General features: G+C 46.4%; 3 protein-coding genes across 6 annotated transcripts; 1 reads left to right on the top strand and 2 right to left on the bottom strand.

Annotated features, from left to right (window-relative positions):
- The first annotated feature begins 1,655 nt into the window (after nucleotides 1–1,655).
- NDE1 (nudE neurodevelopment protein 1) lies at nucleotides 1,656–37,422 on the top strand. The gene is made up of 9 exons (XM_052663792.1): nucleotides 1,656–1,675; nucleotides 10,745–10,871; nucleotides 12,676–12,829; nucleotides 17,111–17,259; nucleotides 30,223–30,359; nucleotides 31,688–31,867; nucleotides 33,111–33,202; nucleotides 34,969–35,120; nucleotides 35,946–37,422. Exons 2-9 carry the CDS (start codon nucleotides 10,789–10,791, stop codon nucleotides 36,037–36,039), a joined length of 1,041 nt encoding a protein of 346 aa, XP_052519752.1. The 5' UTR covers nucleotides 1,656–1,675; nucleotides 10,745–10,788; the 3' UTR covers nucleotides 36,040–37,422.
- Nucleotides 37,423–38,562: 1,140 nt separating this feature from the next.
- Nucleotides 38,563–166,317, bottom strand: MYH11 (myosin heavy chain 11). 2 transcript variants are annotated; one of them, XM_052635854.1, is made up of 42 exons: nucleotides 166,253–166,317; nucleotides 148,382–148,743; nucleotides 138,595–138,751; nucleotides 116,920–116,947; nucleotides 105,755–105,857; nucleotides 101,866–101,958; nucleotides 100,851–100,914; nucleotides 97,735–97,833; nucleotides 94,051–94,194; nucleotides 85,118–85,213; nucleotides 83,121–83,239; nucleotides 80,906–81,058; nucleotides 79,724–79,897; nucleotides 78,415–78,588; nucleotides 76,774–76,888; nucleotides 74,040–74,233; nucleotides 72,567–72,688; nucleotides 72,379–72,448; nucleotides 72,055–72,215; nucleotides 70,571–70,679; nucleotides 68,350–68,481; nucleotides 68,051–68,257; nucleotides 66,615–66,752; nucleotides 65,284–65,407; nucleotides 64,681–64,852; nucleotides 63,040–63,252; nucleotides 60,927–61,071; nucleotides 57,263–57,469; nucleotides 55,625–55,729; nucleotides 55,384–55,536; nucleotides 54,879–55,127; nucleotides 52,704–52,916; nucleotides 52,141–52,353; nucleotides 51,746–51,907; nucleotides 50,788–50,916; nucleotides 50,397–50,485; nucleotides 49,868–49,991; nucleotides 49,224–49,432; nucleotides 47,820–47,928; nucleotides 47,567–47,739; nucleotides 42,472–42,510; nucleotides 39,172–39,268 (listed from the first exon to the last, which is right to left on the bottom strand). In XM_052635854.1, the coding sequence occupies exons 2-41, from the start codon at nucleotides 148,724–148,726 to the stop codon at nucleotides 42,480–42,482; spliced, it is 5,817 nt and encodes a 1,938-aa protein (XP_052491814.1). In that variant the 5' UTR covers nucleotides 148,727–148,743; nucleotides 166,253–166,317; the 3' UTR covers nucleotides 39,172–39,268; nucleotides 42,472–42,479. The 2 variants fall into 2 exon arrangements, with proteins under 2 accessions (XP_052491813.1, XP_052491814.1); XM_052635853.1 differs by lacking the exon at nucleotides 42,472–42,510 and having other exon boundaries at nucleotides 38,563–39,268.
- Nucleotides 166,318–173,618: 7,301 nt separating this feature from the next.
- Nucleotides 173,619–191,414, bottom strand: CEP20 (centrosomal protein 20). Of its 3 annotated transcripts, none has more exons than XM_052635670.1 (5): nucleotides 191,372–191,414; nucleotides 184,055–184,252; nucleotides 181,819–181,903; nucleotides 177,562–177,698; nucleotides 173,619–174,247 (listed from the first exon to the last, which is right to left on the bottom strand). In XM_052635670.1, exons 1-5 carry the CDS (start codon nucleotides 191,397–191,399, stop codon nucleotides 174,171–174,173), a joined length of 525 nt encoding a protein of 174 aa, XP_052491630.1. In that variant the 5' UTR covers nucleotides 191,400–191,414; the 3' UTR covers nucleotides 173,619–174,170. The 3 variants fall into 3 exon arrangements, with proteins under 3 accessions (XP_052491630.1, XP_052491631.1, XP_052491629.1); XM_052635669.1 differs by lacking the exon at nucleotides 173,619–174,247 and adding an exon at nucleotides 176,786–176,905; XM_052635671.1 differs by lacking the exons at nucleotides 177,562–177,698; nucleotides 181,819–181,903.
- Nucleotides 191,415–234,218: the final 42,804 nt, after the last annotated feature.

Raw genomic sequence — 234,218 nt, 5'->3', positions numbered from 1 at the left:
AATTAGCATCTGAAATTATTTCACATTTTCTGTTTGCTGATTTAGTGTCCTTTCTTACTACTACAAGCCCTTTGAAGATAGGTGTCTTGTCTGACATTTATTGTGCTATAAGTGAGTGCTCAGTAAAAATTTATAAACCTACTTGGTGAACAAGTAGGACTGCTATGAAACTCACATCAAGAAATTAGTATTATGCCTGACACAGACGGTGGTGGTTTAGTCACAAAGTCTCTTGCCACCCATGGACTGTAGCCCATCAGGCTTCTCCGCCCATTGGATTTCCCAGGCAAGAGTATGGAGCAGGTTGCCATTTCCTTCTTCAAGGGAACTTCCCCACCCAGGAATCGAACCAGGGTCTCCTGCATGGCAGACATTCTTTACTGAGCTACCAGGGACCACTAAAACAAAAAAAATCATGATCACTACCTACATTTTTTGTTGTTCAGTTACTCAGTTGTGTCCGACTCTTTGCCACCCCGTGGACTGCAGAATGCCAGACTTTCCTGTCCTGCACTATCTCCCAGAGTTTGCTCAACCTCATGTCCATTGAGTCGACAGTGCTCTCCAACCATCTCATCCTCTGTTGCCCCCTTCTACTCCTGCATAGATTGTACTCAACTGTGTGCTGAGACACTGTCCTAAACGTTTTACAAATGCTAAGTGAACTCATTTCATCTCTGCATAATCCTAGAGGTAAATCCTATCACAAATCCCATTTTATAGATGAGGAAAGTAAATCACAGAGCGTTAACTTGCCCTAACCAAATCAGTCAATCCTAAAGGAAATCAGTCCTGAATGTTCACTGGAAGGACTGATGCTGAAGCTGAAGCTTCAGTACTTTGGCCACCAGATGTGAAGAACTGATTCATTGAAAAAGACCCTGATGCTGGAAAAGACTGAAGGCAGGAGAAGGGGACGACAGAGGATGAGATGGTTGGATGGCATCACCGACTCAATGGACATGAGTTTGAGTAAACTCCAGGAGTTGGTGATGGACAGGAGGCCTGGCGTGCTGCAGTCCATGGGGTCGCATCATGACTGAGCGACTGAACTGACTGAACTTGCTCAAGATCATACAGCTGCTAAGGGGCAGAGCTAGGATTCAAGGCCAGGCTCCAAAACAAATCCCTATAAAAGAGCTTTGCTGCCTTCGCAGAAGATAATAATGTCGAAATTTTTATATTGGTTGTAAAGTTCTGGGAAGGACCTGGGACATTGCTTACTCTAAGCGGACGTAGATCTTTGTTCTTCTATCTGTTTCGGAGAAAATCCAAGAACAGGAAAACGCAATCGGGGTCAAGGGCAGGGAGTCATATTTTCTTGAGGTGGCCCGCAAGTCCAAGCCAGTTCCCCCCGGTGTCTAGAGAGCAGCCCGCAGCCTCCAAGCTCGGCCAGAACCCTGCCCAGCAGCGGGAGCCTCCCAGAACCCCTCCCGCCAGCCCGCCTAGGGCCGCCGCGTGGCCGCGCCGCGCCCGGGACCTAGGGAAAAAAGTTTCCAAAAGGCGCTGCTCGGCGCTGATTGGCCGCGGGGGACGCGGTCCCGGGGCGCGGCAGCCAATGGACAACGCCGGCCGCGGGCGCGGGGGCGGGGGCGGTGGCCGGAGGCCGCGGGCTGCACCGCCCCCCAGCCGCAGCAGCCGCCGCCGCCGCCGCTGGTCCGCAGAGCCGGAGCCGGTAAGTGCGGAGCTGCGGCCCCCGGGGTAAGGGTTGCTCGGAGGCTGCCATCGCCGCCGTCCTCATCATCGCCACGGCCGCGGGGAAACTCTTCTGCCCGCCCGGCGCCCGCCGCGCTCTCGGGACCACCGGCCGGCGCGGTGCAGGGAAGTTGGCGCGCCCCTCACTTGGGCGTCGCTTCCCGGGCGCTGGGCTCGAAAAATCTCCCTTCTCCGGAGCCTCCCTTCCTAACTTTGTGCCTTCCCACCCTTGTGTCCTGCACGCCCGGCTCTTCACCCTTTCGCCAACTTTCTTTCTCTTTCTGCGCTCGCCTCTCTCCGACCCCGCTGCCCTCCCCTCCCTGCTTGACTTCCTGGGCCCTTCTGCTCTGCTCGTCCCGGGTCCCCGGAGCCCGGTTGCTCTGCCCTGTTCCCTTCCACCCCCCGCCACCCCGACATCCTTCCTAGAGTCGCCTGGTCTCCCTTCTCGCTCAGTTTTCTGCCCCGCAGCCCTCGCCCTTTCCTCCTGCTGCCACCACCTCCCTTTCCGTCATCGTAGCCCCCCGCCGTCCCCATGCTTGCCCACGTCCCCACCCCGCTGCCACCCTCGGCGTAGTCCTCTTTCCAAAAACCGACCCCCTCCTTGGCACTCCCCTCCCTTTGGGAACGTGTTTGGAACGGTCTTGTTCCCTCCGCCTTTCTTAGATCTCTGCTGCAGGACGGCTCAGATTTCCCTTGACAGCACTTTGGGGAAGGGTTGGATAAAGGATGAAAACGCTTCTTCTAGAGCTTGAATGCGGTGACTGGGCTTACCTGCCTCTCTGAGGTCATAGGAAACCCCTCTGGGCACTGCTTTTTGGGGGGAACCTAAGGTTATCTTCTCCAGTCCTCTCAAGTTCATTGTCTCCTGAGGGCTTGACCTTCCCTGATTTCTTGGTCCAGGGTTTTGTACCTGGCTGTGACTCTCTCTACTTGTAGGTCCCTTTAAATTCCTTTCTAAAGAAATGGCCTATGCAGCCTGTGCTGTACAGAAATTTCAGATTTTCTCTGTGAGTTTTGTTGATGTATTCTAGGAAAGGATGGCATTGTAGGGTGTGGGGGGGTGTGTGTGTGTGTGTGTGTGTGTGTGTGTGTGTGTGAGTCGCTTGTGTATGCTGCGTGCTAAGGTCGCTTCGGTTGTGTCCACATCTTTGCGACCTGACGGACTGTAGCCCACCAGGCTCCTCTGTCCATGGGATTCTCCAGGCAAGAATACTGGAGTGGGTTGCCATTTCCTTCTCCAGGGGATTTTCCCAACCCAGGATCCACCCCGGCCAGGTCTCCCACATTGCAGGCAGATTCTTTACCATCTGAGGCACCGGGGAAGCATAGGATGTGGGTAGGGTCCTTTGAACTTCCCTTGTGGCTCAGACGGTAAAGCGTCTGTCTGCAATGCGGGAGACCTGGGTTCAATCCCTGGGTCGTAGTCCTGGGACTCTCAGAGCCACCTATTATCTAATCTCTGACCAGTCCTGACCTCCCCCCCTCCACCATGGGTATTTCACCACTTTTGAAACTTGAATTTTTCCTCTTGGTGTGTCTTTTGTGTCAGATTAGATGCAGATGATCCATGCTCCTAAAGTGTCGGAGGCCTCTCGTTAGTGTGTTCTCTCCCATCTTGAATAATAGTTTCTTAACTTCGCTTATTCTGTTAGGATGTTATTTTTGTTTCCGGAGTGTGTTCTTCTGGTTTAGAACGTGCAAGGCCAGAGAGATTGCACTCCCTTTGCTCACAAGATAATTCCCTAACAGGACCGTGCTGGTAGACAGACAGTTTGTGCCTGCAACTGGTTCAATGTTTGCACCTCGTCCTGATTTGGGTGCTTTGGGTCTGCCATGCTCAGCAGTGCCTAGTACTTCGTAGGTGTTGGAATGGAGGGGAATACACCACTGTAGGAAAAACTCACTCTCTGGCATCTTGGTTCAGTAGCATAAAATTCTCCTTGGACAGTAGCTTTCTGGGTTTTTTGTTGTTCACGTTTAAGCTCCTTAAGATTTCAAAAGCAATATATGCTTATTGTAAAAAACATTTATTGTAGTAGGTGTCAGGAACAAGTTCTCATCTTAGTGTCTGCCTTACTCCCATTCTGGTACCTCCTTCCAGACCCTTTCTGTTTATGTACACAGCGGAAGGTACATTTGCAAACAAAAATGGCACTTTTTTCCTTTTTTTAAACTTTAAACTTTTTTTTAAATTGGGCTACAGCCAATTAACAGCATGTGGTAGTCTCAGGTGAACAGCGAAGGGACTCAGCCACACATATACATGTGTCCATTCTCCCCAACCCCCCTTCTTATCCAGGCTGCCACATAACATTGAGTAGAGATCCCTGTGCTACACACTAGAAAAATGGCACTTTCTTAACAAACTTTCTTCCGTATCATTACTCTTAATTCTTAACTGCACAGTTTTCCAATCAGTCTTCAGTTAAGTTTCTCCAGCTCCCCCTCATCATTACCCTCAGTGATGGTGTACACCCTTGGGCATATGTCCTTGCATGCCTGCTGAGGTTTTTTTTTGTGGGTAGATCATTTCAGACTTTGAAAGCACTGAGACAGAAGTCAGACTTGCTGACTCTTGACTGATTTTGCCCCAGTGATGTCACTTATGCAAAATGTAAAGCCTGCGTCATAAAGTGGAAGCTGTGGGAACCTGTGCTGGCCTTTGGCAGCTTCTTTCTCCCCCTCTCCCATGTGTTTTGATTGGGAAGGAGTGTGCTTGGGGTGGAGGAAGTTAATCCCTGATGGTTTGTAGGTGTGGTTTGCTCCTGACCAGCTGTGCTGGCTTTCTTCACTCAGAGGAGAGCTGAGAAAGACTGCTTTGTCTTTTCTAGAGTTTTGAAATCAAAGGTGTGTGTCTCAAGTGTGTTTTCAGACTTTCTTAATAAGTTTGATCATGGAAAACATGCCGAAAAAAAAGCTTGCTGAAACGCTTTTGTAAGAGTAATAGATCTAAGCTATCCAGAACAGAAAATAAATACCTCTGGGACCACTAGATCCCAGGTTGTGCTTGCATGCTGTAGCACATACACTTGAGGTGCCAGCAGGTTTGCCCACAGAGCTACTGGGACAGGATGCGGCAGGATGGTGTATTGAGAATCCAAGTTAGCAAGCTCAGTCTCTTGACATAGATGCAATAAATGCATGCATTATCCAGCTTGAAGACAGTGGGTATAAAGTTGTGTATACTATGACTACGCACTGACGCCTGCCTGTCACCTTGCCTTTTAAAAGACTGCTTGGCCCCAAAACTGAATCTGATGTCTATGCAGTCTATCGGCAACCCCAAAGAGACCTTGAATTTGAATTCAAAGTCTCCCTTGCACTTGGGTCTGGTTTGCCTCTCTCACTCCTTTGCATCTATGGAGATGGGCAAGACATGTAATGTTTCTGCTCCAGCTTCCCAAGAAGCCCAGTGATTGCCTTACCAATCCCTGGGTCAGGAAGAGGCCCTGGAGGAGGGCATGGCAACCCACTCCAGTATTCTTGCCTGGAGAATCCCATGGACAGAGGAGCCTGGTGAGCTACAGTCCATAGGGTCAGAAAGAGTTAGACACAATTGAAGTGACTTAGCACGTGCACAGACACACACACACACACACACACTCTCTCCAGCATCTTAGAGGTAAACAAAGGGTCAAGTTGTTTGGAAATGATGTATTAAATGCCTAGCACCCCACAAACAGAAGGTGATGATAAACTCAAGTAAATAATGCTGGGAAAGGGGAACCTTTGCCAGTCATCTTGCCTGCTGTCTGTGGCAGACAAGAATGCCTTTTAGAACTTTTCTGAGATATTTTCAAGTGGAAAAAAATAAAGGTTTAGATTTTTAAGTGTGGTGTTTCAGAAGAAAATGAAGTTGAGCTGTTATTTCTTTCCTCTTAGCCCTGAGCATCGTCTTCTTCTTCCCTAAGGGGTGTTTTTAAAATGCAGGGGTTGTAATTAGAACCACAGTGGAAGCGCCTCCTAAAACAGCTCAATTTCATTTCTTTACTGAGGCTTAAGTCCTAAGCCTCGCTGGCCATGATAACAGTGCCCTTTTCTGAAACTCGTCTTTGGTAAGGCTGCAGGATGAAGGTTATTATCCAGTAACTGTACTGAATATTCCTTATCATGAAAACCTGGGAAATGGGTAGTTTCCAACATGACACCCTGTCCTTCAGCCCCTTCCCATCAATGAGATGCCACTCAGGTGCTGAGCGAGAAAGGTTTTTCCGCATCCTATTAAGTCCCTTTCTCAGCCATTTGGCTAAGTGGTGGTGGCTTCCCAGATGGCATAGTGGTAAAGAATCTGCCTGCTGATACAGAAGACGCAAGAGAGAATCAATCCCTGGGTCGGGAAGATCTCCTGGAGAAGGAAATGGGAAACCACTCAGTATTGTTGACTGGAGAATCCCATGGACAAAGGAGCCATAGTCCATGGGGTTGCAAAGAGTCAGACATGACTGAGTGACTGAGCATGCAGATACACATTAAGTATCCTAGGGATTTATAAAAACTAGCCTTCAGAGAGTCTCTTGCTTCTTTCCCTTAATGTCACATCCCCTTCCAGTGAGTGGTCAGCCTCTATGTTGCCCTGTGTTCTTTTCTTCTGCAAGCATTTATTGAATGCCTGTTATATGCCAGACACTGTTCATGGCATTGGGAATTTAGGGGGGAAAAAAAATGATGGTGAGGATCCCTGTGTTCAAAACTTATATTCCAGTTGTTGCTGTTCAGTCGTTCAGTTGTGTCTGACTCTTTGTGACCCCATGGACTGCAGCACGCCAGGCTTCCCTGTCCTTCACCATCTCCTGGAGCTTTTTCAAACTCATGTTCATTGAGTTGGTGATGCCATCCAACCATCTCATCCTCTGTCATCCCCTTCTGCTCCCGCCTTCAATCTTTCCCAGCATCAGGGTCTTTCCTAATGAGTCAGCTCTTTGCATCAGGTGGCCAAAGTATTGGAGCTTCAGCATCAGTCCTTCCAATGAGTATTCAGGACTGGTTTCCTTCAGGATTGACTGGTTTGATCTCCTTGCAATCCAAGGGACTCTTCTCCAACACCACAGTTGAAAAGCATCAATTCTTTGGCGCTCAGCCTTCTTGTCCGATTCTCACCTATGTACGTGACTATTGGAAAAACCATAGCTTTGACTAGACAGACCTTTGTCGGCAAAGTAGTGTTTCTGCTTTTTAATATGCTGTCTAGGTTTGTCATAGATTTTCTCCCAAGGAGCATCTTTTAATTTCATGTCTGCAGTCACCATCTGCAGTGATTTTGGAGCCCAAGAAAATAAAGTCTGTCATTGTTTCCATTGTTTCCCCTTCTATTTTTCATGAAGTGATGGAACCAGATGCCATGATCTGCGTTTTTTGAATGTTGAGTTTTAAGCCAACTTTTTCAGATAAAACAGAAACACAGCTCATAAAGTAATGAAATAAAATGAAGCAGGGATTAATGTGGCAGTGAAGGGCTGGAGGAGGTATTTGGTGGGATCTTCAGAGAAGGTTTCTTTAGGGAAGATGGTTCAGCTGAGGTCTGAATGGCAAGAAGGGACCCTGCGGGCAGAGATCTGAAGGAGGAGCATTCCAGGCAGAGAGAACAGCCAGTGCAAAGGCCCTGAAGCAGGAGCACGCTTGGTATGTTCAAGGAACAGAAAGAAGGCTGTGTGACTGCACATAAGCAGGTGAGGAGCAGGGCTGTGGGAAATGTTTGGAGAAGTAGGCAGGGACTCATGATGATGAACTTGAACATGAGCTTTTTCCAAGCAGCAGGAAAAGTCAGTGTACCTTCACTGTTCCTGGTTCCTGACTTTCTCACCCTCCTGTACGCAGAGTTCCCCCGATGCTGTGCGATTGAGCCTGTCCACACAGTCATCAGTGGCCACACAGCACTCAATCACGATTGCGTGGGCTCTAGGCTCTTAACACTGTAGACATTTGTCTGGTGACCTCATACTAGATGAGCTCTGGGCTCATTAGAGCTTGTGGCTTGAGCAGGGATTACCAGAATTAGGTTTGCCCTTGCCTGTCACCGTGGTAATTATTATTATCTATACTCTAGGTGCTCTTATCCTTTCTACTTTCAGCAAACAAGATCGTTCACTCCAGACATTCATTAGGCCTGTCTGGTAGCAGAAATCCAGGCCTAACTGGTACAACCAAGAAAGGAAGTTGATTACCCCTCCTCACCTTCAGTCAGGGATGACTGGACCCAGGTGTCCACCTCCTGGCCCTGCTTTTTTGTTTTGGCTTCATTCTCAGGCAGGCTCCTCCCTTGTGATAGAGAGATGACCACCATGAGCCCTGATGGAAAGAGAGTTTCTTCTCCACTACATCCCCCACGGATCCCGGCTTTACGGAGATATAATTGACATCTCACACAGTGTAAGTTTAAGGTGTAGCACATGGTGGTTTGGGACATGTATATATTGTGAAATTATCATTATACTAAGGTTAGTTACACCTTCAGAGAGTTTCTTTCTTGATAGCTCTTTGAAAGACCTGGGCCTGGACGCTCACTGTCTCAGCTTGGGTTAGGTCTACCCCGAACCAATGATTGGCTCAGCTTGGGTTAGGCCCATCCTTGTCACTGGCTCAGCTTGGGTTAGGCCCACCTCTGATCCAGTCATTGGCTCAGCTTGGGTTAGGCCCATTCTTGTCATTGGTTCAGCTTGGGTTAGCCCACCCTCGTCGCTGGGCTCAGCTTTGGGATAGGCGCACCTCTGAGCCTGTTACTGATGCTGGAGGCATGAGTAGTCACATGCCATCTCCTAGGTACAGTGGCTGATGACAAGTCCACCTGAAACCCATGGAAGGAGTGTAGAGCTGGTTTCCCCAAGAGAACGCTGGGGTGCTATTACAAAAAGATGGAAGAAGGGATGCCGGACTGGGGAAAAAAGTCAAGTTAACAACTTTCTACTCCCTCTAGCTTCTCTGCTTTGATCAAGCTTTCAGAGAAACTCTGTTCCCCAGAAGGGAGTGGGTGGGGACATGGCATGTTTTTTCTGAATCAGGGAAGGGCGAGAAATTTGAAGGGAGAGCTGTGAATCCAGGTCCTAACAGATGTAGAGCTGTCAGTAAGTGCTTTACTCAGAGGTAGGTATCGTTGTTCAGTTTCTAGCAGGGACCCACTTGGTTGGTGATCGTGTCTGTGTCAAAACTGACTTATTTAGTGGAATGATTTTTTTTTTTTTTTTTTTACTTTACAATATTGTATTGGTTTTGCCATACATCAATATGAATCCGCCACGGGTATACACGTGTTCCCAATCCTGAACCCCCCTCCCACCTCCCTCCCCACACCATCCCTCTGGGTCATCCCAGTGTACCAGCCCCAAGCATCCTGTATCCTGCATCGAACCTAGACTGGCGATTCATTTCTTATATGATATTATACATGTTTCAATGCCATTCTCCCAAATCATCTCACCCTCTCCCTCTCCCACAGAGTCCAAAAGACTGTTCTATACATCTGTGTCTCTTTTGCTGTCTCGCATACAGGGTATTTTTTACCTAAATATTCGGCTTGTTAGTTATATCTTGCAGGGTTGGGGGTTGTATTCCTTCTTTTGTCCCCAAAGATAGAACCGTGAGCTATCTTGAAGGGAAGAAAGGACTTTGGGGGAATCTCATTTGAATTCCTAATAACCTTTTGACAAACTCAGAGTCTTAAATTGAGAAAATAAGCTATTAACATTGAGAAGCGCTATCAGCAAGGAGTCCAAGGACTGAGAACTGTTAAATAGAAATCTGTTCCTGACCTCTGTCCTGGATAGCTCAGCATCCTCAGAGCCTATCGCCACTCCCCTCTGTTGTTCAGTCACTAAGGTTGAGTTCAGCTGTTTGCGACCCCATGGACTGTAGCACGCCAGGCTTCTCTGTCCTTCACTATCTCCCAGAGTTTGTCCAAACTCATGTCCATTGAGTCAGTGATGCCATCCAACCATCTCATCCTCTGCTGCCTGCCTCCTTCTCCTCCTGCCTTCAGTCTTTCCCAGCATCAGGGTCTTTTCCAATGAGTCTGCTCTTCACATCTGGAGGCCAAAGTATTAGAGCTTCATCTTTAGTCATTCCAGTGAATATTCAGGGTTGATTTCCTTTAGGATTGACTGATTTGATCTCCTTGCTGTCCAAGGGACTCTAATTTGTCTCCTTTCTTCTCACACCCAGTTCTCCAAAATCCTGTCTTACTTCCTCTTCCTCACCTCCTAGTCACTCCTCCACCTCCTCTATCCCTCCTCCTGGTGTTGAAACCATTCTTGCTTACATCACCAGTGACCAACATTTCACCAAGTCTCGTGGGTGGATATTTTCCAGAGCTCGTCTTACCAGCTTCTCTCTTGCTTCTCGGATACCATGGAACCTTCATTCCCCATTCTCCCCTTGAGACTGTCTCCTCCAGTGTAGTCACTTTCTGGTTCTCATCTCTCTCACTTGTCTCCCCTGTCTCCTTCCATCACCGTTTCTTTCTTTGCTCAGCTTTCAGATGCTGGCACTCCTCAGAGTTCCATAAATAATCCTCAGTTGATTCTTCGATGGTTCAGTCACAAGGAAAAGGGAAGAACCAGCTCCCAACTCATGACTCTTAAATTTGTGTTGTTAGCCTGGACTTCACCCCGAGTTTCAGATCCGGTGTTAAATCTTGATGGATCACAGGCAAATCCAACTAAAAGTGTCCGAAGCTGGTGTCAAGTATCCCCTCACCCTGCAGACTTTGCTTCTGACATTCTCCATCTGTGGTGATGGGGATGGTGGGAGCACCTGGTTGTCTAAAGGAGAACCCCTAAGCTGCCCTGCTTTCCTCTTCCCTCCAAGGTAGTAAAATCAGCAAATCCTGGTAGGTGTATCCATCCTTGGAATGTAACATATTGTAATATAATATAATGAATGTAATGTAAATAATGGACTGTAGTTTGTCTGGGTTTAGTTTTTAATTTTTTTGGCAATTTTTTTTTTTTTTTTTTTTGCCACATTTAATCCAACACAAAGTTGAGGAATTTTCCCCCCTCTATTAAAGATCAGCTGTTTAACCAGATGTGGGTAATAGCTTTAAAACTTTCTCTCCTAGACATTATGCACCAAGAAGAGTAAACTCTTCCCCTCCTTTCCACAATGGCGGATGCGGGCAAGACCTTCAGCTCCGAGGAGGAAGAAGCCAACTATTGGAAAGACCTGGCCATGACCTACAAGCAGAGGTCAGTTCCCTGAAGTTCACCTTGCGTTTTCTTCCCACGGTGATGGCAGCGAACATTTACTGTGGGCCTGCTATGTGCCAAGCCCTGTGAAGAACTGAACATACATCATCTCGATTAAATCTCCATGATGGCCTGTGGAGAAACCATTCTCACCCCATTTTACGAATGAGGTCTGAGCCTCAGTGACAGCAAGTACCTTGTTTGAGGGCACACAGCCGGGTTGGGTGGGGGCAGGGACAGCAGAGCTGGGATTTGAACCCCAGAGCCTAGGGGGTCCTAAGCAAAAGGCTGTGCTACTTCTCAGCTTATTTTCTGGCAGAGTTTTTTGTCTGTTTCCTTTTTTTTTTTTTTTTTAAGTGTAAACAGTTTCTTTTTATTGTCGCTATTTTGTAACATAGGCAAAATTATTTAAGTAAATAAATCTTTAAGGAATTTCTCATGTTCTGATTCTTTCCACTGCCAATCACCTTAGTTCCTCCAAAGTTATACTATTCAAGATAAGTAAGCTATGAAAAACTTAACATTCAGACTTTTTTTATCTTAGGTATTGGCATATCCCAGTGATCTGTACCACTCTATTAATAGGGTGTGACAGTTTAGGAATAACTATGATTTGAACTTAACACATTTTTAGAGAGTATCAAATTGTGGCAGTATTTTATCAAGTCCCAGATGCCTTATCTGGTCAGCCCTCAGGTGTGTGGGAAAGAACTCACTATAGCTAGCAGTCTAGGTTGTTACAAGTTTTTAACTTTGAAACCAGTGTTTCACTGCCCCTATCTGGGAGCTGTGGGTGTGTGTGTAACATTGTTTCTTTCATTGTTTCTCATGGATTCTTGTAATCTGCTCAGGCAGGTCTTATTTCAGCTCCTCTGAGGCTCCTCTCATGTCTTTATTCTTAGTTTGATTTAAAGTGAAAGTGAAGTCTCTCAGTCTTGGCCGACTCTTTACAAACCCATGGACTGTAGCCTACCCGGCTCCTTCATCCATGGGATTTTCCAGGCAAGGATACTGGAGTGGGTTGCCATTTCCTTCTCCAGGGGAATCTTCCTGACCCAGGGATCGAACCGAGGTCTCCTGCTTTGAAGGCAGACACTTTACCATCTGAGCCACCAGGGAAGGGCTTGTTAAAAAAAAAAAAAAAAAAGCCTTGAATTTTAAGGATTGAGAAGCCAGAATTGGGTGTTTGGGATATGGAGCAGGGACCCTAGATAGTGGTATGGTAAGTGAACCTTTGTATTATGTCCAGTTTCTGCTTATAAATAACTCTGCAGAGAGTATACAGTCTGAAGTATATTTACTATACCTTGGGTTCCAGAAACTACACATTAAATGAATGAGTGGACGGTGCATTGGTTAAGAAAGGGCTGTGGCGTCAGGCACACCCGGGGGCAGCTCTGCGCCCTGTTTCTGACTTGTTTGACCTTGAGACGTGCGTGCGTGTGCTCAGTTGCTCCAGTCGTGTCCGACTCTTTGTGAGCCTATGGACTGTGGCCCACCAGGCTCCTCTGTCCATGAGATTCTCTGGGTAAGAATACTGGCGTGGCTTGTCATACCCTCCTCCCGGGGATCTTTCTGACTCAGGGATCGAACCTTAGGTTCTTAGGTCTCCTGCATTGGTAGGTGGGTTCTTTACCACTAGCGCCTCCTGGCAGGACCTTGAGACAGATGACCTCATCATCTGTATAATGAGAGTAATGACAGTTCCTGCCTCAAAAGGCAGTTGAATAAAGAGCACATCCATGTCTAACACTCAGCAACGCATAAGCGCTCAGTGATGAGCTGACATCTGGGAATCCTGCAGGGCAGAGAACACGCAAGAGGAGCTCCAGGAATTTCAGGAGGAAAGCCGGGAATATGAGGCGGAACTGGAGACACAGCTGCAACAAACTGAGAGCAAAAACAGGGACCTGCTGATGGAAAACAACCACCTTCGCATGGAGCTGGAGACCATCAAGGTGAGGGGGTGAGGGGAGACATACCCAGGTGTGTGGGTGGGCGTCCAGCGCCCGTGACCAGAGAAGGGAACCTGTGGGTGTGGCCCCCTCCCACCCTTAGAACTGTGGGCATGTGGGGCGCTTGAGCTCCCAATGCCCCTGTAAGAGACAGAGGATGAGATGGTTGGATGGCATCACTGACTCCCATGGACGTGAGTTTGAGTGAACTCTGGGAGTTGGTGATGGACAGGGAGGCCTGGCGTGCTGCAGTCCATGGGGTCGCAAAGAGTTGGACATGACTGAGCGACTGAACTGAACTAAAGAGACAGGTCTCACACGTGTCCCATGGTCATGCTTAGCAATCCCACAGCACATGTGGAAGGTAGACTTTTCTAGAGTATGGATCATGGCTGGAATTGCTGATTGTTATAAGGCCCAGGGTTATGCTGTCCGGAATGGTAGCTCCTGTAGCTACACATCTCTAGTGGGCGTCAGTGTGAACACAGAGGCTGTAGAACGTCTCCATCATTATGGAAAGTTCTGCTGGACAGAACTCAGGCTCCTCAGCCTCTGTTGACATTTGATGTCACACGACTCTGTTGTCAGGGCTGAGTTTTACGTTGCAGGGTGTTCAACAGCATCCCTGGTCTGCACCCACCTGACGCCAGTAGCACCTCCTGCCCCAGGTGGTGACCACAGAGCTATCTGCGGACATTGCCGAGTATCTGGAGAACCACTGCTCTGAGGGGTAAAGACTGGACACTCTGTACGGGTTAGCAGACGATCACGAAGTGTTACATTGGCCTAAGAGACGGCTCTGGGCTCTCACTGCCAGGCAGGGTTACCTGGCCAGCTTTGTAAACATCAGACAGGCCTGGCCCCACCCCACCCTGAGAGTCTCGTTCTCAGGAAGTCTGGGTGGGGCCCCAGTGGGCCTGCGTGTTTTTTTTTTTTTTTCTTTCTTAATTTCTTTTCTTTTTTTTTAAAAACAGAGCTGCTCATATTTATTTTGATGAGCCACAGCAAGGAAAGAGCCAAGGTCCTGCAGTGTGAGCCCAGAGCTAGGTGTGACGCACAGGAAAGAGGTGTGCCCTTTGCCCTGGGAAGCCTCATGGGGAAGAGAAACCTGAGAGCCAGAAGCATTTAGCAAAAAGATGCTCAGACACAGGCAAGAGTGAACGTCAGGTGGACCTTAGGGATCTGGGTTTACCAGCACACAGGAGAAAGTGGGGCGAGCAGATGGATTGGGGAGTGAGGGATGAGGAGTAGCATAGGAAAGACTCCACAGACTTTGGAAGCTGAACGGTGGACTCTGAGCTTTAATGGTGTAGACCACAGAGCCCAGACTGGCCATCCACAGGTTAGTCTGGCCTATAGATGTTGTTTGCTTAAGCCTTTGGTGGGTTTCACTCAACATTTTATCATGAAAGCTTTCAAGCACACAGTCAGGTTGAAAGAATTTCCCAGTGAATACCTGTACATCCTAGGTTCTGCCCGTGACCTCTGCCACACTTGCTCCTTGTTATCTGTCCATCCATCAATCTGTCTTCCCAGTGCATTTCAAAGTGAATCGCCAACTTCTGCATGCTTCTCTGTAAATATTGCAGTAGGCTGTTAACTAGAGGTGAGGGTTTGCTTATGGTTCATTCTTTTGATAGCAACATTTATCTCTTTAGTGGTCTTTTAAAAAAATATTTAATATCTGCATTCAGAATTGTGAGGCTTTTTGTAAGAACTTGGATTTCCAGTTTCCTTTGATCGTCCTCTGGCGGCTCCTGCCACCCCAGCTTGGCCTTTGTCCATACCTGCAAAAGGCAGAGTCGTGGTTGCTTAGAGCAAGGTCACTCCAATCCCAGCTACTATCCCCCCGTCTCCCCAGCTCTGACATCAGGGGCTGAGTGTCTTTTGTGGGTTACACCTGGCCCACATCACTTACTTTGTTAACAGGCTGACTGCTGCCCTAGGCACTGGGGAACCATTACAGCTTTTACACTGAAGGGGGCCTAGGGCCTAAAGACTGGTGGTTTGAACCATGGTTTGGAGAGGGTAGGAGGACCCACGCAGATGCTGATAAATACGCATTTGCTAAGTAATTAGGCACTTCCAGACCAAGCTCTTGAACTGGCAGAAGACCTCTCTGTGAGGTTTGTGAGCCACAGGGTGAGGAAGGGGATGACCTCAGAGTGAAGAACGACCCCCGGCGCATATTTCTGTCACCTAAGAGAAAAGTCTTCAACTGAGTCGGACTCCTTGACAACTGGCTTATTCATCACCAGATGAATAAAAAAGCTTGTAAGGGATCCAACAGAGCGTCTATTGATGCCTCCATCAGCTGACAGTTTATTATAATTAGCCCCAGATGAAAGCCCAACAGCTTTTTCATGTCCCCAAGTTCAAAGGACATCATTTGAATCTGTGTGCTGGTGGACAAGCCCGTTCACCGCGTCCTCTGGGAACCCGTGTAGGAATTTAGGTTAATGGCCTTGGATCCTGTACTCTCCTGTTCTTCTTTTTGAGAGTGCACCCAGGCCAAGGGTGGGAGCGATCTGAGCCACGCCTGGGAATTCGCCCAGCCTGGGCCCGCTCAGCCCCTGCTTGTCTGAGCTGAGACGCTTCCTGTGCTCACGGCCAGGAAGCGGAGTATCTGAGGGGGCTGAGTGGCATGAGGAGGCGAGGTCCCGGCCCCGTCCTGGCCCTGTAACCGTCTGTCCTGAGGCCCTTCTCTTGCGATGGCTCTGGCCACGCCTTTCTGGCTCCGGGCACCATTACCTCACCCTCCCCAGAGCCTCCAGACTGTTTCTAGCAACAGCTTTGTGTACTGGGCTGGCTGAGTGAAGAAGAGCAGTGGGCTTGTTTTTTTTTCACTTTCACATTAGACTTCCTTTTGGAAGGCAGTGTCTTCGTTCCTGTTTGTGGATGAGGGAAAGGTGGTGAGATTGTTGGATGACAGAAAATAATTTGAAAGTGGAGCCAGACAGGGAGAGAATGGGAGTGTGTGAGTGTGTATGCACACGCGTGTGCTCAGTTCCTCTGTGAACCAAGGTGGAAGTGGTCCAGGGCCGTTGAGCGTCATTGTTCCAAGAGCGCGAGCCCGGGTCGCCCAGGATGGGTCTTTGCTCAGTTGTTTGGTCCTGGTTGACTCTGGACTGACGATGGGCCTGAGTCTCCGTTCTCAGACCTCGGAAATGGTGTTCAGTCAGGCAGCGGGAGGGGTGTCCTGCGCAGTGAATGCCTGCAGTAAATGCTGTTGTCATTGAGTTACTGAGACGCCATGGGCTGTAGCCCGCCAGGCTCCTCTGTCCATGAAATTCTTCAGGCAACAATACAGGAGTGGGTTGCCATTTCCTGCTCCAGGAGGTTTTCCTGACCCAGGGATCGAACCCCCATCTCCTGCTTGGTGCGGATTCTTTACCACTGAGCCGCCAGGGAAGTTCACAGTATACATTAGCTGCTGTCACTGGGGGGCAACAGATTCTTGAGACCTCATCTGGGCTGTTCCTTGCCTCGGGAAGCACTGGCCGGGTCACACTAAGCTTCTGGTGAAAACAACAGTTATGGTTTTTTCCTTCTTCTCTTCCCTTCCTCCTTCCTTCCCCTGCCTCCCCTTCTCTGCCTCCCTCCCCCAGAGGTGCCCAAGTTCCTTCTAAATATCCCATGCCACAGGGAGGGCATCCTGGGTCACAAAGTCAGAACAGGCGTTGAACTGAGTCAGCGATGTCCCACTCTGACTGTGAGGCATGAGCACCAAAGTCACTGTGATTCCTGCCCTTGTCCCTGTAACCCAGGGATGTCACGTGAAGTGCGTCAGTATGGCCCTTGTGGGTCAGGCTCGGAGAGGTTGATGGTGCTTTCTGTGGCTGTGGACAGAATGACTGCTTAAGATGGTTGGGGGCTTCTGGACACCAGAGGTGGTGAGGACCATTGTGGGAGGGGGCCAGGTACAGACAGATGCTTAGGAAGTACTCGAAACTGGACAGGTTGACAGCCCCTGGCTCCCCCCATCATCCCTCACTTGCTCAAGAGCCCATGTCTGTGGACAGAAGGTTCTCGTGACTGAGCTTAGGCTTGTCCCCTGGCTGTGGTGGAGGCTGCAAGAGGTCCTCAAGAAACTGGGGTGCCAGCAGGCTATGCAGAGGGGAGGAACGGATGCTTAGTGGCTAGGAACCACACACGTGCACTGCAATGGGAGAGAGTACGTCCTAGGATTGACCTTCAGCGTCCTAAGGAGACGACGGGGAAAGGAAATAAACATCCTTGTTGGGAGTCTTAAGTCATTCACTCAGTGTCGATTCTGTCCTTCAGGAGAAGTTTAAAACACAGCATTCTGAAGGCTACCGGCAGATCTCAGCCTTAGAGGATGACCTTGCCCAGACGAAAGCCATTAAAGATAAACTGCAGAAGTACATCAGAGAGCTGGAGCAAGCCAACGATGACCTGGAGAGAGCCAAACGGTATGTGGGGAAGGAGAAAGGAGGTCTGGGATCCTTTTGTCTCTGGGCACCAGGCACTGTGTCAAGGGTAGGGGATTCAGCGGAGAGCAGAGCCAGGGCCCTTGGGCTCTACAGCCTCATGGGAAATGGACAACAAGCAGAAAGTGCTGCAGGTCCAGGGTGCTGTGGGGGCATATGATCCGAGATATTCGTTTGTCCATTGCTGGGAGGATGCTGGGCCAGGCTTCTCAAAGGAAATGCCATTTAGGCTAAGACCGAGGGCTGCCTCAGCATTATCCAGGGGAAGAGTATGGGGTGAGAACATTCTGGGAGGAAGGACAAGCACGTGCTCGGTTGGCCCTGAGATAAGATGGTATTTCTTTCTTTGTTTTTTAACTTTTACAATATTGTGCTGGTTTCTGCTACACAATAACTCTAATCAGCCATAATTAATTATATATATGTATATATCCCCTCTCTTCCCTCGCCCCATCCCACCCCTCTAGGTCATCACAGAGCACCAGACTGGGCTCCCTGAGTTATATAGCGACTTCTCACCAGCTATCCATCTTACTCCTGATAGCGTATATGTGTTGATGCCACTTTCTCCATTCATCTCACTCTCTCCCTCCCACACTGTGTGCACAAGTCCATTCTCTTCATCTGCGTCTCCATTCCTTCCCTGCAAATAGGTTCATCAATACCATTTTTCTAGATTCCATATGTATGCATTAATACGCAATATTTGTTTTTCTCTTTCTGACTTACTTCACTCTGTATAAGAGGCTCTAGGTTCATCCACCTCGTTAGAACTGACTCAAACTCGTTCTTTTTTATGGCCGAGTAATATTCCATTGCACATATGCACCACATCTTTATCCATTCATCTGTTGATGGACATCTGCATTGCTTTCAGCAATAAGAAGACAATATTTCTTAAACCAATGTTCTATAGTTTAGCAGGCTGCTAACATTGGAAAAGACTCTGATGCTGGGAGGGATTGGGGGCAGGAGGAGAAGGGGACGACTGAGGATGAGATGGCTGGATAGCATCACCAACTCGATGGACGTGAGTCTGAGTGAACTGCGGGAGTTGGTGATGGACAGGGAGGCCTGGCGTGCTGCGATTCATGGGGTCGCAAAGAGTCGGACACGACTGAGCGACTGAACTGAACTGAACTGAACAATAATAAATAACAGTAATTGAATAACTACTGTGAGCCAGGTGCATTTTTTTTTTTAAGAAGGCACTTTAAAACATTTAGATGTAAATTACAACAGTATGCACCGATCATAAGGAGTGTACAATTCCATCAGTTTGGACAGTTTTTCAGTCCAAACGGAACCGAATGCATGACTTCTCCATCTACTTAGTTACCTGTGTACCAAATGTAACCATCTTGAAACCTTAGAGTTTCACTTATTGTCCTCAAACTTCATGCCGTAGCTTTAATGCATGAAAGTAAGAGATTAAAAAGATAGCCTTTTATATTTACCTGTATGTGTATGGTTTCTGGTTCATTCCTTCCTGAAGTTTCCCTCCAGTTATCATTTGCCTTTGGCTTGAAGAACTTCCTTTAGGGTTTCTTGTGGTGCAGGTCTGCTGATGATGAACTCTCTCTTTAGTTTTTCCAAAAATGTCTTTCTTTTGCCTTCATTCTTAAAGGAAATTTCCACTGGATATGGAATTCAGGTTGACAGGGTTTTGTTTTTCTTTTCTTTCAGCACATTAAAGATGTTCTGGTGTCTTCTGAACTCCTTACTGGGGGTTAGAAGCTAGTGGTAACCCAAGTAGTCACTCTCCTGTATATAATCTAGTGTTTTTCTCTGGCTGCTCTCAAGAGTTTCACTTTATTTTCAGTTTTTAGCAGTTTCATTGTGCTATTCCTAGATTTTGTATGTGTTTATCGTGATAGGGGGTTGCCGGGCTTCTTTGCTCTGTAAATTTATCTTTTGCCAAGTTTAACTTTGGTCATTATTTCCTCAAGTGTTTTTGCTGCCCCTTTTTTTCTCTCCTGTCCTTCTGGAACACCAGCTACACACATGTTGATATTGCCACGCAGGTCTCTGACACTCTGTTCATATCTTTTCCTAATTTTATTTTTCTTGGTTCCTCAAATTCGATCATTTCTATTGACCTAGTTTCAGGCCCACTGACTCCTTCTTCCCTCCTCCAGTTCTGGTGGAAGTCAGTTCCAGTACTGTTTTATTTTAGGTACGTTATCTTCAGATCTAAAACTTCCTATTCCTCCATTACTGAGCATAGTTATAATAGCTTCTTTAAGATCCTTTTCTGCTAATTATAACACCTGGGTTACCTCAGGGTTGATTTCTGATAATCACCTTTTCTCGTGAGTTTTGGGTCACATTTTCTTGCTCTTCGTTTGTCTAGTCATTTTGGATTATATTCTGGACATTATGAATGATGTGTTACAGAAGCTATGGATTCTGGTATATTTTTGTTTGTTTATTAACTATGCTGAACTCACACTCCAAACTCTGTCTCCCCTTGTTGGGAAGTAGCTGAAATCTGATTCTTTTTAATTAGGCTGCTTTGTGTCTGCATGGTTTGGGTCAGTCAGAGATGGGGGAAGAGTTTATATGCAGAACTGGGGACTCCCCCAAGGTGGTGGATTTTTATCACCCAAGCCATAGACACAAAGCTTGTAAAGATACAGGATTCGGTCACTGCTGTTCCTTCCACATGTTGGCTTCCTTCCAGCTTTTGCCAGGGCTGTCAGGTCATAGTTTTTCTTCTTTTACCCAGAGTTTATAGTTGTAATCGCTAGGATATGTGGTTTGATACAAGCTACCTTATCATGCGAAGAGTTGACTCATTGGAAAAGACTGATGCTGCGAGGGATTGGGGGCAGGAGGAGAAGGGGATGACAGAGGATGAGATGGTCCATCAATGACTCGAAGGACATGAGTTTGAGTGAACTCCGGGAGTTGGTGATGGACAGGGAGGCCTGGCGTGCTGCAGTTCATGGGGTCGCAAAGAGTCGGACATGACTGAGCAACTGAACTGAACTGACCTTATTATTAGCAGAAGTGGAAACTTTTTTTAAAAAATTAGTTTGTAAAAGTTCTTTATGTACTTTTGCTACTAATCTTTTGTCCTGTCTTGAAAACATATTTTGCAGAATAAACTTTTGTCTGTTGACTTTGTGGTATGATTTCCCATACAAATATTTTTCTTTCTTAGGTCATCAATTATGTCTCTTTTATTGCTTCTAGATTTCCAGACTTCACTATGGAGATCCCCTTGATTGTTTGTATTTATTTTTGGTTGCGCTGGGTCTTCACTGTGTACAGACTTTCTCTATTTGCCGCAAGTGACTGGGGGATGGAGGGGAGCTACTCTTCATCACAGTGCACAAGCTTCTCATCGCAATGGCTTCTCCTGTGGTGGAGCACGGGCTCTAGGCTCACAGGCTCAGTAGTTGCGGTGCACGGGCTTAGTTGCTCCCTAACATGCGAAAGATTCCCGGACCAGGAATCGAACCTCTGTCCCCTTCATTGGCCGGTGGATTCTTATCCATTGTACCACCAGGGAGGTCCATTGATCATTTGATTATATATGTATTCTGTTTAATTTTTTTGAAAGATTTTTTAAAAATATTAATTTATTTATTTTAATTGGAGGTTAATTACTTTATTGTATTGGTTTCGCCATACATTAATTGTTTTAACTTATGCTTTTAATCCACCTGGCATTTATTTTTGGATCTAGTATAAATTTGTGTGCTGTTTTATTTTCATTAGGTAGATAGCCACTTGTGCCAGTACTTTGTGTTAAACACTTCATCTCTTTTCCACTGAATTGAATGCATCTCTGTCACATGTGAACCTTTCATCCAGTTGTCCCTTGGTATCCATGGGGGAATTGGTTCCAGGACCCTTGAGGATACCAAACTTTGTGGATACTCAAATCCCTTGAATAAAATGGTATAGTATTTGCATATAACTTACGTATAGCCTCCCATATACTTTAAATTATGTCTAGGTTAATTATAATACCTAATATAATGCAAGACTGGTGATGGAGAAGTAAAGAATCTACCTGCAGTGCAGGAAACATGGGAGACACAGGTTTCATCCTGGATCGGGGAGATTCCTTGAACAAGGAAATGGCAACCCACTCCAGTGTTCTTCTCTGGAAAATCCCATGGACAGAGGAGCCTGGCAGGCTACAGTCCATGGGGTTGCAGAGTTGGACATGACTGAGCGATTAAGCACACGCACACAATACAAGCAATCAAAAGCTCCATAAACAGCTGCCAGTGAGCGGCAAATTCAAGTTTTGCATTTGGGAACTTTCTGGATTTTTTTTTTTTAATTTTTTTGATTTGCAGTTGCTTGAATCCAAGGATATGCCACCCACAGGTATGGAGAGCTGACTATATTCTGGAATCTAATGCAAGATTCTTTTCTCTTTTGATCCAGTGTGCAATTTATGAATTACTGCCAACACCATAATGACTAGAGATTCCCTGGTGGCTCAGACAGTAAAGGATCTGCCTGCAATGTGGGAAACCTGGGTTTGATCCCTGGGTTGGGAGGATCCCCTGGAGAAGGGAATAGCAACCCTCTCCAGTAATCTTGCCTGGAGAATTCCATGGACAGAGGAGCCTGGCGGGCTACAGTCCGTGGGGTTGCAAAAAGTCAGATGCAACTGAGTGACTAACACTTCCACTTTCCATAATGACTTGAGTACTGTGGCCTTTATAGTATATTCTGATTTCTGGCAAGCCCCTGGCTTACCACCATTTCCACTCATTGATGAAAACAAGTCACACGGCCAAGCCACATTAAGGGCTGGGAAAGTACATTCCACCCACAGTGAGGCTGAAGCAAGGGTGTGGATAGAGGGAGGGTGAAGAATTGGGAGCCATCCTGCAGCCTGTCACAAAGAGAGACTGCATTCATGTGATTCAAAAATACCATACAGAGGGCTAGCGTTCTTAAATTCAAATTCAAGCAAATAAAAACAGAAATTTGTATTATTCCCCCCACTCCCCCCTTTCTTTCTCCACAGAAGAGCATTCTGTACCCACTATTGTGCTTCTTGCCTTGTCACATAACAGATCTTGGAGGTCTTTCTGTAGTAGGACACAGAGCATTCTTTGTCATTGTTGGTTTCTTCCCAAGTGCATACTATTTTATTGTATGGTTGGTATTGTATGATACATAATAATTTATTTATCTATCCCCCTGCGGATGGATATTTGCTGCGTTTCCATTCTTTTGCAGTGACAAGCGTTGCTATAGTGAATGATACTCGTTGCTTGCACAGATGAATATCTGTAGAGTAAATTCCAGAAGTGGAATTCCCAGGTCAGAGGATATATACATGTGATTTTGATAGTTTTTACCTGGTTGTTCTCTGTCATGGTACTAGTTCACATCCCCAATACCTGTGTGAGTCTCTGTTTTCCAATAGTTTCACTAACAGCATTTTTTTAAGCTTTGGATTTCTGCCAGTGTAATAGGTGACAAATAGGTACGTTTCTGGATTATGAATGACCTTGAGTTCCTTTTCGTATGTTTAATAACTGTTTTATTTCTTTTTCTGTGAACTGTTTATCTTTGCCTGTTTTCAGATTGGGTTGCTAGTTGTTTCTTCTCATCAGTTTCAGGAGATGTTTATCTATTTGTCTGTGATGCGAATTTAAGCATTGGGGAGTTTGTCATTTGCCTTCCATCTTTGTCTGTTGCATACGTTACTGTTGAAAGTTACTTGGATTTCTATGTAGGCAAATTTATCTGCAATCCAAGGTACATATAGCAATTAGTTCTATCTTCTTCTAGTATTCTTCTCCCTTCCTTTCTCTCTCTCTCTTTCTCTCCTGAAGATGCATTGCAGTCATAGTTTAGCTGAATTTGAGTGATAGTCACTCAGTCATGTGCGACTCTTTGTGACCCCATGGACTGTAGTGTACCAGGCTCCCCTGTCCAAGGAATTCTCCAGGCAAAAATCCTGGAGTGGGTTGTCATTTCCTTCTCCAGAGGATCTTCCCAACGCAGGGGTCGAACGCAGGTCTCCTACATTGCAGGCAGATTCTTTACCATCTGAGCCACGAGGGAATCCTATTAAGAGGCATTTCTAAGTGTAAAGACAGGTCCTCTTAAAAAGTATCAGCAGATACGTTGCTTGACTTTATCTTATAATCTATAGACAGTACATTAGAGTATGTAAAGAACCCTTACACCTTTTCCAAAGGAATACCCGAATAGTTGAATGTTACCATCAGATGTGGTAGCGTTTTGCCAAAAGTTTTCACTTTTGTCTCAAGCTCGAAGATTTGGTAACAAAATAAGCCACTTGTTATATACAAATAAATGATACCAATATTTATTAAAGGTTATCTAGCTTACTTTCAATATACTAACATTAAGAGAAAAGAGAAATAGACACAGCAGAGGGTACTGTGCTGGGTTTTGACCAACATCCAGACTCATACAGCGCTGGGAATTCTCGTGACACCGCACATCTGGAGTCCCAGTTGGGTAAAGGGCCCAGGCAGTGCGTCCGCTCTGGGTGAGACTTCAAATATTGCAGTTTGGGGTTCCCGCTTTTAATCCTAGGACACAAACTGATGTCATCGTCAATCTGTGAGCAAATTGCAGCCCTGGTTTCATATTAATGCTATTTGTTTTCTCTTGTAAAGCTTGGAATGTTGTGTTGCTAAGCCTGGGGCTTGATTGGCCAAGGCCCCTCCAGAGGCTCAACAATTTCAAGATTTGTCCCCTGTCTTCTTGCACTTAGGTCAGTCAGTCAGGACAGTGTTCAGGCAGCTTAGAAGCAAGGTCAGAGGTCTGTTCTGCTTTGTCTTTGAAGCCTAAACAAAACTATTTATTTAAATTCCCTAACAGGTAGAGACCCAAATCATCATTTTAGAATGAATAAAGTTCTGGAATGCTGAAGTTTTTTTTTTAAAGAAAACTTTACAATTTCATTATACATTTTTAGTAATTATGTGTGAAAAATTTGACCGTGTACTGCAAGAACAGTAATTTCTCAGCACCATCAACTATTTGTTTATTTTGTTCCCTCCAGCTGTATGTCTGTAAAATTAAATAACACTTTCAACTGAGTAGAGGGTGACCTTGTGAAAGGGTAACCTTGAATGATTCAAGAAATTTTGTTGTTCAGTCGCTCATTCGTGTCCGACACTTTGCCACCCTATGGACTATAGCACGCGAGGCTTCCCTGTCCTTCACTGTCTCCCGCAGTTTGCTCAAATTCATGTCCATTGAGTCAGTGATCTGTCTAGCCATCTAAGCCTCTGCTGCCCTCTTCTCGTTTTGTCTTCAGTTTTTCCCAGCATCAGGGTCTTTTCAAAAGAGTCAGCTCTTCGTATCAAATGGCCAGAGTCCATCCAGTAAATATTCAGGATTGATTTTGTTTAGGATTGACTGGTTTGATCTCCTTGCAGTCCAAGGGACTCTCAAGAATCTTCTCCAACACCACAATTCAAAAGCATCAATTCTTCAGCGCTCAGCTTTCTTTATGGTCCAACTCTCACACCTGTACATGACCACTGGAAAAGCCGTAGCTTTGATTATATGGACCTTTGTTGGCAAAGTGATGTCTCTGCTTTTTAATACACTGTCTAGGTTCATCATAGCTTTCCTTTCAGGGAGCAAGCGTCTTTTAATTTCATGACTGCAGTCACCATCCGCAGTGATTTTGGAGCCAAGAAAACAAAGTCTGTCACTGCTTCTACTTTTTCCCCTTCTATTTGTCATGAAGAGACAGGACCGGATGCCAGGATCTTAAGTTTTTTGACTGTTGAGTTTTAAGCCAGCTTTTTCACTCTCATCAAGAGGCTCTTTAGCTCCTCTTCACTTTCTGCCATTAGAGTGGTATCATCTGCATATCTGAGATTGTTGGTATCTCTCTCAGCAGTCTTGATTTCAACCTGTGATTGATCCAGCCCAGTATTTCACATGATGTACTCTGCATAAGTTAAATAAACAGGGTGACAATATACAGCCTTATATTACTCCTTTCCCAAGTTTGAACCAGGCCTTTGTTCCATGTAAGATTCTAACTGCTGTTTCTTGACTCGCATACAGGTTTCTCACAAGCTAGGTAAGGAGGTCTGGTATTCCCATCTCTTTAAGAGTTTTCCACAGTTGTTGTGATCTACACAGTCAAAGGCTTTAGCATAGTCAATGAAGCAGAAGTAGATGTTTTTCTGGAATTCCCTTGCTTTCTCAGTGATCGAAACAATGTTGGCAATTTGGTCTCTGGTTTCTCTGCCTTTTCTGAATCCAGCTTGTATGTCTGGAAGAGCTTGTATGTCTGGAAGTTCTCAGTTCACGTACTGTTGAAGCCTACCCTGGAGAATTTTGAGCATTACCTTGCTAGCATGTGAAATGAGTGCAATTGTGCAGTAGTTTGAACGTTCTTTGGCATTGCCCTTCTTTGAGATTGGAATGAAAACTAACCTTTTCCAGTACTGGGACCACTGCTGAGTTTTCCAAATTTACTGACCTGTTGAGTGCAGCACTTTAACAGCATCAGCTCTTAGGATTTGGAATAGCTTAGCTGAAATTCTGTCACCTCCACTAGCTTTGTAGTAATGCTTCCTGAGACCCCACTTGTCTTCACATTTCAGGATGTCTGGCTCTAGGTAAGTGATCACACCTTCGTGGTTATCCAGGTCTTAAAACCTTATTTGTACAGTTCTCCTGTGTATTCTTGCCTCCTCTTCTTAATCTCCTCTATTGAAGAGAAGATGTATCTCTTAATATGAAAATTTACTGAAAATATATTTTTCCACTTGCCTGTTTTCAGTTTCTCATAGCTCTCTGTGAGGTTAGCAGCTTTCATATTATGTATTGCATCATTTTACTATAATAAATATGCTTTTTTTCATTTTATTCTTGTATATAGATATGCTTTTATATATCAGTTGACAGAATTTCAGCATATAAAGCACATAGAGCTATTTGTCACTCAGGTGACAACTAGGATACTTACCTTTAGTTGAAAGTAAATATTCACAAAGTAACAATAGACCCAAGTGCCATGCCCTACTGGTTATTACCCAGTCAAACTGTATACAGTCAGGTGGTTATTGATCCACATAAGTTCAGGAACGCCAGAAATGCCGCTGAAGTTGTTCTTCATTTCTCTGGCATTCCAGAAGCCAATAGTAGATTTTGACCAATTAGTGATTTTAAGTTTTTGACCCAATTGAAGTTAATCTTGGGGTGCAACATTAGATCCAACATTAATTTTTTTCCAGGTGGCTACCTGGTAGTTCCCAGACCTAAAATTGAACCAGGCGTCTTTTTCATTGATGATTTGTGATGCCACCTTTATCATAAATTAAATTCTCACATGCATTTGGATCTATTTCCAGACCTTTGGTTCTCTTTGACCTGTCTGCTCTTGTAACTTGCACACTGCAGCCCTCTACATTATTGAGGCTTCATAATAACATGTTCTTTGTTTCAGGTGGAACTAGCTCCCCTGACCTCTTCTCTTTCACAGTTTTCCTGGCCATTTTTTTCTTTCAGTTTTATTGAGATATAATTGACATACAGCGCTGTATAAGTGTGCATAGTGCAAGGAATTGACTTACATACATCATGAAATGACTATCGCAATATATTTAGTAGATACCCATCATCTCTTATAGATACAACATTTAAAAATTGGAAAAAAGTGGTCTTTTTCTGGTAAGAACGCTTTGGATTTAACCTCTTAACAACTTTTAACATACAGCGGTATTGATTATAATTATGTTGCATGTTGCCTCCTTAGTACTTATTTACCTTATAGCTAGAAGTTTGTACCTTTGACATCTTCATCCAGTTCCCTTGGCCCCTGAAACCACAAATCTGATCCCTGTTTTAAAATCTGTTTGTTTTGAAATATAATGGACCTGCTGTGTTAGTTCCTATTATATAACATAGTGATTCAGTATTTCTATACATTTCAAAATGATGGCCACAAGAAGTCTACTTTAAGATCTGCCACCAAGCAAAGAGGCTACATAGTTACGGACTGTATTCCCCGCCTTGTATGTTTCATGCCTATGACATTTATTTTGCTGCTGGAACTTTGTCCCTCTTAATCTAGCTTCCCTGATGGCTCACTTGGTAAAGAATTTGCCTGCAATGCAGGAGACCTGTGTTTGATCCCTTGGTCGGGAAGATCCCCTGGATATGGGAATGGCAACCCACTCCAGTATTCTTGCCTGGAGAATCCCATGGACAGAGGAGCCTGGTGGGCTACAGTCCTTGGGGTTGCAAAGAGTCAGACTTGACTGAGTGATGAACGCTTTCACTTTCAATCTATCGCACCTATTTTTCTCCTCCTCCAGCCTCCTCTTTGGCAACCACCTGTTTAATCTCTGTGTCTGTAACCCTGTTTTGTTGTGTTTGTTCATTTATTAATATTTTTTAGGTTCTAAATGTAACTGAAATATATGATACTGTCTGTCTCTGATTTAATACTCTCTAGGTCCATCCATGTTGTCACAAGCGGCAAGGTCTCATTCTTTTTTTTTACTATTAACGTTCTTCTCCTGACCATTCTTGTTTCATTATCTCATCATCTTTCAAATCAGTCCTCCTGTGCCTATACCTCAAATAAAAACCTGTTTGTATTTTTATTAAATGCTGAATGTGAGTGATAGTTGCTCAGTCATGTCCAACTCTGTGCGACCCTGTGGACTGTAGCCCTCCAGGCTCCTCTGTCCATGGGATTCTCCAGGCAAGAATACTGGAGTGGGTTGCCATGCCCTCCTCAAGCGGATCTTCCCAGCCCAGGGATCTAACTTGCATCTCTGATGTCTCCAGCATTGGCAGGCAGGTTCTTTATCACTAGCGCCACCTGGGAAGCCTGTATTTTTATTAGGATGGTGTTAAACTTATTAGATAACTTACAGATAATTGATTTCTTTATGATTTGGGGTCTGCCTCCTCATAAATAGCATATGTTTGCATTTCAGCAAGCCTCTGTGGCCTCAAATCTTAGATGTCTGTTGTTACATGAATTCCTAGCTACAGCATCTTTGTTGTTGTTTGACCTGCCAGCCTTAGGGTCATTTTAACTGATTCCAGTCTTGTATTCTTAAATATCATCCCTTTATTGTTTTTAATCAGGCATTTTTGGTAACTTTATCTTCTTTACTTCAAAAGACCCTTTGAGGTAGGAACATTAGTTCCTACATTAGGACTCAATCTGGTCTGAGAAGGCAGTGCTGAAGAAATGAATGATTTTTTAAATTTGTTTTTAATTGAAGCATAATTACAATATTGTGTTGGTTTCTGCCATACATCAGCATGGATCAGCCATAGGTATACATGTCCCCTCCCTCTGGAGCGTCCCTCCCCATCCCATCCCTCTGGGTTGTCACAGAGCCTGGTTTGAGTTCCCTGAGTCATACAGCAAATTCCCATTGGCTGTCTGTTTTACACATGTTAGTGTATATATTTCCACCCTATGGTCTCTCCACTCATCCCACCCTCTCCTTCCTACCCCATACCCCGTGTCCATAAGTCTGTTCTCTGTGTCTGCATCTCCATTGCTGCCTTGCCAATAGGCTCATCAGTATCGTCTTTATAGGTTCCATATATATGTGTTAATGTATGATGTTTATGTTTCTCTTTCTGATTTACTTCACTCTGTATAATAGGCTGCAGGTTCATCCACCTCATTAGAACCGACTCAAATGCATTCCTTTTTATGGCTGAGTAATATTCCATTGCATATATGTACCACAGCTTCTTTATCCATTCATCTGTGGATGGACGAGATAAACGATTGACTCTCACTTGGCTGTTGAAGGCCTGGAGGTCCAGAGAGGTCAAGTTCCTTAAGAACACTTAGATAGTGTTACGTATTAGAGCCAGGAGGGTTTCATTCCAGACGTTTTTAGTCACCATGAGATACAATTCAGGGGATGTTAAAGGTCCTCAGACATAAACATGGAATCAGCGAGGAGAATTGCTGACACTTGTCAAGCATCTGTGAAACACCTGTTCTGTGTTACTCCGCTTCCCCCACCCTGTGTGGAGGTCCTGTTACTACCCCTACACCTCTGCTTTGCATGTGAGGAAACAGTCCCAGAGAACGCAGCTTGTCCAAACAGAGTTAAAGATAATTTTCTTTTTTTTGGTTGTGCTAGGTGTTCGTTGCTGCGTGCAGGCTTTCTCTAGTTGCAGCGAGCAGAGGCTATTCTTCCTTATGGTGAAGATGCTCGTTGTGGTGGCTTCCCGTGTTGCATGGAGCACAGGCTCTGGGGCACACGGGCTTCACTAGTTGTAGCATGCAGATTCAGCAGTTGCGACGCGAGGGCTGTCGAGTGTGGGCTCAGTAGTTGTGGTGCTTGGGCTTAGTTGCTTTGCAGCATGTGGGATCTTCCAGGACCAGTGATTGAACCTGTGTGCCCTGCATTGGCAGGCAGATTCTTATCCACCAGGAACGTCCCAGACAGAGTTAAACAGACTTCCTTATTGCTGCACTTGTCAGTGCCTTTAACATGACATTCCAGTGACCCGTCTACACTCTCCAAAATACGTGGTGGTTAGGGCAGCTGGGCTGGGCGTTTGAAACTTTCTGAACTTGTTAAGGTGACTGAGGGATAATGCATGATTACTAGATCGCACGTGCACCTTAGTGGGGTGTTCTGAGTGCTGACTACACGCTGAGTTTCTGAGACAAGACAGAACGTGCTGCTCTTGGCATTTGAGCGGGGCCTGTCTGTGGCCCTAATTAGGTCCTGGCTCATGTTGTAAGTGCTGTATGGAGATGCTCTCAGTTAACCCGCGGGACAGCCTTGTGCGCCTCGTGAGCTGACTGGTTGTGCAGGTGAAGAGCCTGGTCCCGAAGTCGAGGGGCTGCTCATCTCTGGGATTAGGACATGCGGGAGCCGGGGCCCGCTCCCCAGGTGTCTCGTCTCTCTGGTGCATAACAGATGCGTTTGTTCCCTCGGGCAACCTTGCTGGTCTCTCACCCAGGGCCACGATCATGTCACTGGAGGACTTTGAACAGCGTTTGAATCAAGCCATAGAAAGAAATGCCTTCCTGGAGAGCGAATTGGATGAGAAGGAGAATCTCCTGGAATCTGTGCAGCGACTGAAGGATGAAGCCAGAGGTCAGGCGGCCAGGGCTTTGGTCTGTGGGTTTGACCAGTGTTGTGCCCTCTCCCGGCCGGAGGGTGTCCTGTCCCACAGCATCGCCTGGCTCACCCTTTGCTGGAAATCTGCAGCCTTCTCGGTGCTCTGGTCCAAGGGTGGGGATCACACCGGGCACGTTGAGGCTTGATTTCTACCCTGTGCTAGGAACTGTCAAATGTCCAACTCTGTAAAGACCCCTAGTGGGTATTTAAGTCCATCACCAGCTTTATGCTTAGCAGGAGCACAGGAGTTTTGTGGAGCGGGGGAAATGCCTGTTGATGGACTTGCTAGCCAGTCCATCTGGACTTGCTAGCCACGTCTTTACTTTTGAAACGTGATGGCTGCTAATGCAAGTGGCTTGGAACTCAGGAATCTCATCAGCACTTGCTCTTTGGAGCTCTTCTAGAGGTAGGGCTTTTTTTTTTTTTTCTTTCAATTTGGCCATGCCATGCAGCTTGTGGGCTTTTAATTCCCCAGCCAGGAATCGAACACACACCTTTGGCAGTGAAAGCGTGGAGTCCTAACCGCTGGATCACCAGGGAATTCCCCCAGCCTGCTACCACATTCGCAAGTCATCCTAGTTGGGTTCAGAAGAGACTTTGTTAAAGTCCCAGTTAATTGTTTATGACGTTCATTTGATTTCTAATGTGTAGCCAGTAGAAGAGGGATTAAAAAGTAAAATTCTCGAGTTTAAAATGTTCCTAAATGTTCGTCAATAATGATTTGCTTGTGTAAATTACATAGATTTATTTTGTGGAATGTTAAGTAGTTGAAACAAACGTGATACAGATATAAATGTCGTAGCTTGTTAGGACATAACATTTAAGGGGGAAAGTACAGAGATAGTAGATGTATGTTTCTAGTTATGCTTAATAAAAATTATATGCTTAAAAGATATGCACACACACACACACACACATATATAAACTGTATGTGTGAAAATGCAGAGCAAAAGGACTGAAATGCTCACCCCCATGTTACAGTGATCAGGCATGAGGCTGAACAATTGAGGGTGGATTGGAAAGGCATGTCTTCGCTTGGTACTCTGTATATCCTGATACACTGGAATTTTCCCGAAACAGTACAGTCATAATTTTAAAAGTTTTTTTTTTGTTTTAATCTTTTTGTTTTTACTCAAAAGAAAAACTGTGTGGTCTTGCAAGCCTGCGAGGCAAGGTCCCATGGGGTCTGCTTCATTCCGGGTTTCCACCGGGAGTTTCTCACTCTGGTGTGGTTGTTGCTCACCCTTGTCTGCTGCCCCATCACCCGCAACAAGGACTTAATCGGAATCCTTTTCCTCGCCTAGATTTGCGACAGGAATTAGCTGTGCAGCAAAAGCAGGAGAAACCCAGGACACCCATGCCCAGCTCGGTGGACGCTGAGAGGACAGACACAGCGGTGCAGGCCACTGGCTCTGTGCCGTCTACCCCCATAGCTCATCGAGGACCCAGCTCTAGTTTAAACACTCCTGGGACCTTCAGACGTGGTAAGGGGGATGGGAGCTGGGAGAGTTCTCTTGGCTTCACAAGGCTTTCCTGGGTGAGAGAGAAGTAGGGCCAGGCTGTACAGCAGGGAGCAGAGGCAGGGCTCACAGGGGCAGACTAATGCAGTAGGTGGGAGGAGCCTCTTGAACGTGAGGCGACAGGGAGCAGGGGAGTCTGCGGCAAACCGGAGAACAGAAGTCTCGTCCAGAGGGGCCGCTGCCTCTCTGCTTCAGCCACGAAAGGTGTGGGTCCTTTCGTAAGGACCAGAGGCCAGAAGTCCTCGTGTTGTATATGAAATCTCCCAAGTTAAATACTTCAGTAACGAGATAAAACATTTTGTGGGTCCAGCAATACATCCTGTAGAACTGATCCCAGCATAACCTGTGCTGAGTAGGGGAAAAAAACAAGAAATGGAGTGCTCACCCAGCCCCTCTGATGACTGATTAGCTGTGGGGCTCTGATTGGGCCACTTAATAACAAATAATAATAATAGACAATTGCTGAGCACTCAGGCGGTGCCAGCCTTTCTGCTTGCTGTGTTCTGTGGGTACGTATGACCTCCTTGGATTTGCAATGAGGCCCAAGAAGCAAGTGATGCCAGCCCTGCCCCCATGGATGAGGAGACTGGGACTCCCGGTTAAGGAGGTGGGCTGACATCACACAGCTGGCGGATGGCGGGCAGGCTCCGGGCTGACCCCACCACATACTGCCTGTCCCTCAGCTTGTGCCCAGCAGGCACAGAGTGTGCTGTTGCCAGAGTCCCAGGCTAGTCCCACTTTAAGCACGTGCCTCAGCTGGGCCTCAGCTGCAGCAGGTGTGGGCGGGACCTGAGATCCTGTGTTTCTGAGGAGCACCCGGGTGATGCTGAACTCCAAGCCCTGGCGCCCTGGTCAGCAGAGAGAGGGGACTCCAAGGGGTGGAACCGTGACCAGTGGGCCTTGTTCAGATGCTGGGAATGTTAATTCACTCTATGGCATTCCTCAGAATTTCAGAGGACTTGCTTTTTTTTTTTATTTCAAAGAATAGCATCTAAAGATAAATACTGAGTATAGTCATCATAAGGCTACGAGAAGTTGGTCATCAGGTACTCTCGTTATGTCGGGCAGCACCCTAGTGATTGAAACAGGGCAGCGTTGGGGGTCAGAGGGCACAGGGGCCCACCTCTGGATTCCGCACTCAGAGACATTCGTGCACAGACTTTTCCGTGTGTGTTGGTGTCACGTGTGCGTCCTTTTACACACACAGGCCTGGACGACTCCACTGGGGGGACCCCCCTCACGCCCGCAGCCCGGATATCAGCCCTCAACATCGTGGGAGACCTGCTGCGGAAAGTGGGGGTAAGATGGCATCGTGTGGCGTGGTGCCGGGCGTTCACGTGGCATCCTCTGTCTTCGGGAGGCTCGAGGCATGACCTTACTGGCCGCTCCCCCTCTGGCAGAGGCGTCATGAGTGCAGATGCAGGCCTGGCTCGTCTCGCATCCCTTAGAACTGCTGTGCATCTGTGGGTGGTGGTTCTGGTTTTTAAAGTTTCGTTTGGCTGGTCTTGGCTGCGTGGCTTGTGTCTTAGTTCTGCGACCAGGGATTGAACCCAGGCCCCGGGCAGTGAAAGCCCAGAGTCCTAACCACTGCGCCACCAGGGAAGGCCCTTGGGGAGCACTGTTTCTGACAAACCCAGGCTCTGACCCTGAGGCACCCTTAGATCCCCAGGTATACCATTCTTTCCCTGGGCCATCTTCCCTGGCGATTGGGGAAGTTTGAATGGTTTTAATGAAGAAACTGAGAAAAATTGAAAACTGCCTTCCCTTTTCACACTGTTCATGGAGTTCTTGAGGCAAGAATACTGAACTGGTTTGCCATTCCCTTCTCCAGGGGATCATATTTTGTCAGACATGGTTTTTATTTGCTCAGGGAGTTAAGGAGAAAATCTTGAAAGGTTGGACAGAGAACATGACCTTACAGGTTTTATGTTAATTACAGGGAAGGAGTCTTTGGTGCTTGAGAAATCACACAGCTATTCTCTGTAGTTGTTTCTCTTATTTTTAAAAATTATGCCTTTCTAAGTTTTTAAAAATGTAAAGCCACATACTTTGAATCCTGCCAGTCTGTCATTGACCAGAATGTGTGTATTCAGAGTTAATAGGAGCTTGTGACTCGTTTCCCGTGTTTTTCTTTTTGGCTTTTGGTTTCCTGGTTTGCCGTTTTACAGACAGATTTTAACAGTTAGATTATAGAGAAGCCCAGGGTGATCTCAGTGCCCATTTGGTTCTCAGATGGTCTGTTTACAGCAAGGCAAGTTCTTGTTCAAACCTCCTGCCACTTGGTGTGTGTTTACCTAGGTAACAGCGACAGTGAATGATTCCAAAAGTCCATTTCATTATTTCTTGTAGGCAGACTTGGGTCATAGGTAGGGTAAGTGACTTTTTAGGAGGCTCCTAGATATCATAGATATCTTAGTGGAGAAGGAAATGGCAACCTACTCCAGTGTTCTTGCCTGGAGAATCCCAGGGATGGAGGAGCCTGGTGGGCTGCTGTCCATGGGGTCGAATAGAGTCGGACATGACTTAAGGGACTTAGCATGCATGTATGCATTGGAGAAGGAAATGGTAACCCACTCCAGTGTTCTTGCCTGGAGATTCCCAGGGATGGAGGAGCCTGGTGGGCTGCCGTCTACGGGGTCACACAGAGTCGGACACGATTGAAGCGACTTAGCAGCAGCAGCAGCAGCAATCTTAGACCACCAGTTGTATGAATTAGATGTACACTGAATTTGATGGGGGGCAAGAAGGGCACACTTTGGGGTTCTAATACAATGGTTCTAAAACTAATGGTTCTAGTTTGAGAACCACTCTCTTAAGTGATTGTGATGTGAATAGGCTCTGATGGCCCATACACATAAAAACAGTGATGGCATCACTGATGCAATGGACATGAATTTGGGCAAACTCCAGGGGGTGGTGAGGGACAGGGAAGCCTGGTGTGCTACGGTCTAGGGGGTTGCAAAGAGTTGGACACAGCTCGGCGACCAAACAACAGTATGGGCTGTGATGAGAGGTGTAAGGGTTCTTGTCTTCAACTTGAGCAGTGAAAGCATCTCTCTCTCCAGGCCCTGGAGTCCAAACTCGCTTCCTGCCGGAACTTCGTGTACGATCAGTCCCCAAGCCGAGCCAGTGGCCCAGCCTCGGGGCGGGGGAGCAAAAACAGAGACAGCGTGGACAGGCGGCCCGGCGGCAGCAGCGTGCCTCTAGGCGACAAAGGGTCAGTGCCTTGCGCTGTTCCTCCTCGGTGTCGGGAGAACCTGTCCACTCCAGCCAGAAGCCTCTGACCCCCGACCGATAGCCGTGTTTTTGAAAGTTGCAGGAATTATGTCAGCATATCTCTCTATCCCTTAAGACCGAGTTAGTTGATATCTTCTGGTTTGCGCAAATGGCCAGGAAGAGGGTCGTTTTTATTGACTCTACAGCCCCAGCTCCCAGTCATGCTGTGAGAAGCCCTTTGTATAAATCACTTGTTTGCAACTCAGGCTTCAAATACTGCTCTGCTTCCCCCAGAAGAGGATTTTGATTTTTTTTTTTAAACCCTTTGGAACCTTCAGGAAACTAAATCAGCCAGACTGGATTCCTGAAGCCAATCACCGGATTGGAAAACACAAACCTGACCTCTAACAGCTTCATTTATTTTCTGGCCTGAAGAAAATCAGGGCGGCCTCCACATTCTAGAATTTTCTAAGATGTGCCACCATCTCACTGTTCCCTGGGCCACGTAGATTTGGGGTGGTCAGTGGCAGACGGAGGACAGGAGAGGAAGAATTTGTTTTCCCCAGCATGCACGTAACTTCTGGACCTTTAGCCGGGGGTGTTCTTTGGAGGGTCTTCTGCGACTGGGCTTTTTGTGTGGCTTTGGGGGAGGGCCATGAGCGCTAGATGGCCAGTGTCCTTTTCTTCATTTCACAGGAGAGAAAATTGAGACCCAGTGAGTCACTGCTCCCGACCTTGATATTCACCCTTGTAACTTGGTGGGCCCCGTGCTAGCCAGCCTAGAACAGCTGTAATGTCCGCTTAACTTGGTTTGCTCTGTCTGAAGGTTGGGAAAACGCCTGGAGTTTGGGAAGCCGTCATCGAATGTTTCCTCACCGTCGCTGCCGTCAGCCCAGGGTGTAGTCAAGATGTTGCTTTAGGAAAGCCATGGAAGCCGAGGCGAGCCCTTCCCCTCCTTCCCTCTTTAAACTAGGTTTTGGGTGTTTTTGGTTTTTTTTTTAAGTTGGTTTGAGAAATATGAGCAAGCAGTCACACAAAGCCAAGTGACCAAGGCCGTTGCCAGTGGCCCTGGGTCGTTGGCTGCAGGAAATGCAGTCCCTTAACCCCCAGCCTCCGTGTTGACGTGTACAGCCAGGGGTGGAACCAACCTGACCCTCTGGAAAGGGCAACTTGGGTGCCAAGGCCACCCCATCCTTGTCAGCTGAGCTGAGTCCCGATTGGTCTTGAGAGGTGTTTTTAATGATCGGAGACACCTATGAAGTGGAGTCTGAGCCCGTCCTAGGCGCACCCTGCCCCCCACAGCTGGCGCTTCTTCCAGAACAAAATCTCCAGTGCGCTATGGCACGACAGGGGCCAGTGCCCTGAAATCATGCCTGGGGTGAAGGATAGAACAGGCATGTACCTTTTATTTAAACTGTGGTGTGGTGTACCTCCGAGACTTTTTTTTTTCCCAAAGTGGAGTATAATTGCTTTACAATGTTGCTTAGTTTCTGCTGTACAGCAAAGTGAATCAGCTACATGTGTACGTATATCCCACCCCTCTGGGTCATCACAGAGCATCGAGCTGAGCTCCCTGGGCTATACAGCAGTTTCCCACTAGCTCTCTGTTTTATACACATGTACCTCCAAGACTTTTTAATCTGCCTGTCACTGAGGCTTTTAGAGGCATGCTTGAGTTTCAGTGTGAATTTTGTGGGGACCAGGTCAGTGGAAAATCTGTGTCCTCTTTAGACCTGTCCTTGTCCTGAGCCTCCTGCCCTGGTCTGGGAGTGACCTCTGCTTCTGAGGGTTTCTGGGGTGTGATGGCCTTAGCGATGCAGCCCCTGAGAACAGGACTTCATTCAAAGCCTGGATGAAATAATCAAGGTTACCATCGGATAAGATGAAGCCACCAGGTTGCATTGGGAGCGTCCTTATTAAAGAAGAAACGAACCCAGGATTTCCAGGCAGACGGCATGTGGCTCCTCCCTGCTGATCTGGAACAGCTGCCTCACACTGTGGACACAAGTAAAAAGAACATGTGAATTCAGGCCTATGCATGCAACTTAACAGCCTTCTAAGTCATTTTTCCAAAAGAACAGCAGAAGTATCCAGCTGAAACCAGAACTTTTCAAGTGCTACTGAAATTCAGCAGAGAATTAACTCCAGTGCCCACCTCATTACCGTGGCAACATTCTAACCTGTATCGGTAAAAGACGTACTTTTATTTTTTTAAAAGAACAATAAAATCAAGAGAAACTGATTTTCAGCTAGTTTGTGGCGGTCAGTAAATGCTGGTTAGTGCTTCTGTGTTTGCGCATCCGATGGTGAAAACCTTTTTTTTTTTTTAACCAAGTGACAGTGAAAAAAACCTGCTTTTTAAGGTTCCTTTCGGGTCAGCTTAGCATTGTGTTTGGAACACATGTATGTCCTATCCAAGTTGTATGGTCTTTCAGCGTGTCCTCGGGCTCTGTGAGTCCTTTCTTTTCAGTCTGTTTGTGCCCGCAGAGTCTGAGTATGGAGTCGTTGTGTTGAGTGGGAACCTTTGCCAGGCAGCTCGGTCTAGAGCACGCAGGTGAGGAAAAGGACAGGCCTAGACCCAGTGTTTATGGCCCTCATGCCAAGAACGGTTTATACCTTTTTAAAGGATAGTTTAATAATTTTTAAAAAAAAGACAAAAATGTGACAGAGACCATTTCTGGGCCTTTATAGAAAAAGTTTGTCAACCCCTGCTGGGTGAAGTCTTGTGTTTTAACTCAAACATTCAAGGAACGCTTAATGTTAATTCTTCACATTAACTATGTACCTGGTTTTTGTGTTTTGTTTTTTAAGAATTTTTTATGTGGATAGTTTTTAAAGTCTTCATTGAACTTGTTACAGTATTGCTTCTGTCTTATGTTTAGTTTTTTTGGCTGTAAGGCACGTGGGATCTCGCTTGACCAGGGTTCAAACCCATACCCCCTGCACTGGAAGGCAAAGTCTCAGCCACCAGACCGCCAGGGAAGTCCCCATCACTGCTGTTTTGATTGATGCACATGTTCTTCCTGAGACCCGTCCTGCTCCCTGGGCCTCGAGCAGCTCGCCTCCTGCGTGGAAGAGCCCCTCCCTCAGAATCACTCTGAGGTTCTGCTCTCCTCCTAGCCAGCTGTGGGGTGTCAAGACAATTCATCCCACCTCCCTAGACCTGTTTCCCCATTGAATGAATTAACAACCCTGACTTCATAAACGTTAGTCCCTTAGTCGTATCCGCCTCATTGCAACCCTATGGACTGGAACCCACCAGGTTCCTCTGTCTATGGGATTTTCCAGGCAAGAATACTGTTGCCAGTGGATTGCCAGTTCCTGCTCCACTGACTTCATAGGATCATCATAAATGAGGCCACTCTTCCCCCTCCCTCCCCTACCCATCCCATCCTGTCCTTTTTCTCTAGAAAGCAACAGAGAAGCCAACTCGGTTGTAGTGATTTATAACCTTTTATTAGTGAAGGTGTCCTTAAGTACAGTCAGTGCATATAAAACAGTGTGAATTTCCTGCTCTTAGCCTTTGAGCGGCGTCTCCTTTGTAACTCACGTGACTACAGGAGGCACTTGGTCTCAGTGAACTGTGTGCATCTGACGTGTGGGAACCGGAGGGAAGAGGAATTCTCAAACTGGCCCCCACCCCCAACCCCGGGAAGATGGAAGGGTCCACAGGGCAGGAAAGTTGGGGAGTGGGGGCAGGGGCACCTGTCTCGGTGGTGACTTTCTCCCCGTTTCATGTAAAGTTGCCAGTGATTAGTTATCGTGGATACATTTTTCTAAAAATTCAAAAAAATCTCTGCACAGGTCTTGGCAGAGAGGTTGGGTGTGTCTGTGTCTCCTGTTGGACTTTTTGCCTTTGGTACCTCGTTCCAAACTTAAGATGATGCCCCGAATGCAGGGCGGTGTTTATATTCGTCGTGAGGGGTGTCTGTGATGTTTGGAGTTTGAACATGGATTTAGACAGTGCTAAGCAGAGCCCACTGGGTTTGGTTCTGTCCCGTTTTTGAGCGAGTCATTCATTCACTGGCTTTGGTTCCATTGAAGTCGGCATCGCGAGCGTCCACTTCCTCCTCAGACCCGTCCGCGTTCTCAATAACTCTACGTCCTCCAGACCTTCTTGTGGGAACAAAAGTGGTCTCGTTCCCTCGCCTGTGGGTTTTTAAGAAGACACACATTTGCTTAGTACAGAAACCTTCCGCGAGGTTAGAGGAGGTTTTTAGACTGAGCAAAGAACAAACAGAGACTTGGAACAAATGAGACGCAAATATATTCAGGTGGAAGTGAACAAATCCTGACCCGTCTGGAGGTATGGGTGCATTTAATCAGCTGCAATGGAGGCAGAATAGGTTTTTCAAAGCAGGACCGTCTGCTTTAGAAAAATGTCTGGCTTGGTCAGTTGCTGACCCACCGGCTTCTGGTTGGCTGTGGATTTGTATTTAGAAAAGAAGGGGGAGAGGCAAGTGGGGTGATGGCCCCGCGTGGGATTATTCCTACCCTCTGGGGCCAGGATGAGGGGGAACTGTTGTGTCCGCAGCTCCTCTTTTGCAGAAGGAAAAGCGGGGAGGGGGTTAGATTTTGAATTGGAGGAAGGTGAGCATGACCACCAAGGGCAGCCTTGAGAGGGAAGGAGGTCCCTGTGTGGTCACCAGAAGAATGCTGTCTGGTTAAAGGCACCGACACACCCTGCTTCCGTGGAGCAGAATTCTTGGACTGAGTTCCCCCAAGGCAGGGATCTCATCTGTCTTGTGCTCACTATGGCAGGCACCGTGCAAGGCAGAGAACAGGTGCTCAGTGGATATTTGTCAGAAAAACATTAGACCCGTTAATCCAAGGTGTCTTTTAACTGTAACTGGTGGGACGCCCCTTTCTGTCTTTCCCACTCCCATCGCCTCGTCTCTGTCCTGCCAGGTGCCCTGTTCCCACCAGGGCCCGCCCTGGTCACTGGCAGGGAAGCTTTGTGTAAGAAGGCAGGGTGGGCACGCAGGAGGAAAAGTCAGACCTGCCTGCTCTTAACCTCCACCATTTGGAAGGAATGTTTGCCTTCTTTTCAGCGACCACAACAAATAATGTTATATGTTGAGCTCTGGCCATCTGACACCGTTTTACGGGTCTTAACTCATTTTAGGATGTCTAAGAAGAAAGCAGACTTTTGCAACAAAAAACGATCCACTTCACGACACAAAGGCAAGCCACGAGGGTGAGCCCAGCCCATCGATTCTTTAGTCACAGGGTTGACTCAGACAGGCAAGACAGGAGGCAGAAGCGAGGCCCAGAGATTCCTGATCGCTGACAGGCTTCCCAGCATGAGCCATTTGGGGTCCAAGGGTGGGAGGACCTGGGCTGGTAAAGCCCACTGGGTACGGCAGATGGTACTTCCCAAGGGGGCAGCGATCAGGAATAAATACTTAAAGTGGTAGACACTGCCAACTAAAGACTCAGGGCAGCCTTCCTCCCATCAGAGGAAGCTTCTAGGTCCCCAGCTCCTTTGAAAGTAACTTTATATCACTCCCTCCCTAGAGGTGACCTTTAAAAAATCTCCTCCTTCCTTAGCAGTGTGTTCTCTCGGCATGCAGGGCTCAGCAGTCGTCCACACAGCTTTTTCCTCCGTGTCTAACCTTCCAGGTTCAACACTGGATGGGATGGGCTGGGAAACAGTGCCTCGGTTTCCCTTTGCCTCTCAGAAGAGCCTGTACTTGCTAACTGCGTGTGTGCTAAACTGTTTTAGTCATGTCCAACTCTTGTGACCCCGTGAACTGTAGCCCTCCAGGCTCTTCAGACCATGGGGATTCTCCAGGCAAGAATACTAGAGTGGGTTGCCATGCCCTCCTCCAGGGGATCTTCCTGACCCAGGGATTGAACACGAGTCTGTCATGTCTCCTGCATTGGAATGTGGGTTCTTTACCACTCGCACCACCTGGGAAGCCCACATTTGCTAAGTAGAGGAGTTGAACTGATCAATATGCTCCTTTGACTTAAGAAGTAAATCAATCACTCCTGGGTCTCTGGAAGCCCCCCTGCATGGGCACCAGGCCTGAAGCTGGTCTGTTATGGTTCAGGAGCCTCACTTGAAGGAACAAGACTCATATGCTAGGCAAAAGTTAATAACTGGCTATCTCTGCCAAAGGAATTAAGGGACTCCTCTAAAAATTTGCTTGAAGTGTCTGATCCTGGAGAATCTGGGTTCTGTTCACGGACTCAGGAACATATCTCAGGCACTGCTGGCGTCCCAGGGATAAGCACGAGCATGTATGGCCTGCTACCCTACAAGGACTCAGGTTCCATCAACCAATGGGGCCTACACTCCAGCCAAGCCTGGAACCCAGCTTATGCTGCGATCTGGATGGGCTGGCAGGAGAGCTGCTCAAGAGCCGTGCCCCAGAGGCATGACGCTCCCGCCTAAAGCTCCTGCCGAGACCTCCTCCAGTTTTAAGTATTTTGGGTACAGCGACAGCAAAGCCAAGATTTCTCCAGGAGAGAAGACAGACAGAAGGCAGGGCTTGCTGGGCCTCAAAGAGGATGAGGGGGAAGCTGGGCCCCAGGGCCCAACTGCAGGTGTGAAGAAGTTGTTAGAATCCCAGAGAAGCCGAGGCCTCTGACCCCTGTCTTTGACGGCCCTGTGCACCCCCTGAGTCGTGGGTGTCCATCCCTGGTCTGTGAACACGTGCCTGTGAGGCCTCTGGGAAAGACTCAGCCTGACCCGGCCTTTGTGCGCTCAAGATGCGGTTAGCGGCCGGCCTTGCTGAAGCCCCACGCAGCCCTAGTGAGGGTGAGACGTCGGGATGAGAGCTCATTCGCTCGCACACATGTGTGGAAACCCCAGCCCAGGGGCCCTGTGGCTGGGGGCCACCACAACCCTGTGCCTGGCTCACTCCGAATTGTGAACCAGACCAGCCGATGGGAGCCATTCTCCAGGAAGGTACCCGGACAATGGTGCTGGTGCCTCTGCTCAGCAAGGTGCCTGAGCCGGATGAGGGGGCACACGCGGCCCAGCCGTGGCCTTATTGTGTACGAGGGGCCTGCCACCCAGGTAAGAACCCTCCAAGCCACGCAAAACAGCCTCTAAACTTGTCAGCACGCGGTGTGACAGGCCACATCAGTGCCACGTCAAACGCCCAAGCGAGAGGAAGGAAGGAGACTTTGTGAAGATGCATGTTTGGGTGCATGTTGGTTTTGATGAAAGACTGTTTTGAAGCTAAGATCCCTAAGCCTTTGGACTTTGTAGACATCTCAGAAGTTTGGGAGGGCCCACAAAGGGGGACAGGGAGACGGTGCGGGGGGGTGGCGCTGGCAGAAAGGAAATGGAAACCAGGAGCCACATACACACACGAGCCGCGAAGCTGCAGGCATGATACCTGGTGAGTCATTGCGGAGTTTCCTGGGGGAGGGGGCCTCTGAAACAGAGAGAGAGAGTCCCCGGTGGTTACCATCCTCCTGTTCAAGTGCGAGTTTAATCATTAAAGGCGTTTGCTTCAATCCAGTAGTTACAGCCACTTTTAAGGACCCTTACAGCGGAGCGCCTGCAGCCACCAAGCACTCAGGGAAGCTGGCACACAAAGGGACAAGTGGTTTGTTTTTTTCCAATTAAAAAGCACTTTCTGTCCTTCAGAGCTTAAAGAACGCAGGCTTAATGGCTTTCTCCCCTTCTGCATTTCTCTTCAGGAAGGTAAAGGAATCTGAGTAAGCTAGGCCAGAAGATCCTTGTGAGACCAGAACCTGAACAGCTCCAGGCAAGGAGCCTGCAGCAGCCTGTCGTTCCATTACCGTGACTGTCTCCACTGCCTCTCACACCCGTAGCCAGGAGGTAGAGGCGGGCACCTGGGCGGCTCACGTGGAGATGCCTGGCAGTCTGGGGAGGGATGGGTGCGTTGGTCAGGCTCTAATGAGGGCTCGCATTGCGATGTATCTGGCTGGTAAAATCTGTGAAACGTGCGTTGTAATTCCTTGCTCATGGAGAAGCTGGCTAGGCTTGCGAACCTCACTCACAGCTCTCATGCTTGATCTTGGGTTTTTGCACGTTTGGAGGACTCAGAGAAGGCAGCAAAGGTGGGAGCTGTCTTCCAACCATATGTACGTGTATGCTTATGTTAACTGCAAAAAATGTGTGGTCTAATATCAGCCCATATGGCCCCGTGAAGGGTCAGTTATCTGGGGCAGAATCCAAAAGGGATGGTCGACGTGTGCTGCACGAATGGCCAGTCCCAGGAGTTCCCTGGCGGTCTAGTGGTTGGCACTCTGAGCTCTCACTGCCGAGGACTGGGTTCAGTCTCTGTTCCGGGAACTGAGATCCCATAAGCCTTGAAGTGCAGCCTAAAGATTTTAAAAATTCAGAAATAAGAAAGAAAGACATCAGTCCCAAGATAGGGACAGTGACAACAAAATGGCAAGAGAGCTGGGGTGGCTGAGTGCGCCCCACTGCTTAGTGCATGTCCATGGAAGGGCAGCGTCCAGTCAGCAGCAGACGGCTCTGGGGGCTCCAGCAGTGGGGACACACCGCCCGCCCACCACCTCGCACGGGCAGGGGGCTCCTTCCTGAACGCCTGTGCTCGGAGCCAGCTGCTCACTCCTTCCTTGTGAAAGCGGTTCAGGCTTCCCCTCATCTCCTAGAGTGGGTCTCAGGGTCTGGAGCTGAGATGCCAGGTGATTTCAGAGGGTTCCCAGGCACGCCCTTGGATTGCTTAATTGCACCGTGAGAAAGGGGTTCCCCTTTCCACTCTTTAAATACATCTAATTATGTCAGAGAGTCTGTTTGGTGCTAATGTGTTTTTTTTGTTATTGCCTTTTTAGTGAGAAGTCAGCCTTCGGGTCACAGTCATCAGCTTGTGGCCATGATAGCTAGAACTCACTGTTGTTTTGTTTGTTTTCACTGTGTTTAACTTGATTGTGACTTGTTGATGCAAGGGACCCTGGTTTAACAATACAGGGGAGGTAGGTTTCATTTGTGAATAGAGACGTGTATGGTTTACACAGTAAATTTCAAATACTAGATACTTTCTGGTCGGCAAAAGTACAGGTGGTAGGGGACTAAGGCAAAATGGGGAAGGTGGTGTGAGAATGGCTGAGGTGGAAGAAACATCATCTTTGACTCAACGATTGAAGGTTTTATTTCGTGCCCAGACACTGGGGATGAATAAGCAGACACCGCCTCTGTGTTTATGGCCTTGCAGGCCAAGAGTGAGGACAGACTGTGTGAGATAAGCAAAAGAATAACAGGCTTCACGATGACAGGTAGGTAAGAGAGAGAATGGCAGGGAGTGAAGCAGGAAGTTCTGATCACATGGATGAGCAAACACCTGAAGGAAGGGAAGGAGGGGGCAGCTATTGCAATGAGCTGCGGGAAGAGCATTCCAGGCAGAGACAGCAGCCAGTGCAAGGGCCCTGAGTCAGAAGATGAAGAGGTGGAGGGGTAATTTAGGAGGCAGAGGACAGAGATCATGCAGGGCCTAGTGGAACTGACTGTCGTCAAGATGTTACTTTGAGTGAGATGGGAGCCCATGGAGGGCTCGAAACAAAGGAGGGGCATGATCCCACACCATTTCTGTGTTGAGAACAGACTATAAGAGGCCAGTATGGACATGAGAGGCCCACGAGGAGGCTGAGAAAGTCGTCTAGATGGGAGGAGAGGATAGGTTGGACCAGGTGGCAAGAAGTGGTTGGATTCTGGATGCAGAGTATTTTTTAAGGGAAAGTTGACCGGACTTCTCAACAGCTTGGATGCATGGTGTAATGGAGAGAAAAATAAGGCAGGCTTCTGGCCTAGGTTAACAGCAGCTTTGAACCAGGGAGGACTGTGCAAGGAGCTAGTTTGGGGATGAGGGGGTTCAGTCAGGCCTCAGGGCAGGGTGTGTTTGGGTGTGGGCTGCCTGTTAGGCACTGAATAGGAAGGTCGAGGAAGTCTGGAATCCCAGGAAGTCTGGGCAGAGATAAACTAGGAAGTCACTAGCTGTGGATGGAATTCCAAAGCCACCAGGCTGGTTGAGATTCACCTGAGGAGTGAGCAGAGGTGGAGATGGAGACAGGACCAGGACGGCAGTCTGGGCAGACCAGCAGCAATTGGCCTTTTAGATGCAGCACCAGCAGAAGAGGTGAAGGGCGGCCAGAAAAGCAGGAAGGGCAGCGGAGAGAGCGGGGCTGGGAGGCCCGCGAGGAGGCGCCACACAAGCTACCGAATGGGGAGTTTCATGGCAACAGGCCGCAGGGAAGTGGGGTTGGGTTTGTTCGGCTAATGGAGTGACTCAGCGAGAGAGAATATATCACAGGGAAGAAGAAGGGTGAGACTTTCAGGAGCAACGTCCTTGGTTAAACAAGAGGGTGAGGGGTCTAGTGGTGGGGTTGGCCTCAGTTGGTGCTGGACAGTTGAGCACAGAAATGGGGGGAAAAGTAGAGGAAATGAGCACAGATGTAGGGAGGTATGGAGAAGTGGGGGCTTGTTTATAGGTCACGATGGTTTCCTTTTTTCAGTTAAAGAGGAAGCGAAGTCATCAGCGGAGACTGAGGATGACAGAGGGAGTAAGTTCAGGGAGGGTGAAAAGCAGGTGCCTAAGTGGGTTGAGGTCCGTCTAGTCAAGGCTATGGTTTTTCCAGTGGTCATGTATGGATGTGAGAGTTGGACTATGAAGAAGGCTGAGCGCCAAAGAATTGATGCTTTTGAACTGTGGTGTCGGAGAAGACTCCTGAGAGTCCCTTGGACTGCAAGGAGATCCAACCAGTCCATTCTAAAGGAGATCAGCCCTGGGTGTTCTTTGGAAGGAATGATGCTGAGGCTGAAACTCCAGTACTTTGGCCACCTTATGCAAAGAGTTGACTCATTGGAAAAGACTCTGATGCTGGGAGGAATTGGGGGCAGAAGGAGAAGGGGACAACTGAGGATGAGATGGCTGGATGGCATCACTGACTCGATGGATGTGAGTTTCAGTGAATTCCGGGAGTTGGTGATGGACAGGGAGGCCTGGCATGCTGCGATTCATGGGGTCACAAAGAGTCGGACATGACTGAGTGACTGAACTGAACTGAAGTGGGTGAGGTGAGAGGATGAGGGAGGGGTGAGGGGAGAGGGGAAGGGTGAGAGGGTGGGGAAGGGGGAGGGGTGGGGGAGGCTGAGAGGAGGGGGGAGGGGTGGAGGGTGAGGGAGGGGAAAGTCCCGGCAGCACTAAGTGAGGTCAGCTTGGTGTCTCAACGGCACGTTTCTCAGTGAAGTGGCAGTGCTCCTGTTGGCTTTCTTGCATAGCTTTGAGCTGCAGAAGGTTGGCAGTTGGATTTCATTTGGGTTGTATTTTAACCAAGTGAGCCCAGCACAGCAGGAAGAGGGACCAGAGTGTGGAGGATGTGGGAGAGGCTGATTGTAACCGTGCAGTCAGTGGGGCTGTGACAGAATGAGCTGAGGGGTGCAAGACACCGGTGGAGACAGGGGAGAGCTGAAGAAAGGTGGTGGCGGGCTGATGATGTAATGCCTGAAGGTCAGGTTAGGGCTGAGAATTAGCGGGAGTGCGGGCAAGTGGCAGGGCCCTGGAGGAGAGAAGGTCATGGACTTGAAGCTGGATCACCCACCTGCAGGGTGTGGATGGATGACACGGAAAGCGTGGAGCTAGGCCTTTCAGAGAACTGGGTGGACCAGGGGCTGGAAGTTGCCCTGCGGAGCAGGAAGCACCTACTGCCTTCAGACCCAGTGGTTCAGGGGTAGGAGAGAAAACAACCCCGCCCACTTAGGGCAGAGGGGCTCAACTGTGGGCAACAGCACCCCCCAGGGACATCAGGGGACGTGCCATTGCATCTAGCTTGCGGAGGCCAGGAGTGCTGCTCAGTGTCCTGCAGGGCACAGGCCAGCCCATGACAGTTGCTCAGTCACGTCCGACTCTTTGAGACCCCCTGGACTGACGGTAGCCCACCAGGCTCCTCTGTCCATGGGATTCTCCAGGCAAGAATACTGGAGTGGGTTGCCAGTTCCTTCTCCAGGGGATCTTCCCAACCCAGGGATCGAGCCTGGGTCTTCTGAATTGCAAGCAGATTCTCTACCGTCTGAGCTACCAGGGAAGCCCACAATAAACAAAGAGTTGTTCAGCCCTGGATGGCGATCGGGCAGAGAAACCCTGAGTTAGGAAGAGCAAGGAAGAGAGAGTCCAGAAGAGAGGGGAAGAGAGAAGGGAGTCTGCCAATGTCCTGACACAGAGAAGAAGTACCTCAGGAGACAGGGAGACACCGCCTGGTTCTCCTGCTCCTCGCCAGGAGGACAGGAAGGGACTGGTTGTTGGAACAGAAGGGGAGCCGCTCAAAGGCAGGGCCCCCGTAACCTGAGCCCCCACCACATCCAGCACAGGCTGGTGCTGCATACAGCTGGTGCTGTACACACAGTGAGCGGCCCCGGGGAGAGGGTCTCTGAGCCACTGTGGGTGTTTCAGGCCACCCTGCATGCCCAGTGTGTGACCCGAGGCCCCCCGGAGGCTGGCGCCTCACCTGAGCTTGCTCTTGAGCGCCGTCACCTCGCGGCCCATGGCCTCGTTGCTCTCCGTGGCCTCATCCAGCTCGCGCTGCAGCTTCCTGCGGTTGGCGTTGATGCGCTGGGACTCCTCCTCTGCCTCCTCCAGCTGCCTCTTGAGTTGCTTGACCCTCAAGTTTCCTTTCTCGGCCTGGCAAGGGGCGGCCCCGAGGGTCAGGCGGGGGTGTGGCGGGGCCTGCAGGGCTGGGCGGGGGGCCGGGGCGTGGTTACCTGCTCCTTGTACTGCTCTGCCATCTTGCGCTCATCCTCCACCTGCAGCAGGGCCTCCTTCAGCTTCTTGTCCTTCTGCTTCAGTGACTTGGCGGTCGCCTGTTTCTCTCTGCGTACACGGGCAAGCAGCAAGGTTCAGATGGGGAGGGCCTCCCTGCAGCCAGTATGTGAACCCAACCAGCCTCACCCATGTGGGCACTTTCCTTTTTTTTTAATTAAATTATTTGGCTGCACTGGGTCTTAGCTGTGGCATGTGGGATCTAGTTCTCTGACCTGGGACTGAACCCTTGTCCCTTCTGCATTGGGAGCACAGAGTCTTAGCCATTAAGGGCCACCAGGGAAGTCCCCACATGGGCACTTTTCCTAAGCCCGAATCAGAGCTCATTCTGAGAAATCGTCCATGAAAAGGAATGCCGTGCTGACCCTGGCTACAGTGCGGGAGAACCTTGGAAGCATGCTCAGTGAAAGAAAGCCAGTCTTAACAAGCGGCCCTGTGTTGTATGCCCCCACTTTGCGAAATGTCCAGAATAGACAATAAAGGCAGGAAGTAGATGAGCAGTTGCCTGGAGCCGGGGATGCGAAATAGAGGGTGATGGCTAAGGACACAGGGCTTCTTACTGGTTCTTCTTAACGTGCCATGGTTGACTGTTGAGAAGGTGTGCCTGTGAGCTGTACACTGGGGGCCACTGAACTGCACTGGTGGCTCAGATGGTAAAGAATCCGCCTGCACTGTGGGAGACCCGGACTCGATCCCCGGGTCGGGAAGAGCCCTGGAGAAGGGAACAGCTACCCACTCCAGTATTCTTGTCTAGAGAATTCCATGGGCAGAGGAGCCTGGCAGGCTACAGTTCATGGGGTCGCAAAGGGTTGGACACGACTGAGTGACCGAGTACCCCCCCACACACTGAGCCGCATGCTTTAAATTGATGAACTGTTGTGGCACATGACTTTCCTATGAAGTAGCCACAAAAAAAGGCAAAAACAGTGTAAGGATCTAGACCCTGTCTGATGGTCAGCTCAGGGACCGCGTGTAAGCGAGCAGCCTGCCCATGACTGTGGGTGCCGAAGGGGCTGAGGACCTGAATGTTTGCTGTACCTGTTAGCATGACAGCCTGCAGACACGGGTTAGGCAAAGTCCCGGGAGCTCCCAGGAAGCCTGGCTGACGTCACTGAGGAGTCCGGCCGCTTAGAGCAGCTAGCATCTCAGAGGCTCACTCGGGGCACAGTGCCTGCCCATGTTCTCACTCAGTTCACCCAGCACAGCTGCCGCGCGGGCACCTCTGAGCCAATTCTTGGCCAGAGCTGATGTCCAGGAAGGCTGGCTGACCCCTCCACGCCCCCACCACTCGCTGGCAAGCAGGCGGTCTTCGGGGTGCTGCTCGACGGCCCCCCCAGCCCCCGTACCTGGCCTCCTGCTCCACCTGCTCCTCCAGCTGTGCGATCTTGGCCTCCAGGGCCGCAATGGTGGACTTGAACTTGGACTTGACTGCCCCCTCCATCTCCTGCAGCTTGCTCCGCAGCTCCTTGTTCTGCCGCTCAAGCTGCTGCCGCGCGTGCTCATTCTTCTGGGCTGCACTGCGCTCCGTGGCCAGCTCATTGCTGAGCTGCTCTGCCTGGGGAGGACAGTGGAGGTCACCAGGTGGAGGGCGCCCAGAAACCCCCTCCCTCCCCTCCGGCACCCAGCCCCTCCCTGGCCATCCTTCAAGGCTCAGCCAAGGGGCATCCCTTCCAGGCCACATCTCAGTGCCACGCCGGTTCCACAACGGGTCCCCAGTGACGATGGTGGAGGGGTGCTCACTGTCAGGAGGTGGGAGCTAAGGAAAATGCAGGAAGGAGACCGCCAAGCCCTTCTGGGTGAGCCTCGTCTGCTGGAGGGAGCCACCACGGGAGGCCCTGCAGGCCAGGTGCTGGGGTGACCGGAGAGGAGGGAGTGGGTGCTCCGGAGCGGATGAGCTGGGTCCCTACTCTCCGGTCTCGTCCTGCCCCCGGCCTGGGCCTGGCACACAGGAGCCTGTCCGAGGGCAGGTCCGGGCTGCCCCAGCCCCCACCTGCTGCGTGGCCTTCCGGACGCGGTCACTCATGGCCTCCATGTTGCCTTGCTCTTCCTCCAGCTCCTCCTCAAGCTGTGCGATCCGGGCCTCCAGGCGGCGCTTCTCGTCCTGCAGTGCGTTTCTAAGGGAAAGGCAGCCGCCCTGGGACCTCCAGCCTCCCCTGGCTTAGGCAGCTCCCTCCCTTGGAGGAGCAATGCCTCCAGGTCATCCTCTTTTACAATCAAGACTCAGAGAGGCTTAGAGGCTTGTGCAGACTCACACAGCTGGGAAGCAGGGAGCCAGCTGGTGTTAGAAAGCCAGGCCTGAGATAAGGACCAGCTCCCTCCTCCCCAACATCCCCAGATGCCCCGCCCCCACCAGACTACACCCCCAAATAGGGTGTGAAAAACACATGTCCCCTGTCATAAGCTCAGCTGAACATGCTATCACGTTCAGCCTTAACATACGGTCCAGGAGGCCTCCTCTGACTGAATGCTTCTCTCATCATGTGAGTCTAGGGACCCCTTTCTCCCCAGGCGGCTCCTACCTCCCTGACACACTGCTGGCCAGCTCCTCCGCCAGCTCGTCCTTCTCCAGGTCTGCCTGCTTGCGAGCCCTCTCAGCTGCTGCTAGATCCTGGATGGTGGGAGGCGGGGAGGAAGGAAACCAGTTGCCTGTCAGGAGGGTCTGCACCCCACCCAAGCATCTACCCCGCTCCCAGCAGCAGGCCCCCGGCCGCCTCCATGGCCATCCTTGAAAATGGCGTGGCCTCCTCCGAGCTTGGGGGGAGGCCTGCAGATCCGTCAGCAAGAAAACCCCGTGTTTTTCCATGCCCATGCTATGGGGCCCTCACTTGTGGGATGCTGAATGTGGGTGCCCGAGCTCAGGGTGCCCAGGGCCCCCCCGTCACGGCCCTCACAGTGTGGAGAAGGCTTTACCTCCTGTAGCTGCATGAGGTCTGCCTCCAGGCTCTTGGCTTTCTTCTCATTCTCTTTGGCCGTGGCAAAGATCTCGTCCCGGGAGGCGCGGGCGTCTTCCAGCTCTCTCTGGAAGTCTTTCATCTGAGCCTGCATGAGGACAGGCAGGACCAGCTAAGAAGTCCTTACTCACTGGGTCCTGTGGCCCAGATTACCTTTCTGTGCCAGCCTGAGTGTATGTGTCAGCTGCTCAGTCGTGTCCAACTCCTCGCAACCCTGTGGACTGTAGCCTGCCAGCTCCTTGTCCAGGGGATTCTCCAGGCAAGAATGCTGGAGTGGGTTGCCATTTCCTCCTCCAGAGGATCTTCCCAACCTAGGGATTGAACCTGGGTCTCCTGCATTGCAGGCAGATTCTTGACCATCGGAGCCACCAGGGAAGCCTAGGCTTTCCCACCATTTAACCACAAAGCCCTTGGCCACAGGTGGCTGCCTGGGGTCTCTGGACGGGCTCCACAGATCTAAGAAACAGTGCTGAGGTCTGAGTGTTAGCCTCTCAGTGGTGTCTGACTCTTCACAGCAACCCCATGCATGGTATAGCCCGCCAGGCTCCTCTGTCCATGGAATTCTCCAGGCAAGAATACTGATGTGGGTTGCTATTCCCTTCTCCAGGGAATCTTCCCAACCAGGGATAGAACCTGCATTACAGGCAGATTCTTTACCATCTGGGCCACCAGGGAACCCCAGAGCCAAACACCTAAGGATAGTGTTTGGCTGTTGCTCAGCTGCTCCGCCTGGGGAGGAGGGTGGAGGTCACCAGGTGGAGGGTGACCTCACCACCTCCGCCCCCAGGGCAGGAAACAGCTCCCAAAGCAAAAGCGTGATGGAAAAGCACCAGGTGACCAGGCACCAGCGACAGAAGGAGGCTGCGTCCAACCATGGCTGTGGACCCGACCTCCCTGGTCCTTGGGGCGTCACCCACCTGCAGTTTTCGCAGCTGCTTGATGGCTTCCTCCCTCCCCTTGACGGCCGAGTCTGCCTGCAGTTCCAGGTCCTTCAGATCCCCTTCCAGCTTCTTCTTGGCTGCCACCGCCAGGGCGCGTTGCTTCCTCTCGTCTTCCAGTTCCGTCTCGTATTCGTGGAGCTGGGAGAGGCCAGCAACATGTGCTGCAGGGCAGGGCCGCCCCTCGGATCCCTTCCCCCAGGGCCCAGGTTTGCACCACCACCGAAGGTGGGCTTCCCATCCCCAGGTTGCAGGGGAGAAATCAAAGTTTCCACGAAGCCAGGAAGTGGTGGCGGAAGGAAGGAATGCCGGCTGGCCCTGCTCCCCTGCCCTCTCTCCCCGCCCCCCTCCCCTCTCTCCCCGCCATGGGTTACCTGCCTCTGGAGTTGCCTCCGCTTTTCTTCATTCTGCTCGTCCCGTGCCTGGAGGTCCCGCTCAAACTGTACTTTAAGGGCCTGCATGTTGACCTCCAGCCTCAGCTTGGCATCTTCCGTTGCCTGCAGCTCGTCCTCGAGCTCTTCCAGCTGGGTCTTCATCTCCTCCATCTGGGTCTCCAGGGCCCGCTTGGACTTCTCCAGCTCATGGACCTTTGATGTGAGGGGTGATGTCATGAAGATGGTTGGGCAGCCCCCAGTGATGGGCAGCTCATCATGGTCCAGGAGGTGGCTTTTGATACCCCCAGGATGCAAGACCAGGAGTCCAGACCACAGCCTTCCTCTTGGAACCCTTGACTCGGACCTTACCTCCAAAGACTGTTCCCAACAGCCCAAGGCTGGCCCCCTCTTTGCATCAGCCCAAGGGACTCCCTTCAGTTCCTGATTATTGCTTACCATGAATGAGGCGTGGGGCCCCCTCCTTTACCTGTGGACTGATAACTAGCAGAGAGGGTCAGGGGCGGAGGGACATGGACAAGCAAAGACGATGAAGAGCCACTTACATTCTTGCCCACGTCGTCCTTGGAGCTAACCAGATCCTCCATCTCGGCTTTGAGCATCTTGTTGGTCCTCTCGAGCTCTTCTTTGGCTTCCAAGGCTTCCTCGAGGGCCCGCGCCAGTGACAAGGCTTTGGTTTCCTTTTCCCTGGCTTCTGCCTCGGCTCTGTCTCTTTCATCCGCATATTTGGAAGAGATGTTTTTCTCCTCGGCCAACAACTGCAACACAGCAAAAGACCCAGAGGTGAGCTCTAGGCATGCCCGAGGATCGGCGGCATTTAACTGCAAATATGGGGAAGAAGCCTTGTGTGCAGCTGAACTCATCCTGGTACAGCTGGGAGGAGGTCACATATCTATGCAAATAGTTTATAACAGTCCTGCTTGCCGACTTCCAGGTCAGCTTTGCAGAGCCAGCATTCGCCGTATTTGTGCTTAGAAATCACTAATGCTGCCCATGTTGTTCCACTCTGACCAAGGTCAGGGTGACACTTAATCCTGCCAGAGGCCAGTTATTCTTTTGTTTCAAGGCCACAGTCACTCCCTTACAGAAGTACCCTGTGAGCCACCCTATGAGTAGAGAAGTGGTGAATATGTGGATGGGTTTGCACACACCCTCTGCCTGGGGAAGCAGCTCCAAGAAAAGCCCATTCTGACGTTAACCTCATCTTTAGAAACAGACGGGCTTCCCTGGTGGCTCAGTGGAAAAGAATCCTTCTGCCAGTGCAGGAGACTTGGGTTGGATCCCTGGGACAGGGAGATCCCCTGGAGAAGGAACTGGCAACCCACTCCAGCATCCTTGCCTGGGAAATCCCATGGACAGAAAAGCCTGGTGGGCTACAGTGCAAGGGGTCGCAGAGAGCTGGACATGACTGAGCACCTAAACAACAACAACAGGAAAGAGCAGTATTCACTGTAGCGTCCAAAACCCAGACTTCCAGAGTCCAGCAAAGATGGGCACGCAACAGGGCCTCCCAGCAGCAGTCAACACAAAAACTCTCCGCTGTTTGTGACGGGAAAATAATAGAGCAGTCTCAGACCCTGGACCAGATAATGAACCAGCAGATAAGAAGCACTAAGAACAAGCTGTCAGCACAGAGAAGGGATGGCTGGAAGAAAAGAATCCCAAAATTCCATCCCCAAGTTGATTTTTGGAATAAGCCCTGAGTCACATGTAAACCAAAAAATATTTACTGACTCTGAGTAACACATATTGAAAGCTGGTATTTAGGGGTTTGGGTCATATAGGTGTGTGCATTTATCAGAACTCAGTGAGTGTATACTTAAGATTTATGTATTTCATTGTATGTAATTTTACTTCATGGGAAGAAAAAATATTTTGAAAAATGAACCCTAGTTTATATGCAGTGTGGAGGTATCTAGAGGGTGATGTACAGTTGTCTGTAATTTGCTTTTAAGTGCAACTAAAAGATAAGATACAAATGAGAGATGTAATACACTCATAAATAAGCATGTGATAAAGTCAGTGAAGTGTTAGTCATTCAGTCATGTCCAACCCTTTGCGACCCCATAGACTGTAGCCTGCCAGGCTCCTCTGTCCATGGAATTCTCCAGGCAAGAATGTTGGAGTGGGTTGCCATTTCCTTCTCCAGAGAATCTTCCTGACCCAGGCAGGGATCAAACCAGGGTCCCTGCATTCCAGGCAGATCCTTTACCATCTGAGCCACCAGGGAAGCCCCAAGTCAGGGTAAGGCCTTAATGATTGAATCAAGGTGGTGAGTGTCCAGGTGTTCACAGCACAAGGCTTTCCGCTTTGCTACGTGCTCAAGATTCTTTGTGATGAGATGTTAAGGAACAGTGGTATTTCAAGGATAGATACTTTAATTGGAATCCTCAGTAGGCGCCCAACAAATACTCACTGAGTGAGTAAAATCAGTAAACCTCATTCCTTATCAGGGCTAGAACCCAAGGCACGACTGGGTTTCTAGATGGCCTTTGTGGTGGTCGTGGAACCTGGGAAGTCACGGCCACTGAGGCTTCGCCACTGTCCTCACTGACCCCTCGAGGAGCCTCACCCAAGCTGGCCAGCCTTCCATCATGACCAGCAAAGCCAGGATGGGATGCTGCCAGACACACAGCAGCCACACTGGATGTTCTGCAGACCCGGACCCCCACCCCCCAGCCAGGGTCCGTGAGCAGAGGGGAGGGCCCTCCAGCCCCTACCTGATCAAACTTCTTCTGCTTCTTTTCCAGGTTGGACACCAGTTGTCGCTGGTTGTCCAAATCGACAACCAGGTCGTCCAGCTCCTGCTGAAGCCTGTTCTTGGTCTTTTCCAGTTTGTCATAAGCAGCTGCCTTCTCTTCGTACTGCTGGGTCAGGCCTTCGATTTCCTTCTGGAACTTCTTCTTGCCCTCTTCCAGCAATTCCACGGTGCTGGCAAAGTCCTGCAGCTTTTTCTTCGAGTCGGAGAGCTGAAAAGGCAGGGTCCAGGTTGGGATGAGAGGAGGTGGGGATAAGTGAGTCCCAGCCCTGCGCCCCTGAGAAGCCATGACCATCACTAAATAAAATCAACACCAGGGGGAGCTAGTGAGCCAAGCAAAATGGCACCATGGAAGAAACTCAACAGCAGGGGGAGCCAATGAGTCAAGCAAAACGGTGCCGCCGTTCTACCACAATCACATTCGAGCCATTGAGCTACCCTCCAGGGCAAAGACTCGCAGTGGGCACCTGGATGTTCAGGGTCGAGATGTGGCGCTCCAGGTTCTGCTTGGCTTCTATCTCCTCGTCCAGCTGTTCCTGCAGGCTGTTCCTCTCGTCTTCCAGCTGGCGCAGCTTGGTGGACACGTTGAGCTTCTGCCGGGTTTCTTCTTGAAGCAGCTCCTACAGAAAGGACATGCAGAAGTCCAGGAGCCCACCCCGAGGAAGGCCGTACCCCAGGTGCCTCTAGGTGACGTGGCCCGATACCCACCTGGGTGTCCTGGAGCTGGGACCCAAGGGATGCTACGTCCTTGGCCAGTTTGATGGCCTTGCCCTCTGCCTCGTTGAGCATCCCCGTGACACTCTCCACTTCATTCTGTGGGCGCCCGGAGACTGGTTAGTTGGATCATCCAGGACAGGACTGTCCTTAAGTAATAGGGGCTCTCTGTACTCGGTGATCGGCCTTGGGGTGTCGACTGATTGAGAGCTTCCAGTGAGCTAAGGAGCCTGGTCATGGTCCCTCCTGGGGGGGAGGGAAGGACATCCCTACAGGTTGCCATCTCTGGTAGCCTCTGGTTCCGAGAGCCTGTGAGAGCCCTGTTATACTGTGGTTAGACTGTACTCATTGGGCCCTGAGCCCTCCACATGGATCCTGGAGCCTTGCCAAGGTTGGCAAACATGAAGAGCAGGTTTGCAGGTCCAGACACTAAGCAGCGGTCTGGACTGACCCGATCCCTAAGTGAGGGAAGAGGCTGCGGGGGGCACCTCCATATCCAAGGGTCCTGTCCCTCCCACCCCTTCCTCACCCCTGCTCTTCGCCCTTTCACTCACCCTTACGGCAAAGCCATAGACGCAGGCACTGACGGTAGAAAGCTCTCTCTACCTTTCCTCTGCCTTTTACTCCAGGCCCTGGTATCTCTGAACAAGTCCTTTCAGAGACACCAGCCCACCATCCGTCCCCCTCCCATTTACAGTGAGGATATAAATGATCTTCATTCCTCCAGGATGTTGTTTGTGTTAGGATAGCAAAACCCTTGTGCTCAGCTGTGTGTGGAAAAACTCATACTTCATGCTGTCCTGTATCCTTGTCCCAGGCTCTAAGCACATTAAATATTTATCAAAAGGTAGGCCATATTCCATGAATGGAGAGTTAGTCCAAATGTCTGTTCAAAGCTAATCAAAACCAAAGACCAACAGACCATGTCACTCTTCAGCTTAAAACCCATCAGTGGTTTCCCATCACTCAGCGTGAAGGCCGAGATGCATATATAATAGGGCCTTGAAGGCCCTGTGTCTTCTGGCGCCAACCTGCTCCAGTCCCATTTCGTGCCACGTACCTTCCCCTTCCTGTTAACTCCCCTTGGCCCCAGTCTCCACCATCCCCTATAGTCCATCAGATTTATCATTCTAGCTCTACTGGCCTTACGTGATCTCTTCTGACTTCTCCCTTAGTCCTGGGCCTTTGCACATGCTATTCCCTGCCTGTAAGTAGACAGACTTGTCATCTGTCAGACTATACATCCTTCTTAGGGAAGCCTTCCTTGACTCCTCCGCCCACAGGCCCAGGCCCTTGTATTATTTATATTCATTGCAGTATGTGTCTCTGCTTCCCAGCATCATTTCATATTCATCTTCATTGTTATTAATGTCTTTCGTTGCACTGGGCTGGAGTTCTCTGGGGGCAGGGACAGTGTTTGTCTTCTTCCTTGCTGTTGTATCTCAGGATTAAACACAGCACCTGGCATACAGCAGGCACTCAGTAAATACTCATTTTGAATGAGCAGGTAGGAGTTTTTAGAGGTTAAATTGAATAAGGCAACCATGGAATGTAACTCAAGGAAATGAACAGAGGCTTCATTAGCTGGAAGAACCCCATCCTTCAGAGACAGTCCCAACGAAGTCGCCTCACCTGCAGCTTGTGGACCTTGTCGTTGAGCTCGGCCCGGACCCTCTCCCCGTCGCTGTACTTGGACTGCAACTCCTGCAGCTGCACCTCCAGCTTCTTCTTCTTGTGTTCCACCTCCTGCTTGGCCTGGCTCAGGACTCGCAGCTCTCCGGCCAGTTCCGCGTTCTCTTTCTCCAGTGCCTGCTTGTTCTTGTCCAGGTTGGCCTTGGCCTAGCCAGAGAAGCAGAGAGGAAAGAAGGTGCTAGGCCCAGGGCTGGCAGAGTGTTTTAAGATAAGGACCTGTGCTAGCGGGGGCCTTCCTCTTTGCTTCCCCTTCCCTTGGTAGGTCTGGGGACCTGTGCTCCCCAGCTCACGGGAGGGACTCGGGGCAGTGAGGAGCACACGATCACCAGTGAGGCCTTTTGGATTCTGTTTTCCTAAAGCTCAGAGGTTGCTAACTAGCATCCCCCGGGCTGCATCAACCCTGCTATCACATCCTGTTTGATTCATGTTATACCTTTTAACATTTTAATAAAGAAATATTACATAGGGACGTCCCTGGTGGTCCAGTGGCTAGGACTCGGCGCTCCCAATGCAGGCGGCCTGAGTTTGATCCCTGGTTGGGGAACTAGATCTCACGTGCCACAACTAAGACCTGGCACAGTCAGGTAAATAAAAAGAAATATCGCATAAAAATCTGGGCTCCCAGCTTCTCATTTGAAAAATCGAACGTTCTGTTTCATGACTGGGTGGTGGTTAAATCATTTGTCAAAATTCACCGAACTATATACACTTTAGGTTGGTGAATTTTGCTGCATACATCTCTATTTAAAGTCTGACTTCCAAAAAAAAAGTAAAGCTCTGGAAACAGAGGTCTTGCCTTCCTCTAAGAGAGCAATCAGCTGGATCTGAGTAGCAGCTGGCCCTGTAAACAGGGCAGTCACACTCCACTCAGCCCCAGTCCCCACCACTCCCTATCGTCCATTGATTTATCATTGGATGTACACTGTCATTTCTGTGAAAGTTTAGAGAAAGCTATTTTATCTAAACAGCTCTTGTAGGCATATGAGTTTCTCTCAGAAAAAAAGTGTTTGGGGGAAAAAGCAGAAGAAAGGAGGGACCTTCTCCTGGGTCTATAGGAGGCGGAAAGGAGCAAGAGAGAAAAGTGTGTGGGTCCCGAGAGTGGAGAAAGCAACAGTGGGCTCGCCCCTCAGCTCCTGGGCAGGTCTGTGCAGTGTCTAGGGACCCTCAGAAGCCAGTCCTCTGGTGATGAGTCCATTTAGTGCTCCCAGGACCCCAGACAGGGACAAAGTGCCTCTTAAGGCAACAGTGCAGGTTGATATCAAGGACCCTGGGGGACCTCACGGGACCTGGGCTCCCCTAAAACCTTTTTCCCAGAATGGTGGTGACTATACACATGTAAGAGGAGTTGCTCCTGAGATGGTGGGCAGGCGTTCTGAGGCCCCTCCTGCTCACACAGGTCAGGCATGGATGGCCAGAACAGCTGAGTCTCTGCAAAGAGGCCCCCCAGCGCCTGCTCATCTCGGATGAACACCTGGCTCAGCGCTGGTCAATTAGCTTTCCAAACTTACAGTAACCGTGACACATAATACCTTACTACTGTCTGGAGGACTCATTCCATCAGGTGGGAAGAGCCCATTTGGATTCAACTTCGATCACAATAAGACTTTCTCGGGGACTTCCTGGTGGTCCAGTGGTTAAGAGTCCACCGGCCAATGCAGGGGTCACTGGTCCTGTCCCTGGTCCGGGAAGACTCCGTGTGCGGTCCAGGCCAACCAAGCCCACGGGCCACAACCACTGAGGCTCGCACGCCCTAGAGCCTCTGCTTCACGACAAGAGAAGCCGTCACAAGGCAAAGCCCCCGCGCCGCAACCAGAGAGGAGCCCCCACGTGCCGCAGCTAGAGAAAGCCTGAGTGCGGCCGCAGAGACCCAGCGCAGCCAGGGGTAAACAATTCATTAATTGAAAAATAATTTCTGGGAGCTTCATGGCGATCCAGTGGCTAGGACTCCATGCTTCCAATGCAAGGAGCTCAGACTTGATCCCTGGTCAGGGAACTAAGATCCCTCATGTCACAGGGCATGGCCAAAAAGTGGGGGGAAAAAAAAGAAAAAAACCCTTCTGAACATAATAAAGAGAAGACAACTGAAAGGGGAAATACATGCTATAGATATTTGTCATATTCAGACCCCACGTGACGAGTGACAAGGCGGCACCTGGAGCGTGAGGGTGTTCAGTCAGGGACAGTGCATTTCAGTGTGGGGCCTGGAGATGTGCATTTTAGCAAAGGTCGCAGGTGGGATTAAATGAGTTGGTGCCCGTAAAACTTTGGAACAGTGGTATATACTCAATGCCATACAAGGGGTTGCCGGCGTTATTTAAATATATGGGAAAATTATGAGATTATGATCGAACTGGTGGTGAACCAGTTCATGGAAGAATATTTATCTTTTTTTTAATATTTATTGATTTGGCTGAACTGGGTCTTAGTTGGTATTCCCTGGTGAATTTGGCTGAGTCAGGGTCTTAGTTACAGCACCTGGGATCTTTCTGTGGTATGCGGGATCTTTTTGGTTGAGGCATGTGGGATCAAGTTCCTTGATCAGGGATCAAACCCAGGCCCCCAGCGCTGGGAGCACAGAGCCTTAGCCGCTGATCACCAGGGCAGTCCTGAAAAACATTCATCTTGACTGGCGGTAGAAACTAATGCCAACACCAACAATTCTTAGGGAACACAGCAGCCATTCAGTCTAGAAAGTTCTGGAGGAAAGCTGCAGCACTGACGGTGGTATAATTCAGACTTTTAGAGAAGCCACCTAGCAGGATGTCATAAGCTAAAAAAGCTCTTCCCTGGGCATGATACACAAGCACATTCTCCAAAGCGAGAGGAAGATCCGGATACACAGAATTTTAGTGCTAGTTAACTGCCTCAGCTCCTGTGCACCCCCAAATAGCCAAGCATCAGAGGAAGATTAGATCTAGCCATTCTCAAACTAACCAGGGAGCCCTGTCTTGCCACTCAAATGATGACAGTCTTGCTCCACTCTGCACAGAAATGAAGATGGCTAGACTGTCCTCAGTGTTCAGCTACCTTCCCAGAATTTTGCTGAACTCTGCTTATCCACAAGGGCCTACCTGGAGACCCTGCCCTGGAGAGGCTGAGAGATGAGCCCAGAGCCAGGGCTTCCCAGGTGGCTCTGGTGGTTAAGAACCTGCCTGCCAGTGCAGGAGACACGGGTTCAAACCCTTGGTTGGGAAGATCCTTTGGAGGAGGGCACAGCAGCCCACTCCGGTATTTCTGCCTGGAGAATTCCATGGACAGAGGAGCCTGGCGGACTACAGTCCACGGGGTTGCAAAGAGTCAGATGTGATTGAAGCGACTTGAGCACGCAGACTGCTGGGACTCTGTCAATAGCTGTGTGACCTTTAGGTACTCTGGACCTCAGTTCCTTCTTGTGTCAAAGGGGCTTCATTGTACCCATCCCAGAGGGTGGTGGAAAAGATCAATCAAGATAATACTCAGTAAACATAAATGCTGGGTGCCATCACTCTCATTAGAATCACCGTGGCTTGTTATTGGCCTTAGTGCAGACACTCGCATGTCGTTACCTGAAGCTGTTGACCTATTCTCTGAATTTTGTTGTCCCCAAAATACCATCGCGACTCACCCTCTTGAACTGCTCCAGTTGCTCAGTGAGCTCCTCCACCACCTGTGTGTGCTTCTGCCTCATCTCCTGCACCTGGGACTCGTGGGACCGCGTCTCCTCGTCCAGGGCTTTCTTCAGCATCGTCACCTCCTGCTCCCTCTTGGCCCTGGGCAGGAAGAACACAGAGGCTGGCAGTGGAGGAGACAGAGATTTGCCTCAGTGCAGAGGCACGAGGGGTCTCCCGGGACCTGGAACTGAAGTCTTCGTCGCCATCCCTCCCAAGCTGTGTGACCTCAGGTGAGTCACCTAACCTCTCTGGACCTGGAATTTCCTCAAAACAAGGAGGTAGCTATAAAAAAGAGGAGCATGCTACCTCCCAGAATCTCCCAGGGCCGACACACAAATACACAAAATAAAACACATGATATTGTTGGAAGAATGCAAAGTGAGTTGCAGACTGTTCTGTAAATACTAACATTAGCTCTATTTACTGAGGATACGCTATATGCCAAGCTCTGACCTAAGTTCTGGGTATATGTCATCTGACAGAATATTCAAGGTGACTTTTAGAGGCAAGTGTATCATTATTTCTGTTTTACAGATGAGGAAACAAAAGCTAAGAAAGAGTGAGCAGCTTGCCCAAGGTATTAAAACCATTGTGTGACTGACCAAGAATTTGAACCCAAACAGTCTGAGTTCACTGCTATGAGCCACTGCTCTGGGCCAGTGCAAAGGGGGCAGGAGGTTGTGCTGGCTTCTAGGCCCAGCTCAGTGATGTAGCACAAAACCCAAAACGTGGGAAGTAAATCTCCATGTTAGCACAGCACTTGACACAGGGTGCAATCAAAACACACTTGCGTGTTTGCTGAATAAATAAATGACCTAGTTTCACTGAAGTCGGCATTCATTATCCGGCAGGTGACCCGTTTTTGTTTCTGCTTTTTGGTTGGGTATTGTCAGTTAGCCAGCAGTGACACTTCAAGTGAGGCCAATCTGATAAATATTATTTTGAAAATTTAATGCAAAACTTATACACACTCAGGAAAAGACAGGAATGAATGAAATTCCCCAAAATGTCAACCGTGGTGGGACTGGGGTCGATGCTTTTGGTATCTAATTTTCCTACAGTTTTCAAGTCATTCTCTAGTTGAGTATATCCTCCTACTGTGATGTCAGTTCAGTTCAGTTCAGTCGCTCAGTTGTGTCTGACTCTTTGTGACCCCATGAATCGCAGCACGCTACTGTGATGTAAGCCAAGATTTAAAAATAAGCATGATTAGACATAGAGAACAGACTTACGGACACGGGAAGGGGTGAGGGAAGGAGAGGGTAGGACGAATGGAGAGAGTAACATGGAAACATATCCACTGCCATATGTCTAATAGAGAGCCAGCGGGAATTTGCTGTATGACTCATGGAACTCAAACTGGGGCTCTGTAACAACCTAGAGGGGTAGGATGGGGTGGGAGGGGGGAGGGAGGTTCAAGAGTGGGGGGACATATGCATACCTATGGCCGATTCATGCTGACGTATGGCAGAAGCCGATACAATATTGTAAAGCAACCATCTTTCAATTAAAAATAAATAAATTCAAAAATGAAGCATACTTAACTCACTGGTTGATTTTCATGGTTCAGACATATTAAAATGTTTTGTTATATTTAGACTTGATGTTAGTATTTATAACATCAAATATAATAAATTATTAGAATTTTTAAATAATTAAAAAATCCAGTTTTTCCAATTATCCTCTTTGGGTAACAGGAAACTCCCAAATGCCAAGTAGCTAATCATCTCCAGGGTAGGAAGATATGCGAGCCCTTTTAGGTATCCATGTGGCTTAATTAGACAGAAATATTTATTACTCATTTTTCTGAGATGGCCTTTTTGTTAAGAACAGAACTGAATCAGTTTGCTGTACACCTGAAACTAACATGACATTGTAAATCAACTATATTTCAACAAAATTTTCCAAAAAAAAATTAAGCATGCTTACATCCGTTAAAGCAAAATGTAATCAGCACAATAAACATAGGGCCTGAGGAGCCCCGTGACTCAGGATCTGTGTGGGTTTTCCCCTTTCCACCAGCCGTCCCGACCCATCAGAGTAGCCGGCCGGGTGGGGGTTCCTCACCTGAGCTCCTGCTGGGTGGCCGTGCTGTCCAGCGTGTCCTCCAGCTCTGTCTTCAGCGCCTCCAGCTCCTCCCCCAAGTCCCGCTTCTGCTTCTCCGCCTTGTTCCTTGCGGCCCGTTCTGAGTCCAGGTCCTCCTGGAGGTCTGAGATGTGACCTTCCAGCTCCCGGATCTTCTTCAGGGCATTGTTCTTCTGAGCCATTTCGTCATCCAGCCTGCCGGGGACAGATCACCAGAACTAAGACCCTGGGGTCCCGGGGCCCCTGCTGTCCATCCCATGAGGTGGCCAAAGATGGTTTTCTGGAAGCACTCGTTTGGGTTCCACAGATATCAGAACGTGTTCCATTCAGGTCCTGAGACACGCAAGGCCCCTTCTTGCCATGTTGGACTGCTTGGAGGTTCATGCAGGATGTAGTTTCCGAGGGCTGATGTAAGAAAACAGGTCATGCTGCACGTGTGTGTGCGTGTGTGTGTGTGCGTGTGTGTGTGTGTGTGTGAAAGTGAGGCAGAAACAGACAGACAGAGACACAGAGACAGAGAGTGCTTTGCACTGAATCAGCATGGTGCCTTGTCCACAGCAGGAGCCCAACAGATGCTTTCTGAGTGTCAGGCAAGTATTCCTCCCCAGTAACTACTGGTTGATTCTCCCTTCCACTTGCTCAGTGTCGTTCTGCTCCGTGCAAAGAGCTTGGCCAGGCCCTGCTTGTTGGGAATGGGAATGTTAACACCAGGGGAGACGGTGACTGCGGGTCAGGGTGGGAGGTGGGGAGCCTTGACCTGAAGGAATGGAAGGGAGCTCCCTCCTGACCACGGTGGGGCTGCTTCCGGTTTCATCTACAATGGATGGAAGGGGACCAGTGGAGGGAAGACACGAGGTGGCCCATCACCCTAGCGCTGTCGCCTGGCACAAACCGGCTGAGAGAGACCTGGCCAGGGGACCACCCAGAAAGCGACTCCCAGCCCGTCTTTCAAAAGCTGGGCGACTGGCCCAGCTTCCTCCTCAGTGACCGGAGGGACCGCAGCACACCTGGCCAGGTGTCGGTAAAGACACCGCTTGAGCAGAGCTCAGCACACGAAGAGCAGCTAAATAACTGTGAGTCGCCACTGTAATACCCCCGGGGAGGCTGTTAGAGCACCCCAGCTCCAAGCTGGGAGAAGGGGGCACAGAAAAGGGGTTGGGGGCACACCGCATGGAATGGGCCGAGTCTGCCGTACCCTGGGCGGGGAGAGAAGGGGGCAAAAGCTCGCGAGGAGACCGGTGTTCACATAAAGAGGGGCCTCAGAGGGAGACAGCTGCGGACAGGAGGGTCCTCTCAGCTCAGACACATGGTGTTTGTGGTGCTGATGGAACGGCTTCTTTGTGCAACCAGAAACCCAGGACTGGGGTGCAGATGACGAAGGATGGCACCCAAGAGGCGGGCACAGTGGCAGTAGAGAGGATGAGCTTGGTAGGGAGAGAAGGCCAAAGGCGAGGTTCTGGAGGTGCCAGCAGGACTGCAAGGCACCTGGGAGGCCGGGGCGGGGCCACTTCACGTGAGGTGGCGGCCTGCCTGGAGGAGAAGGAGGACCAGGCCCCCTCTGCAGACCGGCAGGGGCCCTCGGGGCACGCGCACACCCTGGACCTGCCCCCAGCGGCCTCGTACCTGCCCAGGGCCGCCTGCAGCTCCTCCTCCTTCTTGGCCAGCTGCATCTTGAGCTCGGCGATCTGCGCCTGCAGTTCAGCGATCTGCTCGTGCAAGTCGCTGGCTTCCCCGTCCAGCTTCCTCTTGAGCTTCTCCAACTCCTGCCGGCTCTTCTCCTCCTTCTTCAGCCGCACTGCAAAAAAGCCAGGGTGCTCCGGAGGGTGGACACTACCTGAGAAATCCCTGGAGGACGAGCCTTCCTGCTCAGGCACTTCACACACACACACACACACACACACACACACACACACACACACACAGAGGAACCATCCCACCCGCACCATGCTCTTGTGGAAGGAAAGTCAGCCCTGGTGACAAGCACCTTCTAGCATGAATGTGTGTGTTTCCTAAGGGTGCACAGGCAGCTGGGTAGGACTGTCCCTTTCCTGCCGTATCCACCATTCTCAAAAGTCCTGTCTTATTTTAAAATATCCCCTTTCACGGTTCACCTGAAACTATCACAACACTGTTAACTGGCTGTACCCCAATATAAAATGGTTTTGGTGTTACAAAATAAAATAAAGTAAAATACCCCCCTCAGAACCTCACTAGAAGCCATTTTACCTTCCAGTTCTGAAATCATAGATTCGTGCTTATTTTTCAATTTGGTAAGATTCTTGGCTTTTTCTTCCTCTTCTGCAAGGTTTGTTGTTAAGTCACTAATCCTCTCTTCAAGGAGTTTTCGCTCCTTTTAGGGGAAAAGAAAAAGAAATATTGGTTTTTTTCCTTTTCTCTCGGGACTATGTTTCACTGTTAGTAATTTCCAGATAAACAGTTGAAAGGATAATCCACACTATAACCAAATGCAACCTAGAGTTTTAAAGGGGGAAAAATAAGTTCCTCAACAATAATACTTTCCAAAGACTAGCCACTCCCCAACTCAGGCCCCTCAACCCCTCAACTTCATGTCCCAGCCAAGGGGCCCTCTTTCCTTTCTTACCACAGGCCTCAGGGCTCTTGCAAACAGGCGGGACCATCTGCCTGGGATGTGCCTCCACCCCCTCTCCCTCTAACTGCTCCTTATTCTTCAGGTTTCCACTGAAATGTCACCGCCTCCAGGAAGCCCTCCCTGAATGCCCCACCTCCATCCCCTAGTGCTCTTCTCTTAGAAGAGGGTGAACACCTCCTTCAGAACCCTGATCATGACAGCAATTAGCGATTGCTTGTATAATCATCTACTTGTTGTCTCTCTGGAACATATGCCCCTCGATGATTGGGTCCTACTCCACCGTGCACACCCTGCCCCGACACCAAGCCTGTCTCACAGTCGGTGCCCAGCTGGCATCCAGGACTAAAGGTAGTCCACTCACAGTGGGGCTGCTTAGTGGATACTGACTAGGGTGAGCTACTCATCTTGGGACTTTTCTGCTTTGGGGGCTGAAAGTCTCACATCCCAGAAGCCCCTCAATCCCAGGACAGCTGGTCCTCTGTTAGCAAGCGGAAGTGGGTGGTGAGAATGTGAGGGGGGCCCCCCTGGTCTCAGGCACATTACCCATCCTCCCTTGCACAACTCGGGGGCTGCACTGGTTGTGGCGTTCCCGACACTTGCTCCACAGTGGCCCTGGCACTGTTGGGACCACCGGGGACCCCATCCACGGCATGCCTGCATCCTGACAGTGGTCACAAGACTGTCACATCAGTGCCAGAGACAACTGCCTGTTTGGCCTTTAATTCCTAGTACCTGGCTTAAAAAGGGAAGGTATCTGAAGGTATCCATAGTCCTGAGGAGCCTGTCACTTTAATGCAGACACTCAACCCCACTCACTTTTTTTTTTTAATTTTTGGCCACATTACAGGGCATGTGGGATCTTAGTTCCCTGACTAGGGACTGAACCCACGCCCCGATGCAGTGGAGTCTAACCACTGGACCACCAGGGACATCCAACCCCACTCACTTTTGACAGTTTATTGTTCTGATCATCCATGACCAGAATATCATCCTCCAGTTTCTTGATCTTGGCCTCAGCTGTGACCTTCTCAAGCTGTAGCTTCTGCCTGGCAGCTTCCTCTTCCTCCAGCTGCTCCTCCAGGTCCTTTGTGGGGGAAGGAAAATAATGAAAATAATTACAGCCTTGCTTAACCGCAAATCTACTCTCCTGGAGCTCTGGGGACTCATGGACACAGAGGCTGGGCCTCATGGCTCCCTGCTGTGCTCTGCAGTCTCTTTTCATCAGAAAGAAAAGGTTTGTGTAAACTACTTTGCTTTGTGGGGCCTCAGTCTCCTCATCTGTAAAGTGGGGAGAATAGGTACCACGGTGGTTTTAAAAATATGTCCACAAATTCTTTGACACTCTTCCCTTCAAGAGGTGGAGCGTAATTCTTCTCCCCTTGAGTGTCAGCTGGGCTTAATGACTTGCTTCTAACAAAATCAAGAGGAAGTGATGGCGTGTGTAAGTCAGAGACCAGGCTATAAGAGGCATTGCAGCTTCCTCCCTGTTCTCCCTCCATTCACTCTGTCCAGGGAAAGCGAGCTGCCATATTGTGAGGACACTCAAGCAGCCCCGTGGAGAAGCGCACACAATGAGGAACTGAGGTCTCCTGCCCACATCCATGTGAGTGATGGCTCTCTCACCCATGGAAGGGGATCCTCAAGCCCCAGTCAAGCCTTCAGAGGACTGCAGCCCAGGCTGACATCACAGCTGCAGTCTCATGAGAAGCTCTAAGCCAGAATCACCAGCTAAGCCACTCTCAGAGTCACGACTATGGGAGATAAATGTTTAGTATTTCATTTACAAAAATAATTTTTTATTTAACTTCGAGTGTGCTGGGTCCAGCTTTCTCTGGTTGTGGTGTGTGGGCTTCTCACTACGTGGGTTCTCTTGTCACAGGGCACAGGCTCTAGGCACGGGGGCTTCAGCAGTTTTGGCACGTGGGCTCAGCAATTACAGCTTGTGGGCTCTGGAGTGCGGCTAAGGAGTTGTGGCACACAGGCCCCACAACACGTGGGATCTTCCTGGACCAGGGAGCGAACCCGTGTCCCCCCGCATTGGCAGGCAGATTCTTAACTACTGGTCCAGCAGAGAAGTCCTAAATGCTTCTTATTTCTAAGCTGCTGAGTCTTGGTGCTTTTTGCTCTGCAGCAGTAGCTTACTGATCAGTTACCCCTAACACAGGGCGGCTACTGGGAGAAAACGTGTTTGCGCATGGAAGACTGGGCAGTAGGACAGAGCAGGCTCCCGAGGAGACGTGTGTAGGCAGAGGGCTGCCCCTCTCCAAGCCTGAGTCTCCATTTCAGTCCAGTGGGGACACACAGCATCAGATGCACCTCACAGGTCTGCAGCGAGAGTCAAGGGACTCGGCACCACCGAGGGCAGCCCCCGCAGTGCCTTACCAGCATCTGCTGGGCCATCTTCTTCCGTTCTGCCTGCAGCTGCTGGCCCCGGTCTTCCTCCTCCTCCAGGCGGGCCTCCATCTCGTGCAGGATCTCCTCCAGCTCCTGCTTCTTGGCTGCCAGCCGGACCCGCATCTCCTCGGCCTCGGCGTACAGCTCCGTCTCCGCCTGCAGCTGCTCCTGCAGCAGGTTCTTCTCCTCGGTCAGCTGCAGGCAGGGGGCGGGGAGACGGGCAGTGAGCCCCACGGGGGGCAGGCGGCCCGCCCTCTGCAGCGCCAGCCAGGCTCCCGGGCCAGTACCTGCGCGTGTTTCTGCTCCAGCTCCTTGAGTTCACTCTCGGCCTTCTGCTGCCGCTCCTTGGTCTTCTGGAGCTCATCCTCCTTGGCCTGCATCTCTTCCTCCTGCCGAGTCACCTGCAGCAGGGGCTTCACCTGCACACAGAGGGTCAGCCCATCAGTTGTCTCCATGGCACAAGGGACACTCTCGTAAGGAAATCAATGGTTCTCAGCCAGGGACAGTTTTACTCCACCCGCAGCCCCTCAGGGGATATTTGGCAGTTTCTGGGGTGTTAGCTGTCACAACTAGGTGTGGGGGGGATGCTACTGGCATCTAGTGGGTAGAGGCCAGAGATGCTGCTCAGCATTCTAGAATTCTCAGGACAACCTCCGTGACACAGAATTACCCATCCCAAAGTATCAACATATGCCAATATCAACCAATATGCCGAGACTGAAAAACCCTAGAGAACAGGAAAAGGTGCAAAGTGAAAGGAGAAAGTCTCGCCTCCCCCCATTTAGTCCCATCCTGAGTGACGACTGCTGCTGACAAACTGCTGTGTTTCCTTCCAAAGAGAAAAGGAAAGAAAAGTCCCCCACATCCTACCTCCCATTACCAGCACTATCAGCATCTCCTTCTAGCCCTTTGTCCTGCACACTAAAAAAATACACCTGAGACCATACTGCCCAGCGTTACATGTACTTAAAGGAAATTTTTTTTTTAATTAAGAAAGTTTTTTTTTGCCGTGCCATGAGGCTTGAGGGATCTTAGTTCGCGGACCAGAGATCAAACCCAGACCCTCTGCAGTGAGAGCACGGAGTCCTAACCACTGGACCATCAGGGAATTCCCTACATGCTGCTTTTACTACTAAAAACGACAGGATAACTGTCACCCCTGCGGTCACATCAGCGTTACAACTTGATTTTTAAATATCATCATTTTTAGCGATCGAAAAGTATCCCATTGATGGGTAGCTGTTATGAGTCAGTCTGCCAGGGCTGGGCATTGAAATTTTGCTCTTGTAAATGAATGCCCTTCATTTTTTATTTTCTTTATTTCAGATGGATTTTTTAGGAGAGTTTTCCAGAAGTTGGGTCGGTGGGAATGAACATTACCAAAAAGCAGCTTCTCCTCACTGCTCGTCACCAGGCTGACTCCTAACTCCTTGTGTTCAAGCCCCATCTGGCACTACAGGAACCCGTGTCTGATACACTGCAGCTTCCTTCCTGCACTGACCCCAGTTTGCCATGGGCATCATTTCCTGCGCTTACCTATCACCTACTCCTCCACGCACCTAGAATATTCATGAAGCCAGGGTATCCCCAGCCCTTCACATGGACCTGGTTCACAGTGTCCATTCAATACATAGTCACTCAGTGAAAAAGCTTTGTGCCCATCAACAAACTCAAGGGCACCTAAGAGGAAGCTGTGTCCGTCCCCACAGAGCAAGTCTTTGCCCAATGGACTCGTAACAGCCAGCGATGCTGCAAGACCAAGCTGTACCCGGAGAAACAAACAGTGGATACACACAACACGCTGGATGGAGGGCTCTCCAGAGAGTGATGCTTTGTGACAAAGTGAAAGTTGCTGAGTGGTGTCCGACTCTTTGTGACCCCTCAGACTATACAGTCCATGGAATTCTCCAGGCCAGAATACTGGAGTGGGTAGCCGTTCCCTTCTCCAGGGGATCTTCCCAACCCAAGGATTGAACCCAGCTCTCCTGCATTGCAGGTGGATTCTTTATCAGCTGAGCCACAAGGGAAGCCAGCAACTGCAGTGGGCAGCCTATGCCTTCTCCAGCGGGTCTTCCTGACCCAGGAACTGAACCAGGGTCTCCCGCATTGCAGGCAGATTCTTTGCCAACTGAGCTATCAGGGAAGCCCCAGTGACATAACTACAGGACCCCGTTAACATAATATTCTTGAGATGACAAAAGTATAGAAATGGAGAACAGATTCGTGCTTGCTGGGGCTGTGGAGGGAAGTGGGTAGAGCTATAAATAGGCAATAGGAGGGATCCTTGTGGAAGTGCTCTGGGCCTGGGTTAAGGTCACGGCTTAACCCACATGCCAAAGAGGGAGCTCTTCTCAAGCCCAGAGAATCGCCAATGGGGAAGGTTTGGTGTTGAGCTCTCGGTTGCAAGCCTGCTATCCACCACCTGCAGTCCCACGTGGGCAGCGTCCCAGGGAAGACCCAGGACTTGGGGGAGGGGGGTGGGGGGCCTTGGGGTGAGGGTGCACTCACTTTGGTGAAGAGCCGCCACCACTGCCAGTTCCGCAGCTTGAGGTAGGCGGCGCAGTTCCTCTGGATCACCTTCATGGCGGTCAGCTGCTGCTGCCTCTTGGCAAAGGCCCTGGGGAGAGGGAAGTGGAGGTGTGAGAAGACCTGCTCGGCCCAACACACAACTCACTGCATTGTCACGGCATCCAGCCCCGCAGCACCCTGAGAGCAGGACGTGTCTGTTTGGCTTGTGATTTGGTGATGCGCACAAGAACATCCCCCCATTCTCTCTAGCCCAGATTCTCCAGCAAGCTCTGAGCATCAGTACAAGTATATCGTCTGGAGGCCAGAGCCTTTCTCAGTGGACAAGGAAGACCCGAGGCTCACAAAATTCCCTGAATTCAGATCTGTGGTCCCGGTAACACCTAGGAAATCAACCCACGCTCCACCGTTCCTGAGGGGCATCCAACACATCATCTGTACCACATCTTCCCCAAAGCTGAGTGTCTAAAAAACCTATCGTTTCCTCAGGTGTGTTTCAAACTCCCGGACCTGACACAGAACCAGCACCCCTCCTATTTAAGGGCTATTAGGTTTGAAAAACCACCCAAGAGTGAACACCATCCTCTTGTCTCTGAGTGGCTGCCATTGCGGCTGCCTTCTTGGACATGGGTGAACTTGAAGAATAAACTCTCCCCAGTCAGTCTGCAAGCGGGAGTGGTGACAACAGAGAATTCAGTTACGATACTTAACAGGTGAGGTGTGTCCCAGGAAAGCGCTCCCCAGATCTGGCCTTGACCATTCTGGGTCTACCTGGCAATGAATCAGCCTGACACGACCAGATGAGTGCGTGGTCTGTACCTCCTGCTGATATGTGCCCTGCACTAGAGCTACTCCAGCAGCCCCTGCAGTCCTGTTCGGGGTGTGAGTTTCATGGAGGAACCCTAGCCTTCACCCAGGCCCTGGTTTCCCAAAACAGAGGGAGCATCAGGGCAGGACCATGCCTTATGAATCCCATTCGGACATGGGGGTATAGATACCAATACACCTTCCTCAGGTACTTTATCATATTCTCACACTTCTTAAATGATAACCAGCTTTGTTCTCAACGGTTTATATGCAGCATTTCATTGACCCCCCCCCCCCTTATTAAAACAAGTTTACGAGGCAGGAATGATTATACTCATTTTCCTGAGGCTCAGAGAGGTAGAAAAACTTTCCCAAGGTTCTTCACCAAATAAGCAGGGAAGCCAGAATAGAACCCACGTCTAACTCTCCACAGCCCATGGTCTTAAGCCCTTCCTGCCCTGTCCTTGTAGCTAGCACATATTTTTAAAGTGGTAGCATTTCTTCCCTCTCAAGAAAAGGCTGCCATTCAATCAGTGACACATCTTAGAGCAGATGGCCTCTGCTCTAGAATCAGAATCAGGACATGAGGCCAGAAAACCCCCTGCAATTTGTGCTTCTGGTCTGTGTTTGCAAGGAGGCGACAGCATGCAGGTCTTTACTTTCTGGCCAGGTAGCCGCGACACATCGCCTGGAAGGCCATGATGACATCGGTGATCTTTAAGTCTCGCTCCTCTTCCAGGTGGGCCAGCACCCCGGTTCGGAAGAAGATTTTGCTCTGCCCGATCCTGTACAAGTTGGGGTCGAGTTCCAGGGCTTTGATCTGCGGAAGGAAGGAGGGGAGAGTTCCTGTTCTCGGCTCTGCCACTTGGCGGGGGTTAATTGTGTTTAAGGAGGGTCCTTCCCGGAGCAGCTGCGGGCAGTGCCACCTGAGGCCCGGAGGTCTGCAGGTGGATTTCTGGGGAGGGGCTGGGGACCGGGCTCACCATCAGGATGCAGGCCTGCTTCCCGTCCATGAAGCCTTTGGGAATGGCGTTGGCGGCCAGGATCTCGTACCTTGAGACACAGGGCAGGAGTCAGGACCGAGCGCATCTCCGCTGTCGTCAGTCTGTCCCTCCACCAAGCCTGCTCTCCGCACCCGCCCCCCCCGCCCCTCCCCACCCTGCAGGCTCACCGTTGGCGGAACTCCTGGAAGACGATCCTGTTGGGGAAGCCCTGGCGGCAGATTCGGATGCCTTCCAAGACCCCGTTGCACCGCAGCTGCTCCAGCACCAGGAAGGCGTCCAGCTTGCCTGACTGCAAAGATGCAAAGGGCAGTGGGCTGCCGGGGCCTCGGGGAGCAGCAAGCCCCGAATCTCAGGCCCAGTGACCCACCTCGCCAGGCCATGGGGGCGCTCACTGGGGGCACCAGGTGAGAGCTCAGCTGCGGGTCTGGTGCCATCTCTCATTCTTGTTGGCACCAGCACCACCTGGGGCTTCCTCGCTGACACCTCCCCCTCCCTCGCTCCCTGCCCATCGCCAGTTCTACGGCTCCTACTTCCCAAACATCTCCCCATCCGCCCACTTCTCTCACCACTGCCGTCCACTTGCCACCCTCTCCTCCTGCCCCGATGGCCAGGGTAGCCTTGCACTGTCTTCCCACCCCGTCCTGCCTCTCCCATCGCCTCAGCTGGTTTCTAGAATGCAGATCTGATCATGAGACGCCTCCTGATAACATCTTACAGGAGTGCCAAGCCCTGGTAACCCCCAGGAGCACCACAACCTAAGCCCCACCCAGCATTCCAGCCTCATCTCTCCCATCCCTGCTTCACACCATCACATGTCAGTACGGAACAACCCACCTGGAGTTTCTTCACCCAGACCCTTCATTTCTCACCTCCACGGCTTTGCTTATTCTGGTCCCTCTGCCTAGGATGCCCTCCCGACCCTGCCCTCTGAGTCACCGAGTTCACATCCTTTAAGAAGCTTTCTCTGAGCCCTGAGTGTTGAGTGGGACCCTTGGCTCTTTGGTAGTCTCATAATTTACCACGTCACCTCCTCAGCTGGTATGTCCATCTCTCCCACAGCTCAGCACTACTGACATCTCGGGCTGGATAATTCTCTGTGGCTGCAGGGGGAGCGGCTCTGTATGCTATGGGATGTTTAGCAGCATCCCTGGCTTCTGTGCACTGGATGCCAGTAATAGCCCCCTTCTCAGTTAAAAATGTCTCCAGACATGGCCAAATCTCCCCAGTGGAGGAAGGGAGGGCACACAATTGCCCCCTAGCTAAGCACCCCTGCCCTAGATTATGACACCTGCCGGCAAGGACTACAGTCTATCCAGCTCCGAATCCCCAGCACCTGGCATGGGGGGAGCTCAGCAAATATTAGCTGAGTAATGTTTACTGTAAATATTACAGTAAATATTAGTGAACGAGTGATCTGATACCATGTGCAGCCACTTCAGGGCTCACAGTCCCCAGGAGCATTCTCCCTTCCTCTCTTGCCTTCTTCTGCGTCTTGGATGAGAAAGGAGTGCCTCCCACTCGTGTCAGATGCAGCCCTCAGGGTGGGAGGTCTGGCTTTCCTCCTGCCCCTGTAGCCCAGCCTGCCTCCCCTTTCCCTGCAGACCCTGAGGACGTCCCGAGGAGGCGGGCGGCGGCCTCACCCTCTTCTCGTGATTGGGGATGATGCAGCGCACGAAGTTGGGCGTGGTGTTCCGCAGCGTGGTCATCAGCTTCCCCAGCTGCTCCTTGTACAGCTGCCCCACCGTGCGGAACATGCCCTTCTTGGTCTTGGAGGCGCTGGGCAGCGAGCTCTCCGTCATCTTGGCCATCTGGTCCAGCCCCACGATGCGGTCCACTGTGGGCACACAAGGGCGGCGTCAGCCCACCCAGGGGCTCTGCACCCCCACAGCAGGCCAGGGGCAGCCCGGAGCGTGGAGACTCCAGGTTCCCTGCTCATTCTCCTGGGGTTCTTTCCTCCACCCCCACCACCTTCCCTCTAGCGATAGGTAAAGGGAGGTGTCGGGGGTTGCTTTCCAAGTATTACATATTTCTGAGACCCTGAGAACTCCCGAATGACTAAAAGAACACATTCTCTCTGACACTGTCACAGAGACTTGGGAGTAAATCCTGTTCTTGCCACCGCCTTGGCCTGGTGCCATTTTGTGCCTCAGTTTCTCCTTCTGTGAAAGTGAAAGTCACTCAGTCGTGTCTGACTCTTTGAGACCCCATGGATGCAAAGAGTTCATGGAATTCTCCAGGCCAGAATACTGGAGTGGGTAGCCGTTGCCTTCTGCAGGGGATCTTCCCAACCCAGGGACTGAACCCAGGTCTCCTGCATTGCAGGCAGATTCTTTACCAGCTGAGACACCAGGGAAGTGGAGGTAATAACAGCATCTACCTCCTAGAGCAGGAATAATTGAATAAGGTCTGCAAAGGGCTTACCTCCCTGCCTGCCTTCAATCCTTCATCCACCAACAAATATTTATTGAGAGCCTTCTGTGTGCCAGGCCCTGGGCATACAGACATGAACAAAATCCAGACGCTGTGTACCCCCCTGACCCCAGCTCATATTCTATGGTTATTCCAACAGAAGGAGGCAGACAATGATCACACGTGCAAGTATACAATATTTTGAGTGGTGAGGTGAGCTTGGAAAGATAAAACAGGGATCCCTTAGGGGAGGAGATGGCAATCCACTCCAGTATTCTTGCCTGGAGAATCCCAGGGACAGAGGAGCCTGGTGGGCTACAGTCCACAGGGTCACAAAGAGTCAGATACGACTGAGCGACTAACACACACACACATAGTTGACTGTATCCAGCTGGTTGGCGGGTCGTGGAGTTCAACCCCACTGACATTAGACCCCAGCACTTCTGCTCCTGTGCTCAGGTAGGCTCCATGTAATAATGTCTCTGCTTGTCTGCCTCGCCTATAAGACTGTGGGCTCCTTGAAGGAAGGAGGTCCAGAGTTCATCGTGAGTCCCAGGTGTGAGATATAACCTGGGTTGAGATGCTGTTACCCCATCCCAAGCGCCTTGGCACTCAGTAAATGTCGGCAGAACTGACCCCTGTCCCTAAAGCAAGGGCAGCTAGTCCTGTAAGCCCTAGACCTACAGGGTCTGTGTTAAGAGTGAAATCTGCTGTAAGCACTGAGGCCCAGGAGCAAAAGCAGCAAAGCCCACCATCTAATAGTCATCACAGGGCCGAAGTGTACTAAGTCCCTACTGTGGGCCCAGCAGGTGTTAGACTTCACTTGGATTATCTGTTCTCTGGTTCTTAAGGGGAAAAAAGTGTGGTCCCCAGACCAGCAGCATCAGCGCCACCTAGGAACTTGTTGCTGCTGCTGCTAAGTCACTTCAGTCGTGTCCGACTCTGTGCCACCCCATAGACAGCAGCCCACCAGGCTCCCCCGTCCCTGGGATTCTCCAGGCAAGAACACTGAAGTGGGTTGCCATTTCCCTCTCCAATGCATGAAAGTGAAAAGTGAAAGGGAAGTCGCTCAGTCGTGTCCGACTCTTCGCGACCCCATGGACTGCAGGCCACCAGGCTCCTCCGTCCATGGGATTTTCCAAGCAAGAGTACTGGAGTGGGGTGCCACTGGAACTTGTTAGAAATACGAATTTTCAGGTTCCATCCAGACCTGCTGATGGGGTCCAGTGATCCTGAGCTTTAACAAGCGTTCCAGAGCTCTTGATCCATGCTCAAACTTGGCCCTACTGATTTAATTTCACCCTCACAGTAATCTTAGGGAAGATGGGAGATTAACTCAACTGGTAAAGAATCCGCCTGCAATGCAGAAGACCCCAGTTCAATTACTGGGTTGGGAAGATCCACTGGAGAAGGGATAGGCGACCCACTCCAGTATTCTTGGGCTTCCCTGGTGGCTCAGAGGGTGAAGAATCCGCCCGCAATTCAGGAGACCTGGGTTCAATCTCTGGGTTGGGAAGATCCTCTGGAGAAGGGAACGGCTACCCTCTCCAATATTATGGCCTGGAGAACTCCATGGACAGAGGAGCCTGGTGGGCTACAGTCCATGGGGTCACCAAGAGTCTGAAATGACTAAGTGACTTTCACTTTCACCAAAGACGACAGTGGCGCTTAAGGAAGTCAAGTGAATTGTCTGAGATCACACAGCCGGTACATGGCAGAGATGAGGGTGCAGTTAAGTCTCTCTGACTCCACAAGGGGGCGCTCTGACCCAACATACCTCCTCAGACATTTCCTCCATCGGCATCTGAGCCCTGACTCAGGACCTCCTCCGTGGGGTCCAGGTGCTGGATTGAGGGGCTCAGGAATTGGTGCCCCATCCCTCCTGGGAGCAGGTGTGGGAATAGGAACTGCTGGGAAGGGGCTGGAGGGAGTTCAGTCCTCCTGCTCCAGCAAGCAGGGCCTTACCATCCTTCCACAGGTCGGCCACAAACTTGTCTGAAGAGGCGTTGAGGAGGGAAGTCACATTGTCATTCAGCGGGTCCATGTTCTTGGTCAGCCAGGCGCTGGCATTGTAGTCCACCTGTCAAGGACCACCCCACCGGTCGGGTGCTTCTGCTTCAGTTATGAATTAAGGACAGGGCCCCAGACTTCTTCCCCCATTGCCCCGGATCTTCTGAAGTCAGAGAGGAAACATGAGTGGCTACCGTAATGGGAATCCACAAACACGAGTAAAGGAACCGACAAATCAGAACTTAAAGGGCCCTGCGCACAGTAGGCCTCAGCCATGACCTACTGGGAAAGCCTCGTCCCTATCCCTGCCTTCTCCTAGGAAACTTCCTTTGGCAGCCTCCTCCTTAAGAACCCAGCACGATGCCTGAGATTTCCCAAAGGTATGGAGCTTTGCTGGTGGTGAATACCCTCCCCTCACACTCAACATTCACCTCTCCTCCAGCAAAGGCTTGACAACAATCTGCTTTTAAATTAAATCTGGGACCTCTTTTTAATCTTACTATTTTGACTATGACTTGGAAGGAACTGATCAAATAGTTCTGGCGGGGTTTTACATTATATGGGTTGTTACGTTGATGGGCAGGTCTGTTCTTGGCTGTGTGTCAATGAAGCTTTATTTACAAAAACAGGCCGTGGACCAGGTTTGGTACCTGGGCTGTGGTTCACCAACCCCTGGTTTAGAGTATTGCCTGTTTCTATGATGTAGTGGATATACCGGGGAGTCAATAAACGTCTGCAAGCCAGACTGAGTTATGTCTTTTCTACATGATCCAGGACCCTCCGGAGCCATAGGGAAAGGTCCTGTAATATGATGATGATGGTGATGACAATGACGATGGAGGAGACGTGTATGGGAGAAGCGGGGAGGAAGGAGGAGAAGGAAGAAAAAGAAGACATCACAAATTCCCCTGAGTGGCACAAGCTGGCAATGGCAAACCCAAGGCCATGATAAAGGAGATTTCTGTTGGACTCAAAAGTGGGTTTATTGGTCACCCCATTCCAGCTGGCCCTTCCTGTTGGGTTTAACTGGTAGCAGGAAGGATTTAGGGTCTATACAGGAAAGAATTGCCTGGCTACCATGAAAGTGAAAGTTGCTCAGTACACCTGACTGACTCTTTGCAACCCCATGGACTGTCCATGGAATTCTCCGGGCCAGAATATTGGAGCGGGTAGCCTTTCCCTTCTCCAGGGAATCTTTCCAACCCAGGGATCGAACCCAGGTCTCCCGCATTGCAGGCAGATTCTTTACCAGCTGAGCCACAAGGGTAGCCTGGCCACCACAGTTGGAGCATATTAGTGGCCTCTCTAATACACATCTCATATATGTCTATAATATACAACACATATATTAGCCTATTATAGCATATATATTCTCTATCTTTAATATACAGGTATTATATATACATTAGCCCATTATATGTTATATCTCTAAATCTTGTCCCTTACTGATGCTTAGACAAATCATGTATAAGGCTTGGCTAGGGTCTGACTTACACCAGATGCCTCTGGGTCCTGCCACTCCCCAGCTGCTCCTACTTGGAGCATCCTGCCTGGGTGCCCTGGGATGAAGAGGCCCCTGGGACATTTGTCTGGTACCTTTCCGGCGTAGTGGATGATAGAGAATTCAGTTTTGTCCTTGAGCTGCTTGGGCTTCTGAAACTTGGGGTGGCTGCCCTGCTCTGAGCACAGCTTCTCCACAAAGGACTTGTCTGTGGCTTTGGGGAACCAACACTCCTCGTCCAGCAGGGCCAACACACCTGGAGGGTTGTTCTGTGGAAGACAAGCAGATCATAGCAAGGGCGCCCGAGCCTCAGGCTGGCCACCCAAACACATGCGTAGGCTCCATTACTGTATCTACTTACATATAAAGGTGGATTTACACGCTCCATCTCCACCCCCTCAATCTATCCTCAAAGTATTCTGTGCCCAATGGACCAGCACTAGGGATGCAAGTGCCGGGAAGCACACACAACATCACAAAGATTTCACACTTCTAGTAATAAATTGTGTTCCTTTACAAATAAATTCACCTAAGGGTTCCTTTGAGTACAGTGCTCCCCTATGGCTGAGACAGCTTAAACTAAGGTGTCAGGAGCACCATCAAATCTGCACATGCTATTTGCTCTGGCGGAATGTTCTTTACTTTTTGGACTCAGATCAGAGAAGTCTTTCCTGGCTATTCTGTCCAAAGCAGGCATCCCTACACCACTCTCTGCTTTGTCCTTATCAGGAGTTTCAGTTGCTTCTCTTGTTTGTCTAGTTTCATTGTCTGCTCCTCCAGGAGGGCAGGGACTGTGTCCATTTCATTCACTGTTACATCTCAGCCCCTAAAGAGAGGGCCCAGCATATAGCTGTTTAGTCGCTAAGTTGTGTCCAACTCTTTTGCAACCCCACGGACCACAGCCTGCCAGGCTCCTCGGTCTATGGGATTTCCCAGTCAAGGATACTGGAGCTGGCTGCCATTTCCTTCTCCAGGGGATCCCCCTGACCCAGGGATCAAACCTGCATCTCCTGCATTGGTGGGTGGATTCTTTACAGCTGACCATATAGTCGGTCATTCAATAATGTAGGTCAATCAATGGTCATTCAATAATGATCTCTTGTGCACCTACTATGCGCGTGGTTCCAGGAGTTCAGGATGGATCAGCGAACAAAAGCAAGACCCTTGCCTTTGGGAATGAATGACTGGAGAGAGGAGGGGAAGGAAGGGCACGGTGGGGAAGGGAAGAAAGGGGCGGGATAAAAAGAAGCAACACCTTCGATAGGAAAATGTGGGCTAAAGGACAGGGTAATTTAGTTCACGAAGATTCAGTTTACAGCCGTTCAGGACTTGGGGAAGCCGTGCCCGAGTGGAGACAGCACAGGGTCTGCGTGCTGGCCCCACGTGTGTGATGTGGGGCCTCACCGGCCGCTCGATGAGCTCAATGCAGGGCTGCAGGTCCAGCCCAAAGTCGATGAAATTCCACTCGATGCCCTCGCGCTGGTACTCCTCCTGCTCCAGGATGAACATGGTGTGGTTGAAGAGCTGCTGCAGCTTCTCGTTGGTGTAGTTGATACACAGCTGCTCGAATGAGTTCACCTAAGCACACAACCCCGGCGAGACCCATGAGCATCATGGTCCACGTTAGAGGACTCAGGGCCCCGAGGAGCTCTGTGCTGGAGAGACCCTACACCGGACACCCTTTCCACGAGCCTGTTCTGCCATTTCAGCACCCAGAGAGGGCTCAGGCCCCACCGAAGGCTTTCTGGGGCTCATGAGGGCTGGTAAGAGTTACTTATTCCCATGTCATGTCGTTTTAAGAATGCTGATCTCCATCAGCACAATGATTTATAGATAGAATAACTGTGTTAGGTATTTCAAAACCTCAGTTTGTTTTGGCCATACCCCATGGCATGGGATCTTAGCTCCCTGACCAGGGATCAAACCTGTGCCCCTGCAGTGGAAGTGTGGAGTCTTAACCCCTGGACTGCCAGGGAAGTCCCTCATTATCCCCATATTACAGATGTGGAAACTGAGGCTCAAAGGAGTAATTCCATAGTAGATACGTTTTGGAATATCTGTCAATCTTAACATATTCTCTTTCACTAAGAACTTCCCTCCAACTCATGGGAGTGGGATTTAGTAGCCATTTTATACTCTATGAAGTACTGAAAGACCCTAAAAACAGTGCTTGGCTCTGAGATGACCATGTGACCCAGCTCAGGTAAGATTCAATGACACTCAATTCCAAGATGTGGGATGGGACTACTGGAAAGAACTGAACTGGCTGGAACTAAGAGGCCATCTGGATCGATGGCAGCCACATTGCCACCATGAGGGCAGAGCCCGCTTGAGAGTGAGGCCAAAGTGGAGGGCAGCGGAGAGAGGGAAAGGCAGGAGCTCAGGTCCTGCCTGTCAGACCCAGCTGTACCTCTGGCCTCAGTTTACGAACCAGTACCTTCCCCACTGGATTTCTGTCTCTAAAACCCTCAGCTTCCCACCCTATAGTAGCTCCCTGCCTTTCTCCCAAAATAATGACTTTCTCTAAGTGGAAGCTAATTTCCAGAGAACCGGGACTATGTCTATTGCGATCCTGCCAAGTTGTACCTCAAAGATCTCAAATCCAGCGATGTCCAGGATCCCCAGGAACGAAGCCCCTTGCCGGTGGGTCTTGTCCAGGGCTTTGTTCACGCGGGTAAGTATCCAGCGGAAAAGGCGCTCATAAGTGGCCTTGGCCAAAGCTTCTACAGCAAAGTCTGCCTGCAGGGGGTAAGGGGACAGGGTTACTCCCAATCGGCTATGTTTTCACAAGAGCCTGACTGGTGGTCCTGGATTTTTATACTCCCTCTACCTACAATTACTCCTTAAAAGATAAACAAACATCTCTACAACTGGCAATAAGGGACATAATCGTTAGACCTAAGGAATGGCGATGTGGCTAAGTAGTCACTTTCTGTTAGAGGGACCTGGAACAGAGTGGAGCCTGCTCCATCCCAGGGTCACTTAGAGGCAGTCAGTCCTGCCTCTAGAAAGGGTCCAGAGACATGTCCAAAGGTTAACTCAGCCCTCATACCTTCAACTAAGAGATCAAGATGAGGTCAGGAGTGAGAGACTCTGATGCTCTTGCTCAGCCAGTGTTGTACCTCCAAAACCTGACATGGGACTTTGATTATTCTAGTACTGGATATACGGGGGATAAAAAAATGGATGGATGGGTGGGTGGGTGGATGGAAAAGTCCTTCCCTGAAAGCCACCAGGAAGTTTAGGTCTTTTTAGCATGAGCCATCCATTGTCCTTGTTGGGCATGTGCAGTAAACGGTGTACTTTCCTTCACCACAAATTGGCTTTGCTGCATGGTTGATTAACAGACCCAAGTTTGGTTAGTTAACAGATGCATGAATGGGTGGGTGGATGGATGGATGGATGGGTGGATGGATGGAAGGGTGGGTGGATGGAAGAATGGACGGATGGATGGATGGGTGGATGGAAGGGTGGATGGATGGATGGATGGATGGGTGGGTGGGTGGATGAATGGATGGGTGGATGGATGGAAGAGTGGATAGATGGATGGGTGGATGGATGGAAGGGTGTATGGATGGATGGGTGGATGGATGGAAGGGTGGGTAGATGGATGGATGGATGGGTAGGTGGATGGATGGAACGGTGGATGAATGGATGGGTGGATGGATGGATGGATGGATGGATGGATGGATGGATGGGTGGATGGATGGATGGAAGGGTGGATAGATGGATGGGTGGATGGATGGAAGGGTGGATGGATGGAAGGGTGTATGGATGGATGGGTGGATGGATGGAAGGGTGGGTAGATGGATGGATGGATGGGTAGGTGGATGGATGGAACGGTGGATGAATGGATGGGTGGATGGATGGATGGATGGATGGATGGATGGGTGGATGGATGGATGGATGGATGGATGGAAGGGTGGATGGATGGAAGGGTGGATGGATGGAAGGGTGGGTAGATGGATGGATGGATGGGTAGGTAGATGGATCAAAGGGTGGATGAATGGATGGGTGGATGGATGGATGGGTGGATGGATGGATGGAAGGGTGGATGGAGGGATGGGTGGATGGATGGATAGGTGGATGGGTGGATGGATGGGTGGATGGATGGGTGGATGGATGGATGGAAGGGTGGATAGATGGATGGGTGGATGGATGGAAGGGTGGATGGAGGGAACAGTGGATGGATGGATGGATGGATGGATGGAAGGGTGGATGGATGGACGGGTGGATGGATGGATGGGTGGACAGATGGAAGGGTGGACACATGGAAGGGTGGACACATGGAAGGGTGGATGGAGGGAACGGTGGATGGATGGTGGGTGGGTGGATGCATGGAAGGGTGGATGGATGGATGGTAGGGTGGATAGATGGATGGGTGGATGGATGGAAGGGTGGATGGAGGGAACGGTGGATGGATGGATGGGTGGATGGATGGAAGGGTGGATGGAGGGAACGGTGGATGGATGGATGGGTGGATGGATAGAAGGGTGGATGGAGGGATGGGTGGACGGATGGAAGGGTGGACAGATGGAAGGGTGGACACATGGAAGGGTGGATGGAGGGAACGGTGGATGGATGGTAGGTGGATGGATGCATGGAAGGGTGGATGGATGGATGGGTGGATGGATGGAAGGGTGGATGGTGGGAACGTGGATGGATGGGTGGGTGGATGGATGGAAGGGTGGATGGAGGGATGGGTGGACGGATGGAAGGGTGGACAGATGGAAGGGTGGACACATGGAAGGGTGGATGGATGGAAAAGCCTTCAGGAATAAATGGCAAATGCATCACGTACCTGTTCTTTGGTTTGAGCCTTCTGTACCACATCCCGCCCGACTTTGATACGTGGGGTCAAGATAGATCTGGTGAAATCTGTTACATTAATTCCCATGAGGTGGCAAACTTTCTGAGCCGCTGGATGGAGAAAAGAAGCATATTAAGTGCATCACAGAAGTGCAGGCTTGGAAAAGAAGGCAAATCACATGGGATCTCTGTGGTCTGTGGATACACTGTTTTTCCTTCGATGACATGGAACATGCCAGTGACCACAGCATGAAAGAGCCCTGAAAGCTGCTGTCATCAGTGGCCTCACCCCCAGCGTCTTACCAAGAGGCAGTGACGGGGCTGGGATGGAGGTGTGCCCCAACCGGGGGCTTCGGGCCAGAGCCAGGTTCAGCTCCTCGCTCTTTTCCCACTTCGTAGCCATGTGCTTTTTTTGGAAATCCTACTTAACTTCCCAAACTCTAGCTTGCAGAAATGGTCAGCTATTTGGTATGTTGTTTGATTGTCAATGGGATTAAATGAGGTAGGTATATACCTGACATATAGTTAAATTCAATAAGCATTGTTCTGCCATTCCAAGATATATGTGGCAATATATGCAGAGAGGAAAATATTGGAAACAACTTAAACGTTTGTTCACAAGGGAGCAAACAAATATATCACGATATTTTTGTAAGTATTTTTCTCTAGCAAAAAAGTTGCAAGATGATGCCTATAGTGTGATATCATCCATGTTAAAAAAAAAAACCACTCACAAAACACCACTGAATATTGTTCAGATATATGTATGTGAAAGTATAAACATAAGACCAGAAGGGTATATGGTAAAGTACAATTGTGGTTGTCAGGAGGTTTAGGGAGAAGAACGGGACCCAGTTGGGAGAATAAGAGATATCAGCCTCCTCTATACTGTGTCTTGTTTCATTCTAAAGATAAAGAAGCATTCAAAAATAGTCACAAATGTCCATTCTGAATGGTGGACACATGGGCTCTTGTGTTCATGTAGTTCTGCATTTAAAAAGGTTTTCTCAAAAAAAAAAAAAAAATCCAACATTAGCTGCTTCCTTAATGTGAGGACTAGTGACACACAGTGGTCTGGAATGGTGTGAGATAAATCGTGTAGTTTTAGGATTTCTTCCCCTCATCTTTCTGCAAAGGTGCTCTTTTCATTTCTGTTTCCCTGAGGGTCTCTCCTCAGAATGAGATTTTCTTTAACTTGCCATTTTGGGAGTGTAAGACATGAGAAACAATTGGCAGTTCCAAAGGGAGCTTGGAAAAGCAACCCAATATTGAGACAGGGGAGTTGAGGCCACAGGTGAGCAAGCTGGGAACCTAAGTCCTCCTTCTGGATCAGCTGCCAACAAGCATGGTGGTATCCAGGCCATCTTTTTGAAACACAAAACTGTTTATTTGCAGGTAGGGCTGTCAGATTTAGGAAAAACATACAGGACATCCAGTGAAACTTGAATTTCAGATAAGCGATGAACAATTTTTAGTATAATTATGTCCCTAGTATTGCCTAGGACATACTTACAATCAGAAGTGTTTGTCTGAAATTCAAATTCCACTGGGCATCCTGTGTTTTATCTGACAATCCCATTTCAGAGAAACATGAGGCCTGTCTCCCCAACAAGACCATACATGGCATAAGAAATGGGGCGGTTCCTTCTCGTTTCTCACTGTATCCTACTGCCCGGCATATAGCAGGTGTTCAAAAAGACTTTTTTAACAAAATAAATGAGTGTGGGGTTTTTGAAGAGATACTCCCTAAGGATCCTGTCTCATCCAAAACTTAGCTTCCCCCCTGCCCCCCCACACTCTGACTGGAGAATTTTCCACGTAGGCTCCTCAGCAGTGAAAAGTTTGAAAAAAGAGAAATTAAGCGATAGTAACCCAGCCTAGTTCTTATTAATGCCCCAGATATCCTCAGCCAGAAGAATAACCAAGACAATGTGACCTTTCCTCCCATCACCAAAGTCATCAGTTATCACAAAAAAAAGCAGCAAGCACCTGTGTTATCCGGCATGGAAGCCTGGTCTGTGTTTCTTTCCTTCTTGAAGACAATATTTCCAAGTTGCAGGACAGATGACACCACCCTCAATATGGCTGGAGTGAGGAGAGAAGACCAGATAAGACAGAAATGCCAACATCAAGATCCAGAGTCTCTGAGTCATTGAGGACCCAGAGCTGGCCCACAGCTTTCCCCCAGAGAGCCTCCGTTCTGAGCTTTTGTCTAGTCTTATTCAGCCACTAACCTGTGTCTAACTGGAAAAAGCCAAACCACCCCAATTCCCTGCTAAGAGGAGAGAAGACCAGCTAGGGCGGAGCAGAATATTTTTGGATTGTTGCTAAAAACCGTGCACTACAATGGAATTATGTGCAGGAGAGCATGAAAATCTATAGCCTGTGGACCAAATCCAGCTCATTACCTGCCCTTGAAAATAAAGTTTTATTGGAACCCAGCATACTCATTCACTTACATGCTGACTATAGCTATTTGCATGCTGAATGGCAGAGTTCAACAGTTGCCATGGAAATCGTATGGCCTGGTAAGGCTAAAATATTTACTACCTGGCACTTCTATACATCAAGGAGATTGAATGATTAACAATTACAAACAAACAAACAAAAAATCCTGCTGTATCTCACAAACATGAATGCTGAAGGAAGGACTCCAAATGCAAACAAGAATGTATCACATAAATCCATTTAACAGGCACATCTATGGCGCTGGAAGTCAGGACGGTGGTTATCCTTGACTGGGGAAGCTATGAGAAGAGGCATGAGGAGTTTCATGGGGGCTGGTGGTGTTTGTGTTCTCTTAGTTAAAATAGGCACCAGTTACGCAAGTGTGTTTAGTGTGTAAGAATTCATCAACTATACACACTAACACACAATGTTCTAAATGTAAATTTTACGTCAATAAACTGAATCTAAAGACAAAACAAAACCCTGTGCTTCTTAGCATGCTCTGGCTGTGTGTGTGAACGTTCATGTTAGGATGAAGAAGGGGGAGGCTTTCCCACTGGTTGTCGAGGCATCTCCAGACAAAATAGTGTGTTGCCAGACCCTGGGAACCCTTCTGACGCCATACTCAGTCCATGCCACTGTCAAAATGGTTTCTGAGCCTGAAATCCTCCCAAGACCATGAGTTTCTGGAGTGTAGGGGGCGGTCCTATCTTCTTTATATTCCCCTAACCTTCTCCAGGGTCCAGACACATATCGGGGAGGGAGGGTAGATGGATGGATGGAAAATGAAGTGATGGATGGATGGATGGATGGAAGGAAGATGGATGATGGATGGATCGATGAATGGATAGATAATAGATGGATGGATCAATTAATGGATTGATGAATATAGATAGATGGAGGATGGATGGATGGATGAACGGATGGATGGATGATGAAGAGATGGATGGATGGATGGAGGATTGATCAATGCAAATACTTGGCTTTAGATTACCTGAGGTGCTGATCACCCAGGATTTCCAAGAAGAAATCACAGTTTCAAGAACAAAACATAGAGATTCCAGCCTACTCTGATTCCTTAGGCCAAATTAGGGATGACAATCTTTTTGGGGGAGATTTTGGGGACCTTTCGGGCTTCCCTGATAGCTCAGTTGGTAAAGAATCAGCCTGCAATGTGGGAGACCCCGGTTTGGTTCCTGGGTTGGGAAGATCCACTGGAGAAGGGATGGGCTACCCACTCCAGTATTCTTGGACTTCCTTTGCGGCTCAGCTGGTAAAGAATCCGCCTGCTATGCGGGAGACCTGGGTTCGATCCCTGGGTTGGGAGGATCCCATGGAGAAGGCAACAGCTACCCACCCCAGTATTCTGGCCTGGAGCATCCCATGGACTGTGCAGTCCATGGGGTCGCGGTAAAGTTTTACTACGACTGCCCTCGCACGTTAGGGACCCTGGCCCAGCTCAGGAGGAGAAGGGCCGAGACCACCCACCCATATGCTCCCGCTCACCACTGCAGAAGCTTTCCTCTCAAGTGAACAAAGTTTCTGTCAAAAGGAAGCAGCTGAGGCAGTTTCTTTAATAACATCTATGAAGGGGCTCTATAAACCATCAGGTGCAATATGCACAGTTCTTAAACTGAAAGTCTAAATGAGGGATTGCTGAAATGCCTGCCTTATAAGTAGTGAAACTCAGGATTTCTCAGCCCCGGGCACTAGCGAATTTTTGGCCCAGATAGTTGATTGTGGGGGGTGCCCCATGTATCATCACAGGATGTTTAGCTGCATCCTTGCTGTCTAACCACTAGAAGTCAGTACTGCTCTCTCTGTGTTTGGTCGCTAAGTCATGTCCGACTCTGCGACCCCACGGACTGCAGCATCTCAGGCTTCTCTACTGCTAAGTCACTTCAGTCGTGTCCGACTCTGTGCGACCCCATAGACGGCAGCCTACCAGGCTCTCCCGTCCCTGGGATTCTCCAGGCAAGAACACTGGGAGTGGGTTGCCATTTCCCTCTCCAATGCATGAAAGTGAAAAGTGAAAGTGAAGTCGCTCAGTCGTGTCCGATTCTTAGCGACCCCATGGACTGCAGCCTACCAGGCTCCTCCGTCCATGGGATTTTCCAGGCAAGAGTACTGGAGTGGGGTGCCATCGCCTTCTCTGACAGGCTTGGCCCAGTGGGTACTAAACAGCAGTTGACTGGTGGCCATTAAAAAAGTGACCACCCAGAACCTGCGAATGTGACCTTATTTGAAAAAAGATCCCTGCAGAGGCAATTAAATGAAATCATCTTAGATTGGTCTGTGTGTGTGTGTGTGTGCACACATGCACACACGCATGCACATGCTCAGTCATGTCCCACTCTCTGCAACCCCATGGACTGCAGCCCTTCAGGCTCTTCTGTCCATGGGATTCTCCAGGCAAGAATTCTGGAGTGGGTTGTCATTTCTCCCTCCAGGGGATTGTCTCGACCCAGGGATCAAACTCAAGTCTCCTGTGTCTCCTGCATTGGCAGCTGGATTCTTTACCATCAGCACCACCTGAGAAGTCCCTAGATTAAACTGGCGGGCCTTAAATGCAGGAGACCTGAGTTCAATCCCTGGAGAAGGGGATGGCAACCCACCCCAGTATTCTTGCCTGGGAAATCCCATGGACAGAGGAGCCTGGAAGGTTATAGTCCATGGGGTCACAAAGAGTTGGAAATGACTGACAGAATAACACTAAATTAAACTGGTCCTAAATCCAACCACAAGTGAGCTGATAACAGAGAGAAGAGAAGTCACACAGAGCAGAAGAAACATGAAGGAGGCGGCCTGGGGTGATGCGTCTACAAGCAAGGACTGCTGGCAGCCACAGAAGAGAGGCAACTGACCTGAGGTGGATTCTCCCTCAGAACCCCTGGAAGGAGCCACCCCTGGCCACACCTTGGTTCCAGACTCCTGGCCTCTAGAACCATGAGCGAATAAATGCCTGCTGTTTTAAGCCACCAAGCAGGGGGTCACTTGTTACAACGACAGGAGACTAATATGCCACCCTTACTACTGAGAAGCAGGAAACAGGTTTCTCAACATGTAACAGAGCCACCACTTGCATCTGTAGAGTGACCCACCTGCCAAAGCAGGAGACATTAACAGACATGGGTTCAATCCCTGGATTGGGAAGATCCCTTGCAGTAGGAAATGGCAACCTACTCCAGTATCCTTGCCTGGGAAATCCCATGGACCAAGGAGCCTGGCAGGCTACAGTCCACGGAGTTGCAAAGAGTTGGACATGAATGAAGCAACTTAGCGCACAGGAAACTTTTAAAAACATTTCAATAGTTAGGGACTTCTACTAATTTATTTGAAATAGTATAACCAGGACATACACTTAGTGATTTTACAGAAATGGTTGTTTAGGACAAAGTCCAGAGTGGATGGAATTGTGGAAATCTACTCTCTGCATAAAAGTATTCAGTCAATGATGATATAGGTGGAACCCAGAAGCGGCATCAACTGTGAATGACTGACATCTGAAAATGGACCTAGATAGCCTCGGGGAGGATCTGAGGGCAGAAATGCTGGAGTTAGCTGCTGGGAGTTCACATCCTGGCTGTGTTATTAGTAGCTGTGTGACTTGGAGTCGGGTATTAGCCTCTCTGGGCCCCCACTTTGCCATCTGAAGGCCCATAAGAACACCTACTTCATAGGACTGTCATGAGGGTTAAATGCATAGAACCTAAACCCAGGGGTTTCCCTGGTGGCTCAGCTGGTCAAGAATTTGCCTGCAATGCGGGAGACCTGGGTTCTATCCCCGGGTTGGGAAGATCCCCTGGAGGAGGGCATGGCAACCCACTCCAGTATTCTTGCCTGGAGAATCCCCGTGGGCAGAGGAGCCTGGCGGGCTGCAGTCCTCGGGGTTGCAAAGAGTTGGACATGACTGAGTGACTAACAGCACAGCACACAGCACCTAAACCCAGACAGTGCTCAACAAACAGCAGTGCTGTGATGCCATCACGATTATGACGGTCTTACACTGCTGCTAGCTCTCTGTGCAACCTGGGGCAAGTACTTCTCTCTTGCTAAGGTCCAGGAGCCAGAGGAGACTGGTCACTTGGGCCCTCATGCAGCTCCAGGGCTCAAGCCTGACAGCACCCTCAGCTCCCCATTTTCCTTTGACCTTTTTGGGGAGAGTTGGGAACAGCCCTAGATTTATAATCAGGGTTGGTATACACAATGGTCTAAGTCCATATCCCATGGGTATCAGTCATTTGTCCACTCTCATCTTTTAAAAAAATATTTATTTATTTTAATTCATTTACTTATTTGGCTGTACTGGGTCTTAGTTGCAGAATGCGGGATCTTCAGTCTTCATTGCAGCATGCTGGATTTTTTTCTTTTTCAGTTATGACATGAAGGATCTTTAGCTGAGGCATGCAGAAGCAGCATGCAAAGTCTTAGCTGCAGCATGTGGGAACTAGTTCCTTGACGAGGGATCAAACTCAGTCCCCCTGCATTGAGAGTGTGGACTCTTAGCCACTGAACCACCAGAGAAGTCCCTGAACACCCTCATTTTTTTCTTTTTAATTCTTAAATTATATTTATATATTTTTAATTATTTATTTTGGCCGTCCAGGTCTGAGTTGTGGCACACAGGACCTTCACTCTGTGTTGCAGCGTGCAGGATCTTTAGTTGTGGTATGCAAACTCCTAGTTGCAGCATGTGGCTTTAGTTCCTGGATCAGGGATCGAACCCTGGCCCCCTGCACTGGGCGCATGGAGTCTTAGCCCCTGGACCACCAGGGAAGTCCTCACCCTCATCTTAATGCTTGCTCTATAGGCATACCAGGGCTTCCCAGGCGGCACTAATGGTAAAGAACCCGCCTGCCAATGCAGGCAGGTGGAGACGTACGTCTCCTACATTGGGGCTATGGGAATCTACCCTTTGTGTAAAAATATTCAATCAGTGATGACATAGATGAGACCTGAAGCGGCATCAATTATAAATGGCTGACACTGGAAATGGATCTAGACAGTCTCTGGGAGGATCCGGGGGCAGGGGCACTGGAGTTAGATGCTGGGAGTTCACACAGCTGCTAATAACCCAGCCAGGGCATGAACTCCCAGCAGCTGACTCTAGCGCCCCTGCCCCAAGACCCTCCCAGAGACTGTCTAGATCTGATTCCAGGTGTCAGTCATTTACCGTTGATGCCGCTTCAGGTTTCATCAGTATCGTCACTGACTGACTATTTTTATGCAGAGGGTTGATTTCCACAGTCCCATTGTCGGAGATGTACGAGAGGCGGGTTCGATCCTTGGGTCGGGAAGATCCCCTGGAGAAGGAAATGGCAACCCACTCTAGTATTCTTGCCTGGAGAATCCCATGGACAGAGGGGCCTGGCGGGCTACATGGGGTCTCAAGAGCCACACGGGACTGGAGTGGCTCAGTGTGCACACAGCATGCTGCAGACATGCCACTGCTTGATTATTTATTTATTTGCTTTCACGTGACTAGGTAGGTTGTCTGCACGTGTGCTCAGGTGCCCAGTCGTGTCCCAGGCTTTTGTGGCCCCACGGACTGTAGCCAGCCAGGCTCCTCTGTCCATGGAATTCTCCAGATAAGAATACTGGAATGGGTTGCCATTTCCTTCTCCAGTACTCTACTGATACTCAGCACTTTCCTTTACAATCACTTCTCTTTCCTATGATTTACTTTAGTAGGAAACTTTATCTTAAGTGAAAAAATCAGCTTTCCTTGCCATAAAGAGATGGCCACGATAAAAATAAATACATGGAAAATGAATCATACTATCAAATGCTAGCAAGAGGCTGGGACCTGCCCAGCGTGCTCAACCTGGGGTCTGCTCTCCAAGGTTAAAAGGGTGATGAGCAAGTGCCAGGGAGGGGCTGAAGACTGTATAGATGCCAAACTGCTCCTCTCTGTGAAAGTCATCAGACAGACTGAAAAGGACTAGAGAAGGGACCGCCACCTCATGGTGGGTTTCTGCATCACTTATCGTCTAAAAAATGAGTCCACATCGTAGAACATTCTGGGTTCCTTCTAACCTTGGTTTCCATACCTTGGTTCTGACATACACATTTTTTTAAATTTATAGAACAAAACCCACCTTCCCACATACAAAAACAGAGCACAGCACATCATAAAGTGGGGTTTGGGATTCCATGAGACCCAAGAATGAGTCCCAGCCCCATCAGTGACTTGCTGTGTGTCTCTTCTGTGTGTGTCTTTGTTTCTCTGTGCCTCAGTTTCTTCATTTGCAAACTGCGGTAACAACAGTCATCTCCTAGGGTTGTTGCAATATTAAATAATGTGCATAAAGCACTTAGCAGATGGTTTTGTCCCCTGATGTCTTCACTTTAAATATATTAGGAGCATTTTCACATAAGGCAATGTCTGAAAGGACCCATTGTTTTCTTTCATAAGGTCAAACAATAACTGAATAAATCTTCTATCAATATTTTAGTTTGTTCCAGTTTTTTATTATGTACATAAAACTGAACATTCTGGTATATTTTTGGTACATTTTTTAAAAAGGAAAGTTTACCAAATACCTGGCCCAAAGCAAGTACTTAGTCATCAGTTGTATCTTTCTAAAAGCAAAGATTACAAGCAAAATTAACTCATGTTCCAAATAAAATGAATCATTCTTGGAGAGCCAATGTCATTCAGGAAGGGATGCTGTTAGCACTGGATTCTGAAGTGGGATCCCAGCCAAAAGCCACAAAGGCCTACCATCTGGTATCTGACTCATGGAATCTTCTTTTTTTCAGCCCCATGAAGGGGGTTATCTCTGGAGGAGTTGCCCATCCTGTAAAATGCAGCTGCCCTGCATTTTGGCAACTGTAGCCCTCATTCTGGGGCTTCAAAGGGGGTGCGAACACGGAAAGCAAGGGAAAATTTCCACAGTCTTGTCCTGGTGTTTCCCAAAGAGATTAATCTTAAATATTGAGGCATATCTAATTCAGAAGTGTTTCTCGCACAGTATGGAAACCAGGAATGTCTCTATGAGCTTTCCTAGTCTGAGGACCAAATGTGCTTCTTGGTCATTGGTATGATGATATTGACCAATACTGACCCATCGCCAGAACAGCCTTTCCAGGAAGAACCCAAGTACACCCACTGCCACAATTATTTTCCCTCCCCTCCACCTACATATTCTTGATGAGGCCAATAACCTCTCTACCTCCAGCTTCAAGAATGGAATAGAGACCATAACAAAGAGATGTAATAGAGCTTTCTACAACCCTGGCTCATTGTGAGTAGTTCAGGATTATGCATGTCAACCTAGGCAATGAGACTTCATTAAGGGACTCAGGCAAGGAATCCACTCTGCTCATTTCTGCTGGATATAAACCCAGTGGATGTAAGGGCTGGAGCTGCAACAAGCCATTTCATTGCCCAGAAACTATCACCTACTTAAAGACAAGGTTAGTGAGATACCAAGTTCCAAAGACCTTCTTAGAGTCCCAAGAATTTGCTGTTCATGAAGCCAGTGTCCCTGAATTTTCCAGCTACATGAATGAATCATTTTACTTTTTGCTTAAGCCAAGTTGGTCAGTTATGGCCAAAAGAGGCCTAATGTAGCCACTTTTCTAAGACAGCAAAAAGCCACCTAAAGTAATATTAATTTTCCTTCTTTTCCTTTTTTTTTTTTTTTTTGAGTGGGGAATTCAGAGAGCAGAAATCTGTCCCGACCAAAGAAAAGTCCCTAACGTATTCCAGTGGTACTGAGGCAGGAAAGGCAGGGCTGGGCCCGAGGATGGTCTCCTCATACACAGACATCAGGTGGAAGGCAAAGCCACCTCCCTGTTTTGCACTTAATCAGGCCATGATTCATGGAGGAGTGGCATCAGCACAGAAACTCTGGAACCATGAGCAAGAAACCCTGACCAAGAAAACCGTGGAACAAACGCAGTGAAAGCGCAGGGGTTGCCAGTGACCCTGTATGACCTTCCATGTGTGGAGCCTGACTAGTAAAGGAAAACTTAAGGGAATACCGCTCTTAGAGTCATGAACAGGGGCTTCAAACGCTCAAGACCAGGGACAGATGCTACTGGATGCAGTCCAAGCCACACTCCAACCCTCCCCTCAATGAATACCCCACCCCTAATCAAAAAGACCCACCTATTTAAAGGGCTAAAAATAAAAGGGGGACCAAAAAACCCCTGCAGGGCACCCCTCATCTGCGAGGACACCTACACTCTGTGTTGAGTGTGTAGCTTTCAATTCTGCCCTAAATAAACTACTTCGCTGCTCCCTTAGCTCCTCAGCCCCAGTGTGTGTGTGTGTGTGTGTGTGTGTGTGTGTGTGTGTGTTCATTTCCTTTTTCCCTTAGTACCTCATGTTTTTTTTGCCCAAATTCTTCTGGACAAGTTGAACAAGAGCCTGGACATTTGCTAAAGCGTTTTTGGGGTCAGTACCCAGAGCAGGAGCCCAGAGCGGGTCTCCTGACCAGCATCCTGCCCAAGGTGAAAAGACTTACACAGCTGCTCCTCCTCAGTGAAGCCCATGATGGCCATGGCTTCCACGGTCTCATTGAACATCTCGTCATCCTGGGCGGCCGGGATGGGCACAAAGCCGTTGGAGAGGAATGTGTAGTTGTTGAAGCCTTCCAAAAGCAAGTCATCTAGAAGGAGAGGAAGATGGGGCGGTGGTCAGGAAAGACACTTCCACTTTGAACAGGAGACAGGAGCCCGATAAAGGGTCTGATCCAGCAGAATTTCTTTCCCTTTCCTGAGACTTGGACAGTGCAAAGCGTCCCTCTGTTTCACTGCATAGAAATGATCACTAGCCATCACCCGCCTCATACAGTGGTGAAGCTCGTGCACTGCCCCGGGGTGCCTGGCAACTGAAATCCAGCCTTGGGCCCACTTCCTTAGCCAGGATGGTGGCATCTACTCAGAGGAAGGGACATCTTTAGCTCAGTCTCCCAAAGGCATCTTGCCTTTAGGAACAAAGCTGTCTGAAAAGTTAGATTAATCTTTATCCATCCATTTATTAAACTTTTATCAAAATTAAACATGCACACAGATTGTATTTTATTTTTCACACAGATTTTAAATATCAGTGACTGAGCTACAGATCCATATGAAGCTGGTACTAACAGCCTGAGAAACGCAACTTGCAGCTTCTAGTCATCACTGGTCGAAGAGAATTTGACAGGAACTCCATGAGCATCCCAAGGAAGGAGAAAGGCACCCTTGTTTTGCAGCCTTCATCAGCATTTGTTCCTGAACCACCCCAGTTTTCCTTCTCTAATAATCAAATAATTCTCTAGCCATGTATGATTTTACCATATCTTTTTGGATATCTAGTTAGCACTGTGATTTTTGTTCTACGTACGCTGTGTAATAGTTGATTCTGTCCTATCCTTATAAAACACGTTAAACTTAAATACTTTATGAGAAAAAAAATCAATTACTATCAAAAGGTTTATAATAAAAACACCATCACTTGTCTGATCGTTTATCCAGCTCCTACCTATAGTAGTTACCTACAGTAACTGCTTTTTATCTCTCTTAACTGTTTCTTTCCTGGTAGTTATCACTACTTCTCTATATAATAGGCTTACTATATATTATACTTACAAATCATATTAATGACTACTTCTGGATGTGGGTTAGATACTGCCCATTCACTTCCTGCTATGATAGAAAAAGATTTAGTGCTCTTACATCCTCTCTCTTCTCAAACTATTTCTAGCAACCAGTGCATGCTAGGTTACTTCAGTCATGTCCAGCTCTTTGCGACCGCATGGACTGTAGCCCTCCAAGCTTCTCTGTCCATGGGCTTCTCCACCAAAGAATACTGGAGTGGGTTGCTATTTCCTGCTCCAGGGGATCTTCCTGACCCAGGGATTGAACCCGTGTCTCTTATGCTTCCTGCACGGGCAGGCGAGTTCTTTACCACTAGTGCCACGCGGAAGCCCATGTAATAATAGATAAGGCATATCTGGGCTGCTGGTTGTCTTTAAGAATAAAGTTTTATTGAAACACAGGCACCCCCATTGCCTTGTCTGTTGTCTATGGCTGCTGTCATGCTACAATGGCGGCCAGAGTGGAGCAGCTGCAACAAAAACCATGTGATTCTCAAAACCTATATGGACTATTTGGCCCTTTAGTAGAAACATTTGCCAACTCTGTGTTTATGACATTCATTAAATATTGTTCTCTATAAAGCTGTATTCTGTAGCTACATTCCTTTGTTGTTATTCACCCCTTTCTCCCTCAAATTTATAATTTATTATCTTTTTTTCTTACACCATTTGCATTTATGACAAACTCCAATATATCAAGTGTCCTCTTCCAGATCAATCGTTAATTAGGCTGGATTTGATTATACTTTTGGAGGGAATTCAGCAAGACGCTTTACTTTTTAAGCGAAGGGCTTTCATGGGTCAAGTCACTTGGAAGCTACTTGATAAAGTCGAGGTTAAATTGACCCAAGATGCCAGTTAACTCAAGCCTTCGGATTAACTGAAATGCTTGATTAAAGTCACAAGGATCTGAGTCTTTGCCAAGATTTCATTATCCAGACCGAGGATATCTTTAAAAATATTCAATTCTCTGTAAAACCCTAACCTCTTCCCAAACCTATCATCAAGTATACAAGTGGTTCCTAGGAATTTTAGTTAGCCTTATCCCTGCTCGATTTCTGGAAGACTGGAGGCAGAGCACAAAACTTGAACCCGTTTCCAAGCCACCAGACTGTTGACTTTGGTGGCACAGAGATGGGAGAAAAATATAAACACTTCTCTCTGGACCACCCCAGCCTCTGTGCTATAACAGCTAGTTTTCCTATTTGCCACTGTGTAACATCCATTCCACTCCCCACTTTTATCCAAAATTGCTCCGGATGCCCAGTATCAAGATCAAATCATGAACGCTGCTCCCTCTAGTGGTGAAATGTTGCAATACACCTCATCACAGCAAAGGTACCAGTCCACGCATACTTCTGGTAATTTTCTAAGCCAAATAACTAACCCCAGGTCACAAAACGGATGGGAAGCGAAACTTGTACTGTTCTCCTAAAATTTTGGATTTAAACTTATTACTATAATGTAGAGCATACTATGTACCTATATTGACAGGTATATTCCTTTTTTCAGAATTTTATATGTTCTTTTAAGTTAGTAAAGATTAATTCTTCTGCATGCCTAGATCATATTATATAATTTCCTACTGGAGTCTGGCATACAGTATAGTATAGTATTCATATGTGAAAAATATTTTTCCTACAACAGAGAACAGCAAACTATAGCACAATGCGTATTCCTATTTTTGTAAGAAAATTCTACTGTAATATAGCTATGCCCACTGGTTTAGCATTGCCTATGGCTGCTTCTGCATTTACAAAGACAGAGCTCAGTGGCTGTGACAAAAACCATGTGGCCTACAGAGCCTAAGAGATTTACTGTCTGGTTCGTTACAGAAAAATATAGTTGACCCTGCCCTACGAAAAGGCCACTTCAAAGTTACTTTCAAAACAGGTATAACGAAAAGTGCTTGGAGCCACTACAAAATTCCTTATGAAATCAGAATGCATCTTAAATACCTGCAAGTTTTATAAACTTGCAAATACGGCCACTGTCTTTTAAAAATTATTGAATCTACTTTTGGCTGTACTGGGTCTTGGCTGCTGTGTGTGGGCTTTCTCTAGTTGCAGGAGCGGGGGCTACTCTTTGTTGCAATCCTCCAGCTTCTCCCTGCGGTGGCTTCTCGTTGCGGAGCACTGGTTTAGTTGCTCCAGGGCATATGGGATCTTCCCAGATCAGGGAGCAAACCTGTGCCCCCTGCACTGGCAGGCAGATTCTTATCCACTGCGCCACCAGGCAAGTACCCGGCAATTGTCTTTCCCCCCTCCTAGAAGACACAGATTGCGTCTATTTGGACTTGATGTCATCTGTCTAATTATTAATTAATTAATCATTTAATGCCTAACTGAAACTGCCATCTGCTATGCCGCATAGTAGATGCTCAGTAAATGAAGGTGACTGACAGAAGCCACATTCACTCACTCCAAGGAGATGAGGAGATGCTGCCCAGAGATGTGTAACTCTTTCCCTCGCGGGATCTCAGACTCTGTTTTAATAGCTATCAATTAACCCTGGAAAACGACGGAAGGGAGGGCTGAGGTCTCCCAGCACACATCCTTGCTCATCACTTACTTCGCATCTTCTCCTTGGCTCCAGCAATCAGATAGTAAAAGATGTGGAAGGTCCTCTCGTCTCTGGCTTGGCGAATCGCACGTGACTTTTCCAGCAGATCTGGTTTGGGAGGAGTTAAGAATTCTAGAACTGCCGTGCTGGAGAAGATTCTTGAGAGTCCTTTGGACAGCAAGATCAAACCAGTCAATCTCAAAGGAAATCAACCCTGAATATTCATTGGAAGGACAGATGCTGAAGCTGGAGCTCCAATACTTTGGCCACCTGATGTGAAGAGTCGATTCATTGGAAAAGACCCTGATATTGGGAAAGATTGAGGGCAGGAGAAGAAGGGGGCAACAGAGGATAAGATGGTTAGATGGCACCACCATCTAATTCAATGGACATGAGTTTGAGCAAGCTCCAGGAGATAGTGAAGGACAGGGGAGCCTGGAGTGCTACAGTCTATAGGGTCACAAAGAGTTGGACATGACTGAGCTACTGAACAACAACACAGAATTAATTCCAGGGATACCACATGTGCTTCTCTTGCAGGGAGCTGACCTTCCTCCCCAAGCTCTGGCACATCAGCTGCTGGAGGGGAAATCTCCAGAACACGGGAGAAGCTCCCTGGAGAGTTTTGAGGACTCTGATTGCTGAGGCAGATCAAGCCATTGGTTCACATGAGCTGACCTTCCAGTTCTGGCTCCTAGATTCAAAATGAGACCGCTAGGTGCTGCTGGCTGGCCCCAGTGCCAGAGAAAAGTGAGGGGAACAAAGGGGGTTAAAAAAGCATAAAAAGACAGGACTCAAGAGACTCCAGGATGGAAGACTTCTGGGAGGGGCATGAAATGAGACGTTTCCCCAACAACCATCACCAACTTCTCTTCTGTAGAGTGTACTGTCTTTAGATATTACAGAGTAAAAATAATTACACCCTCTACGGTCTGTTGATCCCTGTGCTAAATGTTGACGTGCATTTTCTCATTTGCTTTTCTTTCTTGGAATACAACTGCTTTACAATATTGAGTAGTTTCTGCTATACAAGGAAGCGAATCAGCTATGAGTACACATATATCCGTTCTCTCTTGGACCTGCCTCCCACCCACCTCGGTTCTTCACAGGGCACCGAGCTGAGCTCCCTGTGCTTTCCAGCAGGTTCCCATTAGCTACCTATTTCACACGTGGTGGTGTGTATGCATCAATCCCAGTCTCCCAGTTTGTCCCACCCTCTCTTTTCCCCGCTGTGTCCACGTGTCCATTCTTTATGCCTGCATCTCTAGTCCTGCCCTGGTTCATCTGTACCATTTTTCCATTGTCTCATTTAAACCTCACAAACTATCCTAGGAACTAAGAGTGAATATTGTTGGCATTTTCAATACAGGGGAAACCGAGGCCCAGGGAAGCTCGAGGAAGGCTCATTTCCCAGGAGGACACAATTAGGAAGCAGCGAAGCCAAGTGTTTGCAGTGGCCGAAACTACCTCAGCCAAGGGTCTGGGCTTCAGAGAGCTGGGTGCCAGTTCTGGATGGCTGAGTGACCCTGACTCAGCTGACTAGCAACCGAGCCTCAGGATATTGTAAAAACGCCCACTGATTAATCTAAAGCCATTCTGCTGTGGGGGGAGGGGTGGAGACCATGGGGGCATGGGGATGGTGGGAGCCACACGGGGGGCTGGGCTGTCATACCAGGTAGATTTACTGCACATAAGAACCAGGTTCTACTTGACTAAAGATCTGCCAAGATGCTAACCATCGAAGAATGAATAATCATTTCTTCTCTGTGTTCCCAGATCCACTGGTTAGACTGTGCCCTCCCTGCTCTGTTATGTCAGGTCATAGGCACTAATTTCTCCTCTCAAGGCCTCATAACTGTGGGCTTCCCTGGTGGCTCAGATGGTTAGGAATCTGCTTGCAATGCAGGAGACCAGGGTTCAATCCCTGGGTCGGGAAGATCCCCGGAAGAAGGGAGTGGCTAGGGCCACAAACTCATCTGTAATCCCCGAATCCAGAAACTTCAGAAAACTGAACTCAGCTGGTGGCCATGCCTGTTCTGAGCCTACACAAGGCTCTTCATGGTCTCTGTATCCCCCACTGGAGACTAGTATGTGTTCTGCTGTATCTCATTTAGTCCTGGCCCAACTCTGGGGAGGTGCGGATGGCGCATGGTCAGGCGACCCCAGCCATACACTGAGCCCCCACTGGGATGCATGAGTGGGTATTGGTGGGCTGGCGGAATTCTGGTTTCTTAGATTTACAGAAATAGCTTTCAGTTTGCTTGGCCAGAAGCAGGCTGTTCCTCTGGGAAAGTTCTATTTCCACTGACATAATATTTGTGGGCTGGAGCTGCTTGTTCCTAAGAAGGACAAGGGGTCTGGGCTTGGCCTTGAATCCTGGCTTGTTAAGGATGAACTGAAGTACTTGTGGATGAGTGGGTTGTCATTTCCTTCTCCAGGGGATCTTTCCAACACAGAAATCAAACCCAGGTCTCTTGCATTGCAGGCAAAATTCTTTACCATCTGAGCCACCAAGGAAGCTGTAGCCAATACTTAACTAGCCCTTATTCTGTCATGATTCTAAAAGCTTTAGTGTCTTAGCTGCTCAGTTTTGTCCAACTCTTTGGCAAACCCATGGACTGTAGCCCGCCAGGCTCCTCTGTGCATGGGATTCTCCAGGCAAGAAGACTGGAGTGCGTTGCCATTCCCTTCTCCAGGGGATCTTCCTGACCCAGGGATCAAACCTATGTCTCCTGCCTTGCAGGTGGATTCTTTACTATTGAGGCACCAGGGAAGTCCTCTAAAAGCATTACATGAATCAGTTGACTTGAGGCAGGTATTATTAGCATCTCCATTTCACTGATGAGGCACAGAGAGGTTGAGTAACTAGCCCAAGATCACTCAGCTAGGGAGAGGTCCACCCAGAATCAAATACAGGCTGCTTGAGGCCCCCAAACCAAGGGACCACCACACTACAAGGCTTGCTCTTAAGCAAAAACAACCCCAGGGAAGAGTTGTTCTGGATGGCACCCAGGTGCTGGAGAGAGAGGTGGCTCTTGTGCCTTTCAGACCCCCTGGGGCTCTGGCAGGAGGTAGGTGGTGCCAGGGATGGGGATCCCAGGTGGCCCAGGCTCAGCAAAGGATACACGTCTCAATGTTGGCTCCCACGATGTAACCCGTGACATCGAAGTTGATGCGGATGAACTTGCCCTGCCAACAGGAAAACACAGTTCTCAGTGGGGTCCCCAGCCTCGTCCCTCAGCCCCATGCTACAGGCAAGTAGGGCGAGAGAAGTTAGGGAGCATTCAGAGGGGCACCCACAAATCAGTATAATCTCCCTCATTAATAGAATTCAGATACAATCTTTCCTATAAATTTCTTCATGAAATTATCTTTCTGAGTCTCCTGGGGAGGTCCCACTTCTTCTGTACAACAAAATGATTATTGTCTAAGTATCACCAACCAGCCAAGTTCAGGGTTCCCCTGACCCCGTTAGTCTCAAGTGAGAAAGGGGAGGGGTCCATGAAGCCTGGGAAAGCCAGTGTGGGAAGTTCTGCATCACTGACCACTGGCCTTTGTGAAGGCTGGAACCACATCTGAATTGTTTGCTGTGATTCTGAGTCTAGTTCAAGGTCTGGTATACAGTAGGTACTTAATAAAAATGATCCAAATACATGAAGAGAGAGAATGATGTGTGTAAAAATGCCTGCATGGATGTATACAGCGAGTGCTTAATAAATGTGTTGAAACTTGCATGTTCTTGGTATACAGTAGGTGCTCAATGCATGTTTTGCTGAATAAATGAACGAGTATTGTATACAATTGTCTAGCACTTGTATACTAGGTGCTCAATGCTCAGTACATGTTTATTAAATGAATTATGAATGTCAAATTCTAACAGGGAGCTGAGTATACAGCAGGTGCTCAATGAATATTTGTTGCACAAATAGTGAATAAATGAATGAGGGAGTGAGTGGCTGGAACACTCACAGGGTGGTAAGTTTAAGACAGCACTGGAGTCACAGAGCAAAATGCAACGCACACCTTCATCCCTTAAGCCTCAGATGCCCCAGGCACACACATGCACTCTGCGTTCAGGCAGGAGGGGACACCAGGAGACCCGAGCCTTCTCCAGAAAACTCATGTAGCTTCACAACTTACGAATCGGGAGGAGTTGTCATTCTTGACCGTTTTGGCATTGCCAAAAGCCTCCAGGATGGGGTTTGCTTGTAGAAGCTGTTTCTCCAGCTCACCCTAAAATTCATTCACATACGGTTATTAGAGAAAGTGATGCAGGCAGTGACAGTTCTGCCCTGGACAGAGGTTGTCAAAAAACTCTGCCCTTAACCCACAGGTTCTCTCCTGTCCTATTACCTATCCATTCTGAGACCCCAATGCTAATGTCCAGATTTACTTGAGGATTTCAGAAGAGAAACAAATGGATGAGCTCTGTTACAGCCGCGACATCTGTTCCCTAGAAGACAGGGCCTGCTCATCTATGGGACACGCTGAACTCTGGCACTGACAACACTGGGGTGTCATTGACATCATAGTGAATCCATGGAACTGTGCAGTACACAATCTGCCCCACTGTATATGGCAGTCCTGCTGCTGCTGATGTTTGACAAGCAGCCTTCTTCAAGCTAGACTGCTGTAACACTTATGAAGGCTTTAGCGCATTTTTTAAAGTTGCAACTTTTCCTTTCTCAGGACCAGTTTTCTGAAGTCTCCTAGGGAAGACAAATAAGGAATGCACAAAACCCACCAGGAATACTTTGAACCAACTGCAGAACAAAGCCTCAAAGCGGGTTGCCTGAGCTCCAGGTTAAATGCAGCTGAGACTGTACACAGCCCACTGGCCCCCTCTGAGGGGGCTCCTGTGCACAAACGCGGTCACGTGATTAATTGTGGCAGGAAAGGGCCAACGAGGTAAATCATGCCAGGAAGCAATGAGCTGCTCTTTGCCTAGCCCCGCAACACGGCAGCTGCAGACTGGCCCAGCGGCTCTCCCAACAGCTCCTCCTACAGGCCAGGCTGGGAAGTGTGGGTCCTAGGGGTTTTCTCCTGTTTTCTCTGCTGGTTCCCCTGTCTTTTTTATTTTTTATTTTCAAGACAGCTGGACTAGGCTAAAAAGAACCTGGGAAACATTCTAGAAAGAGAAGGTGAGTGCATGGCTTTCTGCCCTCCGCTGTGCACCAGGGGGGCACCGTGGGTGACTGTCCCTAGAGGAACAGAACAAGAAGCCACTATTTATTTCTGGGTTTATTAGTCACACAAGCCCTCCTCCTTTGCAGATTCCAAAGAAGACGGACAGGAAGTGTCATCTCTATGAAAATCGCAGCCACACTGGAATTCCCATAATTGGGAATGGTGAAGTTTACAAGGAGGGCTTTGCTTGACTAGTAGGGAGAAGACTAAAGGGGTCACTTTTGTCAACACAAACTTGTGGTCTCAGTATCCCCCAAGAAAGTCCCCTTTCTAGAACGAGAGTTCCAGATGGTGGGGCCAAAAGATCCTTCTCAGGAGATCTGATCCAAACCACTCATTTTATGGATGATGAGACAGTGACCCAGAGAAGTTAAGCGATTTGGCCAAAGTCACACAGGAGCAAATCCCAAAGCAGCAGCCTGATTCTCCTTCTGATGCACTAGTGATGCTGCTGCCCAGGTCTGACTAAGATGGACTGAGGGTGACCCTAGGACACGCTAGGACCTCTTGATCTGAGGGTCTCTTCCAGGCTGGGACCCGTACACCAGCCCCCCAAGCTCTGTGTTAAGAGATGAGTTTGTATATGCAGAGGTTTGAGCAGGGCCTGGTTGGGTGTTGCATAGCTGGGGCCTTACCATGCCACCGAAGCTAGTGCATCATGAACCCCAAGACTTCCGTTCCTGGAGCCTTGGGTCAAGCAACCGGCATGCAAAGACAGACACGCACTGCACACACATGCAGAGGAAGACACACCAGTGCACAGGCAACAGGCCTCGGGGGAGGAATTCAGGGATGATGGCAGGGAGAGGAGACAAAGGCATGCCACAGCAGTGCCATTAATTGACTGTCAACCAAGCCAGGAAAGCTTCAGGGCCAGAAGGTCCTCAAAAGCTCAACCAGACGCGACAGACATCTCCAGGGCCTTCCATTCAGGGGTACCCCGGTGGTGGACACCTTGGTGGGAAGGATAAGGTGACGTTCGTTCTGAACTGGGGAAAATCCATTCCAGGCTAGAGGACAACCCTGGGGATTCCGGTGGGAGTCCTGCGGGTGGCGATGCGCCCACACACCCCACCCCGCCGGGTGGCATCGGACACCCGCAGGACGGTATTTCAGTGCGTTTGTAGGTTTGGGGATCTAGCCCAGTCTACCATCGGCTACCGGGCTCAGTGGGTGCAACAGGGGCATGCACATCTAAATACACTCCGTGCCTCCCGTCCACACCAGGAAAACACTCTCAGTTACTCACGTAGGCAAAAGATGGGCCTTGCTGTGGTTGAACAATACAGTATAAAACAAACGTCAGTGTTATTTCCATCACATGTACATCAGGGTCTGGAGAATATACGATTTCAATCCCCACCCTGCCCAAGACAGCCCGGATTTTCCAAAATCCTCCAACTGAGGAAAGCAGCAGCTTTTCTTGGATTCAATTTTCTTTCTGCTTTACTTGCTTTCTTTTCTGATTTCTTAAGAGATTCAGACATTTTCAAAGGTTTTTAAAAATTGCTGGGACCAAAGCGCGCTCTTTAAACTGTATCCGACGAGACGCTGTCTGAGATACCTTCTCACACGCAGAGAAAAAAAGTGTTTGGCACATAGTAGGCACTTGATAAAGATCTGTCATTAGTATTATTTCTTCCTTTTACTATTCTAGGAAAAGGAAAGGCAGTGGGAGGCAGTGTTTGGCTACATAAACTCTGGGGCTCTTTGCTCCTTACACCTTGCCAGAGGCAGTGTAGATGCTGGATCTCAGGCTTCCTGCACCTGTTGGAGGGAGGAAAGTTCCCCAAGCTACAACCGGGGCTCGCCCCAGATCCCCAAGGGCCTCCAAACAGGCTGGTCTCTGTGGCTTCTCCAGTGTCACCTCTGAGCCCCAGAAGCTAGATCCAGAGCGGCAGGAACTGGTGACACCCCGAGCCTGCTTCACGCCTCCTTTGCCCATCACCCCCCCAGCCCCAAACCTTCGGAGGGAGGCGCTGGCAGGTCCTTCCAGCAGCCCCATTGCTTGTCGCCTCCACTGGGATAGATGAGGCAAGGCTAAGCCCGAGGAGGAAAAGAGGGATGGACCCAGGGAGGGATGATTCTAGAAACCTGCTCTTCTTTTCCTTAATCGACTGTGTCCTTATTTGATGATTTACACTCTCTCTTTCTCATGAGTCCAGAAGCTCAGTGTTTAGAATAACTCAGACTCATCGATGGGCCCCATACTAGCAGTGCCTAGCACACAGTAGATGTTCAATCAAGGGCACTGGACCAAAGCTCATATGCTGAGTGACACCCATATTCCCACCCCCTGGGGTTCCCATTGGAGGCACACATGGAGGAATGACAGGTATGCCTCAACACTAGGGAATTTACAGTGATTCAGTTCAGGCAGTGGCTCTCAATCAGGGGTGAACGCACCCGCCAGAGGGCACCTGACAGTCTTGATTGTCATAACTGAGGGGAGGGGCTGCTACCAGCCTCCAGTGAGGAGTGACCAGAGATGCTGCTAAAAATCCTCCAGGGCATAAGACAGCCCCACCATAGAGAATTATCCAGTCCAAAATGACAGTGATGCCACAAGCGAGAAGCTTTGATGTCAGTCAAAACTCCTCCTCCTGGTTCACAAAACAGGAGATGATCCTGGCCAAAGTGAGGAATTGCCTAGATCCAACAGGACCACCCAGGATGAAGAAAAATCCCTCCAGTGAGCTGTCCGGGAAGGACAGGGAAACAGTCCTGAGTCCTTATAACGCGGAGTCCTGGCCTTCCCAATGGTGCTCTCTCTACCTGGTGAGCCCTCAAGCCCAAGGCCCATCTGCCAAGTTGCGGCCAGAGGACAGGAGCGGCCACTCACCGTGATGCTTGTATCCTTCTTGCCCTTGTGGGAGGAGGCCACCATGGCCAGGTACTGGATGACTTTCTTGGTGTTTTCTGTTTTCCCGGCTCCAGATTCGCCTCTAAAAGACACGAGAGCAGTGACCCACCGGAACAGTAACACACTAGTGGCTGACAGGATAACCAGCTGGCTGTTGTTTATCTTATCAGGTGCTCTGTGGGCATCTTTCCGCAGCTCCGTGTCGTTTGCAGACGGGGAAACTGAGGCTCCCAGAGGGGAGGAGACTTGTGCACCACTGGCAGGGAGCTGGACTGGGCTTCAAACCCTGCTCCTTATCTCAATCTACTCCTCCCAATGGGAGGCAGGAAAGGATGTAGATGAAAAGAGTAAAAGAAAACCTGAATTTCCTACCAAGGTCTAAACAGGTTTATTTGGAACTGTCTACTTAAAAAAAAAATCACTTTATTTTTTAGAGAAGTTTTAGGTTCACAGCAAAATTGAGCAAGAGGTACACAGAGTTCTTAGATCTCCCTGCCCCTTGACAACCTCCCCCACCATCCACATCCTCCACCAGAGTGGTATACTTGTTACAATCGATGGACCCATATTGGCAGGTCATCACCCAAAGCCCACAGTTTACATCAGGGTTCACTCTTGCTGTTGCACATTCTACGGGTTTGACAGCTGTATAATGATACGTATCCATTATTATAGTATCTACAGAATAGCTTTATTAAAAATTATCTACTTTAAAGACATCATTACTCTTGTTAGAGACGAGAAGATCGGGCCAGAGACTGCCTTACAGGATGGATGTAAGTACCTCTCAGAGTACCAAGACATAAGGTAGAAGTTTTAGAAATGCCTCTTACAAAAAAGAAGAAGGAAGAGGAAAAGAACAAGGAGAAAAAGAAGGAGCAGGAGGGGAAGGAGAAAGAAGACAAAGAGGGACAGAAAAGTGGTTATTCCGTCAGCCACTGGACCCACATTAAGCCCCTTCATCCTCTAGAGAACTCACTCGAAGGGTCAGGTGGCTAGCTAATGATTTCAGCTAAATATCAAAGGATAAACCTAGTTGGAGTGAGTTATGCTGAAATGTAAATGGCTGATAAATTTAGATCAGCGGGGTGTTGTTTGTCTTATCAAAATACTAGAATATGAACAGTGGTTTTATTTTTATTTTTTTTAATGAAAACGGCTTCTTGAACCAGCTACACCTGTCCTGGGCACCTGAGGTCACGGTGATGGAATTGTTTCATCAAAGGATCCTGGACTGCCTCTGACTCCCACCCTTCTTAGTAAAAGGGAAAGACGACCTCAACTAAATCTTTCCTCCTGTCTTGTCCTCCCCTCTGATTTTCTTTTTTTGTTTGTTTTTCATTTTTCCTTCCTTTGCCTAGACTCACATTTGCTGAGCTCACTGAATATTCTGAAACGCGCTAATTTTTTTAAAAGTCTGAGTTCATCTACCCTGAGGGCAGGTCAAGGTTCTCCAAGCTGAGCCAGTGCCACCAGTGCCAGTGTGGTGCTTGTCCTTTTTACCTAATTAGGAAATAAAAGAAATTAACTTGCCTTGCTAAAGGCCCATTAATAACTTTGTTTACGGCAAAACAGAAGGAAGGAAGGAAGGAAGGAAAGAAGGGAGGGTGGGGGGCGGAGAAAGGCAGGAAAAAAGAAGGAAAGAGAAAGAGAAAGGGAGGGACAAAGGGAGGGAAGTAAGAAGGTGGGGGAAAGGAAGGGAGAGAGAGAAGGGAGGGAGGCGGGGAGGGAGGGAGGAAAAGATATATATGCCCCGAATTGTCAGACCCAATGCCGTGGGCCACCATCCAGGAATCAAGAGTCAGGTCTCCAGGAACATTGCACCACGTCTCATGACAGTATTAACACTGTCCTCGATCCAATTCCTAATGGTCTTTATTCCCAATGGTCACATTATTTCATGTGGCCTCAGGGGCACTTTTTAAGATGGGAGCTACGGAGGCATTATCCTCATTTTCTTGAGGAGGAAAACTGAGTCCAAATTTTTTTTTTTTAATTTTAAAGACAGAACTGATTTTTGGGGGGAGTGGAGGCCCTGTGTTAATTGTCCGCTCCCCCAATCCTGAAGGTAGGACATATCACTTTCGTGTTATTACAGGATAGGAACTTGGGACCAGGGTGAGTAAGCAACTTGCCCAAGGTCACACAGCAAGGCAAGAGCACACTCAGCATTGAAATCAGGTCTCTGGTTCCAATGTAATCAGGATTCTTTCTATGACATTTCGCCAAGTCTGTCCATGACACAGACCCAACCCTCTAAGAACATGCTTTCTAAGGTCAGAGGAAAGGAATAGGGAATAGGAATTGATATTTGTTGAAGACCTACTCTAGGCTACTGGGCTCAGAAATCTTTTTATTTAAACAACCTAATGAAGGAGTCATTGATTAATGCTGTCACCCACCTGGGGGAAATGAGGCTCAGAGAAGTTGAAGTGTTCTAGGTCACAATTTCTGTTTTCACACGGATCAGGAATAGGGGAGTAAGATTTGTACATGGGCCAGGTTGATGCCAGAGCCCATGTTCTGCCCCCTACCCTTTTATTTTTAAAAGTGAGAAAAGGGGATAGGATGTAGGAATACTGAGCGAAGCCCTGAGCCATCAAGGAGTTATTCCATATATTCTGGGAGACTTCACTTGCCTTATAGGCTCTTTTTGAAAATCTGAGCAGGTACCAATGAACCAAGCCACTCAGTCATTTACACTTTCCCACTCCAGTACTCTTGCCTGGAAAATCCCATGGACGGAGGAGGCTGGAGGGCTGCAGTCCATGGGGTCGCTAGGAGCCGGACATGACTGAGCAACTTCACTTTCCCTTTTCACTTTCATGCACTGGAGAAGGAAACGGCAGCCCACTCCAGTGCTCTTGCCTGGAGAATCCCAGGGACAGGGGAGCCTGGTGGGCTGCCGCCTATGGGGTCGCACAGAGTCGGACACGACTGAAGCGACTTAGCAGCAGCAGCATGAATTACTTCTATTAGGATAATGTCAGAACCCTTGATAGACATCACCCCAAACTGAGGGGGCTAGGTTCTGATCAGAGCAAGAAGAAGGAGAGAAAATCTGAGTGTGGGAAACCACCTATGTAGCTGGTCCTGAGTCCATTCATATCCAAGACAAGAGTCAGGACAGCTGTGCACACACTGACCCTGGATCACTACAGCCCCTCCTTTTCCCGCCATGATTTCCTGGTCTTTCACCTCACAAGGGCGAGGAAGTGAGACACAGACTCTGGGAACCTGCTTCTCCCCACGTGGCTGCTTGGCTCATCAGTCTCCAAGTTTTATTGATAAAAATAAATTGTCCTGGGAGGTTCTGCCAAAGTAAACAACCCAAGCTCCAGGCTCATGGGCGTCTGAAGATTGATGTGCTCAGGGTGCTTCAGAAACATCAATATCTTTGCTTTTCTGACCCCAGACTCTAAGAATAAAGATGCCTTCTCGGTCAGTGCACCCTAAACTTCAGTCCTACTTTTTTATTTTATTTTTAATTTTAGGCTGCACTGGGTCTTCATTGCTGCAGGCAAGCTTCAGTTGCTGTGGTGCATGGGCTTAACTGCCCTGAGGCATGTGGGATCTTCCCAGACCAGGGATTAAACCTGTGTCCCCTGCCTTGGCAGACAGATTCTCAACCACTGGACCACTAGGGAAGTCTCTCAGTCCTGTTTCTTAGGGGACTTTGTGTCCAGCTCCCTCATCCTTGAGGAAGATGTAGCCTCATGACCATATATGGCCTCCTGGCCTTGTAATTACCTTACTGCCAAGTCCTTTTAATCAGTCCAGGCTCAGCAGTTGGAAGGAGGCTACCCAATGGCTGCTTAATCCCTCAGCCCCCAGCTGGGCGGGGTTCATGGGTGTGTGACCTGTCCAGTTCCATGGGGACTACCCTAAGGAGGGTCCTGTGCTTGATTTAATGCTCTGATGCTGTGATCTTGAATTGCTTAACAATTTTTGAACAAGGGCCTTAGCGTTCTCATTTTGCAAAATGTAACAAACCAGGTAGCTGGTCCTAGCTGCCAGGGTGAAACACCATTTCTGAGTCATGTCAGCCGTGGTCTGCCCTTGGGAGCGAGGCTAAACTGTCTCTGAATCCGTCAGCCCCTAGGCCTCATGCAGCTCCCACCGCTGTAACCAGCAAAGGCCTCTGGGGTTTGTGCTGTCCAACTCCTACACATCCTGCAAAGCTCAGGTAGTCAATGCCTTTATTTTGAGTACTGCCTCGAGCTCCCCAAGCAAAAGCAGTGCCTCTTTCCCCTGCAGCATCAATCAGCAGAGCAACACAATGGGCTCCAGGGCCAGACTTCCTGAGTTCAAATCCCTGCTCTGCCACTTTAACCTCTGAGCCACCGGGGAAGCCCTATGTGATTATGGGCAAGTCATTTAACCACTCCCATGGACAGTACGAAAAGGCAAAAAAGATATGACACTGGAAGATGAGCCCCCCAGGTTGGTAGGTGGCCAATATGTTACTGAGGAAGAATGGAGAAATAGCTCCAGAAAGAATTAAGAGGCTGAGCCAAAGCAGAAACACTGTTCAGTTGTGGATGTGCCTGGTGGTGAAAGTAAAGTCCGATGCCATAAGGAACCTGGAAGGTTCAGGATATTGGATGTGGTCAGGCAGGAGATGACAAGACTGAACATTGACATTTTACGAATCAGTGAACTAAAATGGATGGGAATGGGCAAATTTGATTCAGATGACCATTATATCTACTATTATGGGCAAGAATTCCTTAGAAGAAATGGAGTAAACTTCATAGTCAACAAAAGAGTCTGAAATTCAGTACTTGGATCCAATATCAAGAACAATGAATGATCTTGGTTCGTTTCCAAGGCAAATCATTCAATATCACAGTAATCCAAGTCTATGCCCCAACCAGTAATGCCAAAGAAGCTTAAGTTGAATAGTTTCATGAAGCCCTACAAGATCTTCTAGAACTAACACCAAAAAAAAAAAAAAAAAAAAAAGATGTCCTTTTCATTACAGGGGACTTGAATGCAAAAGTAGGAAGTCAAGAGATACCTGGAGTAACAGGCAAATTTGGCCTTGGAGTACAAAATGAAGCAAGGCAAAGGCCATCAGGGTTTTGCCAAGAGAACACACTGGTCATAGCAAACATCCTCTTCCGATAACACAAGAGATGACTCTACACATGGACACCACCAAATGATCAATACTGAAATTAGATTGGTTACATTATTTGCAGCCAAAGATGGAGAAGCTCTATACAGTCAGCAAAAACAAGCCCTGGAGTTGATTGTAGCTCAGATCATGAGCTCCTTGTTGCAAAATTCAAGCTTAAATTGAAGAAAGTAGGGAAAAAACACTAGATCATTCCAGTATGACCTAAATCAAATCCCTTATGACTATACCAGCTTCTCTGGTGGCTCAGATGGTAAAGAATTTATCTGCAATGTGGGAGACCCAGGTTCAATCTGTGGGTCAAGAAAATCCCCTGGAGAAGGAAATGGCAACCCGCTGTAGTATTCTTGCCTGGAAAATCCCATGGACAGAGGAGCCTGGTGGGCTACAGTTCCAATGGGTTGCAAAGAGTCAGACATGACTGAGCAAGTAACACTTTCACTTTATGATTATACAGTGGAGGTAACAAACAGATTCAAGGGTTAGATCTGATAGAGTGCCTGAAGAACTACGGATGGAGGTTCATATCATTGTATAGGAGGAGATGACCAAAGCCATCCCCAAGAAAAAGAAATGCAAGAAGGCAAAATGGTTATCTGAAGAGGCCTTACAAATAACTGAGAAAGTAAGAGAAGTGAAAGGGGAAAGACAAAGGGAAAAATGTACACAACTGAATGCAGAGCTCCAAAGAACAGCAAGGAGAGATGGGAAAGCCTTTGTTAAGTGAACAATGCAAAGAACTAGAGGGAAACAATAGAATGGGAAAGACTAAATATCTCTTCAGAAAAAATTAGAGACCAAGGGAGTATTTCAAGCAAATATGGGCACAATAAAGGACAGAAATGGTATGGACTTAACAGAAGCAGAACATATTAAGAAGAGGTGGCAAGAATACACAGAAGAACTATACAAAAAAAGGTCTTAACGATTTGGACAACCACAATGGTGTGATCATTCACCTAGAGCCAGACATCCTGGAATGTGAAGTCAAGTAGGCTTTAGGAAGCATTACTATGAACAAAGCTAGTGGAGGTGATGAAATTCCAGCTGAGCTATTTCAAATCCTAAAAGATGATACTGTTAAAGTGCTGCACTCAACATGGCAGCAAATTTGGAAAACTCAGCAGTGGCCACAGGACTGGAAAAGGTCAGTTTTCATTCCAATCCCAAAGAAGGGCAATGCCAAAGAATGCTCAAACTACCACACAATTGTGCTCATTTCACATGCTAGCAATGTAATGCTCAAAATCCTTCAAGCTAGGCTTCAACGGTATGTGAACCAAAAACTTCCAGATGTACAAGCTGGATTTAGAAAAGGCAGAGGAACCAGAGATCAAATTGCCAACATCCGCTGGATCATAAAAAAGTAAGGGGATTCCAGAAAAACATCTACTTCTGCTTCATTGACTATGCTAAAATCTTTGACTGTGTGGATCACAACAAACTGCAGAAAATTCTCAAAGAGATGGGAATACCAGACCTCCTTACGTGCCTCCTGAGAAACCTGTATGCAGGTCAAGAAGCAACAGTTAGAACTGGACATGGAACAAGGGACTGGTTCAAAATTGGGAAAAGAGTAAGTCAAAGCTGTATATTGTCACCCTGCTTACTTAACTAATATGCAGAGTACATCATGAGAAATGCTGGGCTGGAAGAATCACAAACTGGAATCAAGACTGCTGGGAGAAATATCAATAACCTCAGATATGCAGATGACACCACCCTAGTGGCAGAAAGCAAAGAGGAACTAAAGAGCCTCTTGAGGAAGGTGAAAAAGGAGAGTAGAAGAGCTGGCTTAAAGCTCAGCATTCAGAAAACTAAGGTTATGGCATCCAGTTCCATTACTTCATGGCAAATAGATGGAGGAAAAATGTAAACAGTGACAGACTTTATTTTCTTGGGCTCCACAATCACTGTGGATGGTGACTGCAGCCATGAAATTAAAAGATGCTTGCTCCTTGGAAGAAAAGCTATGACAAACCTAGACAGTATATTAAAAAGCAGAGACATCACTTTGCAACAAAGGTCGGTCTAGTCAAAGCTGTGCTTTTTCCAGTAGTCATGTATGGTTATAAGAGTTGGACCATAAAGAAGGCTGAGAGCCAAAGAATTTATGCTTTTGAACTGTGCTGTTGGAGAAGACTCTGGAGAGTCCCTCGGACAGCAGGGTTATCCAACCAGTCAATCCTAAAGGAAATCAACCCTGAATATTCATTGGAAGGATTGATGCTGAAGCTGAAGATCCAATACTTTGACCACCTGATGGGAAGAGCCAACTCACTGGATAAGACCTTGATGCTGGGAAAGACTGAAGGCAGGAGAAGGGGACGACAGAGGATGAGATGGTTGAATGGCAACACTGACGTGAGTTTGAGCAAGCTTCGGGAGTTGGTGATGGACAGGGAAGCCTGGTGTGCTGCAGTCCAGAGGGTCACAAGGAGTCAGACATAAGTGGGCGACTGAACAACAATAATTATTATTATTGAGGTCAACTTGAATCTACTTTCATATTAAATAATACGAATTATTCCAGATTTTGATGCTGTATGAAAATTTCTTGCAATTCTTGTAACTGACCAGTGTGTGTGTATGGTAGGAACTGAGGGCTGTCATCTATGAGAAACTTTCCAGGCCCACAGTTCTGGGATAGAGGTTGTAAACAGGTAGCCCCACTGGCAAAGCCAGCCCACCAATGGATTTTATTTGGCTGATGCTCTGTGTATGTATGTTCATGTAAATTAAGTGCAAATATTTAAACACTGAATATTTCACATAAAAACCTAAATTTGCAGCTTCTGTTGCAATGTAGAAGAGTCTGGCAACACTGGACCTGTGTTCTCCCCTGGAAACAATGGACAGAAGAGGGATAGCAACTCGCCCCCACCCCTCAGATGGGTCATTTTCTCCAGGTCACCACACTCCCCACCATCCCCTACTGTCTTACACCCAGGCCTTCTCACACATTAACAGTACTTGGTTGGCTTTGATTGGCCCTTGGGTTTGCAACCACAGTCCTAGACATCCCACAGTGGCTCTTCTCAGACAGAGGGCTTCTGCTGGGAGACATACTCTGGCCAAATTGATGTCTCCGTTTTTCAAATAAAACACACTCTATCTGACCCCAGTGCCTTTCCATATGGTGTAAACTCTTCCCCTCTTTTCTTCATTGTCTCCGCTGAAATAGCACTTCTTCCAAGAAGCTCTTTCCATTCTCCCAGTTAGAATCTCTCTGATTTACACATTCTCCTAGTTCCAAACATGTCTCATTCTTTGTCATTTTCAGTCTGTAATTACGCATTTACTTGAGTGATTTGCTGGGAAAGACTGAAGACAAAAGGAGAAGAGGGTGAAAGAGGTTGAGATGGTTGGATAGCATCACCAACTCAATGAACATGAGTTTGAACAAACTCTGGGAGATAGGGAAGGACAGGGAAGCCTGGTGTGCTGCAGTCCATGGGGCCACAAAGAGCTGGACACAACTTAGTGACTGAACAACAATAATTTTTTTTAAAGTTTCTGAAAAGGTAATTCCTTCACAGAATCAAACATCAAATTCAAGCAGTACCAAAGGGAAGAAAGTAATTATTGTTCTAGTGGCTGTCTTCCCTCTTGAGAGAGGGGTCATGTTTACTTTGGATTATTTCCTATATGCCAAGTATCACCAGTGGAACTGGCTCATTCAATCTGTTGAATAGTGAGTGAGGACAGGAGTGAGTGTAGGGGGACAAAGGAAGGAGGATGTATTTGTTTCCCATTGCTGCTTTAACAAACTACACAAACAGTGGCTTAAAACAACACAAATTGATTATCCTGCAGTTCTGGAGGGCAGAAGTCTGACATGGATTGTACTGAGCTAATACCAAGATGTCAGCAGGGTTGTGTTTCTTTCCAGGAACACCAGGGGAGAGTCTGTTTCCTTGCCTTTTGAGGCGTCTAGAAGCTGTTTTTATCTTTGGCTTCCTTCATCTTTAACGCCACCAATGGTGGGTGAAGTTCTTCTCACATTGCATCTCCCTCTGACTCCCCAGATTTCTCCCTCTCCCACTTGTAAGGACCCTGCGATTACACTGGACTTGCCTGGCCCCCCTATTGGAAGACCAGCTGATTAGCAACCTCAATGCCATGGCAGCCTCCATTCCCCTCTGCCTCATCACCTGACACACTCACAAGCTCTGGTGACTAGGAGGTGGCAATCTTTGCGGGGCCACTACAGGTACACATTGCTTTATTGCAGTTCACAGATATCATGTTTTTCACAAATTAAAGATTTGTGGCAACCCTGCATCAAGCATTTCTCCAACAGTGTTTGGTCACTCCATACCTTTGTGCCACCTTTTGGTAATTCCTATAATATGTCAAACTGCTTCCTTTTCTATTTGTCATAGTGATCTGTGATCAGTGGTCTTTCATCTCATCTACTGCAAAAAGATTACAACTCCCTGAAGGCTCAGATGATAGCTAAGATTTTTTTAGCACTGGGTATTTTTTTTTTTAATTAGGGGACAGTTACTTTACAATATTGTGATGGTTTTTGCCATACATTAACATGAATCAGCATTAGGTATACATATGTCCCTTCTCTCTTGAACCCTTTCTAACCTCCCTGCCCATCCCACCTCTCTAGGTTGTCACAGAGCACTGGCTTTGTGCTGCCTGCAGCATACAGCAAACCCCCACTGGCTACCTATTTCACAGATGGTGATGTATATGTTTCAATGCTGGCTGTCTATTTTACATACGGTGATGCATATGTTTCAGTGCTATCTATTTTACATATGGTGATATATATGTTTCAGTTCTGGCTATCTATTTTACATATGGTGATGCATATGTTTCAGTGCTATCTATTTCACATATGGTGATGCATATGTTTCAGTGCTGGCTATCTATTTTACATATGGTGATGTATATGTTTCAGTGCTGGCTATCTATTATACATATGGTGATGTATATGTTTCAGTGCTGGCTATCTATTATACATATGGTAATGTATATGTTTCAGTGCTATTCTCTCGTATCGTTCCATCCTCTCCTTCCCTCACTGTGTCCAAAATGTCAGTGTCTCCTTTGCTGACCTGCAAGTAGGATCATCAGTACGGTCTTTCTAGATTCCATATATATGCATTACTATATGATATTTGACTTTCCCTTTCTTACTTTTTTTCTGTTACTTACACTACTCTGTATAATGGGCTCTAGGTTCATCCACCTCATTAGAACTGACTCAAATGCTTTCCTTTTTATAGATGAGTAATATTCCAAGCAATGGGTATTTTTAAATCAAGGTGTATACACTGTTGTTCTTAGATATAACACTGTTGCACACTTAGTAGACTACAGTATAGTGTCAACATAACTTTGATATGTACTGAGAAACCAAAAAATTTGCGTGACTTGCCTTACTCTGATATTTGCTTTATTGCAACAGTCTGGACTAAGTCCATGCTATCTCTGAGGAACACCTGTATTCTGCCCACCCCAGGAGAGATTTTCCTGAATACTGAAAGTCCTCCGAGTGATTCTAAACTGAATATCTTCTGACAATTTATCCAGGTCTTCAAAGAAATTATGATACCGACCACCAAATATGGCACAATGTGGCTACCTGTGAAATTTTAGGGTAACAGTTTAACACAAGCCAAGACTTCCTCACTAATGGATATGCCTTCTATTTTCATAGAGCTATTACAGAATTACATGCAATTCTGTCTGCAAATTATTTAGTTCAGGGCCTGGCACACAGTGAACACTCAATAAATGCTAGTTTTAAAGAGGAGGGCAGCGCAGAACAAAATGGCACCAGGTATCACCTGCAGTTTAGGGGTGCTGGCCTCAGCATCAAAGCGTTTGTACAACAAATGTTTCATGACCATCTGTGCTATGCTGGGGATAGGGTGGTGCATGGAATATCAAACAAATCAAAGAGCCCTGTTCTCATGGACCTTTTTCTTTAATAGGTTGGATCTTAACTCAGAAAAGCAGAAAAAAAAGCAGCTCCACTTACGTGCAGAGAATGGACTGGTCCTCCCGATCTGAGAACAAAAAGAAAAAAAGAGCCACGAGTTAGAATCACCTCTGAGTTGAGGGTCTGGACATGCTGCCGCCCAGGGCTCCCATTTAAGCTCATACACCCCGGCCCCTCTGGGGGCGACAAGGGGCCAGCTGAGCTCATTGCCCAGGGCATAGGGGAGAAGACCAAAGACAAGAGGGCAACAAAGCCCTGGAGGCAGCCCCAGAAAGATGTTGGAATCTGACCCATTCCGGAGGCAGTGAGCATCCCAGCCCCACCCGCTCAGAGTGGAGGGGGGTTCCCAGGAGACCCACTCTGTACAGATGAAGTCACAGACAGAACACCGACTTTGGATCCAGACAGACTGGGTTTCCTCTTGGCCACTTCCCAGCTCTGTGGCCTTGGGTGAATATTCTTAACCTCTCCAAGCCTCAGTTTCTTTATCTGGCAGTGGACATTTTTGGCTTGAAAATCCAGTATGCTTTCCCTCTTCTTCTGGTAAGAGCATCCTATGTTCCTTAAGGAGACATGTCCAGGGGACTTCCCTGGTAGTCCAGTGGTTAAGACTCTGAGCTTTCAATGCAAGGGGTGCAGGTTTGAGCCCTGATCAGGGAACTATGATCCCACGTGCCGACAGAACAACAACAACAACAAAGGAGTCACGTCCCCTGCGCCACTCCACTCCCATCGTCATGCACTGTCTTGGTGGGACTGACCCACAAGCCCTCCCAGCCAAGAGGCAACAGTGTTCCCCAGGCTGCATCAATCAGAGTCTCTGAGCTAAAACTCCAACCTGGATCAAGGACTGAGAAGCTCAGTGGGTGGGCAGAGCCCTGAGGGGGCCTCACTTCCTGCCCCCAGAGCCCAAGCAGCCCCAAGTTTCTGACATTTTCTGAGGCTGGCTCCTCACTCTTTCCACACATCTTTGAGCTCCCCAACGCTCCTCCAGAAATTCCTTTCCTAGATAAGGTCTCTGTCGCTTACCACCGGAGAACCCTGGTGGACGCAGAGGGCATCGTGAGACTACACGTGATTAAGCAGATGTTACTGATCACCTTTCACTCTTAAAGTGACCTCAGGAGGTGGAGCCAAGGTCCCCTACGAGGGTCATGGGTAAGGTGACACACTTCAACCGTTGGTCAGTTAACCATAACCGAGAAAGCACATCCTCTGCTGGGCAATGCTGATGCAGCTTTTCTTAAGTTCATTCCTGGCTCCAACTCCACCTTCACATCGCTCAGCCTCTCCTGATTAAATGTCTCCCCAGATCTAGGGATGTCTTCCTCCAGATCCTTTCTCAGAGTGATCTTTCTGACACACTGAGCTACCTGATAGCTCTGCTCCTCAACACTCTTCCACTTTGAAAGTGTCTTAAAATGTCAAACATAAATTTATCATATGACCCAGCTATTCCACTCCTAGAAATCTACCCAAGAGAATAGAAACATGTGTCCCTATAAGACTAACACATGAATGCTCACAGTGGAGTTATCATACCAACTAAAAAGTGGAAACAACCCAACTGTCCATCTGCTGGTGGATGGATAAATAAGATTTGTCTATCCACCCAGTGAAATATTATTCAGTCAAAAAAACAATGAAGTACTGATACAGATTACACCATGGGTGACTCTCAAAAACGTGATGTTAAGTAAGTCTGACACAGAAGGCTACGTACGTATTGTCTTATTCCAGTTAAATGAAATGAGCAGAAGAGGTAAACGCATAGAGATAGGAAGTAGATAAATTAGTGGTTGCTGAGGGCTGGAGTGGGGTGACTGCAAACAGGTATGAAAGATCATTTGGAGGCTTGGAAACTGGACTGTGGTGATGCTTACATAAGCCAATTTGCTAAAACTCACTGCATTTTACACTTACAGTGGATGAATCTGGAGTATCCAAGTTTTATCTTCAGTTGTTTTTAAACATGTGCATGTCCCCAGGGCCCTTACGTGAGGCCCAGACTTCTGAACATGACATCCAAGACCTCCCATGACCGGCCCTGCCCACCTCTCCAGCTTCGGCATCTCTATGCCCTTCACTCTCAATTTCCAGCAATCCCATCCAGATCAACCCCCAATCACACTCCGTGCCTTTGTTCAGGCCGTTCCTGCTGCCTAGCAGGTCTTTCTCTTCTTCTTTCCTGGCTACTTCCCTCAGTCTCAAAGATAATACCTCTTTCAAGAAGTCTTCCCCGTAGTGATGAATCCAGGAGGCAGCTTGGCTATAAGTCTCTGACAACACTCCTAAGCTATCACAGTAGTCGGCCTTGCTAGAGAGAAGAGGCCCCAGGAAGAGCCCCTAGTCTCCATGAAATAATCCGACTGCTGCCTCCAAGCCCCCCTTGATAGGAATCCTAGAGCTGTCACTGGTTCCTGCCCATCACCAAGACACACCTCCACTTCCACAGCCCCTATGCTGCCTGAGCACCCTGTCCCAGGCTGGCACTTTTGCTCCTTGTGTCTCTTCCCCACAGAATTATGAATTCCTCATAAGCAGAAACATCCATATCTGGACCCCACTCCCCTCAGTTTCCAGGAAACTGAGGTCATGTCCTCAATCCCTAAGCCCCTGACATAGAGAAGGTACAGTTAGGCGAGCACTGAAAAAAGCCAGCCAACATACATGTAAGAACCAGTGGTTAAGAACCCACCTCCCAATGCAGGTGACTTGGGTTTGATCCCTGGTTGGGGAACTAAGATCCCCCATGTCACAGGGCAACTCAGCCTGGACACTGAGGCTAAAGAGGCCAAGTGCTACAATAAAGTGCTCTCATGGGCCACAGTTGCCTGTAGGGGTTAGATTTAGGGGGCCAGGGGAGGTTCCACTCAGGCAAGTTTGACCTCTGAGCCGAGGGCCAACGGGAGGTCCTTGCAGGGAGAAAGGCCACAGGAAGGAGGCAGCTCAGCCTTTGAGAACTTTCCATCACCACAAAGTCCCATTTCTGGTCCAGCTGGACTGATCCCCATCAGGCCAACACGCTCTGCCTCCTGCCTCTGCCTCTGACCTTGGGCTGATCCACAAATTTCAAGAAACAGCCATATCAGAAACCCGAATGTGTGTGCCCAAGGACAAATGCTTAAATTGGTCACTGCAGCAGTATCAGTGAAAGCAAAAGACCAGAAAGGAGTGATATTGAGGTGGACAGACAATGGACTGTCTCCACCCATCTGCTGTCAGGACAGAGGTGGCCTTTCCAGCAGCCTTGGGAAACCTGAGCCCAGAAGACAAGAGATTGACAGGGTCCATGCCTGTCTGGAGGCTTTTCCTCCCAGGTCCCCAGGAGAGGAAGTGGCTCCAAGGGGAAGGCTTGGCAGCTGCTGGGGCAGCTCCATGCTGGGCGCTGCCAGGGGACCTCCGGCCTGAGACATTCCCATCGGAAACGCACCGCTCCAAGCGTGGGAAGCTAATTGTGTTGTGGTTAGTTAGGGGCAGGAGGGTTCGGTATGCATATTGCTTGCTGACCTGTGCGGAGCCCAGGAGACCAACTTCCCCAGGCTTTCTAGCTGACTCCTTCCCTGAGCCTGAGCTCATGTCTGACACGAGAGAGCAGAGTTCTAAGAATGTGCAAAGGAGTCCCCCAACCCAAGCTTTGCACATGCTGTTTCTTCTTCCCAGAGCACCATCTGTATTGCTTTTGTACCTGCCTTATCCATTCTCTCTTTTTTATTTTACTCCAATGAGGTGAAAACCACATAAACATAAATTAAACCATGTAGAAGCGAACAACACAGTGGGAGGTAGTACCTTCACAAAGCCGTGCAACTCACACCTCTGTCTCGCTCCCAGACCTTCTCATCAACCCCCAACAAAACCCCACACCCACTAAAGAGTCACTCTCCACCCCTCGGAGAAGGCAACGGAACCCCACTCCAGTGTTCTTGCCTGGAAAATCCCAGGGACGGGGGAGCCTGGTGGGCTGCCGTCTAGGGGTCGCACAGAGTTGGACACAACTGAAGCGACTTAACAGCAGCAGCAGCAGCAGCAGCTCCATCCCCTGCTCCCATTAACCCCTGGCCCCACTGATCTGCTCTCTGTTTCTATGGATTTACCTATTCTGGACATTTAACACAAACACAAGTGGTCTTTTGGGTCTGGCTCCTTTCACTTAGCATGCTGTTTCTGAGGTTCATCCCTATTGTAACATGCATCTGAACTTCATTCCTTCTTATGGCTGAATAGTCCTCCATGGTGGGCAGATCTCATTTTGTGGTTCTACTCATCCATTGATGGGCATCTGGGTTGTTTCTAGCTTTTGGCTATTGTGAACAGTGCTGCTATGAATATTCAAGTACAAGTTTTGTTTGAGCACCCGTTTTCAATTCTTTGGGTATATATTCTAATTGATTCTTGAAATGTCACCCTGACAGTCACCTCCTCTATAATATTTTCTTTGACCCCATACCTCCCTAGAGCTAAGCTGGGGGCCTTTCTAATGTATGTCCCCTCCAGAGCTTCCATGGACAGTGGTGCAAGTCAGACACTGCATAACTCTAAGGAGGAACCATTTACACTGGTCACTATAGATCTGTATATTTATTACAACCATCTTTCAACAGATGGAAGAAAACTGCCTTGAGAAAGGGGTAAAAGTAAAAGTGTTAGTCACTCAGTCATGTCCAACTCTTTGCGACCCCATGGACTGTAGCCCACCAGGCTCCTCTGTCCATGGAATTCTCCAGGCAAGAACACTGGAGTGGGTTGTCATTCCCTTCTCCAGGGGATCTTGCTGACCAGGGGATCAAGCCTGGATCTCCTGCATTGCAGATGGATTCTTTACCATCTGAGCCAAAACAGGGGGTACCTTTGTCTAATTCTATAAAGGTACCAACCAGTCTAGTGGTGACCCTAGCTCCATTAGTCCAAAGATTCCCTGCCTTGCAGCGTTTAACCTGATCATTGTTTCCCCTCAATACCTTTTAGAAGAAAGGGATTACTCAGAATGGTAATGGACCATTTCCCTATGATACAACAGGCAGAATTTTTCTTTTTCATCTTAGTAAAAATTATGCTACTTTATATTATAAATAATATATACAAATGATACAAATGTCCGTCAGTTGGTAAATGGATAAACAAAATGTGGTCTATTTGTACAATGGAATATTACTCAGCCATAAAAAGGAATGGCACACTGATACAGGCTAAAACATGGATGAACCTTGAAGATACTATGCTAGGTGAAAGAAGCCAGTCACAAAGGACTACATATTGTATCATTCATTCCATTTATTCTAAATGTGCCGAAGAGGCACACATATGTCCCTATAGATTTCCATAGGGACGGACAGTAGACTAGTGATAGTGTCGAACTAGGAGTGGGGAAGGGAATGACTACAAGAGGGCACAAGATTTCCTTTGTGGATGATAGGAAGATACACTTAGACTGTGGTGATGGCTGTGTAACCTTGTAAATTGACCAATAACCAGTGAGTAGTATTCTTAAAATGGATTGATTTATGGTGTATAAATTACACCAGAATAAAACTTTTAAAAAAATACAATATTACTTTTCTGCCATCTCTGAATCAAGGATCTGATTGCTCAGTTATCACACGGAATCTATTCACTTTTCAAGTTATGAAACTGTTTTTTTTTCCCTTAAATAAACCACAAATTCTTTTTACTTAGATTACAAAGTTAGTACACAATCACTGAAGAAAGCTTGGCAAATACAAAATCCCCCTAACCCGTGATGGTTAACATTTGGATATATCTTCTTTTCATTGTTTTTTATAGGAGTTTAGAGTGACTTGCACAATTGACACCATACTATGGCATGGTTTTTTAGTTCTTTTCATTAACAGTGTTTCCTTCTTGGGCTTCCCTGGTGGCTCAGGTAGTAAAGAATCTGTCTGCAATGCAGGAGACCCAGGTTTGACCCTTGGGTCGGGAGGATCCGCTAGAGAAGGGAATGGCCACTCACTCCAGTATTCTTGCCTGGGAAATCATATGGACAGAGGAGCCTGTGGTCTACAGTCCGCAGGGTCACCTAGAGTCAGAAATGACTGAGTGACTAGCTTTATACGCATTGACCATGTTGTACAGTCTTTGCTACTGACTTTAAATGGCCTTATAATAGTCCTCAGAGAGGTTCCTGCTCTTTCTCCAACCTCCTCTGGTTACTCCTCTCCCCCACTTACATCCCAGCCATACTGGCCTTCTTGGCACTTTCGTAATACATCATACTCATTCCTGCCACAGGGCCTTTGCACTGTCTCCTCCTTTTGTCTCTAAATCTCCTTCCCTTTTCTTGATGTGACCAGATCCTTCTCACCTTTTATTTGTTGTGTAGTCACTCAGACATGTCTGACTCTGTGACTCCATGGACTGTAGCCCACCAGGCTCCTCTGTCCATGGAATTCTCCAGGCAAGAAAACTGGAGTGGGTTGCCAATTCCTTCTCCAGGGGCTCTTCCCGACCCGGAAGTCAAACCTGGGTCTCCTGCACTGGCAGGCAGATTCTCTACTACTGAGCCACCGGAGAAGCCCTTCACTTTTCACATCCCAGTCCAAATACAGCCTCAGATGGAGCCACTTTTGACCACTGCACACCCATAGCCGTTCCCCTCAGTTTCTCTTCATCCCATCTTCCTGTTTTATCTTCTCCTTAGGTGGGAAATAACTTTATAATTTTGCCACGTGGAATTATTTCTTTGCTTACTCAACAAAACTGCTTTTAAAGTTTCTCCTATTAACCCCTGAGCTCCTGAGGGTCAAAGGCTGTGCCTGATCCCAGGTGGCAGGGACAATGTGTGACACACAGTAGGTACTCAGGAAATGCTTAATGATTTGAATCAATCTCAATCTTTTCTTCTCTCTCTCTCAATCTCTCCAGAAAGGCAATTCCGATTGAAGCCACGGTGAGTGCTTCTTCCTATATTCACATACTCACTCAGCAAACAAGTCCAGAGCCCCTACTCTGTGCCAAGCACTGGAAACACAGTTTACTAAACCCACCTAGTCTTTGCTTTTGAAAGGCTTATGATCTGGTGTGAAGGTCAGACAGGCAAAGAACTGACTGCAAGATGTGGGCAAATGCCACAATGCATATGTGCCCAAAGTGCTGCTGAAGGTATTGCTGTTTTACCTTATTAAAAAATAATTTTTTAATATTTATTTGGCTGCACCAGGTCTTAGTTGCGGCATGCAGGCTCTTACTTGTGGAATGTGGGATCTAGTTTTCCTGAGGGAGCCAGTTTCCCTGACCAGGGATGGAACCTGGGCCCCCTGCATTGGGAGCTCCTAGTCTTAGCCACTGGACCAGCAGGGACATCAGTGTAGCTGTTTTAACATACCCTGAGAGGCACGATATCCCAGCAGCTGTGGTGGCCACTGAGCTGCATGGAGAAGGATGTGTAGGAATCCCCAGGGGAGAAGCCACCAAGGAGGCGGAGCGTCCCATCAGGAGGGCCTGGACCTCGGCAACTCAGGGCCGGGAAAGGGCACAGCAGCAGAGAGGAGAAGGCCAGCGGACCCGCATCCCAGCATCCCGCGCGCGGGTTAAGCCCCGCCCCCCGCCCCGAGCCTGGAGACCACCCGGGTCACACTCCCGCTGCGGACACGGCGGTGTCCCCTCCGTCCCCTGGGCCTCGGGGTCTGGCCTTGGATGAGCAGGTGTGCGGGGGAGTTCTCCAAGGACCGAGAGGGCTCTCCGCCGCCTCCCCCGCAGCAGGCCTGAGACTCCCAGGAGACTCCCAGCTCCCCGCAGACCATCTATTTCGGCCTGATCCCAGCACCACCTATTGATTTCTGGCTGGGGAAGCCAGAGGCCCGCGGGCTGACCATAAAAGGAGAAAACCCAGCTGGGTCTAAGCGAGGCCTGGGCTGGCTGGTTCCCTCCAGCCTTCTCGTGCCAGGGTGCGTGGGATCAGGCGAGAGGGGGGTGGCCAAGCCCTGTCTCCTGCAGGGTCACTGCTCCCCCTGACCTCCAGGCCCCTGGGGGTGAGGCCTGGCCTTCACCGAGCGCAGAAAGGTGGATCCCCAGGAATGCCTGCCACCCTCCAAGGTAGACGCAGAAAGTTCCAGACACCCTCGCCCCCACCTGGAGCTGACGGCCCGCCCTGCCCCTGCCCTGCTGGGCACCACGCTCTCCAGGCACCGTCGGAATAAGCCCACACAAGCACCGGGGCAGGTGCCATCCTTGTTGGGACAAGTGAGGAAACCAAGGCACAGAGAAGTGGGCGCGTGTGCAGAGCCAGGATTCCAGCCCAGCTCAAAAGCAACGCCCTGTCTACACGCTGCTATATTTAAAATGGGTAACCAACAAGGACCTACTGTATAGCACATGGAACTCTACTCGGTGTTATGTGTCAGCCTGGATGGGAGCTAGGGGTTTAGGGGAGAATGGATACATGCATATGTATGGCTGGGAACCTTATCTGTTCACCTCATGCTGTCACAACATTGTTTGTTAATGAGCTATACCCTAATACAAAATAAACAGTTTAAAAAATAAATAGCACCCCGGAGAAAAAAAAGCGATGCCCTAAACCTCTGCTCTGTAGGTCCAGGCCTTCCTCTCTCCACCCTCCTGCCCCAGCAGCACGGGGAGGAAAATTCTGGGTGAGCTGAGGTACTCTGAGAACTTGTGCTGGACCCCAGCAGGACTCTTTCAGACCCCCATGAGGCAGATCTGGCCAGTGAAGGGGGCGTGGGCTCATGACCAGTATTCTCCCAGTGGTCTCCTGGGCCTCGGCTCCAGCTTCCAGTCTCTGCTCCAGCTTCCAGTCTCTGCATCCTTCTCTCCACTCCAGCCCCACAGCCTCCTGCATCTCATCAACTCCTTTAAGCTCACATGTAACTTCTCAAGGAGGCCTCCCTGTCCTCCCAGCTTAAGGAGATCCCAGGGTCTCCTGCCCTCCCCCCATAGCACATGTATTTGTGGTTTGATTTTATTAATATCTGCACCCCTCAGTAGACTGTGCCCCCCACAACAGTCCCCTCACAGTGGGGCCTCAATCAACACTTTTGAACAAAAAAAGGGAAGGGGGAGCCAGATTTTCTCTGAGGCTGGGCAGACACAGTGGGAAGGCCAGAGCACTCAGACTCCAAGAGTAACAAGCCGCCACCAAGTGTCAGTCAGAGCTCCCTATGTCCACTCCCCTCAGCCTATCTGCTTTCCAACTCAATATTTACTGGTTATTAAAAAAATAATAATAATTCTCCTTAGCTCTCTCCCATCTGTGTGAGACACCATGGGCCATCCATAAAACATGTATCAGAATCAGATGATCCTTCTTCTTCATTTCCTGCCAAAGAACGTGATCTTCTTGTGATAGCTCAGAGGGCTGGCCAGACAGGGCCAGACAGATGGAGCCGCCAGCACCCCTCGCCCCGCCAGGCCAGACGCTAAGCTGAGAGCAGAGGCAAAGTCTCTGCGAGGCAGAGAGGCAACTGGTCCCCTCCCTGGGGCGGGAGGGGTGGGTGGGGAGCATTGCAGGAACACAGTGTCTGCAGCAAAATGTCTGGGAAATTACTTCTGGGCTCCACTTCTTGGGCAACTCTGAGCATCATCTTCCTTACCAAGAAGACAGGGATTAAAAACCCGCACTTTCCAAGGATGTGAAAAAGATGCAGGGAGATTGGACCCACAAAGAGCTTAAAAAGGGCCCAGGACCATCCAAAGCTCAAAACAGGAAATTATTGTCAACTTTATTACCATCACTGCTCCATCATCGCCATCCTCCACAGCAGTGAGCTCGTGAGGTTACAGATGGCAGCGGGTCTGACTCAGGAGAACAGGCTATCAAGTGCAAGCCTTTCTAAGTGTAAGACCTAAGCCAGTCTCTTAGCTGGTGGCTCCATCTGTCCGGCCCTGTCTGGTTGGCCCTCCAAGTTATCACGAGCAGCCTCAGTTTCCTCATCTGTTAAAGGGGGCTGACAGCACTACATTACTTAACATACCATACTGCCTCAGAGGGAAGATAAAACACATCCAGTGAGGGGCTTCCCTGGAGGTCCAGTGGTTAAGAGTCTACCCTTCCAATGCAGGGCCAAGGTTTGATTCCTGGCTGGGGAACTAAGATCCCACATGTCACAGGACATGGCCAAAAAATTAAAAACAAAACAAACTATTGGCTTAAAAAAATCTTTTTTAAAATAAAAAGTGCTTCCAGTGTGGCTAAAGGAGATATCGCTAGGTTTGACATTCAGCTCTGCAGCCAAGCGCCTCAGTGTTCTGAGCCTCAGCGTCTTCAGTCTGTCACATGGAGAGTCTGTCCTGCAGGGAAGCGACAAGGGCCAAGGGGCGCAGGATCTACGGGGCAGCGAGCTCAGTGCACACAGATGCCCTTCCGGTCTCTGCTGAGATACAGAACCTCCGGTTGAGCACGGGCCAGCCCCTCAAGGCGTGCTGACCCGGACAGAAGGTTCAGACTGAGTGTGGGAACTTGCAAAGCAGAGAACCAAGTTTGGATCATTCTGCCCACCTCCCCACCCCCACAGACTTCTCCTCAGCTTAAAGAGGGTTCAGCCAAGAGCCTGAGCTGATAAAGGTCTGGCTGGTTTTTTTTTTTTTTTTAATCCCCTTAGAGTGGCTGGTTAGTACTAATTAGGTGTGGACAGAACACTTCCAGTGACAGGTCCTGATGGCTCCTCTCATCCTCAGAGTGAAATCTCACCTGCCTTTCACACCCTCCCCCACCCCAGGGACCCACAGAGAAGAGGCTGGAGATCCAAACTGGCTTTTGTCAGGAAAGCTTTGCAGACGCTTTCCCCACACTCATCATGCTATAATTTGCTGAAGTCACTCACGCCAGCTTCTCAAGTGCTGAGCCCTCAACGCTAACCCCCTGAGATGGCAAGAGACAGCCCTACAGGAGCAAACAGCCTTTAGCGGGGCAGGAGGGGCTGTGAAACAGCCCAGCATCACCTTGGCCCAGCAAGCCTGGGGCTTCAGAGTCTGATAAACCAAGTTCAAATCTGCTCTGACACTCCTGCGTTAAGTTCTTCACCTCCCCGAGCCTCAGTCTCCCCAGCAATAAAATGGGGCTAATAACAGCACCTGCCTCCAGTAGTGGATTGTCTAACCAGTCATGTTTTCCCACAGTAGTCATGTATGGATGTGAGAGTTGGGCCATAAAGAAGGCTGAACGCCGAAGAATTGATAACTTTTGTGCTGTGGTGTTGGAGAAGACTCTTGAGAGTCCCTTGGACTGCAAGGAGGTCAAACCAGTCAGTCCTAAAGAAAATCAATCCTGAATATTCATTAGAAGGACTGATGCTGAAGCTGAAGCTCCTATAGTTTGGCCACCTGATGCAAAGATCTGACTCACTGGAAAAGACCCTGATGCTGGGAAAGACTGAAGGCAGGAGGAGAAGGGGACAACAGAGGAAGAGATGGTTGGATGGCATCACTGACTCCATGGACATGAGTTTGAGCAGGCTCTGGGAGATGGCGAAGGACAGAGAAGCCTGGCATGTTGTAATCCATGGGGTCGCAAAGAGGCGGACATGACTGAGGCAACTGAACAATAACAACCAGTCATGTAAACATAGGTCCACGAGTGAAGGAAGGGAGGGAGGGAAAAATAAATAAGTTTTGAAAGGAGTCAATATTTGCTGCTGCTGCTGCTGCTGCTAAGTGGCTTCAGTCGTGTCCGACTCTGTGTGACCCCATAGACAGCAGCCCACCAGGCTTCCCCGTCCCTGAGATTCTCCAGGCAAGAATACTGGAGTGGGTTGCCATTTCCTTCTCCAATGCATGAAAGTGAAAAGTAAAAGTGAAGTCGCTCAGTCGTGTCCGACTCTTAGCGACCCCATGGACTGCAGCCCACCAGGCTCCTCCATCCATGGGATTTTCCAGGCAAGAGTACTGGAGTGGGTTGCCATTGCCTTCTCCCAATATTTGCTACTTCTTAAGAACTATCATGGCCAATGTCCTGGGAAAATTTAAAACATTGTTGGCTTTCTTTATAGTTTAGTGTTGTTTTTATTCTGGACACAGGCACCATAATAGTTTCAAGGCTTCATTTTAAAGGTCCTAATCTGATCCCAGGTGGCTCAGTGGTAAAGAATCTGCCTACCAAGGCAGGAGACACAGCTTCAATCCCTGGGTCGGGAAGATCCCCTGGAGGAGGAAATGGCAACCCACTCCAGTATTCTTGACTGGAGAATCCCACGGACAGTGGAGCCTGCTGGGCTACAGTCCACAGGGTTGCAAAGAGTCAGACACGACTTACTGACTAAGCACCAGCACATGGATCTGATCCCGTCTGCCTTGACAGTCTGCGGTGAGGATGAATGGAGAATATTCCTGGAAAGCTCTGTGCACACAGGAAGCATGCAATAAAAATCCACTACTGGGGTTTCCCTCGCGGTCCAGTGGCTGAGACTCTGAGCTCCCAATGCAGGGGGGCCAGGTTCAATCCCAGGTCAGGGAACTAGATCCCACATGCCTCAACTAAGAGTCTGCATGCTGCAACTAAAGATCCTGAGTGCCACAACTGAGATCCAGCACAGCCAGATAAATAAAGTAAATATTTTTTAAAAATCCACTATCACCATTATCACATCTTTGGAAAAGAGAGTGTGAGAGAATTTCCATCAAAAGGTAGTGGGTTGAACACAAACAGTTAGAGCTCCTTTTTTCCCAAACCTCATTAAAATGACAGTAAAGGGGTTTTGAAAGTGAGTGAAAGTTGCTGAGTCATGTCCAACTCTTCACAACCCCATGGACTATACAGTCCATGGAATTCTCCAGGCCAGAATACTGGAGTAGGTAGCCTTCTCTTCTCCAGGAGATGTTCCCAACCCAGGGATCAAACCCAGGTCTCCCACATTGCAGGCGGATTCTTTACCAGCTGAGCTGCAAGGGAAGCTGAAGAATACTGGAATGGGTAGACCATCCCTTCATCCAGGGGATCTTCCTGACCCAGGAATCGACCCAGGGTCTCCTGCATTGCAGGAGGATTCTTTACCAACTGAGCTATCAGGGAAGCTTTATTTGGGGGGCTTCAAAATCACTGCAGATGGTGAGTGCAGCCATGAAATTAAAAAATGCTTGCTCCTTGGAAGAAAAGTTATGACTAAACTAGACAGCATATTAAAAAGCAGAGACATTGCTTTGCCGAAAAAGGCCCGTCTAGTCAAAGCTATGGTTTTTCCAGTAGTCAGGTATGAATGGGAGAGTTGGACTATAAAAAAAGCTGAGTGCTGAAGAATTGGTGCTTTTGAACTGTGGTGTTGGAGAAGACTCTTGAAAGTCCCTTGGACTGCAAGGAGATCAATCCAGTCCATCCTATAGGAAATCAGTCCTGAATATTCATTGGAAGGACTGATGCTGAAGCTGAAACTCCAATCCTTTGGATACCTGATGTGAAGAGCTGACTCATTGGAAAAGACCCTGATGCTGGGAAAGATTGAAGATGGGAGAAGAAGGGGACAACAGAGGATGAGATGGTTGGATGGCATCACCGACTTGATGGACATGAGGTTGAGCAAGCTCCAGGAGTTGGTGATGGACAGGGAGGCCTGGCGTGCTGCAGTCCATGAGGTCGCAAAGAGTCGGACATGGCTGAGGGACTGAACTGAACTGAACTGAACTGAACTGAAAGGGATTTTTCTCAGGCTTCCCACATGGTGCTAGTGGTAAAGAATCTGCCTGCCAATGCAGGAGACATAAGAGACGTGGGTTTAATCCCTGGGTCTCTAAGACCCCCTGGAGGAGGGCATGGCAACCCACTTCGGTATTCTTGCCTGGAGAATCCCATGGACAGAGGAGCCTGGCGGGCTATATTTACAGGGCCACAAAGAGCTGAACACGACTGAACACACATGCACAAAGAGGTTTTTCAAAAACACGTGAAACTGTCCAAAAAAGTGGGAGAGGAGAGAAAAACACAACGTGGGAAACCAGCGAACGGGATGAGTGACGACAGTCCCAGGAGACTAAGCTGGTGGTGGAGAAGCAGAGTCCCCTGCCTCCAGCCCAAACCTCAGTAATGGGCACGCTGGGGCCTCAGGAAGAGGGTGGAGGACAACGAAGCACGAGGACTGGCTGAATGTCTGCGAAGCTGCTAGACACTCCAGATACCGTCTATGCTCCCTGTAGCCAAGTGACTGCCCTCCCCACCGCCCACCAAAGGGGCCAGATCAATTCTCTGGAGAGGGAGAAATAGAAGGTGTCTGTCCTGGGGACACCAGGAACGGCAAGAAGACAACATGCAGGTTTCATCCCATAGTTTGAAACCCTCAGCCTCTTCTCAACCAGACCCTTTAAATGATGGTTGTTGTTGTTTAGTCGTTAAGTTGTGTCTGACCCTTTTGCGAGGCTATGGACTGTAGCCTGCCAGACTCCTCTGTCCATGGGATTTTCCAGGCAAGAATACTGGAGTGAGTTGTCATTTCCTCCTCCAGGGGATCTTCCTGACCCAGGGATTGAACCCATGTCTCCTGCGTCTCCTGCATTGGCAGGCAGGTTTTTACCGCTGAGCCACCAGGGAAGAAGCCCCAAAATGATAGTAGACACATCTTTACCCTTGAAGCAGAAGACTGTACAAGACTTCTCTGAAGAATTTCACTAGCCCAAGAAAAAAGACTGAAAGCTACATCAAGAGTCACCCGATGGAGCAGCCCAGCCTCACCAGCAAGCTCCTCCTGCAAACACGAAGCTGCCATCAGTTTTTTGGTGCCCATGCATTAGAGCATCCCAGATGAATGGACAGTCAATGAATCAGCAGGCATTGGAAGAAAGTCACGAACAAGACAAATATAAATTAAACCAAATAAGTAAGAAAATATGCCTATTGGAGGTAACAGGGGTCTACATGTGGAGAAGTACCCTCTAAGAAAAGGAATGTGCATGGAAAAAGAATATGAAAAGAAAGAAACATTCAGGAAACAAAACAAAGTTCTTGGAAACTTTTTTTTGGAATGATAGTAGTAATTGAAAACTCAATGGAGGATTTATACGATAAAGTTGAGGTAACTGCCTAGAAAATAAAAAAGACAAGAGAAAGAGATGAAAATTATTTTTTTTAAAAATCTGAGAATTCTGGTATAGAAATAAGAAAACATCTAGAAAAAACAGAACAGAGAATACAAAGAAAAAGAAATCATTAAGGACATAATTCAAAAAAATTTCCCAGAATGTAAGGATAGGAATTGATAGACTATGAGGATCCACTCAAGTCTCCAGCACAATGAGTGAAAACAGACCCACACCAAATCCAATCATGAACAGGGAGATAAAGGTTAAAAAAAAAAAACTTCCAGAGAAGGAGGAAGGAGGAAATTTAAAAAAAAAGGTCACATACAAAGGATCAAGAATAAGAACAACTTTTATCTTCCCCAGAATGAAACTGAATCTCAAAGTTAATGAAGCAATGCCTTTTGGAAAGAAAATTTTAAAAAAGTAAACCTACATACTTTGGCTCAGATGGTAAAGAATCTGTCTGTGATACAGGGGACCTGGATTTGATCCCTGGGTTGGGAAGATCTCCTGGAGAAGGAAATGGCAACCCCTTCCAGTATTCTTGACTGGAGAATTTTTCATGGACAGAGGAGCCTGAGGTTGCTCCTGAGTAACTAACACTTTCACTTCACTTTCACAGTGAGTGAGTGAAGTCGCTCAGTCGTGTCTGACTGCAACCCCATGGACTATAGCCTAACCAGATTCCTCCATCCATGGGATTTTCCAGGCAAGAATACTGGAGTGGATTGCCATTTCCTTCTCCAGGAGATCTTCCCGACCCAGGGATTGAACCCAGGTCTCCTGCATTGTAGGCAGACGCTTTACCGTCCGAACCACCAGGGAAGATCCAAGGGCAGGACATAGGAAGGGAGAGCCCTGAGGTGAGGTGGAGCTGAGGGTGTGTCAGCTACTGGTCACCAGAGGGTATCCAGGGCAGGTCAAAAGACTCCAGTAGCAATCACTTCCAAAAAGAAGCTATAAATAGGATCTTGAACGCATATCTTATGAGACATATTATAAGAAGATTAACACATTTAGAAGGAGAATTTGTGGTAGAATTAGTGATTAAGTACATAGATACCCAAGTTGGGGGAAAGAAAAGGCAATTACTAACTCCAGGGGAAAGAATAATTTGTACAGGAAAAGGCATCACAAGACAGTGCAGAGCTCAGCTGTGAATGGCATCTACACAGTCATGATAATGTAAACTCTGAATACAGTTTTCATCAAAGTTAATATAAAACTACATTGGGAGCTTATGTGATGGGGCATGGTTGTGTGTGTGTTGGGAGGAGGCCGGAGGACAAAGCAAGGGGGTCATTGAGTGAAATGCTCATGTTCCATGATGAAAAGTCAATAAGCAATGCCTAAAACTGAGGGAGAAATTTAAAATATGAGTAATATATTCAAGTCTCTTGGAGATTACAGTGTTAAACATCCAAAATTCAGTTAAGAGTTGATAATGGTTATCCCTGGAGAAGGGGAAATTAGAGAAGCAACCAAGGAGTGATGTTTTTCTTAACAAGCCTTGAGGAATTGTCTAAATCATCTTCATCTACACCTTCAATAAAGATGAAAGCTAACAGTGTGAAAAAGGAGTAGGGAATCCCTGTAGGTGTATAATCCTCTAGCAGCAGGCAGAACAGTACATACGGAATGTTACTATTTGTGGGGAAAACCTGGGAAGAGAGAAATGGATGCGTATCTTCAGACATGTGCAGAAAATATCTCTAGGAGAGTATCTAAGAATATCTAATAAACTAGAATAATAACCCCACGGTTATCTCTGGGGAGGCAGACTAGGAGTCTTGGGCACAAGGGTTGAAAGGGAGAATGGTCAGCTTTTGAATTTGAATCCATCATCTCTCCCAAAACAAAAAAAACACTGGGAAATGTAAAAAGTAAATACGATATCATTTACACATACACATATATAAGACATATTTTAAATGCTGACTTCTCTCGCTGTCTCCTCTCCACTGGGGCCTGGCTTCCTTTGGGGAGGGGCTTGTGAATGAATTATGTCTTAGAAATCCCCTCCCATATTCCCAACTCCCCTGTTACTATTCTCAGCCAGAATGTTCCCCCCTCCCCTTTCCCCTTTTAGTGAGTCAGCAAGGCTTTGGTAGCTCCCCATCCGTCTTGGACAACCCACCCCACCCATCCTGACCCTGGTCAGTGCTTTTCTTTTTTAAAAAAGTTTTTAATTTTAGAAACTTTTTTTTTTTTGGCTGGGCTGAGCAGCATACAGGATCTCAGTCCCCTGGCTAGGGAATCGAACCTGTACTCCCTGCAGTAGAAGCATGGAGTCTTCATCACTGGACCACCAGGGAAGCCCCTGGTTTTTTTCTTTCAACAACTCTGAGAGTTCTTCCTTCATTCATTGCAAATATTAACTGAGCAGTTACTCCATACCAGGCACCAGCAAATATGCCAGAGATTCCATGATGAGCAGCAAGACAAACAGGGCGTTTGTGGGTTTCACGGAGTTTAGGGGGGCCTCGGGAACTTAAGAGTCCGTGTGACAAATTTCAAACATTTCGTATTCAGTGAATGCGTTCTCCACTCCTTCCCAAGCCTATCTCTTCACACGCCATCCTGTTTCACAAAGGACTTGAAGAGGAAGACATAGCTACTGACTTCATGCCTCCAACCAGATAGAAGGTTCAGCGTGATCCCAGCCAAGTGACTGGACAGCCTGGGACAGCAACATTCACCAACAGAGTCACAAACCGGGCCCACATGTTCCTTCACAAAAACCAAATTCCCACTTTATAAAGAAAAAAGAAAGATTTTTCCGAAGCTTTTATTTTTTTCTCCTCAATTTTTTTTTTTTTTGGAGATTTTTTTCATTGGAGTTTGTCATTACTCATTTGTCAGAAAGCCCGTAGCAGCTATTGATTAACCTTTAATCTAAAAAGAGCTTATCTCTTATGGATCTGTATGCTTATGGATGGCATTTTTCTCTTGAGGTTTAAAATTTCTAGGTAACTTTATATTTCACTATATAATTGTGTGTTAACATACAGAGCCCAAGAGGAATGGGATGTATTTGCCCTGGGGGTCCCTGTACGGAGTATAACACTGCCCCATGCATGGGAAGTTGTCTAGGGAGGCAAAAGTTATCACAACACAAAAATATTCTTCAAAGAGTCAAGTATTCGGGAAACCAGATCCCACTAAAGCATCTTTCTCTAGTCTGCATCACTGGTGTCCTCTAATTTAAAGGCTTCCCCTTGCCAGCTATTGGGTGTCAACATCCATCGTCTTGATACAAACACAAAACAAAGTGGCAGCTCTGCAAAACTGCCTTTTCCTGGAAGGTGCGGTGTCACACGATTGTGACGTTCGAAAGGCCACCAAAAACGTCAGATCACTTCACAACCAGACATTAGGGAGTCATCAGGAAAGATAACACAACAAGGACTTTGAGAGACTCTGCTAAATACCAAAGAAGCCAAAGCCCTTGGCAAAAGTGGTGATTTCTCCAACAAGTCTGTAAAAATTATCGTCTTATCCCATGCTGCAGAAATCAAGCATGGCATGAAGAAGGGTGCCTTGTGCTCTTTCATGATTCTGTTCAAAAAGAAGTTAAGGCAAGAACACCCAACTGTGAATTAATTTTATACTCTTTCTAAGAATTAGCACATCTAGTTGCAACAACCACCAAATTCCTATTGCATGTAAAATAAATAAGCCTGTGTTCATAATTTGCAATGTCATTTTTTAAGCCCATCAAAGCCTCTTCCCCCAATCCACATGCCCATTTAAACTAAATCTTTTCTGGAGCCAATTATTTTCAGATAGTCATAACCTCCTTCATTTCATGCCATCCAGCTCAGTTAGTGTATGAAAAGTTATATAGACAAACATTAATGGTGATAGGATTATGGGTGTTAGTACATTCTCTTTTGCTTAAATATATGTTTCAATTTTTCCTAGAATGGAATATATAAGACAGAAGTTTTTTGTTGTACTTAGTCACTCAATCATGTCCAACTCTTTGCGACCCTTTAGATTGTAGTTCGCCAGGCAATTCTGTCCATAGGATTTTTTTTCAGGCAAGAATACTGGAGTGGGTTGCCATCTCCTTCTCCAGGGGATCTTTCCAACCCAGAGATAGAAACCGCATTTCCTGTGTCTCCTGCATTGCAGGCAGATTCTTTCCTGCGGAGCTATCAGGGAAACTCTAAGTTTCTTAAAGTTACATGTATAAATTTTAAGAGCACTATGGCAACGTTTACCTGTCATTCCCTCTTCCCCTTTTCCTGGTATTCAGACTAAATGTGCTTAGTAGGGGCTCCCTTAGGCTTCCCTGTTGGCTCAGTGGTAAAGAATCTGCTTGCCAGTGTAGGAGATGTCAGTTCGATCTCTGGGTCAGGAAGATCCCCTGGAGAAAGAAATGGCAACCCCCTCCAGTGTTCTTGCCTGGGAAACCCCATGGACAGAGGAGCCTGGCAGGCTCCAGTCCATGGGGTTGCAAAAGGGTCAGACATGACTTAGCAGCTAAACAACAACAAAAAAGCTCCCTCAGCTCCAGAAAAGAACTAGGAATAGTCCAAACCAATCATAAATGTTCCAGTTCTCTTTGCCAATGATTGGTTTAGAGGTTTGCATGTGATCAAGACATAACAGACATAAGGGATGGCTGCTGATAAGTTTCTGGAAAGGTTTTCTTCTCTCATAAAAAAGGAGACATGGGGAAAAAAAACTAACCCTTCACTTCCTTCATGCTTCTGGATGTTATCACATGAGGATGTGATGTCTGGAGCTATGGTTGCCATCTTGTGATGATGAGGAAGCAGCCAAGAAAATCCCAAAAAAGTCTGTTTTTGAGCTGTTAAATTAACTGAGCCTGAAATCATCAACATCCAGACTACTTGTTATATGAGGTAATAAATTCCTGTTGTTTAAGCCATTTTAATTGATTGCTATGCTTCTTGTAACCAAAAGCACCCCAAATTATATGAACACTGTAGCTTTGTGATGTTCAGCTTTCCAAAGAGGTGTGTGAACCACCATCATATACTCTTCCATCAAGAGAGACTACAAAGGATTTTTTTTTTCATAAAAGCACATACCTAACTCCAAGAGTCATCACTTTATAAACTAGGATTATATCTCCCACAATCTTCTCTGCAAGGCTCCATATTCTGGTCTTTGGAAATGATGGTCATACCCATCTGGAGTGGTCCAGTTTGAATCATACCTGTGTGGTGTGGCTAACCCTGTCAGTAATTTGGGGAACTTCTACCTGAGCCCCTTTACCTTGAGGTGGGGAGTAATAAGTCCTAGGTACACCTGCCATCAGGAGCTTCCAGAACTGGGCTCCTTTCAATTCTCAACACAACATTCTTGGAGGAAGCTATTCCAGGGTCAAGCACAGGAGCCAGGCAGTAAACTCAAACAAGTGCACCAGGCCAGGGAACTGGAGAACCCATTTGTCCTTTTGAGGGGCTGACAGTGGGATCACATGTTGCCAGATGTTCCAATTCTTTCAAGATAACATAGAAATTGGGCTTTTTGTGTACAATCTCCACATTTTTAAAAGTTGGCAGCTAATTAAAGTATCCTTAAAACTCCATGTGGACCAAAACCCAAACTTATCTGAGGGCTGGATCCAGCCTACCAGCTGCCGGCTTACCACCTCTAGGCTCTTCACACCTAAAAATCACATAACAACTGTGCACAGCTTTAAAACTGCCAAAGCTCTTTCCTGCTGCCCTTTCTCAAGTGTAAGGACAGAAGAACTCCTATATCTGAAGGCCAGATCCATTTATAGGAGGAGGTATTCCATTTATGGGAGGAGGCATGAGAGAACTTTCTAGAACTATTTCACATCTTGGTCTGGGTGGTGATTATGACTGTGAACATGAACGTGAACGTGAAGTCGCTCAGTCATGTCCGACTCTTTGTGACCCATGGACTGTAGCCTACCAGGCTCTTCTGTCCATGGGATTTTCCAGGCAACAGTACTGGAGTGGATTGCCATTTCCTTCTCCAAGGGATCTTCCCAACCCAGGGATCGAACCCGGGTCTCCTGCATTGTAGACAGACACTTTACCGTCTGAGCCACCAGGGAAGTCGATTACAACTGTAGACATGTAAAAATTAATTTTAGACTGGACACTGAATTTGTGTACTTTTTGCATTCTCCTGTATGTATGTTCTACCACAGTAGAAGTTATTAATGATAGTAATAATACTACATAAATGTGGAGGTAATATGCAAAGGTCTTCAGTGTGGGAAAGCCTGCTTTACCATCTGTACAACACGCTGCAAGATGGATCCTCTCACTCCCTTTTCACAGATGAGGAAACTGAGGCTGGAGAGGAAAAGACATTTGCACAGGATCCCACAGGATGTGTGTGACAGCTGGCTGCAAATTCAGATCTGGTTGGCTCAGCGCCAGGACCATTCCCCACCTGCTTCCCTTCCAAAGTGACAGCATCCTGCCATCTTCCAGATAGCTGGCCTGCCCAGGCCTCAGGCAACCAGGGGTCAGCAAGCCCATGCCTGTATTTGCCCAAGCTATCTGCCCTCCCTCCTCTCCCGGACTGGACACGCATCTGTTCTGCTTGTTTTTTCCCTTTTTCAGTCACAGCCCTCCTGTTACCCAGCTCCGCCTGCCAAACCCCACATTCTTGGCGAGAACTGCAGGCGGGCAGGACAGGAGGGGCCTGGTGAGTGGCTATAAGCAGCCCGGGTGGGCTCCTTGGAGGAGGAGGAGCTCTGTGCCTCTGCAGGCGGCTTACCTTGCAGCATGCTCCGGTAGGCCGTGTCGGCGATGGCGTAGATGTGGGGCGGCATCTCGTGCCGCTTCTTGCCCTTGTACATCTCAATGATCTTCTCTGAGTAGATGGGCAGCTGCTTATAGGGGTTCACCACCACGCAGAAGAGGCCCGAGTATGTCTGCGAAAGAGAGAACCGAGCTGACTTCAGGAACCCAGCAGGGGCAGAGCTCTGACATCCAGTCTGTGACCACCCACTACAGCCTGCATGGTCTGAGCACCACTGTGTGCATTTTCTCACTTCATCTCATAGAGGCAGCCTTGAACATATGTGCTCTGAGTCCCATTTTAGAGATGGGGAAACTGAGGCTTGGGGCTTCACAGATGGTGCCAGTGGTAAAGAATCCAATGCAGGAGACACAGAAGACACCAGTTCAATCCCGGGTCAGAAAGATTCCCTGGAGGAGGAAATGGCAACCCACTCCAGGATTCTTGCCTGGAGAATCCCATGGGCAGAGGAGCCTGGTGGGCTACAGTCCTTGCGGCCACAAAGAGACATGACTGAGCAATGGGGCACACATACACAAACTAAGGCTCAGTGTCCTGGTGGGAATCAGGACATCACTGACTCCACGTACCGGGGAGAGGAGCAAGGGGTGAGCTTGGAATTCTAGGACACCGTTCATAACTGTAGTTTTAAATAGTGCTGGGTTCAGACCCCTGGGCCACTCCCAACCACTGTCACTTCATCTCCCTGAGCCTCACAGGCTTAAATAACACCTACAGTTTCTTGAGCACTTACTATGCACCAGCCACTAAGCTAAGTACTTCACAGGCATCTTCTTTAATCCTCTCATTCAACCTCTGACAGGGATACTATAATTTCCCCATGGCCCATTTGACAGATGAGAAAACTGAGGCTCAGTGAAGTTCTCACCAAGTCACGCAGCTGCTGGGAAATTCAGAACTAAAATCATGACTTCTTACCCCAGAGCTCATACTCTCCTCGACCATGAAAAAGGACAGAGTCCCTCATCTGTAAAGTGGGGATAAACACAGCAGTCTTTAAATAGGAATGGTACTCACACATTACAATATGGATAAAGCTTGAAAACATTACACTGAATGAAATTAAGTCAGACACAGAAGGTCATGTATCACACGGTTCCACTTATATGAAATGTCCAGACAGGCAAATCCATAGAGACAGAAAATAGGTCTCTGGTCTCCAGGGACTGGAGAGACGGGGGGATGGGAGTGACTGCTAGTTGGAATGGGTTTCTTTGGGAGTCTATAAAAATGTTCTGGAACTAGAGAGCAGTGGGACTAAGACTACACTGTGAATGTATTAAGGCCACTTGTTTCCTTCAAACTGATTAATATCGTGAATTGGTTATATTGGATTTTATCACAATTTTAAAAAAAGTTGGCAGTTTCTGGGGGCCCAGGGGTTAGGACCTTCCACTGCTGGGGGCCTGGGTTTAATCCCTGGTCCAGGAATTAAGATTCAGCAAACCACACAGCAAGGTCAAAAAAATTAATTAGTTAAAAAAAAATCATCCTGCCCTACCAAGTGCAGAGGAACGTCTGAAAAGGATCAGAACAAGGAAGGGGCATGAAGATGCTCACATGCCCCGCCGTGCTGTGGGCGGGGGAGGCGTGGTCCTGGCTACTACTGTTCTTTACTGTACCCTGGCCTTTCCCACGCGCTGAGCTCAGAGCCCAGGAGACAGGCGCCAACCTGTCCCAGAGGAACTGCTTTCCTAAACGATAGCATCAGTGCTGCCCAAGGCTCTGGTGGGCAAGACGAAGCATGTCTTCCCTCCAGCTCCCCCAAGAAGTGACTAAAGGAGGAGGAGCAGAAAGTCCGTCCCTGGGTCACACTCACAGCCCGGCAAACACCGAGGAGGTTCAGCGCCTCGATCAAAGCCACCCAGCACAGAGCCCCACTTGGCCCATGTGAGGCGTGGGCACTGTCCATCAGCTGTGGGCCTATTCCTGTCCTACAGAAACAACTGATCATCCGGGCATTCTGTCGCTCATTCATTCATGCATTCCACATGTGAGGCTCTGAGGTTACAGGGCAAGACAAAACACACGGGCACCTGCCCACAAAGGGCTTTCAGCCTCAGCAGCAGCTGGTTGGCGAGTGAGGGACTCCCCCTAGGGCTCCATCTGCTAAGGGGCGATGATGATGAGAGTTGATCCGGGGTGAGGGGAAAATGCTCTTTCTGAAAAGGAGCAGGACTGGGGGTGGGGGAGGTGGGAGGGAGGCAGTAATCTCCCAGGTTTCCACAAGTCCCATCTAAACATCCTTCGGCCACTTATCAAGCACCGACTGTATACCAGCTCTGTGTTAGATGCTGGAAACAAATAAATCGATGATCATTCCTGCTCTCAAAAAGCCCCCTTCGAAAAGGAGATGAGGACATTCAAAATAACATCATAAGAAGAAGGACGGAGCCCTGTGGATTATGGGAGCAAGGAAGAGAGGGCCCTAACCCATGAGGAGGGGGCGGTGCTCAAGAAACTTCAGCAGGAGGTACTCCCTGCACTGAGACTTAAGGGATAAGGTGCTAACAAGTTCAGGGACACAGTAGGTGCTCACTAAATGCCTGCTAAATGAATGCCTGAGGGTCAGTTAATTATAAAGCTTCCCTGGAGCAGGGGCAGCACTGCCTTCATCTCTGTGACCCAGGGCCTGGCACTGGGCTGCACACAGTAGGTGCTCAGTAGACATTCGTTGAACATGTGGCAGAGCTGTTCCAGGGCAAGGCCTGTGTGTTTCCTGTTCCTCTGTGTCCTGGTCCGCAACTCAGGGCCTCCATGGAGTAAGAGCCCAAGAATGGTTGATCGTTTGAACGAAAGTCAACCGCGCCCTTCCTCCTCTTTAGGCCTGAACTCCACCTCCAGCTTTCCCCAGGCTATGCCCACTGCATCCACCATGTCCTTTTTAGAATGTGTCATTTATAACCCAAATCACTCCCTCCAGGGAACTAGGGCCAGTAAAGCATAGTGGTTAAGAGTACAGAATTGACTACTGAGGACTTATTTGTAACTCTCATTCTGCTACTTCTTGGCTGTGTGACCCTGTGTAAGTTTCTTTTTCTCTCTGAGCCTCGATTATCCTCATCTGTAAAATGGGCAGGTGTAATAGCCACTCCTTCATCAGTTCGCTATGAGAGAGCTCTCGGGGAGCATTTAGCACAGTGCCTGGTGTGTAACAAGGACTCAATAACTATTAGTGACCATCCAGTGCTCCCTTTGTTTCATGATGATGAAAACTTTGCCACCTTGGAAACTTCACACGTAATGTTCCCTCTCCTTGGAACACTTCCCCCTGAGCTTCTCAGAGCCATTTGCATCTGCTCTTTCAGGGCTCAGCCTAAATGTCACCTGTTAGACTGTAAGCTGCACACTATCATATCTCCAGCCCTTAGCACAGGGCCAGGCACATGGCAGACACTCAGTAAATATCTGCTGAATAAAAGAATGAAAGAAGGAGGAGGGAAGAGAGGGAGGGTGGGAGAAGAAGAGAGGGATGGAGGAAGGAAGGAAGAGAGGCAGGTGTGGCTTTCCCAATCAGCTTCCGAAGGAGAAATATCACCTTCCCCCTGTTTACCTAGGGTACCACCTGGTGCGATGTACACAGCAAGCACTTAATCCATGCTTCCAGAAAGATCTGAATGTCTGTCTAGTTCAGCACATCTTTCCAGGGCACCATGTCCCAACAGAAAGGACTGGGTAGATGGCAGCACACCCCACGCAGAGGCTGGGCTTCAGAATCTAGGGGTTCAGCCTCCACTGTTCCAGCCTGGTTACTCTCACCTGAGGCAGCCCTCCTGCGCTTGGCTGTGTTTCTGCCGCCCCCATCCCCACGAGCCCCTTCCGAGCTGGTCAAATTCAGAGCTTTTCAACTTTCCCTGCCTCCCATGTCCCAGCGGCCTCTCAGGGCCCTGTGCCACCAGCCGGTCCCAGCTGCAGGCCTAGGGTTTCCCTCTTGTGACCGTATTAGGAAGCGACTTCACTTTTTCCCTAACGCTTTATATGGTCAGCCGTGGAGCCCTGAGCTCCCAAGGCCTCCGGCAGAAATGAGGAACAGTGGGGGAAGGTGGACGAGAAGCAGGCTTTAAGTCACAGAGGCCCAGGAGGAACCTCAGACTTGCGCTCGCTACTCGTGTGACCTGAACCTCGTCCTCCCCATCTATATAACGGTGGGCAGGTCGCAGTGCAGTCTCATGGCTTTCTGAACATCCTAGAGACAGACCTGGCCCACCAAGAATGTGATCTGCTACAGCCTTGACGTTAATGGCAAAAAAAAAAAAATAGAAACAACCTAAATATCCACCAATGGGAGACCAGTTCAATAATTATGGCACACTGCCCTTAAAAAGAATACATACATATACAAATTTACATATAGGGAATTCCCTGGTGGTCCAGTGGTTAGGACCCATGCTTCTACTGCAGGGAGCTCAGGTTTGATCCCTGGATGGGGAACTAAGATCCGGCAAGCTGGGCAGTGCAGCCAACACACACACACACACACACACACACACACACACACACGTATATATACACACACATATTTTGGGCTTCCCAGGTGGTTCACTTTCACTTTTCACTTTCATGCATTGGAGAAGGAAATGGCAACCCACTCCAGTGTCTTGCCTGGAGAATCCCAGGGACGGGGGAGCCTGGTGGGCTGCCGTCTATGGGGTCACACAGAGTCGGACACGACTGAGGTGACTTAGCAGCAGCAGCAGCAGGTGGTTCAGTGGTAAAGAATCTGCCTGACAATGCAGGAGACATAAGAGATGTGGGTTCAATCCTCCTGGCTTGGGAAGACTCCCAGGAGGAGGAAATGGCAACCCACTCCAGTATTCTCGCCATGGACAGAGGAGCCTGGTAGGCTACTGTCCGTGGGTCACAAAGAGTCGTACACAACAGAACATACGCATGCATATATATATATATACACACATGTATTGGCCTCTATATGTATAAAATATTAGGGCTTCCCACTACTGGTAAAGAACCTGTCTGCCAAAGCGGGAGGCAGAGGAGACATGGGTATAAAATATTGCTGGAAGATTTATAGGGAACTGGTGACCATGGTTTCCATAAGGAGGGGAACCAGAAGATGAGGAAATGGGGATAAAAGGAAAAGTTCTAAAATACCCTTATATACTATTCAATATTTTATTTAATATTTGCATGTGTTATCTATTCAAAAAATGTTTTAAGTCTGAGTGAATAGATAGTTATGAATAGACACAAGAAAAAGCCACAAATAAATAAGAAATCTCCCATTTTCACCTCCCCCAGCCACTGGCAACACCATTCTTTTCTAATTCTCTAAGTCTGGCTGTTTTAGACTCTCCTGTAAATGGAATCCTGAAGGATTTTCCCCTCTCTGGCTGGCTATTTTCACTCAGCATAATGTCTTCTCGGTTCAACCATGCTGCTGCAAATGGTAGGCTTTCCTTCTGCTTTAAAGCAGAGTTATTATGTTGTACAGTGTATTTACCACCTTTCCCTCTTCCATTCTGGGCTTCCCTGGTGGCTCAGATGGTAAAGTATTTGCCTGCAATGCAAGAGACTGGGCTTCAATTTCTGAGTCAGAAAGATCCTCTGGGGAAGAGAATGGCTACTCACTGCAATATTCTTGCCTGGAGAATTCCATGGATAGAGGAGCCTGGTGGGCTATAGCCCATGAGGTTGCAAAGAGTCGGACATGACTGAGCGACTAACCCACTTCATCCATTGGTCACATTCATTCCTGTAGAATCCATGTTACAGATCTGCAGCTCAGATGTACCTTATCTTGCTCCTCTCAATTATCAAGCAGCCTCAGGCCAAGGGCGGGGCCCTGTGACTCTCAGCACCTCATAGAGAAGGAAGGGGGGATCAGCAACACTGAACAGTCCTGATCCTGTCCCTTCTCAGGTAAGTCACATCACCTCCCTGCCTTGGTCACCTCGTGTGCTGGGGCGGAAGTGAGCTTCCACCTCACTAGAGAGAGCTGGGAACGACTTGGGACAGCAGCCAGTACAGGCAAGGCCCACATCTTCACTGAGTGCCCGCTGCCTGAAACCCTTGTCCCATCTCCCAGCCCAAGACCAGGGATGGAGCCATGAAAAATCCCAGGTGGAGAGAACCCAGCCAACGACATCCAGAAGAGCAAGGGAGTGCTGTACCAAGAATCAGAGCCACATGGGGGCCCCACACGGGTCATCGATGATCTGGGGCAGCTTAGGCAGGAACCTGCATCTTGAGACAGAGGATGGACATGTGGCCCTAGTGGGGGAAGGGAGGTCGGATGAAGGGAAAGAGTAGCACTGACACACTCTATACACTACCGTGTGTAAAATAGCTAGTGGGACGCTGCTGTACGGCACAGGGACCTCAGGGGGCTCAGGGCTCCGTGATGAACTAGAGGGGTGGGATGGGGGTGGTGGGATGGAGGCTCAAGAAGGAGGGGGCATACGCATACACAGAGCTGATTCACGCTGTTGTACAGCAGAAACTAACACAACATTGTAAAGCAATTGTCCTCCAATTTAAAAAACAAACAAACAAAAAGAACCTGCATCTTTAAGGCTTCTACCTCTTCTAGACCCAAGGGGATGAGACATCTGCCAGGACTAAGCAAAAAGTGCCTTGTTTGAGATGAGCTTTGCAGGATGGAAGGGAACATTCTCTTCATTACCAGGGGCAAAGTCAGGCATGGTCAGCTGCCTGAGCTTCACCTGCCATACAACTGTAACAAGGGCCATGCCTTCCGCCATCATGCACTGGGTGAATAACTTGGGGTGCTCCCCAACCCCGTCCTATTTTATCTCCTCCGTCATGGACAACAGTTTCTAGTTAAGTGATTAAGTTGATCAGAAGGGAATGAGACAGAAGTAGACGCGTGGTCATAAGACTAAAAGGCTTTTCATCTAATCTGTCCGGAGAAGCACAGCAGGAATTTGAAGATTTGATTCATTTTTTTTTAATCTGCTGTCAGAAGACAGTCTGGGTCTTGGGACCTTCATAAGCCCCTCATTTTTCCTGGTTTCTATTTTGGGCCCAAACATCTGTCAGAGGACAGCAGGCGAGATTCCTATCCAAGCCCATCCTTGACCTCCCTGGATGAAGATGACTTATCTTGGACAGGAGGCCCACAGGAGCCCAGTTCCTCTAGAGTTTCTTGAAGGCTGGTGTGCTTAGGAAAAGCCACTCTGTACCAACAGCCCCAGGCTGGGGATGCTTCCAGACAAAAGAGACTTCCTCTGCTTAGTTAGGGAGCAACTTAGACTGTCCTTGGAGGGTCTTTAGTACTCTGAGCCATAGCTTGCCTGTCTGTAGGATGGGACGAGCATACTTCATTAAGTGGACGTTGTGTTAACTAAATGAGATCAAGAGAAGGTATGCATAGAATTTATGAGTTGCTTCCCAGTTCCCTTTTGGCTCTTAAAAACAAGCCATTGTAACTCTCTCTGAACTATCTATGTAGTTTAGTTGCTAAGTCATGTCCTACTCTTTGCGACTCCATGGACTATAGCCCACCAGGCCCCTTTGTCCATGAGATTTTCCAGCAAGAATACTGGAGTAGGTTTCCCTTTCCTTCTCCAGAAGATCTTCCTGACCTAGGAACCGGACCTGGGTCTTCTGCATTGCAGGCAGATTCTTTACCGACTGAGTGAAGAATAATTAATTATGGTACATCTGTTGGATAGATCACGAAGCCCATAAAGGGGCAGTTGGGGTCATGAGCGAGCAGTAGGGATGTTCATCCCTAACTTGTACATGGAAAGAGAGCAGGTCCCCAGCCTGTGTGCACAGACTTTTCAATACATTGTTGTTGTTTACTTGCCAAGTCGTGTCCAACTCTTTTGCGACCCCATGTAGCCTGCCAGGCTCCTCTGTCCATGGAATTCTCCAGGCAAGAATACTGGAGTGGGTTGCCTGTTTCCTCCTCCAGGCGATCTTCCTGACCTAGAGATTGAACCCGTGTCTCCTGCATAAGCAGGCAGATTCTTTACCACTGAGCCACCAGGGAAGTTCCTTTTCAATACATAAACATGCACTATTCTCACAAAGAAACATAAACATCTTATCAGCTGTTATCGCTGGGGGAGGATAGACTCTTGCGTTTGCTGTGCTTTTCTGAATTTTCCAGATCTTCTGGAATGAATGTGCCTCACTTTCCTAATTAGGAAAAAAAATCTGCAAGACAGTTTTAGAGATGGCAACGGGGGTTTGTAATTTTCATGTGGCAAAACATAAAGGGCAAGACCAGAAGGGCCTCAAGACAGAGGTGACTGTTTCTGTAAGTTTGCAAAGAATCCAAGAACATCTCTCTGGCAATAACAAAAATGAGCATAACCAATAAAAACAATACCTAACGTGTTGAGTGCCTACAACGTGCCAGGAAGTATGCCACGTGCTTTCTTTTCAGAGTAACCCACTCCATGCATGCATGCATGCTCAGTCACTCAGTAGTGTCCGACTCTTTGCAACCCCACGGACTGCAGCCCACCAGGCTCCTCTGTCTGTGGAATTTTCCAGGCAAGAATATTAGAGTGGATTGCCATTTCCTACTCCAAACCCACTCTATGAGGCAGGTATGATTCTTGTATTCATTTTACAGAGAAGGAAACAAAATGTCAGAGAAATTAAATAACTTGCCCAAGGGACAGATGTACCCTTTCTGAGTGGCAAGACAAAGGCTGGATTGGGATGCCCTCTGTCCACCAGTCTGGCTTGATGGGGGTACCATGTCCTTCTATATCCTAGGGAGCTGGTCCAGCCCACAAAGAATCTGTACCCCTGAGTTACACATCATCCAGTCCAGACTGTCTAACAGAGTTTCTGCAATGATGGGAATTTTCTCCACCTGTGCTGTCCAATATGGCAGCCACTAGCCACAGGCATCAGGTGGGCACTTAACACATAACCAGCACAATGGAAGAAGTGAACTTTTAAATATTGATGTTTAATCAATTTATATCAGGCCTTCCCAGGTGGCTCAGATGGTAAAGAATCTGCCTGCAATGCAAGAGACCCGGGTTTGATTCCTGGGTCTGGAAGATCCCCTGGAGAAGGGAATGACTACCTCCTCCAGTATTCTTGCCTGGAGAATTCCATGGACAGAAGAGCCTGGTGGGCTACAGTCCATGGGGTTGCAAAGAGTCAGACATGACTGAGCGACTAACACTTTCACTTTTCACTTAGTTTACATCTAAATTTAGTCAGCCACATGTGGTCGGTGGCTGCCATATTGGACACTGCAGCTCTAGTTCACTCTGACCTGCACGGTCAACCCAGAGGAATCCAGGTCCAATCGAGTCATTCCCATTTGTTACAGGGCAGGCGTCCACCAAACCTCACCAGGATCCTCATGTCTCCTACCTACTCGGCTGTGGGATGGATCAGCCTTCTCAAGGAGGTTAAGAGTTCTTTATTTCCAAGATGGTGGAAGAGCAGGGAACTACTTCACTGAAATCTGTTGAGCACGGACCATGCAACCATGTGATCACATGGGATCTATGGATCTCATTTAAGTGGGGGGAGGATGACTGCTCTCATTTTGCAGATGGGGAAACTGAGGCTTCAAGAGGTGAAATAACCTGTTCAATGTCACAGCACTAGATAGGGCAGGGTGAATGGAATCCAGGTCTGAACTATCCCACCCCACATGCATCCTCCCTCAAGGAAAATTTCAGCCTCCTAACTTGCACCCCAAAGACATCTGCAAGCCTCTCCACTGCCTCAGGGGTGCAGGAAACCAGCAAGAATTGGCCGGCTTCCCCAGGATACTCACGTATATGAGTCCCGAGAAGTACCTCTCCCGCAGGTTGTGCAGCACAGAGGCTTCATTGAGACATGTCAGCTCTGCCATGTCTTCCACCTTGGAGAACTTAGGCGGGTTCATCTTCTGGATGTCATCCTTGCCGACTGTGACCTTCTTGCCATTCTCCACCAGCTCCACAATCACCTCATCCCCTTTCTCCTCCTTGATGCTGGCTGCCTCGAAACCCTGCTTCTCCGAAGGGACCCAGACCAGCTTCTTGGCCGCCCAGTCAGCCTGGGCCACTGGGTTGTTGATGAAGTTTTTGTCCACAAAGAGGAACTTCTCATCGTCACTGAGCTGGTCCTTCTGCGCCATGGTGCCTGGTTGGTCCCCTGGGGAATAAGGCAACCAGGTAAGAATGAGGCCAGAACCAGATTGGCCTAAAAACAGATCAAGAACCAAGCCCTAAAGACAGATAAAACATTCACCTCCCCACGTCTGGGGATGCAATCTGCAGAAATGTCTCACAAAGCACAAAGGTGTTCACAGCAGGATGGTTTATGTCGTCAAAAACTGGAAATGACGCAAAGGCTCTTCAGAAGAGGATCTGCACTACTATATACTGTCCATCAACATGGCACGAATACGAAAACCATGATATTCTCATACAATGAAATGCTACTGAGGGGTTAAGATGCGAGAAGTAGGTCTAGATGTGTTGACATAGGAACAAATTCAGTCTTATAGTTTACTGTAAAAATAAAAGGGGGTGGTCCTCAAATGTTTAAACATAGGTTTATCACATTATCTAGCAACCCCATTCTAAGGCATATACCCAAGAGAAATGAAAACATACTTCCACACAAAAACTCAGGTGAGTGTTCATAGAAGCATTACTCCTAATAGCTAAAAAATAGAAGAAAAACCCAAATGTCCATCAACAGATGAATGGATAAATAAAAAGTGGCCTATACATTTAATAGAATATAAAAAGCCTATACATTTAATAGAATATAAAAAGCCTATACATTTAATAGAATATTACTCAACCATGAAAAGGAGCGGAGTACTGAAATACACTGAGTGTTAATGAATCTTGAAAACATTATGCTAAGTGAAAGAATCTAGTCACAGAGGACCACATATTATATGATTCCACTTATATAAGAATGTCCAGAATAGGCAAATTCATAGAGATAAAAAGTAGATTAGTGGTTGCCAACAGCTGGGAGAGAATAAAAGGGTGACAGTAGAGGGATCAAACTGCAAACGTCCATTGAATCATAGAAAAAGCAAGAGAGTTCCAGAAAAACATCTACCTCTGCTTTATTGATTACGCCAAAGCCTTTGACTGTGTGGATCACAACAAACTGTGGGAAATTCTTCAAAAGATGAGAATACCAGGCCACCTTATCTGTCTTCTGAGTAATCTGTATGCAGGTCAAGAAGCAACAGTTAGAACCGGACATGGAACAACATACCAGTTCCAAATTGGGAAAGGAGTACATCAAGGCTGTATATTGTCACCCTGCTTATTTAATGCATTTGCAAAGTACATCATGCAAAATGCCAAGCATAAGCTGGAAACAAGATTGCTGGGAGAAATATCAATAACCTCAAATATGTAGATGACACCACCCTTATGGCAGAAAGCGATGAGAAACTCAAAAGCTTCTTGATGAAAGTGAAAGAGGAGAGTGAAGAAGTTGGCTTAAAGCTCAACATTCAAAAAACAAAGATCATGGCATCCGGTCCCATCACTTTATGGCAAATAGATGGGGAAACAATGGAAACAGTAACAGACTTTATTTTCTTGGGCTCCAAAATCACTGCAGATAGTGACTGCAGTCACGAAATTAAAAGACACTCCTTGGAAGAAAAGCTATGACCAACCTAGGCAGAATATTAAAAAAGCAGAGACATTACTTTGTCATCAAAGGTCCACCTAGTCAAAGCTATGGTTTTTCCAGTAGTCATGTATGGATAAGAGAGTTGGACTATAAAGAAAGCTGAGGGCTGAAGAATTGATGCTTTTGAACTGTGGTGTTGGAGAAGACTCTTGAGAGTCCCTTGGACTGCAAGGAGATCCAGCCAGTCCATCCTAAAGAAAATCAGTCCTGCATATTCATTGGAAGGACTGAAGCTGAATCTGAAACTCCAATACTTTGGCCACCTGATGTGAAGAACTGACTCACTGGAAAAGACCCTGAAGCTGGGAAAGATTGAAGGCAGGAGGAGAAGGGGACGACAGAGGATGAGATGGTTGGATGGCATCACCGACCTGATGGACATGAGTATGAGCAAGCTCTGGGAGTTGGTGAAGGACAGGGAAGCCTGGCATGCTGCAGTCCATGGGGTTGCAAAGAGTTGGACGTGGCTGAGCGACTGAACTGAACTGAAGTCGAGGGGAGTGGGGTTTCTTTTTAGGGTAATGAAAATGTTCTAGAATGTACTGCAGTGATGGATACACAATTCTGTGAATATGCTGAAAGTCATTCAATTGCACAATTTAAATGGGTGAACTGCATGGTATTTAAACTGGATCTGAATAGAACTGCTTAAAAATGAAATATAGGGAATATTGTAAAGCACTAGTATAATAACCCATTTTTATTTTAAAATATTTAAAATTCATATAGGCAAAATAACTGGAGAAATATGTACTTATTGAGTACAGTTTTGAAGGGATTTTTACTTTTCATGAGTTTTTTCCTAATTTTTTGTAGTAAAATATATATGACTTACTATCTTACACATTTTCATTTCAGTGACATTAAGTACATCCATGCTGCTGCTGCTGCTAAGTTGCTTCAGTCGTGTCCGACTCTGTGTGACCCCATAGACGGCAGCCTACCAGGCTCCCCTGTCCCTGGGATTCTGTAGGCAAGAACACTGGAGTGGCTTGCCATTTCCTTCTCCAATGCATGAAAGTGAAAAGTCAAAGTGAAGTCGCTTAGTCATGTCTGACTCTTAGTGACCCCATGGACTGTAGCCTACCAGGCTCCTCCACCCATGGGATTTTCCAGGCAAGAGTACTGGAGTGGGTTGCCATTGCCTTCTCCGAAGTACATCCATATTGTCATGCAATTATCACCACCATCCAACACCAGAACTATTTTCATCTTGTAAAACTGAGACTCCACACCCATTAAACACTAATTCCTCACTACCTCCTCCCTCCAGCCACTGGCAAGCACTATTCTACTTTGTGTTTCTATGAATTTCACTACTCTCAGGATCTCATGTCAGTGAAATAATCCTTTGTCACCAGCTTATTTCACTTAGTATAATGTCTTCAAAGTTCATCCATGTTGGAGCATGAATCAGAATTTCACTCATTTTTTAAGGCTTAATAATATTTCATTGTACGGACATATGGCATTTTGTTTATCCATTCATCTATTGATGGACACTTGAGTTGCTTCCACATTCCCTCTATTGTGAATAATGCTACTTTGAACATGGGTACACTTTCTATTACACATTTTTGCCAAGAAAGAAAGTGAAAGTGAAAGTTGCTCAGTCGTGTCCGACTCTTTGCGACCACATGGAATTCTCCAGGCCGGAATACTGGAGTGGGTGGCTGTTCCCTTCTCCAGGGGATCTTCCCAACCCAGGGACTGAACCCAGGTCTCCTGCATTGCATGTGGGTTCTTTACCAGCTAAGCTACATGGGAAGCCAATATAGTTTTATAACTTTTATTAAATTTATGATTAACAAAAATAGATACTTTACAAAAGACTTTGAATAACCAGTTCACATAAGAAAAAGATGTTCAGCCTCAGGAGTAAATGGAGAACTACAAGGTGAAGCAATGAGATGTTGCTTTTCACTCACCGCTTGGCTAAGATGAAAACCACTGGTGGTCAGGAGAGTAGGGGCTGGGGCTCTGCATACATTGCCCTTATGGATGGAAAAGGCCCAAAAATTCACACACATCCCTTGACCTGCAATTCCATTTCTAGCAATTTAGCTTACGGAAACAGACAAGTGTTAACAGGTGTATAAAAATGTGCACTGCCATGCAATTTGGCACAGCAAAACCTGCAAATAATCCAAATAGTTTTCAGGAAGTGCCTTGTTAAATTACAGATCATCCGGGCAACAGAATGCTATAAGCCCACCCAAAATTCAAGATGTAGACTTTTCTATATGCCACACAAAGCTTTGCCCTTTCAAGCCCCCCCATCCCTGGTGCCCCGTGCTGTTGGTGGGAATATAAGTTGGTGCAGCCACTATGGAAAATAGTATGGAAGTTCCTCAGAAAACTAAAAATAGAGTTACCAGGAATCATTACCAGAATGATCCAGCAGTCCTATTCCTGGGAATATGCCTGGACAAAACTATAATTCATACAGATACATGCATCCCTATGTTCACAGCAGCACAGTTCACAATAGCTAAAATATGGCAACAACCTATGTTCATCAACAGTCAAATGGATAAAGAAGAGGTTGTGCATAGATACAATGGAATACTACTCGGCCACAAAAAAGGATGAAACAGTGCCATTTGCAACAACACGGATGCAACAAGAGATTATCGTACTAAGTGAGATAAGTCAGAAAGAGAAAGACAAATACTGTAAGATGTCACTTCTATGCGGAATCTAAAATATAGCACAGAGGAACCTATCTATAACATGGAAACAGACTTACGGACAAAGAGAACAGGCTTGTGGTTGCCAAGGGGGAGTGGGGAGGAAGAGGTGGGGAGTGGGGAGGAAGAGGGGTGGACTGTGAGTGTGGGATGGGCAGATGCAGACTATTACACTCAGAACGGATAAACAAGGTCCTAATGTAGAGCACAGGGATATATTCAATATCCTGTGATGAAACAGAATGGAAAAGAATATTAAAAAAAAGAATGTTAAAAAGAAGAATGAAAGTGATAATTCACCTTCATGCTGTTTACAGATTTGCCCACAAATTTTGAACATTAAAACACTCTAAATTAATTAACATGCAAATTACAGACTTGTAAAATAAAAAATAAGGATTTTTCCCTTTCATCTTAACCTATTTGTCATTTACATGCTTTATAATTCTCTCATTGTAAGTGCACAATTCAATGATTTTTAGTAAATTTAGAGCTGTGCATCTATCATGATGCTAAATTTTGGAACATTCCCACCATCCCAAAAAGGGTTTCCTCATGCTAGTCTGAAGTCACTCCCTGTTCCTACACCCAACTCCCTGGCAATGACTAATCTACTCTCTGTCTCTATAGATGTGCCTTTTCGGGACACTGCAAAAAACAGAATTGTACAATAGGTGACTTTTGACCATGCAAAGTCAATATGACAAAAACCAATATGCATAAATGGAATACTCAGCAATAAAAGGAACCAATTACACAATAAAAGAGATGAATTGTGAAAGCAAGCTTAATGAAAGAAGCAGAACCCAAATCCTACACACTCTATTATTCCACTGATAAGAAGGTCTAGAAAAGACAAAGCTGCGGCAACAGGAAATGGATCAGTGGTTGCTCACAGGCTGGGGAGGGAACTGGCCACCAAGAGGCACAAAGGAACTTCCGGGGCGATGGAAACATTCTATATCCTGATCATGGCGATGATTATACGACTATATACATTTGTCAAAATTCACTGAGCTGTACACTTAAAAACCAGTGAATTTTTTAAAAAGTAAAAGAAATACTATAAGTACATTATACCTCATAAAGTCAAATAAAATAGTTATAAAAGAATGTCTTGTCATTTTATTTATTTTTTCTTCATTAAAAAATTAACTTATTTATTTTAATTGAAGGCTAATTACTTTACAATATTGTAGTGGTTTCTGCCATACATTGACATGAATCAGCCATGGGTGTACATGCGTCCCCCATCCTGAACCCCCCTCCCACCTCCCTCCCCATCCCATCCCTCTGGGTCATCCCAGTGCACCGGCCCTGAGCACCCTGTCTCATGCATCGAACTTAGACTGGCAATGTTTCATAATATACATGTTTCAGTGCTATTCTCTCAAATCATCCCTGTCTTGTCATTTTATACATCTGTGTACACATTTTTAAAAGTCTAGAAAACTACACGCAAAAATATTAAACCAAGGTTCTATTTGGTCAAATATGGGACAGTCTGAATATCAGTAAGGTAAATACAACAGTTGAAAAATTAGTATGTTTAAATCCATGAGCTCATCATAGTTAAAAAAAAATTCACAGATCATCTTTGTAAGCTGCTGGGGAATCAACCCATGGTTTTGAAAACTGGTAAAGAAAGAGGGGGAAACTAAGACACTGATTCTGCCTCTCTACAAATTCTTCCTCAAGGCCACTAAATAATTGACAAGAAGTCTGTCTTTATCTGAAATATTAAGTCATTAAGTGTCAGATTGTCCATTCGATTGTCTAGTTATGTCCAGGAGATGAGCTGCTGAGGCAACAGACTCTTTTCAGACCCACCCAACGGCCCATCCCAGGCCCTCCGACCATACTTGCAGGAGCTGTCCTGCCCTTGGAACACTGGCTAGTGTTCAGCTACTCCAATCTGACCCACCTCTCCCCTCTCCTCCCCGATGCACTGGTGGTTCCAAAGAACTAAGGTGCAGGCTGAGTGAGGATGTACAGTCACAAGGACATACTGCGTGATTGATGCCCCTCCTTCAGCAGAAAATAATTCATAGCTCCTTTAGCTATGAATCCCCTCTTGGAGGCACATAACCTCTGATCGGCTTTGTTTTTGCAGCGTTAAGTTTACTGAGTAGTTGTAGGTGGTGTCAGCCCGATCCATCCATTGTAAAGTTCTCCATCTGCTATTCAGGCTTCCCAGGTGGTGCTGGTGGGAAAGAACCCACCTGTCAATGCAGGAGATGCAAGAGACGCAGGATAATTTGCATGCTTGGACTCCAAATCCCATGGAGGTGGACTAACTTCCACCTCCCACCAATGGGCCCTTGGAGCTGGGCCATCAACTCCTAAAATGCAGACTTTGCAAGGCAAAAATCAGAGGGGCAGTTCCTCCAGCTTTCCTCTTCTGGGGTGAAAATAACAATAACAAAAACCAGGAGCTAATTTGTTCAGAAAGGTTAGTTATTTCTCCCGGGCGACCTGATCTAGTAGCTCATTAAAAAATAAAATAAGAAATGAGGGAATCATTCCCTAAATCTGAAAAATCACTCCAGTTATCCCAAAAAGTGAACTAAAGAATTGTAGAAAATGTACACTGTTCCAGGTTTAACGATCACAATTCCTGCACTTTAAATTATTTTGGGAGGGGGTGACTCTGGGCATGTGGGATCCAGATTCCCCAAACAGGGACTGAACCCAACCCCCCTGCAGTAGAAACACGGAGTCTTCATCACTGGACCCCCAGGAAAGTCGCTCTTAATTTTTAAATTGCTATTGAATTTCTCCTGGGACATAGTAAGTCCAAAAGCATTCTGCCTTCACCCCCCTTTCACTGCTTAAAAAAAACAACTACCATCTACTTAGAAGAATTCCTGCTATATAAATGTAGAAGAAATGATGAAACTAGAATGTAGCAATTCTGGGACTCTGAATAAAATAATGGGTCTTGGGAATCACTGTCAAAGTTGCTAAAACATCAGACCAGTGGTTCTCAAACTTCCTTGTGCATCAGCTTCACCTGGGAGGTTGTGGAATCACAGACGCCTGGGCCCACCCCAGAGCTTCTGAGCCAGTAGGTCTGGGGTGAACCCAGGGATCTGCATTTCTAACAGGCTCCCGAGTGATGCTGAGGATACTGGTCCACAGTTTCAGACCCACCCCATTATGTCAGATGACAAGCAAATGTGCTGTGTGCTCAGTTGTGACTGACTCTTTGCAACCCCATGGACTGTCGCCTGTCAGGCTCCTCTGTCCATGGGGTTTTCCAGACAAGACTACTGGAGTGGGTTGACATTTCCTCCTCCAAGGGATCTTCCCAACAAAGGGATCAAACCTGCGTCTCTTATGTCTCCTGCATTGACAGGTGGGTTCTTTCCCACCAGCACCACCTGGGAATCCTGAATAGCAGATGGATAACTTTACAATGGATGGATCGGGCCAACACCACCTACACCTACTCAGCAAACTTAATGCTGCAAAAACAAAGCCGATCAGAGGTTATGTGCCTCTAGAGGGGATGCCTGGGGAAGTGGCCACCACGACCAGTGAAATATTCTTACAGAAAAAAGGGGGTGGGTAGGGACAGACACTGATGAAGCCTCTGGATCTAACACCTATTTAAGGGAAATGCAGGGCACAGGGAACATGCCAAACAAGGTCACGGGCGTGTGACAAGGTCCACAAGGTAGGATGAATGACTCAGTTTCTTTAACAGGTAAACCATTTTAAAAGGGGGGAACCTATAGATTAGAAGAGGCTTTGGGGGGGACTTCCCTGGTGGCCCAGCGGTCCATTCTCCCGACGCAAGGGGCCTGGGTTCAATACCTGGTCAGGGAACTGGATCCCATATGCTGCAACTAACACCCAGAGAAGCCGCATAAATCAACAGGTATCTATTGAACAAAGATGTGTAATAGTTTTTTAAAAACCCTTTTCCTCAAAATGGTACCTGATTAAGTAAACTACAACTCCACACCATGATAAGAACAAATCATACAAACACTTGTGTGAAAAAAAAAGGCAGACACAAGAAGGACATACCGTGTGATTCTGTTTACAGGCAGAACTCAGAGATGCTTTAGGCTCAGTTCCAGACCATTGCGATAAAGCAACTATCACAATAAAGCAAGTTACGTGGATACTTTGGTTTCCCAGTGTATAAAAAGGTTGCATTTACACTATGCTGTTGTCTGTTAACTGTGAAATAGCACTATGTCTAAGGTCTAATTATAGCTAATGTCTACCTTAGTGAAAAATACATGATAGTTAAAAAATTCTGACTTTCATCTGAGCTCTCAGTGAGTCACAGTAGCAATGACCAAGATCACTGATCACAGATCACATAACAAATATTACAATGAAATCACCTTAAATATACAAGAATTACCAAAATGTGTCACAGAGACAAGAAGTAAGCAAATGGTGTTGGAAAAAATGGCACCAACAGACTTGCTGAACATAGATTTGCCATAAGCCTTTAAATTGTAGGGAAAAAACCCCCACAGTATCTGTGAAGCACAACAAAATGATGTGTGCCTGTATATGAGATTCAAAACTAGGCAAATCTAACCTATGGTGCTAGACATCAGATGTAACTGGAAGGGTAGGACATGATGGAGGTTGATGGAGCTGATAACTTTGTTTCTTAATCTGAGTATCAGTTACATGGGTGGAAATTCATCAAGCTACATGCCTATAGAGATGTGTACTGTTCTGATTTGGAAAACACTTCAAGGAAAATTTTTTCTTTTTACCTTTAATTATGGTAAAATACACATAATAAAATTTACCATCTTTACCATTTAATTGTGCAGTTGAGTAGTATAAGTACAATCAAGAGAAGTTTTTGAATGGTAACCAATTACACCCAAGAAGACCGGGAGATGTATTTTATTTGTTTTGAGAAGCATGACAACTAAGTGGGCTCTTCCTAATTTCTATGTTGGTGCTGCTGCTGCTGCTAAGTCACTTCAGTCATATCTGACTCTGTGTGACCCCAGAGACGGCAGCCACCAGGCTCCCCCATCCCTGGGATTCTCCAGGCAAGAACACTGGAGTGGGTTGCCATTTCCTTCTCCAATGCATGAAAGTGAAAAGTGAAAGTGAAGTTGTTCAGTCATGTCCGACTTCTAGCAACCCCATGGACTGCAGCCCACCAGGCTCCTCCGTCCATGGGATTTTCCAGGCAAGAGTACTGGAGTGGGGTGCCATCGCCTTCTGAGCTGCCTTAAAAATCAGGAAAAAAAAGAAAAGCAAAAAACACAGCAGAAAAAAAAAATTTAAAAAAACACAGCAGAAAAGCAGAAGGACTTAGGAATTTCCACTGCCAGGAACCCTGTCTAATCTAGGACTCAAAAATACAAACAGATCAAGTGCAAAGATCCAGTCTTTGTCCAAAAGAAGGAGAGAGAGGCTGGGCTGCTTCCCATGTCGTTGAGGTCTCTGACAGCCACAATGTGTGAAATCCACTTTGGTCAAAAGAAAGACAAAGAAAAGAGGAGCTTGGCTTCACTCTAGAACGGCGTTTCCCAGAGTATGTTCCTTGGAACTCGAATCCCTCAAAATATTAATACTTGGGGTGGGGGTGGTGCAGGATTCAGAGAAGTTGAGACAGTATCCATTTGAGAAGTGCTATCCATTTCCCTCCATCATTTAGAGGGAGAGCTCGCATCAGGACATCCAAGGTCCTGACATCTGAAAGCTATTTCAGTCCTTTGACCACACATCTTTGAACACAAGAACACTACAGACCCCAAACACCGATTAAATCCCATAGATTTGCCCTTGAGAAAATGTGGTGAGTCTAGCAAATTAATTACTAATATTAGTAATCATAGCTGCTGCTCTGTCTTTTTTTTTTGGCCACATCATGTGACATGGGGGACCTTGGTTCCCTGAGCAAGGATTGAACTGTGCCCCCTGCCCTGGGAATACAGAGTCTTAACCACTGGACCACTGGCAAAGCCCTACTGCTGCTGTAATTGACTGTCAGCTGTTATCTCATTTAAACCCCTAAAAAATGCTACCCAAGGCTACACTGAGGCACAGAGAGGGTCAGTAATTCGACCATCATAGCACAGCTAGATGCGGTGGAATCTGAATAAAAAATGTTTTCCAAGTAACCTTTCCTGTGCTGCTGCTGCTGCTGCTAAGTTGCTTCAGTTGTGTCCAACTCTGTGTGACCCCATAGACGGCAGCCCACCAGGCTCCTCTGTCCCTGGGATTCTCCAGGCAAGAACACTGGAGTGGGTTGCCATTTCCTTCCCCAATGCATGAAAGTGAAAAGTGAAAGGGAAGTCGCTCAGTCATGTCCACCTCTTAGTGACCCCATGGACTGCAGCCCACCAGGCTCCTCTGTCCATGGGATTTTCCAGGCACGAGTACTGGAGTGGGGTGCCATTGCCTTCTCCTACCTTCTTTGAAATAGGGAAAGAACTTGAGGGCTGAAAGAAACACAGACACACACGGGACACACCCTTGATCAGTCTTTGGCAACTTGAAGGCTGCAGGTAACTTGGTTTTATTGCTATAAGGACTTGCCTCAGCATGCAGCCAGAAGCTTGAGCCTTCAAAATTTGAGGTAGTGGACAATCAGGCAGACAGTGTCAGGTCAGGCATTAGGTGAGGTACAGGGGGGAACGAAAAGCAGCCTGCCGGACTGCAGCAGTGGTCAGAGAGCACGCCGCAGTGATAGGATTCACCATGCTCTAAATGCAGGGAAACTGTGGTCTGCAACTCTCTGCCGAAGTCTTTAATTTAGAGCAGAGTCTCTCAAAACAGCGGCACTACTGACATTTGGGGATGGATAATTCTTTGCCGGTGGGGTGGATGGCTGGTGGAAGTGTTGGGGAGGGGGGGCAGGCGGAATGTGCAGGGAGAGGGCCTGCCCCTTGCCTTGTAAGGCCATTAGCAGCATCTCTGGTCTCTACCCAAACAATGCTAGTGGCACACCCTCCCCACTGAGACGGGACAACCGAAAATGCAGGTATCGCTAGATGTCCCTTAGGGGAAGGACTGTCCCAGCCAACCTGGAATGCCAGCTATGGAAGGCCACACACGTGAAGGGTGAGAACATGAGGGCAGACAAGAGAAGTCCAGACAGCCAAACCTCAAGGAGCCTCCCACCCTCCTGGTTTCTTCCTCTCAAGCTCTCCTCCCCCACTATCCCCGCCCTCACTCCCACCCTGTACCATCCAATGTCCTGCATCAGCTCTAAGAGCTGAAAGGACACCTTCAGGCTCATTACCCAGGATTGATGGATACTACGTCCAGTTCATGATCTAAGGCTGCTATCCAGCCTTTGGATGAAAGCAAAGGACTCTTCACTGTTGGCGTCAGCAACGTCCGACACAGCCAAGTGTGTCAGCTCTGGGCACATCCTGGCTTCCTCAGCAACACCCAGCTTCCTTCTTTGAGCTCTTTAGCCTCTGTAAGACCACAGGTTTACACATCCCAGTTCTGTGCTGAACTCACTGGGTGGCTCTGGGCAAGTCACTCTCTCTCTCTCTCTCTCTGGGCCTTGCGTTTTTCACTTGGGGAAAGAAATAGAAAGGGCTCTAACATTTTGTGGTATCTGTAATTCCAGATCGAAAAGGTTGGAGTTGGACCAACTGAGAATGTTTAGCTATTTCAGCTTGTTTTAGCATTGGTTTTATCTTCCCCAGAGGAACTCAGGGGTAAAAGATCTTGCCCCTTCTGCTTCTGTATTATTGAAAAATGAATAAAATTCCCCAGAGTAAACTGTAACAGGATTTGCATGTCATCAGCCCTAGTTAACAGCTACGCTCAGTATTTTACTGCCAAGATTTTGGACCAGAGACACCAACTCAAATGTCGCCGGGGTCAGGTAAGCAATGCAAAGTGACCCAGGCTGGAGGTGGCTGGACAGAGCCCTGTGCTCTGTCCAGAGGAGACAGGGCAGCTTCCTAGCTCTGCTGGGGTGTCTGAGTGAGGATGTGGGCCCTGCACTGCCAGATATCCAACAGACTTGGAAGTCTGCATTTAGGTATGAAATGAAAGTGAAAGTGAAGTCATTCAGTCAGGTCTGACTCTTTTGCGACCCCATGGACTGTAGCCCGCCAGGTTCCTCTGTCCATTGGATTCTCCAGGCAAGAATACTGGAGTAGGTAGCCATTCCCTTCTCCAGGGGATCTTCCCGACTCAGTGATCAAACCCAGGTCTCCTGGATTGCAGATGGATCTTTTACTGTCTGAGCCATCATATCCATCCCTAAAGGAAATCAGTGCATGTTTCAAATGCCATGTAGGCAAAATGAAAACCTTTGGGGCCTGAACTAGAACACAGACCACCAGCTGACAGGATCTCTGCAGAGAAGAAACTAGGTCAAGACCTGGTCCAGGTGAGGGAGGAGTCAGTGCAGAGAGGGAAGCAGGGGGAGGGGCTGGCCCCCAGATGCACGAGATCTCCAGGCCCCAAACTGTCACTATGAGCAACCGGGACTCTTAATTTGTCATTAATAACAGGCACTGTTATCACTGTGCTATGTGTGCTAAGTCGCTCAGCTGTGTCCGACTCTTTGTAGACCTACGGACCGTAGCCACCAGGCTCCTCTGTCCACGGGATTCTCCAAGCAAGAATACCGGAGTGGGTTGCCATGCCCCCTTCCAGGGGATCTTCCCGACCCAGGGATCAAACTGGCGTCTCTTATATCTCCTGCATTGGCAGGCTGGTTCTTTACCACTAGCGCCACCTGGGAAGCCTTTATTCCCCTTTCTATTCATGGGACATCAAGCTAGGCTATTTATTATATATACCATCTTGCTATGTTTTCTAATACATGAGGTAGGCTTTATTGATTATTCCTATAAGGCTATGGAGGTCCCAGAAAGTAAAGGCTTTTGCTTGTAAAAGTTGGAGCCAGGATTGGAACCCAGATCTGATACTTGATCCAAGCAGGAAGTCTCCTCCTTGCTTGGCTTCCTTGCACGGACTTGTCCTTGTGAGGCTTTGCCATAGTTGCACCCCCTTCTGATATCTGCCTAACCCATTTGCATACTGTTTTTAAAGTACCCCCAGAAGGAAGTTCTTACAATTATCAAAGCTAAATTAATTTTTCCTCCCTACCAAGAGAACTTGGTCAGCAAGAGGTCTGATGAATCCCACCGAGGATGCTTTGAGGATAGAGAGAACTGGCCATTTCTGGTCCTAAAAGCCCCATTGTGTCTTGTTTCTTGCAACTCTGGCTTAGCACAGCTTAAAATACATGTAGTCTCCTATGTGTCCATTAGAAATTTAAATCGACAATGTCTTTAGAGGACTGTTTAGCAATATCTATCCATTTAAAATGTGCATGCTCTCTAACTTAGCAAATTGCATTGCTGGGAATTTATCCTGCAGATAAACTCATATAATTAGATATAAATAGATACACAAAGATGGTCCCTGAAGCCCTGTTTATATGTGGAGTGAAGCTGGTAAATTTCAATAAGAGGTTGTTGTAGTAAGACGCTATTTTGTTATTTAGTCACTAAGGCATGACCAACTCTTTGCAACCCCATAGACTGCAGCATGCCAAGTTTCCCTGTCCTTCATTGTCTCCTGGAGTTTGCTCAAATTCATGTCCTTTGAGTCAGTGATGCTATCTAACCATCTCATCCTCTTTCGCCCCTTTCTCCTTTTACCTTCAATCTTTCCCCACATCAGAGTCTTTCCCTGACTCCTTGATTAGATGCTACACTTCCATATAATAGAATATAACGCAGGTGATTTTAAAACACCACAATATGCTGATATAGAAAGTTAAAAATATGCAATTAAGTGAAAAAACAGCTAATTTATAAAGCCAACAATATTTGTATAAAAAAGGAAGATTTGAGGTAGAAAAGTTTTGGAAAGATGCTCAAGAATACATTAACAACGGTTATATCTAAAGATGGGGAAGAGTGGAGAGGCAGGGAAGGACAAAGAAGTTCAGGAATTCTACCTGGAGAGGCATTCTACATGGAGACCAGGGAAGGGTTATAACCACCCCCAGTGGTCTCAGACTCTGAGGGATACAGAACTCTTCTGAGATTCTGTATCATTTGCTGCCTGCTTCACCAGCGGAGGGGAAGTTCAAGCCTGTACAGGTGAACAAGAGGCAAGCCCATGGCCCTTTCTTAGGGACTTTGATGAGGACCATTCCTCTTTCACCTCCGAATCACTGATGTGGTTCAGAGACACCTGACTTCCTCTACAGGAACAAGAGGCAATGCTAGCTTCTTTATCATCTGACCCCTTACAAAATTTCCTTCAAAGTCAACTATTCTCCAACAAAGCAAAACAAAAAGTTCCTTCAAATTCCTACGTAGCCTTTTGCAGACTCAGCCTTTCTCCCACAGTGTGGCCATGGTTAAATGCGTTTGATGGTCAGAGTGAAAGGAAGAGACCCCAGGGATCAAAGGAGTCACCTTGGAAGGTGACTCCCACTCACAGGTGAGCTCTTCAAGGACACCATAGAGATCCTACACAAATCACAAAATACCTGGGCCAATATACCTGGTCATGTTGCTGACACAGGTGAGGAAATGTATCTGTATTAGTGTAGAAGATTCTAATCACCACCTTTACCCAAATAGGAACTGAGTTTATGAAAAGAGATGGCCAGAAAAGAAATTTAAGGGCAGGTTTCTCTTTTATGGAAAGACTACACCATAGGTTTCTTGGTTCTGCCAAGTACCTGCCTGGCAACACTGAGCAAAATCCTTAAGGTCTCTTGTTATGTATAAATAACCATCCACAGAAGTTCACCAGGGGCCAAGCACGATGCTAAATCCTTCTTATGCATGATCCCCTTGAATCCTCCCAGCAGGGCAATTCCATAGGCACTGAAGTCTTGAAAGAGCTAGTTTTGTAAAATCTTGTCTTCCTCATTGGCTAGCTCAAGCTATCTTGAGCAAGTTATTCAGTCTCCACATTTGTGAAACAGGATCAATAATAACAGCATCCACTCCAAAGAGCTGTTGTGAAGACTTACTGACAAGATGCCTATAATGGATTCAGCACGGTGTCCCAGCAAAAGCACTCAACAGATGTTAGCTAGTCTCATTAGCCCCATTTTACAGATGAGAAAACTGAGGTTTGGGAAGGATAACATGGATGATTTCTACATTTGCTTGTGACATTCTTGGATTTTGGTGAATTTAAAATTGGATGTGGTTTGCCAGAAAAATCTAATGTGTATCTGAGTTTAGAGTTACATGGTTGTGCCTACAGCAAAAAATTCACCTGTTTGGATTCAATATGCTGAGGAAAGGAGAAGACCACTTTCCCACCCCAAAAATAAAACTTCAAAACAAAAGAGAGCGGGAGAAGGTAATCCCCCTCTTCTCCCAAATGTCTTCCTCTCCGGACTCCCCAACTTGTTCCCAAACGGAAAGGACAAGGGCAGAGAAATCCCCAGGGGCAGAACCAACAAAGCTGCAATACAGGGCTAATTTGCGAGGGGGCTGGGGATAGCCTCATGGAAAACGCTACCATAAATGGGCATGTTTGCCTCAATCTCAGCCCTCACACAGAAAAGTAACGATAACAAATCCATAACAAATACCTTGTACGGAATAACATGTCTATTTCAGACATGATAATAAAACACACGGTGTTTACCAGCCCTAGAAGCTTCTTGAGGAAGGCCCAGCTAGTTCACCTTTTGGACTCTGGGGATGGCAGCCCATCTAATCTAGTCAACTAGATGACCACACCACCAGGGGACAAACAGCGCATTTTATTTAAAATTTGCAAAAGGTCAGTTTATATTTTCTTCAAAAAGATGATAAACACTTGCCCTACTGGTCGCATCTGGTCCCATCAGAAACCTGATTCCAACAAAGTTTTTGTTCATGGTAAAGAAAAAAGTTGGTGGGGTCAGGGGTATAGAATTGGCAGGAATGGGATCCACCATTCCTGTGTGACATTGGGCAAATTACTTAAACTCTCTGAGCCTCAGTTATCTTGTATACTAAACAGGCATCACAATGCCTCCCTTAAAATGTTGCAATGACTAAATGAGGTCAATGAAGTCAAACACTGCTACAGTGCCTGACACATAAGCACTCCGTCAATGGTAGTTTATCTCAATGGGAAAGCACCAAGGAAACTGCACTTCCACGGGTCTTCAACGTCTTGTTTCACCCACTGCTATCTAATGACTTTCAGCTCAGCTTCTGCAAGCTCTTTCTCTGTATATAATGGTCAGTTTGCAATTTAATCTATTCGTTCTTAATACTGTACTAAATACTCCCTTTCTTGGGGTTTCTCAATATTTGCTTTTACTTCTTGATGAGTGCAGTTTTGAATGCTGCCTTTCCTCAGGCAGCCAAATCCCCATCAGCTCTCAGTGCAGACAGAGAACAGACAACAGGTGGCGGCCACTTTCTCTCACTTTGCCCACTTGGTGGGACACGAGAGCAACATGGTGTTCTGCAGGAAAGCCCAGCCCCATCTTACCTAATGCACTTGCAGACTCTGTAAGCAAGTGCAGGCTTTGGCATCTGAGTATTTGAGGCCCCTGGGTCAACCTGGATAAGATTTTTAAAAATTTGAAGGGGGTGCGGTGTGTGTGTCTGGAAGAAAACCAAGCTTTAAAAATGGATCATCATCAGAGTATCATTCAAGGCTTATCAGCAGCGCATCTTCTAGAGCAGGGGTCCCCCAACCTCCAGCATCTAATGCCTGATGATCTGAGGTGGAGCTGATGTAATAATAATAGAAATAAAGTGCACAATAAATGTGATGTGATTGAATCATCCTGAAACCATCCCCCTACCCTGGTCCATCAAAAACTGTCTTCCATGCGGATGCCACAAAGGTTGGGACTGCTGCTTTAGACTGGGGAAAAACACTCCCCCTTCTGCCCATGGTTTTTTAAACTCATGCTTCCAACTCCGCTTGGAGCCACACATTGCCTGCCTTTGAGATAGGAAATGACTTTTCAGTGGAAGCTGGATCTTTGATATTTCCAAGGCAGTGTATCTCCCAGAGTCTCCTCATAACAAAAATCATCTGGGACTCATATACCCAGAGTACAGTTTTTCCGAAGATTCTAAAGTAACCGGAGATGGACCTAGGCATTATCTTTAATAAGTACCCCCAAGGGGGTACTTCTCATTGACTACCTTGGGAGATGCTGGTTTGGGGAATAGGATGACGGGGCAGAGAGAAATGAAAATTGTGACCCCTTAGCCCCTCCCCAATGGTCCTTAAGAGGATGCCAACAGATGCGCCTCATGGTTCCCCAGCCTCTATAGGATGCCCTGCAGGATCCTGTAACCCCCGACTCAACTTCGTCCCCCGCAGGAACACATACTTACAGATCTCCAACTGGGGGGGAGAGCGGAGAAGAAACTTGACGGAGAGCTCAGATCTGGTACACCTCCCAGGCAGGGGCGTCCAAATCTCCGCGCTCGCCCGGGACGCCTCTTTTTATAGACCCGGAGCTGCCCGCTGGTGGGAAAGGGGAGGCAGCCGAGGAGGGCGGGGTGGGGATGGGTCCCGCGCTACTCCCTCCGCAGCGCCCCCTGCAGGGCCCGAAAAACGCCGCTCTGGTCCAGGCCTGGCGTGCTCCGGCCGCGACGCCCGTAAAGGGGCGCACCCGGTGGGGGCCCCTGGGAAGGGCGCAGCGGGCAGAGGCGTTCGGGGCTTTCTAACCCCGGCTCTCGGACAGTCGCGGAGACTCCGGGTCCCTAGAGAAACGGGTGGAGAGCACTCGGCGTCTCTAGGGGATGCTTGAGAATTTCTTCCTTGAGTCAGTTCCAGCCGCGCAGGCTTTAACCGCTTCTTCCGCAAGGGAGGAGCTGTGGGGGTCCGAGTCGACACCTCCTCTCCCCACTCCCCAGTTTTTTTGTCCCTATTGCCTGGAAACGGGCTGGCTATGCTGCGAGACGGGCAGGGAAAGGGGATTTTCTGAACTTTGCAAAGTACAAGGCAGGAGCCCCCAACTCTGCTGGGAATTGTGCGGAAAGGGGAAGTTTTTACTTTTCCCAACTTGGCATCGCCACTTCCACCCACAAGCAAAAAAAAAAAAAAAAAAAAAAGCCCAACTGTTGTGACTTTAGGCACTGGGTGTACCATTCGCTGGCTGTGTGACCTCAGGCAAGTCACTTCCCCTCTCTGAGCCTCCGTATTTGAAGCTGAAGTATGTGTGCGGTAATTATGTAATTTGCAAGGTGCATGTCAGGATCCAAGGAGAATGTGGGTGCCTCCCTGCTCTTTGAAAGCTCCCTTCTCCTGCTCCTCCCCACCCCAGGAAATTCTTGCAAATAAAGCTGCCTGAAAGCTTTCTCCCTGTCTCTGTCCCTCTCAGTAGCACTCCCTTACCCCCCGTGTCCGCACCACCCCCTTGTGTGTGTCTGACACCGGGTTTCTCCGTCACCGTTTGTCTGTCTTGTTCTGCCTTTCTTTCATTCTGTGTGTCTCCGTCACTCTTCCCATGGCTGTCTCTTACTGTCTCTCTGTCTCTGTCTGTCTCTGGTCCCTGTGTCTCTGGCTCCAGATCGCCCTCCCTTTCTCCCCCCATCTCTCTCCTGTCACACGCACGCACACAGGCCATAAAAGGAAGCCGCAGCGTTGGGCTGGCCCTGCGCCAGCCCGGGGACCCACGGGCAGCTGGGCGCCCCGCTCCCCGCCCGGCCGGACTCCTAGGTTCCCGGCCGGTCCTCCCACCCCGGGCGGGAGCGGCGGGCGGCGGGGGGCGCTGGGCGGGAGACAACCCAAAAAGGGCAGGCGCAGGCTCCTTCCTGCAGGAATTCCCAGCGCTGCATACCAGCTCGGGGCTGCCCGCTCCCCCTGACTAAATATGGTGCCGAGCGGCCTCCCGGCGCCCTGCGGGGGTTGGGGGGGCAGCATCTTAGGGCAGTGGGGTGGGAGGGGGACCCCTCTGCTTGCGGCTGAGCCAGAAGGAGGTGGCCCCCCAAGTCCCACGTTGGTCCTAGCTGCTTAAGCCAGAGGGTTTGCTGAGGGGGTTAAAGATGTTGGAAGACCCTTATACGGCTCTGTGCTTGGTACTCGCCCCCATCTTATCCAGCAAACTGTCCTCTGGCCACCAGGCCAGGTGATGGTGAGGCCTTTATTAGTGCCCCCATTTTGCAGGTGAGAACACCGAGGACCTGGAGGAGTGAAGAGTTTTGCCTGAACCCTCGCTGTCTGAGAGCCACAGCTGCCAAGATTCACTTCCTGAGGGGCATTAAGGGGAAATGCCCACAAGAATTAGCCTTGAGGCTAAAGACCCCCACTAAGGTTAGTTGGAATCTGCCAGAGCCATTTTCTAGTTGTTTGACCTGGTGCCTCAGTTTCCCTACCTGTATAATGGGAAGAACAGCAGTCACTTCTTCACTTCCCAGCTGTTTGTAAATGGTCCTTGAGAAGATCCATGTAAAATGAACATGTGTCTGTGTTAGTCACTCAATTGTGTCCAACTCTTTGTAACCTTATGGACTGTAGCCCTCTACAGGCTAAGAGGACCAAGCTCCTCTTTCCATGGAATTCTCCAGGCAAGAATACCAGAATGGGTTGCCATGCCCTCTCCTACGGGATCTTCCCGACCCAGGAACTGGACCCAGGTCTCCTGAATCGCAGGCAGATTCTTTACTGTTTGAGCCACCAGGGAAGCCCCAAATGAACATATATCCATGTAAAATGCTTCATGTTAGCTGCTATTATTCAAAACAAACATGAAACCAAGCAGAGTTGCATTTGGCCTTGAGGACCTTGTAATGATGAAAGCCTGTCCTGCCTGCTATTTCCTGCAGGCTGCCAGCCCCCTCTGCAGTTCTGCATCTCAGATCCTCTCTGACCCGTCCTCATCCCTCCAACATCTTGCCTGCTTTCCACCCTGAAAACACCCAGGCCCAGCCCTCCACCCTACATAATGGGCCTGTCAGAGTCTGCAACAGCCAGCATTCAGCTGGCTGGGATGTCAGGGGTAAAGTTCTTCCGAAAGTGATGAATGGGCGGCTTCCCCATGTGCCTCGTAATGTCTACACTGTAAAAGGAGTGGAAACTGTCCCTGTGTTAGTACAGAGCTGATGTGGAGCAGAGAAGGGGAAGGGGAAAAAACTGAAGCTGATCATCTCCTTCACATGCTGGAAAGATAATCCAGAGCAGGCTGTGAGAGTCCAACTCGCTGACCTCAAGAGTGAAAACCGGCCCGTTTCCAGAGGCATTCACATTGGTATTCCAAAGCGGTGCATCTGATTCTTTAAAGAACTTGGTAACTTTTAAAAGAGAATTATTATACTAAGTTATTAATAAATGAAGGCTTTCTAACAGACACTGAATTGCACTACATTACCTCACCTAGTCCTTATAATAACCCTATGAGGTATATGCTTAAACATTTTTTTTCTCATTTTGCTGTGGAGGAACCAGGTTTGGTGAGTGAAATAACCAGCCAATTTAGCACAGCTAGCTAATGATGGAGCAGGAACTCCCACCCTGCTGTGTGATGGAGTTCAGCGTAAGTAGAGAAGTCTGAGGGTGTGAACTCATGATCTGCTAAGCACCAGCCAGGGGGCCACGGGATTGTCAGTGAACCCCTCTGAGCCTGTGTTTCTCAAAGAAAAGCAGAGATGGTCAGAATCGTTGCCTCAACATGGGGAAGGCATTTCTGGTACATTCTAGAAGTCCTCAGGAACAGTGTGGGCACATAAGAGTCATTCAATGTCTATCTAATGCAGCTCAGATGTTTGACTCTTCAAAATCAGATGCCTTCGTTTTATTTCTCATGGCTCAAAAAGCCAGTTAAAGGTTGAGGGGGAAAAAATTACTTTCAAAAAACATAACTGTGACTGCCTAAGGGCTGTCAAGTAAGTTTCTTTGGCATGGCTCCTGTGAGGTGGCATGTCCTGGGAGTTTCCATGAACTCATGGAACAAGATGGCAGTGGGGAAATTCCTCTCTTTTAGAGTCTTTTTTTTTTTTAATCAAATAGCTTTGACTTTACTACTAGATTCAAAAAGTTTGAAAGTGCAAGTGTGAGTCTCTCCAGTTTTTAATAACTTCAAAGACTGGGTTGATGCGTGGCTCCTGCATGTGGTTCACAATGATTGACAACATCAGCAGTCAGGTTATCCAGCTGAAGATCTGCACAGGACTCTGCCTTCTTGTGAATAAAGGGCCATCTTCCCTGACCGCAAGCATGGTTCTGCCCGGGCACACAAGCTCTTCCTTTCATGCATCATGGCCCCCATGCTTCTCCAGGTTCAAGACTAAATTGCACAGTTTAATCTTGCAGTGCTCCTTTCCTTTATCGTTGATTTCCAGCTCTAGTGTCCTGGTAACTTCGGATTCTCTACTTCTATCAGGAAAGTCCTAAAATTCTCAATAAAAATCATTTTATGGTTTCTTACAAAAGTAAATGTGTTCTTACCATATGACCTAGCAGATCACACTCCTTGGGATTTACTCAAATGAGTTGAAAACCTATGTTTGTACTAAAGCCTGCACAGTTGTTTAGTTAGATCAGCTTTCTTCATTAATAGTCAAATCTTGGAAGCAATTGAGAAGTCCTTCTAAGTAAGTGAACGGATAAACTGTGGTGCATTTAGATGTCAGAGCATTACTCAGCACTAAATAGAAATGGGCTTTCAAGTCATGAACAGAATGGACGAAACTTAAATGAGTATTACTAAGTGAAAGAAAACAGTGTAAAAAAGCTACATACAGTATGAGCCCAACTATATAACACTCTGGAAAGGTAAAACTATAGAAACCATGAACAGATCACTGGTGGCCAGGAGTTAGAGGAGAAAAAGGAAGGAAGAATAGACAGAGCAGATTTTTACGGCACTGAAATTACTGATACCGTAGTGATGGGTGGATGCATGTGGTGACATGTATGCAGTGAAGTGGAAGTCACTCAGTCGTGTCCGACTCTTTGCAACCCCATGGACTATATAATCCACGGGATTCTCCAGGCCAGAATACTGGAGTGGGTAGCCTTTCCTTCTCCAGGGGAATCTTCCCAACCCAGGGATCGAACCCAGGTCTCCTGCATTGCAGGAAGATTCTTTATCAGCTGAGCCACAAGGGAAGCCCAGTGACATGTATACCCATAGGCTATACACCACCAAGGGTGAACCCTGCCATCAGCTATGGACTTTATAATGATATGTCAATGGAGGTTCATTGAATGTAACAGATGTACCACTTTCAGAGGACATGTTGGTAACAGGGAGCCTGTGAGTGTGTACCACATTGGGGGGTATGTAAGAATCCCAGGGACGGGGGAGCCTGGTGGGCTGCCATCTATGGGGTCGCACAGAGTCAGACACGACTGAAGCGACTTAGCAGCAGCAGCAGCAGCAAGAACTCTGTACTTCACATGCAATTCTGCTGTGAATCTAAAACTGTTTTCTAAAATTGTCTATTTTTTAAAAGGTAGTTTTACCTTTCATTTTTTAAAAATGAATAACACACAATTCTTGCAGAATGGCTGTTACAAAAATGAAATGCCCAGTGGCTGGGAACCACTGTCCCAAATGCCTTTAAAGGAATCTTCTCACAAATGTTAGTCCTTCATGTACACTTGGCTTTAGGTTAAAAGAACACATCATATTTTACATAATCATACAGGCATGTGGGACATATACAAATATGTTCTTGCACCTAATTATAAAGCTGTTAGTTGATACTAAGCAAACATATATGCTAAGCTTAAATTCATCATCTTCAAAAGCCACCTCTGGTCCTGCTATGAGTTTTTTTACTCCCAAAGTTTTAAATGTCTGCTATTCCTAAATCCCTCTTCAAGTCCAATTCCCATCCTATTTTTGTATAAGTTTTCTGCTAAAGCTTCTCCTGCATGTCTAGAGGATAACTTCTTCTAACAATCCCATGAAAATTACCGCAATGATGTACTAATTTAGTTTATGAGTTCATGAGAAGAGTTTGATAGGTCTTCTATGTTTATCTTTTCCTTCCTTGAGTTTAAGTGTCTCAGCTCAAGAACCTACTTAAACTGCTAGAATATATGGGAATTCCCTGGTGGTCCAGTGCTTAGGACTTGGCGCCGTCACTGCCATGGCCCAGGTTCAGTCCCTGGTCGGGGAACTGAGACCCTGCAAGCCACAAGGCACAACCAAAAACGAAAACAAAACGCAACACTAAATGTGTTTTTTCAAACCATATATGGCCCCACAGATTATGACACTTTCCCCTCAGAGAATAACATCACCAGCCCCAACCACTGCCACCCAATGAATAACTATCCCAGGGTGACGTGGCTGATGCCAACGATCCTTAACCCTCCAACAACTAGGTTGCTGGAGACCCCCAAAGAAAGCCTAAGGAGCCATCGCCAAGCCTTCTTCTGGTTCCGGTGGACATCTCTTGATGACAGAAGAGTCATAGGAACACCTTTTGCATGCTGCTTATTTATTTTTTTATTAAATGGAACACTGAAAGTATAAAAGTTGCCTAGGTACAAACAAGTTACAGAATAATGCATACAGACACAGTATGGACTACATGTGACAATTCTGTTTAGCTTCTATTTTGATGATTTTATATCGTATCCAAAATGACAAACTCCAGCACTTTTTCTTAATCTAGTCCTGCATGATTGCAATTCCTGAGGTAAACAGTGTCCACTGCCAACATTCCTGGGTGTAAACCAAATCCTCTGAGAAGAATTCAGATAGTTATATCCCCCTATACAATACAGTGGAATTCATCATTGTAATCAGATACTATAGATTTTCATTTAAAAAATGGAAATGAGCCCTTTATAATACTTCTACATCGGTATATGTAATTTTAGCCCACCAACAGGACCTCTCAAAAATCTTCTGACTTGTAAAGTATGATTTAAGGGGATTTCTTTAATAGTTTTCAGTATTCAGATAAAAATTCTTGGTTAATCTGTAAGGATTGAACTCCTTACACTGAAAACTTGACTAGCACCAGAAATAAAGGTTCAGAAATAAAGTTTCCAAAAGCAGCACAGACTCAACACCCCAAAAGGAAAGTCAGTTTTGCCAGCTACAGTCCTTCCTTATCACCTTCCAGATGGAAAATGTTTAAGCTAGATGTCAGTGTATAGGTGCCCATGCAGTTTTGTTCTGAATATACCTTGTATCTTGTGTCAATCAGGCTCTGTCTACTATACTCATTTGTTGCTTCAGTGAAGCCAGCCTGAAGACTCCACATTATAAAAATATCAATAAATATCAAAGCGTTTTAGAGATGGCACTATAAGAAATCTTACTACTTTTCTATCCCAGGAATAAAACATGACATTTAAGAAGGCTTTCAGAGCCCATACAAGTGAGGGTTGTCCCTTTCATAGCTCATCTGGTAACTGCACAACTGAGGGCCACAAGGAAGTTAAACAATGCCATCTTTTAAAAGGTACTTTCTGGTATTTCTCCTAAAGCCTGTCTCTTCATGCTTATTCCACATTCTTCAAGTAATAAACTCTTTGTTTTACTTACAGCAAAATTAAAAGAATTATCCCCCACCCCCACCTTTTAATTAAATCTTCTAGGAGAAGCCAAAATTGTTTAAGAAAATAAAAAGTACGTTGTTACCAAGTTTTAAAGTTCAAATTTAGATAGCAATTCAGATATTTAAACCTAATTATAAATAGTTATCTGAAAAATAGCTGGTTTCTCACCTGCCCCCCTCCCCAATCAAACTTTATAGGAATTAGTTTTTTCTGGCCTAATTGTTCTTTTAAATGTGTGTGTGTGTGTGTGTGTGTTTTAAATGAATGAATTTTCCTGTAAATCTACATTATTCCAGCCTGAAAGAAATTTAATTAATGTGCCATGGTAAAGAACAGAGCAGGGAATTCCCTGGAGGTACAGCAGTTAGGACTGAGCACTTTGAGTGCCAGGGCCCAGGTTCAATCCCCAGTCAGGGAACTAAGACTCCACAAGCTGCAAAGCACAGCCAAAAACAGAACAGAGCATATGGCTATAAAGACTCGATTTTTTTTCTTCAGAAGAATTTATAGGGTACCAAAAAAACCCCTTTCGTTTCTCACAGATTTAGGGACCTTTAAAATCGTCCTAAAAACCACACATTTTCTTTCAAGTCAAATCTGGTAAACTAGATGACAGAGTTAGCTTTTATTCACAAATGCAGTAAAACATGAGGGGCTAAAGGTTTTGCAGAAACTTCACATTTTTACAGAGTACAATACTAGTGATGAATTCTGATGACATTGGGAGAATAAATAAGTTATTTAATACATGCAAGTTTAAGATCAAAGAAGCCCCAGTTGGAAGTGTCATCTCTGTACCGAGGGTGAAGTGTGCAGGCTTTCAGCATTGCTGCCCCTCCCCTGCTCCTGCCGCAGGTGTTCTTCTGCAAGAATACAAGCGAAGGTCAGTGCTCATCCCAAGGCAAAAGGGGCAGCAGGCAGACCTACCTAAGCATATTTTAGGATATTACAAATTTATATCATACAAGGTCTCTGGATGGCTTAGGACAATGAAAAAAAAAGTTGGATTTTTTTTTAACACTACTGAAGAAATCGGAAATGTTTAGTAAATGGCACCCCACTCCAGTACTCTTGCCTGGGAAATCCCATGGGTGGAGGAGCCTGGTAGGCTGCAGTCCATGGGGTCGTACAGAGTCGGACACGACTGAGCGACTTCACTTTCACTTTTCACTTTCATGCATTGGAGAAGGAAATGGCAAGCCACTCCAGTGTTCTTGCCTGGAGAATCCCAGGGACAGGGGAGCCTAATGGGCTGCCGTCTATGGGGTCGCACAGAGTCGGACACAACTGAAGCGACTTAGCAGCAACAGCAGCAGGGACTTATCATTCAATTTTTTTTTTAAGTGAAAAGAGTACACCCTGAAGTAAATGCATAGGTAAGTGCTTACAAACTTACACTGTATGTAAGGATTGGAATTCACAATAAAGGACTGCATTTTCAATTAGCATTTTGAGGGATGCCAAAGTTCAACTAAAAAGAAAAAAAAAAACACAAAAACTTCTTCAAATAGAAATCCTCCCAGCAGCACCCTCTTGTGGCAAGAAGAAAACTTCCTACCAACTTCAGAAAACCATCCACGAAATTGCAGGAAATAGTCTTTAGCCGAAAACAAGACGGCAATTGTTGTTTAGTTGTGGGGAAACTAAGCCCATGTGCCTCAACTACTGAAGCGGCACACCGAGAACCTATGCTCACAACAAGAGAAGCCACCACAGTGACCAGCCTGCGCACCCCCAGCCAAGAGCAGCCCCTACTGCTGCAAGTGGAGAAAGCCCGGGAGCGGCAGCGAAGACCCAGCACAGCCAAAAACACACAAAGCAATCTTTAAAAAAACTGCTTTCATGATGGCACGCTTTGGACTCATTTTCAAATAAAAGAGAGTTTAATTTTAGCGTTTTATGTTTCACCTGAATTGAGTTTATGTCTATAGAGGGTATATAATCTGAAGAATAATTTTAATATCTTTGTAACTTTCTCAATGTTATCAAATAAAACATATCCTTCACAGAATAAGTTTGAGTTGAGAAAGTAAATAGGATGTTTAAATGTGTTACAGAAACCTTATGCAATTTGGGGTTAACAATTCTTCACGGTCCCTGTTTTTTGTGCCAAGAACATTTTTGATAATCAAGAAAACTAACCTGCAATGTCACTGTTCTCTCATTAGTGCATGCAGCCTCCTTTCTGAGCTTTCCACAGAACAGGGGTCCAAAGCTTTGTTGACCTCAACTCTTATGTGATGTCTGGCATTTTCTACAGAGAGGAGCCAAGGTAACCCAAGGACTCTCGCATCCCCTCCAGCACTCTCCCATTCCTGCTCCCCTCCCACTACAACTAAAAATACCAACGTCACAGGCCTGCTGTGTTAGCAGTGTTAACGCATACGCTATCCACGGTGACAATCAAATAGAGAAACTAGTATTATCATATATTCTTCGTAAACACATAAAATGGTAAAGCCTTTTTGGAGGGGAATTAGTATCTACTACATTTTTTAATATGCAAAATTTTGAACCAATTCTACTTCCAGGTATGCACATAAGAGAAATATTAACACTACCCTGCAATACTGTAAAACCAAAAAATTTAAAACATACAAAAGTACATTAGCAAAGAGTGATTAGTAGTAGTTCCACGGAATACTACAGACTATACAGGAAATTAAGAATGAGGTAGAAGCAGATTTACATAAATTGATAACACATGTGAAAAAAGAAAGTGTAGGATAATATGTACAGAAACAGTGCTTATAAATTTAAACAGAAATGACTCCTGAAGCTGCTAAGAGCACTACCTTCTGTGAAGGGGAGGGGAATTGAGGTGTTAGGGAAAGGTAAGGAGATGAGGTTTGCGGGAATTCTACATTATATCATTGATGTTTAGAGATTTACTCTTGTACCAGGTGTTTGGTTTTGCTTTTAAGTTCTTGCCAAATAGTGGGCAATAATGGCAGTTCCTTACCAATACTTGAAAAAGTAACTAGGAAAACTTCTCATATTCTTTAAGTGGAAAAGTGCACAGGAATGGCAATCAAGGGTGCTGATTCTGCTAAAAATGACCAGCTACAGGCATGGGCCTCTTAGTCTTGGTTTTCTCAAATGTAAAATAAGTGATGGGAAGGATTTCCTTTCCAACATCCCATCAACTCAGAATTCTAAGATATACAGAAGGATAACTCCTAGTGAAGGCAGAACTAACCTCCAAGAGATTACTTCGCCTTCAGATCTTAAGAGACGCGGCAAACATTTAACATGATCAACATTGCTCATGGCAATTTAGGAAAACTACAAAAGACAATTTGCACTTAGATGTTTCTTAAAAGTTTATTTCAACAGTCAAGATTTGTATTTGTTCTGATAATCAGCTGCCTGGGCCCCACCTATGCTGCTGCTGCTGCTAAGTCGCTTCAGTCATGTCCAACTCTGTGTGACCCCACAGACAGCAGCCCACCAGGCTCCTCTATCCATGGAATTCTCCAGGCAAGAGTACTGGAGTGGGTTGCTATTTCCTTCTCCTATGACTGTCCTTAAAAAGAGAGATCAGCTGTACCATAGTTGGAAATACTGAGTGATAAACTATTCAATTTAGATTACCAAATTGAGGTTTTAGTGTTTTGATAAAATCAAAACAACTGCAAGTTCATTGGAGTGACTATTCTTGAAAGAAATATGAGCCATTCTCCTAAGAATTTATTTGTGAGTAATTACAACGTTACCACAAAGAATATTCACCCCACTCGCCGCTAAAAAAGAATCCTGAAAACGCAAAGGACAACACATAAACCTGTGACTGCTCTGTTTTCAGCAGTCTTGACTTTTCTCAGTCTGAGAGGGAAAAAAATAGATAACTTGATAAAAAGCTCTTTCTTCAGCATGCTCAGGATCTAAGCTGCTCCAAAGAGTACGAATCTATGGGAAAATCAAGTTTTTCAATATTTCTTTACAGAAATTATATCTAAGAATTTTGTCTAGTCTTCTCTGCTCCTCACAAGATTGTCTTTCCAAAAACCATTTTGTGTTTTTTTTTGATGATTAATAATACAGGCTAACTATATTAGATATAAATAGAATTAAATTATGACTCAAAATCTTAGGAAAAACTACCTCAAAGATAAAAATAGATAAGAAGAAAATATACTTGCTGAAAGCCGAGTGATAAGTCCCAGAAAATTCATACCCATTTGCTTTCTTCCACTAGGTGGTCTGCCAAGATTTGGGTTTGGAGGCTGGAGTGAAGACCCTTTCAGAAATGTATTTTTGTTGTCATCCTTAGTTCCATGCAAGAAATGAGCTAAAATCCCATATAAAAGAGGTCTATAGCAGAAAGAAAATAAAAATTAATTAAATGTGCATAAACAGGAGAAACTTTAAAATATCTATTGTGTAAAAAGTAGTCTCTGACACCAAAATAGCCAAATAATTCACTAGACTTAAAAGAGTTGCATGGTTATTACCCAAACTGCAAACTATTCATGCTTTTTGAAATTTAAGTGTACAATTTGACTCTGCTGCTGCTAAGTCGCTTCAGTCGTGTCCGACTCTGTGCGACCCCATAGACGGCAGCCCACCAGGCTCCCACATCTCTGGGATTCTCCAGGCAAGAATACTGGAGTGGGTTGCCATTTCCTTCTCCAATGCATGAAAGTAAAAAGTGAAAGGGAAGTTGCTCAGTCGTGTCCGACTCTTCGTGACCCCATGGACTGCAGCCCACCAGGCTCCTCCGTCCATGGGATTTTCCAGGCAAGAGTACTGGGGTGGGGTGCCATTGCCTTCCCCGACAATTTGACTCCACAATTTTAAAATTCACAGGAAATATGTTAACAAGTTAAACCTCATCTAAACTGAAATACAGATTCAATCAATGCACAGGAATCAACTTTTTTTTTCTCTTTTAACTCCAAGTCCAGTGCAAGATTTTCCATGACCTAACACTGTCTGATATAATACACACTTATTGGATTTATAAATTCTTGTGTGAGTTCAAATCCTGGCCCTGCCACTTGACAAGTCAGCAAGATTTTTAATATCCCCAGCCTCATAAATGTTTCTTCCTCTATAAATGAGGGTAAGTATAGTCTCTAACTCATAGGGCAGTCACAGACCGAATGTGTCAATAAATGTTAAGTGTTTAGAACTGTGCCTGGCAATGTATTAAATGGTATATAAATGTAAGCCATATAGGCGTCAGGTAAGAACTAAAATTTTAAAAACTACAGTTTACAAAACATTCTTTCCTCTTATTTTATCCTCATCTTGTGGTGTCATAATCATCATCTCCAATTTATAAATAAGAAGACCACAGCTCACAGAGGATTTGCGAAAGGGCTGCTTGGATAGTAAGCAAAGTTGACACTTGAACCCCAAGTCCCATATTTTTTCCCTTAGCATATGCTGCCTGCTGCCCCTGCACCAACGGAAGCTGCTCTGATGACAATAAAGAGAGGTTTCTCTTGTTTCCAGGCTCACAGTTTGAAAACATCAATTTAATGGGCTTTTTGAGATTTTTATCTACTTACTAGCAAGTGTGATAATTTAAAGTATGATATCCCTTCCCTTCAAAAGGTGGAGTCTCCTGAGTGTGAGCTGAACTCACGTTTTCAGGAGCTAAGGCAGGCACTGAGTGACAGTGCTTGCAGCGTCAGAGGCTTGGCCATCAACAGCATCGTGGCGCCCTCCCTGCCTTCTCCCTCGGACACTCTGGGGAAGTCAGCTGCCACTCAAGCCGTCCTATGGAAAGGCACATGTAACGAAGAATTGAGGCCTCCGATAAGCAGCCATGTGAGTGAGCCACATGGAGATGGACCCTCTAGCCCCAGCCAGGACTTGAGGTGACTGGCCTGCCACCCCCACCGGCCAACATCTTAACTGCAACCTCACAACTGAGGCTAAGCCAGGCCACAGAAGTCACTCCCAGATTCCTCACCACAGATAATAAATGTCTGCTATTTTAAACCACCAAATTCTGGGGTAATCCGTTATACAGCAACAAATAACTAATGGCACACAAAGGCAATGTTTCCATTCCATAAGGAAACCAAGAGAATAGGTTTCTCTATTTAATAAGATGCCTCAGCTCTTATAAAAGCAGTATCCAGGAATACAATATAGGTCTCTTGGTCAACTTTAAACCATTGTTTCCCCAAATGTTAACTGATGAAAGGAGATTTTTAAATTAAAAAAAAAATTATATTTGCCAAATTTATAATAAAATCTATTTAAGATTTAAAATTTTTAAGATTTAGATTTTTTAAATGTTATGAGAAAACATATAACCAGCTCATTTAACCTGCAACTTCATCAATATCAGGTTTCTTTTTTAAAAAATCATGAGTTAAAAACAGTGATAATTGTTTTTAAAGTACAGCTTCACAATGCCTTATTTGCAATTTTGAAAAACAGAAACTCTAAAAACTAATTTTCTTCATAAATTTGGCACAAACTCACTTAGTGTTATGGCTTGACCTAATATCCAACCAGTCCATCCTAAAGGAGATCAGTCCTGGGTGTTCACTGGAAGGACTGATGCTAAAGCTGAAACTCCAGTACTTTGGCCACCTCATGCGAAGAGTTGACTCACTGGAAAAGACTCTGATGCTGGGAGGGATTGGGGGGCAGGAAGAGAAGGGGACGACACAGGATGAGATGGCTGGATGGCATAACCGACTCAATGGACGTGAGCAACTGAACTGAACTGAACTGAACTGAATATAAGGTTGTTAAATACTTTACCCTACATATTGTGAAAATTTATAACTTTCACTGAAAAATATTAATGTAACGTTGAGTGCTACTTCAGACTTCCAGCTGGCACCCACACCTAATGGTATATGGACTTTATTACTTTTTAAAATCTAAAATCTTTTCAGTGGAAATGCTTTAAATAAAGCAATTAGTGTCCTTCAGAAAGCAATCTGTTGGCAGCATGACACATGAGTCAGAAAAGAACATGACTGGAGAGAAATGGGAAAGAGGCCTCCTGAAATGCACGATGTAGGGCATAAGGACAGACAGACACAACTGCACAGCAGAATTGATGAAACTTGCAAAGTGACTGGTGGAGAAATGAGAAGGAGCCAGAAGCACATGTGAGCTCTGAGATGAGGACCTGAATGTCTCCATGAGGAAGCTACAATGGGGTGGTTTGAGGAGATGAAAATAATGGACTTGATTTTTAGACACACCGAGTTTGAGATACCAGCAGAAACGTGTGCCCGCAACTCATGAGATCTGTCAGATTTAAGGCACAGGCACCAGTGTGGCGGCATCACTAAGGACTCAAGAATACTTAGAAAGAAAAGGGGGCAAGGGGCAAGAAGAAAGTTAAGGACAAATCTTGGGGGAGAGCCCACAATTTAAAGGAACCTTCCTAAAGGAGTCAGTGAAGAAACTGAGATGACCACTAGGGAGACAGAAAAAATCAAGACAGTAAAGGGTCATAAAAGACAAGTGACAAGAAGTGTTTTAAGGAAGAGCTGTTAATACTACAAAACACTGCAGAAATTCAAGTAAAACTGAGCTTCGCAAATTGGAAATAGGTATATTCCCACTCTCAGTGCTGGGGGCTTGATACAAAGCAGAGGTTAAAGGTAGCCTATGATCCCAGAACATTTACTTTACACAAAGATTGGAGGGAGAGTTCAACTTAATTGGCATGTCATTTTGAACGTTTTTATGGTAAAACAATTACATCATGAAGTAGAATGAAAACATTCAATAAACTTTTAGAATGAGAAACATAAGATTTCAAAGAAATTTCTTACTAGGGGAAGGCTACTTTGAGTTATGCTCCAGGTTTCCTAGGTATAATTTTTTCTGCCATTCAGGGATCCTCTAGAAAAAGTTTATGAAACATTAAAGTAGAAAAAGAACTAAGAAATGATAGACAGTGGTCACTCTTTTTCAAGAGCATAGTTTCAGTATAAATGATGAGGAGAGAACTCCAAATGCAGAGAAGGCAAAACATTTCAGTATAAATGATGAGGAGAAAATTTAAAATGTAAAGAAGGCAAAAAAATGTAAATAAGAAAATGAAAATGGAGGGTTGATTTTCACTAACTTCAGGGGTAAAAATAGGTTTTCTGGGGAATGGGGAGAATTGAGTACACTCCTAAGCTGAAATAAAGGGAGCGGAGGAGGAAGATTAAATATGAGGCAGAAAACAATCGACAGAGCAAAGCCTCAGATGAAAAACAAAAGGATGGATCAAGAAGCCAAGAGACCTGACCCTGAGAATGAAGCAGGGGCACGTTGTCCTCTGAAACCACAGGCATCTTAGCACTTACTGCCACACACCTTGGATGCGGCACAGTGCCAGACACACACTGGACCCAAATAAATAGCTGATGAATTAAAATGAAATAAAACTACCACTATACAATTATGACCCCAATACAATAATACCTGAAAACTTATTTTTTTTTAAAAAACTTCTTACATTGTATTATTCTTTGAGTCTTCAAATGCATTTAGTTCATGGATGAGAAACTGTCTGTCCAGTGGAACTACAGGTTGACCAGATTCTGGGGGGAAAATCACAAAACACTGAGGCTTTATTAATATAAAAAGTAAATAGGATTTTGATAAAAACCACACTTATGAGGTATACACATTTTTCAGATTTTAGAAGAATGATGATGGCGCACACCAAGACAGATGCAACTGTGATTTTATGACTTTCAAAATACCTACTTTATTAAATGCATATCTTTAATATAAATGCAGTTTTTAAATCCCCAAATTTTGAGTTGGGAAATTACTGTTTCTATACTAGACTTGAGAAGTCCTATTTTCTAAGAAGCCTACAAATTAAATGCATGACAGCACTGATACCCATTTGTTGGCAATAAATCTAAAAGTAAAATGAACACTAAGTATGAAGTGCTGGCAAGGATTCGGGGCAACTGGGAGAACTTTGCTGGCAGGAGAACAAAATGGTGCATTCACTTACAAAGGTAAGCAGACACTTACCATATACAACCCAGCAACGCCACTCTTAGCTCTTTACCCAAGAGAAGTGAAAACAACGTTCAGATAATCCTTGAAAGTGAATGTTTATGGCAGCTGCATTCGTAATAGCCAAAAATTAGAAACAACCCGAATGTCCATCAACTGATAACAGATAAATCAACACAGCCATACAGTGGAATGCTATTCAGGGGGGAAAATAACAGCATAGTCTCAAATGCGTTATGCTGAGTGAAAGGAAGCAGATTTAAAATGCTACATCCTGGATGATTTCACTCATACGACATTCTGGAGAAGGCAAATGACCAGGTACACAAAATAACAGATCAGAGGTTGACAGGAGTTGAGAGTAGGCAAAGAAGTTATCTGCAAAAGGGCACAGGGAATTTTTCTGAAGTGATAGAAATGTTCTATATTGTGATTACGGCGGTAGCCACACAACTGTATGAATTTGGCAAAATCCACAGAACTACATACTAAAAATGGTAAAGTATCTTTATGCTAAGTACATCTCAGTTTTTTAAAAGTCAAGACTCTGTAGAAACTTGACTACTATATCTGTATTTTATTCTAGGTAAGCACAAGTCCAGTACATCTAATTGATGGTATTTTCACATTATTCTGAGTAGTAACATACTATACAGCCATCTGTAACAAGATGCTGTGTCAGTGAAGATACCGACACTGATGATCCTTAAACCAATAAAAATCATCAGTCTTTATTCGGTTAAGGTATATGCTTAACATTAAATAAAAGACCTAGAATATTAACAAAAGATCTATCCAATGGAAAGTTCCAGCATCACAATAAGGAATCCATTCTTTCAGAATGTACTTCATGATCTCTTTTCTTTAATGAGGCATATCTCCAAGGCACCAAATAGCCTTAAAGCCTATGTTAAACATTGGACAAGGGAATCAGGTAATGTACATGCAGGGTGCTTGGATCGTCCTCCCAACCTCATTTCCCCCAGCCTAGGGGCAATACCAATCCTGACTATTGTCCCTATTCTTCTAGTTCTTTTGCTTTCTTTCTTAAGAAATAAAATTTAACAGATGAAGTGAATTTCACTTTAATTGTTGACCCCCTTCCCCCAATACCATTTCTCTCCCGCTCATCACTAGAATGAGCTTGGAGTTTATCTTCCTAATCGTTTTCTTTTTTAAATTTTAGTTGATTCACAATATTATTTTAGTGTGAGGTGTACAACATAGTGATTTGAAATTTCTATAGATTATCTAGTGCTTTTTAAATGTAACACTTTTACATACATCTGAGTACATGCCTAATCAATACATGGAGCAATACTTTGAGGCTTTATCTTCAATGTTTTATATTTTTTAACAAAGAATATATATTAAGTTTCTGTGTATGTATTTTTAAACCATATACATAGGAAAAAGACTGACAGCACATAGGGCAAAATGTAAATAACTCTTTATTCTCAGAATCAGAAATTATGATTTTCAAAGTATGCTCCTAGGTTAAACGTTTAGTCATTTTCTCCTGGAGTCCAATAAACATCATGAGAACTTGTTCAAGCTGTGATATGAAAAGAGCCCATGGGATTTTTATGTCCCAGTCATGTCCCATTTGACACTGTTTGGTAATAGAATTAGATTTCTAGGCTAAACACTTTCTGAGAAGTGGGGGAAGGGAAAAGGCAGATTTCACCTCAGGTGATTAACAATAAATAACCTCTTACCTGCTATGAGGACCGACGCTGTATACTTGTATTTGTTGAATTCCAAATACTCCCGAATTAGCTCATTAATTAGAAAGTTTTCATGAGACAACGATGGCCGAGGTTCACTTTCATCATCGAGGGCACTGAAAACTTCCGCACGAATCCTTGCTTTTAAATGCCCTAACACTCCTCTTTTTTCCAAAGTGTCCTTTAAAACTGTTTAATATAAAGTATTAATGTTTCAGTTATAGAATAACTTTTTGCCATTCTTAGGCAAACTTTAAAACAAAATATTTAATATTACATCCTTTCAATCTATACAATATGACAAACCGAGCAATGATCACATTAGTTACCACGAGCCATATTGCAATAAAAATAAAAGTTCCCAAATTGCAATGATTTACTACTTTAATTTAGTTAACCAAATGTAAGTTTATCCTTCCAATAGAGTCACTGTAAGAGGCTACAGACTGATACATAAGCTTTACTGAAGAGAAAAAGGGGGGAAGAATTATACTCAGCTTATAAGGACCTGATCTTGTCTCCCAGTGTCTCATATCTTCAAGAGTAGTTGTCACTGAAGACAGGTTCTGTTGTTGTTTATTTGCTAAGTTGTGTTCAACTCTTTTGTGACCCCATGGACTATAGCCTCCCAGGCTCCTCTGTCCATGGAATTTCCCTGGCAAGGGTACTGGAGTGGGTTGCCAGTTCCTTCTCCAGAAGATCTTCCCAACCCAGGGATGGAACCCACATCTCCTGCATTGCAGGTGGATTCTCTACCACTGAGCCACCTGGAAAGCCCAAGAGACAGGTTCAATTTGTCACTAAAAATCTCTGGTCTAGAAAGTATATGATTGAAAATAATAAGTACACTCCAAAAAGGAAGGATTATGTTGTATGTTTTGTATAAAACCGATACCCAGAACCCTTGGGAAATGGCCCATTCTGAACAAAAGAGATGGGCTTTTGTTCTGGGGTTTTGTTTGGTTTTTAAAGATAGCTATGAGTTAACTCCTTAAAACTGTAAGATTTGGGGCTTCCTTGTGGCTCAGTGGTGAAGAATTTGTCTGCCAATGGAGACATGGGTTCCATTCCTGATCTAGAAGATCCCACATGCCGCAGAGCAACTAAGCCCATGTGCCACAGCTACTGAGCCTGTGAGCCCGTGAGCCACAACTAGTGTGCCCACATGCCAAAAGTACTGAAGCCTGCAAGCCCTCGAGCCTGTGCTTCTGCAAGAGAGGCCACCGCAGTGAGAAGCCCGTGCACCGCATCTAGAGAGCAGCACTATTCTCACCACAACTAGAGAAAAGCCCCTGCAGCAACAGACACAGCCAGCCAAAAATGAATAAATAAATCTAAAAAAAAGTAACATTTTAAAATTGGAGCAATATTGCATAGGAACCTGGAATGTCAAGTCCATGAATCAAGGCAAATTGGAAGTGGTCAAACAGGAGATGGCAAGAGTGAACGTCAACATTCTAGGAATCAGCGAACTAAAATGGACTGGAATGGGTGAATTTAACTCAGATGACCATTATATCTACTACTGTGGGCAGGAATCCCTCAGAAGAAATGGAGTAGCCATCATGGTCAACAAAAGAGTCTGAAATGCAGTATTTGGATGCAATCTCAAAAACGACAGAATGATCTCTGTTCGTTTCCAAGGCAAACTATTCAATATCATGGTAATCCAAGTCTATGCCCCAACCAACAACACTGAAGAAGCTGAAGTTGAATGGTTCTATGAAGATCTACAAGACCTTTTAGAACTAACACCCAAAAAAGATATCCTTTTCATTATAGGGGACTGGAATGTAAAAGTAGGAAGTCAAGAAACACCTGGAGTAACAGGCAAATTTGGCCTTGGACTAAGGAATGAAGCAGGGCAAAGGCTAATAGAGTTTTGGCAAGAGAATGCACTGGTCATAGCAAACATCCTCTTCCAACAACACAAGAGAAGACTCTACACATGGACATCACCAGATGGTCAACACTGAAATCAGACTGATTATATTCTTTGCAGCCAAAGATGGAGAAGCTCTATACAGTCAACAAAAACAAGACCAGGAGCTGACTGTGGCTCAGATCATGAACTCCTTATTACCAAATTCAGACTCAAATTGAAGAAAGTAGGGAAAAGCACTAGATCATTCTGGTATGACCTAAATCAAATCCCTTATGATTATACAGTGGAAGTGAGAAATAGATTTAAAGGACTAGATCTGATAGAGTGCCTGATGAACTATGGACGGAGGTTCGTGACACTGTACAGGAGACAGGGGTCAAGGCCATCCCCAAGAAAAAGAAATGCAATAAACCAAAATGGCTATCTGGGGAGGCCTTACCAATAGCTGAGAAAAGAAGAGAGGCGAAAAGCAAAGGAGAAAAGGAAAAGATATAAGCATCTGAATGCAGAGTTCTAAAGAATAGCAAGGAGAGATAAGCCTTCCTCAGTGATCAATGCAAAGAAATAGAGGAGAACAACAGAATGGGAAGGACTAGCGATCTCTTCAAGAAAATTCGAGATACCAAGGGAACATTTCATGCAAGGATGGGCTCAATAAAGGACAGAAATGGTATTGACCTAACAGAAGCAGAACATATTAAGAAGAGGTGGCAAGAATACACAGAAGAACTGTACAAAAAAAAGCTTCATGACCCAGATAATCACGATGGTGTGATCACTCACTTAGAGCCACGCATCTTGGAACGTGAAGTCAAGTGGGCCTTAGGAAGCATCACTACAATCAAAGCTAGTGGAGGTGATAGAATTCCAGTTGAGCTATTTCAAATCCTGAAAGATGATGCTGTGAAAGTGCTGCACTCAATATGCCAGCAAATTCAGAAAACTCAGCAGTGGCCACAGGACTGGAAAAGGTCACTTATCATTCTAATCCCAAAGAAACGCAATGCTAAAGAATGCTCAAACTACCACACAACTGCACTCATTTCACACGCTAGTAAAGTAATGCTCAAAATTCTCCAAGCCAGGCTTCAGAAGTATGTGAACCGTGAACTTCCAGATGTTCAAGCTGGTTTTAGACAAGGCAGAGGAACCAGAGGTCAAACTGCCAACATTCGCTGGATCATGGAAAAAGCAAGAGTTCCAGAAAAACATCCATTTCTGCTTTATTGACTATGCCAAAGCGACTGTGTGGATCACAACAAACTGTGGAAAATTCTGAAAGAGATGGGCATACCAGACCACCTGACCTGCCTCTTGAGAAACCTATATACAGGTCAGGAAGCAACAGTTAGAACTGGACATGGAACAACAGACTGGTTCCAAATAGGAAAAGGAATCCATCAAGGCTGTATATTGTCACCCTGCTTATTTAACTTATATGCAGAGTACATCATGAGAAATGCTAGGCTGGAAGCAGCACAAGCTGGAATCAAGATTGCCAGGAGAAATATCAATAACTGCAGATATGTAGATGATACCACCCTTATGGCAGAAAGTGAAGAGGAACTAAAGAGCCTCTTGATGAAAGAGGAGAGTGAAAAAGTTGGCTTAAAGCTCAACATTCAGAAAACGAAGATCATGGCATCTGGTCCCATCACTTCATGGCAAACAGATGTGGAAACAGTGTCAGACTTTTTCTGGGCTCCAAAATCACTGTAGATGGTGATTGCAGCCATGAAATTAAAAGACGCTTACTCTTTGGAAGGAAAGTTATGACCAATCTAGATAGCATATTAAAAAGCAGAGACATTACTTTGCCAACAAAGGTCCATCTAGTCAAGGCTATAGTTTTTCCAGTGGTCATGTATGGATGTGAGAGTTGGACTGTGAAGAAGGCTGAGTGCTAAAGAATTGATGCTTTTGAACTGTGGTGCTGGAGAAGACTCTTGAGAGTCCCTTGGACTGCAAGGAGATCCAACCAGTCCATTCTGAAGGAGATCAACCCTGGGTGTTCATTGGAAGGACTGATGCTAAAGCTGAAACTCCAATACTTTGGCCACCTCATGCGAAGAGTTGACTCATTGGAAAAGACCCTGATGCTGGGAGGAATTGGGGGCAGGAGGAGAAGGGGACGACAGAGGATGAGATGGTTGGACGGCATCACTTACTCGATGGACGTGAGTTTGAGTGAACTCCGGGAGTTGGTGATGAACAGGGAGGCCTAACGTGCCGCAATTCATGGGGTCGCAAAGAGTCAGACATGACTGAGTGACTGAACTGACTGACTAGAAATCTAACATGTAGCCTTATCAATGCCATCTTAAGGAATCTGGGATATATATGCTGAATGTAATCTAACTTCTTGATGAGCAAGGGTCACTATTACAAATATCAGTAGTTATGATGAGATTTTAGCTATAAATAATAACGTGGATAGGGCTGAATTGGCATCATCCCTTACAGTTGTCTAGGAACTTTTTTTCCCATGTGGTCCCTAACAGCTAAATCACAACTCCAGAGAAGCAACACATTTCACCCGTAGTGCCTAGAACAGAGTAAGACCTCAATAAATGCTGCCTAAAGGCTTTATAATACTGTGCTGTATACCTGCGCTCAGTCGCTCAGCTGTGTCCGACTCTCTGCAACTCTACAGACTGAGGCCTGCCAGGCTCCTCCATGCATGGGATTCCCCAGGCAAGAATACTCTAGTGGTTTGCCATTTCCTTCTCCAGGGGATCTTCCTAATCCAGGGACTGAACCGGAATCTCCTGCATTGGCAGGTGGGTTCTTTACCACTGAATCACCAGGGAAACCCCGTGCTGTATACTACTGGTGTAATAAATATACTGTGCTATAAATAAGTACACCACAATAATGACAATTCATAAAGGGAGCCCAGGGACTATATTCATGTAGGCACGGACATGAAACTTTTTTTAAGCTTTGATAAACAACAAAAATCTGGGTCATATGATTAAAGGGATAAATCTAGACTAGACTTTATCCTTCCTTGCTCTTTACATGTAGATCATCTCCTCAACCGTTTTTTGCAGGTAGGTTAAAAGTAGTTATCACCCAATCAGACTGTATAACAGGCCCATGAAGGGAAGGGAAGGTATAGCTTTATTATGTTGGAATCATTACTATACCCCTGTTCTCTAATTCCATCTTTGGAAATTAAACAGAGATTCCCTGCTATACACATCCAATTACTCTGTATATGTATACAGCGTAGACTCAAATTCAGCAGAGAAATGAGAATTAAGAAGCTGGACTTCTCTGGTGGTCCAGTGGTTAAGAGTTTGCCTGCCATCACGGAAAACACAGGTTTGATCCCTCGTCCAGGAATATTCCACGTGCCACGTGGCAACTAAGCCCATATGCCACAACTACTGAGTCTGGTCTAGAGTCCATGCTCCGAAACAAGAAGCCTCCGAAAGGAGAAGCCAGCACACCGCAACTAGACAGTAGCCCACGCACACTCACTGCAACTTGAGAAAGCCTGCACATAGCAGTGAAGACCCAGAGCAGCCAAAAACAAAAATAACCAGAAAAAGAAGAATTTGGAGTTAGGAACCTTGCATGTCATCACTACCTCAGGGCTCGTTCGCTAACTCTTGCCTCACTTGCCTTCTCTAACATGAGCTCTGTCTCTGAGGCAGAACCAAGTAAGGCAGAAAATGTGAAGTCAAAGTGCTTTAAAAAGGCGAAAGCCCAAGTAATATAAGTGATTGGCAAACATTTCATTAGATTTCTCTTGAACACTAGGCACATTCAGAGCTGAGGAATGCAGAAAACACCTCAAGGGCTCCCTACATCTGTGTAATTCATCCCTAATTTCCACGCCATTCCGACCTTCACTCTATTATGTTTATTAAAACACTGCACCATGACAATTTCTTCAGATAGAGCTTCTTAACCTGGTTTATATCCTCGGAGTGAAAGTGGTGAAAATCGCTCAGTCATGTGGGACTCTTTGCTACCCTATGGACTATACAATCTTTTACCAAAATTGTAAAATATTAAACAATAGGAAACACAGTGTGCTGTGTGCTAAGTTACTTCAGTCATATTGGACTCTCTGCAACCCTATGAACCGTAGCCTGCCAGGCTCCTTTCTCCATGGCATTTTCCAGGCAAGAACACTGGAGTGGGTTGCCATGCCCTCCTCCAGGGGATCTTCCTGACCCAGGGATCAAACCTGAGTCTTTTTCCTGAATTGGCAGCAGGTTCTTTACTAGCTGTAACTCCTCGGAAGTAGCATGCAACATTACAGGTGATGTGTGTTTCCTGGGGAGAGGGTACACCAATTCATGTCGAGTCTGCCCCATTGTGTGATCTCAGTTCCCCGACCAGGGATGGAAACTGGGCAGGCTGCACTGTATGTGTGTGGGGCTGGGGGGAGCGGGTGTGTCTTAACCACTGCACCAGGGAAGTCCTAAAGGTATGCCTTTTTAATAACTGTTCACCAGCCTGAGGCCACAAATATACATTTATATCAACAATTACTGAATCATATTCTCAAATCGTTTTCTCCAACAAATCTCTAGGAATCACTGATTTAGAGCCTAAATTTCCCGAAAATTGGAACTGGTCTTACTGCAGATACTGAGTATCACTCAGTAACTAAGACCTGCAGACCTGGTGCAGCATCTCCCAAGTTCTCCCTCTCTGCCTTTTTCTAGCTAAATTACTTTGGTTGAGTTGTTTCACCTCTCAGCGCCTCAATTTCCTAATCTCTGAAATGGGCATAAGGTTGATATATAGAATCAGTTAGATAACACAGGGGCTGGGTAGTGCCCGACAGAAGCTCGATCACTAATAACCATAATTACTATTACTTGTCTGGACATCTGCGTCAAAACTAACGGTATACAAACGTTCTCAGCTTAAAAGACTCGACTCTTTGTGGAAGTTTTCTTAAAAACACAGGAGAATTTGGTCAGGCCAGACATCTTTCTACCCACAGTTTTTCCCCATGGAAAATGGTGACCCACCTCGCGGGTGGTTGTACGGATTCAGGGAGATACCCAAGGAAATGGTTTACGTTTGGGCCGAACACCCAGTTGTTTCAGTACTGCAATCATCAGTCCAAAGGGAAAGGCCAGGTCCAAGGCCTCGCCCCCAGCAGGGTCCAGAAAGATGAGCCTGAGCCCCAAGGTGCAGGACTTCACCAAGGTGCGGGGCTCCTCCTCCTCCAGTTCAAAGTCGGTTTAAAAACAGCCCCCATGCAACCACATCCCTACCCCCAGGGCCCCAAGCTGCAGTCGCCACACCCGCCGGGTGCTCCGCAGGCCCTGACGCCGCAGAACGACCCTGGGACAGGTTGACTTTAGTGTTCCGCGGGCCCTCCTTTAGTCCCATCCTTTTCACAAACTGAAGGCCGACACATTTCACCAGATAGACCTCCCAGTCGCACTCACCGGCCTTCAACTCGGCGACCGTCGCCATTTTTCAACGGCCGCCGGGGGCGCGCCTCAGCTGTGCGCACGCGCAGTTCCCGTCCGCTGTGCTCCGTGGTCTGTAGCCAATAGAGGCGCCGCTCTAGCCGTGCCTAGTCCCGCCTCTCTCCATTTACGATCTCCGTGGTTGGATGGGTGGTGACGGTCCAGAGAGACCGCACCAATCAGCGAGGCGGGAGCTCTAGGCCGGTGCTGAGGAAGTAGGAAGGGGAAGTTGGAGTTGAAGCAGGTAGGAACCGTTACTACGAACATTGCTACACCCTGGGGCATAATAGGCTACTAAACCCTTCGTCATCTGTCCTCTGCTCATCTCTGCAGCCTCAAGCACAAGTTGTTAATAGTTACCGTGTATTAAACTTTAGCGTACGTGGGAATCACCTAGAAATTTTCTTAAAACATATGGCTGGACCCCATCCCTGGAGTTTCTGATTGGATAAATCTGGAGTGAGATCCGAAAACTGCATTTCTGACAGGCTCCTAGATGATGCTGATGCTGCTCGTCTTGGGGATCATACCTTGAGAACCGCTGTATTAAGGACTTAACAATGCCCCTGACATTCCTCTAAGCTTTTTACATGCGTTGACATTGATTTCTCTTATGATTACTCCGCAAAGGAGTGAAGTGAAAGTAGGTCAGTCGTGTCAGACTCTTTGCGACCCCATTGACTATGCAGTCCATGGAATTCTCCAGGCCAGAATACTGGAGTGGGCAGCCTTCCCCTTCTCCAGCAGATCTTCCCAACCCATGAATCAAACCGGGGTCTCCTGCATTGCAAGCAGATTCTTTACCTACTGAGTTATCAGGAAACTGTTTAAAGACCGAAGAGGCATAACCAAGATAACCAGCAAATGGTGGAGAGGCCTCTTGCTCTTCAATGCCTGTTATTCCAACTGGTGCTTAATACTGGACAGTGCACAAAAGGATTCCAAGAACTAGTTGTGAAGATGATTGATGACAAATAAGCTCTAGCATTCCAAGGAAATGAAAAAAAAAAGAAGAAGAAGAAAGAAAGAAACATGGAAATAACGTACCCAAAACTGAGTGTGAGGTTCTATGATTTCAGTTATATAGCCAGGAAGATCAACATTTATAACCTAGAAGAGTGCCCTTTAATCACTAGTCTTAACCCAACAATAGATTTTGAAATGTATTAGTATAACCTAATGAACATATTTTCAGTGAAATGGAATGGGATGAATAGAAGGCATAGATGTATTGTTTTTGAAACTTTTGTTTTGGGTCTATTTGTGTTCTGGTTCCTGCTGTTATTTCTTGAAGTGGGTGGCAGTCAGAAAAAGCTTGACAGTTATTGTAACCTAGAGGAATCGTGTTCCATACTCTATTCATTTTGACTTCATGGGACATAGATACGTCCTGTAACCTTAGAAAGGTCCTATTGGGTCACACTCCCTTGTTCTGTAACACCCACAGTGCCTGAAATCCTAGCGAGCACCTGAAGAGATTTATAAAGATTAGGTAGAATGTTTGAGCTCTTCAAAGAAACGTATTTGTGAATATACTAATGAAGAACTCAGAGAGAGAGTCAAATGATAGTGATTAATAGTAGTAATCATATAATAACTATTAACATGCATTGCCACTCTGTGGCAGGCACTTCTCTAAGAGGTTTAAGTTCTCACCAACAGCCCTATGAGAGAGCTACTCATAGAGCAATTATCTAAAGTAAAATTTCATTTAAAAATGTAAGGATATTGGGTAATACACTCTGTTGCTGAGGATGTGGGGAAACAAGTATTGCCATACCTAGCTTGCAGGTAGGTAAACTGGCCCCACCTTCTCAGAAGTCTTTTTGGCAATACATAATCAAACTTTCACATCCTTTGCCCTTCAATTCTAGTTCTAAGAGTATAATTTACAGTTATACCTGATTACAAAGGATATTAGCATAAGAATATTCATTGTCACACTGTTTGCAGTAGATAAACATCTATATACACCTATGGGAATGGCTGAAATAAAAACACCTAACAATGATAATATCAAATGCTACTGAGTTTGCATATACTGCTGGTAGAAGAGCAAAGTGGTATCGTGACTTTGGAAATCAATTTGGCAACTATTTATTAGGTTAAACATGCACTTACCGTACAGGCCAGTAGTCCCACTCCTTATTCAAAAGATAAAAATGTCATAAGCTGGAATCAAGATTGTTGGAAGAAATATCAACAACCTCAGATGTGCAAATGATACTGACCAAATGGCAGAAAGCAAAAAGAAATTAAAGAGCCTCTTGATGAAGGTGAAAGAGGAGAGTGAAAAAGCTGGCTTAAAGCTCAACATTCAGAAAACTAAGTTCATGGCATCTAGTCCCATCACTTCATGGCAAATATGGGGAAAAAATAAAAACAGTGTCGGGCTCCAAAATCACTGCAGTTGGTGACTGTAGCCATGAAATTAAAACACACTTCCTCCTTGGGAGAAAAGCTATGACAAACCTAGACAGAGTTTTAAAAAGCAGAGACATCACTTTGCTGACAAAGGTCTGTATAGTCAAAACTATGGTTTTCCCAGTAATCATATATGGATGTGAGAGTTGGACCACCAAGAAGGCTGAGCACCAAAAATTGAGCCTTTTGAACCGTGGTGCTGGAAAAGACTCTTGAGAGTCCCTTGGACAACAGAGGGCTCCAACCAGTCAATCCTAAAGGAAACCAACCCTGAATATTCATTGGAAGGACTGATGCTGAAGCTGAAGCTCCAGTACTTTGACCACCAGATGTGAAGAGCCAACTCATTGAAAATCACCCTGATGTTGGGAAAGATAGAGGGCAGGAGGAGAAGGGAGCAACAGAGGATGATACGGTTGGATGGCATCACTGACTCAATGGACATGAGTTTGAGCACACTCCAGGAGATACTGAATGACAGGGAAGCCTGGTGTGCTGCAGTCCATGGAGCAGCAAAAAGTCAGACACAATTTATTGACTGAACAACAACAACAGTTGTTTACTCAAGAGAAATAAAAACTAATGTCCACACAAAACTCAGTATGCAATAATAGCAGATTTATTCACAAGTGCCCCAGCTAAAAATGACTCAATGTCTTCCAACTGGTGATGGATATAAACTAACTGTGGTATATCTGTATCATGCAATATAACTCAGAAATAAAAACAAACCAAACATTGATATACACAACAATGTAGATGAATCTCAAATGCATTGTGCCTAGCGAGAACAACAGGCTCAAAGGCTGCATCCTGTATGATTTCATTTGGATGACATTTTGGAAAAGCAACAGAAAGCAAATCAGTGGTTGCCAGGGTCTGGGGATGATTAAAGAATATGATTATGTATAAAAATGCACTAGGGAGACTTTTGGAGTAATGGAACTGTTCTACATCTTGATTGTGACTACAAGATTGTATATAGTTTGGTAGAAACCAACACAGTACTGTAAAGCAATTATCCTTCAATTAAAAATAAAATTTAAAAGATTGTATACATTTATCAAAATAGAGCTGTACACTACTGCCTTGGAGGTACACTAGACCTCCAATCAAATTGACTTTTAAAAAATTACTAGAAATAACAATATCATCAGAAAGGGGAATTAGTTCAGTTCAGTGACTCAGTCGTGTCCAACTCTTTGCGACCCCATGGACTGCAGCACTCCAGGCCTTCCTGGCCATCACCAACTCCTGGAGTTTACCCAAACTCATGTCCATTGAGTCAGTGATACCATCCATCTCATCCTCTGTCATCTCCTTCCCCTCTTGCCTTCAATCTTTCCCAGCATCAGGGTCTTTCCTAATGAGTCACTTCTTCACATCAGATGGCCAAAGTATTGGAGTTTAGCTTCAGTCCTTCCAATGAATATTCAGGACTGACTTTCCTTTAGGATGTACTGGTTGGATCTCCTTGCAGTCCAAGGGACTCTCAAGAGTCTTCTCCAAGACCATAGTTCAAAAGCATCAATTCTTCAGCACTCAGCTTTTTCTATAGTCCAACTCTCGCATCCATACATGACAACTGGAAAAACCATAGCTTTGACTAGATGGATCTTTGTTGGCAAAGTAATGTCTCTGCTTTTTAATATGCTGTCTGGGCTGGTCATAGCTTTTCATCCTAGGAGTAAGCATCTTTTAATTTCATGGCTGCAATCACCATCTGCAGTGATTCTGGAGCCAGAAAAAATAAAGTCTGTAACTGTTTCCACTGTTTCCCCATCTATTTGCCATGAGGTGATGGGACCAGATGCCACGATCTTCGTTTTCTGAATGTTGAGTTTTAAGCCAACTTTTTCACTAACCTCTTTCAATTTCATCAAGAGGCTCTTTAAATCTCTGCCTTCTGCCATAAGGGTGGTGTCATCTGCAAATCTGAGGTTATTGATATTTCTCCCAGCAGTCTTGATTCCAGTTTGTGCTTCTTCTAGCCCAGCATTTCTCATGATGTACTCTGCATATAAGTTAAATGAGCAGGGTGACAATATACAGCCTGACATACTCCTTTCCATAATTGGAACCAGTCTGTTGTTCCACGTCCAGTTCTAACTGTTGCTTCCTGACCTGCCTACAGATTTTTCAAGAGACAGGTCAGGTGGTCTGGTATTCCCATCACTTTCAGAATTTTCCACAGTTTATTGTGATCCACACAGTCTAAGGCTTTGGCATAGTCAATAAAGCAGAAATAGATGTTTCTCTGGAGCTCTCTTGCTTTTTCCATGATCCAACGGATGTTGGCAATTCGATCTCTGGTTCCTCTGCCTTTTCTAAATTCAGCTTGAACATCTGAAAGTTCACGGTTCACATACTATTGAAGCCTGGCTTGGAGAATTTTGAGCATTACTTTACTAGCATGTGAGATGAGTGCAATTGTGCGGTAGTATGAGCATTTTTGGCATTGCCTTTCTTTGGGATTGGAATGAAAACTGACCTTTCCAGTCCTGTGGCCACTGCTATGTTTTCCAAATTTGGCCTTGGAGTACAGAATGAAGCAGGGTAAAAGGTAATAGAGTTTTGCCAAGAGAATGCACTGGTCATCGCAAACACCCTCTTCCAACAACACAAGAGAAGATTCTACACGTGGACATCACCAGATGGTCAATACCAAAATCAGATTGATTATATTCTTTGCAGCTCTATACAGTCAGCAAAAACAAGACCAGGAGCTGACTGTGGCTCAGATCATGAACTCCTTATTGCCAATTCAGACTTAAATTGAAGAAAGTCGGGAAAACCACTAGACCAGTCAGGTATAACTTAAATCAAATCCCTTATGATTATATAGTGGAAGTGAGAAATAGATTCAAAGGATTAGATCTGATAGACAGAGTGCCTGATGAACTATGGATGGAAGTTCATGACATTGTACAGGAGACAGGGATCAAGGCCATCTGCAAGAAAAAGAAATGCAAAGAAGCAAAATGGCTATCTGAGGAGGCCTTACCAATAGCTGTGAAAAGAAGAGAAGCAAAAAGCAAAGGAGAAAAGGAAAGATATACCCACTTCAATATAGAGTTCCAAAGAATAGCAAGGAGAGATAAGAAAGTCTTCCTCAGTGATCAATGCAAAGAAATAGAGGAGAACAATAGAATGGGAAACACTAGAGATCTCTTCAAGAAAATTCAAGATACCAAAAGAACATTTCATGCATAGATGGGCACAATAAAGGACAGAAATGATATGGACCTAACAGAAGCAGAAGATATTAAGAAGAGGTGGCAAGAACACACAGAAGAACTGTACAAAAAAGATCTTCATGACCCAGATAATCATGATGGTGTGATCACTCACCTAAAGCCAGACATCCTGAAATGCGAAGTCAAGTGGGCCTTAGGAAGCATCACTACGAACAAAGCTAGTGGAGGTGATGGAATTCCAGTTGAGCTATTTCAAATCCTAAAAGATGATGCTGTGAAAGTGCTGGACTCAATATGCCAGCAAATTCGGAAAACTCAGCAGTGGCCACTGGACTGGAAAAGGTCAGTTTTCATTTCAATCCCAAAGAAAGTAAGGGGAATGCTTAAGTAAATTAAGGTAAATGGAATAACCAAGCAATCATTCCAAAGAGGGAGCTCTAAACATATGTATGTAATTATCAGTAAGATGCAGAGATAGAAAATTTTAAGAGCATGATCCAGGAGATAGTGTGTAGTAAACCACCAATGATTTAAAGAAAGGTATCCTGTTTCGTCGGCTCAGACGGTGAAGCGTCTGCCCGCAATGTGGGAGACCCAGGTTCGATTCCTGGGTCGGGAAGGTCCCCTGGAGAAGGAAATGGCAATCCACTCCAGCACTCTTGCCTGGAAAATCCCATGGATGGAGGAGCCTGATAGGCTATAGTCCATGGGGTCGCATAGAGTCAGACGCGACTGAGCAACTTCACTTTCACTTTTCACTTTCATCCTGTTTCATCCTGTTCACGTAGAAACTGAGGTTTGGATGGTTTACGTAGCTTTCAGGCAGATGGCGGAATCAGAACGACCTCCCATCCACCAAGCCCTGCTCAGTTATTTTCAGCTATCGTGAACAAGAGGCGCTTCCTCCCTGCCACCCCTTTGCCCCTCCCCCCTTACCACTGGACCTTTGCTTATGCCCTTCCCTTGGCCAGAAAACTTCCTTCTTCTCTCTCTCCTCTCTCTCTAGTTGATTTCTACTCATTCTCCAGATCTCAGTTTAAATCTCTTTTCTTCCTAAATGTTCACTAGACTCGGTTTCTCTTCTCAAATCTATTTTTTTGGGGGTGGGAGGGGCTGAGAAAAGGGAAGGATACAGAGAGAAGGCTTCCAAGCAGAGATGGAGGCTTAAGGTCATGCCGCTTGCTTTTTTTTTTTTTTAATTTTTTTTTTATTTATTTACTTATTTTTTATTTTTGGTTGCTCTGGGTCTTCGTTGCTGCTCATGGGCTTTCCCTAGTTGTGGCGAGCGAGAGTCACTCTCTAGTTGCAGTGCCCGGGCTTCTCAATGCAGTGGCTTCTCTTGTGGAGCACAGACTCCAGATCACAGGCTCAATCGTTGTGGCCCACGGCTTAGTCGCTCCAGGGCATGTGGAATCTTCCTGGACCAGGGATTGAACCGGTGTCACCTGCATTGGCAGGCGGATTCTTAACCACTAGACCACCAGGGAAGTCCATGTCCCCTTCTTGAGGGCACACCACTTCTGGTGCCTGGTTCATGCTGGAGTATAAAGGTCCAGCCTCTGCAGCCCAGTGCAGTTCAGTCGCTCAGTCATGTCCGACTCTTTGTGACCCCATGAATCGCAGCACGCCAGGCCTCCCTGTCCATCACCAACTCCACTCTGCAGCCCAACTTCGGACAATTCTGTGGAATCCCGTCAACTTCACAGCTTCCTGAGTGGTAGGTTGAGGACTTTCAGGAACCCAACTTCCCCCTCCCCGTCCCCATCTTCCTCCCTAGGTGTTGATCCCAAGTGCCCTCCCTAATCAACTTCCTAATAAAGTGGCTCTCAGAGATACTGCCACTAAATCCCAGAGAACAGTGAGATGGGAATGCCCTTGGTCCCCTACCTTCCCACATTCTCTGATGACTCCTCACTCGGCAATTCCGGAGTTTAGGGCGTTCCCTGCATTGCACCTGGAGAGCGGTAGGTGACACTCATCCTCAGAACTCCCCAGAATTCCCCCACCAGCACCATCACTGTGGCAGTTCCGCCTACACAGCCTGGACTGAGACTCTTTGTTCCACATCTGGTGCCCACGCTGGACTGCTTTGCAGGACAGAAACCTTGCCTACCTTGCTCCTTTCTGGTAGAATAATGTTTGTAGAATGGCTGAATGAATGAATGAACTGTTTACAAATGAAACAGTTTCAGAGAAGTAAATGATCCAGAGATGACTGACTATGAGTGGTGGAGACTGAATGCAGCCCAGCCCGCCTCTTCCAGAGGGACTGAAGTGAAGTGAAATAGCTGTTGTGTCCAACTCTTTGCGACCCCATGTACGGTAACCTACCAAGCTCCTCTGTCCATGGGATTTTCCAGGCCAGAGTGCTGGAGTGGGTTGCCGTTTCCTTCTCCAGGGGATCTTCCCAACCCAGGGACCGAACCTGGGTCTCCTGCATTGCAGACAGACGCTTTACCATCTGAGCCACCAGGGAAGCCACCAGAGAGACTGCTGAAGAACGTGGAAACTATGGAGATCAGAGGTCCTGACTGCTCACTGTGTCATATACATAGTTCTCACATTGGAACGTTGCCATGTGTGAGATTTTAAAATGGAATTTGGGGGGTATGAGATGAGGCAGTGGCAAGTAACGTCAGTCCTTTAGAGGAAGTAATACAGACCTGCCAGGTAAAATGACATTCTCATGCCACTGCCAACAGGACATTTATGGAGGAATGAGTGATAAATTACCCAATGCTTTGTTTACCAAAAGGATTTAGGATTAAGGAATTCTTGAGGTAACTCTTGCGGGCATGTCCTATCAGAGGGTCTCAGCTGGATCAAAGTTGCAGGTTGAGTTCCCAAGATTAAGTGTCAGGACTTCTTGGGTAGTCCAGTGACTAAGATGCCAAGCTCCCAATACAAGCGGCCTAGGTTCAATCCTTGATCAGGGAAGTAAATCCCACATGCCACAACAAAGATCAAAGATACCGCATGCTGCAACTAAGACCCAGCGTAGTCCAATAAATAAAAGTAAATATTAAAAAAGAAGAGTTTAGTGCCCCAAACCAAGGTTTAGTTACCTCCCTCCTGGTAGGGTGCCTTTTCTTAGGAAATGCAGGAAAGGCTGTCTAGAGAACGGGGCTGAGATGGGGAGCACAGATGGAATTTTACAAATTGGAGGCAGCTACTTTATAGAAACACAGACAAGTCAAGGCAACTTTTGAAAATATGACTTGCCTGCACATAAGCCATTCACAGCCCCAAAGACTATGGCATCTGAACCTAAGCTGCTGAGTCAAAGGGATGGGTCTGAATTCCAGGGGATTCAAATTCTTTTCTGACTTATAAAGGAGTAAAACAGCTACTGTCATTATCCGCAATATTTTTGCACCAGGCACAGTGTTAAAAATAGAAGTGGCTGTTATTTTTCAAATATTCAACTCTTCTAGACCGTTGAGACATTTTTTGTGTATCATATAATTGAATCCTCACATTATCCCAGGAGGTAAGTACTACTGTTATCCTAATTGAAAGAGATGAGGAAACCAAGGCTTCAGGAGGCAAAGTGACCTGCCTGGATCTGACAGCTGGACCAAGACTTGACCATTCAGTCTGAGGCAAAGTCCAAGTGTTGCTCAACAATGTTTGTGTGCTTGAAGCACAGTAGGGCCAACAAACCAAAACACTGGAGTTCAGTGAGCCAAGTGAGGCTCGTGCTCAAAAACCTTGAATTCCCCAATGGTTTAGGGGAGAAGTTTTATAGGTTTGGGGTTGAGGGCTGAAGGATGTATGACTTTCTTCTGATTGGTTGCTGATGAGGTAACAGGGCAGTGCTCCAGGAATCTTGTGTCTGTCCTTGAATTACCATCCTCCACCTGTGTGGGGGCCATAGTTCTGCAGAACTCGTAGATATTGTTACATATATTCCTTGAGGAGGAACCAGAACCTTGCCCCAAGGCTGCACTAATATTTCTTGGCTGTTCCTCCTGTGTTTCTCTATTCCCTCCCTTCCCAGATTAGCAACTGTTTGAAAAGACCTAAGAAATGACCAAAGCAGGTTGTTTATAGACCCTTTAAAACAAAGAAACACGTTAAGGTTACACACTTTCAAGCTTTCTGTTAATATTTGTGGAGAAGATTTTTAAGATTTGTATTTGTTCTTGACAAGTACAGGCTTCCTTAGTGATTCACTTGATAAAGAATCTGCCTGGGATGCAGGAGACCCAGGTTCAATCCCTGAGGGTGGTGGGGGCGGGCAAGATTTCCTGGAGAAGAGAATGGCAACCCACTCCAGTATTCTTGCCTGGAGAACCTCGGAGAGGAGCTTGGCGGGCTACTACTGTCCATGGAGTTGCAAGGAATTGGCACAGGAGATGACTTTGACAAGTACATTGACCCTCAAACAACGCAGGTTTGAAATGCGCAGGTCCATGTCCTGGATAGGACCACACAATCTGTGGTTGGCTGAATCCGTGGATGGGAAACTGCAGGTGCCGAGGAATGAGTGTAAAGTTATACATGGATTTTTGGTTTCATGGAGGGTTGGTGCTCCTAATCCCCACATTGTTCAAGGGTCAACTGTAATCTTACGGAGGCTGTGATCTAGAATTTGGGCAAGAGAGCCCTTTCAGCAGTTTATTTTTAAAAGACCTCAAAAACAAAGTAGGGCATTCCCTGGCAATTCATTGGTTAGGTCCTGGCACTTTCACTACCTGGATTCAGCCCTGGTTGAGGAGCTAAGATCCATCCGGCTGGGCAGCACATCATAAATAAACGAAGCAGACACTCTCTTCAGTTGGCTTCCCTGAGAGCTCAGTTGGTAAAGAATCCGCCTGCAATGCAGGAGACCTCGGTTGGATTTCTGGGTTGGGAAGATCCACTGGAGAAGGGATAGGCCACCCACTCCATTATTCTTGGGCTTTGCTGGTGGCTCAGATGGTAAAGAATCCGCCTGCAATGCAGGCAACCTGGGTTCGATCCCTGGGTTGGGAAGGTCCCCTGGAGAAGGGAAAGGCTACCTACTCCAGTATTCTGACCTGGAGAATTCCATAGACTATAGTCCATCGGGTTGCAAAGAGTCCGACACAACTGAGCGACTTTCACTCTCTCAGTCTCAAGCAAGTGTGGGCATGGTTTTAGATACCACCTGGGTATTTATATTTCGAAGACACGGTTCAGTTTACATCTTCAAGAGATATAGAGACAATGCAAGTTTTCTCCTAGGCATTTTGGAGTGTAATTGTCTATAATCAGAAGTCTAGAGTAATTGTTATTAATGGTTTTCCTTGTTTCTGAGTGTACAATCAACCTCAGGCCAATTCACTTTAGAGGAGACAGCCTCTAATATCATATCTATCTAATCTCGACTGTCAGCCTTCAGCTGAGCTATTTCCTGGTCATTTGCAGGAAGGCCTGGGAAAAGTTCTGGTCATCTGTTTCCTTTGTGAACTGGAAGTGGGTTTCGACCAGGGGTCCATAGATCCAAAAGTTCTTCTAGAGGATCAGGGACAGGCTGTTGGGGATAAGAAGTGTGTAAGAGGAGGGGTAGGGGATTTAGGTCAGGTTTGGTTTTTAATTTGTCCTGAATTTAATTTCTGTTCTTTCACCTTATTAAGAGAGTCCCAAAGGCTGGCCATTATATTTCTTCGTATCCATTTTTTATTCCCCCGCCCCGCCCCTCACCCCGCCATGGGTACCAATGAGACCATTGTTTTAAGAGGAGAAAAATTTTCAATTTAAAGGTTTTTGCTATTCAAAAGATTCATTGTCTGGTGAGTAAGCTTTTCTTAATAGCAACTCAACCCAATAAGCCTTTTACGGCTTCATGGTGGATGCAAGAAGAGTGCAAAAGATAGAGGTTTCACAAGACCCATGAAGTTCATTCCCAAAGAGAATCTGAGAAAGCAAAGCAAAAGCTCAGCCAGGCAAGGGGACATCTCTCTCCACCACCCCGTTGTATTGGCTTTTGACAACACTCTTACAAACGCATCCCTGGTACCCTTGCAACTCTGATTTTCCACCTAGGACAGCACTGCAGGGTTCTGGTTATCTACATAGTCTCTGTTAAAATGCAGACCTGGGTGTAAATGCCAGATAGTTTCATGGCTTTGGGCAAATTGCTGTACTTCTCTGAACCTTAATTTTCTCATCCTTAAAAAGGAAACGAATAATATACCCCCTTCCTGGGATGTTGGCCACAAATTAGCTAATGCGAGATAAGCACTCAGCACAGTTTTTTAGAAAACTGTCTTTATTCTTTAGTAATTGGAAAAAAATCAACTAATACAGAAAAAATGTTTAATCAGCTGGAGAGGCGAGAGACGCTGGGTGACCCCCAAGAGAACTGGAGGCTCCTCTGGGAGGAAACCTGGGAAGGGTGAGAAGGAGCATTGTGACCAGAACAAGCCCCCACCACCCACGTGAGACAGGTTATGCCACCTTCAGAGATGCTGAAGTGCCTCAGGTATGAAACCAAATTCCAGTTCTCTTAGCCTGGCCCTGGGGAGGAGATACTGGGATGTGTGGGAAGAAATGTGGGTGATATGGCCATCTTTTACTAGAGGAACTGATTTTATTTTCAAATATACTTTCTTACAAACAAACACAAACAAACCAAGACACATTCAACAAGGATAACAAATATTAGTACCAATTTTACCAGGAAAAAAAAAACCCCTACATCTAGTTTTGGGTAGTTTTATTTATTTGGAGTAACCTACATTCAGTGGCACTGATTACACAGTAACTGTAACTAACATGAAACCGTAGAGTTGTAACTTTCCACAACTGCATGGACTTGGGCCTTTCTGGCTGAATACATCTTCAAAAAACAGGATTCCCACCTCAGAGTTAGGCCAGTGAAATCTATAAAGGAGTAAACGTCTGAAATAGTGACTCAGAATACCTTACAGCTGACAGATGACAAGCAAGACATGTTAGTTATAAAGTAGTTGTAACTTTTATAGTTATATACACTTATATTTATTATATATATAGTAGTTATATATATATTACATATGTTTTTCCAGTAGTCATGTATGGATGTGAGAGTTGAACTATAAAGAAAGCTGAGTACTGAAGAATTGATGCTTTAAACTGTGGTATTGGAGAAGACTCTTGAGAGTCCCTTGGACTGCAAGGAGATCAAACCAGTCCATCCTATAGGAAATCAGTCCTGAATATTCATTGGAAGAACTGACGTTGAAGCTGAAACTTCAATCCTTTGGCCACCTGATGCAAAGAACTGACTCACTGAAAAAGACCCTTATGCTGGGAAAGATTGAAGGCAGGAGAAGGGGATGACAGAGGATGAGATGGTTGGATGGCATCACCGACCCGATGGACATGAGTTTGAGCAAGCGTCAGGAGTTGGTGATGGACAGGGAAGCCTGGTGTGCTGCAGTGTGGTGTTGCAAAAGGTGAAACACGACTGGGTGACTGAACTGAACTGAACTGATAGTTATAACTTGAATCAGTGCCTGGTGTGTCAGATGGGTAGAGAAGGAAATGGCAACCCACTCCAGTGTTCTTGCCTGGAGAATCCCATGGACAGAGGAGCCTGGTGGACTATAGTCTATGGGATTGGTGTCAGATGGGAGAGCAGAGGGACCCTGGCAGGCCAGGTGGTTTGGATAAGCATGGTTGACTTCTAAACACTGATAGCAAGATGACTTCTGATATGTAATCTTAGATTAATTTTATAGGTAAATGAAAAAGGCCAGTAATCATCCACTAAGATCAATAAACAGCACTAAAAAATTTACTGCATGAGGACTGTGCTCTGCAGCAGTTTCCCAAGACAAAGCACCCAGATGTTTTCTTTCTTTTTTTGTTTTTGAAAATACCCACAGCATGTGGAATCCAGTTCCCCTACCAGAAATTGAATTCGTGCCCCTTGCATTGGAAGCACAGATTGTCAACCACTGGACTGCCAGGGAATGCCCAGATTTTGTCTTCTTTTCTCTGGCTTGCAGAGCTGTTCTCACGCCCATTTCAAGAACCTTCCTCCCTCCATCTTTGCTCTTCGCTGCACACTCCGTGTATCTCAAAGCACCAATCCTGTTTGCCATGCTTTCATCTTGCTCTAGTTTTCCCGACTGTTGCTGTATCTTGGTTGGCTCCCACTTACTGCACTCATCTTTCCAGAGATCCTTCTTCTCTCAAGCAGGATAATGGGTCCATTGGAATAGAAATGCTTGGCTTCTTCTGGAGTGCATTTTTCTGAGATGTTTTTCTGATGAATATCTGATGTTTCCTGATAAGTGTCCTTTTATCAGGGCTACCAACAGAGAGACATATCAGTACAACATCAGCATCCAGATGGGAGAGGGGCTTCAGGTGACCACTCTCCTCCCGCCCACCTGGGTCCCATAAAGCCAAGTCTACCTGCTTTCTACCCAGCTTGATATCTGCCACATGGTTCTCAAATACCGTGAGTGCACATGCTTCTGGGAACTGGTCCTTGCTAAACACAGCGCCAGGGCACATTGGCCAATGAGGAAGACAGCAATTAATCAAATATTTAATTACAAACTGAATAGGTACTATAACAACAGCAGCAACAACAAAATGTAACAGAGACAACAGGGGCCACGCCCTGGACTGGGGAGGTAGTTAGGGAGTGCTTCTGTCTCAGACATTCTGGAACACTCTATCCTAAAACCTAGTGACTTAAAACAACTACAGTCATTTATTTTGCCCACAAAGCTCCAATTTGGGCAGAATTCAACGTGGCCACCAAGTCTGGGCTCCACATGGGCATCATCTGGGACAGCTTGACTGGGATGGGAGAGTACAGTTTTTTTTTTTTTTTTCCTAAGGATATAAACTACATACTAAACAATCCACCATTTCAAACTATACAGCTGAGAGGTTTTTTGGTATATTCATAAGGTTGTACAGCCATCATCACTACCTAATTCCAGGACATTCTCATTTCCCTAAAAAGAAATCCTGTACTCATTGGCAGTCACTTCCCAATGCTTCCCTCTCCCCAGCCCCAGGCAATCACTACTCTACTTTGTGTCATCAGTGAAAATAATCAATGAACAATGTATAATAAGAATAGACATGAACTGGGACAAACTTCAGGAGATGGTGAGGGACAGGGAGGTGTGCAGTGCTGCAGTTCATGGTGTCGCAAAGAGTTGCACACAGCTGGGCAACTGAACAACAACAAAAATAAGAGAAAAGAGTTTTATTTGAGCCAAACTGAGGACCAGTCTGGAAGCCTGATTCCCAGACGACTCTGAGAAACTGCTCCAGAGCAGCATGGTTTCCGGGACAGTTTTGTATCATGTCAGAACAAAGACATTAAACAAGTCAGGGATACATTTCAAGGGAAAAAGAAACACATATGTCAGCACTATACAGTGAGTCAGCATGACCTTGGCACCTGGGAAGGCAGTCTTATCATCAAAGGAGGACAAGCATTGGCATCCCAAAAAGAGAGGAATTTAATCTTTATTTTTAACATTGACATTCTTTTTTTTTTAATCACAAATAATGCTTTTAATTATTTAGCTTCTTACAGTACTCACATAACAGAAACTGACAAATCCATGTTGTTGTTGTTTAGTCGCTAAATCACGTCTGACTCTATTGCAACCCCATGGACTGTAGCCTGCCAGGCTCCTCTGTCCATGTGATTTCCCAGGCAAGAATACTGGAGTGGGTTGCCATTTCCTTCTCCATACCGTGAACATTCTTTAGTTTTGGTCAACATGTCCGTTTCTCTAGTAATTAAAGCAGATGCACAAGGTATGTTTGATAGGCCACCAGCAGACTAAAATGTTAACATAATTTTCAAGTTAACTCATAAATCAGGGAATGACATATGCACACTGCTGTATATAAAATAGATAACAGGTAAGGATCTACTGTACAGGACAGAGAAGTGTACTCAATAACCTATATAGGAAAAGAATCTCAAAAAGAGGGGATATATGCATAACTGATTCTTTGCTATACACCTGAAACTAACACAACATTGTAAATCAACTATACTGAAATAAAAATTTTAAAAAAAGAAACTTCAAGTTAACATGTATAAACCAGAATGACTTCTGTATATCTCAATGTACGACAATTTCTCATCACTGTTTCTGTAGATATTCATAACTGGACATTTCATATAAATGGAAGAATCCAAAACGTGGCCTTTGGTGTCTGGCTTCTGTCCGTTGATGCTGTCAAGGTTCTGGAGGATTCTCTTGAAGATGGCTAACTCACCTGGCCTGCTCGTTGGTGCTGGCTGACAGCTGGGAGTTTAGTGAGGGATTTGGGCTGATCCTAGCCTCTCTCTGTCAGGGCCCTTTTGCTTCCTTATGACATGACAACTGGGTTCTAAGAGTGAATATCCCAAGAGAATCAGGCAGACTTTTCATGTTTTGTGACTAAATTTGAAAGTCGCATAGTGTCCCTTTGATACTTGTCTTGTCACCATCAAAATCTTGGCTTTCCCTCCCCACCAAAGCCAAATAAAAGCATTCGGAGACAGAGTTTGGAGGAAATCGGAAGATGGCTTTGATCCTCAGCTGGCCAAGGAGAGAACACTGCAGACTAGTGCCCCAAGAACTGTGCTGCACTGCATGGGCATCTGAGGGGTTCATGTAGATGGGGCTCACAGTCTGGGGTATGTAATAAGGAGCCAAGCAGGAAAGACCTTGCGTTCTTCTTTTTGAATTGTTTCCAAACAGTCATAGCTGATGTCAGGTAACACGGTAACTGGATATGGCAGTCCCATAGCCTGGTTATTATTTACACTGGTCTCTGGTTTATTGTACTGCAGCATTCATGTCTGAAATCCAAAAAGCCACGAGGAGTGGTGTGCAAAGGGAGCTCGGAGAAGGTAAGCACCAGGTACAGGACGTAATTATCGTAGAGTTAAAGGGCAACAGGCGCAGGATGTATTAATAACTCATGCAGAGTTAGGGGGCTATAGGTGCAGGATGTAATTTACATAGTGTCAGGTTAGTTTGGGGAAAAGCAAACCTAGTTACAGACTGCAGATTCGGTTCAGCTCAGTTCAGTCGCTCAGTCGTGTCCGATTCTTTGCGACCCCATGGACTGCAGCATGCCAGGCCTCCCTGTCCATCCAGCTCCCAGAGTTTACTCAAACTCATGTCCATCGAGTCGGTGAGGCCATCCAACCATCTCATCCTCTGTTGTCCCCTTCTCCTCCTGCCTTCAATCTTTCCCAGCATCAGGGTCTTTTCCAATGAGTCAGTTCTTTGCATCAGGTAGCCAAAATATTAGAGTAAAACTAGGGAGGCTTCCCCGGTGGATCAGTGGTAAAGACTCTGCCTGCCAATGCAGACACATGGGTTCAATCCCTGGCCCAGTAAGCTCCCACGTGCCATGGAGCAGCTAAGCCTGTACACCGCAACTACTGACTCCATGTGCCTGGAGCCTGTGCTCTGCAACAAGAGAAACTACCACAGTGAGAAGCCCACATACCCCAACAAAGATTAGCCCCTGCACACTGCAAACTAGAGAAAGGCCCACGCAGCAACGAAGACCCAGCCCCGCCAAATGTAAATGAATAAAAATTATTGTAAAGTAAAACTAGTGGTGATTTGCTCTTTCAGGCGCATCTGTGCTTATTCTCTGGCCTAGTCACTGTTCCCTTTTTGTTGCTGGACTTGAGTCTCATTGGCCCTGCCTGGGTCACATGTCCATTCACTGAGGCAGGTGGGGGTGTGTGGGCAGAACGGGGTCTTGAGTCCACCCCTGCCGCCCTACTGAAAGGGGCAGGTCAGGGAGTAAACTGTCCCCCAGTGGTCCTAATTGGATGTTGTTGTTCTCAGGAAATGGTAAAACAACAACAACAACCCGCATTCCTCTTTGGTCCTTTTCACTGCAACAGTCTCAAGCTCACCTGGATTCAAGGGAAAGGAGCACAGACCACACTTTTCAATGAGTGGACTGTCAAGGACATGTTGTGAGAAGAGCGTGTGCCGTGGAAGACGTTAACTGTGGCCATATTTGGATAATAACTGCCACAGCTTCCCTGAGGAAGTGTGACGTTTGAACTGAAAGCTGAAAGGTAAGTAGGTGTTAACGAGGCACAGTGGTGGAAGAGCATTCCAGGAACGTGGGATGGCACTTAGAAAGGCCCTGAGGTGGAGCACTGAGCACATTTGAGGAAGAGAAAGCAGATCCAAGTACCAGAGGCAGAGAGAAGAGAGACACAAGTGAATCTGAAGGGGCTGACCATACAGGACTCTGTTTGTCCTGTGCTTTAAGTGATGCTGTTTCTGCTCAGCTTCCCTTGTCTATTCTTCCAGAAGAGACAGCATCCTGAAGTACCAACAGGGTACAGTTTACTCCCCAACCCACCTCTTTCAGTAGGACTGGAATGGTGGACTCAAAACCCAGTTCTGGCCAATGAGGACATTCCACACACCCCCACCTGCCTCAGTGAATGGCTCAGGAATGGACATGTGACCCAAGCAGGGCCAATGAGACTCAAGTCCAAAGCATTCCTGGGGTGACCGGACAAGGGATACACTCTGTTTTTGGGGTTGCTGGGTAGGATATAGCTGGAAGTGCCGGTGTCATCCTTGACTCTGAGTGAGAAGAACCTGATTGAGAATGACACTGATAACCTAAAATCAACCAGTTTTATCAGCAAAGTGGGTTTATTTGGGAAAAGCAAAAAACTGAACTTGAACCGTGAACTTCCAGATGTTCAAGATGGTTTTAGAAAAGGCAGAGGAACCAGAGATCAAATTGCCAACATCCACTGGATCATGGAAAAAGCAGGAGAGCTCCAGAAAAACATCTATTTCTGCGTTATTGACTATGCCAAAGCCTTTGACTGTGTGGATCACAGCAAACTATGGAAAATTCTGAAAGTGATGGGCATACCAGACCACCTGACCCGCCTCTTGAGAAAACTGTGTATGCAGGTCAAGAAGCAACAGTTAGAACTGGACATGGAACAACAGACTGGTTCCAAATAGGAAAAGGAGTACGTTAAGGCTGTATATTGTCACCCTGCTTCTTTAACTTATATGCGGAGTACATCATGAGAAATGCTGGGCTGGAGGAAGCACAAGCTGGAATCAAGATTGCAGGGAGAAATATTAATAACCTCAGATATGCAGATGATACCACCCTTATGGCAGAAAATGAAGAGGAACCAAAGAGCCTCTTGATGAAAGTGAAAGAGGACAGTGAAAAAGTTGGCTTAAAGCTCAACATTCAGAAAACGAAAGTCATGGCATCTGGTCCCATCACTTCATGGCAAATAGATGGGGAAACTGTAAATAGTGGCTGACTTATTTTGGGGGCTCCAAAATTACTGCAGATGGTGATTGCAGCCATGAAATTAAAAGGCGCTTTACTCCTTGGAAGGAAATGTATGACCAACCTAGATAGCATATTAAAAAGCAGAGACATTACTTTGCCAACAAAGGTCTGTCCAGTCAAGGCTATGGTTTTTCCAGTGGTCATGTATGGATGTGAGAGTTGAACTTTAAAGAAAGCTGAGCCCCAAAGAATTGATACTTTTGAACTGTGGTGTTGAAGAAGATTCTGGAGAGTCCCTTGGACTACAAAGAGATCCAACCAGTCCCATCCTAAAGGAAATCAGTCCTGGGTGTTTGTTGGAAGGACTGATGCTGAAGCTGAAACTCCAATACTTTGGCCACCTGATGGAAAGAGCTGACTCATTTGAAAAGACCCTGATTCTGGGAAAGATTGAGGGCGGGAGGAGAAGGGGATGACAGAGGATGAGATCGTTGGATGGCATCAGTGACTCAATGGACAAGGGTTTGGGTATACTCCGGCAGTTGGTGATGGACAGGGAGGCCTGGCATGCTGCAGTTTAAGGGGTCGCAAAGAGTCGGACACGACTGAGAGACTGAACTGAACAGAACTTCAAGACTTGCAATCTATGTCAAACCACAGGCATGTCCAGAGAACAAAGGAGGCAAGCCTGCTTTTTTACAGGGGAAAGTTGTTTGGGGGTGGGGGGTGGGAGAGGCTGTTCTAAATGAAAGTTCATTGGAGGGAAGTAGGTGGCAACGACTTCTCATTGGCTGAGCTGTGATGTTTCCCATTGGCTGGACTTTTCTCTGAGCAAGGAGACAGGCTTCCCTTGGGCTAGTAAAGTACTTGCATTTCCTATCTGGGAGTGCAAGGATGTACCCTTTTCCTACGGGGCAGGGAAATGAAGGTCAGTGAATGTAGGAAATGGCAACCCACTCCAGTATTCTTGCCTGGAGAATCCCGTGGACCGGGGAGCCTGGTGGGCTGCTGTCCATGCGGTCGCGAGGAGTCGGACACGAGTGAAGCAACTTAGCATGCATGCATGCATGCATTGGAGAGTAAATGAAGTGAGTGAGTGAAGTCGCTTAGTCGTGTCCGACTCTTTGCGATCCCATGGACTAGCCCACCAGGCTCCTCCATCCATGGAATTTTCTAGGCTAGAGTACTGGAATGGGTTGCCATTTCCTTCTCCAGGGGATCTTCCCGACCCGGGGATTGAACCGGGTCTCCCGCATTGCAGGCAGGCGCTTTACGGTCTGAGCCACGGCAACCCACTCCAGTGTTCTTGCCTGGAGAATCCCAGGGATGGAGGAGCATGATGGGCTGCCGTCTATGGGGTCGCACAGAGTCGGACATGACTGAAGCGACTTAGCCGCAGCAGCATGTAAATGAAGGTCATTGTATGCAAATAATGGTGAGTGGTAATATGCGAGAGTTTTCTTTGCAGGTCATTACCTCCTCTAATTTTAGTTAAGGTTTCCTTTATTAGTTTTCAACACGAACAAACAGAAAAGCAGTACCAAGTGATGTGTGCCTGTTAAGTCGCTTCAGTCCTGTCGAAATCTTTGTGACTTCATAGACTGTAGCCAACCAGGCTCCTCTGTCTATGGAATTCTCCAGACAAGAATACTGGAGTGGATTGCCATTTCCTTCTCCAGGGGATCTTCCCGACCCAGGGATTGAACTTGCATCTCATATGTCCCCTGCATTGCAGATGGGTTCTTTACCACTAACATCACCTGGGAAGCCCACGAGCTTCTGGACCACGATTAAAGCCGGATTTTCCACTGGGCATTTTTTTCTTTTCTTTCTTTCTTTCTTTTTTTTTTCCTGGCATGCCGTGCAGCATGCAGAATCTTAGTTCCTGACCAAGGATGGAACCCGTGCTCCCTGCAGTGGAAGCTGGAAGTCTTAACCACTGGGCCTCCAGGGAACTCCCACCATTGGATATTTTAGATACAAGTCAATACTGTTTGGTTTAAGGTGATTTTAACTTTAATCACTTGCAATCAAGAGTCTTGTTTAAATTCAGTTAGGATTTTGGTTGTCTTGCTGCTTACCCTTCCTGGAATGCTCCGGTACTTCATTTGGCCTCTTCCTGAACTTTGTGTTTGTGATCAATAATTTGTTTTTAATTGCTTCTCCGTCTGAATGACAAATTAAATTTGTTTGAGATTCAGAGACGTTCTTCAGAATATTTATAAGAACAGTTGTATACAACATGTGTAAATTTTCCTTCTTGAGTAAAAATAATATGTAATAAAGCCAATTGTCTTGTTCTCTGTGGTCAATCAAATAGGAAATACATGACAGTTTATGGAGCAGTTTAAAATGTCCAAATATTATGTCCCTGAAGGTTTTGTCTAGATTAAAGATCTCCCTCAGTGCTTTTCAGAGGACAGATGGATCTTGAGCATATTTGGGCAGATTTTTTGAGTAAACTGGAGAACATGTCAAATCAGCAGCTGTCTGTCTGATTTATTTTCACCCCACTTCTTACCCCCTCCACTAAAACAAAACAAAAAAATCCTCCTGATTGTCAAGACTTTAAAAATTGAAGTGAAGTTGATTTAAAATATTGTGTTAATTTCAAAGTTACAGCAGTGACTCTGTTTATACGTATATAATTTTTCGAATTCTTTTCCCTTACACGTGCATATGTGCTAAATCACTTCAGTCGTGTCTGACTCTTTGTGACCCCATGGATTGTAACATGTCAGGCTCCTCTGTCCATGGGATTTTCCAGGCAAGAACACTAGAGTGGGTTGCTGTTTCCTTCTCCAAGGGATCCTCCCAAACCAGGGATTGAACCTGGGTCTTCTATATTGTGGGCAGATTCTTTACCGGCTGAGCCACAAAGGAAGTATTATGAATAATGGTATTGTAAACATTTGTGTACATGTTAGTGTTTTGAACACCTGTTTTCAGTTCTCAGGCACATATGGAGGCATGGTAATTCTGTTTACTTTTTTGAAGAACTGTCAAAAATTTTTTTATTAAAAAAATATTTTTTGTGACATGCCTCATGGGATTCTAGTTCCCCAACCAAGGATTGAACCCAGGCTCTTGGCAGTGAGAGTGTAGAGTCTTAGTCACTGGACCGCAAGGGAATTCCCTGTTTTCCATAGAGGCTACACTATTTTACGTTCCATCAGCAAGATGTGTTTGTGCTCCGATTTCACATCCTGGTCAAAGAGGATGTTGTTATTTTCCATTCATTTATATTATAGTTGTCCTAGTGAGTTCAGTTCAGTTCAGTCACTCAGTCGTGTCCGACTGTTTGTAATTGCATGGACTGCAGCGTGCCAGGCTTCTCTGTCCATCACCAACTCCCAGAGCTTGCTCAAACTCATGTCCATTGAGTCAGTGATGCCATCCAGCCATCTCACCCTCTGTCATCCCCTTCTCCTCTTTTCTCAATCTTTCCCAGCATCAGGGTCTTTTCTAATGAGTCAGCTCTTCGCATCAGGTGGCCAGAGTATTGGAGTTTCAGCTTCAACATCAGTCCTTCCAACGAACACCCAGGACTGATCTCCTTTAGGATGGACTGGCTGGATCTCCTTGTAGTCCAAGGGACTCTCCAGAGTCTTCTCCAACATCACAGTTCAAAAGCATCAGTTCTTCGTTGCTCGGCTTTCTTTATAGCCCAACTCTCACATCCATACATGAGTAATGGAAAAACCATAGCTTTGACTAGACAGACCTTTGTTGGCAAAGTAATGTCTCTGCTTTTTAATATGCCATCTAGATTGGTCATAGCTTTTCTTCCAAGGAGCAAGCATCTTTAAATTTCATGGCTGCAGTCACTATCTGCAATGATTTTGGAGCCCAAAATAATGAAGTCTGTCATTGTTTCCATTGTTTCCCCATCTATTTGCCATGAAGTGATGGGACCGGATGCCATGATCTTCCTTTTCTGAATGTTGAGCTTTAAGCCAACTTTTTCACTCTCCTCTTTCACTTTCACCAAGAGGCTCTTTAGTTCTTCGCTTTCTTGCATTAGGGTGGTGTCATCTGCATATCTGAGGTTATTGGTATTTCTCCCGGCAATCTTGATTCCAGTTTGTGTTTCATCCAGCCCAGCGTTTCTCATATAAGTATACTTATATGTACTTATATGTACTCTGCATATAAGTTAAATAAGCAGAGTGACAATATACAGCCTTGACGTACTTGTTTCCCGATTTGGAAGGAGTCCATGCCCAGTTGTTTACTGTTGCTTCTTGGCCTGCATACAGAGTTCTCAGGAGGCAGGTAAGGTGGTCTGGTATTCCCTCCCTTGAAGAATTTTCCACAGTTTGTGGAAACTGAAAACAGTTTGTTGCGATCCACACAGTCAAAGGCTTTGGTGTAGTCAGTAAAGCAGAAGTTTTAGTTTTCTTGTGAGCTATAGTTTTCTTTTGAACACTTTGGCTGTCTGTGGTATCAAGATAACACTGGCCTCATAGAATGAAATAGGAAGTATCACCCTCTCTTCTATTTTTTGAAAGGTTTAAAAGGATTGGTACTAATTTTCTTTCACTATATATTTTTCAGTTATTTTCTTAGTGGGTCCTTGGAATTATAATTAATATTAATGTATAATAATATAGTTAGAATTAATACTGACGTAACTTTGAAGTGAAGTGAAAGCTGCTGAGTTGTGTCCAACTCTGTGACCCCATGAACTATACAGTCTATGGAATTCTCCAGGCCAGAATACTGAAGTGGGTAACCTTTCCCTTCTCCAGGGGACCTTCCCAACCCAGGGACTGAACCCATGTCTCCCACATTGCAGGCAGATTCTTCACCAGCTGAGCCATCAGGGAAGCCCCAACTTAGCTTTAATATTATATAAAAATATTTACTCCTATATAGCCCCATTCTTTTCTTTATGTTCTTATAGGCACAAATTCCATCATTTTTTACTGTGTGCCCACGAATACAAATTTTTAATTATTATTTTATGTTATTGTCTTTTAAATCACATAGGAAAAAAGAGTAAGAAGCTAAAAATATGTTAATACTGACTTTTAAATTTACTTATGTAGTTAACCAGTGGTTTTTTTTTTAATGTAGATTTGAATTATTGTTTAGTGTCCTTCAATTTCAGCCTGAAGAACTCCTTTCAGCATTTATTGCAGGTCAGATCTACCAGCAATGATCTCTCCCTAGTTTTGTTTTTTTCTGGGAATGGCTTAATTTCTCCTTTACTTTTGAAGGATAGTTTTGCAGATTATAGAATTATTGGCTGACTTTTTTTTTTTCTTTCAGCACTTTTGTATGTCATCCCACTGCCTTCTGGCCTCCACGGTTTCTGATAAGAAATCATCTCCTGACCGTAACTATCCTTTGTATGTGATGAGTTGTTCCTCTCTTGCTGCTTTCAGGATTCTGTTTAGCAGTTTGATCTTAATGTGACTCAGTGTGAATCTCTTTGAGTTTATCCTATTTGGGTTTCATTGCGCTTCTTGAATGTTTAGATCTGCATTTTTCATCAGCTTTGGAAATATTTGATCCATTATTTCTTCAATTTTTTTTTCTGCCTCTTTTTCTGCTCCTCTCCTTAGACTCCCGTTATATATTTTTTGGTGCACTTGATGCTGTCTCAGAAGTCTCTTAGAGTCTGTTCACTTTCCTTCATCTTTTTCCTACTAAGTAGGAAAAAAATCCAAGTAATCTCAATTTATCCATGTCCAAATTTATCAATTCTTTCTTCTGCCTGATCACATATGATTTTGAACCACTGTAGTGAGTTTTCATTTCAGTTATTAAACTCTGCAACTCCAGAATTTCTGTTTCCTTTTAATAATTTCTATCTCTTTATTGACACAGTCTATTTGGTAAGATAGTGCTTTTATGATTTCCCTTAGTTCTTTGAGCATATTTTAAATAGTTGACAAACTCTTTGTCTAGATATTTTTACTTTTTTTATATAATTGGGTTTCATTTTGTTTCTCAGTTCAGGATTCAGTCAAGGCTGTGTGTTGCATGACTTCTTCACCATTTTTTTTTTTTTTTGGTTGTACCACTTGGCTTGTGGGATCTTAGTTCCCTCAAACAGGGATTAAACTCATACCCTCTGTGTGGAAGTGTGGAGTCTGAGGTGCCAGGGAATTCTCCTCCACCTTTTCAAAAAATTTTAAGACATTGCCAGGAGAACCCAGGTCAGATGTCTAATAGAATGTCCCATTTTCATTTCCCCTGCATAATTAGATCCAAGTTAAACAGTTTTGGTAAGATGATACATAGATAATGAACACGCACAGTCTTTCTAGGGCAATGATTTGAAATGAATTGGATCCAAATATTTTTTATTGTAATGTCACTTTGGTCAATATTAAGATTTTCAGGAGAGAGAGTATAATTAGCCAGATTGGTTCGCATGCTCACTCCTTGGCCAGAGAGGGGAAGCATTTTGATTGATAGTCTTATCAAGAGTATTCCCAGTGAGGAGTGAATAGCACAGCAAAAGAAAACTAACATTGCTGAAGCAGGGGGAATGGATGCTAAGTAGGAAAACATAGCAAACATCCACTGTCCCTCTATCTTTCAGTAATCTCAGCCATTCACTTGACGCCTACTATTTACTTTACCAGGTTCCCAGAATGAAAGTTGACTTCTTTGTCCAATTCTAGACCATGTTTACAAGCATCTGCTAAAAGCCTCTACGTGCATGTTTACAACTGGCATGTTGTAAAGGCATCAAAACTTAATGCCTTCTTCACCTGGCCCTACTCCCATCCAGCAGAGGAGTTGAATTTATCAGCAGCTCCATCACCATCCCAGCAACCAAAGACCAAATTTATGATTCACTGTGTCTAGTCTTGTGGTTTGTATTTTTATTGCATCTTTTAAATCCTTTCCCCCTTTCATTCCCACATGTATCATCTTAAACTATGCCCAAAGTGTTGCCTGGAATTACAAGTAAGAAGGAATAAACCACTTTTCAGGTTAAACAAATTCAGGGAGCACTAGGAGATGCAAATTTATTTATCACAGAACTTCTCAGAGCCTTGAATAAGCCATTGTGATTTTCAAGGAATAGATATTCTTTTCTTACTTTTTATTTTACAAAATAATTCAATTTATGGAAAAGCTGCAATAGCACAATGAACTTCTCCATATCTGTTACCTAGATATACTTTTTTTTTTTTTGGCCAAGTCATGCAGCATGCGAGACCTCAGTTCCTTTGACCAGGGACTGAGCCCGTGCCCCCTACAGTGGAAGCATGGAGTCTTAACCACTGAGCAGCCAGGGAAGTCCCCCTGGATATAGTCATTGTTGGCATTTTCTTACATTTTCTCCACTCTCTCTTCCTTAGTCTCTCTGTCAATCTCTCTCTCTCTCTCAAATACATATACATACATACACAAATATATATATATATATATATATATATATATATATATATATACGCATAGACATGTGTGCATATCTTCTCTCTATACATAACATATACATATACCCTTGGGACTTCCCTGGTGGTTCAGACAGTACAGAATCTGCCTGCAATGTAGGAGACTCAGGTTAGATCCCTGGGTCAGAAAGATCTTCTGGAAAAGGGAATGGCTATCCACTCCAGCATTCTTACCTGGAGAATTCCATAGACAAAGGAGCCTGGTGGGCTAGAGTCCATGCGGACACAGCCGGACATGACTGAGTGACTAACATTTTCACTTTCATATATCCTCAATATATATACTCTATATATTCTGTCAAATGGCTTAGCAGTAATAACACATATAATTATATTATCTATATCTATATACATATATATTGCTGAGCCATTTGAGACTAAGTTGCATACATTGTGCTCTTTTACAAGTAAACACTTCACTTTGTATTTCCTAAGAATAAAAACATCTCTTATTGTTTAGTAAATATCCTATTGATAAATACATATGATAAGACAATTCTTCTCTCTCACATCAGAGGAGAGCTATACAATTTGGAAAATGCTAGTTTACATTAGTTCTATAGGTTCTTAACTTGCTGGTTCCCAAACGTAGTTGCCCATCAACAACATGATTATTACTGAACAGTGAACAATAAACTGAACAGTTTGTTATATACAGATGTAAACATTTAAAATAAATGCACTCATTTAATCTTCATAGCAACTCTAAATAACAGGCATTACCATCTCTAGTTTGTACATGAGAAAACCGGGTTACAGAGAGGTATTCTTACCAGGATACACAGCTGGTAAGAAACAGCTGGCATTTATAGCCAGACTATTTGATCCAGGCTGATGAACCGATGCTTTTGAACTGTGGTATTGGAGAACACTCTCGAGAGTCCCTTGGACAGCAGGGAGATCAAACCAGTCAATCCTAAAGGAAACCAACCCTGAATATTCATTGGAAGGACTGATGCTGAAGCTCCAATACTTTGGCCACCTGATGAGAAGGGCTGACACATTAGAAAAGACCCTGATGCTGGGAAAGACTAAAGGCAGGAGGAGGAGAGGACAACAGAGGATGAGATGGTTGGATGGCATCACTGTGGACATGAGTTTGAGCAGGTTCCAGGAGATGGTGAAGGACAGGGAAGCCTGGTGTACTACAGTCCACGGGGTTGCAAAGAGTCGAATACGACTAAGTGACTGAACGACACCACCATCTGATTCCAGAGTCCATCAGCCACATTGCTATGCTGCCCATAAAGTGGATGTTAGGACCGCTTTTGTTGAAAACACCATTCCAGTTCAGTTCAGCTCAATTCAGTCACTCAGTCATGTCTGACTCTTTGTGACCCCATGAACCACAGCACGCCAGGCCTCCCTGTCCATCACCAACTCTCAGAGTCCACCCAAACCCACGTCCATTGAGTCAGTGATGCCATCCAGCCATCTCATCCTCTGTCATTCCCTTCTCCTCCTGCCCTCAATCTTTCCCAGCATCAGGGTCTTTTCCAATGAGTCTGCTCTTTGCATCAGGTGGCCAAAGTACTGGAGTTTCAGCTTCAGCATCAGTCCTTCCAATGAATATTCAGGACTGACTTTCCTTTAGGATGGACTGGTTGGATCTCCTTGCAGTCCAAGGGACTCTCAAGAGTCTTCTGCAAGACCACAGTTCAAAAGGGTCAATTCTTCTGCACTCAGCTTTCTTTATAGTCCAACTCTCACATCCATATATGACCACTGGAAAAACCATAGCCTTGACTTTTGTTGAAAATACCATTCCAGAGCCCACCATTCCAGATCAGCTGACTCAGACTGTCCAAGAATCTCTAATACACTTCTCACAATGATTTTGTTGGGCAGACAGATTACCTACTCTCGCTGGTAGTAAACTTCTTGTCTCCTTCCCCTTCAAATTCCAGTAGCCAGATGAATATGCACAAGATACATCTTCATCTGTTGCTTGTGAGTTAAGGAAATACTCATTCAACAGTGTGACTAAGAACTAGGACTTAGAAGTTGATTCTGGGTTTCCATCTTGGCTCTGCCCTTAACCAGCTCCACAGTTTGGAGCATCAGTTTCCTCACCTGGGCAGCGAGGGTTGGATCAGAAGAGAAGGTATGGCCTTCCAAGGAAGGGACCTGTGGCAGTTGATAACTGCAGTTATTATTGGTGGTGGTGGTATGTTTCAAACCTCTCAGCCACAAATGGTCAAATCATCTTGATTTGTCTTCGTTTCCTCTCCTATAGAGCTGGGCTATTGATATACTGTCTTCTAGGATAGTGGTGGGCATTCGATGGAGGGTTAAATGTTCAGAATGCTGCCAGGCACATAGTGAGTATGCAGTGAACGTTCAGTTCAGTTCGGTTCAGTCGCTCAGTCATGTCCGACTCTCTGCGACCCTATGAATCGCAGCACGCCAGGCCTCCCTGTCCATCACCATCTCCTGGAGTTCACTCATAGTACTATTATTTATTCTTTTCTTTATCACTGTGCTCTGGACACAAAGAACTACTTAGAACAACTTGAATATACTTCATTGCAGGCTGCTTCCCTGTGTTCTTCTTTGCTGTGCCCTCTGCCTGGGACACCATCCCCCTTTCTACTGTGTCAAAACCCTAACTGTGTCTCCTCCTGTCCCATCAGTAGTGTTTTTGGTGCCAAGGAAGCCTTCTCTTATCCCCTCATTGGGTCTTTATTGATCTCAGAGGGGCACTTATAGAAATCTATTTGTATAGAAATCTATTTGTATAGAAATCTATTTGTCTCTTCTCCCCTTAAAGGAGCCGCTTTCTCTATTTCAGGTAACCCCTAAACCAGAGCAGACCTCGTTATCTGTTACCCTAAAAAGGCCAGAGCCATTTTTAGAAGGCTCTAGAGGGATTTCCGTGATGGTCCAGTGGCTTAGACTCTGCACTCTCAGTGGAGGGGGCCCAGGGTTTGATCCCTGGTCAGAGAACTAGATCCCACAAGCTGCAACTAAAGATCCTCTGTGCCACAATTAAGACCCAGTGCAATCAAATAAATAAATATTTTTTTAAAAAAGAAGGCACTAGATAAACTCTGCTCGGAATCAGGGAGAGCAAGCCACAGATCACTTTGATGCCTCCCATCTATCTGCTGCCGAAACTCAGAAGAAATGAGCTGATATGCACCAACTCCTGTGGTTTAAGGAGTTTCTTCTGAGTCACTCCCGGTCTAGGGAGAGATCTTACCACACCAATGGCTTCATCATTGCCTAATAGGGGCCCTCTGGGGCTTTATCATGGACAAGGGAGCTGAGAAGCCTCCTCCGCACAGTGAAACCGATGGAAAGAAACACAATGGACAGATGGATTGCTACAAAGGCAGGCAGGCAAACAAGACACACAGGCAGGAACCCTCCCTTGGATGAGATGTTTCAGCTTCTTTCTGGGGAGGCAGATAAAACAGTCACCAGAGCCCAAGCCCTCCCACTCTTCATTTGCAAAATTTTAGGCATCTTCCTTAGATAAGCTTTTTGTGAGCTCTTGTTAAATTTGTGGACTGAAATAAACAATAGCTACTGTCCCTCAGGGCCTGCTGGATGCCAGGCCCTTTAAAGGTGTTCTCCCACTGACTCTGCCAAGTGACAGGTGTCCCATCAAGCTTCCAGCATTACTCTAATGTCACCTTCTCAGTGAGGCCTACCTGGAACACCCTACTTAAAGTTGCAACCCACCCCACCTCCATCCCACATCAACATAACCCTCACCACCTTCTAACATGCAGTTTGATTTATTAAATAGGTCTGATTACTATCTGGTGTTCCTCCCACACTCCACAAGGGGGACCACCATAGGGTGGGTAGGGGGTCTTTGTCACGCAGGCTCATTTGGGGATCTCTGAGAGTCCCTTGGACTGCAAGGAGATCCAACCAGTCCATTCTAAAGGAGATCAGCCCTGGGATTTCTTTGGAAGGAATGATGCTAAAGCTGAAACTCCAGTACTCTGGCCACCCACCTCATGCGAAGAGTTGACTCATAGGAAAAGACTCTGATGCTGGGAGGGATTGGGGGCAGGAGGAGAAGGGGACGACAGAGGATGAGATGGCTGGATGGCATGACTGACTCGATGGACGTGAGTCTGAGTGAACTCCGGGAGTTGGTGATGGACAGGCAGGCCTGGCGTGCTGCAATTCATGGGGTGGCAAAGAGTCGGACACGACTGAGCGACTGAACTGAGCTGAACTGAGGGCTTACAACTGGGCTTCCCTGGTAGCTCAGCTGGTAAAGAATCCACCTGCAATGCGGGAGACTGGGTTTGATCCCCGAGTTAGGAAGATGCCCTGGAGGAGAGCATGGCAACCCACTCCAGTATTCTTGCCTGGAGAATCCCATGGACAGAGGAGCCTGGAGGGCTACAGTCCATGGTGTTGCAGAGTCGGACATGACTGAGCGACTAAGCATAGCACAGGGCTTACAACAGAGACTGAATCATTAATGCAATGTATGATCCACGAATCATCATTCATTTTTTTAAACTTTAAAAAAAAATTGTGTCGTTTTTTTAATTCAAGTATAGTTGATTTACTATACTTACTATAATTGTGTTTATTTCAGGTGTAAAGCATTAAATGCAATTGTATGATCCATGAATCTTTTATCATCATTCATTAATGTTTTAAATTAAACGATTGTGTATTTCTTATTGAAGTATAGTTGATTTACAATGTTGTTAGTTTCAGGTGTATAGCACACACACATATACACACACACGCACATATATATAATCATTTATTTAACCGGTCTATTTCCTTTTTGTTATAATATGACTTCTTTCTAAAATTGCGTTTGTTTATTTTTGGCCGTGTTGGGTCTTTGTTACTTCCAGCAGGCTTTCTCTAGTTGTAGCAGGTGAGTGCTACTCTTCATTGCAGCGCACGGGCTTCTCATTGTGGTGGCTTCTCTTGTTGCAGAGCATGGACTCTAGGCACTCAGGCTCAGTAGTTGTGGCACATAGGCTTAGTTGCTCCAAGGCATGTGGAATCTTCCTGGACCAGGGATAGAATCTGTGTGTCCCCTACATTGGCAGGCAGATTCTTCTCCACTGTGCCACCAGAGAAGTCCCAACCAGTCTTCTTCTGATAGACATTTAGGCTGTTGTCAACCTTGTGCTATTATAAACACACTGTGGTGAACACCCTTGAGCAAATATCTTTGTATATTTGTGCATTTACATCATAGCATAGATTCTTCCATGTAGTATTGCTACATTAAAGGTCTGAACAGTCTCAGTGTTGACAGATGTTGTCAATACCTCTTCTGAAAAGGCTGTTTCCTTTTATACTCCCTCTATTAATGCATGAGAGGTCTCAGTAAGGATTGGTCAAACTGGGGTAGGAGTGGGGAAGATGCCAACCCACCTACATTTGCTGAAGCTCTAATCTCTGCAAATGTAGAATCTAAAAGTTCATCTTGCTCTCCTCCAGCTCCCTTTCCAAGGCAGTAATCCTCTTCAACGCAGCCTTGTTTTGAATTCTTTCCTTGTCAGGGACAGGGGTCAAACTTCCCTTCTGTGGTTTTCAGGATAAATCACTACTGACAGGTGACTGGATGGAAATCTGCTTTCTTGCAACCGTACCCCACCGGTCCCGGCTCCATTCTCAGGAGTCACAAAAATAGGGCTAATCCTTGTCCCACGTGACAGCCTTTCAAATATTTGGAGACTGTATTAAATCTCCTCTAAGTCTTTTCCTCCCTGGGTAAATCACCCCAGCTCCAGCCATGCACACCCCCTGGATGTGACAGTGTTGGCCTGGGGACCCTTTAGGTAGTGGCCAAGTGTGAAAGCTTTTGGGTTCCCCAAGCTCGAGTTCAAATCCCTGTTCCCACACTTTCCAGCTGTCTGACCTTGGCCAAGTCACTTCTCAGACTTCAGTTTCCTCCCTTGAATAAACTGCATAACAATAATGACCCCCTTGTAAGGTTGCTGTCTGGGCCACATTCCTCCATTTAAAAAAAAAATGAAAAAAAACCCTAAAACTATATTTTATGATGGAATTGGTATAAAGACTAATATAATAAAGGCAGGGTTATATTTATTTTTCTTCTGATTTTAAAACAATGAAAACATTTTCCTGAGGCCATCAGTGTATCCTGGCCTTTGGCACTGTGCCTTCTTTGGATGGGTACATGGGCTCTGGTCACTGGGGGAAGTGAACTCTTTTATATACAGTTCCTAGCACAGGGCTTGGATCTTTGCAACTTAATAAATGGTGAGGGACAGAGAGGCCTGGCGTGCTGCAGGCCATGGGGTTGCAAAAGAGTCAGACACAACTGGGCAACTAAATGGCAACAGCAAATGATGACCACAAATTTAAAAAAAGGAAAGGGTTGAGCAGAGAACAGAGTGTGGTGCTGGAGGAGGCTTCCCCCACAGACCTCGTCATCAGTGCCTGTGGGTTTGCAGACTCAGCTTCTTCTGAACACAAGTAACACAGCCACTTGTGTTCAAAAGCAGCCCTATGCTTTCTCACCTTACTTACTAGAGTCTCAGGAGAGTTCGTCAAAAAAGACGCAGAGTCTGTGGCATTTGTCTTAAGAAAAGCGGTATCTTGGCCTGCAGATACTGCTGTAACAAAATATCACACACTGGGTGGCTTACAAACAGCAGAAATTGACTTCTCACAGTGTAGGAGGCTGGGAAGTTCAAGATCAAGGTGCCGGCATGGTCTTGCTCTGGTAGGGGTCCTCTTCCTGGTTCATAGGTAGCACACATCAGGGAAGGGGCAAGGAAGGTCTCTGGGGCCTCGTTTAATCTTTTTTGTTTTAATTTTTGTTTTGGCCAAGCTGTGTGGAATGTGGGATCTTAGTTCCCCATCCAGGGATCAAATCAGTGTCCTCTGCAGTGGAAGCTCAGAGTCTTAACTACTTGACTGCCAGGGAAATTCCAAAGCTAAGCTTTTGTGTTTGTGTGTGTGTGTGTGTGTGTGTGTGTGTGTGTGTGTGTGTTTGTCTCTTTTATAAAGGCATTAACTTCATTCATGAGGGCTCCATCCTAATGACTTAATCATTTTCCAAAGGCCCCACCTCCTAATACTACCACATTGGGGATTCAGGTTTCAACATAATAAATTTAGGGAGGGGTTCTCTAACAAGAGGAAATACACATTCTTCAAAAAAGCGTTAAAAAAAAAAATTCATGGAGTAGTAGAAGATATTTGAAATATATGTAAATAGCAACACATTTGTGCCTAGACTGAATAGAGCTCCTTCAAATCATTAAGAAAAGTACAGTTGGTAGAAAATAGCAAGAGGCTTTAGATACTCTTGCATAAAGTAGGAAATCAATATGGGTAATAAATGGTGGGGGGCTGGGGGAGTGCTCAGCCTCATTTGTAATCATGGAAAGGCAAATTGAAACCACAATGAGATACCACCATAAATTCTACATGCAGCACTTTTTCTGGATGCATGTTATGTTTTACCATTAGCATGTTTTTAAAAATGTGTATATCACGAGGTAAAAAATAATGCAAACAGATAGGTAAAAAGTCTTTCTACCACTGGACCTCCAAACCCCACCCTCCAAATACCTCCTATTACTAGTGGCTGGTGAGGCCTGTCAGAGAGTCTGCTTACAGTAGCATCTATGAATAAACAGCCACCTTTCACTGGATAGTTAGTGCCATAAATTTGTTTTGTTTTGGCCACGCCATGCAGCGTGTGGAATCTTAGTACCTCGACCAAGGACTGAACCCACACCCCTGCAGTGGAAACTCTGAGTCTGAACCACTGGGCTGCCATGATCAAACCCTCAGAAGCAGAACCAGTGAGTCCTTACCATTCAAAGTGTCAAACTAAATTGCAACATAAAGCAAAAGGTCAAACCCTCAATTAGGGTTTGATCAGGGAAGCAGAACCAGTGAGTCCTTACCATTCATAACAAGGGATTTATTACTGGGATTAAATCTTATAAATTGTGGAAGCTGGTGGAGTATTCAATGGGCCTAAAGTTTTTGAAGATCAGCAAGGCCAGCAGTTGGGGGAGCGGGGGTGAAGTTAGACACAAATTGGAAAGAACAAAGACAAACCACAAGCTATATCTGTTTCTGACATTGTCTTTTTATTACAGCCATTCTGATGTGTATAATGTGGTATCTTCCCAGGTAGCTCACCTGGTAAAGAATCCACCTGCAATGCAGGAGACCCGGATTTGATTGCTGGGTTGGGAAGATCCCCTGGAGAAGGGAAAGGCTGCCCACTCTAGTATTCTGGCCTGGAGAATTCCATGGACTGTATCGTCCATGAGGTTGCAAAGAGTCAGACATGACTTTCACTTTCACTTTTCACATTATGGTTTGCTGAACTATATTGTAAAGTAAGTTACAGAGATCATGACATTTCACCTTAAACTCTCCAGTATACCACTCTGAAAAATGGTCACTAGTCAGTTCTGAGAAGTTTTCTGTGGGGGAGCTGTGTTGGGTCTTAGTTGCGGCATGTGGGATCTAGTCCCTGACTAAGGATAGAACCTGGGCCACCTCCATTGGGAGCTCAGAGTCTTAACCACTGGACCACCAGCAAAGTCCCAAAGTGTTTTTTTTAGTTCTTTTTTTCTTGATAATTTCCTCCCCTTTGTTTTCTCAATTTTATTTTTCTCAGATTCTTATTATGTGGATATGGGACCTTCTGCTGTGGTCATCTAGTATTCTTTATTTCCTTTTCTTTCTGGAAGGCGTCCTCAATTTCTTTCTTTCTCTTGTTTCATTGAATATTTTTTACTTCTTAGTTTCTTGATTTTCCAAGAGCTTTCTGTTGTTGTTGTTCCCTGAATATTAAAACATATCTTGTTCTTTACAACTTAAATTTATACAGTGCTGTATATCAATTATATTACAGTAATGCCAGAAGTAATAATAAATAAATTTTAATCCCCCTCCCCAAAAAAGATAGCACTGCTCTGGGAATGCTATACCATCTATCATCTCTCTAAGATGTTCATGGCAGGTTTTTAGAAGTTTACTTTGTTCTTCTCATTGTCACTGTTTCTTCAAATCCGCTTTTCCTGATTGTTTGGGACTTGTCTTTTATAATCAAAGCTTTTCTCAGATGATTGCAGTCTTTGGCTGTCTGTTCATATTTCAGCGAGGCACCGAAAGCTTCTGCAAAGCTCTGCTGTGAAGAGAAGTCTGTAGACTGACAAGCTCTATTGTAGAGGCTTCCCTGGCTCAGATGGTAAAGAACCTGCCTGCGGTGTGGAAGACTGAGTTTGATCCCTGGGTCAGGAAGATTCCCTGGAGAAGGCAATGGCTACTCACTCCAGTATTCTTGCCTGGAGAATCCGATGGATAGAGGAGCTTGGTAGGCTACAATCTATGGGGTTGCAGAGTCAGACACGACTGAGCAACACATACACACACCGACACACACACAAGTTCTGTTGTAGGTAGATGAGAGAGATCCAGCCACATCATTGGAGAGCTCCAAATATCAGTGTCTGTAGGTCTTTCTCTTTGGCTACTCAGCTTCCTAGAGAGGAATTCTGTAATCTCCTCTTTGAAGGCTTGGTAGTCATTGGTGTTGCTCAGTAAATACTGACATATATACACTACCGTGTGTTATTAAAATAGTGGGAACCTGTGTTATAGCTAAGGGAACTCAGTTTGGTGCTCTGTGATGACCTCTAGGTGGGATGGGGTGGGGGGGTAGGAGGGAGGTCCAAGTGGGAGGGGATGTATGTATACATATAGCTGATTCACTTCATTGCACAGCAGAAACTAACACAACATTTTAAAGCAACTTAAAAAATACAAAAAAGTATTTCTGTCTCTCTCCTTCCAACTACACCTAGTATATGAGGTTGGACTGTACCATATCCATAGCTATAACCAATGGGCTATGACTGAAAATAATGTATGTCCCAACAGTGAACAATCTGAGAAAAGAATTAAGACAACAATTTCATTTGCAAGAACATTAAAAAAATACTTAGAAATAATTTAACTAAGCAGGTTTAAGAATTGTACACTGGAAACTATGAAACATTGCTAAAAAAAATTAAAGAAGACCTAAATAAACTGAAAGACATCTCATGTCCAAGGACTGAAAGACTTAATATTGATAAGATGGCAATGCTACCCAACAGAATCCACAGATTCAATGTGACCCCTATGGTCATCCCAATGAACATTTTTTGCATAAGTGAAAAAGCCAATCCTCAAATTCACAGGGAATTGCAAAGGACACTGAATAGCAACAAACAAGCAAAACTTGTAACAGAAGAACAAAGAGGAGGGACTCTTCTTGATTTTTAAAACACCACAAACCTACAGTAATCAAAACCATGTGGTCCTGACACAAGGATAGACATATACATCAATTGAATAGAGCTGAGAATCTGGATATAAACCCATACATATATGGCCAACAGATTTTTGGCAAGGATTCCAAGACCGTTCATTGAGGGAAAGAACAGACTTTACAACAAATAATCCTGGGACAAATGAATATGTATGTGAAAAGATTGGAGTTGGATGCTTATTTCACACCATATACAAACATTAATTCAAAATTGATCAATGACCTAAAGATAAGAGCTGCAACTATAAGACTCTTAGAAGAAAACATAAGGGTGAATCCTTATGATTTTGGATTTGCTAATGGATTCTTAGATATGACACCAAAAACACAAGCAGCAAGAGAAAAACAGACAAATTGGACTCCATCAAATTAAACACTTTTGTGTGTCAAAAGACATTGTCAAGAAAGTGAGAAGACAAGCTACAAAATGGGAGAAAATATTTGCAAATCCTTTATCTGATAAAGGTCTAGTATCCAGACCATATAAAGAACACTTAAAACTCAGCAACAAAAATGCAAACAACCCAACTAAAACATAGACAAAGAATTTGATTAGACATTCCTCCAAAGCATAGCTATAAATGGCCAACAAGCACATAACAAAATGCTCAACATCATTAGTCATTGAGGAAAATACAAATATACCCACTAGGATAGCTATAATTAAAATTTTAAAAATCCAGAAACCAAAGAGCTATGGGATTTCCCTGGCGGATCAGATGGTAAAGAATCTGCCTGCAATGCAGCAGACCTGGGTTGGATTTGTGGATTGGGAAGATCCAGGAGACGGGAATGACCACCCACACCAGTATTCTTGCGTAGAGAATTCCATGGACCAAGGAGACTGGGGGACTGCAGTCCACTGGGTTGCATAGAGTTGGACACATTGGAGCCACTAACACACACACACAATGAAGCTATGGAGAAATTAGAACGTTCAAACATTGCTGGTGGGAATGTAAAGTGTTTTAGCTGTTATGGGAAACAGTGGTTCCCCAAAAAGTTAAACATAGAGTTACCATGTTGTTCATGGTCACATATTGCTGAAGCCTGGCTTGGAGAATTTTGAGCATTGCTTTACTAGCATGTGAGATGAGTGCAATTGTGCGGTAGTTTGAGCATTCTTTGGCATTGCGTTTCTTTGAGATTGGAATGAAAACTGACCATTTCCAGTCCTGTGGCCACTGCTGAGTTTTCCAAATTTGCTGGCATATTGAGTGCAGCACTTTCACAGCATCATCTTTCAGGATTTGAAAGAGCTCAACGGGAATTCCATCACCTCCGCTAGCTTTGTTTGTAGTGATGCTTTCTAAGGCCCACTTGACTTCACATTCCAGGATGTCTGACTCTAGGTGAGTGATCACACCATCGTGATTATCTGGGTCGTGAAGATCTTTTTTGCACAGTTCTTCCGTGTATTCTTGCCACCTCTTCTTAATATCTTCTGCTTCTGTTAGGTCCATACCATTTCTGTCCTTTATCGAGCCCATCTTTGCATGAAATGTTCCCTTGGTGTCTCTAATTTTCTTGAAGAGATCTCTTGTCTTTCCCATTCTGTTGTTTTCCTCTATTTCTATGCATTGATCGCTGAGGAAGGCTTTCTTATCTCTCCTATTTTTGGGGGCTCCAAACTCACTGCAGATGGTGATTGCAGCCATGAAATTAAAAGACGCTTACTCCTTGGAAGGAAAGTTATGACCAACCTAGGTAGCATATTCAAAAGCAGAGACATTACTTTGCCAACAAAGGTCCGTCTAGTCAAGGCTGTGGGTTTTCCAGTGGTCAGGTATGGATGTGAGAGTTGGACTGTGAAGAAAGCTGAGCGCCGAAGAATTGATGCTTTTGAACTGTGGTGCTGGAGAAGACTCTTGCGAGTCCCTTGGACTGCAAGGAGATCCAACCAGTCTATGCTAAAGGAGACCAGTTCTGGGTGTTCATTGGAAGGACTGATGCTGAGGCTGAAACTCCAATACTTCGGCCACCTCATGTGAAGAGTTGACTCATTGGAAAAGACCCTGATGCTGGGAGGGATTGAGGGCAGGAGGAGAAGGGGATGACAGAGGATGAGATGGCTGGATGGCATTACTGACTCAATGCACATGAGTTTGGGTGAATTCAGGGAGTTGGTGATGGACAGGGAGGCCTGCAGTGCTGTGATTAATGGGGTCGCAAAAAGTCGGACATGACTGAGCGACTGAACTGAACTGAACTGAACCATGTTGTTCAGTTGCTAAGTTGTATATGACTCTGTGACCCCATGGACTACAGCACAACAGGCTTCCCTGTCCTCCACTATCTCCAGAGTTTGCTCAGGTTCATGTCCATGTAACCATATAGCCCAGCAATGCCATTCCTGGATATATACCTAAAATATTTGAAAATAGGTATTCAAACTAAGGGCTTCCCAGGTAGCACTAGTGACAAAGAACCCACCTGCTAATGCAGGAGACACAAAACAAGGGTTCGATTCCTGGGTCAGGAAGATTCCCTGGAGGAGGCATGGCAACCCACTCCAGGATTCTTTTTGTTGTTGTTGTTTTGTTTTCTTTTTTTTCTTATTTATTTATTTATTAAATTTATTTTAATTGGAGGCTAATCACTTTACAATGTTGTGGTAGTCACTCCAGTATTCTTGCCTGGAGAATCCCCACGGACAGAGGAGCCTGGCAGGCAACAGTCCATAGGTTCACAGAGAGTTGGACAAAACTGAAGCAACTTTGCATGTACTCATTCAAACTAACATATGTATACATACATATATTGACAGCAGCGCTATTCACAATAACCAAAAGATGGAAGCAGTCCAAATGTTCAACTGATGAATGATAAACATTGTGCAGCATCTCTGTGCTATGAAATATTACTCAGATGCCGAAAGGAATGAAATACAGATACTTGCTACAATGTGGATGAACCTCAAAAACATTATGCTAAGGGAAAGAAGCCAGACAAAAGGTCACATATTGTAGGATTCCATTTATAAATTCCATTTGATGGTTTTCATTGTTCATGGCAGACACGTTTTACAATGTCTCTGGGAGCCTAGGGAAACACAGTTCCCGTGAACCTCTGGTCATAACATTTTCATGAACCAATCAACACATAATCTTGATTTATATGTGTTCCTCTTTAAAGACATCTTATTTAGGGAATTCCCTGGCCGTCCCGTAGTTAGGACTCCATGCTTTCACTGCTGAGGGCTCAGGTTCTATCCCTGGTCGGGGAAATAAAGTCCTGCGAGCTGCGTGGTGTAGCCAAGATTAAAAACAAAAAAAAATTTTTTTAAAGAAACCTTATTTAATACACATTTTTGGTTCACTAACATGGAACTCATGGCCAGCAGCACTCACGCCTGGACAAAGCTTACCTAATGCGTCTACTTTTTCAGAACACCAGGCAGCACTTCAGTACTATACTTGGGGCCACTTTAAACAGCGAGTTCAGTTCAGTCGCTCAGCGTGTCCGACTCCTTGAGACCCCATGGACTGCAGCACGCCAGGCCTCCCCGTCCATTACTAACTCCCGGAGTTTACTCAAACTCATGTCCATTGAGTCGGTGATGCCATCCAGCCATCTCATCCTCTGTCATCCCCTTCTCCTCCCACCTTCGATCTTTCCCAGCATTAGGGTCTTTTCCAGTGAGTCAGTTCTTCACATCAGGTAGCCAAAGTATTGGAGTTTTAGCTTCAGCATCAGTCCTTCCAATGAATATTCAGGACCGATTTCCTTTAGGATGGACTGGTTGGATCTCCTTGCAGTCCAAGGGACTCTCAAGAGTCTTTAAACAGTGAAATCGCAAACAAAAAAGCATGAAAATGTAAAATGTGGCACCAAATATACCAAGGACACTTGTTTACAGTATGAGAGCTGAAATGCCTTCTTCCTCTTCAGCTGGGAACACCCATGTAGAGCAACTCAAATTTGTTGCCACTCTATTCGTCTCCACCAACGACCACGAAAGTCCTGTCGACTTTGAAATTACAAATAAATTAATTTAGTAAGACAAGTTCAGAAATATGGAATCTACATATAAGGCGTATTCACTGTATATAGGGCTTCCCAGGTAGTGCTAAGTGGTAAAGAATTCGCCTGCCAATGCAAGAGACGTAAAAGACACGGGTTTGATCCCTGAGTCAGACAGATCCTTCAAGAAGGAAATGTCAACCCACTCCAGTATTTTTGCCTGGAAAATTCTATGGACAGCAAATCCTGGTGGGCTATAGCCCATGGGGTCGCAAAGAGTCGGACACAACCGAGCAACTGAGCATGAGCATGAGCACTGTGCATAGAATAATCTGGAATAGGTCAATCCACAGACACAGAATTCAGACAGATTGTTGCAGAGACAGGCAGAGAGCAGCCTGGGTTGGTTTCCTTTTGGGCAGTGACTCGAAGCTAAGTACAACTGATGGCTACACAACACTGTGAATATCCTAAATACCAGGGAATTGTTCATTCTGACGTGGTGAATGTTATGTCATATAAATTTCATCCTCCCCCCTCAAAAAACAAAAAATGTATGACTCTAAGTGGGACCCTGAACCTCTCTTTTCCCCTTGGCGTGGTGATCATCCGCCTACAGATCATGGGTGCTCCAAGAAGTGGAGTGAAGACAACCCACATGGAGACATAACGTAAGCAAACAACACACTCAGTTCAGTTCAGTCACTCAATCGTGTCCGACTCTTTGCGACCCCATGAACTACAGCACGCCAGGCCTCCCTGTCCATCACCAACTCCTGAAGTTTACCCAAAGTCACGTCCATCGAGTCGGTGATGCCATCCAGCCATCTCATCCTCTGTCGTCCCCTTCTCCTCCTGCCCCCAATCCCTCCCAGCATCAGAGTCTTTTCCAATGAGTCAGCTCTTCGCATGAGGTGACCTAAGTATTGGAATTTCAGCCTCAGCATCAGTCCTTCCAATGGACACACAGGACTGATCTCCTTTAGGATAGACTGGTTGGATCTCCTTGCAGGCTGTTTTAAACTACTGAGATTGAGGGATTTTTGTTACTGCAGCATAACTGAGCCTATGTTGACTATCTCAGAGGTCTAAGCCTGTCATCATTGTGGGAACAAGGAGGGATGGGAACTTGGGAATCTCACCATTCCTCGGTATCCTCTTTCTTTATTCCCCTGTTTTCAGTTTCATGATTCACTTCATCCTCTACTGTGTCCCTTCCCAAATCTAGACTCTCTAAAACTTCCTGTTTTATGCTGTGGTTGGGAAAGATAAAGTCACCTGCTCCAGAGGGTGGTAAGAATCCACCCTCTCCTCATGACAACTTCCACACAATTCTTCAGCTTCCAGTCCCAACTCAACCCAGCTTTCATAGGCGATGGGCATTTTAGTTTCTCAAACTTCTCTGGTTTCTATGGTGGAAATTAGCTTGGCTTTCATCTCTGTGTTCAGCTAATTCACTTATCACCTGTTTTCTATCTTCTGAAATTTTGCCAGCACTTTTCATCTAATGTTGTTTCCTCTCCTATTTTCCTTTTCCTCATTAGTTTAAGGCTTCCCTGGTGGCTCAGACAGTAAAGCATCTGCCTGAAATGTGGGAGCCCTGGGTTCGATCCCTGGGTTGGAAGATCCTCTGGAGAAGGAAATGGCAACCCACTCCAGTTACCCTTGCCTGGAAAATCCCGTGGGCAGAGGAGCCTGGAAAATCCCATGGGCAGAGGAGCCTGGTATGCTACAGTTCATGGGGTTGCAAAGAGTCAGACACGACTGAGCGACTTCACTCACTCATTAGTTTAAACCTTTCTTATTCCTTGGTGGTCATTTTAGGGAGGTTATGGCAGGCATCTGGACTCGTTACTTCATGGCGAATAAATTGGAAGAGGTGGAAATAGTGACAGAGTTCTTCTTCTTGGGCTCTAAAATCACTGCAGATGGTGACTGCAGTCATGAAATCAGAAGACAATTGCTTCTTGGCATGAAAGCTATGACAAACCCAGAGAGTGTGTTGAGAAGTAGAGACATTCCTCTGCTGACAAAGGTCTGTATAGTCAAGGCTATGGTCTTCCCAGGGGTCACATATGGTTGTGAGAGCTGGACTGTAAAGAAAGCAGAGTACGAAAGAACTGATGTCTTCGAATGGTGGTGCTGGAGAAGACTCCTGAAAGTCCCTTGGACAGCAAGGAGATCAAACCATTCATTCTTAAGGGAAATCAACCCTGAATACTCGTTGGAAGGACTGATGCTGAAGCTGAAGCTCCAGTATTTTGGTCATC

Source organism: Budorcas taxicolor, chromosome 2 (assembly GCF_023091745.1).
Source record: "Budorcas taxicolor isolate Tak-1 chromosome 2, Takin1.1, whole genome shotgun sequence".
NCBI classification, from domain to species: domain Eukaryota; kingdom Metazoa; phylum Chordata; class Mammalia; order Artiodactyla; family Bovidae; genus Budorcas; species Budorcas taxicolor.
The sequence above is the reverse complement of the archived record's forward strand: the minus strand, read 5'-3'. Positions and strand labels throughout refer to the sequence as shown.

What these genes read in the sequence shown, in the direction of transcription:
- NDE1 (XM_052663792.1), top strand. Translation starts at nt 10,789, where the DNA reads ATGGCGGATGCGGGCAAGACCTTCAGCTCCGAGGAGGAAGAAGCCAAC. An exon ending in GACCTGGAGAGAGCCAAACG is followed by an intron (nt 17,260 to 30,222) that starts GTATGTGGGGAA and finishes TCTCTCACCCAG; the next exon opens with GGCCACGATCATGTCACTGG. An exon ending in GTGCCTCTAGGCGACAAAGG is followed by an intron (nt 35,121 to 35,945) that starts GTCAGTGCCTTG and finishes CTCTGTCTGAAG; the next exon opens with GTTGGGAAAACGCCTGGAGT.
- CEP20 (XM_052635669.1), bottom strand. Translation starts at nt 191,399, where the DNA reads ATGGCGACGGTCGCCGAGTTGAAGGCCG. An exon ending in GACTCAAAGAATAATACAAT is followed by an intron (nt 177,699 to 181,818) that starts GTAAGAAGTTTT and finishes TTTCTGCTATAG; the next exon opens with ACCTCTTTTATATGGGATTT. An exon ending in TAGTGGAAGAAAGCAAATGG is followed by an intron (nt 176,906 to 177,561) that starts GTATGAATTTTC and finishes TTTTAAGGACAG; the next exon opens with TCATAGGAGAAGGAAATAGC.
- MYH11 (XM_052635853.1), bottom strand. Translation starts at nt 148,726, where the DNA reads ATGGCGCAGAAGGACCAGCTCAGTGACGATGAGAAGTTCCTCTTTGTG. An exon ending in GGGAGCCAACATTGAGACGT is followed by an intron (nt 97,834 to 100,850) that starts GTATCCTTTGCT and finishes CTCCCAAACCAG; the next exon opens with ATCTGCTGGAAAAGTCACGT. An exon ending in ACCTCATGCAGCTACAGGAG is followed by an intron (nt 50,486 to 50,787) that starts GTAAAGCCTTCT and finishes CCCACCATCCAG; the next exon opens with GATCTAGCAGCAGCTGAGAG.